Source organism: Sciurus vulgaris, assembly GCF_902686455.1.
Source record: "Sciurus vulgaris genome assembly, chromosome: 2".
Lineage (NCBI taxonomy): Eukaryota > Metazoa > Chordata > Mammalia > Rodentia > Sciuridae > Sciurus > Sciurus vulgaris.
Window position 1 is genome coordinate 98,915,597 of NC_136462.1, and position 256,672 is coordinate 99,172,268.

General features: G+C 35.3%; 2 protein-coding genes, 1 long non-coding RNA gene and 1 pseudogene across 7 annotated transcripts; 2 read left to right on the forward strand and 2 right to left on the reverse strand.

Annotated features, from left to right (window-relative positions):
* Positions 1-2,099: 2,099 nt before the first annotated feature.
* On the reverse strand, positions 2,100-107,705 carry TRPM7 (transient receptor potential cation channel subfamily M member 7). 3 transcript variants are annotated; one of them, XM_079129875.1, is made up of 40 exons: positions 107,572-107,705; positions 85,752-85,831; positions 82,607-82,645; positions 77,841-78,039; positions 74,537-74,750; positions 71,851-71,975; positions 70,929-71,100; positions 69,737-69,911; positions 68,325-68,448; positions 66,536-66,608; positions 64,251-64,351; positions 60,038-60,172; positions 53,288-53,341; positions 50,991-51,131; positions 50,456-50,590; positions 49,499-49,779; positions 49,069-49,297; positions 47,755-47,910; positions 47,536-47,679; positions 46,022-46,150; positions 44,355-44,633; positions 40,779-40,953; positions 38,559-38,685; positions 36,341-36,525; positions 35,563-35,695; positions 34,149-34,864; positions 31,951-32,018; positions 30,975-31,034; positions 28,572-28,668; positions 20,154-20,221; positions 18,214-18,248; positions 16,131-16,156; positions 13,675-13,725; positions 13,532-13,597; positions 12,647-12,930; positions 12,220-12,302; positions 11,865-12,070; positions 5,928-5,979; positions 5,719-5,825; positions 2,100-3,580 (listed from the first exon to the last, which is right to left on the reverse strand). In XM_079129875.1, the coding sequence occupies exons 1-40, from the start codon at positions 107,572-107,574 to the stop codon at positions 3,450-3,452; spliced, it is 5,658 nt and encodes a 1,885-aa protein (XP_078986001.1). In that variant the 5' UTR covers positions 107,575-107,705; the 3' UTR covers positions 2,100-3,449. The 3 variants fall into 3 exon arrangements, with proteins under 3 accessions (XP_078986001.1, XP_078986000.1, XP_078986002.1); XM_079129874.1 differs by having other exon boundaries at positions 20,154-20,224; XM_079129876.1 differs by lacking the exons at positions 2,100-3,580; positions 5,719-5,825; positions 5,928-5,979 and adding an exon at positions 6,015-8,087 and having other exon boundaries at positions 20,154-20,224.
* Positions 107,706-132,173: 24,468 nt separating this feature from the next.
* On the reverse strand, positions 132,174-175,581 carry SPPL2A (signal peptide peptidase like 2A). Of its 2 annotated transcripts, XM_079129959.1 has the most exons (16): positions 175,369-175,581; positions 161,217-161,336; positions 160,450-160,632; positions 159,915-160,004; positions 159,324-159,457; positions 156,171-156,322; positions 153,089-153,185; positions 152,573-152,674; positions 151,359-151,440; positions 150,751-150,825; positions 147,321-147,377; positions 147,075-147,128; positions 146,377-146,479; positions 141,575-141,652; positions 140,055-140,215; positions 132,174-133,626 (listed from the first exon to the last, which is right to left on the reverse strand). In XM_079129959.1, exons 1-16 carry the CDS (start codon positions 175,432-175,434, stop codon positions 133,555-133,557), a joined length of 1,626 nt encoding a protein of 541 aa, XP_078986085.1. In that variant the 5' UTR covers positions 175,435-175,581; the 3' UTR covers positions 132,174-133,554. The 2 variants fall into 2 exon arrangements, with proteins under 2 accessions (XP_078986085.1, XP_078986086.1); XM_079129960.1 differs by lacking the exon at positions 147,075-147,128 and having other exon boundaries at positions 175,369-175,579.
* Positions 175,582-190,094: 14,513 nt separating this feature from the next.
* On the forward strand, positions 190,095-194,221 carry LOC306655513. The gene is made up of 3 exons (XR_013762278.1): positions 190,095-190,297; positions 193,273-193,369; positions 193,900-194,221. It is a non-coding gene; the product is annotated as an uncharacterized lncRNA (long non-coding RNA).
* Positions 194,222-210,906: 16,685 nt separating this feature from the next.
* LOC306653476 (cysteine and histidine-rich domain-containing protein 1-like) lies at positions 210,907-212,066 on the forward strand (annotated as a pseudogene). The gene has a single exon. The product of its transcript is annotated as a cysteine and histidine-rich domain-containing protein 1-like (transcript).
* The last annotated feature ends 44,606 nt before the right edge of the window (positions 212,067-256,672 follow it).

Below are 256,672 nucleotides of genomic sequence, written 5' to 3' on the forward strand. Positions count from 1 at the left end.
AGATTAGTGCTCTATCTTAAGTGCGTGTGGAAAAGATTTTCTCCCACTCTGTAGGCTCTCTTTTCACATTGTTGATTTTATCCTTTGCTGAGAAAAAGCTTTTTAGTTTGAAACCATCCCATTTATTGATTCTTGCTTTGATTTCTTGTGCTTTGGGATCTTGTTAAGGAAGTCTGGTCCTAAGCCAACATGAAGAAGATTTGGGCCTACTTTGTCTTCTATTTGGTGCAGGGTCTCTGATCTAATTCCTAAGTACTTGATCCATTTTGAGTTGAGTTTTGTGCAGGGTGAGACAGGGGTTTAATTTCATTTTACTACAAATGGATTTCCGGTTTTGCCAGCATCATTTGTTGAACAGATTATCTTTTCTCCATTGTATGTTTTTGGCTCCTTTGTCTAGTATGAGGTGACTATTTATGTGGGTTAATCTCTGTGTCTTCTATTTTGTATCATTGGTCTGCCTGTCTATTTTGGTGCTAAAAACAATCTGTTTTTTGTTACTATTACTCTGTAATATAGTTTAAGGTCTGGTGTTCTGATACCTCCTGCTTCACTTTCTGTTCAGGATTGTTTTAGCTATTTGAGGTCTCTTATTCTTCCAAATGTTCATGATTGCTTTCTCTATTTCTATGAGGGATGTCATTGGGATTTTAATTGGAATTGCATCAAATCTGTATAGCACTTTAGGTAGTACGGCCATTTTGACAATACTAATTCTGCCTATCCAAGAACATGGGAGATCTTTCCATCTTCCAAGCTTTTCTTCAATTTCTTTCTTTAGTGTTCTGTAGTTTTCATTATAGAGAGCTTTCACCTCTTTTGTTAAATTAATTCCCAAATATTTTATTGTTTTGAGGGTACTGCGCATGATTTTCCTAAGTTCTCTTTCAGAGGATTCATCACTTATGAATAGAAATGCATTAGATTTATGTGTATTGATTTTATATACTGCTACTTTGCTGAATTCATTTATTAGTTCTAGACATTTTTTAATAGAGTTTTTTGGATCCTCTAAATATAGAATCATGTCATCAGCAAATACTGACAGCTTGAGTTCTTCTTTTCCTATTTGTATCCCTTTAATTTCTTTGGTCTAATTGCTCTGGCCAGTGTTTCAAGGGTGATGGTGAATAGAAGTGGTGAGAGGGCATCCCTGCCTTGTTCCAGTTTTTAGAGGGAATGCTTTCAATTTTTCTCCCATTATTCTATTTATGGAATGCCTAAAAAACTCAAATTGAAGGACTGGGGATGTAGCTCAGTGGCAGAGTTTGCCTAGCACATGCAAGGGCCTGGGTTCAAGCCCCAGCATCACAAACAAATCAAACTGTTCAACAAATATACCATTAAAGGTAACTCTAAAATAAATGTTTTTAGAGTTCTATTATTTTGAGAAGAGCAATAGGTGAATTAGTGATAATATTCATTAATGCTATTAATAAATTATATAAGCTCTAAATTATTATTTCCAACCTATTTTAATGCACTATATCAATTTCATTAAAATATTTTCAGAACTGAAAACTTGGGACTTCGTGGGTTAATGGAGTAATCTGTTTCAGCAGAGCGAGCAGGAAATGGTACAGAAGCTATCAGTGGTCATTATGCTTGAGAGTCAATATAGCATGGGGCTTAAGAGCAGGAGACAATCTGCCTGAGTTTGAATCTTAACTCTACACAAGAATCTTGGGAAAGCTACTTCACCTCTCTAGCACTTTGATTTTCAAATCTGCAACACAGTATGATGACCCTTAATACCCATTTCATAAAATTGTTGTAAGAATTAAGTGTTAGGAAATACAAAGTAGTTAGAGCAATGCCTGACACAGTAAGAACTGTTAACTATTATTATCTTGTGAAAATAAATAACATGCAATTAATTGTGAACCAATAATCACCTTTTCTGATCGGCAAGAAACTTAAAAAAAAAAAAAAAAAGATAACAGCTGAAAAACCAGTATCAATTTAAACATCATATAAACAGGTGATTAAAAAGCACTGGTGTATAAAAATGCTTCATCTAAAAAAGTTGATACTCTGAAAAGAAACTGATACCTTGAAATGTCAAATATTTTTTAGAATAATTAAACTCACTAAACACATCTATAAACAAGAATAAATTTATTTTATTTCTTTTAAAGATTTAATGATATACAAAATGTATATAGTATAATATCTTTTAAGTAATACATTTTTTCTTTCTCCCCCCCATCAATATTAAACACTATTTAAACAGCTTATCTCTGCTTGCCTTGTCTGTATCTATGAGATACACTACTGAATACAAATAAGCTTTACATTGCTCCCTTCCAAATAAAAATTAAAATTAGTACCTAGGAAACAAACAACAAGAAAAAAAAAAAAAAGGAAAAAAATCAAAGCGTAAAAATCTTAGGTGAAAAGCTTTTCTTGTTGTTGCTGAATATTTAAAAATATCTGGGGCAGTTAAATTACATTTTATTGGCATAGTTGCATTGCAATCTCCCGACATCACATAATGATGATCCAATTCAATTAATCTCTTAAATAAGTACCACAAACAACATTCATGTTCAGATGTTCCCACATAATTTTTAAATAAAAGCAAGAGCTCACTTTTACATTCTGATCTGATATACTGGTCAATAACATCTTTGGAGTATGTAACTTCCAGGTTATCACTACAGACAGATAGGAAAAAGTCACTTTTCTCATTCTTTTGAACAGTGAGTTAAGTTATCTCCTTTTACCATGGCTTTCTTCTGCTTAACAGTGGCTTGATAAGACAATGTTAAAAAAACAAAACAAAACAATACAAAACAAAAAACAACTAATACTTTTGCACAATTGGGCTCTAACAAAAAACTGGCTCTATCTTTAAATAAGGAGCCTAACCCTGATTCATAAATAAAGTCTCTCTTAGAAAATGGTCTTCAGCTCAGGCTTTTTATATTTCCATGAACCTAGAATTAGGAGTCACCTTTCTCATGGCCAAGAAGCATCTAGTTGAGAATTAGTGACATCACTGAACACACCAAGGAAGACTTCTGACTGCCATTTAACCAAAAGGCTAAGTGATTTCTTCATTTCTCTAGCTGAATGGCAATAAACCAGCTGCCAATAAAATGTGCACAGACACCTAACTTTGGTTAATGGTATTGCACCACAAAGGAGAGGGAATCATCACCCTTATCAGAACAAAATCAAATGACATCCTCTGCTTAAGAGCCCTTCAAAATTTTTAAATACTAATTTTCCATTACTTTTAAAATTTCTCAGCTCTCCACTGAATCCTATAGGAAGTTTCTAATTGACTAGTTTAATTAGGTCAAAAGAATATTGACCTTTGAACTGTGCTGGGGTCAGCAAATTCAATTTGCATACACCTTTCTATATTAACAATTTCCTCTTGAAGGAAAGTGATGCAGTAACAGTTGAGGAAAGTGTAGGCAAAAACCAATGATTCAGTAATATTATAACATCAGACGAACAGAATTAGTTGATTCTGATTCTTTGGTGGAATTTCCAGGCTGAAGATTCAAATCTGAAGGCTCTTCCTGAGGAAATATAATCTTATCAGGTGTATAGTCATTCCTCTTCAGATCTACATTCACCAACCCCAACAAAAAAAAAAAAAAAAAAAAAAAGGAAAGTCAGTATTTCTTAAAAATGGAGAATTAAGAACATTTTCTTAAGAAATTTTCCTCTAAACATGAGACCTATTTTCCACAAGATGTTACATATTTAATAATCACCAAATTTATATACATACAAATGAAATCATTCATTGAACAAATAATTATTACACACTGACCATTAATCAGCAGTCATTCATATAAGTTTGGGGAATGAACAAGTTCATTAAGGCTTGTAGTGAGTGATGGAAAAAAAGCAAATACAAAAATAATACAATTATATGTAGTAACAAGTGCTTTCAAGGAAAGAACATAATGAAGTATAAGGGCCAGATGAGAGATAGTATAGGGTGATTCTTTCAGACACAGCTGAGCAAAAAAGCCAGAGAAGAGACCTGAATACCACGATGTAAATTAAAATTCCAGAAGCAATGTTCTAGGAAGAGAGGTTAACTATAAAAACTAAGAAAGAAATAAGATTTGATATACTATAACAATGGCATGTAGATAGTGTGACTTAAGTATAGCAAATGAGAGAAAGACTAGCAGAAAATGTGGTCAGTTAACGGCCAAGGATTATCAAACTATAGCCTATGGGTTAATTTGGCTGCTGTTTTTATAAATAATTTTACTGCAATGTGGCCAAGCTCTGGGCTTATTGTCTATGGTGATTTCTTCACTGTGATGGTAGCTGAAACACAGACCACATGACCACAAAGCAGAAAACACTTACCTTGCCCTTTATAAAAGTTTGCCAACCCCTGATTTAGGGAATGTAAACTCTGATGTATAGCACAGATTAAAATGAATCTACTGGGAGGTTTTAAGCAGTTACAGGAGAACTATAAACTGATTTGTTTTAAATAACTATTCTAAAAGACGTGAAGTTCGGGGCAAATGGCAGTCACCTAGGAAACAAGATGGTGGCAATTAAGATGGAAAGAAATGATGAATTTTAGGGGATATTTCAGAATAAGAGTAAATAGAACTTGATGATCAGTCATGAAAAGTGAGGAAAAAAAAAACACTGGAATAGTTAGTTTTAAGTAAGAGGTTGAGTAATTGGGTCAAACATTAGTGAGATGGGGAAGCAGAAATTTGTGTGTAGGGGTAGAAGATGAAAAAATCAAAGAGCTCTGGAATAGATATGTTACTACTAATACTTTAGGATATCCAAGTAGGTGTGCAGGAAGCTAAACACAGAAACAGGAGCACAAGAAAGTAGTTAAGTCTTCAGATAAACTTGGTATAGTCAGTGTATAAAATGCATTTACAGCCATGAAACAGGATGAAATCACTTGACCCTTAAACCATCAAGTATCAAGTTTTCAATTCTGAGAATATTTCAATGAAACTGACACAGGTGTATTAAAATTGGCTGGAAATATTGTATTATAATAGGTCAGAAATATACTTCCATTATAATTATTAAAAGTTTTCTTACTATAATTTGTATATATTATATTATATTATATTATATTATATTTAGTATATTTATGTTTTTATAAGTTCCACATCTGGGATGATGGAACAAAATATGTTATGGAGTTATGACATGAGAATAAAATCAGAAAACTTCATATAGTAATATCAAGTTTATAATTTAAACCAACCATGGTCATGCTTATACCCTGTACCTGAATCTGCATTTATAAAAAAGAACTGATACTCAAAATATGAACTGTTAATTTTAATCTGAGAAATAGTCTACCTTAAATGACCCAAATATATATGTTCACAACTACATGAACTGTTTTTTTATAAATTCTTCTTTAAGACTATGCAGTATGGCCTTAGGGAGCACAAACTAATATGTAACTATACTATACCAAGAAGAGGGAGACATGCAATTATAGCTCAATTTTGACTGTGTTGTTAACCAATGGGTAAAATCATAAGTAATCTCAACTAATGATATCATCTATGAAAGGAGGGAACTAGATTGAGTTGCTACTGAAGTTGACAAAATTAGAGACCATTAAAGAAATCTTTGTACCTCTAGCCTTAACTTGACCAAGTTAATTGGCTACCTAACTATGACTAACAATGGCTAATAACCTAACTTGGCTACCAATTTATATACTATATTGATTAAGAAATTTTTTACCTGGAAGTTTAAGCTTTCTACAGCAAGAATTACAATGATGTTTTGCTCTAAAGTTTTTTATTGCATCTTCTCCTAGATTTGCTGGGCCAAAAACCATATCACAGGATCTGTGAAATTAATTTAAAAAGAGAGAGAGGATTTATGCAAAGAGAAATGCAGAATTTGAAATTATGAAAATATGCTTTAATGAAACTGTTAAAACTTATTACCTCTTTTCTTCTGCTTTTATCACAGATGGGTCAGTCAAATTTTCACCCACACCTTTATGTGTATATAAAAAAGAAAAAAAATTTTATCACATAATTGATATAAACATTGATGTTTGCATAATAAAGTCTTGAGGTTATTTTACAGCATCATCCATCATTACAATGTTCAATTATTCAAAGGAGTGTAAGTTCTTCTCTCTTAATATTTCATAATTTGATTTATAACCTCAGCATCTAACCAGGAACAGAAATAGCTCCTGTGATGTGAATGAGAGATGTCAGAGTGAGAAAGTAGGCATGTAAGCTTCTGTTGGTACCCAGCTTCTGATTCAATAGGGCCTTATGTAAAAGGTCTATACAATCTGCCCTTGATTCACCTTAGTTATTAGCAAAGGACAATTTAGTACATAAAGAAGCATAAACCCATAGGACTTTCAAAAGAAACACTTTGGATTTAAGAGAAAAAAAAAAATCACATTAACATGTAATCAATTTTCTTGTAAGATATTCAGAACATAAAAAGTAAAATTATGAACATCTTTAGATCCAGCTCTCTTTAGAGGTATTAAAAGCATGATTATATCTTTCTAGTCTCTCACTTATTCACATATTTATATATAAATACCACCTTCTGACATTTTGAATAATCACAAATATTTAACCTATTAGAATGAAGCCTAATTAAATGGTTCATTCACAAAAGGAAAAATAAGAATTAAAATGCAATACTCTTTTTTCCACCCAATAGATTGGCAAAGATAAATAATATTCAACACTGGAGAGGCTGTAAAGAAATGGGCATTTGAATACAATGCTGAGAATAAATTCAGCTATCTATCATCTTTTGTGAACAACCTAGAGGTACTTATTAAAATTGCACTTATCTCTTAACTAAGCCCATTCAGGAACCTACTTTATGGAACTAAAAGCAGTAGTACACGTGTATGTTTGCAGCAGCACTGTTTATAGTAGCAAAAAATTAAAAATATTGCATGTCTATTAATAAAGGATGAAAATGCTATATACCTCCATACTACAGACTATCACAAAACAATTAAAATAACTCAGATTTAATCAGTAATGATCTAGAACATGTCCATGATTTATTATTAGATGGCAAAAACAAATGAAAAAAAATACACCTCATGATCTAAGTTTTGGAAAAACCAGCTAAACACAACAAAATGATAAAAACACATTAAGGAGTGGGGCATTTCCACTTGTGTATATGTCTTCACAGAAGTAAAGAAACAGTAAGAATGGAAACATTTTGTTCTTTATATTTTTAATGGTAAATTATATAGGAATAATCTAAAATATTCCTATAAAACTGGCTTTATGAACACATTAATTATGAAGAAAATCACAATTATAGACAACACTTGAATGATAAAAGGGTTAGGGGTACTGATCCCTATGCAGTCAAAAATCTGCATGTAACATTTTTGAAAAAAAATTTAAAGGCCTTTATTAACAGGTGCTTGCTGTTTGTTAACTTAAAAAAAAAAATCAACTTACAAACTTTCATTCTAAATTAAAAATGAGGTTTTAAAAAATCTTGACCAGATATGAGAAAGCTAAAAAAACCTTTAAAAATGTATGGAGAAAAACCAAATCAAACAAAAACGAACACATTTCTTATTACTAAAAAGAGATATCTTTTGGTAAAAATAAGAAAAGAAAAACTCCACACTGCATAGATAATGCAGATAGTTTTAGTTGTTCAGTCAAAAGGGAAGCACTTAAGGTCTTCAGAAATCTTGTTTATATCTTAATGCTGGAATTTCATATTCATTTCTTTGTGTTGTATGACCAGGTGATGGCTGCAATAGTAAGCACATATTTAATAAATCCTGTCCTGCTCAGCCTAAGGAGGGGAAAAAAATCTTATCTGATGTATTAGCTGTCTCTGCCATCTTGTGATTTAGGATTTTTTAGGTGTCTGTGTGGGTAACCAAAATGGAAGCAGTTACCAGTGTTGAGATGGCTACTAACCTTGGGTCTCATCTCCTTGATTTTCCTTATCCTCTTTATTGCCGTCCTTTCTAGTATGTCTTTGGAGAGGAGTCCCTGCTGAATCGTTGTCTACAACCCTGATACACATTCTGTCTCATGGGTCTATTTTGTACCCTGGTTGTCAGCACCCTCCATCACTTCTCCCTGTACAGGAGAATTGGAATACTGTGGTCGACGCATAGGGTCTCTGCATGTACTAAGGTGGAAATCTTCACTTGCAGAAGGACAAGCATTGTTGGAACTGGCCTTCAGAAATGCTCTCTAATCTCTTATTCTTTTCCCACTATTTTGGTAATTCTGCTGGCAAATTAATGAAGGACTATGACTAAAGGGTTATGGTCTACTATATATATTCTACAGCATTGAACTGGAACTCCACCAAGGACCGTCACATCCATTGCCTCTGTATCCTTTTCTTCTTCAATAACATTAAACTCCACAGTCTTCCCTCCTGCACTGTACAGGTACTTCATGAGGTCATTCTTTATGGTAGCCTGGTATATAAATATATCTTCCTTGGTGTTATTCCTGTTGATGAAACTATACCCATTTCTTACACCAAACCATTATTAAACTGCTCCCCAAATTTTCCCTGTGATGACATTCTTGTCTGCTTTTGTTTCTGCAAGTGGGTACCACTGATGTGAGGCTGCCTGCAACATAGCTCCCTGTTCTGTTATCCATGGTGCCAGGCTGAGTGTTGGCAGTGATGAAGCTAGAGATAAGGGCAGAGGGCTGCTACCCACTACCAATCAAATTCTGTGTACACCTTTTCTTTTTTTCTTTTCTTGGGTATTGACAATTGAATACAGGGACATTTTACCACAGAGCTATATCCCTAGTGCTTTTTATTTTGAGACATGATTTCACCAAGTTACTTAGAGGCTCACTAAATTGCTGAGGTTGGCCTCAAATCTGCAATCCTCCTGAATTGCTGGGATTACAGGCCCATGCCAATGTGCTCAGCTTCTGTGTGTAACTTCTGGTTCTACAGATACTTTAATTAATAGCTTGCTGTTGACTGGAAGCCTTACTGATAACATAGCTGATTAACATATACTATGTATTGTAACATACAGTGAAGAATATGTGAGAACACTGAAAGATCACTTATACAGGAATATGCAATTTCTAAGATGAACTGCATCACACATTTTATTTTTATTTTTTATTTTATCGGGTGGTGGTGCTGGGGCTTGAACCAAGAGCCTCAAGCATGCTAGGCAAGTGCTCCACCACTAAGCTATGCTCCCAGCTCTTTTATTTATTTTCTTCTTTTGAGACAGGGTCTTACTAAGTTGCCCAGGCTGACCTTGAACTTACAATCCTCCTGACTCAGCTTCCTGTGTAGCTGGAATTATAGGTGTGTTCTGCTGCATTAGGTCACACAGCATTTTAAGTGGATGCCTGGAACATCTGAACTTACTTCAATAGCAAGGGCAGGGGGCCATGAAAGTTTTATAGTAATACAATATGTGTTATAATTTTATGCAGTTATGATTTAATACTGTGTCTTTACATTTGTTAAGGATTTCTTTTTTTCTTTCTTTTTTTTTTGGAGCTGGGAATAGAATGCATGGCCTTGTGCAGTTAGCAGATACACTACCACTGAGCTATATCCCCAGGCTGACAACTTCTTTACATTTGTTTACATTTCTCTTGACTGCTAATGGCACCAGGTACATACTGTATGCATAAATACTGATAAACTCTAGCTTTTTATCACAGATTTGATTATATTTCATGGTAGTAAATGATAAAATAGACTACTAAGTACAGATATTTTGTACAGTCATGACATACCTAACCTTCTTAATTTTTTTAATTTCTACACTATACTGTTCATCTGTGAATTTTTTAAATTATCATGAATCTGCAAAAAAGAAAGCCATATTTAAGTGAATCTGTGTAGTTAAAATTTATGTTAAGGGTCAATTCAATTGTACTCTGTTCACTGAAAATAATTACCGCCCTTTTAATTAAATCAGAATAAAGCAGGAAAATTTGGTCTCATTTATGTGCAACTTGAATTGCACATGAATTAAATAATACATACTGAAGAATGTTAGTAAGCTTTTACAAGAATATAACTGCCTAACAGCATAAAACAGCAAGTTTTTACTATACATATATATATAAACACACATACACCATGTTAATAATGTACATAAAGTGATGAACTACTGAAAACCGGTTATATTTATACAAATTTTCATTGAGCTGAATAAATATCAACTGTTTGCTTTTAAATAAATTTTTATATTAGTATCTGTATAATGAAAAGAGCTACTGAATGATATACATTCTAAACAATTACTCTTATGTGATAAAATGTGATTTGAGTTTACATTTGAAATTAAGGCTGTTTTTTATGGAGAAAAATTATGAAGGCAATTATGTAAAAGTATTCTCCAAGCAGAGGGATGCTAATGGCTTAATTTAACTTTCCTCTGACCCTGTTGTAGAGCTGAAGAGATATGACTTCAAGCAAAGCTGTCTTCTCACAGCTACAATTTCTTTTTCTTCTTTTACATCAGTTTAGCTTCTAATGGCTGTAAGAAATTTTTTCATAGCCTGTATATACACTGTTCCACCCAAGTGCTGGAATCTATTTTTCCTCCCCCCCCCTCCCCTTTTTGGGGATTGAACTCAGGGCCGTGTGCTTGTGAGGCAAGCACTCTACCAGCTGAGCTATCTCCCCAGCCCTTTCCTTCCCTTGAATCTGGGCTGTCCTTATAACCTGCCTTGAATGCTGGGCATGGTGGTGCCTGCTGGTAATCTCAGTGACTCAGGAGGCTGAGGCAGGAGAATCTCCAAGATTGAGACCAGCTTCAGCAACTTAGCCAGGCCCTAAGCAACTTAGTGAGATCCTGCCTCAAAATAAAAAATAAAAAGTGCTGGGGATGCAGCTCAGTGGTAAAATACCTCTGGGTTCAATCCATAGTATAAACAACTACAACAAAATTTGCCTTGACCAGTAAAAAGTGAAGCAAGGAATATGGGCCTAGCTCTAAGTGTTTCTACTTTCTCTCTAAGATAAAACAGTTATGTAAGAAGTCCAACCACCCGAAACTATCATGCTATGTAAGAAAGCCCAAGCTAGTCAGCCATGTGAAGAGACCATTGGGGAAAGTGAGGAATTCAGCTGATAAGTGAACAGAGGCCTCAGACATTTATCACTCAAGTTGTTCAGTATCTCCAGTCATTTAAGCCCTCCGAGGTGACAGCAGAGATGAGCTACTCCCACTACCCCATTCCTGAATCAAAGATATATAAAAGTAAAACAATTGTTGTTTTAATCTGCTAAAATTTTAGGTAGTTTAATTCTCAGTATGATATAACTTAAACACCAGGAATAATGGAGATGTTTGTTAATATGTTGTTAAAAAGAAATGGTCTTTACCCTTTCAAAATACTAAAGGCTACATATGCTTATCAACATGTATTACCATTACAATAATTAAGAGAGCCAAGTTTCATTATTCAAAGCTCTGACGGCCATATGCTATGGCTATGATTGACTTGTTTACTGTATAGCTTCTATCAGTCTAAGATGTTAACTTGGCAGATTTTTAAAATTTTTTTGGATGTTAACAGACCTTTATCTTATTCATTTATTTATATGTGGTGCTAAGGATCGAATCCAGTGGCTCACACGTTAGGCAAGTGCTCAGACCACTGAGCCGCAACCCCGGCCCCAAATTAGCAGATTTTTAAAAAAATTTTTAGTTGTAGATGGACACAATACCTTTATTTATTTATGTGGTGCTGAGGATTGAACCCAGTGCCTCATGCACGTGAGGCTAGTGCTCTCCCACTAAGCCACAACCATAGCCCCAGATTAGCAGGTTTCTGAATAACACATAAATAGGTAAGAACCTATTACCCAATTCCACCTTAGCAATATTTTAATAAACTTACCTTGTAAATCAAGTACCAGCAACTCCCCTCTGGTATATTCATAAGTCCAATGGCTAAAGGCTAGCATGATCTCTTCCAATGTATTAGTTGGAATAATCTCATCACCATTATTATTGTTGTATTTTCTAAATTCTCCAGTCATACATTCTTCCACAGCAAACCACTGTCCTGCTGAATGGCAATACAGCAGGAAAACTTCAAGGAACCTTACAAAAAACAGTTACAGGTATTACTAGCAGTTTAAGAAGGTTCTAATTGATCTGCATCATGAGTAATTACTGAACATCAATAATGAAGGTCAAGAAACTGCTATCCACATAATCCTAAAATATTCTAGAAAAATGTAAAGGTTTACCTTGGAGAATACGGTATAGATTTAGGTTTCATTTGATTGAAGGCAAATGTGAGTTTCTGTGCTGCTCTCTGCTGTTGAATTTCCTATGGAAGAGGGAAAACCCATTTATTTATTTAAATTTTATTTTATTTATTTTTGGGTACCAGGGATTGAACCCAAGGATGCTTAACCACTCAGCAACATCCCCAGCCCTTTTTTATATTTTATTAGAGACAGGGTCTAAGCTGAGTTGCTTAGGATCTAAGTTGCTAAGGCTGGCTTTGAACTCACAATCCTCCCACCTCAGCCTTCCAACTCACTGGGATTACAAGCATGTACCACCACACCTGGCCCCTTGATTAATATTTAAACTAAAAATAGATTTCACTTATTCACTCAGAAATGAAAAAACAAAGCTCTTATGTTACACAGTTATAAATTCACTTACTCTGAGACAGAGATGAAGAACTGTGTCTTCTTTATAAATACTTGACCATGTGTTAACCACCTCAGGAAGAAAAGATTTGATAATATAAAGATGCCCTGATTTGAGGATATCATGTTCTGACCAGGTACACTGCACTTTGACAGCTCTTCGTAAACCTCCTCCCATCTCCTCTTTACTTAAAAACTCTATTTTGGCACAGAGGCCTAGTTGTGACCAAGAAGACATGCTGTTATTTAGTATGTTGGGTGAACTCTCTTCCAATCGGTACACCGTGACAGGCTCACCTGCAACGCAAACGGACAGAGTTTAAAAATCAAATTATAAGTCCTACAAAATAGAATAAAAATTTGCAGATATCTTTGGTTAAGTAAGGATTAGAAGATAAAATGAAAAAAGTGTAGTTTTATATGAAGATAAGTATGATGAATGATAGGAAATCAATATTCTTCTTTAGCGTCTCTGAATTCATGTGTAAAGACAAACATTTTTCAAATAGCAAACATTTTAAAGATAAACTTAGAGAAAGCAACTGTAATTCTAAACATTTTTTGAGTTAAATTTTAGGAGGAGGTTAGAGCTATTTGTTCCACAGATCCTGTGATATAAATTTATCTATACTTTTGTAATTAGGCAGTGGATCAAGAACTTCCTGAATTACAATACTCTACTCTTTCTGGGCATGCCAGTGATAAGAGAAATTAAAAACTTCTAATGCTTTCTTCTACTTAAATATACCTCTTTTATGTAGTAGACTAAGAACTTATATGAAATTGACATTTCTTAATGTGATCCCTCTTCTTTCTACCCCCACCCACATTCTACGCTATAACAAAAACTCAGTGAAGAATTTACTTTCCCCTTTATGTCCTTATTTTTGGGATTTACCTCTTGGAGGCACAGGTGTGAATGGAATGCTCTGGGATAATCTCATCAAATTATTTCTTTCCACAGCTGCATAAAAATAAGACAAAGAATGAAATCTCTAAAGGTTCAAAACATTATTAAATTTTGTCTTTTATATTACTGACCTGAATAATAATAATTTGTATCCATGGCTGGCTTAAATGGAGAAGCAAGACCTAAAATAGCAAATAAATAAATGAGACTGTTTTAAAAGTACTAGTGCAACATTATTTTTTGTTCAGACATTCCCATATGAACACCTTAAATATCCTTTATGTAACCTCTCCTCACAAAAATGGAAAAACTAAGTCATGATACATAGCCATTATGTGCCTTATTTCCCCATTTCTTCATGCCAGATTAGTTGGTTACTGTACACCAAACAGCTGAAATGAAGACGTGCATGATGCTTCACATTCTCAACTCCTGCCACAAACTACACTCTTCTAATTCTTTTCACTCAAAAAAGAGATTTTTATTTTTGACACTTGGGGTTTGATCTGTAGCCATGTGACCATTTTAGAAAGTCTGTCATGAGAAGATTGAGGAAATCTTCACTTGAGGAAAGTGAAATACACTCCAGACAGTTGGGTGAGGTGGTGCACACATGTAATCCCAGTGTCTCGGGAGGCTGAGGCACAAAGCAACTCAGTGAGACCTTGTCTCTAAATAAAATAAAAAATAGGGTTGGGGATGTGGCTCAGTGGTCGAATGTTTCCCAAGTTCAATCCCTGGTACCCAAAAAACAAAACGCACACTCCAACACAAAGCTCTAGAGAGACACTCCTATCTTAACATTTTTTGAAGATTTCACTTTTAAATGGAGCAAGAAGATAAAGATGGAGAATAAATCTGTCATGTGCTAAGTTTACAGATTAAAATAAAAAGGAACTTGCCGTCTTGCGGAGAAGGAAGAGGGTCAACAGTTTTAACACTGTGAAAAGTACACAACACATGTATGCAAATATATACACTCAACATGCACACCTATACATGTGTTTCATAAGGACTCTATATTAGAGAGGTAATTAGGCCTCCTGGATGATGACAGGTTGAAGGCTATCTCAGAGAAGGAGGAGAAGAGTGTAATTTGCAAAGGTATGGAAGTATTATTTTAGCACACTACATTTGAGAAACAGTTTAATATCCACTGGATTAATTTACATACACCACAATGATCTGTGAAGTGTTTTGAATTCCTTAGTGGGTCCAAAATATTTCTAATTCTGTATGTGTCATCATGAGTGATTCTCTACAAGTGATCTGAATATGCAGCAAAGATTACAATTAATGAGCAAGAGTACAAGCATACCTGAAGGAAGCAATGAATATCAACTTGTTAAGAGCCTAATATGCCACACTAGAAAGCAAGTACATTTTATTGACTGACAGCAAGAAAAATGTGAATCAGAGGAATGAGAAGATCTTTTAGAAAAAACCATTCTGGTGATACAACACAGGCTAGGAAAAAACAAACAAACAAACAAACAAAAAAAAACTAAAGGCAGGGAGCCCAAAATGGTGCCACCATTTTGAAAACCTATTTGGCAGTAACTATTAAATATGAACATAGTACATATCCTACAACCCAGCAATTCCACCCCTAGGCATGTAACCAACAGAAAGTTATACTTATGTTTACCAAATAATACGAACAAAAATGCTCATAGTGACAGAAATCAGAATAGCCATACACTGGAAGCTACCAAAATGCTCATCAAATATTAGAATGGATAAATTAAATATACTCACATAAGAAATAAAGTACCAAGAATGTACAAACTACCACAATTCATCCCAATATTGATAAATCTCATAAAATAACTAAAGCCAGACATAAATATTACACATTGTTTGATGCCTTTTACACAGTGCGCGCACACACACCACACCAACATGACTTCACTGTGTTAAGATGCAGGCTGTAACGAGAAGCTGGAAGGGGGGGGGCTGTGGTTTTCTGGTACAGTGCTTGTCTCACATATGTGAGGCACTGGGTTTGATCCTCAGCACCACATTAAAAAAAAAAGAGAAAAAAAAAGTCAGAAAAGAGCTGGGATATTGACAATATTCTGGTTTTTTGGGTGCTAATTACATGGGTATACTCTTTTTGTGAGAATTCACTGAGGGCTTACCTGCATTATTCTGTATGCATGTTTACTGTAAAAATGATAGTATAAACTGAAAACACAACAGGATATATGGTGGGGAATGGACTCTAGAAATATTTAAGAGGTAAATGCAATAGCACACTATTATGAATGAAAGTCAAAGGAGTCAAGTATAACCTTGAGTTTCAGGCTGACTTAAAGAATTTACTTGAACAATAAGCAGTAGAGAAGGAGCAGGCTGAGTAAGTAGGGATAAAAGGGTGGTAGTGACAGAAAATGTTATTGTTCATGGGTTTTTTTGCAAAACATCTGTATTAATGAGAAACTGTAAGTGGGAAGAATTTTCTAGCTACCTTGACCTTTTTGAACTTGGAAATCTAAAATCTCTTCCTTAGGATAATGTGGCGTTTTATTTAGTAGTTCATATATGACTTTCTATTTTTCATGTTAAATCTACCATACAGACTTACCATTTAATGTTCCTTCTTCAGATGGTCTAAAGAAACAATAAAAAGCATAATATAAGCTGTGCAGCATTTTAGTTCTGACTACTATTCAATTTTTTTATTTTACAGGACTATCGTGAGCACTTAATGAAATATTAAGGATATTCTGACATATGGATTCACATTCATTTGAATATTTGACATTTTCCTTTAGTCAACTATTAATTCATACAGATACATATATATCCCTATGTATCTAATATTTTATCAATAACTTATTTTTTACATATTTTTATTCATATTAGTTATAAATGATAGAATGTATTTTGACATATTATACATATATGCAGTATAACTTCTCATTCTTCTGGCTGCACATGATGCAGAATTACATTGTCAAATAATCATATATGCATATAGGACAGTAATGTCCAATTCATTCTTTTTCCTATTCCCATTCTCCCTCCCTTTCCATCATTCCCCTTTGCCTAATCCAAAGCACTATTATTCTTCCTAACCTCCCCCTTATGAGTTATTTATCAATAAATTCTATCTCCAGTTTATGCCTACATAAACATTATTTCTAGTTTAGTGCCAAAATGAAAGTTAGATATTAATAAAGTAAAATATTTCATGACTTGTATTTGTGGAGATTCATTACAGTATAATAACAATGCCCTGAAATGACTTTCCAGGATTCTAAAAATACTTCAGTAGTACTGATGGGAAAAGACCTCAGAGAATAGTAATAGATGTCATTCTGCAGAACTCAATTTCTAAAGTCAAAAATCTTTTTACAATGTTTTTTACAACTCCTATTGGCAACAAGTGGAAGTTCTTTCAATTTCAAGGATTCCAATGCAAAATAAAAGACCCACGCACAGTTGAAAGAAGAGTGGAATGAGAATTCAGAAAAATGGGTTCCAGGTTTTGTTTTCCCCATATACAGCTATGTATTTGGCTGAAAGGACCAGATCCCAAAGGATCTGGGGAAAGGATCTGGGGAGTAAAGGGCTACAGCAGCCTCTCTTTTTAGCTTTCATATTTCATCTAACCCTGAAGGTTGATTTTTTTCACTTTAATAATATTTGCTTATAGGAATTATTTTGACCCAAGCATGGGTCAATTACCTTTGTCTAATAATAAACCACTAATAAACCACTAATAAACCACTCTTTTCTCAGTACTACAAAATTCAAACTCCAACCTTCTAGATACTTCTCTGGGTCAACTGTGCTAGACAGCATTTCCTTATTAAGACACCAGAATTCAGATCAACTTCCAGTCACCTATTCTGTATTTATAGCCTGTGTCTTTTTATTATAAAAGACAATAGTCCCTGAAGAGGTCTGAAAGTAGTGAGGTCTTCTAAATGCCACTCGGTGGTAGGCTACTCAAACATTTTGAACAGCTGCTTATCTACATAGCATGTGGTTTATTTTCTTCTCTCTATATTCACAACCATTTCAGATTCTCACCAGAATGTCTAATTTCTTCAAATTGGCTTTCCTTCTCAAGTAGTCCATATCAGAGCTTAACTCTCCATGTTTCCAGGATCAAATGAGTGCCAAAACAAGACTAAAAAAATATGTTTTGGAATCCTAAAATATTAATTCCTATATAGACACATAGACGTTATCTTTGATACTTCTTTATCCTTAAGTTTAATCTGTAGTAAAAATTCTCACTTTCCAAAGTGTTTCCCAAAACTGCAAGGTTTGATTAGAGTGATGGACACAGAAGTTAATCAAGCATAAACTTAAGTACTGAACTTCAAATTTATTCAAGAACAAGTTGGAAACAGGACTTAAGAAAAAAATCACAGGTGGTAGAGCACTGCACAGCATGTGTGAGGAGGCCCTGGGTTTTATCCCCAGCATTAAAAAAATTGAAACCTGTTTCACTATTAGGAAGATTTTAGTAGAGTTGTGATAAAGTATAACTATATGTTCCCCCAGTATCATCTATATAAAGACAATGAGATGCTAGAATAATCATCACCTATAAATAAAGGAACATTAAAGAGATAATGCAAAGAGCTGAAAAACAGACACTATTCAATAATTATGATACTTTTCAGGCTAATGATGAGAAAAGGATTACTTACATTTCTCTGTTTGATGGTCTATCTTGTAACCAATCCTTCAGTTAAAAACAAACACAAACAAAAACTTAAACAAAAATCTCTAGCTGAAGCATAACTATTTAACACTTGTTTCTTACAGTATGTTTTAAGAATGAAGGGCTAAAATCTCAACATGAAGTTCTTATGTCACATAATTGAACTCACAGAAAAATGTATGTAACTACCATAAGGTGGAATGAAGAGTTTCAGGAGTCTTATTTCCCAGAGCATAGTTTTTCTAGTTCTTCAAATTGTCTGATCATAATGTTACTGTCACAAAATATACATTTGTCTCTGTGAGTCTAAAGATAATATGTGCCCCTTGCCGAAAAAATATCAAAGAACAAACAGAAAAATTAAAATCACACAGAATGTGAATATTCAAAAAAAACTGCTAATGATACACAGGCATTTTATTTTAGCCTTATTTGTGTATATTATTATGGTTTTTATCCAGCAGATTCAGTGAATGTTTCTAGGTATAAATATTTTTACTTCTCCAGTTTGGGATCCTGAATCTGAACTTTTACATATATAATTAATTTGGAAAATTCTAAGTCATTTATAGTTCTTCAAATTTTGTCTACTCTCTGAGTCAAATAGATGTATTTCCCATGTATCTTTACATTTAACATATTTTCCACCTGAATCTATTTTGCATCTCTGATGTATTCTGGTTCGGTTTAGTAATTCTTTAGATAACCTCATCTGTTAACTAACCCCCGTTTGAGTATTTATTTATTTATTTGTACCAGGGGCGCTTAACCACTGAGCCAAATCTCCAGACCTTTTTATGTTTTATTTTGAGACAGGTCCTCACTAAGTTGCTGAGGTTGGCTTTGAACTTGTGATCCTCTTACCCCAGCCTCTGCAGCTGCTGAGAGGTTTGCCACCACAACCCAGCTTTATTTTTAATTTCTAGATTTTTATTTTTCAAATTTAGCAGAATAGCATCTTTTTTCCTTTTCTCGTGTCTTGTAATATGTTCCTTTATGTTTTTTTAAAAAAATATATTCTTAGTCTTTAGGATACATACATACACATATATACACGTATATATGTATATATATATGTATACGTGTGTGTGTGTGTGTGTGTATATGTGTGTATATATACATTTGTTTAGTTGTAGGTGGACACAATACCTTTATATTTTATTTTATGTGGTGCTGAGAATTGAACCCAGGGCCTTATGCGTGCTAGGCAAGCACGCTACCACTCAGCCACAACCCCAGCCCTCCTTTATGTTTTTTAACCACTTTAAATGTACTTATTTTATAGTCTACAACCCAAAACACTACTATTGTTATTAGATGTCTAATACTATTAATATAATATATAAATTGACTTGCATGAGTTTTCTAACTTGGCATTGTGAGATCATCTTCAATGGGACTCTGCTGCAATATCATGCAGTTTAGGTTCAGTATGTATTTCTCCAAAAAGGAGGATTTGTTACTATGAAAATCTATTGGCTAACTCCTCTCCACTGACATAAATTTATATGATAACATGATTTTCAGCAACATAATCTATCAAGTTAATATTTTACTGATTGAAATTATGAACTATTCTTTGTACCTGACTACAAAAGAAGAAATCTTTCTTTCTCCCAAGCTGTTTGTCTTGGATATCAGAGTCTGCTTTTAAAGGGAATTTGCAAAATCAAATGGCTAGGAAAAAGCTTCTGTAATTACTTTTAATTCAAACAAAAAGGTCCTGCCTTTCTTTTGCATAAATTTTTCGATACTATACACTACAAAAGGAACGTTCCTATAACTGCCACAATCCATTTATGTCAGTTTTCAAAGTAAAATTTTCTTGAAATTTTGATATAATTTCATACAGAATAGCACCACCTATTAAGCTTTTCTTTAATAAATATATATTCATTAACATTTATTTCATAGAAATCTACAAACCGGTAACAAAGCTGCTTTGGAATCTACATCTTGAGTGTCTTCTGTAGATGGTCTTCTACTACTGCCTTCTGCTAAAAAAAAAAACAAAAAAAAACAAAATTAGAAAACATAAAAACTCAAAACAACTAAAATTTTTAAAATATTGACTAACCAAATGCAAAGTGTTTCTCTGCATAGCAAACTGGCTCTAGTGTTTCTAGGTATGCTATAACCTTCCTAAGATAATTTATACCAATACTGTGGAACACAAGGGTTATTACATGAGGCTCAAGAAACCCCCAAATTATTCAATTTATTTTGAATATTTAATTTATGTGTTTCAAAAAAAATAAAGTGAAAAGTCTTTCCCTCCTGTTCCATATTACCTTTACTAGAGAAGTCAAGAAACTCCTACTGGTAGATATTTGTGTATGTTTCCAATCTCTAGCTATAAATAAAGACTGTTACAACAAATACTCCCCTCACCCAACTGACTGAAGATGACGTCCTGAAGGCACTTAGAACTTGCTCACTTCTCCATGAGACAGAATGAAATAATTCAAGAGCGGCTGCAAATCAAGGTGGGTGATGGTGGGAGAATGGTGAAGTTCAATAGTAAACAATAGACCTGGAAAATCCCAGAGACTTTGGATAGTTGAACAGAGGGTAAAACAGCACCCAGGATGGGGGCTGAGGTAGTGAGGTAAAAGAGGAATGGTCACCTGGTATAAATATAGTCAATGCACTTGGGATCTGCATAGTAAATTGACTCTGGAAGTTCTCTACACTTCACATCATATTCTCCTGGTACTGTAATAGGAAGTCATATTGAGAAGGTCTTATCTAAGCATATTGTTTAGAGTCAAAGGCTCCTGCGTTTTCCTGTCTTCAGGTCCCATGTCAACATTACTATACTGGCTCAGTGGGCAGATGCCCTAAGTGTCAGTGTGGTCCAGGGTGAGAGCCTCTAATATAAACCCCTTGAGAATTCAATGCAGTGGGAAATTGGAATGCTATGCTTAAGGAACAGAAGAAACATGGGAACAGGATGCTTCCTCTTTGAAACTAGCATTTTGGGAAGCCAGTTGTAGGAATATGGGGAACTTGATTTTGTTTGGAAGCTAGGGAGCTAAGTCTCAGGAACATCAGAGTTAAGGGCAGTGGATTGAGTCCACTGTCAACTCCCCCAGCACAGATAGCTATGACTCCATAGGCTCTCCATTCAAAAGAGCACAGTGCGAAAGCATCAATCATTTGACATAATGCAGCACCTGTCAGAACTGCCCTTGTAGTGCACAATGCAAAAGGCACTAGAGGGAACCTGTGCCAGACAAACTTAATTCCATGTTCCCTTGGTGACATTCTATAACCTTGGCATCTGCCCCATTTTTGAAGTTTACAACACAAATAATTCCAGAGTAAATCTTCCCTGGGGAGTTCTGAATTCCACATCAATTTGTTTTAGTATGCGGAGTAGCTAAGAGATATTCCAACTGGCTCCTGTCACAAACCACTCCCACTGAGTCTGGCAGCAAAAAGGAAAGAAGGGGATGAATAATCCCCAGACTGAAGTTCTTGCATAGGCTGCGGATAATCCTCTTTTACCCATACTATCTATGCATCCCAACAGGATGGAAGTTATTATTAATTTTTTTACTGCTGTTTTTTCCTGTGTGTGTGTGTGTGTGTGTGTGTTATTATCTTTTTTTCCTTTTCTCTCTCTCTCTGGTACCAAAGACTGAACCTAGGGGTGCCTTACCACAGGGCTGTATGTTCAGTTCTTTTTATTTTCAACAGGTTCTAAGCTATCCAGGCTGACTTTGAACTTGTGATCCTCCTGCATCAGCCCTACCAAGTCAAAGGGACTACAGGCATGCACCACCATATCCCACTTCTCTTCTCTTTTGAAAGTTCAATTTTTGTCTTTTCTTTTTTCCATTTGTTTACATTTTTCCTGCTTTCCACTTTCCTCTTTAAACTTAATTTTTCTTTTTTCCCACTTTCTTGTTTTCTTTTTTTAGTTCATTTGATATTATTTTTGCCCCTTTTGTTTCTATTGTTGTTGGTGCTATGGTTGTTTTTAATTTGGTTTTTACTTTATTTCTCTATTTTGTTACTGTTGTCATTGTTATTTCCTTTTCCCATGCATGGCACTTCCAGCATGTTGGATGAGTGCTCTGCAGTTGAGTCACAATTCCAGCTCAGTTCAGAGGCAGCCACAAACTAGTCCTGTGTGGACCCTGGTGGATACTTACTACAAAAAAAAGAGGGGGAGGGGGACGGCGATTAACCCAGCTCCAAGTGGGTATGGCAAGGAACCTGAAGTCCTTCCTGCTCCTGAATATTCACCCCCACATCAAAAGCAGAGGGAAATAACAAAATGGTTGTGGACAATGCATCTATAAGGGGCCTTCAGCATAAGTCACTGCCATACCCTACTGCACCACACATTGCTGATAAGCCTGAAGGAGTAACCAGAGGGTCTACCCCATACATTCTGCTATCTACATCGTACCTGCCTGAATTACCAGAGGAATCCCAGTCTTGAGAGACCTACAGAGAAAGCAGGTTTCTCAGGCCCTTGTAACAGTACATACTGTATCAAAACCCACAAATCATAGCCAAGAAAGCTATAGGGAAACTAAACTATAAAGTCAAACTGGAATTAGACTTACCACTGCAAAACCAACTGATATCCCAGGGCACATTGTCCAGAGAAGGCTGCTAATTAAGAAGGCCCTCATATAAAAGTGGAAGAGATATTCATTCTAACAGGAAAATCTCAATATAGAAACAGAAGAAATATGAAAAAGCAAGGTAACATGACACCTCCTAAAGTTTATAATACTCTAGTAACTGATTTGAATAATAGCAAAGTGTATGAAAGGTTAGACGAAGAATTCAAAAGAATGAGTTTTAAAAAGCTTGCTGGGCACAGTGGCACATGCCTATAATCCCAGTGACTTGGAAGGGTGAGGCAGGAGGATTGTGAGTTCGAGGCCAGCAATGGTAACTTAGCAATTTTTTTAAAATAAAATAAATATTTTATTTTTGAATGTTGAATTTTTTTAAAATAAAATAAAAAGGTCTGGGGATGTAGCTCAGTGGAACACCACTCTTGGTATACTCTCCAGGACTGGGGGAAAAAAACTCAATGAATTCTGAAAAGACACAAACAGCTGAATGAGCTAAGGAAGGCAAGATATGAATGAGCAAGTCAAAACAACAGAGAATTTGAAAAAGAACCAAACAAATCTTAGAAATCAAAAGCACAATAAGTCAAATTAGTAATTCAGTTGAAAGCATTATCAGTAGACTGGATCAAACCCAAGAAAGAATACTAGAACTTGAAGATAAGGTTGAAAGAATATCACATTCAGACAGCAATAAAGAAAAACAAGAAGGAATGAAGGGAACATACAAGGTCTCTGGGATACCACTGAAAGACCAAACATATGTATAAACCAGAATAGACAAGGGAGAAGAATTGTATAGGCTGAAGGCATAGAACACCCATTTTGTGAAATAACAACAGAAAACTTCCCCAAATCTTGGGAAACACATGGACATTCAGGTTCAGGAGGTATTTAGAACTCCAAATAGACACAATCAGAAAGAACCTTTGCACAGTATGTTATAAACTGCTGAAAAGTACACAACAAGGAAAGACTGAAAAACTGCAAAAGAGAAGTACCAAGTTAGATTTCAAAGCATACCCATAAGAGTAACAGATTTCTTAGCAGAAACGCTAAAGGTTAGGAGACCACAAAATGAGGTATTTCAAGTCATAGATGTAAAATAACTGCCAACTTAGATTGCTATTGCCAGAAAAGTTATCCTTCAGAATTGGAAGAGAAATAAAGATCTTCCATAAGAAGCATGAACTAAGGCAATTCATGACTATTAAACCAGCATTACAGAACATCCTACACCCAGAAGAAAAATAATCACAATGCCATGAGAAAGAATAAATCTTAGTAGCAGTCTGAATAAGCAAATGAGAATTAGGAAAGAACAAAACATTATAAATACAGAAAACCTCCAAACCTCTAAGATGAAAAACAGAGGAAGATACAAACAGAATATTCAAAACAACTAGAAGAAAAACAACAAAATGACAAGAACAAGTACATACTTTTCAATGATAACCATGAATGTTAGGTGGTCTTAAATTTTACAATTAAAAGATGCAGACTGGTTGACTGGATTAAAAACCAAGACCCAACAATTTGCCTGCAAGACACTCATCTCACTCACAAAGACATACACAACTGAAAGTGAAAGGATGAAGAATGGTATTATAAGTAAATGGAATCCTAAAGGAAGTAAGATGAGTAATACTAATATCTGATAAAACAGATTTTAAGCAAAAATCAGAAAAGCCAAAGGAAATCCCCCAACGTTAAAGGGAACGATTCATCAAAAAGACATAGTAATTATAAATATGTATACTAAACGTCAGAGCATTCAGATTTATAAACAAACACTAATGGACATAAAGGGAGAAACAGGAGGGACGGACAGGGACCAGCACAATAATAGTGGATGAATTCAATAACTTGCATTCACCACTAGATCACACAAACAAAAAAAAAAATAATAAAAAAGTCAAATTACATTAAAGATCATGTGATCTTAACTGACATCTTTAGAATATTTTATCTAACTGCTAAAACAGATCATGTATTAGGCGATAAAGCAAGACCTAATAAATTTGAAAAAAATTAAAAATTTCTTACAGCTTATTACATCATAATAGAATGAAACTACAAATCAATAACAGGAGATATTATAGAACCAGATGGAGATTTAACAATATTTTTGAACAGTGAGTCCCTGAAGAAACTGTAGAAAATTAAAAAACCCTTAAGCACAGTTAGGTGTGATGGTATATACCTGTAATCCCAGATACTTGGGAGGTGTAGGCAGGAGGATAGAAGGTCTGAAACCAGACTGGTCAACTTGCTGAGACCTTATCTCAAATTTTAAAAAAGGCGAGGAACATAGTTCAGTGCTTGCCTATCATGCTCAAGACTCTGGGTTCAACCTAGCAGTACAAGAAAACAAAGCAAAACAAAACAACCCCCAGAATCTGCAGTATACAGCAAAGTAAAATGCAAAGGAAGTGTAGAGTGATGAATGACAACATTAAAAGAGAGAGAGAGAGAGAGAGAGAGAGAGAGAGAGAGAGATATTACCCCAAATAAATAACCTAACCTAATGATACATCTCAAGGTCTTAGAAAAGCAGGAACAAACTAAGGCCACAATCAGTAGAAGCAAAGACCAGGACAGAAATAAATGAAATAGAAACTAAAAGAAGGATAAATGAAACAAAGAAATGATTCTTTGAAAAGATAAACAAAATTGACAAACCCCTAGTTAATCAAGTGAAAGAAGACACAAATAAAATCAGAGGTTAAGAGGGTATGTATGTGTATGTATGTATATGTCTCACACACTTTTTTTTTCTTTTTTGGCCATGCTAGGAACACAGCCCAGGGACTCATGCATGCTAGGGAAGCATTCTACCACTGAGTTATATCCCTAAGCTATACTCCCAGTTCCAGAAAAGGGGTATTAAAACAAATACTAATGAAATTCATAGGATCATTAGGGAATGTTTTCAAAACAATACAGCAAAAAGTCAGAAAATCTAGAGGAATGGGAAAATTTACGTATACATATGACCTGCCAAAATTGAACCAAGAGGATATAAAAAATTCCTCAATAGATCATAATCATACCCACCTGCTTTAGCCACACCCTACCCGCAAACATTACCACCCAGTTAATCCCTATCCATGGATTAATGCATTGATTTAGGTTAAGGTTCAAATACTCCAATTATTTCATCTATAAACTTTCTTGCATTGTCTCTATCATGAGCTTTTAGGAGACACTTCTTATCTAAATCATAACAAGGATCTAGAAATATACAATAGCCATCTGATGCTTGACAAAGGTGCAAACATACACTAGAGGAAAAGACAGCCTCTTTAACAAATGGTACTAGGAAAACTGGATATCCACATGCAAAAGACTGAAAAACCAGACTCTTATCTCTCATCCTGTACAAAAAACAACTCAAAATGAAACTGATATCTTAATGTAAGATCTGAAACTCTCAAAACAGCAAAAACACTTCAAGATACTAGCACAGGCAACAATTTGCTGAATAGGACTCCAATAGCCGAGGAAACAAAAGGAACAACTGACAAATGAGATTATGTTTGTCAAGCTTCTGTACAGCAAAGAAAAAAAAAAATCAGAGTGATGAAACGATCTACAGAATGGGAGAAAATCTTTGCCAGTTATTCATCTGATAGAGGAGTAATGTTCAACATACATAAGGAATGTAAAAATATTTAACAAAAGTGATCCGATAAACAAATGGGAAAATTATCTAAATAGACACTTCTCAAAAGAAGTACAAAAAAATGGCTAATAAGTGAAAAAAGAATGCTATCTCTAGCCACGAGGGAAATGCAAATCAAAACCACATTGAGATTTTAGTCCACCAGTTGTGATGGCTATTGTTAAAACAAAAACCAAAAAATAATAAATAAATGCTGGCAAGGATGTGGAGAAAAAGGAACCCTTATACTTGGTGGGTGGGAATGTAAATTAGAAGTCATTATGGAAAACAATATGATGGTTCCTCAAAAAGCAAAAAATTGAACTACCATTTGATCCAATTATATCATTCCTGGATGTCTGCCTTAAGGAAACAATATCAGCATATAAAAGAGATATCTGCATACCCATGTTTATTGTGGTACTATTTATAATAGCCAAAATATGGAACCACCCTAAATGGCCATTAACAAATGAATGGATTAAAAAAAATGGTATCTATATATACACAATGAAATATTTACTTGGCCAAAAAGAATGAAAGTATGTCACTATAGGATATCATGTTAAGCAAAATAAGCCAGACATAAAAGACAAGTATCTAATGTTTTCTCTCACATGTCTGAGGTATAGTAGAAGACTCAAGGCAAAACTTTTCGATATAGAGATAATGTCAGAATATATTATATTCTGAATAATTTGAAGAAATTTAGTCAAATACCAGAGAATCCAGGTTGATAATTTAACCAAAACTATGATATAATTATACTGGTTGGAAAGAAAAGGTATATTTATATGTTTTTTTCTGGGAACAGGTAACAGGAAAACAAAGTCCAGTCCCTGTCTTATTTAGAATATCAACGGATGTGGCCTAAAACTGCAACTTGAGGATAAAGCATTATCAGGATGCTAACTTTAGAAATAATATCCACTTAAAATACCATGGACACACTTACTTTCCCCCTCCTTACTCTTCTATCATTTGTTTTACTTGCTTTATTGCTCTGACAAGAATATAAAATATAAACAGTAGCAGCCAGAATCTTTGTCTTGTTTTCCATCTTGGGCTTTTAGTATTTGACTAAGAAATATGATGTATGGGATAACTTTTTGTATATAATCTTTATTGACATCAAGAAATTTCATTCTGTCTTTGTTACCATGAATAGGCACTGAATTTTATCAAATGGCTTTTTCTGAAACTCTTGATAGGATCTTATGATTTTTCTCCTTTTATCTATAATCATGCATAAAAGTAATTATACTTCTGAATGTTAAATCAACTTGCATTCCTGGAATAAATCCAACTTGGTCAGAATATATACTGGTGAAATAACATAAAAGAATGAAAAAGAGATGATAAAGGGGACAAAGTAGTACTGTTTCACTAAGGGAACTTTTATAATCATTCAACTTTTCAATTTTGGGTCTATATAATTTTGACTAAACAAATAACAGCCATGTTGGACACAGTGGCATGGGCGTAGTGCCAGCTAGTTGGTAGGCTGCAGTAGAAGGGACTGCTTGAGCTGAGAAGTTTGAGGCCAGCCTGTGTAACACCCATCTCCAAAAAATAATGATATGGAAATATCACCATGATTTAGAAAGTGGAAAACAAGTATGACATGCTACCTTCTGGGTACAAGATGAGTGAAAAGACTTGTTATATATAACTGCTTAAGTATGACATTCTAGAGGCAGACAGAATAGTGGAGATATGTGAGACTGGCATGAAAGGAAACTTTTTCAAGTATATATATTTTTATTTCAAATCAACAAATTTATTAGGTATTTTTAAAAGTTAAACAAAAAATAGATTGAATACATTACATACAATTTGTAAAAGCTAAAATCAGCAGATTTGTAAAAATTAAGTCTTTATAATTCATCTTTACAGACTCAACAATTTGTGAAAAATATCAATGTTTAGGATTACATGACTTCATCTCAAGGCTATAGTAAAAATGGACTAGAATCTTTATCTTCTGACTCCCAGACCATTCATTATTCAGGTATATGACACACGATGCATTTAAAGCTTAAATATGTTAGCTAACATAACTCATGAGGTCAAACTACTCACCTTTTTCTGAATGAAGAGAAATGTTAGTCTTGTGACATTCCGTAAATCCAGCATAAGAACTCACATGTTTCAAAGTGTTTCCAGGAGGAATATCATTCTGTATATATTATACATATATAAAATTTTAAAATAATTGAACTGAATTTTCTTTGATCTATCATCTTTCCCTTGATCTATTTAGCTCAATATGCTTTATTATGCCTGGACAACAAATGCACATTTTAAATCATGATTATTTTCTTTAATGCCAAACTTCATGAAAACACCCTACTTGCTTACTGGTCATAAATCTACCTGAATGAATCCTTATCATAGTAATACAAGTTCAAGAAAAGATTTGAGAAAATTAAGGAAACTGTGGGGAAAAAAATAATTATTGATTCATGGGGAGGGGAAATTGTTGTCTTCTATTGACATAGTGAAAATACTGCTTTGAAGGAAGCTATTTCTTTTTTGTGGTCTTTGTAGCTTTCTTACCGAATAAAGTATACTTGTATAAGCTTACTTGTATAAGCTATCTATATATAACAAGGTATCTATAGGCTCATTCTTTTTTTAATCAAACTTCAAATTTTCTTCAAATTTGTTTGGACATTTAAAGATAAGGTCTTTAAATGTCTTCACATTGTCCCTTAATATTTTCTATTTTTTATACATTTAGAAAGTCCTGTTTGCTTTACTGATTTAAAAATTATTTCTATTTTCTATTAAAAATTTTCTATGCTTTGGATTTTTATATTTAACTCTAGAATTCGCCCAAGCTTATGATGTGATATGAGAATATAAGCAGACTTTCCTGAATTTCTACCCAATTTGTATTTACAAAGTCTTTCCCTCCTCTTCAATTTCTAAGAAAACATTCTTTATTAATTTTAATTTGTTGAAGGGCTATTTCTAGGTCAGCTAGAATGTTTCACTAAGTGTTCATGTTTTAACCATGCTAGCTGCAAAATATTTCAGTATCTAACAACTAATTCTCTTTCTTCTTTTTACCACTTTTTTCCCCCCAGATGAACTCACAAATCACACTGAACAATTTGGGGAAGTTCTGACGCTTGCATGCTATTTTGTTTTCTCAACTATAACAATACTATGCAACCTTTAAAATATTTCCAAACCTCTACCATCCCTCAGAAAGAGTGGGTTAAGGGTGTTACTATTACAATAAAGTAGAACTTTAATTAACTTGCTTCTCAAGCAAATAAAGCTTTTCTGGCTTTGCTCTTCACATGTAGCTGATGTATATAACCAAGCTAAAGAGTGCTGAATTACTTTCTATACTTAGAAAACAGACTCTAATTTACTTTCTGACTGGAATTGTTTCTCCTGGAACCAGTTCAAGCTGTTCTTATTTGCTTTATTTGTTTTAAACACTTTCTTCCATACACTCTTAGGTACAACGACATATCATTTGCACAGAACAATCTACAAAGAGGAATTCTATCTAACTGGGGACTAAAGGATAGGTTTTCAAGTCAACTGCAAAACCCTACTTCAATATAAAATATCTGAATATGTGCATTTTCTAGGAAAAGGGTCTGCAGTTTTCATCAGAAACTCACAAATGATTAAGAACTCAAAGTCTCTGACTAGCCTGAAGTGAGTTCATTATTCTATTGTGGTTTTAGAAAATTACTTGAAATTGTTCAATGTAAAACAAACCAGTAGCTACCACCTTCCTACTAACTCACAGGAACTTATACTTTCTTCTTGTTTTTTTCCAGGAAGTCACCTGTCTACGTGAAATTTTAGTGCACTCCTCTATTTTATCATTAAATGGTAAAACCTGTTAGGAAACCTCTGTTGCTTCATTCTTTTCCATTGAGAAGTGTTCTTTTATCCTAAACTTTTTGTTTTATGTATATCAATTGCTTTGCAACAGCAAAATGATTCCATCAGAGTGTGGTAATACAATAATAATCTGCATATAGGAAAAAAAGCATTTAAATAATTCCACTTTATATAAATAGCTTCATTAAGACTTGTGAAGGTCCATAACATACCTCCTTTACCTATAAAATCCACTTCAGTTGAACCCTAATGGAATATAGCCATAAAATATCTCACTTATAATAATTATAAAAATAGCTCTGGTAGAGACTTATCTGTTCTTCTTTCTACTTCTTACCATCTTTTCTCATTTCTTTTTCTTTTTATCATGTGTTAGCTAAGGGTACTTACATACACTCAATCCATTTATCTAACTCTTTCCTCCTAAATCATTATACATAATAGAAAATTCAGACCTTTAAAAATATGCTATAGAATTAAGATGGTTAGAAACAGGGTGTAAATTATGGTTTATGATAAGTTCACTGAAACTAGACCTACTTCCTATATCTAAAGGCACATGTATATGTTAAGCTAATTTTCTGACTCCCATGTATACTGATGAAACATTACCTGATATTTAGGCATCTCAGAATACTCCATAATTGTGTTTTCGACATCATTCTGCTGTTCCTATTTGAGGCAAGAAAATCATGTTTTAACTATTTTCAAACTTAAAGGCAAATATAGAAAAAAAAAAAAAACCCATATAATTATTACACCTCAATTTGCATATAATCGCCAACTAAATTCCAAGTTAACAATACCTAGTACACATTATATTCATTGACTTAGTACAATATTTTAATCAGAATTTATGTAAAGTAATATGTCCTGACAATTACACAATTAAGTTTGGATCATATGAGGAAAAATCACCCATAGAAACTTTAGGTCAACATTTCCTGGGCATTAGCTTTAGGAAAAATCTTTTTACTGTATTTGTCGCTTGATCATTTCTACAATGTGAGCAATGTGAGTTCCTTAAAGAACTGGAAGCATAACACTTTTCTAGGTCTTCTTGAATATCTTGGTATAACTACATTATTACCCTTCAAGTGTTAAAAGTAATTTGTGAAAGCAGAATTAAGAAATAAAAACTAATTTTCAGGCAGAAAACATACCCTCTTTTTTTTTTTTTTTTTTTTCCAACTGTTCTATACATTTTAAAACTTAAGAACAAACATTTATTGAAAATCTAGCCCTTGTACACTACATACAGTTCTTTATTTCTAGGCTATAGTTTTCCTCAAGAGCCAGGGTCAGGACCTAAATGAACTTTGGGGCCAGGAAAAATTGTTGAGAAAAATGTTAAACAGGTGTTTTTAAAAATTTTTTCAATTAAAAAAATGAAAGCCATACGCAAATTTTTTTCCTGTTCCTCAACTGCTTCTACTTTTTTTCAAATTGTGTAAAGCTTCAAATATTTGGGATTATAATGTTTAATGGTCTCTGCTAAAATTATATATTTACTGAAAAAAAATGTTTACCTCTACTTTGAACTAAGTACCAATATAGTGAAATCATGCTATTATAAGAATGTACTTACGGATAACAGTTCTTTTATTTTGTTTGACGTTTCTTTAAACCTCTGTAAATCCATGCTATCTCTGTGCCCTTTAACAGGGAAAAAAAAAAAAAAAACCACAATGAAAAACTTTTGTTTTTCCTTATCAAGTTAATGACATTGCCTAAAGTCTATAAAGGCAAGTGAATGTTGTTTTTCAAGAGTTTTGATGGTTTTGCACTTTCTTTCAGCATTTCTGATAAGTAATATTGAAAATATTTGTCAAGAAGCTGATGAAGACTTGTAATTCAGTTTACAGTAATAGCAAAAGTCAAAGACCTTCTAAAAAAGCCCAACATGTTGATATAAGTAAATAGCTTGAAATTTAATAAAAAGGGGAAATAAAAATTTTTACTATGAATAATAAAATAGCAAACTCCACATAACCTAGCAGTACTAGTACATAGTACTAGTGTGCTTGGTACCTAGATAACCGGTCAGGCTGGCCTTCCTGTATTTTACAAGGGTTTATTAACATACTTCTTAAATAACCTTTATACATATTTCATGACTAGGTAAATTTCTGTGCAGGGAAGGCTACAAGAAGCATTAAAGACAAGGGTAGGTGGGCTGGGGAGATAGCTCAGTCGGTAGAGTGCTTGCCTTGCAAGCACAAGGCCCTGGGTTCAATCCCCAGCACCAAAAAAAAAAAAAGACAAGGGTAGGAAACCATCTGATGAAAAACAAAGAGTATTATTTACACCTTGAAACATTCTGGTTATACTCCAAACCACCCAAATTATTTACCAAGAATTCTCTGTTAAATACTTTAAAACACTATATTCTTCCAAATTATAGAAACTCAGCTAGCTCTATAAAGCATTCTCTATTCATCTACTCCCTTCCACATGGCACACTAACATTTAAATATGCTTAAACCTCCCTTAACATTTAAGTAAACAAAACACAATAAACATAAAAATCAGTGTCTCCCACAGTCATTCCCTTTTAATTCTCTCCTCCATTTGCACTTTAATTTGGCTTCTCCTGTTTCACTTCCTTGACTGAAATGGTTTTCACCAAGGTCATTAATGTTTTATCAATGCAAAAAGAAATATTTTTCTCTGTTCTTATCCTATTTAATCTCTCACAGGTATAAGAGTGAATCATTCCTTTTCTAAGTGCTCTCATTTCTAGATTATAAGAGAGTAGATCATAAACACAGATATCTGGTTGGTGGAGATGAAAGATGTGGCATGCTTAGATAAACTATTTTAAATTTTTACTAACATTTTTAAGATTTCTCCCCATATCACCACATAACAAAATTTAGTCAGTGACAGACTGCATATATAATAGTAGTCCCGGAAGACTATAAGGGAGATGGAAAATGACTATTGCCTAGTGACATCCTATAACTCATGTGCATGTGGTAGTACTGGTATAAACAAACTGCCAGTTGAATAAAAAAAAAGCTGCCAGTTGAATAAAAGCTTAGCAACAGGATTATATATAGTACATAATACTTGATAATGATAATAACTTTGTATCATTATATTCCTTCTACTTATAATGTGCACTGTAAAACAGAATACCATCTTATGTCAGTAACAGCCTCAAATGTTTACTATGTATCAAGGTTTGTGCAAGTGCACTTTGATATTCACATGCCCAAACTGACTAATGTATCCCATTATTAATCAACCTGTGACTGTGCTGATTTCACAAGCAAACTCCTTGTTTCCCTGTCAACCTAATATAATTATTAGAAGTATATACCTTTCACTCTAAAAATTGTCCTGGTTTGAATTTAAAAATTTTAGGGTGACCCTATTTACACTGTTCTTTTTGCCTATTATTTATAACTCTCTTATACCTTCCTACTGTTCCCTGCGTATGTTACACATATGAATCATTCAGGTTCTTTCAACAATTGACCAAATTCAATTGAAGATATATTCAAATTTGAAAGAGGCCAAATAATTTTTCTGTACATTGTTACTACAGTAAATTGCACCAAAGAGGTATATGTCAATACAATTCTGAAAGCCCAAATCAACTTATTTCCCCCACTTTTGATTCCTTTAAAAATGTTTAGAACTACATAAAAAACAGCCCACTTGTCACACAGTACATTTTTATTAATTAGCTAATTATTTTCCTTTCTAAGGAGGTAATTTTATTTATAAGGTGAAAAGTAAATAATGTTGATAATACAAGTAAGGATTTGCCAAACTTACCTACAAATGCTCCAAATTCTATACTATCTCCTTCTGCAGCTTTAAAGCACATGCTTTCTTGATCTTTGGTTACAGTTTCCAAGTGGCTTTTGCAACTTGGCTGGGATGGTGTACTAACGGAGAATTTGGTTGGTGGGGATGACAGGCGTGGTGTGCTATTAGGTGAACTGCCTAATTTTTGACTTTTATTAATTAGTTTTAAAATTTCTACCCCATGTCGTCTCTGTCGTAGTTCTGGAGGAGAAACAGCACTTGGGAATAAGGCACCACAAGAGGAACCAGCCTCTGGAAAATTGAATTCTTTTCTCTGGGGTATTACAGGTAAATCTTGACCAAATATGTTACACTGGGGATCTTTTTCATCTTTCGTGAAAATATTACAAAGAAAAGGATTATTACTTTCAAGATCACCTTGAGGAAGAGAGGAGCTAAGTGTATTTACAACACTGTGTTTTTTCCATACAGAAGGTCTTATGGGACCATCATCAATAAGGTTTTGTGCCAAATGTTTGGATATACTCAACTCTCGTGTGATCTCATTGTGAACTTTGCTAGCTTCTGAAGCTTTCTGGGCAGTGAGTGTTTTTAATGTATCAACTGTCAGGGCTGAAAGATCTTGCAAATGGCCAATCTGAGAATCTAATGACTGTAATGATCGTTTTATGTAGTTGACTCGATCTCCAACTTCTTTAATCTGAATGCACATCTGCTCCACTCTGTAGGGGAGAAATAGGCTTTTTATCAATGTTAAAAATTAATGAAGAAATTCTCTTTGTAGTCTCAATAAATGACAATACAAAGAAATTTTATATGAATTGTTTTACAACAAAAAACGTAAGTTATAAAATTAAGGTATGGCTATTTATTTATATAAGGCATACCTTATGTTTAAGAAGGATTCAATGCTAATGCTATCATAAGAAAATTCAACGTTTCCAGAGGTGCTTTTTTTTTCCCCAATTTACTCTCCTAAATATAGGCATGCAATTACATATCCAAAGAATTACCACTACTGTAACTATAAAAACACCATATGCTTCCAGAGTATAGCAAAGCCAATAAAAAGAAACAAAGGTTTTAAAATAATGAAGATAGTTTTACTTTTCTCTCCTGAATAACAAAGAGTATTAACCCTGAAACTATAGTCAAAAAGTAATAAGAAGGCTAAAAATGTAGCCCAAGTGGTAGAGCTCTTGCCTAATATGTGTGAGACCTTGAGCTGAATCCCCAGCACCATTAAAAAAACAATAGACTGACTGAATTATATGAAGTAGTAAAGAACTGAACTGTCTTTCCAATATATAATACAAAGCTATTTGCTTGACAAAATAAACAATGACCAGGTGTAAGAGACACAACTAATAGAATCCATTCTGACATATAATCAGTTATAATTAAACAGTAGAATCTAAACCTTTCAAAAGTGACACGGATTCTCTCTTCACTTCCAGAATGGAATTTGTCATCTTTTTCATTAAAATACATCTCAACACACTGCTCTTCAAAATCATGGAGTTTCTTTTGATCTTCCTCTGTTAAGAAAAGTTCTAAGGGAAGAAAGACAAAAACAAATCAGTGAAGGGATACCAGGTTTTCAAACTTTAGCTCATAAGTCTTATAAATTATTGTGCAACTTTTTTCTCTTTTTACTGCTGTGTTTCTAAAGCACTAGACAAGTGCCTTTCTTTTTTCTTCATTCATGGTGTGATGTCAGCAGAATTGTTTCAGGTAAGTTCTTCTCTTCTAATTCCCCACTACTATATTATTCCCCTTCTCTTACCTCTTCTTCCCATATCCAGAGGAATTTAAGAACTCATCTAGTGGAACAGAAAGCGAGTATAAAAATTTTCAAGCACAATTTGACACAGTGATTAATTTCAAGTGGCTTACAGAACCACTATTGTTTCCAGAGCAATAAAAATGGTTTAGAACAGCTAACGTGTCATAGTTTACATTACCATTTTAATAAAAAGAAACTGAGATGCCATCACCAAAAGAGTATGATCTAAATCTACTTTTATAGATTATCAAATTGCACCTAAAAGTTCCTTTAGTTAAGCAAATTTAACAAAAGCCTTCACGATAACATTAACCAATAATGATAAATATTGCATCGTATTGAAATAAAACCAACTTAGCCTTCAAAGTGTTATTGCATGATAAAAACATTTCCCTTAATTTGTTTTACTTACTTGGTCCATCAGAAGTCTTATCTTTCTTTCTTCTTTTACATACACAGCAAAACAGAGAAACTACATGGCTAAGAATGATAAGTGGAGGAGGCAGAACTGGTTTCTCATGATAAGCCATAATAAAATGATAACGCTGATACTTCCATACAATATTGGAAATTGCCTTCACTTGTAAATACACATTGCTAGAAAAACAAAGATTAAAAACAAGCTTAGTCAATCATATTTAAAAATTTTAAATACTAAAGATTTTATTATAATTCTGTACTAAGTAAGGACAAGCACCCTTCCATAAACAAGACTAAAAAGTAAATGAAAAATTGCTCAACACAGTGGCACATGCCTGTAAATCCCAGTGGCTTGGGAGGCTGAGGCAGGAGGCTTGCAAGTTCAAAGCCAGCCTCAGCAACTTGGTAAGACCTGTATCCAAAAAAAAAAAAAAAGGGGGGGGGGGAAGACTGGGAATGTGGCTCAGTGGTTAAGTACCCCTGGGTTCAATCCCTGGTACAAAAAAAAAAAGAAGGGTAAATGAAAACTGCATGTAACAAATATAAGGCAAAATATCAATTGTTCAAGACATCAATAACAACCTCTCAGAGGAATAGGCAAAAGAACACATAAATGGCTAAGACATAAGAAAATAATCACTCTTAATAATAATTATGTAAGTGCAAATAAAAAGATCCTTCTGGATTGTGGGTATAGCTCAGGGGTAGAATACTTCCTAGAAGGCACAAGATCCTGGAACAAAAGAAAACAAAAAATAAGATCTTCAATGTGCTATCAAATTGGTAACCATTAAAAAAATAATAATACCTAAATAAAAATAATAGAGTTGCCAAGAAGTTGAGGGATACACTATATTTTGACTTAAATGGGAAAAAAAAAAAAAAAAAAAAAAAAACACCTAAAAAAACACATCCTGAACAGTTCTACTTTTAGGAAAACACTTTAAAGAAATACTTGGGTAGCATTCAAATCACAATATGGCGTTTAGGACCAAAAACTTACAATCTAATTGAGCAATATATTGGCTTAAAGTATTATGATTTGTATCATGGAGAATCATGCAGTTATTAAAAATAGATTAGACGGGCACAGTGGCGCACTCCTCAGGAGGCTGAGGCGGAAGGATTCCAAGTCTGAGACCAGCCTCAGTAACTTAGCAAGACCCTGTCTCAAAATAAAACTGAGGATTCAGCTTAGTGGTAAAGCATTTCTGCTTTCATTCCCCAGTACCTGTGCTCCCAACACCCTCCCCGCAAAAAAAAAAAAAAAAAAAAAAAAAAATTGGAGAGGAATATTGATCAATTTGGGATAATGTTCATGGTATTTTACTTACTTAAAAATAATACAGAAAGGGTCAGGGTTGTAGCTCAGTGGTAGAGTGCTGAGGCACTGGGTTTGATCCTCAGCACCACACAGAAATAAATAAATCAAATAAAGGTATTGTGTCCATCTATAACTAAAAATAATTTTCAAAAACAGTATAGAAAATGTAAGAATTTTTTTTTTCTTTTTGAGATGGGAATTTTACTGAGTTGCCAAGGTTGGCTTCAAACTCATAAATCCTCCTGCCTCAGTATTCCAAGTAGCTACGATTATAGGCCATGTGCCACTACAGAACGAGATTATTTTTTTAAAAAAATATGGTTTATATATTCATTTTAAAAAGACAGATGTACCCCTAAATATTAAAAGTGGAATTAGCTGGGCCCAGTGGCACACATCTGTAATTCCACTTGATCGGGAGGCTGAGGCAGGAGGATCCAGAGTTCAAAGTCAGCCTCAGCAACAGTGAGGCACTAAGCAACTCAGTGAAATGCTGTCTCTAAATAAAATACAAAATAGGGTTAGGGATGTGGTTCAGCGGTTGAGTGCCCCTGAATTCAATCCTCAGTACCCACCACAAAAGAGTGGAATTATAGATGAATTTTCATATTTGCCTTTCTGCTTTCTATATTGAATATGCATTCCTTGATAACAGGAAAAATCCCAAATGAGGATCAAATTTATAGAAGAACTATATACTGAAAGCTAATAAAATTTAAAATTCATTTGATTTGAAAAAACATGCCTTTATATGTAATTTTTCAATGATTTGAGTACTTCAGGCCTTGATAAAAATTTTTAGATTCTATATATTTCTTTCAAAATGAGTAGAATGACATATCATCAAATGATCTCATAATCATAAGCAACTGAATAAAATTCTTACTTGAAAAATGCGATAAGAAGATTAACCATAATGATATACTGTACAAAGAGGTAGACTGCTTGAAGAAATGGAGTCAGCCATGTCCCAGGGCCACAGATTTCAGTGATAGTGGAATCATTTGCACACACTTTGGGAAGGGGAAAAAAAAGAATTTTAAATATAGTTATCTGCCAGTAACTGCTATTAATCAGTGTTTAATCTTATTTATCTCACTTAAAGGAAGTCTTGATTACATATAAACCAGTCTCACAGATTCTAGCAAAGGACTTTGGCTAGGCAGCCATAGGAACTCCAACTTAAAAGAATTTCAATACAGAGGATTTTGTGAGGGGTGTGAATGTTCTCTGTTCTACCACTCTTCCAGACAAGAAGGTATATTTAGGTATTATGTCTACTTTCAAGGCAGGGTTTAGCCTTAGAACCATTAGGGAGAATAAAATTTTTGGATTGAGTCACATTATAACACTTCTGTAAAGAAAATAGGAAAAGTATTGTAGACTAACAACAAAACCAGTAAATTTATGAGAACAAGAATTATTGTTTAATTTACAATCCCATAAAAGAGGAATGAAAAAGTTGCTAAAGTGCTTTTAAAATATATAAAGACTAGATTTGAATTCCTTGTCATTACCCTTACCTACAATGTTTCAGAAGTCAGAACACAGCTAAATACAAACATGGGAGGTAATAGCATTAATACCTATCAGAGAGTTACAAGGAATAACATAAAATTAATTTAGAAGGGTAAGGAGTAGAATTAATCATGAATTAGTGACAATTTCTATGCAACTACTTATAGTACACTTAGCAATTAATATTTACTGTCTTAAAATTAGTATTAAGAAAATTATTAATTAAGTAAAATTAGTAATTGTCTTTTCAATGTCTTAATCATTGAAATTCTCATGGCTACATTATTCCTTTAAATGACTTTAAAGGTAAACTGATGATAAAGTTCTTTTACTTTTAAGCAGTTTTATAAATCAACATCCATTCCATTCAGATTAGTAAAGGGAAGTAAATACACAAGAAAGAGATGTAGGAAATCAAAAACCATACTCAATGCTTTATAACAACTGCCCAAGTAGAGATACCATCATTAGAAAAATAGAAGACAACAAATGTCTTACACTGAACCAAACAGGAAGCCATTAAACACAAAATTTTAACAGGTTAGTAGAAGTCTAACTACTATAACTATCTGAGAATGACTACTGACCACAATCTTCAATTTGGCCACCATTAGCCTAATCACAATCTTCTTTATGGTTAGCTACTGGCCTAAACACTTAAAAACAGGTGAGAAAGAAGCAACATAGATATGAGGCAAAGGAGGAGTGACTGAAGAAGGGAGAGAAAGATTAAGAGAGGGAATAAGAGAAAACTAATAAAGATTACAACTCAGATATGGAGGTCAGCAGAAGAGTACCCTGAAAACTGACAGTATCATTATGTTCACAGTGCAAGTTATCTAAGTCATTATTTATGCTACTATAGGAGTCAAAACAAAATGGCAACATATCTGTGCAACAGACAATATTTTCATTAAGAATACATTGAACAAGTGGAAGTTAACTTATTTATTTGCCTTACCCAGAGACAATACTCACAAATTTGACAGAAACCTGAGAACTGTCATCCCCTGTATAACATGCTCTAAGTCCTTCAAGATTCACAAATGATATTATTTTTGTCATATACCACTGAACCAGCTCCCCAATATTCAAACCACCCTGACAGAAGCTAATCATTCTGCTTGCTGGTAACCCTTTTAGAGATAGAAAGGCTGAAGTCAAGTTGAACTAACAAGATGAAAACACAGGTTCAAAGGGAATTTCTGTAAAAGGCATTTTTTCCCCTCTAAAGATAGTCAAGGATAAACAGCATCTTTCTTTCTGTTGCTTGTGACAATCTTATAATGCTAAGGGAAATTTGTATGATAATCAACTCTAAAAATCACTCTAGCTCCGAACTTTCTGTCCTATGAGCTAATAATTAACTGTTCTCATTGTGTAAGCCAATTTAGGCCAGAATTCCATTGCTTGTAGTTGAAAAAAATTCAGAACTTTTTTACAATTTATTTTTTTCCCTAGGATTAAGTAATGCATTGTGGGAGGCTTAGGTTATAAATTTGACTTTGAAAAATAGGCACTATAACTATGATATAATATTGATTTGAAACAAATTAACCAAAACAATTTTGTAAAGATAAATTCTTACCATCAATTTCATATGCATAAACTTCCCCAAAAATCATCCAGTATGGATGAAAAACTATATCTTTAGCAAGAGTCCAAGATGGTGCTTCATGAGGATAAAGTATTGCCTTTCTAGGAACACCAAAACTAAGTAATACAAGAGCCATAATCACTACAATGTAGAACATATTGGCCACCTGTTAAAAAAAAAAAAAAAAAAAAAAAAGTTGTTAAAATACAAGGGAATTTAAACACAACAAAAATTTTCATTTAAAAAAAATCTAATACTGTAATTGAGAAATAGAATTTTTGGAGTTTCTTTTAATTCCTAATAACAGCATTAAAGCAAATCTTATCACTACACAAACCTTAACATCAAGGTGACTTAAAAAAAAAAAAGAGAGAGAGAGGGGGTCAATGTTATGTATGAGGGCTTGGATACCCAGTACCTCCAAAAAAAAAAAAATGTGAAGCTGGGAAAGTCATTAGCATCTTTATCTCTACAATGAACAATATTACTGGTTCAAACTAGAGACTGCCTATCTCCAGGGTTCACAAAGATTTTTCAAACAAAAAGTATAAATATGGGTAGATTTAGGGAGTCAATTTCCATAAGGATCCTTTCCTAAACCTTCACTACTCTTAAAGCAGAGGTACAGATCTCTTTTGCACCTTGCCTTTGGTAAGGATCTTATGCTCATTTCTCAATAGAATGGCATTATTTCCTACCTATTCTGAACCCTACGCTCCTTTGTCCTAGGAGTCAAAAACCCTAAACAAACTGAATTATTAATATTGATGTTGAAAAAATAATACCAATGTCTGGGTAACAAATACTTTTGCAAGTAGGGTAGTAACAATTTAATTTCAACAAAATTGAAAAAAAGCCTGAGTTATCATCTATTAAATCATTGAAAATGTTGTTAAATCACAAAATGAATTTCTACATCTTTATGCAGTAATTCAAAGAATGAAGTAAAATGATAATTTAATTACTATCTTTAACTGATATCCATTTACTTAGGAGTACAGTTCTCAGTATTTACATCTAAAAAAAAGTGAATGCATTATCACCCTAAGGTTATATAATATTCATCCATGAATAAAAACTGGGGAGAAAAGCCCTATGTAGATCAAGAAACTACATTTACCATAAATTTTTACTTTACCATGAACAAACTGTAATGATAAATCAATCAAAAAATTATTAGGACATTTTTGAATATTTTAAAAAATGAATATATGGTCACAATAAAAATGGAAAGGAGGTATGTCAAAGGTACAAAATATCAAATTTTGGGGGTGGGGAGAAACTCTTCAATGGTTTCCCTGTATTTTTTACTTTCTAAAAAGTTCAGATTGCCCAGTTTTCAATGTCCTAGAAAATCCAGGCTAAACCTTGTCTATCCAACTGACTGCCAAATAGCTACTTTTAATTACGTAGGAAATTCTAGCCAGATTATCTTTTTATTTGCATCTTATGCTATCAAGCAACTCACATCTCACTACTTTTAAGAAAATTCTCAACAGAATTATCTCTTTCCATGAATCCCTACATTTTCTATTCATGAATTTAATCAATATACTACATTGCTAGGTAAAAATCTCATGATTTCCTGAAATATTTTATATAATACAGGCTCCTCAAGTTAGATTATAATATTATAAAAATAACTACAGGTTGGTCAAGACAATAGAGAAATGTGGTTTCATAAAGTTTAGGGAAAATCCTAATGCTTGCTGCATAGTCTTACATAACAGGAAATAATGAAAAAAAGATAGTTAGTAATTGGAATTTTGGGGGCTGGGGTCGTGGCTCAGTGATGAAGTGCTTGCTTTGCATGTGAGGCATTGGGTTTGATAATCTGCACCACTGAAGTAAATAAATAAAGGCATTGTGTCCATATACAATTAAAAAATTTCTTTAAAAATAATTGAAATTTTTAAAATGTATAAGCTGTGAGAACATAAAAATAAGAGAAAAATAAAAATAGATTGTGTGTGCACACACACATGCACACATTTCAGTCAGTACTGGAGACTGAATCTTGGGTACTCCACCACTGAGTCCACATCCTTATGTTCCAGCCCTTTTTCTTTTTGAGACGGAGTTTCGCCAAGTGGTCCAGGCTTGCCTCAAACTTGAGATTCTCCTCCCTTAGCCTTCCAAATAGCTGGGATTACACATGTACTACTGTACCCAGCTAATGTTCAGTATTTTTATGTAGTTTCTTCCTACCTGTAATTACTTTATTCATCCAACCAACAAACATTTACTAAGGAGAGCATAGTATGTGAAGGTACTATGTAAGTACTAGAGAAAGGTGATCAAATCTAGACAAGATTTCTACCCCAAGGAGTTTATAGTCTAGAGAAGATAAATTAATCTAGTGTGCAGTTTAAAACATAGACACAGAGACAAATATTCTGAAGGAAAAGAACATATGTCCCAAAAGGGTATACAGCAAATAAACTTGATCTAGCTAGAAGGGACCAAAAACACCTTCCCTGAAAAATATGGTGCAGGAGCTGAAATGTGAAGGATAAACTCGGGTTCGTCAAAACCAAAAACAATAACAACAACACTAAGGGTATGAATGTAGAAGATAGTGTAGTTTCAGGTAGAAAAAAGAACTTGAACTATGCTATTCCGGTAGGAGCTATGTTGAAAAAAGAAAAAAAAAATTTTGAGACAGTGTCTTGGTATTTTGCCCAGGCTGGTCTTGAACTCCTGGACTCGAGGGAGACGCCTAAGCCAAAAGCCTGAGTAGTTGTGACTCGAGGCATGCGACACCCTGCCTGGCTTTAAAAGAATATTTTAAAAGGCCAAAGTGACTTGAGTACAGATAAGAGGTCAAGAATATCTAAGGTTTAGAAGAAATGCAAGAAAGATGTTACCTTTGGAGGAAACAAGATAAAGGGTACAAAGGATTCTATTTCTTACAATTCCATGTGAATCTATAATTATTACAAAATTTTTAAAAGGGAGGGTAAGAAAAAGGAAGAGCAGGACAGGCAGAAAAGGAGCGATAGAGAGAAAAAAAGAACAAAACAGAGAGGAAGGCGGGCAACAGTCCAATTGGGCAGGACTTGTAATTAAGCACACTGATCTCTTGGAGCAATGCAAACCCATTAAAATTCTTCAAGATGGGGAAGTGACATATTCAGATTTGCATTTTAAAATAATCATTCTAGTTATGATATAGATCAAAGACAAGCCAAACTGGTTGTGAGGAAAGAATCACTAGACTACTGAAGGTATGTGATGATGTGGTTTGATGTAAGATAATAGCAGTAAAGATGAAAAGAAATATACAGATTAAAGTTACAAGTTCAAATTGTTCATTATGATGCCATATATTCCTAGGAACAAACATTTAAAAATTAAAGCATTTTGAGAAAACACAAAATAGGTTTTTCCTAACCTTATTTTACTGAATATTTTTTTCAAAGGTTAATAAAACATCCTTAAGGAATGGTAGATCTGGAGTATGAGGAAATTCACTGGCTCAAATCAGACTATTTTATAACACAAATTTTTATGACTTTTAAGAAATAATAAAACCCAGCGGTATTTAGCAGAAGCATATCAACTTACCATTTTTCCAATCATCATTACATAAGGTCCTGCCTGTTGATTTACAGCTAGAAAATCTAGCAAACGCACATACCAAAATATTATATTAAGACAGTAAATTAATCTTCCAGCCACAAAAACATGATTATCATATGCATTCTCAAAGTTCCACTTTGCTCCAAATCTTAGTCCAAATCCAATGAAGAATGAAATTATGGCAATTGTATCACTGATATTGAAATAATCACTAAACCACACTTTAATCTTCTGACTTATTTTCCCAGCTTCAGACATAAAGATCTAAAGGTTCAACAAGAACAAAAAAGTTGAATGAATTTCTTCATATTCAAACATATACAGCATTCAATTATAATGTCATAACAGAATTTTAGTCATGTTTTAATGTTTCAAGGTGCTTTTAATTTATTATCTGGGCAATTGATAATTAATTTAATCACCAAAATATGAAGTCGGCAAGAGATAATACATCTTATAAATAAATGATCTGCTCAACCAATGTCATCCAATTAAGAAGCTAAAAATCTTAAATTGTAACACAGTTCTCTAGACCTACAATGTGAAAAACTTTGGGAAAGTTGTTCTATATCAAATCAAAGTCATACTTGGGATATACTGGCAGTATCTTCCAAAGATGCCTTATTCGCAGAAATTAAATAACTCAATAGTTTAAGTAGTTGCATTTATTTAGCTTATCTAAAACATGTACTGTTTCTCTTGAAAATGATGAATATAAGAATTTAAGAAGCTTTTGATTCACAGCTTCAAAATGCAGTGAATTCCAAATACTGAAAAGTCTCCTGTTTGCCTCTTTTAAAATTACTGTAGTCACTGGAAGCAACCAGAATTACTGACATCTCATGAATTCTTGTAAACCTCTTTAATGAATAGATTTTTTTTTTATCAACAACTTAATTTTTCCAAACACACTGGTAAAACAAATTTTATAAACGTAAGAGCCGCAGCAGCCAGGGATATTTAAAATGTATGTTTATTTAACAAGATAAATTTCCATGATATTTAAGTGAGAAATACACCACCTTCTTATTATTTCTGAAATTTCATGTATTCTTCTAATTGTATAGTAGTCATGAAATAATTCAAAAATGCTTATGAAAGTTATAAAACATTTATGTAGTTTTGAGTTTAAACAAAGTATAAAAAATTATTTAAAGAAAAAACATTATTTTCAAAAACAGGATGTTAGAAAATTACAATTTAATCTGGAAACTGACAGGTAACTGGATATAAATCTAAATAATAATTTGGTGTGAAATATATACACTTTAGAGGGCAGTACAAGAAAAGAGCAAAATGAAAAATCTATTTATAATTTACCTACCTAACTAGATATATGCACATTTAATACCTTTTGAAGAGTAACAGTATAAATATAAACATTGAGGGGGAAAAAAAACCAAAATCTATGCCAAGTTTCAGAGACAAATCATTGTATTCATAATGGTGACTAAGTGAACAGCATATTCACTGATTTCTATTTTTTGTCATTATTTTCAGAATAGCAAAAATAAACATGTTCTATATTTCTATAATGTTAACACCTACTGAATTAAAAAATAACACACACATATTTACATGCACACCCTAAACAAAACAAAAAATCTTCCATGCATATAGTGAGCTACCAGTAGGAAAAACTAAAGACATACCTCACGGACTTTCTCAATGGCATAGGTAAAAATATAAGCAATAACAATCCATTCTTGAACTGAAGGTAACCGTTCCATTTGTACAAGAACTACAAATGTATAAAGCATCAGAAATCCTAAGTATGCCAACTAATAAAAAAGAAACAAAAGTAATATGAATAAAATTGATTACAAAATAAAACATTATGGACGCTTTCGTGTATACACAAAAAATTATTTGAGCTAAGGAGAAATAAAATGCAATACAAAAAGAAGAGGGCTGGGGTTGTGGTTCAATAGTAGTGTGCTTGCCTAGCAGGTGTGAGGCCCTGGGTTCAATGCTTGGCACCACATGACAATAAAATAAAGGTATTGTGTCCACATACAACTTTAAAAAAAAAAAAAAAAAAAAAAAAAAAAAAAAAAAAATATATATATATATATAAAAATATATGAAAGAAGAAATTTCTGTGGTCACCTGGATTGGCTGTTTTTAAGTAGCCACTGACATGAACGCAAATGTAAAACTTACATTCTGAGGACAGAATTCAGGGATTAGATAATTGAGATTTGTATAACCAGTGTCTAGGAGGGAAGAACAAAAATGTTCACATTGAGAAGGACATAAAATAAATTAGTCTCAGGTTAGTAGGTATAGGTGTCAATGAAAAAGCAATGGTTGAAAGAACAAATTCTCAATTATTCATCTTAGCACAAAGCCATTTGTAGACTTGGCAACTATCTGATAATTAATGAAAATAAAAAGAAAAACAAATAAAAAGAGTTTTCCTAGGAAGGAGAGAATAAACTCATTTATTCAGACCTAGACTCTAGTTAAAAGTAGGAACTAATTTCATGTGTCTTTAGGTGTATCCATCCCTAGAGAGAGATAATAGCAAGAAGATAAACTAGAAGTTTCCAGACCTCATTTGCCCTTCCCCCAATTAGAAAACCAAAACAATGAATAAACTATGTTTCAACAGTTGAGCCCATACCTCTATGGACATATGCTCTGTAATCTACTAGTAAAATCCATTTTTCCAGGTAACAAGGGAAAAGCTGAGGGTAGCACGTAACTAAGCACATAATTAAATAAGTCACTGATAAGCAGGGTCATTTCTAAACTTTTGTATATTATCTGTAAATCCTAGAGCACAAGAAATTGTGTATCAGTTTTTTTTCGTTAATCTTTTACTATCAGTTTCAGTAGATGATTTGTATTTGTTACCCACAAGCCAATGGTTACCACATATTTGTTTAGTAAATTTCTATTTCCAATTAGAATTAAAATTGTTAGTGTTTATCATTCTAGATGCTGGTAACTGGGACGAAACAAAACCAAATGTACTGTTGCTTTAAGTGGAAATACTTTTCAATGATGTAAGATAAATCAAGATTAGTATGCGACTCTAGACCAAAGGTTCCCTAAAACATGTCTTCTTAAAACATCATGTTCTCCCCAGCACAAGAGAAAAAGAAACAAATTAAAAAAAGAAAGAAAGAAAAACTCATGCAAATACAATTTTAAAACATACCGTGTTAAACCAGAACTTTACAATTGGTGCATGATAAAAGGCGTAAAATTTTCGTGTGATTGGAAGCTTTTTTGATTTTATATGCATCTCCATTTCACTCTTTCCTCCATTACTGTCCAAAATTCTTACTTCTTTAAATACTTCCTAAAATTTAAAAAAATATATATTGTACATTTATTCACAAAAAACTTACATTACTTCAAATTTTTTGTTCCTTACCATAGGGATCTCTTCTGTTATATTTTGAAAGTTGTTTTCACTATCTTCCATTGTCATCTGATGAGCATCTTGAGATTGTGGGATATGAGACATTTCAGCCTTGGTTTTATATTCTAGCATTAATATGGCAGGTGGAACTAAAATGCTTAATATCACCTAAAAATTTTAAAGACATGTAAGTTTGCATTTTAAAATCAATGACTTTTAAGAATATTTTAAAAATAGCAAAGAGACATTAAATATCTTAAGATTGTTAGCCATTCTGCTCCTGGAAGTACAGGAAAAATATAAATTCATTTTTTTTATATGCTGTATTTAAAGAGGCCCAGGTTGAACTGTTTTAGGGAATAAAAAACATTTGAATATTATGATAATGAGCGTGTTGAACTGATTTAATAATTATTATAGACCTGTCTTTTAAATACAATCAAGCTATAATTTATACAGAAAATATATTTTTGTTTAAAAAAAATTCAAGCATTATGAAGGTCCTATGTGCTTAATTTTATCTTAAATCTCTTTGCAAGTATTCCATGTCATAACATGATTACTCAGCTTGTGCCTCTATAAACAAAAAGGTTTATTTCTAAACTTCTACATATTACTTGCAAAATCCTAAAGCATGTAGAAATTATAATTGTACAAGAAGTTTTCTGTTAGTTAATCCTTCATTATTTTTAGTAGATGATTAATATTTGTTATCCACTTATAATGGCCTGTGGTTAAACTACTTGCCTGATTTCTGCCTTCTACTTTCTGTACCTTATTTAAAAAGATATAAGAGAATAAAAATGGAAGTTTAAAGCAGTATCTCACTATGACAAAACTGAAAGGACCAGCCATTTTCCCCAAATTCTTAATTTTAAAAACTGGATATATGAATATACTTACTCCTAACCATCAACTAGGTAAATGGATATACTTATCCAATATACTTTAAAAGTAACAGAAAAAATTAGTAGCTAGGTCCAAAAGTTTAGAATTTGGAAATCAGCCTTTCACAAAGCAGCAACTCTTTTAAATGGCTGGCTGCTCAGGGGTATAAAAGTCAATATTCCTCATTTGTTGTCCTCATACAGCTAGCTCTCAGGGGCAATAATTATATATGCCTGAAAAAAGATTCAAGACTAAAGAACAGGAGGGAAAAAAAGAGCATTTATGCCATTTGGGATAAAATGCCAACCACCCTTTTCCCCTTCTTTCTATCCCTCCCTCTACCATCACTCTCACAAATCAAGGCATTTTGCCACATATCTAGTCTAATTCCTCTATTTCTAATCATAAACTTTAAATCCAATTATTTTTAAGGTATACCTTGTACCAAGAATTTTTCCTCATGTTCAGCCTTCCCATCCACATATCAGATAACAACATTTGTGTACAGGTGTGGGCTACAAAAGGTCTAAGTCTTGAAGAAACTGCTAATTTAAGGCAGGTTGAATTACTCCAATTTTTCAGTTCATAAGTGAGTAATTTCATAGCCATGGTTTCATCTTGTCTGAAGGATTGCTCTAGTAATTCAACTGCCAGTTGGCCAAAATCACTACAAAAAGACAAAAGCCAAAATTAGCAGGAAAGTTTCTTTCCCAAGTTTTCAAAAATATCTACACTTAAAAAATAATTTTCTCTTAATTGTATCAATAAATTACACACATACACTCTCTTCCATTAAGTGCATAACACTGTAACATCCAAACACTGTATTTTGTATTTAAATGTTTTGAAATGATAAAATGTCACTTACTTGGAATATTGTTTCAGTTCTTCTGAAGTATCATCTACCAGGTCACTCTGCTTTGCTTCATAGGCCATTGAACGATAGATCTTACAGGCAACTAATGCTTTAGCCATTGATTCTTCACCGTGCTGCCATAAAAACCGGGCCATGACCTGCCTCTTCATAAGGCAAGCCCAGATTAACAATTCATTAAGTGGATAAGGAAAGCGCTTGGTTTCTGGATCATCAATATCTACAATTTCATCTTTGGTTCTTTTTTTCTTTCCTTCTTCCATAGCTGTATCAATCTTCAATAGAAAATAAATGTTATAAGGCTCATTATAATAAAACCATATGAAGTTCATTAGTAGTGAAAAATTTTGTAAAATATTTTTTGCTCTATTCTTCAACTTCTTATAACTGCCCCAAACAAAACAGTAAAAATTTTATAAACTTTATTTAATTCAATTTATAAAAATACCATTTCAACAAAAATGTCTGTAATAAGTTTTCTACAACTGAAGGGCATAATATTTCAACTAATAAAACTTTGCATAATATATTTGTTGTACATATTAATCAAATAAAAATGCAATAAAGAACTGAGGATGTAGCTCAGTGGTATGGCACTTGCCTAGAATACTTAAAGCCCTAGATAGGTAAGACACCCAGCTTTGCAAATAGGAAAAAAAGGATAAAGGAATAAATGATTAAAAATTTTTAAATTTGGTTATTACAGACAAATATGAAAAAGTAACAGAAACATTAACTCATAATGAATATATTTATGTATGGGAAAATAGACACAAAGTTACAAAATACCCAAAAATAAAAGATAATTCTCACTAAAACAACAGTTTTTATTTAATAATACTAAGTAATTAAGAAAGAACAAAATCAAAATCAAGAAAGGATAATATTTACATTAACATACCTATGGTAAACTAAATAAACCTATTTCCTTTAACCAATAAACAAACAAACCTTTGGTCTGTAGGGCTGGGCTGTTTTAATGAAATGATTATGTCTCATTTTTTCCTTTTTATCTGCTCTATTGCCAAAAGATTCATGACTCTTTCTCAATTGAGGAGTACTGCTGGAGGTATTTCGGCCAGACCTCTGAAATGAAAGCTCATTAGCTTTTGCAGATTTAAATATTCTGATGTTATAAAAATTCAACACTATTTTCATATATATGCAAATATCTATGTATGCACACAAAGAAAATGCTTTGTTTGTTTTTTGGAGATGGAGTCTCCCTATGTTGCCCAGTCTGTTCTCAAACCCACTGACTTGAGTGATCCACCAAAATCACTGACTTGAGTGATCAGCCTCCAAACAAGCTAGGACTACTAATATGTACCACCATGCCCAGCTCATAAAATTTCTATTTATGCTTACTTAAATCTTATATTTTTAAAGACGTTACTTTCACTATTCAAATGTAACTAATTCTTAATTGAAAACACACTGGTTAATTTTTAAATACGTATATAAAGTACCCACAAATTTCACATACCCGATTATTTCCACCAAGACTATTATATATTAACCGAAAACGTTTCCGAGTATAGGTGCATCTGTAGGTTCCTCCCATGAGATATTCAATAACAAGTCCTATATCAATTAGAGTGATCTTATATCCTGGAGGAAGATTTCCCTGAAAACAAAGCATTAAATAGAATAATATTTCTCAATATTGCCATGCCATGCCTATGACTAGGTGCTCTCCCCAAAATTTGAAACATTTACTTGTTTTAAGAAACTAGGGTTGTCAGGAGCTGTTTTTATAGGAGAAAAGAATGACTTGTTTCTCTATTTCCTTTTATGAGAAGAGGGGATTCCAAAGTTTTACGGTCTCAAAGGTGTGGATTTGAACAGGAATATGGCCTAAAGCAGGAAGGTAACAATTTGATGCCTCTGCTGCCCTAATACAGATAGAGGCAATAGAACTACTAGAGTCAAGTGTTTTGTTTTCATGACTGTACATACAAATTGCATTTCCTACAAAATAATGCTATAATACTTATTATAAAAATCCAATTGGCTTTAATAAAGATTATGTAAGTTTTTATATCATTGTCCAGGATTTAACTACATTTGTAACACTCTTTTTAAAGCTAAGACTTCACTTTCACACTTTAATGGGAAACATTTTAAACTAAGGAAAATAAAGTGAATTATCTTTAAAAAAAAAAAAAAAAAAGTCATGTTGAACAATTTCTCTAGCTCACAAAACTCAATATATTAATATGAATCAGAAAATAATTACTGAATTTTATTGTTTACCAATTTAGTTTATTATCATAGCCACTAATGTAACAATGTTTTTATTTGTTTCCAAAATTGAGTACTATACTTTTTGGTGCTGGGGATTGAACAAGGGCCTTCCACATGTCAAAAACATGCTGTACCACTGGGCTAGGCTCCCCATTCCCCAACCGGTTCTGTATTTCTTTTTCCTGACCCATATAAGGAAATTATAATGCAAATGTGTTTTACTAACTCCTGGTCTGAAAGTTATTCAAACTTTGTGAGAGGGGAGCTTTAATTACCAAAAGAAAAAAAAAAAAAATCAAATCAATGAGAACTGCCCAAAAATACGCAAATCCTTACACTAATAATTATGTAAGGAGGAGGCAGAGGTGAGGAGTAGAAAAGGAACAGGAATATGAGTGACTGACAATAAGTACAGGGTCACTTTTTGAAGTATTATAATGCTCTCAAATTAGACTGTGGCAGTTAGTATACAATTCTAAAAATACTAAGTCAGATGCACACACGAAGTGAATAGATTTTTATCATGTTGCAAAATACACTTCAATAGAGTTATAAAGAAAAGCTCATGCAAAAAATCAGCTTAAAGCAAAATTTCTTAGATATAATAAGGTTTAAGTTCTTCCTATGGAATACAAGTTTAGTATTATATAAGTTACAAACTATACAAAGTTAAAACCAAAAATGACATTTCTGTTTCGAAGTTTTTTGGGGCTGGGGAGATAGCTCAGTTGGTAGAGTGCTTGCCTTGTAAGCACGAGGCACTGAGTTTGATCCCCAGCACCCAAAAAAAAAAAAAAAGTTTTTGGCTTTTTCAATAGTGTAGTAACAGTTCAAAAGAAGGAGGAATTTTAGAAAATATATTCGTTTAGAAACTTAAAAATGTTTTACTTAATGTAATGAGTACTGTTTCAAAAAGGAAAATAAAATTACGCTAGACACCAATAATTTAAATGGCTATAAAAATGTTGATGAAACCATTTAAAACAATTAACAGAAAATCCTAATAGTGACAAGAAGAGTAACAGTGAATCAATTTAGTCACTACACAATGGGTTTAAACCCACGTAACAGTGTATTCAGTTACTACCAGTACCAAATCATTAAAAAGGTGAGAGCATTTCACTGTTTTTTTCCCCCACTCATGAAGATCATCACTTAGTGTATCTCTCAATTTCCATATTCTATGACCTTTATATTAGGACAAATTTCTAGTGAACAAATTTATGATGAACACAGAGAAAACTGACACATTTTATCAATGATTTTTCTTTTATGGACCAAAAGCATTATGAAGTTCAACACATTGTACCTTATATAACCAGAAGCTCAGGAAACTTCTTAATTTCATAAACTTCCTTTTTCCTTGGTTTGATATATTATGCACCTTACTTTTATCATAAATTTAGCACTAATTTTATCTTGTCCAAACAGCTGTCATTTTATTGCTGTTTTAAAAACATATTTATATACTTTTTTGGGAACACACAAGGTAGAAATGATATTTTTTAAATAACATTTTCAAAAACAATCTCTTACCTGTTTGACATCGCGAACAAGATGAAATAGCATTGGATTAGTTGGACCTTGTTTCTTTAGGAAGAAAAAATGACAGCAAACTATTATTTTCTTCTAAAGGAATTTGTTATTTATAAAACTTGCAAGGATCTTAAACAAATGATACTATTTTGGAGTTATTTCTTTAAAATTACAACAAAAATAGGATATAACTATTTCATAGTGTTATATTTAAAACGATCAAAAAGAAGAATTTCAGAGGATCACTAAAGTGATTTTTTTTGGACTGGGGATTGAACCCAGGGGTGCTCCCCACTGAGCCACATCCCCAGACCTATTTTGTATTTTATTTAGAGACAGGGTCTCACTTAGTTGCCTAGGGCCTTGCTAAATTTCAAGGCTGGCTTTGAACTCTACATCCTCCTGCCTCAGCTTCAGGATCTGCTGGGATTACAGGCATGCACCACTACACCTGGCACTGAAGTGATATTTTTATGTGATAAGTCATGACAATATTGCAAGCTTCTTTAATTATATCGCAAATTTACATTTCTTTAATTGACGATAGACCAGACAGAGACACTTCAAGGAAAGAAAATTTCAGACCAATATCCTTAATGAACATTGATGCAAAAATTCTCAAAATTTTAGCAAATCGCATACAAAAATATATTAAAAAGATAGTGCACCACGATCAAGTGGGTTTTATCCCAGGGATGCAAGGTTGGTTCAACATCTGGAAATCAATAAATGTCATCCACCATATAAACAGACTAAAAGTTAAGAATCACATGATTATTTCAATAGATGCAGAAAAAGCATTCGATAAAATACAGCATGACTTCATGCTCAAAACACTAGAAAAAATTGGGGTAGTGGGAACATTCCTTAACATTGTAAAGGCCATCTACGCTAAGTCCATGGCCAATATCATTCTAAATGGTGAAAAACTGAAAGCATTCCCCCTAAAAACTGGAACAAGGCAGGGATGCCCTCTTTCACCACTTCTATTCAACATCGTTCTTGAGACTCTGGCCAGAGCAATTAGACAAACCAAAGAAATTAAAGGGATACGAATTGGAAAAGAGGAACTCAAACTATCCCTGTTCGCTGATGACATGATTATATATTTAGAGGAACCTGGAAATTCCACCAGAAAACTCTTAGAACTCATACGTGAATTCAGTAAAGTAGCAGGTTACAAGATCAATGTTCATAAATCCAATGTATTTTTATACATAAGTAATGAATCTTCAGAAAGAGAAATTAGGAAAACTACCCCATTCACAATAGCATCAAAAAAAATAAAATAAAATACTTGGGAATCAATCTCACAAAAGAGGTGAAAGACCTCTACAATGAGAACTACAGAACACTAAAGAAAGAAATTAAAGAACACCTTAGAAGATGGAAAGATCTCCCATGTTCTTGGATAGGCAGAATTAATATTGCCAAAATGGCCATACTAAAAAAAGTGCTATACAGATTCAATGCAGTTCCAATTAAAATCCCAATGATGTACCTTATAGAAATAGAGCAAGCAATTATGAAATTCATCTGGAAGAATAAGAAACCCAGAATAGCTAAAGCAAACCTCAGTAGAAAGAGCGAAGCAGGGGGTATCGCAATACCAGATCTTCAGCTCTATTACAAAGCAAAAGTAACAAAAACAGCATGGTATTGGCACCAAAATAGACAGGTAGATCAATGGTACAGAATAGAGGACATGGACACAAACCCAAATAAATACAATTTTCTCATACTAGATAAAGGTGCCAAAAATATGCAATGGAGAAAAGATAGCCTCTTCAACAAATGGTGCTGGGAAAACTGGAAAACCATATGCAACAGAATGAAATTAAACCCCTATCTCTCACCCTGCACAAAACTCAACTCAAAATGGATCAAGGACCTCGGAATCAGACCAGAGACCCTGCATCTTATAGAAGAAAAAGTAGGTCCAAACCTTCAACTTGTTGGCTTAGGATCAGACTTCCTTAACAGGATTCCCATAGCACAAGAAATAAAAGCAAGAATCAACAACTGGGATAGATTCAAACTAAAAAGCTTTCTCTCAACAAAGCAAACTATCAGTAATGTGAAGACAGAGCCTACAGAGTGGGAGAATATCTTTACCACTCATACTTCAGATAGAGCGCTAATTTCCAGAATCTATAAAGAACTCAAAAAACTCTACACCAAGAATACAAATAATCCAATCAACGAATGGGCTAAGGAAATGAACAGACACTTCACAGAAGATGTACAAGCAATCAACAGATATATGAAAAATGTTCAACATCTCTAGTAGTAAGAGAAATGCAAATCAAAACTACCCTAAGATTTCATCTCACCCCATTAGAATGGCAATTATTAAGAACACAGGCAACAATAGGTGTTGGAGAGGATGTGGGGAAAAAGGTACACTCATACATTGCTGGTGGGGTTGCAAATTAGTGCAGCCACTCTGGAATGCAGTATGGAGATTCCTCAGAAAGCTTGGAATGGAACCACCATTTGACCCAGCTATCCCACTCCTTGGCCTATACCCAAAGGACTTAAAATCAGCATACTACAGAGATACAGCCACATCAATGTTCATAGCTGCTCAATTCACTATAGCCAGATTGTGGAACCAACCTAGATGCCCTTTAGTTGATGAATGGATAAAGAAACTGTGGCATATATGTATACAATGGAATATTACTCTGCCATAAAGAATGATAAAATTATGACATTTGCAGGCAAATGGATGAAATTGGAGGATATCATGCTAAGTGAGATAAGCCAATCTCAAAAAACTAAAAGACGAATGATCTCGCTGATAAGCGGATGAGGACATATAATGGGGGGTAGGAGGGGTTAGCGTTAGGGTTAGGGTTAGGTTTAGGGTTAGGGATAAGGAGGGTGGTAAGAATGGAGGAAGAAAGGACTGTATAGAGGGAAAAGAGGAGTGGGAGGGGTGGGGGGGGAGGGAAAAAAATAACAATGAATCAAACAACATTGCCCTATGTAAATTTATGATTTTTTTAATTAAAAAAAGAAAAAGAAAAAAAAATTGACAGAGTTCTAAATTCCCTTCATGTTAAAATGTCTATTCCTTCTAATCATCAAGTTGCATGAGTACTTAAAGTATTTTGTGTAACAAAACTTTAACAATTATATTGACCATCATTTCCCCATTATCTTCTCTTTGTGTATGCGATGTATTAAAGTAGACTAGAGGGGCTGGGGAGATAGCTCAGCTGGTAGAGTGCTTGCCTCGCAGGCACAAGGCCCTGAGTTCGATCCCCAGTACCGCAAAAAAAAAAAAAAAAAAACAAAAAAAGTAGACTAGATACAAGTTTTATCTTTACAGTAATCTTGAGGACATTCTTTATTTTGAAAAAATGTTAAGATATCCTCCCACCAAGACTGAGGTATGGCTCAAAATGTCTTTCTCTAAATATTTTAAACAGAGTTTTGACTCCTGTGAAATCTATTGCAATAAATTCTATGTGGCACAAATAAAAAAAAATTCTTAGTATTTTAAATACTGTTTAAAAGAATTATCAGGGGCTGGGGTTGTGGCTCAGTGGTGGAGCACTTGCTTGCATGTGTGAGGCACTGGGTTCAATCCTCAGCACCACAAAAAAAAAAAATTATATATTTTTGTTGTCCATCTACAACTAGGAAAAAATAAAGAATTATCAAGTGGGGAGTTTTATTCAATCATAAAGAAAAATGAAATTGTCATTTGCAAAAAAATGGATACAAACTGAGAATATAATAAGTGAAAGAAGTCAAATTCAGAAAGCTATCAAATGTTTCCTCTTATACGTAGATGCTAGAGAAGAAAGAGGAAAAAAAAGGAGAGGATCTCGTGAAAATCAAAGGGAGATCAGTAGAACAGAGGAGGGGCCATGTAGAAACAAAATGGGAGGGAAAGGAGAAATAAAAGGGAATGATATTGGCCAAATTATATATCATGTGCATATATGAATGTGTAACAACAAATCCCACCTCTATACACAACTATTAACACACCAATTTTAAAAATGTAGAAAAAAGTATTCCTAGTTTACCTGATAAAAAAGTTTCCTAGATTTAAATCTCCAAAAGTAAAATTATTAATTTTAAAAATACACACATACCTAATGTAAGGCTGCACATTAAAAAAGTTAGAACAACAATAAAGCTAACTAAAAGTTAAAAAAAAAAAAGAAGATACCACGAGATTTAATCCTACCATCATGTTGTTCTTTTTTATATGAGATGTTCTCACAGTAATCAATCTAGTTTTCCATTTTGATCACATCTCCTTGGGAATACAATTTCAAATCCAGAAACACAGACCACTCTTTCTTTTAAAAAAAAAAAATTATTTTCCTACATGATCATGGTTTTTAGACTGCATAAAATATTTAAGATTACCATAATTGAGACTGTATATAACTATATTCTATCTAATTTGCTCTGTTGTTCTCCTGCTTTTGTCTGATACTGGGGATTGAACCCAGGGGCACTGAGTTAAGCCCGTTTTTAAAAATTTGATTTTAAGAAAGGGTCTCACTAAGTTGCTAAGGCTGACCTCAAACCCCCTCCTACCTTAGTCTCCTGAGTTGATGGGATTGCAAGCAGGTGCCATCACACCTGGTTGCTTACTCTGCCTTCTTTCTATAGGATATAGTCTATTCAGAGTCTAGGTTATCTCTGCCTATTTTCTCTATAGATAACTTTTTAAAATAAAAGTGTCTTCTTAGTTAATATGAATTGTTTCATATTTTTAGAATACTATGAAGCTTTACTGTATTTTGTCTAACAGTATATAATCACAAAGAAATAAACCTAATACTTTGTGTGTGTGTGCGTGTGTGTGGTACTGGAGACATTCTGAACCAGGGGTACTCTACCACTGAGCTATACACCAGTCTTTTCCTATCACTGAACTACACTCCAGTTACTTCTATTTTATTTTTGAGACAGGATGTTGCTAATTTGCCAAGGATATACTTTAAGACATGAGATCTTAAAAGGTATATAGAAATGCCTGAGGTCTCTTACACTTCTTTGGGAGACCTATAAGATAAAAACTACTTTTATAATCATATTAAGATTGTACATGCATTGTTTTTTCACTCTCAGTCTTTCAATGTTCAGTGGAGTTTTTCAGAGACTTTTTGATGTGTGATATCATAAGACTAAATTCAGAAGCAAATGTGAGAATCCAAAATGCTTTTATGAGGTCAAGCACCAAAGAGGTTTGTAAAAATGTAAAATTGTTTTCTCACTAATTTTTTTGTTTTCTTTAAAAATAAGTTATTGGTTAGAGGTGTTGCTCTGTGGCAGAATTTGTGCTTAGCATGCATGAGGCCTTGAGTTCAATCCCTAGACACACACACATAATAATTTTATTTTAACATGTATCAAGTTTATTACTATTACTTTAATACAAATTGAGAAATGTTCTAAAAATCGGTTTTACATTCTAATACGGTATTCCAATATATATATAAATAAAACCCAGACACTATTAAATGGGTGGGGGAATGGGTGGAAATAAAGTTATAAACCCTACTCAGAGACAATTTACAATCTATAGGAGAAGACATCATTTTTCTTAACTATGTTAGTAGGGTTGGCTAGTACTGGCATGGTATTTGAACTAAATTTTTAAACAATGACTAAAATTCTAATAAATCAGTAGAGGAAAACAGATCAGCACTATGTAAACAGCAAATGCTTTCTTAAAAAGTTTGTTTTTTTTTTTTTTTTTTTTTAAGAAAATAGTACGTAGACAATATAGTTGAAACACTGGGTATTTGGAGGTGGAAGCAGGGAAGGGTTGAGGTGGGGGAAAAGATTGAGAAAGATAGCTAGGGCAAAGTGAAAAGATTTTTGAAAATCAAGATAAAGGTATGAGCACTATTATGTACATATACAATCATCAAAAGTTTACCAACTGCAGAAGAAGGATATAATAAATAAAATGTCATAATAAAAATAAAGAACCGATTTAAGAAAAGATTAGACAAAGAGATAAAGAACTGTAGTAGTAGATTAGTGAAGTAGTAGATTAGTGTACTAGTGGTAGTGAAATTGACTGGCAATTGATTGAGTTGTACAAAGATACTAGGAATGAAAAAGAAAGAAATGGGTGGAAACTAATGAATGAATGTAAATGGTTTTGCAGAGAAGTCTTATGAAGGTAGGATTTGGTCAAAGCTTATTTAGCTCAGTTAAATTCATATTGGTACCACAGAAAATCACTAAGAGGGTAAATTTGAAATGAAATGAGAAAGGCTTTGTAACAAGATAACCAGTTTTTAGGAGCCTTTTAAAGAAAAATGAAAAACAGTAAGCTAAAAGGGGGACATAAAGATACGTATGAATTTATATATGGACATATATATGAAAAACCCATGAATGTAAAAACCAGAAAGAGGAGTAAGTATTTAATTTCTCCATTAGTCAAAGGAGTCAAAAGAAACAATCAGCATTGAAGCAGTTATCCTCTAGTCTTTAAAAAGAATAAGAGAAGAAAAAGGAAATAAAACTGTAAAATCTGCATTACTTTCATATGTGGCTGTGGTGATAGGAAAGGGTTCTTAAAACAGGAAAAGTGTTTCAGATTCTCACGCAACCAATTCATACTAAGAGTGGCTGTATTTTTTTCATATAACCAGCAAGATATTAAAAGCTTTATGGACATGTACAGGTAAAATGACATTTCCCAAAGTTAATAAAACAGTCATATGTAATTCATAACAAAGAATTTTATCACAGACTTACAGTGTTGTAAAGTTCTTCCAGTCTCGGAATGGTGAGGAATTTATGCATGCTTACTCCATTTTCAATAAGAAGTTTTACAAATGCAACCCTATCCATTACAAGAGCATCAAGCATAGCTTGTTCCAAGGATCCAACCTGAGAGAGTATCAAAATTAATAAACATATTTCACATATACTAATTATCAGACTTCTTAAATTTAAGTCCTTAGGATTTATACTTATTTGTTTTCAAACAGTTTTAAACACGATTGTGGATACAAAATAGTCAAAGGCAAGGACATAAAGTATTTAATGAATAAATAAAAAAAGACTTCCCTTGAAGAAAAAAAGACTTCTTCCAAAGAGTATTCCATAAAAGCTATTTCTGTAAGAGATCAAGTGTTACATGGGGAAAAAGAACCACAAAACACATTATCAATTAAATCTAGGGGGAAATGCCTTAGAGCAACAGTGCTCAATGTTTAGGAAGGTTTTGGATGAATCATTTCTGTACATGGGTGCCATTACTAACTTTTAAGGGGAGAGCCAAGGGACACCAGAAATCATGTGACATGATGAACAATGTCAAACAAATAGGAACTGTGCAAATCACAAAACTTTCTATTGCCCTGTTAGATGCTCATGAGTGAAAAATTAGAACTTCTATTTTATATATGAACGAATATTCTGTCTTGATTTATTTACAATAGCTCAAAAACACAAGTCAGACAAGATTGTATTTATCCTTCTTCATAATTTTAACAGAAATTATTCACCGTTAGGGAAAAATCACATTGCTTGACAGCAACACGACCCATGTCATTTCAGTTTAATACAGATCTATACCAGTTAGCACTTCAGCTGTTACTTACAAATTTCTTAGCCTATTTTATAAACTTTTCAATAGGCTTCCCAATTAAATACTAACACATAATAGAGGAACATCAAATATAGAAATTTTATTGAATATCATTAATAAAAGTTTTAATATCTGTTATAAATGCTTCTTTATATTTTTAGTACTAGGGCAATATATGATGATAAGTCTGTGACAAAATCAGTTTCAAAATCATTGTTTCTTTACCTGTTATTTTTAAATCATATTCTGATTTTGTCTTCACAGGTTTACCACACAATTACACAACTTCTATATAGAAGCTTGTATTTTTCTTTCTTTCCCCAGGCTATCTTTGATTTCCATGACTTAGCAAAGGATAGGTCTCTACAATCTTTTTCAGTATATTCTGATCAAATGAGTGCTAATGATGAAAATTCATGATGGAAAGTATAGTTTCTGTGATCTTTTTCACTACTTGGTTCTAACATGGAAATATTTTTTATTATCCTCAAAAATATGACCTAATCAATTTATAAGAATACTTCAATTTTCTCTACATAACAGCCCATAATTTACTGTGGCATGTTATTCCTATTGCATGTTATTCCTATTTTATTTAGTATTAGTTCCTCTTTCTCTTGTCACATATAAAATTATTGATTTGTTACTACTTTCTCTAGCATTATTATTTAAAATTACTCTAGTGCCCACTTGGTTCTCTCTGCTCTTTCCTTGTCCTATTCCTACAAGGGATACTTTTGCGTTCCCCAGTGGTACTTAATAACAACAACAACTGCATTACTTCATATGCATAATTATAACACTGACACTGATTCTGTTATAATAAGGGCAAGCATATGACTTATTTCTTTAAAATGCTATCATTCTCGAACATTTCTATACTGATTTTTTTTTTATTATAAATCACTTTTCTCTGACTTATTATAATCAGGGCATTATACTGGTTTTTAAAAAAATTATTTAGTATTTATGAAATTCCATTTTGGTATAATACAAGAGGCCTAATAAAATTCTTGTTTTTATTCTTACTGGTAGGGCTGGGTACTAAATCCAGGGACCCACACATGCTAAACAGGCACTCTATCCGTAAGCTATATCCTTAACCCCTAAAAATTGTTTTTAAAAAAGAAGCATTCTACCTAGTTGGGCTTACCACCACTATCCTAGAACAACATCAAAGCATGCCTAAATTTTCACATCTGAGGGAAAAAAGATGCACTAAAAAAAAAAAAAATCTATCTGTTTGTAAGCAGCAGTTCTTCATTTACTCAGTGCAAACCAAATGATAAAAAGTTAAACTGACATGCAAACTCTTTCAAGCAAGGAGCACAAAATAAAATACATCTAACATTATGTATGAAAGACAAAAGGCTTCATCCAATCCTTGATATGCAAGGAGACAACTTTGAGTTTTACCACAAGAGATTAATATCAATTTCTTTCTCTACAGTCCTCCAAGGGAGAAAGTGACTAGTTTTTTTTTTTTTATTACAATACAGAAAATATATTCGTATAGTTTTTTAAAAAGAATCAAACATCACAAAATAGTATAAAACAAACCTTTTCCTCTGCTAGCCCTCATCTCTCCAGCCATATTCCATTAAGTTTTAAAATACTAAGGGGCTGAGCTTATAGCTCAGTGGTAAAGCACTTGCCTAGTATGCTTGAAGTCCCGAGTTTGATCCCCAGTACCACAAAAAAAAAAAAAAATTAAAAGATAACATGACAATACATGTAGATAGGCACAAATGTTTGTGTACTCATAAAGAGAATTTGCCACAATTACAATCATACAATGCATACTTTTCTATAATTTGCTGTTTCTATTTATGTAGATGAAAAATATCTAACTTATCCTTTCTATTATAAAGGCTGGTGATACTCCAAGGTACAGATGAACATTTAATTTACATGGCCTCCTAAGGACTCAGACAAGTAAGAAGAATTTGTCAAGTGCTCACTACTTTACAAGGTTGTGTACATAGCAGTTAATAAAACTGAAAGATACGCTTGCCCTCATAAAATTTTCTTTCTAGGAGTAAAAAGATAAATCATAAATAAATAGGTAGCTAATTTATATGGGTTGTCAGATGGTAATAAATACTAGAGGGTAAAACAAAAAGCAAGGAAGAACACACAAAATGCTGACATATGGGGATACTACTAAAACAGAATAGGCAGAGAAAGTTTAACTGGAGACATCTGGTTAAAGTCCAAACGGAGAAAATGAAAAAAATGAAAGACAAAAGGAGATGAGGAAATAAAGTAGGTGGATAGCTAGGGGATAATGTTCCAGAGAGAAGAACAAGAACAAAACTTAGAGATATGAGTATGCTTAATATGTTCAAAAACAATACCAAGAAGGTCAAAAAGGCTACAAAAGAGACCAAAAGGAATAGTGGTAGTATGTAAGAGAAGTAGTAATAGAACAGATGATACAAAGTTTTGTAGGTCTTCATATAGGCTCTGAACTCTGAGTAAATGTGAACTGATACATCTTGTCTGTAAAATGATAGGATGAATAAGAGCAGGAAAATCAAAAGGGATACTACTGAAATAAAAGAAAGATGATAAGAGATTCATTGAGGATGATAAACATGGATAGTCTGAAAGTATATATATTTAGATTTACAGATGGAATTAGATTATAGTATATGAGAAAGAAAAAAGTGAAAGATTACACTGAAGTTTCTCATTTCAGAAGCTGCAAATTTGTTGTTTCCATTTAGTTGAATGGGGAGACTGGAAGGAGCAGGTGTAAGCATCCAAAGAAATACTATAATGAGTTATCTTGTACATACAATAAGAGTTCCAAGACTCCTTCAACTCTAGAATTTTTAGAGATCTACATACCCCATAAAAAGCAAGATTATCAAGAGGCAAATAGAACTTTCATAACCTAAATGGATCTGGATATTGTAAAAATATTCAGCTAAAGGAATTTTGCACTGTGGCAAAAGGTAAAATGTGAAGTTAGGTCACAGTTTCATCAAACATTTTGTTATTACAGTTGTTCCTTATTGTCTGTGGGGAATTGGTTCCCTGTGGCTACTGAAATTCACGGACAATTTAGGTAAAATTACATGGTGAATATTTGCATATACTATACAAATATTCTCCTATATACTTTATCTCTAGATTACTTATACCTAAGGTAATGTAAATATTATGCAAATAATTATTATACTATATTGTTTAGGAAATAATGACAAGGAAAAAAAGTGCGTATGTGTTCAGTACAGATGCCATCACTGTAGGACTAACTACATAATACAAAACCTATGGTTAGTTGAATCCCTAGTTATGGAACCTATGGATACAGAGAACCTATAGTACTGGGTTTAATTATATTGTGTATATAGATTATTTACATACCAGCCACTGCTGTCCATAAACAAACACATGATTTTTGGCAATGTCAACTCTATCCCATGCCAATGTAAGGATAAGCTGGTCAAATGCAGATGCATTCGTACCTAATTGAATAAAGAAAATAGTTCGCAAGTTTATCTCCATTAATATGTTAACACTTAGGAATAGCTCCCTACCACCCTTTAATTAACTTACACATCTGTTGTCAGACATTGTTCAGAAATACCCTGTGTCAGAGAGTAAGTAACCTCAGGATGGAGGCTTTTATTTTCCAACTATAGAAACTACACAGCCTCATTTGTTGTATATAATTCAGAATGCAAAAAGATGAGAAAATGTTGATGATCTACCTCTATCACAGTCAGTACTGGCTGTTAAGATTCTCAAAAAACATCCTTTCATGTTCTTTTCTGTACATATATAAGGGCATTCATATTCTTTTATTTATTTGAAAATGGGATATTATACAAAGTGTTCAGTAGTCTGTTTTGTTTACCTTACTATGTATGACAACTTAATTTTTCTCAACAGTATACACAGATCTACTTTATATATATATTAATTTATTTTAAAGTTGAACCACAATTTATTCAAAAAATATTCTAGTGGATATTCAGGTTATTTTGAATGTTTACCAAATATATTTTGGTACATGTTTGATTATTTAAATAGGATGATTTTCTAGGAATCAAATTGCGGGACACAAGATAGATATGTTAAGGGTTTTTATATACTTCCCAAATATTTTTCAGAAGGCATATATCATCAACAAAGAGCATAAAATTTACATTCTTCTTCTATACTATAATGCTGACCATCTTTCCTCCAAGTATTTAAATTCTTTTTTTAATGTAATTTTTATTTTTTATAGACTGCATTTTTATTCATTGTACACAAATGGGGTACATCATTTTGTTTCTATAGTTGTACATGATGTAGATTCATACCATTCGTGTAATCATACAGGTACATAGGGTAATGATGTCTGTCTCATTCCACCATTTTTCATACCCCACTCCTTCTCATTTCCCTCTACGTAATCTAAAGTTCCTCCATTCTTCTCTCACTTCCCACCTCCCCACCACCATTATATATCATCATCCACTTATCAGGGAAAACAAGTATTTGAATTCTTCCTCAAGTATCATTTACATCAATTTGGACCCATTTTTCCCATAAGGTATTCATCTTTTTCGTAATAATTTTTTTGGGGGGTGGGTACCAGGGATTGAACTCAGGAGCACTTGACCACTGAGTCACATCCCCAGCCCTATTTTGTATTTTATTTAGAGACTGGGTCTCATTGAGTTGCTTAGCACCTTGCCGTTGCTGAGGTTGACCCTGAACTCATGATCCTCCTGTCTCAGCCTCCTGAACTGCTGGGATTACAGGTGGGCGCCACTGTGCCCAGTTCTTAATAATTTTTAACAGCTCTTTGAGATTCCTCCACTTTAATATTTGTTTCCTTATTTATAAAATGAGAAATATAAAAGGAAATATACCCCTTGGGTACAGTATACTGTAGGGATAAAATGAAATAAGTAAACCACTGAAGCATAGTGGTCAGCATACAGAAAGTATATGGCAAATACTACATGTAGATGGGGCTCTCTTTTTACCTTAATTTTATTTTTACATCATTCCACTTACTCATCTTTCATGGTTTCTAGTTTTCCTGTCACGATCTTTTGATCCCAAGATGATATACATTTAATTATAGTATTTTTTTAAATGCTTGATGTACTGGCAATTTGTTGTGGTCCAATATTTGGAAAATTCTTATGAAAAATAAAGTATCCTCTTTCTCTACTCCTATCACATCACTGCATACTTTGATTTGAGGTACCTAGATTGAACACCATTTTAGTTTCTAATGTTTGAAAAAAATTTTCACTGCAATGTCACTATATCAGCTGGAGGTATTTAGTGAGATACTGAGAGAAAAACAATGTGCTTGTGTATCCATCCTTCAGTCCTATATGATATCACTATAAAAACAGCATGCTTGAGAATTCTACTTTAATATCTATCAACTAAATTTCTTACTACCTTTAAATACTTATTTTAATGGGATAATTAAAATGAATCTGCAGGCATAAACCTTGCTATAAACTTAATTTGCTATGAACTTAAATAATTCTACAAGATGAAAACAAACGCTAACTTACTGCCAACAAAAACCAACATTGTGTCTTTCACAAAAAAAAGAACCAAATTTAAAAAGTCCTATCTTATATAAATAGGCCATACTTTAAAGACACTACAGATAAAAGTTTTAAAAGTCTTACCTTTTAGTAGTGCAGTAAGTATTGCTACATCTATATCCTGATGTTCCTCTGATCCAATGTGGAACACAGTGATCTATTTAAATATTAATTCATAATATTATGTCTTTATATTTTTAAAGCTAACATATCATAAAACAAAGTAATTTTAAAAACTATTGGGGTGGGAGTGAGAGGTAGGAAGATATGTACGTAGGTATTTGAGGGGAGGAGTCCAGAAAACATCAATCAACTCCCTGCCCCGAAAAAAAAACCCAAAATTAAGACTATCAGTTATTATTTACCAATAATATAATAGCAAGTATGCTCAGAATATTTGGTTTCATACCATACTCACATTTTTTTGACCTATCTTATGTTGGCTATCAGAACAAGCAACTTACAGGGCGAGTCTATAGATTGCTTATAAAACTAAGTCCTGCTATTTGTTACACTTACTCATTCAAGTAATACATGTGTTCTTGAATGAGGGATATTTGCTTAGTTCAATTTATTTTTTAAGTATATATTTTAGTTGTAAATGGACACAATACTTTCATTTATTTTTATGTGGTTCTGAGGACCGAACCCAGTGGCCCACACATGCTAGGCAAGCATTCTACTACTGAGCCACAACCCCTGCCCCACTTTAATTCTTTTATTGAAAATGCCTATAAATTTCTTGAACTGTAATACCATGTTATCTAATAACGTTTTTCATGAAATAGAAGATTATTATAGCCCAAATACAAATTTTTCAAATGACTTCATTTCAGCATATAAAACTTGCAATGGAAGCAGACAGCAAATCAAATGTTATCATCTATTTATAGACTACTCAAAATTTCTATCTCTGAAAACTTAAAACTCATGATTAAAACTAAGCAGTACTGATATTTTAACATACTACTTTTAAGCACTCCCTCAGAATAAAATTGCCTAAATTTTTTTTTCACATATCGTAATAGAAAAGCCATCAACATGTCTTTACATTTCTCTCTCTACATATGTATACCTTTATTTTATTTATTTATATGCGGTGCTGAGAATCAAACCCAGTGCCTCACACACGCTAGGCAAGTACACTACCACTGTGCTACAAGCCCAGCCTCCTCCTTACAGTTCTTTATTGATACTGGACATAACCTGTTAAGATCCAGTTAGGAAACTTTTCCTAAAAGAGAAATGTAAATATAGTGTTTCAATACCATATAAAAAACCATAATCCTTCTTTATCACTATGTAGTTTGAAAAGACCAATAAATGAATGACATTTTACATGGTTAAAAATCCAAAGGCTGGGGCAGGGGACATAGCTCAGTTGGTAGAGTGCTTGCCTTGCAAGCACTCAGCCCTGGGTTCAATCCTCAGCACCGCAAAAAAAAAAAAAAAAAGAACAAAAAACCAAAGGCTGAACGTTTTCTCTGATATGCAGATGCTGATCCACAGTGGGGAGAGGTGGCAGAGGAGGGAAGAATGAAGGATCTCTGGATTGTGCAAAGAGGAGTGAGGGAAGGGGTGAGACAGTGGGGATGAGAAGAAAAGTCGAATGAGACATGTATGATTACACTACTGGTGTGACTCAGCACCACGTACAGCCAGAGGAATGAGAAATTATATTTCATTTGTGTACAATGTATTAAATTCAAACTGTCACGTATTAGAACAAATTTTAAAAATTAAAATATAAAAATTTTTTTAAAAATTTTAAGATTTAAACATTTTAAATCTGAATTAGAAGCAAAAGTATCTCCCCAATTTAGAATGTACTTTGGAAGAAACAAAAAGTCTTACTCTGCTGAAATCTACTTACAAGCTCTTTTTTTTTCATGCACTCCATCAGTGTTTGAAATAAATGAACTGCTTCACTCTGGCCAAAGTTAAATGTTTTCTTGATGGTTGAAATGATATCAACCTCTGCTGCATCAAGAAGATTTCTAGTATAAGAGGAAATATAACAATTTACTAATTTCATATTCCATTATTTATGAGATTAAAATGAAGTACAGGTAGGTCCACATGAGACTTTTGGTGATATTCTATTACTATTAAATATTTTATATTGGGCAGAATTATTTTCTCCTTCACTATGACTTTAGGGAAAAAAAAAAAGAATGAAGTTATTTTTATCTTTGAATTAGCGTGTGTGTGCATACACACACTTTCTTGGGAGATCCCAGTAATTAAACCCAGAGGCACTTAATTACTGAGCCACATTCCCAGTCTTTAGGGCCTCACTAAGTTGCTGAGGCTGCCTTTGAACTTGGATCTTTCTGTGTTCAGCCTTCCAAGCTGTGCAGATTATAGGTGTGCATCACTGCCTATAGTATAGTTTATAATTTTTTTTAATAAAGTATATGCTGCAATCAGTGTTAGAGTTATAAGATACTATGTGAAGATAAATTTAAAATATTATGGTGTATAAAGCAATATTTTGCCAAGATGTCTTGAATGTATTTACACTTTTCTTTCTATGAGCAGTGTATATAGCTCATAGAAATGAGCTCATAGAAAATATATAGCTTATACAGCTCAAATACAGAAAACATAAAAATATGAAAATTCATAGCAAAAATCTCCTTTCCACTGTCTTTCATCTTCCCAATTCCATCTCAGCCCTTTACTCTTACTATTAATTACTATTAGCGTGTATGACTTTCTACATACACAAATGTAGAAGAGCTCTTTCTACATACACAAATAATTAGCACCTCTTTTCTCTACATAAGAGTGGCACAATTTATATACTGCTTTATATCTTCTTTTTTCCAGGCAGACATTTTGTTAATCTTCATAAATCTAGCAAAAAGTACATCTTTATTCAGCAATAAACTACATATTTTGTAAATATGCCACAATTTACTTATCTAGTCTTTTTCTGATGGATGGTGTACTTTGTTTCAATCTTTTACTCTTACAAATCCCATAATTAAAAAAAATTTACATATATATTTTTATCATAGCTGAACATCTGTAGAAACAATACCCAGAAATGAAACTATTGGATATGTGCTTCTGTAGCAAACCACTTTCTTCTATGAATACAGATAAACCATGTTTTACTTCATTCCAATAATGTATGAGCAGGTTATTTCCTCAAGCCTCAACAAAATGTATTAAACCTCAGATTTTCATATTCATTAACCACTCAAAGTAACCCAATACACTAAAGACCACAAGACTCTTCAATCAGGTTATTAAAATTTGCTATACTAATATACTTACCCTCCTTCTTCTGTTTGTTTATGAATATAGGCTAGCAAATCTGCAGCTCTGCCCGTTCCTTCACATACAACTACAGGAACAGGGGGACTTTCCTGAAGGTATTCTAGAACTGTGAGTATAACATTTGGCCCACCCTCAAATATCAGGGCCACCACAGGGACACCTTGGCCAATTCCTAAAAGAGTAAAAGTTTAATTAGAAAACTAGATAAAATTCAGTAATTTTATCTTGTTTTTTAAAATATAAAGTTAAATGTCAGGACATAAGTTCTTGTCAGACTGTGTTGACTTGACTTTACTCAATGTAATATCTGTCTCACATAAAGTATTACTTTGTCACTACCTGGAAAGTGTTCTAAAAGACAAAAATCAGAAAATCTAATATATCATTTGGTATACATTAATATAGAAATCAGTAAGTCAGAATTATTTAAGTGAAACTGATAAAATTCTGATTTCAAGAGTAAAAGAAAAAATTTAGTTAGTGAAGACCAATTTTTGTTTTTACAACATGCAGTGTGGTGAGAAAATACAAAATATTGGTTAACTGTGAATTATACATTTCTAATTTTTATAAATGTTCTGCCTCCACCATAATCTTAATGCACAATTCTGTAATTTTGTATTTCTATTTCATTTTGTCATAGAGTTCACCTTTGTGTCCTAGGGTAACAAAATTTCTTCTATTTGTAATAAAACCTAGATGTTGAACCAGAAAGTTCAGCCATGATTGGAAAGGAAAATTAGACCCAAGAATAACAATTTTTAAGACACATTTACCAAAGAGTGATATCTACTCAATTTAAACTTTAAATATGCTTATTCTTACTTTATAACAAAGTGGCTTTATTCCTTTTTACTTTTCAATCTTGAATTACAAAGCTATGTATTGGAATATATAAGACATTAAGAATACTTGTAAATTCCTTGGGCAGCAATGACAAACAATAGCTATAAAGCTTCTAATGAATCTTTCTGTCTTTGGCCATGAAGCCTGAGTGCCCTGTTTGGCCTGAGACACCTTATCCTAGGTCTTATAATTTTGTCTAAGATCACCCACTCTTGGTTGTTTTGTAGATTATCTTGCTATATAAGGAAAAGGGCACTTCCACATTCAACTTTTCTAGAACATTACTGGTTCTTAATACAGCTCAGAATAATTTCAATGATAACAAATTTGTGAATTCCCTTACTAGCATGAATTCTTTGCTGATTAATAGTTTTTTCAAGTTCTCTTCTTAGTCTGACTTCTGCCCCATACTTTCCAACAGTGCCATCATCCACCAGTATGAAATGGGAATGGAGATTATTCAGAACATTCAATTTGCTCAGGGGGTTCAATAAGGTTTGATAAGGAGCAACCACCTAAACAATAGCAAACATAAGAGTTAGTGGGCAGGATTAAATGTAATAGAATGTAAAATAAAATGTGAAATAATCTATAAAGCGTTAAAATTCTATTTTACATTAAGAAATAGAGAGTGATACAGAACATGAGTTATTAAGCAGTTGAAGACTAATCAATAACAAGTTGAACCACATAATTACATCTTATTCCTTATTGCAAAATTATGTATTTCATTATCACATGCAAAAGGAGAAACAGTAAATAAGTAAATATATAGTGCTAAGAAACTACTATGAGATTAAGTGAGTAAACTGCAATATATAAAGAATATTTTTAAATAAAGCAATAAAATGTTACATTGTTATTTTTCTAGCCATAAAGTAGATATTTAAAATTGATATTAGAAACTTAATAACACTTGAAAATGACTCCTTTTCAATAGTTTTAATAAGATTCACATCTTTAGCCTACAGAAATAAAACACTAGTATTTGATTCCTCCTATGAGTACCAAGATTAATTCTTAATGTCATATAGTCATTAAAAATGTAATTAAAAAAACTGGCATGATATGGAAAGCATTTATCATTTATATTTATCAATGTATTTTCAAAAAGATCAGAAGAAAACCACAGGAAAATGCTTTTTAAAACTTCATTTGAAAAATCTGGTATCATCATGAATATTTTAAGTTGATTTGCTCCATTTTTGCTATAATTCTGTTTATATGTAAGTGCAAACATGAGAAATTGTAAAAACCATTCTTACATCTTTCCCAACAAGATCATTTCTGTTTTCTATCACACCCCATGGAGCTATTCCAATAGTGCATATCTTTCGAGATGATCTGGAAGCATGTTCTTTGAGGGCATCGCCAACATGTTTTGCCACACCTGTTCATGCAAAATTTGTTTTAGTTCAAAGTTTTTATCAGGCTCAGAACAATCCTGTGCTTAGTTTTTAACATTACAATTTGTAGTGTATTTCTTTACACATGAGATATAAGGCAATGACATCCAAAGCCAAGCTTTCAAAGGAATAATCTGACCAAAATGGAATAAGAAAACAAATCACAACATCAAATCACTACAACTGCCTAAAACACATGTAAACTACATTCTATCATGCTCCTATAAGGCCCGGTCCTTTCTTAGACTTCTAAGTAATTTAATTTTTTGTTTCTCTATACATCATGTAAAATAAATTAAGAATATGACTCAATGGCACAGAACCATAAGCACAACACACACACATACAACAACAAAAAGTTGTCAAACTGAATCAAGAACAAGGGGGAAACGTAGGAAAAAAACAACTCTGAAGAATATATACAGTAGTTCCCCCTTACCTGTGGGGGTACATGGTACAAAGACCCCCAGTGGATGTTGGAAACTGTGTAGTACAGAACCCTATATGCAAGTATTGTGATAATAGTACATCTGATGGACAATCAATGTGATAAATAAGATGGCTACCAATGACTAATGAGGTAGGTAATTTATCAAATATGGATATGCTGGACAAAGAGATGACTTAATCCCAGTCAACATGGAGTGAGATGGCATAACATTTCACCATGCTACTCAGACCAGTACACAATTTAAAACTTATAAATTGTTTATTTCTGAAATTTTCCACTTAATATTTTCAGACCATGCACTGTTAAATAGAAGTAACCAAAAACATGGATAGGAGGCACTATTGTAATTTCTCATTACAACTTATTATGGGATGAATTGTGTCCCCCAAAATTCACATGTTGAAACTCTAATCCTGACACCTCAAAAATGTGGCTCTATTTAGGGACAAGACACTTAAAGAGGTGATTAAGTTAAAGTGAGGCCTTTAGAGTAGACTCTGATCCAACTGACTGGTGTCCATATAAGAGGAAATTTAAGCACAAAGAGACCCCAGGAATGCCTATACACAGAGAAAAGACACAGCAAGAAGGTGGCCACCTGCAAGTCAAGGAGTGAGGTCTTGCAGTCAGCCAAACCTGCTGACACCTTAATCTTGACTTGGTCTCCAGAATCATGAGAAAGTAAATATCTGCTGTTTAAATCACCCAGTTTGTGGTATTTTGTTTTGGCACCTCTGACAATATATCACTACACCAGATCTTCTCCCTCATCTGGATTAAGAAAACGGCATCTTCATTGCTCCCTTGCTCACTCAAAGTCTATTTTCAAAACATTATCCATTATCTTTGTTCTTGTCAACACTCTACTTAAATCCTTCCTTTCTCACTTAGAGTAAAAGCAAAAGTTCTTTTAATAGCCCAGGAGGTCTCAGATAATGATCTATTAGCCCTGCTGTTCAACATGCTTCCCTGATGCCACATACAAACAACTTCTGACATCATCATCTAGCACTCCTTGTTTATTTCCCTCAAACTACCCAAGCTTTCTTACTCTTTTTGTAATACATTATTAATTCCCTCACTTTTACAGGCCCTGTCCCATGCCTTTCTTGCATTTTGCTCCCTCATATTCTTCATCCTTCCATCTCTCCTCATTTCTCACCTCATCAAATTCTCCATAAGTATGTACAAAATTTTATTATAATCCCTTATCAATCATCCTTAACCCTCCTCTTTATTCCATGCACTTGCAGAGCACTTATCATCATCCAACATACTATACATTACTGATTTATCTCTTTGTTGTCTTCATCTCTCCCACTATGCAGAAGGTAACTATCCTGTCTGTTTTGTGGAATGACATAAACTCAGCAGCCCAAAAGATGTCTGACAGATAATGAGGCTCTAAAACTAGTTGCTGATATGAATACATTAGATGTTTTCAAACTGATGTAAATCATTATGTTTTACTTTAAACATTGAAATTAATTTGCACTCCTTATAGTCAAGCTGTATACATAACAGGAAAGACTTGGAATGAAAGGTGGTAACATATCAAAAATTAGTATAGGAAAGCTACTTTTTACCACTGCTGAGGCAATGAACTGCCATTCTTCTACCAATTTACCAGTTGTCAGAAAATGATAAAAATTAATGCTATGTACTAGGGTCAGCAAATATTTTTTAAAGGGTCAAACAGTAAACATTTTAGACTTTGCAGGGCATTTGCCAGTCTTTGCCATAGCAATTAGCCTCTGCTATTACAGCAAAAACAAAACAAAACAAACATACAGCCAAATATAAAACAAATAAATGAGTGTATTTGTGCTCAGATAAACTTTACTCACAAAAACAAGGATTGGGCTGGCTTTGGCACATGAGCTGTAGTTTGCCAATTCCTGCTCGAAAGTGTATTATTTTTTTAAAGCCTAAATGACAACCAAACAGATTCAGTTATTTTTATCCAGGAATTGTAGACTATTTAACAGAAGAACTGAACATATTTATACTTGGTATTTGCTATTATTTCAAATACCTAATTGATATTATGAAAAATCTCCAAATTAAATAGAATTGATGTAATCATGATATTACCTGTATTTACCCCTCCAGTTAAAATCCAGGCTCCAGTTGTAACTGCAGCTTTAATAAGACCTTTTCCAAGCAACTGCTTGATTCGTGGATGTAGCTCAAATTTCTGCATGCCCCCGTGAACAGAGATAACAAGTTTGGGTAATTCCATTTGCCATTCTTTAAGCAGAAGTTGAAGAATGATTTCAGGTTTGGTGTCATACGATAGCCTCACATACTAAAATAAAAAATATTTTAAAGAGACAAAATAGTTGAATAGGTTCACAGTTTTCATAATGCAACATTATCTCGCTTTAGGAAAAAATTACTTGAATCAGATTATGTAAAAAGAGATTTTACAGGCTATTTTCAATATGTTTACATTCACAGGAATAAACAACGGCAACCAATTTTAGCTCTAAGATCAATGTTAGATCTTATAGAAGCAGTGAAACTATCTTATAAACATCTTTAAGACACAAATGTTACTTTGTATTCAATTAACAATCCAATTTACAATTCTATTTGCAGTATTACCTTCTTTTAGTATGAATACTCAGTGAGAAAGAAGTATTAAGACTGGATAAGATGATGGGAAAAGGGGAAAAAAAGAATTATATTAACAGAGGGACTGGGGTTGTGGCTCAGTGGTAAAGCACTTGCCTAATACATGTGAGGCACTAGGTTCAATCCTCAGCACCACATCAAAAAAATAAATAAAATAAAGGTATTGTGTCCATCTACAACTGAAAATTTTTTTAAAAACAGAGGGGTTGAGGTTGTAGCTCAGTGGTAAAATACTTGCCTCATACAATGTATAAGGCACTGAGGTTTGATCCTCAGTCCCACGTAAATAAATAAAATGAATAAAGGCATTCATTTGTCTATAACTAAAAATATTTTTAAAAGACTAAAATATTAGAAATAAATTTTTTTAATTAAAAAGTATTTTAAAAAGAGGCTTTAGTCAAAGACTGCTACTATTAAAGACAAACACTGAATTATCTGTTTGAAAACTGTCGATGATCTGTAGACCATTTATAACAGAATTGTGAATATGCTATAAATCTTAAAAGGTATTTTAAATACAGATGATTTTCCCCCTTCACTGGAAGTAACTGGATATGACTGAGTTGAGAAGTAATCAGAGAATCTTAAAGGGGCTGGGTATGTAGCTCAGTATAAAGTATGTACAGGCCCTGGGTTTGATCTGTGGCACCATATTTAAAAAACAAAAACAGACTGCTTCACAGTTATACGTCTGAAAAATCATCCTGTTCAAAAAGTAATAAAAGGGATGGGGGTGTAGATCAGCAGTAGAGCATTTGGCTAGCATGTGTAAGGCTATGGGTTCAATCAACAGCATAACAAAATAATAATAATTACAACAATAGAAAATAAGTTATCACATCTATGAAACACTTCCTCTGTTTTGAAAATTTTAAGTAACATCATAAAACACTTGCAACAACCACTTTAATTCATTCTCTGTCCAAAGCACGTGCATGAATTAATTCATAAGAAACCTGAAATAGTCAAATATTGGAAGATACAATTTTTTAGACATGTCTAAGAAAGGGTCTCTACAAAACAATATACCGCTTGCTCCTTTACAGAGAAGAAACAGCTGCTCATGGTAGCACACACCTGTAATCCCAGCAACTTGGGAGGCTGAGACAGGATTGAAAGGTCAAAGGCAGCCTCAGCAATTTAGTGATACAGCAACTTAGCAAGATCCTATCTCAAATTTTTTTAAAAAGGGTTGGGATATAGCTCAGTAGTAAAGCGCCCCTGGATTCAATTTCCAGAACAAAAAAGAGAGAAGAGGTGGGAGAACACAACAGAAAATTTCTGTAACAACAAACAAAGTCAAAATATCAGAATTCTACACAACTAAGTAGAAGATTTAAGTACCTTAAGAATATTTTGTAAACAGTTTGTTCTATACTGTCTTTTTGCATTAGTTTTATTTAACTCATTATTACACTTGAATATATAAAGTAGTCTTTGGAAACAGTCTAAAGTTATATTAAAAATTTATAAAAAGACTTCGTTAGGAATAAATGAGGAATTTCATATCCAGTAATGATGAATTAGGTTGTTTTTATATGGTACCAGGGATTGAACCCAGAGTACTCTAGCCACTGAGCTATATTTCCAGTCCTTTTTGTTTTGAGACAAGGTGTCGCTAAATTGCAGAGGCTGGCCTCAAACTTGTGATTCTCCTGCCTCAGCCTCCAGAGTCACTGGGATTACATGTGTGCAACAACACTATGACCAGCTTGACTAGGCTTTTTTGAACTACTCTACTTCTGGCAACTATAGAAACTAGAAAAATGGTAAATAAAATCTGTTTAAGGAATCAGGGAGTTACAAAGGCAATGAAAACTTTTGGGATTGATTCAGGAGAAAAAGAAAAGTTGTACAGAATGAGCCCACCATTTGGCAGTGCTTTTCTCATCAAGGGGAGAAGGCAGGCAGAAGAATGGAAAGGTTATAATGTTTAAATCTAAATGATGAATAATTATGTTGCACAGGTTTAAAATATACAGAATTAAAATTCCGACCAATAAAAGCACAAAAATCACAGGGGAAGCAAATACAGTTACAAATATTCTAGAAGTTCTTGCTTTGTAGAAGTGGTAAAAGTACTAACTCATGATAAAAGTACTAACTCGGGATAGATAACAAGTTAAAAATGCATTTTATACCATTTATTATAAATTACAGAACAGAAAAAGAACATGAATAACATACCAACAAAAAAAGGAAAGAAATAATTTTTAAAAACACTTAATCCAAAAGAATACAAGAAAGAAAAGGGACAAAGAAAGAAAACGAACAAATAGGTAATCAATATGATTCTAAACTTAAATATAAAACAGATTAAATTTTTAAAAACTATATACTGCTAAAAAGACATATCTTTCATTTGCTTAGTTTTTGAGACAGCATCTTGGTATGCTTCCCAGCTGATCTTAAAACTTGTGAATTCAAGTGATACACTGCCTTGGCCTCTGCAGAGCAGGTAGAACTAAAGGCTTGCCACCACCATGCTCACAAAAGACACCTATTAACATAAGAAAAGGTTAAAAGTGAGGGGGGAAAAAAAAAGAAGGTTTAGCTATCCTTTCAGAAAAAGGAAATTTCATTAAGAAAAATGACAAGAAATAAAGACATTTATAATTGATAAGAGGTTCAATCCACCGAAGATCTGAGACTAACTTTCCATCTTGGTACTATATAAACTGTTAGATAATAAATGCTTATTCTTTAGATAACAAGATAAATGAAGTTAAAAAAGAAAAAAATCAAGTATGTGACCTACCTTAGCTCTGTAGGAATGAGAACCCCCTTGAAAATTGATGACTCCATAAGCATCCGTTGGGCTCTGTTCTGTATGCTTTTCCACAGACCATTCTTCTATTGCCTGATTAAAATGGTCACCCAATTTCACATCTGAGTATTTCATGGCAAGACTTGCAGTGAAACAAGCATGTTGCTTGACCAAGCGACCACAAAAACACCTAAAGGGGAAAAGTGATATTATAGAGACTTTTTTAAAAATTGAAGTCAATGAGTGAACTAATGAAGAGGAAGAAAAGTTTGACTTTTTGATTTTAGAATATTGGTAAATGAATATCTTCATCACAGCACTGAGGTAGCCAAATAAATACATTAGAATATGATGATTATGATATTATAACCTAAATTTAGTGTAGGGCATTCTAAAAAAGATGGTATAGCTATACTGTTAACCTAAATTTAGTGTAGGGCATTCTAAAAAGATGGTATGGCTATACTGCAGAAAGTTTCAGCAACAGTATGAAATGAACCACTAATAGAAAAATGTGAATGAATCTGAAAATCATGCTGAGTGATAGATAGAGGTTGGGTATCGAAGATACATATTTGTATAATTCCATGTGTACAGAATTCAAGAAAATGCAAATTAATCTATATAGTGACCAAAAGGGGATCAATGGTTGCCTGAGGTCAGGGGCATAAAGAGGGACAGAACTCTATCCAGAACATCATGTGGGACCATGATGCAAGAAGCAAGAGTCTAATGAAGTCAGGTAGTCTCTCACTAATTTGATAAAATCTTAAAATCAGAGTTTGAGGAAATCATGGCAGGTAGAGTTTGTAGTGTAAAAAACAAAACAAAACAAAAAGGGAAAAAGTCACAGGGAAAGTTCCAAATATCTGCAGAGGGGTCTTTCTTATTAGAAAAAACTACCCAAGGCAAAGGTAAGAACCACTAGACAGCAGAAGGCCAAACAATTCCTTAAGCTCTGTCCTTAATGAAGGACAGAGAACCATTTGGGTTCCCATCAAACAAAATTATCTTATAATACATACAGCCTAAGATAGGGTTTTCAGAAAAGTTTTGTCTAATTAGGACTAAATGAGACCTAGACAGCATACTTCTTAACAGGAAAATTTTTAAGTATTTTGAAACTAATGACACACTTAACTTGACAAAGTGTAAAAGCAAGATCTGAAAGGATCAAAATAATCCAAAATAACCTAACTATGTGCTAAAATAAGTCTAGAAGTCCCTAATGGAATATAATAAAATCCAGAACCCAACAACATAAAATTCATAATGTGAAGCACCCATTAAAAATTCCCAGGCATGCAAAAGGCAAGAAAATATAAATTAACAAAAAAACAATCTCACTAAATAAAGACCAGACAGTATATAGCCAAAAAAAAAAATTGTGGTATATAAAGTTTAAATCAGAGAATATCTGAAAGCAATAGTCATCTAAATTCTACCTTAAAAATAAAAAGAACAAAGTAAACAGAAGGGAAAGAAATAATAAAAAGACAATGAAATATAAAAGAGAGAAAAACCAATGAAGGAAAACCAGTAAAACAAAAAGTCCATTACTAAAAAGACCAATACAATTATCAAAATAAAATCAGAGAGATGAAGCAAAAAAATTAAATAGGGAATTAATTTACTTTTGTTTTGAGACAGGGTCTTGCTATGTTGCCTAGGAACTAGTTTTGAATTAATCATTACTAAACTTACAAAGAAAACTCAAGACCAAAAGGCTTCACTGGTGAATTTAATAAAACATTTAAGAGAAAATAATCTCAATTCTACATACACTCTTCTATAAAATATAACAGGAAATATTCACTAATTCCATTTCATGAGATGAGACTCATCCCAGTTTAAAAAAACAAAAACAAAGTATTGTAAGAAAAAACTACAAAACTCATTAGGATAAACACAAAAATTTGCTAACCAAATATTAGTAAATGGAATCCTGCATTATATCAAAAGAATAATCAATTTCAAGTGAGGTTCATAATGGGAATATAAGGTTGCTCCAAAATTCCTAAAACCACTTATCAACAGAGTAATGGAGAAAAACCTCTCAATCATACCAATAGATTTAGAAGGTGTCAGATGAAATTTAACATGCTCCTTCTAGTTATAGACATTTTAGGAAACTGAGGACACTTCACTTCAACACAGTTTAGATCTTATCAATGAGTACTGTGATTCACTCTAGCTATTACCAAATCTAATGGGTTGTCTTGAGAACTCACAACACAAATGTGGACAAAATATATGAGAAAACAGCTTTCAGGCACTGAACAAGAGGAACCACGAAACCCTATCTGAAATGAGGGTAAAACCTGACGTAACCCCCCATGACTACCTAGGCTAGGGGTAATTTCTCAACAATTGGATATATAAAGGTGCTCAGAGAGAAAATGGCAATATGACTGAGCTAGGCAAGAAAACAAAAATAGTTGGCATTTGTAGCAAGGTACCTGAGAAGAGGGATTCCAGAGGATATTAAAAAAAACTCAAATGGAGATTCACAATGGGTCCTTGGCCATGGTCTAATGTGTCAGACAAGATTCTGTAATGCCTAGCAGAAATTATCTTCTGTGGGTCTCAGAATGGGGTCATAAAGATTTGAGAGACATTGCACTTTTAGTACAGAGTAAAAAGAGACCATCAAGCACCTTAAGCATTCAGATGAAACCCCAAAAAGGCTATACCTTACAAGTAAGGTCCACATTCTAGGATGAAGTTCAAAATAGGAATAGAACTGCCTTAACAAGAAAATCAAACCTCAAACCGAAGAACAGCCAATAATTCAATCATCTGTCAGATCGAAATCGAAGACCCTTTAAGGATAACATAACCTAGAACTCCTAGAGGAGATCTTCTATAATGTCTAACCTATAATAAAAATGACTAGATATACGAAAAAGCAAGAAAACATGGTCCATTATCAAGAAAAAAAGAATTAAATCAATAGAAAGAGACCCTAACTGATACAGATGTTGGAATTAATAAAAAATTGAATACAGGTTTATAAATAAATATATTTGAGAACTTACAGGAATAGAAGGTCATAACGTGGGTTGAGGTAGTATATCTCAGCAGTGAAATGGAAACTTTAAAAAAGAAATAAATTCTAAAACAAATATACAGTATGAAATGAAAAGTTTGCAGCATACTGGCAATTGTAGAAATAAGGGTTTATAAGCACAGATCAACAAATTATCCAATTTGATAAGCAGAAAAAAAATGAATTACAATAAAACCAAATCACAGCAACCTGTGGAAATATCTGGAGTTCCAGAGAACTAGTCCAGAGAGAGGGAAAAAAAAAAAAAAATTGGGTAGCAAAGTATTTTAAGAACAATTTTAAGTATTTTCACCTTCTCGATTAGGTGAAAATTTTGAACTTACAGATATTTCTGTACACAGAGTAAGTACAAAGAGAATTATTCTTAGGTCCATCATAGACATGTTACTGTGCATGAAGCAACAAAAAAAATGTGTATTAAAAAAACAAAAAAAATCTTTCAAGTAGCCAAGAGAAAAAAATTACAAACTGGGAACAATTACACGAGTGACTGCATCTCACCAGAAACAAGAGCCATAAAGATAAAATGACATCCTGTTAAGTGCTGCAATGAGGAAACTCGACTCAGAAATTTATATCCAGTGAAAATGTCCTCTAAATATGAAAGTAAAATATTTTCAGATATATCTGTACTTAACAAATGCTAAAAGAAGTTCTTCAACCTGAAGAGACATAAGGCTGATGGAACTTCATCTAGATGAATACCACTGGAGGCAATAAAAATAAGAGCAAATGTAAAAGACTGTCAGTTGTTTTCTGTTGACTTCATTGACTGGAAAACAAATTCAATGTACCTAAAATAAACTCATTCTATAGTCTTGTTTCTAGCCTACCAGAGACATAAAATCTTCTTCCTCTACTAAACAACATTACCATTTACTCAACTGCCTAACTTACATTCAAAAATTCTATTGCATTTACTTAATTTGTGAATCCCTTCAAATGTATCTACTTCCCTTTATAATCAGAGCAACTATCTTAATTCAGGGTCTTTTTTTTTAGTTGTATATGGACACAATGATTTTATTTTTATGTGGTGCTGAGGATGGAACCCAGTGCCTCACACACACTAGGCAAGCACTCTACCACCAAGCTACAGCCTCAGCCTCCAGGTTGTCATTTTTTTTGCCATAATTATTCCAAAACTTTCAGAACTGGCCTTTTCCCCTTATCCAATCTCCTCAAACTTGCCAACTACTGGAAGGGACAGAGGGAAAGAAGGAAAAAATCTAGCATATTACTCACCTTTATAATACTCTTCTAATGCAAAATCAAAAGCATATGAGATAGTATACATAAAACTTAAATAACTTGGCCCCTACCTATTCTCCAGGCTTAGATCTCTCCAATCTCCATTTTACATTCTTCAGTCTCCTGAAAGAACTAAGATGTCCTTAACTGTCAGGCCTTCACAAGATCTGTTCTTTCTGCCAAAAACCCCTTTCTTTCATTCTTTGTCCAACTAACTCACACTCAACTAACTTTAGAACTCTGCACAGGTAGCTCTATTTGAGTTTTAAACAGCAGTGCCTGATCCTTCACCTCAAGTCTGGATAAAGCATCCTTCAAATATAACAGGATGCAAGTTTTATCACACTGTATTCTAACTATTCTAATATATTAGTATATTCTAACTAGTATTTCTAATATATTAGTTTTGTTTATTTTTCAATTACGTTAAACTTACCTCACAAGTTGTTGACAAATTTGACATCCTGGAAGGCATCTACAAAACATAAAGGTAAATAATTCACAATCTCATGGAAAACTTTTTAAATTTTAAACCAAACTATATAAATTACAAAAAAGAAACAAAGGTATATATTTAATTTTCAGTAGGTAACATAGATCATGTGTACCTTGATTTGTATGTAAGTTAACATTTTAAATTCACACAACTTCCTTATTTTAAATACAATCAGTTCTGACACAAAATCTAGAAAGCATAAATTAAAATTAAAAACAAAATTAAAATTAAAAACAAAGTAGTGATCTCCAAGATAAGTAATAAACCTGACAGGCTTACCAGCATGTACCTTAAAGAAGGGAAGAGAATATATAAATATTGCATGGACATGCAAAGACTATTTCTGGAGAATATTTCAAAGGAATGGATACCAGATTACTTTGGTAAGGAGAATTTACAGCTAAAGCATAGTAGTGGAAAGGAAACTGTCACTTAAAACATTTGGCTCCTTGTAAACTTTTGAATCAGGAGCATAAACTATCTAGTAATATAAAATTAATTTGAAATTCCTACTAGTATAGAAAGAACTGACCAGCTAATTAAGTTTGCAAGTTATGTCTCATATGGATAATTTCAGCTGAAGACACTTATTAACAGCTTGAGGGGTTTTTTGGTGCTACTGGGGATTAAACCCAGGAATGCTCTACCTCTGAGCTACAGTTCCAGCCCTTTTTTAAATTTTGAGACAGGGTCTTGCTAAATTTGTCCAGGCTGGCCTCAAACTTGTGATCCTGCCTTAGCCTACCAAGCACCTTGTGGTAGCATATACCACCACACCTGGCTATGAGGTTTCTTTAACACCTGTCAAGTGTTTTTATTATCTGTACTGCAAAGTGAAATAAATTATAGAAAATAAGCTCCTTACTGATAATACAATCTATTTTTTGAAATAAAGAAAAATTACAACTTTTTCAGTTTTATTTGAAAACTGGCACACTGACCTAACGAGACTTAAGTTCTAACCATGTGAATTGCTGATGTAATATTAACATATATCTTTAATAAGCAGTACAAAATCAGAATCATACATTCTAATGATTGGAAAGACATTAGGGTTATCTAAGGAGTTAATCAGGGATTGGGGATATAGCTCAGTTCATAGAGTGCTGGCATGTCAAGCAAAAGGCCCTGGGTTCAATCCCCAGCACCACCAAAAAAAAGTTAATCAAAATATTTCAATAATTTACTTTAAAATAGAAGGACATTTAAAGAACGTACTTAACAGTAATCAAATAAATGCAAATTCAAAACTACAATACTATTGTAATTAATGTTGATTAAAAACAAACAAAATTTCAAGGCCAGTCTGGACAACAAAGTGATATTCTATCTTCTTTATTAAAAAGGAGGGATGAGGGGAGAAAAGGAAAAAAATTTTAACAAGTACTCTGTTTTCAACTTAGCACCTTTTCTTAAAGATGACAGAATATGTTACCTTAGTCAGACATTCCTACTTGCTACCAGTAATAATGTATACTAGTTTAATCCTTTAAGAAAGTATTTGAAATTACATAAACTAAGGGAGGTGAGACATTAAATATAAAAAGAAAGTTCCATCCACAAAAATCTTCATTGTGGCCTAATGTTAATTTATAAAGGCCACAAACTGAAAACAACTCAAATGACTTGTAGATATAAGTATATAAACTATGGAAAATACACTAATAGAATATTAACTATCATTTTAGTAAAATACCTGTAATATAAAAAAATTAAACATTATGTTTAAAACCAGATATATTTTATATAGATAGAATGAAGCAATATTTTAAAACAAACACTAAGTACTGAGAAAAAATTAAAAACAAATGGCTGTCTTGATGTACTGAAACAGTATAGGGTCAACTTACTGCTCCTCAAGTTTTCAAAAACTTATGTACATTACTCTTACAATAGAAATGTGTTCATTTTAAGTAAAAAAGTCATTCAAAATTAGGATCTTAACTCCTAAAATAAAGAGAAATGTTGAATCCAAATGGCAGGTTTATGTAACGTAAACAAGGAAAGGCTTTGTTTGCTTTGGAAATTTTATTCGACAAATAGTTACCTAGTATTCATTATGGATAAAAACTCACACTGTAATTTGTGAAGTTAATAGTTAATAAAATTACCTTATTTATCTATTTTTCATAAGAGTTACATACTTAATGGAAGTAAAAGTTGCAGAGAAGGTAATCTGATAAACAGGGTTTGACGAGATAGAAAAAGAAGATGTAAAAATCTTGTAAATGCCTTGGTCAATTTTTTTTCTAAATGCCTGAGAAGAAAGGTACTCTACAAAGTAAGGAAATAACGATGTCTTTCATTTGCCTTTTTAAGCTTTTTTTTTTTTTTTTAATTTTTAGGCAACAGAAAAAAATTAGCAAAAATGTTTCTTACATATATATCATGAGGTCACCCTTTTCTTGAATTATAGTTAATATCCTTTACTTTCAACTTTTTTCTATTATCAAACCCACTTTAAAGACCAAAAAGACAGAGACACGCCCAGTCTGAAAATACATTTAATACGTTTTCCAGTAAATGCTCATTTATCCATATACTGGCAAACAAAGGAGTGACAGGGACTGGGGATCTAGATCAGTGGTAGAGCACTTGCCTAGCATGTGTGAAGTCTTGGGTTCATTCCCCAGCAATGCTTACCCCGAATGCCACTCCCCACACCAAAATAGTGACTAGTAGGTTTACATTGGTTTCTTCAGCATGAACCACAGAGCTGGGTATTCAGTAGATGCCCAATAAATACATGTATAAACATGCTTTGAGTTCTAAAGATGATTGAATGAATAATTTTAAGGGCAAAAAAGAGAGACATTACCTACCTATCTTTATAATACATTAGCATAATTTGAGTTGGAGATAGGGAAACACTTTGAGGAAGAAATTTTAGACTGTAAATGTCATTAAGAACTCTTCTGATATCTTGCTCATCTTACTTTTCCCATTCCCAAAATAATATTAACAATAACTATAAAAATTAAGTGACTACAAATAATTCAATGACTTTTGTTTTCAATGAATAAACAACAATATAATTCATATCTAAATTCCTAGAAGATCCCAAAAGAAACAAAGGTATGCTTACCTGTGAGGGTCCTTGGAACTTGGTATAATGTATACACATTCCCTCTTGGTCAAAGTGCTTTCTATCCAGGATTTCTGGGACTAAAGTTTTAAAGGAAGGTTTGTAAGTTAACCCATTAATACAAGAAGAAAACAATTTCATGATAAATACATAAAAATATATTTCCATACTATTTAATTTTGTTTTAATCCATTAGTCAGTATACTCTTAGTGATGACAGCACACTTAAAACATTAGAAAAATTCCATTTAAATCCAATGTGATTTAAGAGGGCAGTGCTGAGAAAAAAATCAAGTGAGATTTTCACTGTGAGCGAGAAACCTCCAGAGGGACCACTGTGATCCTCGGATATGGACCATCTAAAAGACAATTAAAAGTGACTGTCAGCGGGAATCAATAATTGCTATATTCAAACTAAAAAGCTTTCTCTCAGCAAAGAAAACTATCAGCAATGTGAAGAGAGAGCCTACAGAATGGGAGAAAATCTTTGCCACATATATTTCAGATAGAGCACTAATCTCCAGAATATATAAAGAACTCAAAAAACTCTACATCAAGAATACAAATAACTCAATCAACAAATGGGCTAAGGAAATGAATAGTCACTTCAGAGAAGATCTAAAAGCAATCACCAGATATATGAAAAAATGTTCAACATCTCTAGTAATAAGAGAAATGCAAATCAAAACTACCCTAAGATTTCACCTCACCCCAATGAGAACAGCGATTATCAAGAATGCAAACAACAATAGGTGTTGGAGAGGATGTGGGGAGAAAGGTACACTCATACATTGCTGGGGGGTTGCAAATTAGTGCAGCTACTCTGGAAAGCAGTGTGGAGATTCCTTAGAAACTTGGAATGGAACATCATTTGACCCACTCCGTGGCCTATACCCAAAGGACTTAAAATCAGCATACTACAGTGATGCAGCCACATCAATGTTCAAAGCTCCTCAATTCACAATAGCTAGATTATGGAACCAACCTAGATGCCCTTCAATAGATGAATGGAATTGTGATTATATATACACAATGGAATATCACTCAGCCATAAAGAAGAATAAAATAATGGCATTTGCAGGCAAATGGATGAAGTTGGAGAATATCATGTTAAGTGAGACAAGCCAATCCCAAATAACTAAAGGCCAAATGATCTCTCTGATAAGTGCATGATGGGACATAATGGGGGGTGGGAGAGAGGCAAGAATGGAGGAAGGATGGATTGTATAGAGGAAAAAGAGGGGTAGAAGGGGTGGGGGAAAGGAAAAATAACAGAATGAGACAAACATCATTATCCTATGTACATGTATGATTACACAAATGGTATGACTCTACTTCATGTACAACCAGAGAAACAAGTTGGACCCCATTTGTTTACAAAAAACCAAAATAAATAAATTATTTTTTAAAAAATTAACCGTCAGCCAGCATATCGACACCTTTTTTGAGAGCAGACTGCTCACTGTCAGGCATCTATCATCCGCCATTTGCCTGCCTCTCGCCTGTCCATCGCCTACCTTACACCTATCCATCACCCAACGCTGGAGGTTCACCTCCCGATCGTCCAACAGCTGCCAGAAGACTGACTGCAGACGGCCAGTGGAGCAACAGCTGCCTGCTGTCGCCTGGAAGTTCACTGTCACAGTACCTGCAGGTTTGATTACACGTGGCTGCCGCCATTTTGAGACAACAACCAGGCCCCATAGGACCCTTGGCCGGACTGACTGAGCCCCATCTCCAGGATCCCTCAACCCGACCGACCACTCCCTGCCTCTGGGGCCCTCACATCAACTGACTGCTCCCTGCTGCCAGGACCCCCAGACCAACTGACTGAGCCCTATCACTGGGAACCCAGACCGAATGATTGCACCCGGCCTCCAGGATCCCACAACTACACCAAACACACTGGACCCCCAGGACCCCTGCCGGACCAACTGCATCCCGTCTCCAGGACCTCCAGCTGACCACATCCACCCCTGAGTTGCAACTCCCCATTTGCCAACACATTTGGAAGCCAGAGCAGCCATCTTGGATAATTCTGGAAGCCATAGCTCCGATCTTCGGGTGGGGCAAATCCCATCCTGAGACGCCTGCTGGAGGCTTGAAGCTCATTGTCAGGTACCTCTCATGCATCAGGCTACTGAACACTGGGAAGTTTCATTAGTATATGACTATTATACAGTAGATTTTCTTTTTTCCATTTTTAAAAAAAATTTAAGTCTTTATTTCTTTAACTTTCTTGCTTTCTTTTCCTTTTGTTTACCTGTTCCCTCAGAGTCTCTTTCTCCTTTTTGCATGCTAACATCCGATTTCTTTTGATTACACTCTCACCTTTTCTATTTTCTAGAACTTCTGTATATTCTTTTCTTATCCCATTAACAGCCATATTCTACATCCCTCTGCATCCTCTTTGTCCTCCATCAGAAACTGCAGACCTTACTGCAAACCTGCTTGTTTTACTGAAGATAACATTTGAACTCATTTGTTTATTATGACAATTTTGTTCTTGTCCCCACAGGGGCTATTTGGTCTAGGATTGCATAGTGTCTCATTTGGGCACTGCTTATATTGATCTCCCCTTAAAGAAAGGGTTTTGGAAACCTATAGGGCCACTATAAGCCTACAGGGGGAAATCTGCAATACACCAGATCTGCGCTGCTAGAGGGGAAGATACATGAACAACATGAAAAAACAAGGGAAGAAAATGATCCAAACAAATCTAGATTCTATAGTAATAGAATCCAATGACAGTATGGTAGAAGAAATGTCAGAAAAGGACTTCAGATTATACATGATTAAGATGATTCGCGAAGCAAAGGATGAGATAAGAGAACAAATGCAGGCAATGAATGATAATACCAATAGGCTGAAAGAGCACCTGCACGAAGCAAAAGATCATTTCAAAAAAGAGATAGAGATTCTCAAAAAAAACCAAACGGAAATCCTTGAAATGAAGGAGACAATAAACCAAATAAAAAAAAAACTCAATGGAAAGCATCACCAACAGACTAGACCACTTGGAAGACAGAACCTCAATGAAGACAAAATATTTAATCTTGAATATAAAGTCGCCCAAACAGAGAAGATGGTAAGAAATCATGAACAGAATCTCCAAGAACTATGGGACATCATGAAAAGACCAAATTTAAGAATTACTGGAATTGAGGAAGGCACAGAGATACAAACCAAAGGAATGAACAACCTATTCAAGGAAATAATATCAGAAAATTTCCCAAACCTGAAGAATGAAATGGAAAATCAAATACAAGAGGCTTACAGAACACCAAATGCACAGAATCACAACAGATCCACACCAAGGCACATTATAATGAAAATGCCTAACATTCAAAATAAAGATAGGATTTTGAAGGCAAAGGAGAAAAGCATCAGATTACATATAGGGGGAGACCAATACGGATAGCAGCAGATTTCTCAACCCAGACTCTAAAAGCTAGAAGGGCCTGGACCAACATATTTCAAGCTCTGAAAGAACATGGTTGCCAACCAAGAATCCTATACCCAGCAAAACTAACCTTCAGATTTGAAGCCGAAATAAAATCCTTCCATGATAAACAAAAGTTAAAAGAATTTACAAATAGAAAGCCTGCGCTACAGAATGTTCTCAACAAAATATTCCATGAGGAGGAAATGAAAAACAACAATGGAGGTCAGCAAAGGGAGGAACTACCTTAGAGAAAAAACACTCAAAGGAGAAACCAAGCCAACTTAAAAACCAAAAATAAGCCAAATGACTGGGAATACAAATCATTTCTCAATAATAACCCTGAACATTAATGGCCTAAACTCCTCAATCAAAAGACACAGACTGGCAGAATGGATTAAAAAGAAAGACCCAACAATATGCTGCCTGCAAGAGACTCATCTCATAGAAAAAGACATCCACAGACTAAAGGTGAAAGGATGGGAAAAAACCTACCACGCACATGGACTCAGTAAAAAAGCAGGGATTTCCATCCTTATCTCAGATAAAGTGGACTTCAAGCCAAAGTTAGTCAGAAGGGATAAAGAAGGACATTTCATTCTGCTTAAGGGAACCATAAATCAGGAAGACATAACGATAGTAAATATTTATGCCCTAAACAATGGTGCATCCCTGTACATCAAACAAATCCTTCTCAATTTCAAGAATCACATAGACCACAACACAATAATTCTGGGCGACTTTAACGCACCGCTGTCACCACTAGATAGATCTTCCAAACAAAATCCAACCAAAGAAACCATAGAACTCAATAACACAATCAATAACCTAGACTTAATAGACATATATAGAACATTCCATCCATCAACGAGTGGATACACTTTCTTCTCAGCAGCACATGGAACCTTCTCGAAAATAGACCATGTGTTATGCCACAAAGCAGCCCTTAGGAAATGTAATAAAATAGAGATACTGCCTTGTGTTCTATCAGATCATAATGGACTGAGAGTAGAAATCAATGACAAAATAAAAAAAGGAAATTACTCCAACACTTGGAGACTAAATAATATCTATTGAATGAAACATGGGTAACAAAAAAAATCAGGAAGGAGATTAAAAAATTCTTAGAGGTCAATGAGAATGATGATACAACATATCAAAATCTCTGGGACACTATGAAAGCAGTACTAAGAGGAAAATTCATTGCATGGAGCGCATTCCAGAAAAGAATGAAGAGTCAACAACTAAATTCATAGCGGCTCAATTCACAATAGCCAGACTATGGAACCAACCTAGATGCCCTTCAATTGATGAATGGATAAAGAAACTGTGGCATATATATACAATGGAATATTACTCAGCTATAAAGAATAATAAAATTATGGAATTTGCAGGCAAATGGATGAAATTGGAGAATATCATGTTAAGTGAGATAAGCCAATCTCAAAAATCCAAAAGAGGAATGATCTCACTGACAAACGGATGATGACACTTAATGGGGGGTGGGAGGGGGACAAGAATGGAGGAAGGAGGGTCTGTATAGAGGGAAAAGAGAGGTGGGAGGGATGGGGGGGAAGGAAAAAATAACGGAATGAATCAAACATCATTACTCTATGTAAATATATGAATATGCAAATGGTATGCTGTTACTCCATGTACAAACTGAAACAACATGTATCCCCTTTGTTTACAATAAAAATAAATTTAAAATAATAATAAAAAAAAAGTTACTGTCAGATCAATTTTTTTTTTTCATGTGTTAGGGATCAAATCCAGAGCCTCCAACATGTGAGGCAAGTGCTCTAACCCTGAATTATATTCCCAGCCCTTTTTATTTAGAGATAGGTTCTTGCTAAGAACTACAGTCTCACTGTCAGATTTAATTTAAAAACAAAGCCCAGCTAAGATACTAGGTATTTCTAAGATATATACCTAAATCGTAAGAGCATGATAGAAAAAGACATCAAGCAAAAGTCTAAACAAAAGAAAGATAATATTTTTTTAAAAGATGCTAAACATCAACAGGGATAGAATGGGGGCCAGAGCTGAAGCTTAGTGGTGAAATGCTTCCCTAGGATGTATGAGGCACTGGGTTCAATCCTCAGCACCACTTAAAAATAAATAAATAAAATAAAAGACCATTTACCACTAAAAAATGTTGTTTTTTTTTAAAACTAGGGATAGAATGGGTTGTTACATAATTACAAATATTCAATCTACCAAAACTGAAAACAAATAAAATTAAAGTCTTAAAATACATAAAGCAAAAATAGGGAGAATTAGACAATATGGGATCACAACAGAAGATTAACACATTTCTCTATTAAATAAACAAAAATCAGGAAAGGTATTTAGAAGGTTTTAAGAAGCCTGACTTAATGAGCATATGCTTATTTCTGCATATAACAAACAGAAGACCCATTCACTTTTCTCAAGTATGCATGGGGCATTTATAAAAATTGATCATGTACTTAACCATAAAGCAAACTTCAACAAATTTTCAAACAACAGGTATCTTTCAGATGATATTAACTAATCACAGTGCAATTAACAAAATGTAAATCAAAAATTTTAAGCTCTTGATATCTGAAACTACTTAAAAAACTTACCAAAGAAAAAGATAATTAAAATTTAAAACTCTTAGAAGTGACGAATAAAAATTCTATGCATTTTGAAATCTAAGCAATGTAATATAAATGGTACTTGAGGGAAGTATAGCCTTAAGGGATTATATTAGAAAACAAAGGTTGAAAATTAATGAGCTAAGTGTCTAATTTTAAAAATATACTGGAAAAAATATATTGAAAGAAAGAAAAATAAAAAGTAAAAAATAAATGAAATTTTAAAAACAAAGTGAAGATAAATTCCTAAGTAAAGCTCCATTAAAGTGGAACAAGAGAGAGCATGAATAACAGTAAAAGTGAGTAGACAAAATATAAAGAAAGAATAGAAAATAACAGGCCACTATCAACATTTAAAAACATGAAATATACATATCCTAGGAAAAATATAACAGTTCAGAAGAAAAGGATTAAACACGCACACAGAAAAGTGGTACACTAGAAAAACTGAAAAGTTTGCAAGAATTTTTCACACTATATTTTCAATCTTTCAATAAATCTGAAATTTCAACTTTTGAAAGACTTTTTAATTTATTAAAAAAATTAGTTGTTAATGGACCTTTATTTTATTCAATTATTTATATCTACTGCTGAGAATCAAACCGAGTGCCTCACATATGCTAGGCAAGTGCTCCGCCATTGAACCACAACCCCAGCCCTTTAATTACCTTTTATAACCTCTCTTAGGCTTCTGCCTCAATTTCCAGACACTCTATTCTACTACTGATGACTGATTAGAAAGAACCACCAAAGAGAAGAAGTATTACACACTGAGATTAAGAGAAATTCTACAAAATTGAGTAATGATTTTAGGTTTCATCCTCCTCTCATTGGCTACCAGAATAATATAACAAAAAGCTTATGTTTCAAAAGGAAACCTATGAGAGAAGAGCATTCTGGACAAAATTATGATGAATTAAGTTTTGCAGACTTTCCTGAGTCTACTTCAGGCACCCTGATGATAATAAATCTTAGAAGTTATCCTCAACATTTTAACTTCTGTTTTCAAAATTCTGTTTCCTTACCTACAATCAAAATGTCCATTTCCTAGGTAAAAGGTTCTCCTTTATGTAGGCTCACTTAGGTAGGAGCAAATCACACCATGATACTCCAACCATCAAGAAAAGGATGCCCTCTGGAACTTAGGGCCCTTCATCAATAAAAATTCTCTATTTGCTAAAGCTAATGTGGCATCGTACCTCCGGCATCTTACTCTAAAATCTGCTTATCTCCTAAAGAACCTCCTTTACATCCCTTGTCGGGTGCTGGGAATCACTCTAACTTCACTATAAGTCATTTTGCTCCTAGTATACACACAGCAAATCCAATTTTGATTCAACCCAATTCCCCATCCACTCTATGACTGCATGTATACTGTTGATATGACTAAAGAAAACACGTTACCTGACTGGTTTCATTTTAAAACTCTGAACATGAACCTCAATTACCTTTTAATGATGCTCCCAAATCACACTATGCTTCCTTGGTCCACCTTCTCACTCTCATGGATGATTTCTCATGATCTCTTCTCAAACTTCCAACCCTCCTCCATTATTCTCACTCTTCCTTTCCATTTCACTGAAGCAATCAGCCAGCTCTTCCACAAACTTTTATCACATCTATCCAACCAATGAGTATATCCACATATTCTGCCTTCCCTCATGTGACTTATCTGTACTCCAACAACTCTTCACATGCCCTAAATACTATGCCTCAAAGTCAATTCTCCACCAATTCTCTTCTCATATTTTCCTTCTTTTACATCTCATTCCCATCAGCATGCAACAAGCTCTTATTCTCCAAATCTTTAAAAATAAAAGGCAACAAGCTTTTTCTTCATTTCACAATCCCCTAGGCTATCTTCTATTTCTGCCTACAACCTACAGTGAAGAGCATAAAGAAAACAGTTTTTTTGGTTGTTATTGGGTTTCTTCCTCCTTTTCTTCTCCTTTCAGAACCAAGGTCAGATTTTCAAGCCAAGTACTCTTCTGAAATAAGGTTTTGCAAAGCTATCAATGACATTCTTTAATGTTAATTAAAAGTCAATTTTCAGGTCTCATCTTCAGCAACACTTCAACAAAGTTGACCATTAACATCCTTGTCCATGGTCTACTCCTTTTATCTCCTTACTAATTCATTCGTTTCTCCCAAATCTTTTCTTTTTTTTCTTTTTCTTTTTTTTTTTTTTTTTTTTTTTTTTTTTTGAGACTGTTTAAGTTTGGGGCTTATTTGGGTTTTTTTTGTTTGTTTTGTTTTGTTTTTTTGTGGTGCTGGGGATTGAACCCAGGGCCTTGTGCTTGCAAGGCAAGCACTCTACCGACTGAGCTATCTACCCAGCCCGCTTATTTGGTTTTTGAAGTGCTGGGAATTCAACCCAGGGTTCTGCCTATGCTCAATACATGTTGTACCATTGGATTACATCTCCAGCCCTTCCCAGTCTTTTTAAGGCTGCCATATCCAATCTTTAAAAGAGTAGACTTCAGACTTCTTTTTCCAAACTACATTCACTGTTTTAGTGCTCATACCAGATTATCATTGATTCAGTGGATAACTTAGAATTTTATATTTCCATTCCAGATCTTCCCCTGAACATCATGCTCATGATCTAAGAGCTCTATCCAAACACAACTTTTTTTTTCTTTATTTATTTATTTTTATGTGGTGCTGAGGATTGAACCTAGTGTCTTGTACATGTGAGGCAAGTGCTCTACCACTGAGCCACAGCCCCAGTCCCTCCAGCCCTATCTTGATGTCTATAATCATTGGCAAACAATATGGCCAAAACTGAACTTTCACCTAAACACTCATTTCTCATGCAATCATTCCCATCTCAGTAAATGGAACTCCACTCTTCTGATTCCATTCTGAAAAGCAGAGCTTTAAAAACCTTGGACCTAGTCATTCATTTTGTTCTCTGGATAAATATCTGAAGTCCAGAGCAATGGGACTGTCCCCAGGATCACATTTTGAGCAATGTCCTGGGAACCAGGAGATCTGGTTGACATAAAACTAATACTTTTATCCCTGGTCCTTTCTCAAATTCCACAACCACACACTGAAGCTAAGCAAATCACCTCTAAACAGGAGGGGTAGGGGACAGACATATATTCTTGTGACTTCTGCTTGCAACTTGAAAAAAATAATTTGGTAGTGGTGCTCTCACACATGATGAGGTGAGGCAGAATTTCTATCAAATTAACCTAGTCTACTGTTTTAAACTTAAGAAATTTTTGTTATGTTTTTATTATGAAGACATGTAATACTTAGGGGTGGCACTAAAATTACAGAATGATTTGTGATTTAAAATGTTTGCTTCCCAGAAAATTCAGAACTGGTTTGTTTTTTTTTAAAGGCAGATTAGTGATTGTACTTATTCCTTCACTTTTACTGGTTGCTTAATTAATAAAAATTTAGATTTAGATAGTATAATATAAGATCTGTTTGGACTTTCTCCTTTTACACTATTCAAACAACTAGCCATGACCACAGTTCAGTAGGATTTTAATAAAGAAGCCCACACCTAGACATTATATTGGTGAAACTTAACTAAATGAATATTAAAAACAACAACAAAATAAACCTTAAATAGTTAATTTAGAATAAGTCAAGAGCTAAGGTATTTATATGTAATCTTCAATTACAGCTGTAAGTTACACTTATAAAACACCTTAAGCCTTATGCTGTTTTCATACATGTAAAGTTCCTGAAGATAGTGGTTGTTTATAAACTGCTTTATCCAACAAATGAAGGTCCTGGGACTACAAACGCCCACCAGGGAATCTTTCTGGGCTCAATCATGGACAAAGATGCCCAAAATACCACAGGCTGCCCTTGGTACCAGACTCTTAGAAAAACAGATTAAGGGTCACAGATTGCCAACAATGCAGCAAATGTTCCTCTTTGCCTCCTGGTGGCACATTCTGTAATCCCAGTGACTAGGGAGGATGTGGCAAGGAAGATCACAACTTTTTAGCCTCAGCAACTTAGCAAGACCCTGCCTTAAAATAAATAATATAAAAGTGGTAGAGTATTCCTGGGTTCAATTCCTAGTACTGCAAAAAAAAATGAAAGAAAAAATTCTTCTTTGGTAAGAGTTCCTGGATCAACCATGCAGCAGACCACTTGAGTTAAAAGTGACAAGCTACACATTGAATAGGTAGGTACAGAATTACCCTTGCCTTATGATCAAAAACCTTATTATGAATACCACAGAATAGTATTCAACCTTAAAAAAAAGAAAGAGATCCTGCCATTTGCAACAATATGTATGAAACTATAAAGCCATTATCTCTTCTAACAACCTAATAGCTTCCAAAGGTCAGGGAAGGAGATAAGTCCAGTTACAGGACTCACTGCACACAGGGAAATTCCAAGTCACCTTTATTACTAGATATTTAGTTTCCCAATTCACATTCAATTTACCCACAAGCGACATAAAAATGTTGCCTAAAATCATAGTTGACACTAATATATTCTTTCAAAGCTATGAAAGAAACTAAGAGTTGTTCAACAAAGGTCAGTTACTCATACAACAGATAAAGAGTTTTGTTAACCCTTTGCTCAAAGTGCATATAACAAGAAAATAATTAACAGAAACAATGTGGTTATCAGGCACTGTTCTAAACATTTTATGTGCATTTTATATGCCTTAAATTCATTTTGGGCTCACAAACCTATGAAGGGAGTGCTATTAGTACTCCCACATTATAGATACAAAGACTTAGACAAAGAATTTAGAAAACCAAAGCCACACAGCTAACAGTTTGTCCTGACTTTTTAAGATATGTAAAATAAGCATTACAAAATCACGATGATACCCTTTCAATATGCTACCTTTCTTACATCTTTTCTTAAATTGATGGGTAGAATATAAATTACTTTCAAAATGAAAATTCTAATGTGATCACTCTACACATAACTTTCTGAACATAGAAAATAAAAACAGAACAAAATGGCTAATATACTTCTTCTAAACAGTGGTAATTTCTAGAACTGCTAACCAGCATTAAGCCTTTCTCCTTTTCTTTCTCCTATTCTGCCTCTCAGCAATTATCTGCCTGAGCATCTCTGACTACAATTACTCAAGATAGGGTAGAGACAGGTATGGGGAAATTAAATCAACAGACTTCAAAAAATAGACTAATACCAATAAATCATAGGTTCTAAATAAAGGGTTGCAAAACTCTGGATATTAATTAACTGAAAATTTCATTCCAATTATCCAATGAATCAGATACATATTTTTCATAGTTAAAACCTTCCTACTAACAGCAAATTAAAATATTTTCACTTAAAAGATAGTTATATAAGAGAGAAAAATTAATTCCAAGTAGTATTTGACATAAAAATGATCAGAGTTCTCTTTACAAAGATTAGTCTGGCAGGGAGAAAACTAAAATGAGTAGTTTCTAATTAGCAAATCCATCCAAAACTTTAGCAAAACTATTTGCTAAGCCACTTAAATTGTGTCACTTCCATGCTCACAAATTTTTACTAAATTTTATGCCTTCAGGAACATACAACTTTAGCCAGTTTTAAGACTATGTCCTACCACTCCTTCTACCTTATACACCAATTTTGTATATTTCAAGGATTTATTACCTCTCAGTGTATATGATGGCCAAATGCAAATCTATTTCCCCACTACACATATTTTCTTTCTTCACTGGTCCTTTATTAGTTACATTAGAACTGACTTCATGTCCCCAATATTCACACACCCCAGCTGAAAGATGTAAATCCCACCCAATGATCAGCTTTATGGTTTTTGAAATTCTAAAGTTTCTCTTCTGCCATTAGTTACCCAATCCATCCAGGATTACAAACACATACATAAATTCCTAATTTTATATTATTTTCTTCTTTTGCTAGGGTGCATTACTGAATTATACCAAGAGGTGGCAAACTACAAACACAAATCTGAAAATTCCTAAACTTCTATGTTCCAAGTAATGTAAAAACTAAATACAAGTTGAATATCCCTTATCCAAAATGCGTGGAACCATACATTTCTTGGATTTTGCATTTTTTTTCAGATTTTAGAATATTTGCATATACATAATGAGCTGTCTTGGGTAACAGAACCAAGTCTAAACACAAAATTAATTTCTACATATACCTTAGGCACATAGAGTAAAGGCATTTTATAAAATATGCTTAGTATGCCTGCATTTTGACTGTGACTTAAGTAAAGTCAGGTATGAAATTTTCCAGTTGTGTTATGTGGACCCTCAAAAAGTTTTGAGTTACAGGCTGGGGATGTAGCTCGGTGACAGGGCAACTGCCTATCAGGTACAAGGACATGGGTTTGATCCCTAGCACTGAAGAAAAAAAGAAAAGCAAGTGTTTAGGGTTTTGGAACATTTCAGATTTTTAAATTAGGGATGCTCAACCTGAACATTCACAGAATGTTAGCACAGGAAGGAATCTTAAAGATTACTTAGTAATCTTCAGTGGTTAAAGAGTACAGTTTCTGGAGCTAGATTAATTTGAGTTATTATCTCAGCTCTATTGTTCACTAATGTGTGCAACCTTGCACAAGTTTCAAGGCTCTGTTTCCTTACCTGTAAAATACACCAAAGTATTTGCCTCACAATACTCAGAATATTAAACAAAATAATCAATACAAAATGGCACACAGTCAAATTCTGACCATATTGATTATCACTTAAAATTCCACAAATTAGCTGGGCACACTGGCACACACCTGTAATCCCAGTGGTGAGGGAGGCTAAGGCAGGAGAACTCCAAGTTTAAAGTCAGTCTCAGCAACTTAGTGAGGCCCTAAGCAACTTGGTGAGACCCTGTCTCAAAATAAAAACATAAAAAGAGTGGGGATGTGGCTCAGTGCTTAAGCACCCTGGGTTTAATCCCTGGTACAAAACATAAATAAATTCCATAAATTTTTCATATCAGTCTACCAACAATAAGGGCACACATATAATAAACCTTCTAACCACATCCTATACTCCAAATAATTTAGTACCAGCACATCCTTCTACTGTGTAAATGCTGCTGCAAAAACTGAGGGGAAAAAAGATTCCTAAAAAATTATACTTCAAGGTTAACGTGTGGAAATTAATCCATTTTTTTACAACTAAATACATTTTGATTCTATGTATTAAAATGAGAAAGGAGCTTACAGCTATGAAGGAATTGGTCTATTAGTCAATAATCCCCAGAAACTCTATAGACTAAAGGTAAGGATAACTACTTAATGGCACTGAAGAACTGAAAGCAAGAAGGAACTGGACAGTCTATACCTGGGATAAAGGAACAATTCTGAGTGAATTTTCAGATTTTGAAGGCTATTTGCCTGAAGATAAGAATCTAATGCATGCCTATTTAATACCTAAAATACTAATAGAAATTTTGCAATCTTACTGATCTAAAGAACCAGAATATTAAGTTCAAGTGGATAGGTAGCTAGAAAGTGATGGGTAATTTTCTGCAAAGGAGTCACAGAAAAAGAGCCCTGGTGAGGAATATTAACTCTGTACAAACCTCCAGTTGACCAATTAAGTACATACACATGGGGCAGAGCCAAGCACTCAGATAAATAAAATAACTCAATAGATATTTCTGTTGCCCACTATAGGAAAAACAGAATTTGGAGTTCAAGTACAGTCAGGTTAACTAATGACTGTCCTAGTCAGGTTGGACTACAATGCATGTACTTAAGAAAAATTAAATAACACTAAAGACTTAGAAACTGAGTTGAGATAAATTTGTATATGGGTCAACATGCCTGAAAGGATGACACAAATAATGACAAAGAAAAATAAGGCTTAACTAAATCAAAACACTGAAATACACTGGCACTCTCTGATTTCCCCTAGCAGAGTTCAATTCATTTGCTTATTCTATCACTCTTACAGGCATAAGTATAGAATTTCACTCTCATTCTTAAGTGGATATGAACACTATGAGAAAGTTTTTAAGGTGTTATTGCAAACAATCTGCAGAATGACAGCTGGTAGAAAAATTATATATATTAGCAGGGCACGGTTGCACACACTTGTAATCCCAGCTACTCAGGAGGCTGAGGCATGAGGATCAAAAGTTCAAGGTTAGCCTCAGCAACTTAATGAGATCCTGTCTCAAAATAAAAAATGAAAAAGATTGGGGATATAGCTCAATGGTTAAAGTACCCATGAGCTCAATTCCCAGTACCTCCCCCAAAAAGGTGTGTGTGTGTGTGTAAACTAAATCAAATCCAGACCATGGCCTTATTTGTAAAGAGAATCCTACACCTTTTTTCTGTTCACTTTGCTTTTCCTACTGATTTCTCCAGGGAACTGCTACCCTGATTGTTTACAGTCCAATAATGCCCCAAATTTGTGGGGTATAAAATATATGATAAAGAGAACCATAGCAATTGCTATCATGCCATACAGTGGGCTCCAATACATGACATAATTAAAGGCTGAGAATACTACATCTAGAAAGTAGTCAACCTCAATTCAGCCCAAACAATGGTAACTTTTCCTCAGCCCACACAAAGTCTTGCTTAAAATAATTCATTTTAACATGAAAAATTATTAGTAAAATGAAAAGGAATTAAAAATATTTTTTAAGATAAAAAGCTAAGTATAATGGCAGAAAAAAAAATCAAACATTTTAAATTTCTTATACTGTCAATAAATTTTGCCTAGACACATAAGATTGTCAAAAATCAATATAAATAAACAGTCGCAAGAAAGCAAATTTATTTAGAAACAAATCTGCATTTAAAGAAACTTGGTGATGGGGATAGCAAAATAAATCAGTGGAAATATGAACTGTTACAATATATGTACAAGAACTATCACACTAAATTAAAAAAATGAATATCAGATGGATTAAAGTCAAAATATGAAAAGCAAAACTTTAAAACTTTTACCGAAAAAAAGAGCAACTTCATGACCTAAAGATAAGAAAACTCACATAAAGAAAATACTGATATATGATCACATTAAAATTTAAAATCAGGGTTAGGAATGGTGGTTACACACCTGCAATCCCAACTACTCAGGAGGTTGAGGCAGGAGGATCCCAAATTCTAGGCCAACCTCAGGAATTTAGTGACACCCTGCCAAACAAAGTGCTGGGGGGCTGGGATTATAGTTTGGTGGTTCAGAGCTTGCCTAGCACAAGTGAGGCACTAGGTTCGATCCTCAGCACTACATAAAAATAAATAAATAAAATAAAGGTATTGTGCCCATCTACAACTAAAAATATATATCTTTTTAAAGTGCCGGGGGTGAAGCTCAGTGGAAAAGCAACCCTACATTCAATTTCCAGTACTGTATTTAAAAACTCAATTAAAAACTAGGGACTTTGGGACATAACTAGATGGCAGAATGTCAGCTTAGCATGCACAAGGCCCTGGATTCAATATCCAGCACCATATTAAAAAACAAAAACAAAAAAACAAAACAGGGAGTTGGGGGGAAGAAAGTGAAAAAAAAACAAACATCAACAACCCAAAACTAAATGAACAAATAGTCTACCACCAACAAAGTAAAAAACAAAAAAAAAAAGGCACAAGTTGAAGAGAGATATGCAGTTCATGAAACAAAAAAGTTAGCACTGGGGTATACAAAGGAAAACTGGAAAAGAGGAGGTAACCATAGCCAAACTAAGTATGACAGTTAAGTCTGCAAAAGTGGAAAGTGTAATGGGATCTTAATGAGATACATAGGAAACTTCAATTTTATCTGTAATATTTTATTTCTTAATCTCGGTATGTGATCTATATTATAATCTACCCATTATTTTATATATCTGAATTCCCTAATCAAAAGCAACTACCATGAATCAAACAACATTACTCTATGTAAATTTATGATTACACAAATGGTATGCCTTTACGCCATGTACAGAGAAACAACATGTATCCCATTTGTTTACAATAAAAAAAATAAATAAATAAATAAATAAATAAATAAATAAATAAATAAAGGCAACTACCAAGGCTGGAGATGTAGCTCAGTGGTAGAATGCTTGCCTGGCATGTGTGAAGCACTGGGTTCAATCCTCAGTAACACATAAGTGAATAAATAAAATAAAGGTACTGTGTTCATCTACAACTAAAATTTTCTTTTTAAAAGCAACTACCAAAAAACCCTTAATTATATATGTTTACTTTTAAATATTATGTAATTGAAGTCAAATGTCACAATTTAAATTCATTTTACTCCTGGCTCCTGGTTCCTTACTAAAATGACTTTTTTTCCCCCTACCAAAGTAACAAAATCTATTGAATTAAATGGATCAATGGAGATCAATAGTTTTCAGGTGATAACACAAAAATAAATTGGAAAAAGAAAAATCTAAAGAAAATAATTAGGGCATTCTCTATTTAAAAACCTGGGTCTTCATGTTGTGAGTAAAGTGTATCAAGTGTCTATTCCTGCAGTGTGATGATACTCTACTGATACATTAATGAACAGGTTTTTGCAGTTCTGAATGAAGAATTCTACCCTTACAGAAATCTACCGAATTAGTGATTTCCAATCTACAAAGGATTCCCTCAACTACTAAGTCTGCACTTTGACAAAACAAAATGTATATAATTGAGTTGTAAATAATCTATCCTAAGAATATATGTATCCCTGAATATGAAGATCCACCTCCAAGTTTATATAGTTTGACAGTTAAACACCTACTCTGCCACTTATTAGCTTTGTGACCTTAGGCGAGCAATTTTGTTGCAGATGCTTCTTTTTTCATATTAATAATGGGAGACAGTGTCTATTTCTTAGAATGTTCTTGAGGAGGCTAGAGGTGTGGCTCAAGACCCTAGGTTTAATCACACATACAATCACACGCACAAAAGGAATTCTCTTGAAGCACTGATATATGTAAAAAATTCAGAACAAAAACCACAGTTAAATGCTAACACCTGTGAGCTAATCCTATAAAAATTTATCTAAAGTCTACTTATATACTTTTCTTTCACAAGAGTGTCTTCTGTGTATTGTGTATGGTAAATTATATTCTTAAAGAAAAGGAAAACTACGGATTCATATATTGAAGAATAATGTAAAACTCTAACTCTAATGAATGTTTCTCTAGTCTCCTTATAATAAAGAATCTGCTTCTTGGATGTATTTCCTTCTATCATTTCCAGTGTGCTAGCAATTTGTCAGAGGAAAGGAGCTAACTAAACCTGTTAAATTTCACTTTGCACATGTTTTTCAATCAGTGAACCCTGATTACAAGGTTGTTAGGCTCCTTATATGGCTTGGCTCAAGAGTTTTTCCTTACTTTCAATTAGGAACTGGGTTTCCAAAGGCTAAGGTTTCCTGAAGTCTGGCAGGTAAATGGCTAAGGTATTATGGTATTAACATGTCTACATGACGGCAGGAGAGACAGAGAGTGTTTCAAAGATTTTAATCCTAGCACTACTCCTGAGGTCAAGCAGAAATAAAATCATTATCTGCAGATAGAGAAGTTAACAGCAAGGCTCATAAAGATTGTGACTTCAAGCCAGGCACTATGGAGCATACCTGCAACTATTTGGGAGGCTGAAGCCAGAGGAAAAGAGGAATACCTGAGTCCAGAAGTTTGTGGCCATAGAGTGAGACCCTGTCTCAAAACTGAAGAGGAAAAAAAAAAAAAAAAAATACTGTGACCTGGCAAAGACACTTAGGTCAAGAGACAAGTCTACCAACCTCAAAGAATTGCTTACCCTCACACACCAAAATTTCTTTAATAGGATTCTAAAATTTTTAAGTAGTAGAAAAGTAAACACAATTTGCCAAAAGCAGGTTAAACAGATTCAGAACAATTTTTAATTCCAAAATGAACTGAACCAAAGACTTAAAATCTCTAAAAGTACATACTTACTTTAAATTAGAATCAATCACTTCTATAAAGTAAACCTGATGAGGTCCAGTTCTCCAAGTCAAACACTGTAGTCACATTCAAACTAATCTAATAACCGCAAAATCCCTCCATTACCCCATATCAACCCACACTCAACTCATTGCAAACTAAGTTTGGGTTTTTATATTATAGCTCACAGAAAAAATAAAAAGTGATACCCATCTAAGTTCTTTTCATGGATTCACATAAATGATACAGTTAAAACCCCTTTAGTACTTATATTCTAAATTAACCTCAAGCATTTTAAATTTTGGTCCCAGGTATCAAATTTAAAAGACACTTAATGGGGAATCACTAAAAAAAAAAAAAAAGAAAGAAAGAAAGAAAAAGAAGAAGAAGACGACGACGACGACGACTGAGGAACTTACTCATATGCTGAAAAGTTCCCAAAAGAAAAGGAGAAAGAGGACCCAAAATTGAAATAATGGATCAATGGCAAAAATCATGAATGGCTCCTACTAAAAGCACTATGTGAGTGACTGAAAGGGTGAACAATACAAATCTACCAATCTTAAAATTAAAAAAAGGGTTGGGGTGCAGTTCAGTGGTAGAGCATTTGCCTAGCCCTGGGTTCAATCCCTAGCACAGACCAAAAAAAAAAAAAAAAAAAAAAAAAAAGACGTGTGCCTCTTAATATGATGCAGTAGAAAGTATTTAACACTACTTATTAAACCTACTAAGTAATCTTGCCAAAATATGAAACTAGAATCTGATCAAGTCTTGAGATTTGTCAACAGTTCATAGTAAATGCCGAGAAGAAACATGTTGCATGACACTAAAGGGAAACATTCAACAAAATCCAAACTGTGGGAAATTTTACAGGGCAAATAATTATTTTGTTTCTCAACAAGTAAATGGCAAATGAAAAGACCAAAACCAAAAAAGGTACCAGTGACTGAAAGAGTTATCAACCAAATGCTAAGTGCAGAATTCTTTATCCTGACTGAAACATATCAATGGAATAAAATATGAGATAATCAAGGATATTCGGTGATTATTAACAATATTAAGGAATTACTACCTTTCAGGCAAGCTAATTGTTACTGTGGTTAAGACTCTTTGTCTTTTTAGGTATATACACAATGAAATATCTATAAATGATATGTTTATGATTTCGTTTAAAATTATCCAGTTGAGCTGGGTACTGTGGAACATGCCAATAATCCCACCAACCCAGGAGGTTGAGGCAGGAGAATCACAGATTCCAGGCCAGCTTGGGTAACTCATCAAGATTCTATCTCAAAATAAATAAATATAAAGGACTGGGGATGCAGCTCCGTGGTAGAGCGCCCCTGGGTTCCGTCTCCAGTGCCACCAAACATACAAAAAATCTATCCAGTTCAAGAGGAAAGGGAGCAGTAATCAAAGGAACAAAAGTCACATGCCTGTAACGTTGAAACTTGTCAATGGATTTATGGTGGTTTGTGTTACTATACACAGAACCTTTACATGTTTGAAATCTCCCATGTTAGAATGTTAGAGGGAAAATCAGAATTAAATCAAAATATCTAGGATTAGTACGGCTCTCTAACTTAAATTTTGTAAGCATTTGATTCCATAGCCATTTTTTTAAAATAAATTAAACATATTATTTTAAGTACTGTTTTCAACTATTACATCTGGACCCTTTAAGTAATAACTTCAATTATTCAATGTTTTCATTTCATGGCTGGTTATTATGAACATTATACACACAAATTAGAGATATTATTCCACAAACGTGACCAAATTCTCTAATTCTTGAAGGGCAAAATCTCTTTCTTCTTTATTCTACCAATTATTTCAGGCCCTCAACATTTTTTAAGAGTCTTACAAGTGCCTCCTGTATGAGTGTCTTTTGTGTTTAACTACTCACCAATTCACCCTCCATAGTGTTGCCTAAAGTGACAATACTTGGAAAAAAAACAGAAAAAAAAAAAAAAATCCAAAATCCTCTGCATGACATGTATCACCTTCAGAAATCTTGTCTTGCTTATCTGTAATAGTGCGAACGGTACCCCATAGCTTCCCTTACTTCACTCACATAGTTTTGTACAATAGTTCCCAGAAAAAACTAAGGATGCTCTTTTCTTCTAAAGGTCAGTTTCCTGACAACTAAAACCACCAATTCAATACCACATCAGGTTCAATAGGTTTGTTAACAGCACATTCAACCAATACAGTTCATACTATGTGCCACATTTGTTGAATAATTTATCAAATAAATCAGTTGGGGGAGCTTATCTGCTAATAAAAAGAACTTAAGCAGAAAGGCAATAGAAACAGGAGAAAAGACATCTTAGTTTCTGAAGGCTAGATTTTAAAGTACATAGATAGCAAGACATTAAGGTGAAAGATTGGATCTGAGAAAGGTAGTTGAGGTAAAACGAAGAAATTATAGACTTTCAGTAGAAATAAGTCTGTCAGGAAGCAATGAATGGCTTACAGATGAAGAATCTTCATTTCCATTTTCTAACATATCTTAAATACATGAAATATTTTAAAATACTGAGCTAATAGGTTCAAATCTGTTATTTACCCTTTAAAAAGGAAAACTGGACATATCACTTAATAGTAATAAAGGCTTGCTAATTTTTTTTTTTTTTTTTTTTTTTTTTTTTTTTTTTTTTTGGCGGTGCTGGGGATCGAACCCAGGGCCTCATGCTTGCAAGGCAAGCCACTCTACCGACTGAGCTACCTCCCCAGCCCCAAGGCTTGCTACTTTTAAGCAAGGCCCTTTGATTCGACCCCCTCCCCAAAGGATTCCCTTAAATTCTTTTAAGTAATAGATTCAAAATTTTAGCTCAAGTAAAGAGATTTACACCCTTCTTTTAAGAAACAGGAAAAGGGCAAGAGGTCTTTTTATTGGCTTTACGTTATCAAAGAAGGTGGAACCTAGTGAAAGATGAACTATTTATTCACAGTAAGACTAAATCCGTGCTGTGAGTAAAACCCTGGTTTAACTTTGATAAGGCACTTGAAATTTGCTGCTAGAGAAAAGAAAACCTGTCAGACTTCAGCAGAGGCAGAAATGTTTGCATAAAGTCTATCAAGTTAAAAGTACTAACCAGAAATCCCTACCCTGCTGTTCAAGTCCCTCATCTGAAAGACTTTCTTCGTAAGAAATCTTCGAATTCGGTTCCTGGTCTTAACAAAAAAGCTTTATCAAAAGCTGCAATGCACCGCCTCCCTCCCTCCTCTATGCCCCTTCAGCTTAGACCCCTCTGTAGGGCAACATATGAGACAGATGAACTTAAACCCTGACAGTACACTGCCTCAGTCCCCACAGCAGAGTCCCCCACCCCGGAGATCTTTACTTCTTGCTAAAGAATATTCTAAGCCAAATGTACGGTCAACAGCGTCAACCCTTTGGCTCCAAAACAGAAAATGTACCTGTAGAGTATCCACTACACAGCAAACAAGGCACAGCTCCAAACTCGTGTCCTCTACCCTTTTTGTTCCCTTCCAGCCCTCCCTCCTTTTCCATGTTGAACTTTAGCAGAGCATTTGGCTCCCTTATCTGCCAGCAACTGGCGCCAGGAGGACCGCGCTCCCGGGAGATGCGGAGCTTGGCGGCAGACCGCTGCGTCTGGCGCGCTGCGCCGCTGAGCTCACTCCAGCTCAGAGCGGCCAGGTAGTCCCCGGATCGCGCCTCTGCCGCCTCGAGAGGCCCTCGCGCGAGCCGGCCTCAACTCAGGGGATTCCCTCGACGAGCCGAGGCGCCAGACTTGCTACCTGCCTCCCGCCCCTCACCCTCGAACGAACAGCACCGCAGTCCCGCCCGGGCAACTCCGAAACCTCGCGGCAATTCGAGGGTCCTTCGCCCCAGGGAACGCGGCTCCCACACACACTTGTCCGCCAGGTCCTTCCCTTCCCTTCCCCGCCCGGGCCTGAGTGGGTCCAGTACCATTCTCCTCACGGGGCAGACTCCGGAAGGGCAGCAACTCCACCTCCTCCTCCTCCGCGGCCTGTAGCCATCTATCGGGAAGCTTCTCCGGAGGCGGCAGCAGAGGCCGCCGGACGAGGACAGCCCAGGGAAACCTTCTCAGAACTAACTCAGCTCCGGCGCTAGCAGCAGAAGTCGAGTCTTTCATAATTGTGCGACCAACTCCGCCGGGTGACTGGCCACAGGGACGCGCCCGCGCCCGCCTCCGCCGGCGACGGGGCTGAAGACAGACCACGTGAGGGGCGCGTCGTGTGCGTCGCCGCCCGCGGGCCGGGTCACGTGAAGGGCGCGCGCTCCCGCATTCCCAGGCCGCCTCCCTGCGCGGAGCGCGCGCGCCGGGCGCGAGCACACTCAGCCTCACCACCTCCTGGTCGGGCGAGGGTGTGCTCCCCTGCTCTCCCGTCGGCGGGTCTTGCTCAAACACCTGCCCCAGCTCGCGGGTGGAATTTGAAGAAGCAGTGTTTGAGGTTAAGGTTCCAGGCCTCCCCGGGATCCAGCCTGGAGCTGCGGCATTGTGTCACCTCCACTAACCCACTTGGCTTCTGCCTGCACACTCAAGCAAACTAAAGCTTCCCGAACCCCTCTGTGAGCTTCAGAAAGGATCAAGGTTCCAGATACAACTGTTTTCTCGTCCAAAATGCAAAATCATCTTTTCCTAAATCACGTTCTTCCTCTAGATTCGTCAGTTTCTGCTGTAAAAATTCTTTTTGGACTGATTCCCTTCTGTTTCCCTCCAAAGATATCACCGACAGACATGCATGTACCACACACCTTCTGAACCAAAGACAGTAGGTCGTCGCCCTGTCTAATACATGCCTCTCTTACCATTTCCTTTGCTATCACACCATTGCTTTGGTTATTATTGATAGCTTACTAAATGCTATTCTTCCCTATCCACTCATAAGACCACAATCAGTTTAATTTCCTTAAAACTGCTTTTCACACTTCGACTTTCTGCTCCCAGAGACTTCAGAGACTTCAGGGGTTTCTCAATATGACCCTCTTCCATCTGTCTATCTTATCCCTTTTTTTGTTTTTGTACCAGGGGTTGAACCCAGGGACGCTTAAGCACTGAACCACATCTCCATTCCTTTTTTATTTTTTTATTTTGAGACGGATTTTTTTTTTTAAGTTGTTGATTGATCTTTGTTTATTTACTTGTAAGTGGTGCTGAGGATGGAGCCCACTGCTCACACATGCTAGGCAAGCAATCTACCACTGAGCCACACAACCCCAGCCCACGAGACAGGGTCTTGCTAAGTTACTTAAGGCTTTGCTAAATTGCTGAGTCTGGCCTCAGACTTGGGATCCTCCTGGCCTCAGCCAACAGAGCCGCTGGGAATTACAGGCCTGTGCCTCTGCCTGGCTTCTTATCTCTTTTTAAAAAAAGTTTTATTGAAGAATGACAGAAGATAATCTAAACATATTTCAATGTACAATTTGATAAGTTTTGACCTATGTTTACACCCATGAAATATATTATTTCCCCAATGAAGATAGTGATATTCATCATCAAGTTTCCTTCCACCTTTTATAACCCTTTCATCCTGTCACTCCCTATCAACATCCCTTAGCAATTACAGTTGTCTCTTGGTGTCCTCTGAACATTCATTCCAGGACTCCTCGCCGCCCAAACTAAAATCAGCAGATGTCAAGTCCCTTCTATAAAATGATGATGTTTTTGCATATAACATACACACGTTTTTACATATAACTTTAAATTATCCCTAATCCATGACCTAGTAGAATGTAAATGTTGTGTTAATAGTTGTTAAACTGTATTTTTTTAGAGAATAAGGATAAGAAAAAAAAGTCTGTCTGTGTACAGAAGCATTTTTTTTTTTCTCAGTACAGAAGTATATTTTCCCCCAAGTATTTTTCATTCTCTGGTTGAATACACTGAACTCATGGATAGGGAGGACATGTTTTCAGTCACTACAGATTAGTTAGCACATGTTAAAATTTTATATATTGGTGTCACACAATGAACATGTTTGTTGGGGGATCTGGTTTTTTTCATGCTGCATAATTGTTACCTCCCGACCATTATGACCTACTGTTCACTGTAGCAGGATCTTTGCTCCAACAAAACTGATCCAACCGCGGTTTCCCTAGCAAGCTTTGTGCTTGTAAACGATCTTCTGACAATCTTCAGGTGTCAGGTATTCTTTTTCCATCTGGCAGGTCTAGCGGGACCAAGGCTTTAAAATGTTTTAACATATGTGTCATATTAGATTGCCAGCCCCTTGGGGCAAGGATCTTGACTAATTTATACATGCATTCAATAAATGTTTATCTTCCAGATTTCAACCAGGCCTACACATTTCCTGCCTTTAGGGATTTATAATCTAGAAGGTGGAGACAAACAAACTAGAAAATCAGAATACAATAAGAGTACTTTGTTTCCCTGGAACTTTGTAACTCTGGCCTTTTTGTGCCTACAAGAAATGCTTCACTCCTTTCTTGGATGAAGTAGAAATGAAACAAGATGAGCCAGGTGCAATAGAGCCCACCTGACAGCAAGTTCAAAGCCAGCCTCAGCAATAGTGAGGCACAAAGCATCTCAGTGAGACTCTGTCTCTAAATAAAATACAAAATAGGGCTGGGGATGTGGCTCAGTGGTCTAGTGCCCCTAAGTTCAATCTTCAATCTGTGGTACCAAAAAAAGAAAGAAAGAAATGAAACAAGATGAGCTCCTTGTCAATCTTCAGAACTCTGATAAATTGTAGAGTTTAAAATTGGAAATGGGGAACAGGATTTATCCTGTTGAACTTATGAATAATTGAACTTATCAAAATAAATTTCTTAATTTTCAGGTAAGCAATCTTGAAGTTTATATATGTTGGCCAGCAATCATTCTGAAGAATGAATCTGTTCACAAAAAAATATGAATTGAGGGCCTAAGATATGTCAGGAACAGTTGTATTCAGTGTTCAGTGATGAACAAGACTGACAAATTCAGTATTTCAGAAAATGTTTATTAAATATTCTTTCCCTCACAATTCTTTCCCCTGGGGGTTCTATTTCCATTTCGTCAATGGTGTCTGTTTTCCACTCTCCCTGTATCACATACTCATTCTCCCTCCTGTCCTTGCCCAATTATTTACAATACAGCTCAAGAAACATTTACTACTCTCCTCTGGTTAAAGCACTAAGCAAAGTGCTTTCAGAATAAAGAGATGAAAAGGCATGGTACAGTACCAACTGTCCTAGATTTTCAGCTCTCAGTCTAGTGCATGCAGTCTTACCTCGAAGGGGTGGTACCACCCTCAAGGAAGTAAAAATAATTTCACTCTAAACATATAAAACACAGACACATAGTGTATAAGCAAACATACAGTGTACAAACATACAGGGTTGGATGTGGTTTGTTCCCCAAAGTCTGTGTGTTGGGAAACAAAGTATTTTTGTAGTCTTGGTCCTTAGAGTGGCAATATTGATAGATGGAACCTTTAAGAGATGGGGCCTAGAACTGGAGCTGTGGCTCAATGCTAGCATGTGTGAGGCACTGGGTTGGATTCTCAGCACCACATACAAATAAATAATTAAAATAAAGGTATTGTGTCCATCTACAACTAAGAAAAAAATTCTTAAAGAGATGGGGGCCTGGTTGGAGGTCATAGGTCACTGCCTTCAGGGATTACTAGTTTCCTGGAGTGAGTTATTGAAAGAGCAAATTGTTACAAAAGCCTGAGCACAACCCCTGACTTGGTCTTTCTGGCCTCCTGTATCAAGATGTGATAATCTGAATTCTGAATGTGCTCCTGCTATTGTCATCTGCCATGATGTGATACAGCCAAGAAATCCCTCACCAAAACTGACTGAGCCAATGTCAGTCCCCTAACCCTGAATCTGCAAGACTAAGCTAAGGGCTAGGAGAAAAGCTCAGTGGTAGAGTGCATGCTTAGCATGTACAAAGCTCTGATTTAATCCCTAGCACCAAAACCAAAGCACAACAAAAAGCTGTGAGCTAAATAAAACTTTTTCTTCATAAGTAGGATGATTCATGTACCCTTATAGTAATGAACAACTGACTAATACACAGAGGCATTAAAATTTCATAGGGTAAACTTCAATTAGGAATAACACATCTAAAAAGACTCCATGGGTGAGAGCAATAGTGGGGAAAAAAAAGGTAAAGGATTGTGTGGGAAACCATCCTTATCTAGCAGAATCAGATGGTTCCCTGTCTAGTTTCCCTGAGAAAATGGCTTCCCTAACTCTACCCGATCCTGTTCATCACAGAAGAAGTTCCTCCAGGTCCCCTTTACCTCTGTGTCTATAAGTAAAAGAGAGTTGGGCTACTCCATGTTGCTAGAAGCCACGGCTGGTATGGCCAGACCTGTCACACCACCTCTCATTTAAAAGGAATATTCGCTCTTGTGTATTTATTGATTAAATAAGTTTATGGGTAATTGGTTTATAGCCAACATCATCCTCTGGCAGTTAACCCTTTTCTCATCCAGAGAGACATGACTGAGAGACCCCTACAGGATTGATTTAGTGAGATAGGGACAGATGCAAGTTTAAGTTAAAACGAAGATGAATGTTATAATTTCCGTTACCCAGTCTTTTCAGGGCCCTCAGAGTTTCTTATCTTGTGTAGCCTCACTTTGACCTAGACACTTTCACAATGAATAGATTTGGCCTGTGTACTTGGGATATTGTAGAAATGACAATGTATGACTTTTAGTTATTTTTCTCTTATTCATATTTGTATCAGTACATTATAGTTGTATATAGTGGTGGCATTTGCTATTACATATTCATGTGTGCACATGTCATAGCAATATAAATTGGCCAGTATCATTACCCAGTGTTTCCCCTTTCCCCATTTATTAACTCTTGGCATTATTTCCAGAGCTTCAGGAGTCCTATAGAGAGAGTCATTGCCTGTACCTTTATGTTGGAATTTTGAGCCTGCAATTTCTTCTAAGATTTGCATAGTTTTGGGTCTAATTCCTAGGTCTTTGATCCATTCTAATTTTCATGCAGGGTGAGAGATAAGGGTCAAGTCTGATTCATCTATATATAGATAACTAATTTTGCCAGTGCCATTTGTTTAAAAGTCTGTCTTTTCTCCAATGTATGTTTTTGGCACCTTTGTCAAGGATCAGATGACTCTATCTGTATGGGTTTGTTTTTGTGTCTTCTATTCTATACCATTGGGCTATGTGTCTGTTTTTATGCCAGTACCTTGCAGATTTTATCAATGTAGTTCTGTAGTATAATTTGAAGTCAGGTATTTGATGCCTCCAGGATTGCTTTTTTGGCTTGGAATTGCTTTGGTTATTCTGGGCCTTTTATTGTTCTAAATGAATTTTAATACATTTTTTTCTAGTTCCATGAAAAATGTCAATGGTATTTTAATAGAAATTGCATTGACTCTGCATATTGAGTTTGATAGTGTGGACATCCATGAACATGGAAGGGCTTTCTTCTTCTGTGTCTTCTTCAGTTTTTCCTTCAGTGTTCTAAGTTTTCATAGTAGTGGTCTTTTACCTCCTTGGTTAGAAATACTCCTAGGCATTAATTTTTTGTTTTTCAGTTTTTTCCTTTTTCTTTTTCTTTTTTGAGGCTATTGTGAAAGGAATTCTTTTCCTGATTTCTTTCTCAGCAGATTCATTGTTGGTATATAGGAAAACTACTGATTTTTGTGTGTTGATTTTGTAACATGTTACTTTGCCAAATTTGTTGATTAGCTCTAACAGTCTTTTGGTAGAGCTTTTTGGATCTTCTAAGTACAGGCTTATATCACTGCAAATGATGATCATTTAACTTCTTCCTTTCCCATTTTTACCCCTTTTATTTCCTTCTTTAGCCTAATTGCTCTGGCTAGAATTTCTAGTACTATTTTAAAGAACAGTAAGAATAGACATCCTTGTCTAATTCCATATTTTAAAGGAAATGTTTTCAGTTTTCCCCCATTCACCATGATGTTGACTTTAGGTTTTTCGTATATACCTCTATGAGGTATTTTCCTTCTATCCCTAGTTTCTTCAGTGTTTTCATCATGAATGAGTGCTAAATTTGTCAAAGCCTTTCTCTGCATCTATTGAGATGACTAAGTGATTTTCATCCTTAATTATGTTTATGTGATGAATTACATTTATTGATTTGTGTATTTTTTTTTTAATTTGTGTATATTAAATCATACTTGCATCCCTGGGATAAAACCAGCTTGTCATCATATTTAATCTTCTTAATGTGTTGTTAACAACAACAATATATGATTTTTTTGAAATATATTTTTGGCTATTGATGAACCTTTCTTTTTTTATTTACTTATATGCAGTGCTGAGAATCTAACCCAGTGCCTCACACATGCTAGGCAAGCACTCTACCACTGAGCTACAACCCCAGCCCCAATGTATGATTTTTGAGGCTTAATCATAAAAGATTTTTTGGTTTCCATCTTTATCTTATAGATCACTCACTCTGGAGACAGCCAACTGTCAAGCAGAACTGTAAAGAGGTACACATGGCAAGGAACTGAGACCTTCTGCCAACAGCCTGTACCAACTTGCCTACCATGTAGGTAAACCATGGAGAAAGCCTTCTGCCTCTCAAAATATGTAAAATGACTGGCATCCCAGCTGACATAACTTCCAAAAACTCTTAGACAAATCACCCTGTTAAACCACTCCCAATGTCTTGATACTTAGGAACTGTGAAAAATAGCAAGTTCACTATTCTTTTAAGCCACTAAGATTTTGGATAATTTGTTATGTAGCAGTATATAACTGATAAAATTGTGATATGAATAAATCATTACAGTGGTAAAGTCTAATCACCGATGGGAATATTTGGAAAACTTGAAGGCAATAGAATTTGAACTGAGTCTTGCAAGAAGAGTAGAAGGGCTATATAAAACAAAGCCATTCTGAGTAAAGAGAACACTTAAAGGCAGAAAGGCATAAACAAGTGTTATGGTTTTGATCTTAAATGTCCCCAAAAAGTTCATCTGTTGAAGTCTGGTCCCCTGGCTCTATTGGGAGGTGGTGGAAACTTTAGGAGGTGGGACCTGGTTGAAGGAAATAGGTCACTGGTGGGGGGCACTTGGAGAGTATATTGGGATTCTGGCCCCTTTAATTCCCTCACTTTGCTTCTTGACCTCGAGGACATGAGCAATAACCTCCTCCACATGCTTCTGCCATGATGTACTGCCTTGCTACAGGCCCAAAGGCAACAGGGCCAAGTGACTGTGGGCTGGAACCTCTGAAATCATGAAATAAAATAAATCTTTCCTCCTTTTAAACTTATTTTCTCAGGCATTTTGTCACAGCAACAGAAAACTGATTTTAACACACCAAATTATATCAATCTTTTTACATGATAAGCAGCCAGGGACTCCAGTAATAAATTAAAACAGACTTATTGGGACTAATTTAATAATAATGACCCATAAACCACTTCTCAACTTTAAACCCTTCAAAGTGTCTTTTTTTTCCTTCAATGACTCTTATAAACAAGTCCAAACATTTTACAGTCTGATACCATTTTATCTTTCCAGTCTCATCTCTTGTCACTTCTCCTAGCTTCTTTCCTATTCCCTTCCAATGTCTGTTATCACAACTCAACGTGTATGTCCCCTTTCACTAATTGTTTTATCCCCTTCCTTCAAAGCATGCACACACACACACACACACACGCACACACAATTTAGGAGATGATTCTGAATGTTCCTATTGTACACTGTATATTCTCTAGTATACCATTTGTCTCATTGTACTCCAAATACCAACTTATTTGCTTGTCCCTCACTAAACATTCAACTGCATGAGGATCATAACCTTATCTAGACTATTCATCAGCATATCCTTTCCCAGTGTTTGATGACACATACTTATATTTAACAAATACTTGTTAGAGAACCAAATAAACCCTTTGATTGATCAGAATCTAAATATGTAATTCGTCCTCTGATTCTGGCATGCAGAATATCACGTCAAATTGAGGCAGGTCACTGTCCTATACAGTAGAGGGTAGCCAGAGGTGGAGCACAACATGGAAGTCTGCATTACCACAGCACATTGTTTAATCCATCAACCATACATCCACTCAGAAAATGTACTCATCATCTGCATCGACCACATGTTGCTCTAGATTATTCCCATGCATGACTGAGATTTCATGCTACCAGTCATGTCTCTTTCCTGAAATGTTTTGTCCAAAACCTGATGGACTAGTTTGGTCTCCAGTTCTACTGAATATGATATAATATGGACAACTATGAGGTATTCCCAAAGAAAGTGAAAATAAGAGAAATATATAATTAAAATTTTCTATGAAATCAATCCCTTAAATATCAGTTCTCTAATAATTTCCTTATCCGTTGGAAAATCTTCATATATCACCATGGGATATATATCCCAGTTTGAGAACCATTGCCTTAGAATACTAATCACCCCTCTTCACCTTATTGTCTCAATGTACTGGAAGACACATTATTTTGTTGTAGAAAAGCATCACAGTATGGTCAATAATTCTCAATCAATAATTTTTATTTGGATAAAATCATAAAGGAAAATAAACTATTGAAACTAAAACACAATGCCATTTACATTAGCACCAAAAATAAAACACTCATATAAATCTAAATACATATAAGATTTATATAAAGAAAAGTACAAATTTGATCAAAGAAGTCAAAGAAAATCTAAATTAGTGGATAGATATTCCACCTACATGGATCAAAAGGCTCAATAATGTCAGGATATTTTTCCCAACTTGAACAATAGTTTCAAAACAATCTCAGTCAATCTCCAGGCAAGTTATTTTGTGTATATCAGCAAACAAATTCTAAAACGTAAGTGGAAAAACAAAATTCATAGGCTAGCTAATAATATTGGAGAAAAACATAGTTAAGAACTGACATGCTTCCAGATTTTAAGACTTAACTATAAATTTACAATAAGGGAGACAGTGTATATTGACAAAAAAATAGACAAAATAAGTCAATGGAACAGAATAGAGGACCCAGGAATAGACCCACACAAATATAGTCAACCAATCTTTGACAAAAGAGCAAATGCGATTCAATAGAGAAAGAATTGTCTTTTCAACAAATGGCACTGAAATAGTTGAACATCCACATGGGAAAAAAAATGAACCTAGGCACAGATCTTCCACAGTTAACAAAAATTTACTCAAATCTGCAGATAAGATAAAAAATCTGAACATACACTTCACTGAAGTATACAGATGGGAAGTAAGTATATGTGAAGATGTGCACTATCAGATGCCATCAGGAAGTTGTAAATTTAAACAACACTACACACATACCAGAATGGCCAAATGCAAAATAGCCACAGCACCAAATGCTGGCAGGGACGTGGAGCAACAGAAACTCTTATTCATTGCTGGTGAGAATGCAAAGGAGCATAGGTACTTTGGAAGGCAGAATGGCAGCTTCTTACAAAATTAAACATGCTTTTATTATACAGCACAATTGTACCCCTTGATATTTACTCAGATGAATTGAACACTTATGTACACACAAAAACCTATACACAAATGTTTATAAAAGTCTTATTAATAATTGGCCCAAACTGGAAACAACCAAGATGACCTTCAGTAGGTAATTGCATAAACAAACTGTGTTACATCCACCCAGGGGAATATTATTCAGCAACATAAAGAAATGAGCTACCAAGCTATGCAAAGACATGGAAGACCCTTAAAGATGTAAGATTAAGTGAAAAAAGTCAATCTGAAAAGTTATATATTGAAATGATTCCAAATATATGACTTTCTGGAAAAGGCAAAACTATGGAGACAAAAAGTTCAGTGTTTGCTAGAGGATGTCGGAAGGGCAGAAGAGATGAATAGGTGCAACACAAAGTATTTTTAAGGCAGTGAAGCTTTTATGTGAAGCGTTCAGGACATGCCACCCCCAAATATGCTTTGGGGCTATTGGTTAGTTTGAATTAAAGGCAGTTGGAAAACAGCAGGTGCAGCAAGGGGACTCTGACCTCCTCTTTTTTTCTTCCTGAAAGCAGAAGATGAAACTCCCATGTAAAAGACACCCTCCTTATTCCAGGAGGAAAGAAATATTCTAATCAGGAAAGACAGACTTGAGGCTGAGAGAAATCGCTACCAAAAAACCTCATTAAATTAATCCTTACCTGCCTATTACTTTCCCACGACTGCCACTCTTTGCTCAACCTAATGTATAAGCACTTATTCTTTAGGTGTTCATTTTTCTTGGGAGGGTTCCATGTACATATAAATAAAGTTTACATGCCTTTTTTTCCTGTTAATCTGTCTTGTATCATTTCCAGCTGGAGAGCCTAAAAGGGTGGAGGAAAATTTAACCTTCCCTATGTGATGCTATAATAGTAAGTATATGTCATTATATATTTATCAAAACCCATAGAATATACAACACAAGGGTAAAAACAAATGTATATTTGTACTTTATTTACATCAATAGTGTTATCAGTTGTAATAAATGTACCACACTCATGCAAAATGTTAATAACAGGGAAAATTGCCTGTGCATACAGATCCAGAATATGAGAAAGAGATTAATTGAAACTTTCTGCTCACTTTCTTTTGTAAAATTCACCTAAAAATTAAGACTCTTAATTTTTTTTTTTTTTTTTTTTTAAATCATACTGAAGGCTGGGTGCAGTGGTGCAGGTCTGCAATCCCAACAGCTCGGGAGACTGAGGCAGGAGTATGGCAAGTTCAAAGTCAGCCTCAACAATTTAGCAAGGCCTTAAGTAACTCAGCGAGACCCTGTCTCTAAATAAAATACAAAAGAGGGGCGGGGATGTGGTTCAGTGTTTAAGTGTCCCTGAGTTCAATCCCTGGTACCAAAAAAAAAAAAAAAAAAAAAAATCATACTGGAGCTGGGGTGTGGTGGTCCATGCCTGTAATTTCAGTGCCTTGGGAGACAGAGAAAGGAAGATCATAAATTTGAGGCCACCCTCAGCAATTTAGCAAGGCTCTCAGCAACTTAGTGAGACCCTGTCTCAAAATAAAAAATAAAAAGGGATGGGAATGTAGCTCAGTGTTAAAGTGTGCCTGGATTCAATCCCCACACACACATACTGGGAAAGTAGAATAGAACACAAGTTAAGGACACAAGGAGAGCGATATAAATTTTCCATTTATTTAGTTATTTACTTATACTGGGAATTGAACCCAGGGGTGCTTTACTGCTGAGCTAAATTCCCAGCCCTTTTTAATTTTATTTATTTATTTTATTTTTTTGCAGTGCTGGCTATTGAACCCAGGGCCTTGTGCTTGCAAGGCAAGCAGTCTACTGACTGAGCTATATTCCCAGCCCCCCTTTTTTATTCTTTTATCTTTAAGCAAGTTCTTGCTAAGTTGAGGCTTTTATTCCTCCTGTCTGAGCCTTCCAAGTGGCTGGAATTAAAGGTATGCCCAGAAATATTTCCTATTTTAAAGGATAGTTTCTTAACTTTCTTAAATGAATAATGGTGAGTATTGGATCATTATGGTATTTAAATTCCAAGTGATGTAAGTTTTATTTTAAAATGTATAAATTTGTGGGCTGGGAATGCAGCTTAGTGGTAGATTGCTTGCCTAGTATGTGTGAGACTTTGAATTCAGTCCCCAAACACATACATACACACACGCACACACCGATTTGTAAATTTTCAATATTCTAGTAATTATATTTCTTGCAAATATTTTAAACTATGATGAAAATATGAGGAGGTTAGTAGTTTCTCAATATTTTTTTTCTTGGTATTGGGGATTGAACTCAGGGTAGCTTAACCACTAAGCCACATCTTCAACCCTTTTTTATATTTAATTTTGAGACAGGGTCTCTCTGAGTTGCTTAGGGCCTCCTAAGTTGCTGAGGCTTACTTTAAACTCCCAATCCTCCTACGTCAGCCTCCCGAGCCACTAGGACTACAAAAAGGTCTTCCTGGTCTTTCTGGTGGTGCACACCTGCAATCCTCACAACTTGACTCAAGAGCCAGAAGGATCTCAAGTTCAAGTCTAGTCTTCAGCAAATCAGGGAGTCCCTAAGGAACTTATTGAGACCTTTTCTCAAATAAAAAATAAATAAATAAAAAGATCAGGGGATATAGCTCAGTAGGAAAGCCCCCATAGGTTCAGTCTGTATCAGAAAGACCAAAAACCAAAAAAAGCAGTAGCTACGAATAGTAGTGGTAATAACTACAAATTTTGTGAATGATTACTGTCTCCTTCACTAGACAGGTTTTATAACTTTCCATAATTATTTAAAATGTGCTTCAGAAACCTTGACAATAGAAAGGTTTACATCCAGATAAGCAAAACGGGATCATAGTAAAATGATTTGAAAACAGGAAGATCTTTCTGCCTTTACGTTGTATAGATGGTATTTATTGTGTGGTTTCTCCTTGCCAGGTGCTGTTCTACTCACAACATGTATTGACTCATTAAGTCCTCTCCACTCTACGTGCCAGATACTATTATATCCCCAATATACAGAGCTGGAAATTATATAGAAGGCAGAGCCAAGTTTTCAATCATCATAGTCTAATTCCAAAGTTTGTGTCCTTAAGCCTTGCACTATTTTACTTCTTGGACAGAAAGACATAACACAGAAAAGTCACTAATAATAGAAAACAGATTATATATGATTCAGTCTTTCACAAACTATTTTCTAAAATCTATTTAATCAGCTAATCAAAGATCTCTGTTTACATCACTAGGGCCAAATTGTTGGCTTGTGTGTTCGTTTCCACATTAATCATGCCTCTGACTTCTTTCTAAATGGATTTGCCACCAGGGTGAGTCTATGGGCAACTCAGAGTGGGACACTGTATCTTAAAACTGAAAAGGAATGACTAAGAATGCTGGCAACATTAAAACAATTAAAACTGATTATTGCATCAAAGCAAAAACAAGAGTCAGTATATGAAATGTGCATTTTATTTAACATTCTTGGTCATTTAAAATTTGACATTCATAAATATTTGGCAAATCATTACAGAATCCTTTGTTTATATAAACAGAGGATGATTAAACCAGTTCCAACAAATTTCGCTGTTCTTTGAATAGAGGATTAATGGATTTTTTTTTTTCTTTGACACTTTTTCAAAAGAATTAACCTTGGTCACAAGTGGAAAGCTTATAAAATGCCAACTAAAAATATCTGAAATGTTTTAAATATTAATCTTTAACACCAGTACAGTGCCTGGCATTTCAGAAGTTGTCCATAAACTTTTCTCAAATAGTTGAAAAGATGAAAATCAGTCTTCTTCAACAGTATTGTATATTACTATACTAATTAATTACACTTTTTTTTTATAATCTTTTGGTTCCAGATTAATTTTAAAGGGGTACAAAAATCTCCTCCTAACATTGGGTGTTTATTCCTCTTGGTGCTGGGGATTGAACCCAGGGCCCATGCACATGTTAAGTACATGCTCTACCATTGAGCTACACCCTATTCCTCTCCCTGAAGTCTTCCTCTACTGGGCAAAAGCTAGAATAAATTAACAGTAACCATAGAGAGAAATTCCCCTTTGAATTTAGCAATGCTCCTGTGGTGAAAAATGTTATTGCTAGAACTTCTCTGAAGCATGTGAGTGTATAATGAATGAATTCCTTTGGCTGGATGGAGAGTTCAGAGGAGTCTATGATAAATGCATAAAACTATGATAAGGAATGGCATTTTGCTAATTTTATTAATTAACTTTAATTTAACTCATTTTAATGATGTAGCGATTCCTAAGTCATGTGATTCAATTATTTCCTGAGAAAGTGAAAAACAAAACAAAATGAGCAAAACTGGTGCTGTTTTCTTTTTTCTTTCTTTCTTTCTTTTTTTTTTTTTTTTTTTCGGGACTTATGCATGCTGGACAAGCTCTCTGCCACGGAGCTACCTCTGAGCTCCTCATGCTGTTTATGTAAAAAATTAATTCACAAATCCCAGTCTCAGGCAGAGACTTATCCACTTAAAACTGAGGGAAAAATAATCACATTTTACACATGAGTGATTTTAGATATTAGGAATCACGAGACTGTGCTATTGATTTTAATTTTCACTATTTTTAAATTAATTGGTGATACTGATGGTGAATTGTTATTTATTCACACTGACACATATGTCTTTGAGTAAACCCACGTAATAATATACATAAAAAGATGAGTCTGCTTAAACTTGATTATCTGAATTGACACTTTAACTGTTTGCCCCGTAAGTTATTCCAGAGGGTTTAAAAAATGTTTTTCTTCACTTGAGATATTAGTACAAAATTAAAAACAAGGAATCTTAAAGAAGGTCTGGGGCCAGGTGTGTATCTCAGTGGTAGAACTCATACTTAGCACATTGGGGGACCTGATTCCACTCCCTAGCATTACATTTAAAAAATTTTTTTTCTGATACTGGATATCATTATTTCTACTATACAGTAACATTTTTAACATAGATCCTTTAATGGCAATTTATCAAGGTTTTAACACTGTAAAGTTATCTAAGGAATATCTTAAAATGCAAATGAAATGATATTGATGTGGAGTTACTACATGTGTGTGTTGATGTGTATGGATATGTACATACTTGTCTCATTATTCTCAGATGTTCATCTTGTTTCATGAAGATCTCAAAGGGATAATATGCAGTTATCTAATCTTAGCTTGATATATTTCAAGATCATGAAAGCCAATTATACAACATATAAAACTCTAAGTAAAACTAAAACATGTAAACAACAAATAGCTAAGCAACCAACTATTAATTGGAAGAGTAACTGGCTCTGTGCTGAATAGTATTGAAATACAAGTGCTCAGTATAGCTGAAGTAAAAACATAAGGAAAGATGCAGATTAGTGGTGAATTGAATGCATATCTAGTTACTCCTTTCTGAAGGTCCATAAAACAACTTTCCAAAGATGTTTTAATGAAAAATTTTCTACATATATAAGCATAAGCACACCCATAATCTAGATTTAATGATTATCAAAACTACTGCATTTGCTTTAATTGTTCTTTTTGCCCTTTTTTCTTAGCCAAAGGATTTAAAAGTGAATCAGACACCATCTCATTTTGTTTCTGTGTATCACAACGTCAATCTTGTAAGAAAGAACATTTTCTTGTAGGGTTTTTATTTTGTTGTGTTTTTGTGGTGCTGGGGCCAGACCCTCACACATTCACACATGATCTATCACTGATATAAACCCCCAACCCAAAGGACATTTTCATATATATATATATAACAATGATAAAACACATATATAGTATAATTGTATATAATATCATATATACATATTTATAATGTGTGTTCTGAGTATACTTTAGGACATATTTATGTTAAAAGAATCTTTAAGAAAAGAATCTGTCATTTGTTTGAAATTTATAAATTTCAAATTTATTATTTCAAATTTACAAGGGCATTCTGTATTTTATTTGGTGAACTTTCATTGACCTTGTCATTACCAATAATGGTAATTTCTCATAATTTCAATATCTAACAATCTACCTCCTCATCACTGCTCTTACATGCAATTTCTTCTATTCAAACCAAATAATCATTCAACCTCACAGGGACCTACAATGCACTTAGCCTTAACACCTTTACACTATCATGCACCCCTTCCCCAAATCCTCATGTCCCTTCTTACCCATCTTAAATTTTATGGTTAGCCATTTATCTTTGTTTCCTTACATACATCATAAATACCTTTGCTTCTCTTTCAACTTTCTTGAACTTGTCTGACTAAATCATAGTCTGGCTCTGTAATTGAATGTAGTGTGTACACACCCATATATTCAACCAAGAAAAGATTATTTTAATTTTAATTTTGCAAATGTCACAATGGGCCCTTGTTGCAACTCATCAATCATACCATATTTTGTTAGATTAGTAGTTCTCAAACTTTGGTGCCCATGCCAGCAGCATTAGCTATGTGGCAATGTCTTAGAAATAGAAATACTTGGTTGAGTCCCACCCCAGACCTGAATTAGAAAATCTGAGATTGGGGGCACCAGGGGTGTAGTATAGAGATAGAGCACTTGCCTTATATATGCAAGGCCATGAGTTTGATTCCCAGCATTGGAAGGAAGGGAGGGAAGGGAGGTTAAAATGGAAGAAAGGAAGGGAGGGAAAAAACAGAATCTGGTCATGCACAGTGGCACACCCCTATAATCCCTGTGACTTGGAAGGCTATGTTAGGAGGATTACAAATTCAAGGTCAGTCTAAACAACTTAGTGAGACCCTGTCTCAAAATAAAAATAAAAAGAGCTGGGGATATGGCTCAGTGGTAGAGCACCCCTGGGTTTGATCTCTAGTACAAAAAAAAAAAAAAAAAAAGAGGAGAAGAAGAAAAATCTGTGTTGGGACCTAGCAATATATGATTCAACAAGCCTTCTGGTGATTCTGTTACACTGGATCTCAAATATAGCATGCAACAGAATCGTAAGAAAAGCTTAAGAAACAAAATGCTGCACTCTGGTCTCAGAGTTTCTGAGTCAAGTTCAGGGCAGGGACCGAGATTTTGCATTTTTTGTAAGATCCCCACTGATGCTGTTGCTGATGGAGTTGTTGTACCTTGAAAACCTGTACTCTAGACCACTCACTCAATTCTTTTTGGTACACTTTTGAAAGTCAACCTTTTAATATCCTTACATTCCTCTTCAAATTTTACGTGTCTATTCCCCAAACTGATTCTCAGCTGATGACCCTGTTTAGTACTTCACTGTCAGAAAATAAGAGCAATCAGAATAGAACTTCCCATGTTCCCACCAATAACATCTGCCTCATCTCCCTGCACCTGTACTCATATACACGACCGAGGTGTATTCCAGCACTAACAACCAATTCTCTACAGACACCAATGCATATTCTACAATTAAATTCTGATACTAACTACCTGAAGTTACTTTTATATCTTATAAATTAAAGGGTTTGATTCCATTATAAATCCCCACTTTAGACCCCAATTGCAAGTCCCCAGTTGCCATTTGTACTCCTGACTGACTATACATAAGGGGTCCCCGTGACCCCAATTGATAATTTGCTACAATGACTCAGGGAACTCTGGGAAACACTTTTCTTACATTTACTGGTTTATTATTAAAGAATAAACTCAGGTACAGACAAATGAACGAGACACATGGGGCAAGAAATAGGAAAAAGGATGAAGAGTTTCCATGCCTTCCCTAGATACACCACCTTCCCAGAACCTCCATGTGTTCACCAATTCAGGAAGCTCTCTGAACCTCCTTATTTTGAATTTTATGGAGGCTTCATTATGTAAGCACAATTGAATAAATCATTGGCCATTAGTGATGAAGTCAATTTCCAGTCCCTCTCACCTCCATAGTGGCCAGTGACAGGACTGAAAGTTTCAACCCTCTAATCAAAAGGTTGGTTCACCTAGCAACCAGACCTATCCTGAGGGTATCTAGAAGCCCCACTCTAAGTCATCTCATCTTCTTAAACTCAGGTGTGATCAAAGCAGGCTTTCATGAGTAATAAAATGTAGTCCTATCACTTGGGAAATTCCAAGGATTTTAGGATCTCTGCCTGGAACTGGGACAAAGACCAAAGACAATATATTTCTTATTATACCACAACTACCTTATCTCCAGTTGCTGGAGATGAACCTTCCATTTTCATATGTAATGATACCTCTTCCAGTTGGGCACTGGATCCTGTCACCTCTGTGCCACATAGGAAATAAGTGTAATTATTTTTTCCCATCACACTTCCACGTCATGAAAATTTCCCTTTCTGCTGGATCCCCCTTAGTATTCATATGTTATTTCTCACTCCTGCAAAAAAACTCCCTAAGGCCATGATCTTGTTTCTTGACCCTATATCCTTCCTCTAGTTACTGGGATTCTCTTATTTTATTATAAAACCCCACAAATGTATTGTCTACATTTATTCTTTCCTTGTTCATTTCTCCCTATTGCAATCAATGATAACTAAAGTGATATTTGAAGGGTCTGTAGAAGATGGCTGAGTGGGAAGGGGAGACTATGCACAGGAAAGTTACTAGGAAGATGGGTTCAAATGGGCAAGAATGAAGCAAAGGAATATGATGGGAGATTAAGTTGAAAGTGAACAGGGACTAAACTGGGCAGGCCTTATGAAACCTTGAAATATATTCAGTCATGCAGTGCATAACTATGTTTCTGTCCATGATGATCTGAATATATAATAGTGGTCCCATAAGGTTAGAGTATAGCCTAGGTGTGTAGTAGACATTCCATCTAGATTGTGTGTGTCATTTTGATGTCTGTACAAAGACGGTATCAGCTACAACACCGCAGTTCTTAGGTCCTATCCTGAATCCCCTTTCCTGATACACAATTCCAAAATTCTTGGACTCTTTAAGGTGTCTTTTTGTGTGCCAATGGGCTAAGTTGACTGACAGAGCTGGTCAACCCTAGCTAGCTTCAGGCTGGGTCAGTCACCGGAAATACCAAGGCATGACTTGAGGGCTGAAACTTTCAGCCACACCCATCCCCAACCTTCAGAAGGGGATGCCTAAGTAAAGAAGCCTCCATAACTCACCCCAAAAGATGGCGTTTAGAGAGCTTCTGAAGAGCTGAGATTTTTGAACACATGAAGATTTCTGGAGAGTAGCATGCCCAGAGAGGGCTGGTTCTGTGCCCCTTTACATATACCTTACTCTATTTCTTCTGTATCTTTTGTAATATATTTTATAATCTTCATCTGTATCCTTTGTAATATACTTTACGATAAACTGATAAACCTAAGTTTACCTGGATTCTGTGAATTGCTCTATCAAATTAATGGAACCCAGGAAGGGGGCTGTGCAAACCCAATTTATAGCTGGTTGGTCAGAAGCACAGGTAAAATAACCTGGGGCTAGCAATGGGCACTGGATGGGGGTTGAAACAGAGCCTTCAACCTGTGGGATCTGATGCTAATTCCAAATGGATAATATCAGAATTAAATTGAGTTAGGGGACCCCAAGCTGATGTCCATTGCTGAAGGACTACTTGCTTCATTTGTGAGGAAAACCCCCATATATTTGGTCATAGAAGTTGCCTGTGTTGATTGTTTAGTTTGAATGAATTTGTTTTTTCTCCACAGATCTCAGGATTCTGAACTAGGTGCTATTAACGTTTTTTTTTTTTTTTTCCTAAAGTACTGGTGTTGCATAATCCAATTTCAATTTTGAAAAAAAAAAAAAAAAAAAAAAACTGACTCTGAAGTGGAAAGGAAATTGATAATAAAATTAGTTCCTGGAAGACAAGTTAAGAGTTTGATTCAGTAGAGATATGTTAATCGAGCTAGTGACAGTGGGGATGGTGAGTCCTTGGAACTCCTTCGAGAGATATTTGAAAGATAGAATGGAGAGAATTTGGCAATTGCATTTGTTTATTTCTCTGTACTGAAAGGAGCTGGAGTTGGTTTTGTAGAATAATTAATTGGTGAAGCTTCAGTTGAAAAATGTTTCATGTACTTAAGAAAAGTGCATTATTTTCATATTTATAAAAATAATTGGGCTGGGTTGTGGTTTAGTGATAGAGCACTTGCCTAGCATGCGTGAGGTCCTGGGTTCGATCCCCGGCACCACATAAAAATAAAATTAAGGTATTATGTCCACCCACAACTAAAGCAAAGTATTAAAAAAATTACTTGGGCCTGTGTAGTGGTGTATACCTCTAAATCTGGTGACTAAGGAGACTGAGGCAGGTGTATTGCAAATTCAAGGCCAGAGTAGGCAACTTAGTGAGACCTGGTCTCAAAATACAATAAAAAGCATTGGGGATGTAGAGTGTCCCTCAGTTTAATCGCCAGCACCTCAAACACAAGCACGCGCGCGCACACACACACACACACACACACACACACACAAACGAAAAACAACTTGTGGTTGTAGCTTTTGGGTTTATTATCATATCAAAATTTCAAGTATTTTGAAAACTTGGTTTTCCAATTTCTTGGTAGTAGAACCTATTCACAGAACATTATAAACTAGAATCTAATTTACAACTTTTCCTACTTAATCTAGATATGTCATGCTCTAATCTAAATTGTAAAGTTGTTTTTAACATAGAAATGCCAAACCATAGGCTTTCCTTTTTAGGAAGTCTAAGAACTATTTCTCTATAAGTTCCTAAAAGAATTGTATGAATTAGCTCCTGCTGTGGTGTAAATTGTCCCCCAAAGTTCATGTGTTGGGAATTTAATCCTCAGTGCAACAGTGTTGGGAGGTAGGGTCTAATAAGAGGTGATTAGGTCATGAGGGCAGGCAGAGACCTCATGGATTCATGGATTAATGTTCTCTTAGGAGTAGGTTAGTTATGGTGAGAATGGATTTGTTATAAAAGCAAATTCAGCACTACAAGTAGCAAAACGGCTCTTTCCAGTTGTGAGTCCCCCAACACCAGACTTCCCAGCCACCAAAATGGTAAGAAATGAATCTGTTCCTTATAAATTACCCAGTTGTAGTAGGTACTGTTACAGCAATGCAGAATGAACTAAGAGTACCTCACTACAGAGCTCTCTCTTCCAGAATTGTTAAGAAGCCTGGTTGTTGCTATAAATGCAAAGCCTCTATTTGAAGAGCTCTTCTGCAGATGGTTGGAATTTCCATATTTTTTAGGAAGGGTACCTTATCATTAATGTTGCTTAGAATTGAGCATTGCTTTCATTTGCTTGTATAAATGCTTTTCTGGGATACATTTTTTGGTGTGTGTGGTGCTCGAGATTGCACTGTTTGTACTTTTGCTGTTTTTTTGTAATTGTTTGTTTTTTGTGCTGTGAGTGGAATATAGTGCCTTGCACATGCTAAGCAAGTATTTTACCACTGAGCTATGCCCTCAGCCCCTATTTTTGTTTTAATTTGTTATGGGTCATTTGGGTAAAGAAAAGTTACAAACTACTTAGACTCTAGAGTTCATAGGATTATAAAAATGGAAATAATATGAAATTTAGTCCTATTATTTTCTAGCAAAAGATGAATTTCAAGCCAATAAATGTAATCTTGGAGGACATAAATTAATTTTATTCAATCTTACAAAAAATTTTGATGGTTAAATATTTCTATCTTCACTCCTACTATACACCTTATTTATAAGGCTTATTACCTGTAGAAAATGGTATGGGGGCAGGTTGAGGCTGTAGCTCAGTGGCAGAGCACTTGCCTAGCATGTGTGAGGCACTGGGTTTGATCCTTAGCACTGCATAAAAATAAATAAAATAAAGGCATTCTGTCCATCTACAACTATGAAAATTTAAAAAAATGATAGTGATAATGGACAGGTAGATATGGGCAGTGGGAACATGGAAAATGAGGGGTTAATTCTAAATACTGAGCCTATGTACTAACTTTCAACTTGTTTTTAAAGAAACAACTTACACAAAGTCATCCTGGTCCGGCTCTGACTTAAGATAATAGCCCCATAACATATTATTCACAGGGTTGAGAAGTGTTTGCCTAAGACCCCTCCTTTGGTAAGAGGAAGGCAGATTGCCCTGACTAGAGGCCCTGGATTTGATCAAAAGCAATATAATGGCAGCAAGGATTTAGTAATTTGTGGGATCACACTGCAAAGCTGCTGCACACCAGGAATGTTCCTCCTAAGTGATAAGACTTTCTTAAAAAAAAGAAAAAAAGGCTATACAAACGTTATTTATTAAGTGTATTATGTAACAATATAAATTCTTATCACCCAGATTGTGGATTTTAAGGGTAGTTTGTTAGACCTAAGTAATCACAATATTTTGTAAGAGTTGTGACCCTTTTTTTGTGATATGTGAACACAAGCTAGTAAACTTTTGGTTCATTTTCAACTACTTTTCACCATATAAAATAAAACAAATTCAGTTTTTATTTTAAAATAGAATTTATTAAATACTACAGTGAATTCAATACATTAAAAATTGTTTTTCTTGTCAGTATTGGCACATGTTGAAGATAGTTTTAAAGTACTGCTAAATTAACACCTCAAAAATCTTAAACTTGAAATCTTTTTCCATTAAAAAAAAAAAAGCCTAGTAGTGTTATAAAAGTACTGGCACTTACCTATCAAAGTGTTAAAAAAAGAATCTCATACTCAAACCAATCATCAAAGAAGTAAAAATCTAATCACGTTACTTTTTTAAAAAGTTCTCATTTCAGCAAAATACAACAGAAAGTAAAACAGCAGGCAAAAGCTACCTAATTTACAATAATTGGTCTGCCCTACTAGAAAATGTTGCAATGTAAGTAGACAAACTATAGCTATTTTTAAAAGATGTATATTCAAAGGAATAGAAAAGCTATTTACAATACTTTTTGTTTAATCAAAGTACAACATGATGACATTGAGTATTCTGCTCTATTTTAGTTGTACCTTATTTGCCAATACTGACAAACTTAAAATTTAGTTTTAAAAATAATTTACTCCCCTAATGAACATTTTCATATACAAAGGTTGTCCTAAGTATGGAAACATTAAACAAGTAAATTTATATTTACAGTCTTTGCTATATTAAAGTCTATATATTACTGTCAATATTTTGTACTTTAAAAATTCAGTGATCAAACACAATAATATTCCAAAGGTTGAATAATTTGACTCAGATCTTTTGAATTCACAGAGTATTTTTCTTCCAGGAAGCATAAAGTGATTTATATTCAGCATTTCATTTGCATTACCCTCACCTAACCCCCTTCAGAATTTTCTTCTATGGTAAACAGGGCACTGGAAATAAATTTTTAAAACTGTAGAATTGACCCTTTAGCATCATCTTGAATAAATTCAACTTTTTTCTTACCAATGGAATGCTATAAAGTCTCTTTAAACCAGTACCTCCCACTAGTCTGAAATACAATTCTTATGTTTCTAAAATTTCATTTGGCTATCAGGCTGAAATTCTGGAGACCAAACAATAAATTAGTTCAAATATTTTTTAGTCAAATATAAAAAATATTTCTGGTAATATTTAAAGCAGAAACTGAACAAAGAAAATTGGAAAATTCATTTGTATTTATTATAAACATTATCATTCACCAGTAACTCTAGGGACACGTAACTAAAATATACAAATGCCAATATCAAAGGGACCAAATTCTCTTCCATCAACAAAAAACTAGTCTCTAACAAGGAATTGTGATGTAAAAAATCTACAAGTTAGAAGGAAATAAAATTTATTAGGATACCAAGGTCTTTCCTCATAAGCCTCATATTTATTTTTGCTGGACTAAACTGATAGAAAAATAATCAATCTTACAATTTGAGATAACTTAAGAGTTCTGTTTGATAAATCACAAAAATGTTCATAGGGATTTTCTAGGAAGCAAATTTTGTACAGTAAATATTAATAAGTACAACATATGTTCTTGTTTAGAGACATGTTTAGAAAAACCCAGCATCTCTTTCTTTTAAAGTTATTTGGTGGTGGGAGAACATAAGAGATGATAGAACTTTATAAAGCCAATTTTTCATCTTCACTATTCTTTGTTCATTTTGATTCCCAAAATAAAATACTCCTGGGCTGGGGATATGGCTCAGTTGGTAGAGTGCCTGCCTTGCTGCACAAGGTCCTGGGTTCAATCCCCAGCACTGCAAGTTTGCTAGGGGGATGGTTTAAGTTGAGTAAAAGGTTGACATTAAGGATGGAGAAACTCCAAAAATTTTACTTTATCTTTCCTTTGTGTGTGTGTGTGTGGTAGTGGGAATTGAACCCAGGGGTCCTCTACCTTTACATCCCCAGTTCTTTTACTTTTTTATTTTGAGAAAGGGTCTAAGTAAGTAGCCCAGGTTGACTTCAAAATTGCAATTCTCCTGCCTCAGCCTCCCAAGCAGTTGGGATTACAGGCATCTGCCACTGATCTTTTTCTTATTTCTATTTACTAAGACTTCTTGTGGTTGTGGGGCTAGAGATCCAATCTAGGGCTTTGTATATATGCTAGGCCAGTGTTTTACCATTGATCTAACATGCCCATCAATAAGTTTTTTTTTTTTTTTAAGTTTTTATTTTTTAAAAGTTAATATGTGCATTACAGGAAAAATAAATAAGTTTTTAATAGGTAAGGAGGACAAAATTTTACTTCCTTAATAAATAATGGTAACATAAATAAGAATTTGTATCAAATAAATCAGATTTCATATTTTAGTTAATATTTTCCTGGAGCAAAATTAGATTAAGAAAATATTAGTTACTGGTTAATGAAATTATTTTGAGCAATTGCTTACATGAACGTAGTTTTTAAAAAATAGTAATTTTTTTCATAGTATGTAGTTGAGGCTTCTGAATATCAAAGTTTGAATAAGAATGAAGATAATTTTGCTAAAAAAGCTGTATTTTGGCAAACATTTTGATATTACAAATGAAAATATAGTTGGAATTTTAAAATCGCACTTAATCTGTTGTTCTCTTTATCAAATGTGCCAAATAAATTAGATTCCTTTGAAAAAATCCAAACTTGTTATAAAACAAAGACAAAATTAAGATTAACTCTGACTTGTCAGATAAGTCATTTGCCATACATAAGAGGACTCATAACTGTATTAAGTAGAAAGTGGGGTTGGCTATCAATGGAATTTCTCTATTTTTAATTTACTGAGCAAAAGTTAAATAAAAGCATCTAATGCTAAATTTAGTGCAAACATCAAAGGTCTGATCCATTTTTAAAGACATTAATTTTATCTTTTATTAAGTTGAACTGGTCTTAGAATGAGAGACTAGATTTGTTCACTTTTTTTTTTTAATGTGACAGGATCTTGCTATGATGTCCAGGCTGGTTTCGTACTCCTGGGCTGAAATGATCCTCCTTCCCCAGCCTCCTGAGCAGCTGGAACTACAGGTATGTGTCATCATGCCTAGCTTCTGTTCACATATTTTGTGTATTATTTCACAGAAATGCAAAATTCTGTTGCTTTTCAATCACTTGTCATTTGGAAATTTCTTAGAGAAAATAAAACAGAAAGACAATGTGCACTCCCAGGAAAATGTTCAAGGCCCCACCTGAGATTTTACAAGGAATGAGGAAAAAGATTTTTCCAAGTTGGAAGTTATGGAGTGATTAACTGGTCTAAACTACTCATTTTGTAGATGGGAAAACAGACACAAAAGTACACTTGCACTTTGTATGTTAAAAATTATCCTCTTCCAAGGTTAACAGTTGTTACTTAAGGGAAAAGAAGTGGAAATTAAGGAAAAACAAGATAATAGGGAGGGGAAATTATAAGGGATATTATGCACAGTGAGTCATATATATTAACATATAATTGGGTAAGAAAAATTTTTAAAAAGATGAACAGCAACAAAACTAAATTTCAAAGATCAGAAATACCAAAGTGAAACTAAAAGTTAGTGCAAAATTTTAAGCTACGTCTTCAAAAAAAATGGTGAACCACTACAAACTAGATTTCAGTTTTTGTGTCCTTATAATAACTTCTATATATTATGTTTCTCTATACCTAGAAAAATATTCTAATACACATGCATTCTGAAGTAATTTAGGTTCTTGAGTTTTAAAAAACTTACTATAAAAATATGTTTATATTTATTCCCAAATCATATATTTCTACCTTGGAATGATACGAGGTTCAAATTTTCATTGTTGTTTGCCTTCTTGCGTGGTCTTAAACACTTATTTTTATAGAGGAGATAAAATATATATAATCCTTTAAGAAAAAAATATGGAAACTTGCTTTGACAGTTACTTTGATCTATCATTAGAGTTGAAAGAAATAAATTTCACTAAGGAAAATACAGGGGTGAGTCAAGGTTTTTTTTAGAAAAATATACTGTATATAATACATCTTGGAAATTACACAGACCATATGCTTTTATTTAATGTGAAGGCACAACTTTAACATAATTAAAAGTAAATGCATTTTAATTATGTATGAAATAATTGTCAGTATTAGCTCATAAAAATATATATTTGCAAACACATCATTGAAAATGTTTTAGGATTGTCAATTCAAGAGTTGAATTAAAAAGTCAAACTCTGTAGAAAATCAATAACTCATTATTGCAGGTCCATATAATATTATTATTGGGCAATCTGCTCATCAGTAGTCACTGGGTTTTCTTCATTTGTTGAATAGTCCAGTTGGTCCATCATCTAGGCATAAATAAATAAAATCTGTCAGAACATGAAAACTTTCAATTTACCCCCTATATTCACTAATTCAGCAAAAGGATTCCTAGTTTCCATAAAAGACACAGAGGGTGCCACGGAACTCTGCATTCCTTTGGTAATACTCTTCTGGTTCAACATCCATGCTCCTAAGGAGGTGGTCAGGGTGATAACAAAATTTTCAGAAGCCTAAACATGTGACTCACTGCCAATCTGATAACTGCTGTTTTGGACCTTTCATTATTTCCATTTTGTGATGTGAATACTGCCCTTCATGCAGTGAAACTTTCACCACAAGAGGAAGATATTTCTGATGCATATTCTAGGACATAATTCCACTTTATCTACTTATATAAGTGGAAAATCTAAAACTGACCCCAGATGTCACTGTGAGAATACCTACTGGCTTTGCGACGGTGTAACTTTATGAAACCTTGAACTGATCTTAAGATAATTTAAGAATGATACATGGAATTTTGGAAACACTGTATAACACAAATTTCTACTTCTAAAAGCGAACTTGCAGGCACTTAAAGGTCAAATGATACTTGGAAACAAAATTGAGAAGATGTTTACTATAGACTATATTAAAGGTATTACCTTTATACTTTTCTCAATTGATCTTTTCAGCTCTGCCCATATTCCCATAAAAATTGTTTTATATTTGGGAATAAAGGAAGAAGGAACTGCTTAAACATTTTCAGTCTCTTTTACCCTGTTCTTCAGATAAAACTACTTAAAAACAGAAAAAAAGTATTTACTGTCTTTGGGCTAGAGATGCAACTCAGTAGTATAGTAGAGCACTTACCTGGCATACATAAAGCCCTGGATTTGACCCTCACCACCGGAAACGTTAAAAAAAAAAAAGTATTTGTTTTTTGTGAAGATTCTTGAAGACTTTTAGACTAGTGATTATATTTTAGTTATGCGATGCACTGTTTCTGTAAACGGGTTCAACAAGCTTTGGAACATCGTTTTTTGTAAAAGTAAGAGAAAGAAGGATTCATTGTAAATGGGGTTTTTGGACATGCCAGATAAGCAGAGTATAAGCTGAGGCTTTCAGCTGACAAATGTCTCAACCAATGGAGACAACTTAAAAAGCTCAGAACTTCAATTCTCTGGGTTATATCAAGTCCCCAGTAAGCTCTGTGGTCCTTATTTGCCAAAGATGACCCCTAGATTAACTTAGTTACAAGTTCACAGGAATTATAGGGAAGAAGGAGGAAATGAATAAAAGCCAGGGAATCAGGATGTAGCGCAGTGGAAGAGCACTTGCCTAATATGCATGAGGTCCTGCTTTCCATTCCCAGCATCAGAAAAACAAAAAAATAAATATAATACAATAAAACATTTTGGAATTATAATATCTTAGTTCAGAAATATTGATTTCTCTTACATATTTCCAGGTTCTGTTTAAAAATAAATGAAAACCAAATTAACACAGGTAACATTTATTAAGCAATTCACTATTTGAAATATAAGGTGAAGATGCTGAATAGTTCATTTTATTTAAAAAAATTTTTTTAGTTGTCAATGGACCTTTATTTACTTATACGCGGTGATGAGAACTGAACCCAGTGTCTCACACATGCTAGGCAAGCACTCCACCACTGAGCTTTGACCCTTGTCCATGAACAGTTCACTTTCGTAACAATTTAAATGAGGAAAGAAAAGGAGAAACATGTAAGATAAATATAGGTCCCTTTTCTTCTAATAATCTAAAAGCTCTGGATATAATAGGCTAGAGTTATGGGGGGGACAAAACTGATGCAGCATCGAAAGAATGAATGGTGGTAAAACCCTCCACAAAACCTGTTTGCCCTGACAACCATCTCTAAAAAAATAAGAGCTTCCGTATTCTGTTATAAAATGCTTCTGCTTTCCTAATCCCCAGGTACCTCACCAGAATTAAAATCTAATCACTAAATATAAAAATATGAATTAAAATACTTTTCAAAGTCAACTTATTGAGAAGTAAGCATCTCTATTCCCTATTTATTTTTATTTACTAATTTTTTCAATAAAACCAATGTAGAAACAAACAGCAAAATTGAAGTAAGTTTTTTAAAAAATTATTTATTTTTTAATTTTTTACAGACTGCATTTTGAATGAAGTTTTAATAATACATCAACATAGATAACAAAATTGGCAAAAACGGTATAATTATCATATTTATAAATAGACAATTTATAGTTTGGAAAGGTATCCCCTGAAATTGTGTCAGTTAACTTGGCACTTTCTGATAGCTCTACTTACTTAGAATTGAACCAATCTCCAGAAACAGTCTACCAAAACTCACTGAAGTGAGTAACGAATGGATCCTCAAGCAGAGTCATTCTAAGTATCTCTGTATTCTGACTTTTCAGTTATAGCTTGTGACTTCTAAAAATAAGTAAAGTACTAATGACATTTAACAGAGACAAATTCACTGTTTCTTAGACATCAACGAACTGAAAACTTACTACCTACCCAGAGTAGAACAGCCCACCAGAAGTTACATAAATCTAACTTCACTGATTTAGAACTAGAAACAAAGAAAAATTCCCTAAAATGATTTCACTTAATTGTTCTACATATGTCAAAGTAATTATGACTCTGCCTGATTTTTCTCTCTAAAGAAAAATATATTTATTTATATTAATTAGAACTAAGGCTTTGAGTAAAACTGAACCAAAGGAACTGAGTACTGTAGTCCTTAAAGCACTTTAGAAAAGACTCAAAAGAAATATAGTAATTAGCTTTGGGTATAGAAAAGAATTACAGTTAAGATCTCCAAATTAGCATTATTTTAATGAAAATCCTATAGAAACATTACTTCTTCTGATGTGAGAAATTCACAGAGAAGGCTGACTGTCCTGAGTGTTTTCCACTCCCTCTCTATTCTCACTCACTCTTTTTGAATGCCAACGACATTGCCACATTTCTGTCTGCAGCCAGGTCTGTCTCCTGCCCATCAAACCCATTTATTGAACTAACTATTATTTGTCTTTCTGGTGAGTCCATAGGTACTCAGGAATGTCCAACACTGAACTCATGTCCAGCACTTAATACGTCCAATATCAAATTCATCATCTTCTTCCCCAAACCTGTTCTGTTGTCCTTTCTTTCAGCTCTACTTCCTATGCTTCTCCCCACACTGAATCTATCACCAGACCCCAATAATTATGCCTCCAAATTTCTCTTGATGTTGTTGACTTCACTTTAATGTGGGTTACAAGACCCTACAGACTCTCACCCTTGCTTCCTTCTCCCAATTTCATTTCCTGTAGCTCCCCTAACCTCACTCAACATTATAGCCATCCTAAAACTTCAGTTCCTAGCATGTGCCATAACTTTCTCCCCTCTGAGCCTCAAGATGAATACATGACTCAGCCTTAAAGTTTCAACATAAATTTAACATTCTTTAGGAAGCCTTCCCCAAATTGCTTATGGCCCTGTCCTGAATTCACAAGCATGAATGTCCCATTTCTAGATTCCATATACCTACCATTACCAATAAATTTATCACACTTTATTGTTAGTGTCTATCTGCATTCCTGACTAGACTTCGATTTTCCTTCCTCTCCTCTCCTCTCCTCTCCCCTCCCCTCCCCTCTCCTCTTCTCTTCTTTCTTTCTTTTTTACATTCTCTCTCTGTATCTTGCTCTTTCTTTTTCTTTCTTTCTTACCAGGGATTGAATCCAGGGGCACTTAACCACTGAGCCACATCCTCTCCCTTTTTATTTGTATTTTTTAAATTTTGAAATAGAGTCTCACTAAGTTGCTGAGGCTGACTTTTTGATTTTGTGATTCTCCTGCCTCAGCCTTTGGAGCTGCTGGGATTACAGGCATGTGCCATCACTCCTGGAAAGATTTTGGTTTTTTAGGGGACCATGAGAATAGGCTTGTTTATAACTTACTTATCTCATATCGCCAAATATCTAAAATAGTACCTATCTCACAGATATGCTCAATAAACATTTATTAAATGAAGAAATATAAAACTAATTTAGAATTACATAGCTAGGCCAGATGCAATAGCACCTATAATACCAGTGACTCAGGAGGCTGAGGCAGGAGGATTCCAAGAGGGAGAGCCTGTCTTAAAATAAAAAATAGAAAGGGTTAGGGAATATAACTAAGTGGTAAAGTGCTCTGGGTTCAGTCCCAGGCACTGCCAATGATTTTTCTGTCAATACCAGTGATTCTTTTTTCTAGCACCAGGGAAAAGAAAAAAAAAAAAAAAAAAAAAAAAAAAAAGAGCAGGATATTCTCATGTACATCTATAGTCCCAGCTACTCTGGAGGCTGAAGCAGGAAGATCACGTGAGCCTAGTTCAAGGCCAGCCTGAGCAAAACAGTGAGATCCTGTCTTATAAATAAATAAATAAGTAAGTAAGTAAAGGATAAGACAGTGTTTTGGGAATGTGACATTCAAAGATTAGTAGTAGAATATGTGTTGTAGGATATACTCTTATTTTTTTAAATCTTTATAAAAATAAAAAATCTGCACTTGCCTAATATGTGTGAGATGAGTTCAATCCTTAGTGAATACACAAAAAAAAACTATGTTGTTATCATCTTCATGGAAAAATTAAAAGTTATTTTACTAGTTTAGTCAAGGACCTTGTGACCATAAACTAATTCTGCATAGCTTAATATAAACTGAGACAACATCACTGTGAGATAGGCAACACAAGTATTATTTATCTAAATCTCAACAGAAGTTACAAGATTTACCCAAAAGAATTCTAAACCAGGGATTTTTCCAGTTATAACAGCCTGTGTTAACTATCTCTTGTTAAACAGCAGTACAAATGACATTATAAATCAACCACCAGATGGACATGAACTTTGAACTGTTTTTTTATTGATAGAATTTCAGCCACCCACTCAGAATTTCTCTCATTTTGTTCATGTGACCACTGATACACAGGCATAAGGATGGGCGGAGGAGGGTAGTTTGCTGTGATATGGGAAAGCAGAGGTAACTGCTCCACTAAATCCCTTCACAAAGAGTTCAGTGCCATGGCCCTGACCTCAGTAGACAAGGGTTTCTCAACACTTCTTAATTTCAATGCAAACGGACTCTATTGGAATATCGGGAACATTTAGGAAAAGAAGAAAGGGGTTTAACTTCCATAAAGAAAAAAACTCAAACATAATATTCTGGTGTCAAGATTTTCTTTGCTCTAGGAATTTTAAAGAAAGACCAATCTTGACCCATTTAAACCAGAAATGAGTGCCCTATCAAGGTTAGACAGACATATTTGCATATGGCTTATGTTGGTCTCAAATTCATTACTCATTTTAAATGTAGTTTCATCTTTCATGAAATATACTTTCATAAGGAAATGGGACACCACATCCAGTGTTGTCAGGACAGAGTCATAGGCAATCTGGGGAAGGCTTCCTAAAGAATGTTAAATTTATGTTGAAACTTTAAGGCTGAGTCATGTATTCATCTTGAGGCTCAGAGGGAAGAAAGTTATGGCACATGCTAGGAACTGAAGTTTTAGGATGGCTATAATGTTGAGTGAGGTTAGGGGAGCTACAGGAAATGAAATTGGGAGAAGGAAGCAAGGGTGAGAGTCTGTAGGGTCTTGTAACCCACATTAAAGTGAAGTCAACAACATCAAGAGAAATTTGGAGGCATAATTATTGGGGTCTGGTGATAGATTCAGTGTGGGGAGAAGCATAGGAAGTAGAGCTGAAAGAAAGGACAACAGAACAGGTTTGGGGAAGAAGATGATGAATTTGATATTGGACGTGTTAAGTGCTGGACATGAGTTCAGTGTTGGACATTCCTGAGTACCTATGGACTCACCAGAAAGAGACAAATAATAGTTAGTTCAATAAATGGGTTTGATGGGCAGGAGACAGACCTGGCTGCAGACAGAAATGTGGCAATGTCGTTGGCATTCAAAAAGAGTGAGTGAGAATAGAGAGGGAGTGGAAAACACTCAGGACAGTACTGTGACCAAGACATTTCTCCTATGAGGGGAACTAATCTGATTAACTGTGAGGTGAAAGAAGACAAGGAAGACAACATGGGAAAATTTTGTTTAGGGCTGACACATAATCTTTGTTCAATTTATAATTTGAACTTGGGGCTATTAGTAAGATCAACGTCTACTATCTTATAGAATTTTGCATGTTTCCTCTTATTTTCATCATTGACCATCTTGTTTTCTTTGATGCCCTCCCATGGTTTGATAGTAGTTTTGTCTTGAGCCATTAGGTTTTTGGCATTAGATTGCAATGGAAGGTAAGAACTGATGTTGCAGCAGGTAAATATTGAATAAAGGGGTAGTAGTGGAAAATACTTAGGACATCCTAACAGATCTAAGGTAACTTTTTGTTACATAATAGCACATACATATACATATTTTCTTCCAGTCAAACTCAGTGAATTGTTAAGTATAAGCACATACCTGGTAGCTGCTACCTTTCCAGAATTTTTTCATTTCCTTACGTCTCCAAGCAACAATTGAGGCAGTAATAAGTGTGCAAGGTACTAAATAGAGAAGAGCAGGTTGCCCCTTCTTCATCAGTGTGAGAACAACAAATGTAAGTATCATACCAACAGCATAGGCTACAAGAAGAATACGAAGCATCAGTCATTTCTACTTGCTACCAAAGGTGGAGTTTTCCTCCCCCATTATAGTTTCTCAGATATTTCTGAGGACACTTTTGTAATATGACTTCCTATCATAATTTCACTCTTTTTCTAGACAGTAGTTAGGAGAGACAGTCTATAAAGTTTTTGGAAAATTTGAAATTGGAAAAAGATAAGAATTTAAGAAAGTATCGATAGTCTATCATTAAGAATGTTGAGTTGTTTTACATTTTAGATAACTCAATCTATACCTATAGGTAGTAAAGGATGATTTGAAAAAAATCTTCCTAATACTATATTCATACTTCGTAGGCTTCTTCAATAAGCATATACCAAACATCATGTGAACTTTTCATAATGATTCAGGGTTTCCTTAAGAACAAAGGATCTCAGATTATTACTTGAAGGACCTTTGCAGACAGTTTAGTTACTCTTTCAAAAATGAGGATATGAAGGATTAAAGAAGTGGAGTAGGTTGCTCAGATTTACACAGACTTGATAAAGGCTCCTATAATCTGTCTATTCTTTGAGTGTTCTTTAGTCTGTCATGCTGATTAGTACTGAAATCTAACCCATTAATGCTTTTAATAGTATCATAATTAATGACTGCAGACTGACTTTCTTATTTTTCTTCATCTCCCTAACTTAGGTGTTCTTTTTTGTTGCCAGGGTACCAATTCTCAGCAACATCCTTCTCTAGTATTAATATACATTTTTAATTTATTGAATTTAAATTCCACTGTAGACTTGAAAATCTTGTTAGAACAGCATCTAAATGGCTCTGGTACAGACCACTTACTTGAGCACAAAATGCTTTGGTGTGTGAACTTTAAGATACCCATTAACAGGTTCACTGTTCCAGGTGAGATACTACTGTGTCATAAATTAAAATGAAACTCACATACTTTTTTTTTTAAATCTAGTAATATAGAGTTTACTGACTATTTATGTGCCAGCTATTTTAATAAGCATTTTATATAAAACCTAACCTTTTCTTTTACATCTAATTTTCTTTTTAAGTCTCCAAAATCTTGTGATATAAACTGTAAAGTATAATTATCTGTTTTTTAAAAAAATACTTTTTTAGTTGTCAATGGACCTTTATTTTATTTATTTATATGTGGTGCTGAGAATCAAACCCAGTGCCTCACACATGCTAGGCAAGCACTCTGCCACTGAGCCACAACCCCAGTCCTAATTATCCCTTTTTAATAGAAAAATATAACTTAATAATTTATGGCAAATAATTAGAAGTTGGAACTCCTAAGTTTTAGACCTTTGTCTTTGCTTCAGGAAACACAATTCAATATAATAAAAAGAAGAAATATAATTTACCAATTGTGGAAGAAATATAGTATATAGAAGAAGAACCAGTCTGAACATCAAATCGTCTACAGTATGCAATCAATAGGCCTAAAATACAAAAACAAAAACAAACACTACATTATTTCTTTAAAACAACAACAGTGATACAAATTTAATTGTTATCTATGGGAACAATATCAGTCTATATTTCACTTTCCTTTATGCATTATGAGATCATTAAAAACTACCTTGAGTTCTAACAGAGTGGGAGAATATCTTTGCCACTCACTCATACTTTAGATAGAGTGCTAATTTCCAGAATCTATAAAGAACTCAAAAAACTCTACACCAAGAATACAAATAATCCAATCAACAAATGGGCTAAGGAAATGAACAGACACTTCACAGAAGAAGATGTACAAGCAATCAACAGATATATGAAAAAATGTTCAACATCTCTAGTAATAAGAGAAATGCAAATCAAAACTGCCCTAAGATTTCATCTCACCCCAATTAGAATGGCCATTATCAAGAACACAAGCAACAATAGGTGTTGGCGAGGATGTGGGGAAAAAGGTACACTCATACATTGCTGGTGGGGTTGCAAATTAGTGCAGCCACTCTGGAAAGCAGTATGGAGATTCCTCAGAAAGCTTGGAATGGAACCACCATTTGACCCAGCTATCGCACTCCTTGGCCTACACCCAAATGACTTAAAATCAGCATACTACAGAGACACAACCACATCAATGTTCATTGCTGCTCAATTCACCATAGCCAGATTGTGGAACCAACCTAGATGCCCTTCAATTGATGAATGGATAAAGAAACTATGGCATATATATATACAATGGAATATTACTCTGCCATAAAGAATGATAAAATTATGGCATTTGCAGGCAAATGGATGAAATTGGAGAATATCATGCTAAGTGAGATAAGCCAATCTCAAAAAACTAAAGGACAAATGATCTTGCTGATAAGTGGATGAGGACATATAATGGGGGATAGGAGGGGTTAGCGTTAGGGTTAGGGTTAGGTTTAGGGTTAGGGATAAGGAGGGTGGTAAGAACGGAGGAAGGATGGACTGTATAGAGGGAAAAGAGGGGTGGGAGGGGTGGGGGGGAAGGAAAAAAATAACAGAATGAATCAAACAACATTGCCCTATGTAAATTTATGATTTTTAATAAAAAAAAACTACCTTGAATTCTAGAAAAGTGTGATACACTGATTTCCAAAATTTAATGCTATATTTAAATAAGATTCCCTAAATCATCAGTGTTTAAAAACATGAATTTTTATCAATTGTTCAACCTTTCATGTTATAGAGAAAAAATTTTAAATGTTTCACTAATAGTATATTGAACAGACAAGTGTGATTACATAAAACTAAAAAGCTTCTGTATAGCCACGGAAACAATCAAGAGTGAAAATACAACCTATGAAGTGGGAATACTGCAAATCATACGTGTGATAAGAGGTTGATCCAAAATACATGTGATACTCCAACAACTCAATAATAAGAAAACAACTCAATTTTAAAACAGACAAAGGAAGCCAGGTGTGGTTGCACATGCCTATAGTTCCCGCTATTTGGGAGGGTAAAGCAGTAGGATCACTTGAGTCCAGGAGTTTGAAGCCAACCTAGGCAATACAGAGAGACTGTCTCAAAACAAAACAAAACAAAACAAAACAAAAAAAAAGGCAAAGGATCTAAGTAGACATTTCTCAAAAGAAGACATACATGACTAACAGGTAGATGAAAAAATGTTCAAAATCACTGATCATCAGAGAAATACAAATCAAAACCACAATAAGATATTACCACACAACTTAAAGTGGCTAATATAAAAAACTGAAAAGATAACAAGTGTTGGACAAGATGTAGAGAAAAGGGAACTGCACACTGTTGGAGGGAATATAAATTAGTATGGCCATTATAAAAATGATACGGATGTTCCTCAAATAATTAAAAACAGAATTACCGTATGATCTAGCAATTCCATTACATGGTGTATAGTCAAAGGAAATGAAATCATTATGTGAGGAGACATGTGCATTCCCATATTCACTGCAGCATTATTTACAATACCCAAGATCTAAAATCAATCTAAATGTACATTAGTGAATGAATAAAGAAAATATGGTTCAGAGATAAAATTAAATATTATAAACCTTTTAAAGAGAAAGAAATTCTGTCATTTGTGACAACTGGAGGATGTTGTTAGGCAACCTAAGCCAGGCACAGGACAAACACTGCATGATCTCACTTGCAAGTTGAATCTAAAATATTTGAACTTAGCTGGGTGTTGTGGCACATGTCTGTAATCCCAGTGGCTCAGGAGGCTGAGGTAGGAGGATCACAAGTTCAAAGCTAGCCTCAGTAATTTAGCAATGCCCTAAGCAACTGAGTGAGGCCCTGTCTCAAAATAAAAAATAAAAAGGGCTAGAGATGTGGTTCAGTGCCCCAGGTTAAACCCCTGGTTACCCACCCCTCCCCCCACAAAAAAAAAAAAAAAAGCCAACGACCAAAATAACGTTGAATTCACAGAAGTAGAGAGTAAAATGTAGTTATCAGGGGCTGGGAAGAGTTAGGTGGTTGGGGAGATATTGCTTAAAGTTTAAATATTTCACTTAAATTGGAGGAATAAATCTAAGAGGTTCATTGTACAACGTGGTAATGACATGGTAATAACACTGTTATATTCTTGAAAACTGCTGAGAGTAGACTTCAAAGGTTTTCATTACAAAAAATCAGTAGGTGATGCTGTATGATTTCAAGAAAGTGGACAAAATAAAACTAGTAATAATCTAAAAAAATCAGTATGTGAAGTAATGCATATATGTGCACTAGCTTGATTTAGTTATCTATAAGGTATACATATTTCAAAACATGCACACAATAAATATATACATATTTTGCTAATTTAAATAATATGCATATAAGTATGTTTAAAAATGTATTAAAAAGGCATCAAGGAAGGCAGTTTCACTGGAATCAAAAAAGTCTCCTTCCTGGTAGCATAAAATGATTTGGAGTTTTAATATGAAAAATTCAATAATGAAATACAAGCTCTCATTTTTAAACATGGAAATATGCAGAAATGATTTAGTCAATCCCATTTCTTATAAGAAATTTGTTGAACCCCTCCAAAGAAGAAATCTCAGACTGTATTCATTAAATAAATATTTTATAAAACAATAGGAAAGACAGTTAACCACCTAAAAATCATAGATTAACTGGACCATCTTTATGGTTGCTTGAATTAATTAGCTTTGTTATATTGCATAACTAATAAAACAAGTTCTCTCTTATCATTATTACATTTGCTGTTTACATGTTTCCATGGGTTAAAAAAAAAATCACAACCCTCCTCCCAAATTAGAATTTAGCTCTTAAGATTAAATCATGTGCTGTCAATAACTCTGCTCTTTGGGGACATATTTCTGTTTAAGACCTTTGACATTTACTGGAAGAATGTAATATTTATATACTATTTTTACCAATTCTATGCCAAGGTTTACACATAAAATGTTATAACACTTAGTGTGACACTTGTAAAATGATGTACCTAAAAAATCAGGTTTAAAGATACTATAAAATTATTCAATAGTATGCTTTCCCTACCTTATAGATAATATGAATGGAGATTCACTGAACTAAGTTGCTATACTGGACTCTGTCATGCCAACTCATAAGGCATTACTGCTAGCTTTTATCTCCTACCTGCTCCCCACGCCCACACATATGGTTTTACTAGATAAACAGAAGGGCTTTTGCAAAAGAAAGGCAGTAATCTTCACTCATCCACAAGTAGTTTGTACATAAGAAGACTGGAAGAAAAGTGAGGAAGGATGAACTCTCAGCTGATAGATAAATACTATCAATTACTTCTAAACTATATTATTTTTTATGAACATAATATCAAGATTTTATTGTCTTCATAATAAAACAAGAGATGAATCTTAGACCTGGATCACAGGCCCTTTCCTACTTCACAATGTTATATCACTTAATAGCATTCTGTTAGATCCACAGATGGGCTCAACACACTCAAGTGTCATCACAATCTTGGCACTTTTAGCCCTTCAGAAAACTGGCCATTCTGCTTCCAGTCCTAATACTGCTGGTACCTGGGCAGAGAATTCTTGCCCTTCTTATACTGTATTACTTAGTGGGACTGGTACTTGTCATAGTTCTTATACAAGTTTATCAAGTTTTAGGGATGTTCACCATGTTTGTAGGAGCAGCTATTGGCACAGAAAGCTGAACTATATCATAACTTGTCTGGGGTTAAGTTTATTCAATAAGTAATCCAAGAAGAACAATAAGGCACATTTCCAATAGCTGTCTGGATAAGGTGATTTATGAGTTCCCTAAAAAAAACCTTTCTTTTTATGTTATAAAGCCATAAAAGGTGGTGTTCTGTTGTCTTTCCTCTTGAACATGACTTTGTGTAGTATCCCTAAATCACTTCGCAAAACATAACTATTACTAAAAATTACAAGTAATAGAAAGTGAATGTTTGGCACTGTTACATCCAACTTCTAAAAAGGGTCAGGAAATATACTCTATTGTGGAAGAACGTTAATCTAATCCTTGATGCTTGCTTTAAGATACTTTTGAGCCATGGGAGATCTTACTTGGTTATTACCATTTGAGCTTTATCTTCTATCCCTCAAAATGTTTTTTTCCTACCTTTGTCACTGAGTGTAGCTCTAGCAACAGCCAAAAATATTTAATATGGAATAGGTAACTTTTAAAAGACACTGTACATGTGATGATTTTTAATCATTGGTATATTTTTACTAAAATTATTATAATCACTTACCTGGTACAATAATGTCTCCAAAACCCAATATTGAAACAGGCATGAAGCATACATGCATTACTGAGAAATAAATCAGCTTTGGTACCCTGATGACTACTGGTAACTGTGGAAAAAAAAAAAAAAGAAGGAAGGAAGGGAGGGAGGTGAGGGAAGGAGGGAAAAAAGGAGGGAAGGGAGGGAGAAAAGAAAAGAAAACGGAAGAAAGGAAGGAAGGAAAACCACCAATAAACCTCTTCCCAATCTTTCAGAAAGGGAAGAACTGACATTAGAATAAAGACATTTTAAAACTGACATTAAAAAAAAACACTTGAAATCAGAGGACATAAACCAGGCACATATATGTATATATAAATATATATATGTATGTATAGATATATGCATATATGTATATATACGTATGTGCCTATGCATACATATATATGTGTGTAACAAACTCTGCACGTATAGAAAAATTGAAAAATATAAATTTGTAGTTTTGGGAAAATGAAATCCAATACATGTAGGATTAGCAATATTAATCCACTATCCCCACATCTAACTTTTTTCTTTTTACCAAGAATAGGACTCAGAACTTGAAATTTTTTTTTTTTTTTTTTTTTTTTTTGCCAATCTGGATTTTTATTTTCCCCCAAAGAAGAGCATTGTCTCAGAGGGTATGATTTAAAGTCCAATGAACATATCTGAAATACAGTCCTTACTTTCTCATGGGGAGCTGAGGGTTGAGCAGTGGCTTCCACAAAGTTTCCATCATTCTAGGATGAAACCCAAGTCAATAGGTATTTAATAATATAGAATAACTAAGAAAAGGGCTATATTTTGTGAGAAATAAGTTTTATAATACCTTAACATGCATACATGACCAATGAATTACACAGGAAGGCAAAAATTAACTGAATACACACACATTCACTAGACAGGCGTTTCTATTTAATTGCCATCCCTACCTTTTCAGTATTTCCAAAAGGTCCAGCTGCAAGTTCAACCATAATGCTCTCACCATTCTAAAGAGAAGGAAGATGAAAGAAGTTTAAAGAGAACAATCTGCCATTATTCAAGAATGACTTAAGCCCCATGGTATATGGCTGAATGTAAAGTAATTGAAGATGGGCTGTAGACTGCTTTTTTCCTAAAATACAGTCTCTGCAAACAGCAAAAAGTGAAGCAATCACAAACAAAAATCACATTATTATACTTTATTAGAGCTCAATAATTTCCAGAAATTGAAATTAGGCACAGATTATTCAAGAGTACCATGAGCTCTGAATTACGCTGACATATTAATATCTAAAATTTGCAATGTGTTATAAATTTCAAGTATTTTAATCTTTTAATATATAATATACTGCGTTCTTACTAATTTTCAGCAATATCAGTACAGAAGGTCATCCTAAGATATTTTAATTTTAGCTTTGTAACAAACAGACAACCTTATGTGAATAAATAAGACATTTGGTTTTCTGGCTATTCACAATAACAAAACAATGAAGGCAAACGTGAAAAGACCCAACTCCACAGAACCTGAGGAGTTTCTCCAGCCTGACTGCTGTCTAATTTCAGTGCTGCATGTTATGTTCCAATCAAAACATTTACCTTAGCTGAATTTCCCTCCCTGTATCTGACTAAAGTCTTTTTACGTAGTTTGTGTGAGCAGTTCATTTAAAAGTTTTCTTCTGATAGCCAGGTTTATTGTGGAGAGGGGAAACATTTTGAAGTAGTAGGTTAGATTAAATAAAATTCTCACTTTCTGTTTCATATTAAGTAAATGCATCAGCTAAACTGGTAGAAGGAAGATAAACAAATGTTGAATTTTAGGAAAATGTGATTGATTAATGTTTTCCATGTGGGTGGGGTACACAGAAGAAATCCATTGGAATATTTTCAAAAGGACCTCACTGATACCTGAGCCAAGCAGAAAGATAAAATTCCCGGCTACAGAAATCGTTTCCATGTGCTAAGCTTTAGGTCACAGAAGTGTTAAGTCACAGAGGTTTAGAAAAATAAATACTAAATATAGTTTCTTAAATTTCCAGGTTTTGATCAAATTCCCAGATGAAGAGTTCATTTTGGTTATGATCCAGTTGTTATTTAAGACATTTAATTGAAGATTATCATGGGCATCCTCTCTACATTCAAAGACGTAAGGAAGTACTATTTGTGAATACTATAGTAAGTATGCTGGTGGAAGAAGAAACAATAAGGCTCATATGGCTATATTCCTACAGTCAGCTGCCCTGCCAACTCACTAGGAAGTCCAGTAATACATGGGTCAAGAACATGTTTAGAATACCCGATATTTAATCCTTTAAATTTGCAGTCAAAACTATAGAAATAAATGAATAATTATCTGATTTTCATTTTGAGTTACCTGATCAAGTAATGTCTATAGCCTTAAGAAAAACAAATCAGACTGAGAAGAAAGAGTTAATGTAAATCTACAACAGTGAATTTCAAAGAGCACTTCAGTTTTTTTTTCCCAATGTATCAGATTGCTAGAAATCACATTTCTAATCAGTGGGAACTAAGATGAAAAAAAGAACATGAAATTTTTTTTAAGCACATAAGAAAGAAGGCTAAAAGACACCTTTATGATTATCCTACACCTTCACATTTTCTGAAACCTTGTATGCATAGGGAACTGAAATCATTTACTAGCAGACATGTTTGACATTCATAAAGTGACATTAGGGTTAATGGGAAAATTATTTTTAAAAAGTTTAGTTACAGTTTCTAGCAATAAGCCACTGTGTAATATATTATGGGTCATATACTATGGACTATCAGCTGACTTATAGGAATGGCTTTGTAGAGAGAATGCTACAATTTCATGACAAGATCTCTGATGGGAGTATCCTACAAAAACATTTTTTTAAACCAAGTAAATTTACATAAACCAAGATAGCTTGAGATAGACCTAAAGAAATGTTTTAATAAATCATCAATTTTAGATATCATCCTTAAAACCAGTTCTATGCTTTTTTTAGGTTATTATTGCTCAATGATGTCAATGAATCAAATGGCTCATCAATAAGGTATGGAAAGGTGCTAGTAAAGCAGTTTGGGTAGTGATAATTTAAGACAGTTAACTATTATTTGTGACCGAGTTGAAATTTTAGCTCCCCAACAGGGCGCATGTTTGTCTTTATGCCATCAAAGCAAATATTAGAAGTGCAGATTTTTATAGTGATGTCATGGATGGAAGAATCTAAAAAAACTGATACAGAACCAGTAGGGCCTGGGGGTATAGCTCAGTGGTAGAGTGCTTGCCTAGTATGTGCAAGGCCTTGGGCTCCATCCCCCGTACTGCAAACAACAACAACCAACCACCACCACCTGATGGGAAGAAAAGATGTATATATCAAATTCAAAATATGTAAGAGTGACAAAGGAGAAAGGGATGATGTAGAAAATAAAATGGGAGAAGTTAGGAAAACTAAATAATAAATTATAACATATTCATGAGACAGGAAAAGGGTCAAAGTAGTGTAATTGGAAAAATAAATGGACTACTATACTTTACCCAATACTTCTTATTTTATTGAGAGTTAGTGGCAAAGCTGAGAATATATGACCTATGAGCTGCCAGTATGGCAGCCAGTCTGAGAGAAGGGACAAATGGACAGAACCTAAAAGGAAGTTTGTGCCATGGGTCTAATTCCTCCTGAAGTCAACTCTACCCTGGCCACTACACACACACCTGGATACATGGGACCTTTTTAGGCTTAGGTTGGGTTCTGTCAGTTCCAACCAAAAGAATTCTACTGATGTAGATGGTGGGATGGAAAGCTAGAAAGACTTCCTCACATAATGAATTAAGAAACTGAGGAAGAAAGGACTAAGTCACTTACCCAGGATTGCAAGGTTACAGAGTTACAGAGTTACACTCTAGGTTTTTAGGCTTCCAGTGCACTGCTTTCCTAGTCTAGTCTCAAACTAGGACTTTGGAAATGAAAGTAGCAATGACACATTTCTTTCCTTCCTTCCCCTCTTCCTTCGTCCTTCCACCCCTTTTTCCCACTCTCCCTTACTTCCCTCCCTCCCTCCCTTCCTTTCTCCAGTCTTTCTTCCCTCCTTATTGTCTGTACTGCCTACAGTAGACATTTACTAACTTATAGTAAAAAAATTTATTTTTAAAAGCAAGAAAAAATACAAACATTCTCATTTTTACATCAGAAGACATTCATTATCTAACATAATGAATGAATGAATTCATTTGTTCATTCATTCATTATATTAGATAAATGCCAATTTTTAGTGAGAATTTTCTAAAAAGAATAGGAACTAAGTGGAAAACATCTGTAAAATCAATAATCTATAAACAGATTTAAGATTCTCATTTTTTAACATGTTTCTTCATGGATTAAAAAATGATCATACCTTTGTGATGAATGGTGTTATGAAAACAAAAAATACATCATAGAGGAGGAGAAGGCCTAGAAGTATCACACATGACTGTTGAGGAAAGAAATAAATTTAAAGGTCAAGTTTCCCATATCTACATTAAGAGATCAAATTACTTTGCAAACAAAATTAAGCACGTGAATGCATTTCAATACTGTTTTTAAAGGTATATTACAGTTAATAATGTGAGTAGTTTTGTTCTACAATCCACATTAAAATCCTTTTCTTCTCTATTGCATTTGTTTAAAAAAATCACTGAATCAAAGAAATGCTTTCCTGTGACATTTAGTCTGGTAAAGATTTTATGCATTGGGCACATTAGATGCATGACTGTTTTAGCTAGCAAATCAGTGGCTGCCTTTGCCTGGGGGTTAGGATTAATTTCAAAAGGGCATGATAAAGCCTTTTAAAGAGATGAGAGAAATGTTCTGTACCTTCACTGGGATGGTGATTATAAAGTTATACATTGGTAAAATTTCAACAAACAGTATACTAAAGATGGGTGTATTTACTATATGAAAATAATACCTTAATAAAGTTTTGAAAAGAAAAAATATTTTAACTAGCAAAGTAGTATTCTTTACCTTGAAATTGGGTAACTTCAGTGTTTTAATTAAATTCAGACAGAAAGCAATCCCCAAAATATCCTGTAGAATCCAAGCCCACCTAGAATCAAAAAATATTGCCTTATTGTTTTAGCCTGCTATTTTTAGATGAAACTTTTCAAAGAAACAGATCACTAAAGTAATACTACTCAATAGCTATGGTTTGACTGCTTGATTATTAAACACCTAATATGACAGCAACAAAAACCCTGCTTATCCTTCCCATTTAGTAATTCACTATCCTGGCAGAAAAATGAACACTGTTATACTAAGAAAAAGTTGAGAGGCTACTTCAGGAGAATGTATATAAATCTTTGAACTTTTACATACGTCTATTTCTAGAAAGGTAGCTGTTGACTAAGGACACTGGTGTTAATATACATTCAAACAGCCTGAACACAAAGGAAGCGAGAGCTATGTAACTTACTCTATCAGAAACTAATATATGTATTTATCAATTGATAATCATACATGAAGCTGCCTAAAAATTGTCTGAACATTGTTTTCCAAATTTTAAAACATTAAATCTTTTAGGTCATCATTACGTTTATGAGAATGACAGATGCCTTCTATTCCCTCTTCTCTCTGCAAATGAACAAGTATCTTGTACATCCTGTTCTTTCTAACACGAAAGGTAAGATAACATACATATTCATTTGTACTTTGCTCTTCTCTCTTAAAAATATATCCTGGAAATCACTGTATGTCATTTCATAGAAACCTTCAGTCTTTAGAATTATATTACACTCCATTGTATAGCTTATACCACAATTAAGTATATATTTGAAGTCTAGGTATTTAAACCATAATTCACATTTCCTTCTCTATATAAACTCAAATCGTTAGTATAAGATCTGCTCATTAAAAAGTAGCTTGTTGCCAGGGGCTCAGGAGGCTGAGGCAGAAGGATGGTGAGTTCAAAGCCAACCTCAGCAACTTAGCAAGGCCCTAAGCAACTGGGTGAGACCCTGCCTCTAAAAAAATATAAAAAAGGGCTGGGGATGTGGCTAGTGATTAAGTGCCCCTGGGTTCAATCCCTGGTACCAGGAAAAAAAAAAAATGCAGCTTGTTTCACCACATGTTTTGGGATAAAAGTAAAAAAAATTCCATAATAATCATAATGAATAAGTATTAGGGCAGTTACAAAATAATCCATCCTTAAATCTAAAATCCAAAACACCAAGTATTCATACCTATCTTCATTTCGAAAAACAGCCCAAACAACAGCTACTGCTATGCATAGTCCAGAGAGAAAAATAAGTCTCACTTCAATGGTTTTGCCACGACAAGTAATCCTAAAATACAGATTGAAATATTTTAGTTTATGCTACAGATGAAGTACAATGTTCACTTGGTATAAAAAGTATCAAACATTAACTAATCACTAGAAGTGACTGAAACGGCAATTCAGAAGCCTTGAAACAAACGAGACATAATAATCAGTGCAATAGAACTTTCTGTGGTGATGGAAATGTTCCATACCTGTGCCATCCACATGTGACTACCAAATCCTTGAAATGTATGAGACTCGGGAACTAAATTTTAAGTTTTAAAAAATTTTATATAACTTTCATTAATTTAATTTAACCATAAACAGTGATAGATCCAACATATATTGGACTACACAATTTAAAACAACACTCTTTTCCTTGTATAATATTAAAATTACAAATAATAACATAAAAGCATTTGGCATGAGAGATACGTACATGCATTGTCCACATGGTATCTTATGAATTAGTGCAGCAAGACAGTTGTACAGACTCATTGCTGATGCTATGCAGAAAATTGCTATCATAACATAAACTAGAAAAAAAACAAGATACTAAATTATGTGACAGAAGGAAATATAATAAAATATACAAGCAATATTAATTATTTACCTTTCTTTATTGGATCACCATACTTTCAATCTAGTGAATACATTATTATATGAATTAGTTACTAAACGGAATATATTTAGATCTTGAGTTTTAAGAGTGGGTATTTTATGTGTTGTTTTAGTTCCTTTATACATGGCTAGGACTGCTTAAGGGGCTGAAGGTGACTCTGCATTTTCTATCATTTAATAATTTAAAGTGGCATGTTTGTTAAAGGTTTCTATGAAGTGGGTATAGATATTTGTGAATATTTAATTAAATGCAAGGAATAGAAGAATTAATAAGTCATTAAGAAATATTTTTTAAAATGCAACTTAGGGATGAGAACGAACACCTGCCATTGACACTAACCATGTTATCTGTATTTTCCTATGGAAAATTTACCTATAATAACTTGACCTGTGATAAAACCAAATCTATATAAATAAAATTCTTTGTTACAATATGATACTCAGGTAGTTAAGATTGATGAGTGTTTTTCTATATTATTCATACTTATTTGAGAATTATTTAAAATTAAAGACATTTGCTGGGCATGACGGCACATGTCTGTAATACCAATGACTCAGGGGGCCAACGTAGGAGGATTGTGAGTTTAAAGCCAGCCTCAGCAACTTAGTGAATTTCTGTCACAAAAATAAAAAATAAAATTGGGTGGGATGTGGCTGTCAATCCTGGTACAAAAAAAAAAAAAAAAATATATATATATATATATACACACACACATATAACTTTTCTGAACCTTCTCAAAAATCTCATGATACGAACAAAAAATATACCTGATTTTTTCAAATTCTACTTAATTTCACAAAACTATAGTTTTATTCTGTAAGGGAGAAAGAAAAATAGTCAAGACACAGAAAATTAGGAATAGCCACTTTCTGACTGGTGATGCTGGATAAATAACTTTTTTAGTCCCTTGATTCTCATGCCTGAAATATAAAATATAATAAATGTATCTTGGGATTACTGTGAGGATTTGATAAATTAATATATATGAAGTGCTTAGAATACTATCTAATACATAATAAATTTTATGTGCTATTATTTTTATTATTGGTTATGTGTGGTAATGTGAGCAGGAAGATAGACTGCCAACCTGATTTTGGTTAAGTCATCTATCAAAACTGCCTAATCCCCAAATTTAACACAATGGTGAAAATTATGTTTCTTGAGGCACCAAGAGTTTGAGTGCCTCATTCAATATTGTACTAAATCTTAGAAAATGATTAAGCATAAGGAAGAGTTTGGTTAACATACTCATCTTCAAGTGCTTTGTTAGGCAATGTTTTAATTATAAAATGACAAGGGCAGCCTTAGCAATTTAGTACAACCCCATTAGTTAATATATTAAGAAATGGCAGCAATTTTGGCCATAAGGAATAATTCTGAGGTAAACAAAATCTTACAACATCATGATACATGGTACTGCCAAAGTCATAATTAAATCCTGTGTCTTGGAGTAACTATAAAATTGAATGATATCAGAAACTACATTTATAAACAGGGTCAACTTTTTAAATAGCAATGAGTTTAAGAAAATTTCTTTTTTTAAAGTATTTTTTAGTTGTCAATGGACCTTTATTTTACTTATTTATATGTGGTGCTGAGAATTGAACCCAGTGCATTGCATATGCTAGGCAAGCGCTCTACCACTGAGATACAACCAGTCCCAAGAAAATTTCTCACCAAAAATTAAAATGTGCTTTAGGATAGTACAGAGGACTTCTTTCCTGTCAAAGACCATTGACATATCAACTGAGGGTCAAAGATTAAAAATTGAAGGTCAGGTATAAGATTACTAAAATCAGCTGCTCAATCTCAACATAACATAAAAATAATTTTAGTACTCAATCTCTCAGTAACAGATTGAAATGAGTGATACTGAGAATGATTTCTTTTTAAAGAATTGGAAATACATGCTACCAGACTAGTTTTTTTTTTTTTTTTTTTTTTAAATTGGTAATTGAACCCAGGGGTATTTAACCACCGAGTCATATCCCCAGCCTTTTTTATTTTTTTATTTTGAGACAGAGTCTCACTAAGTTGCTGAGACTGGCCTCGAATTTGTGGATCTTTCTGCCTCGGCCTCCAGAGTTGCTGGTATTACAGGTGTGTGCCACCACGTCTGTCCTAATTTTCAAATTGTTGTCACAGATCAGGAGTAACTGAACAATAAACTAAAATCAATACTAGGGCCTCAGTTTTCCAGCCCAGAAATTTATGCTTATATTCTCCAAATAAGCATTTAATGGTTTTTACAAGGGTTTTGCTAGTTCTCATCAGGCACACTCCCCTTTTTCCTGGTCTCCCTCCTATCTGTATGGCCAGAAATGGCAAATTTCCACCCTGTCAGACCACTAATAAGATTTGTCTAGGGAATGAGCAAGCCATTTCATACAGTTCCTAGCCCTGCCTTCTTAAAGGAAAAAGAGTATCATTTACTTTCTAGACCATAGGCAAGTATGTCTGTATCTTCATATATGGTATGATCCTAACTGCTAGTACAAGTAAAACAAAATCCAAGCAATACAACATCTTGATTTGCAAATTGAAAAAAGAATAAACTACACCTTGGGAGTAAGCAGAGGCAATAAATCAGTAATTTGAATAATCTTTTATTTCATGTAGCTAAATAGAGACAACATGAAATCCTTAGTCTGCAATTTAGATAATGAGCTATCATCTTTAATCTGCAGAGAGGGAAATTCAGGAACCATAGCAATTCTTTCAGGTTATCTATGAACAAGTATTCTTATCTCAGACTAATAGAGACCTAGCACTTTTGGAAATTTATCCAAATTATTTACTTAAGTTTTCCAGATAAAATGCTTTAAACAAACAGATTAATCAGGCAAAGTCCATGAAAATAGTATATGCTAAAAATAGCAAACATAAAATGATTTCTTACCCAACCATTTGTAGAAAAAATAAAGCAAGACCATCATAACACAACAGATGACCACAAATATTACAACTGTAAGAGGATTGATAGTTAAATATTCTTCCCTCTTTTTCCTCATTTCTTTATCTTCAGTGTTTGTCACTGTCTTCAAGTTTTCCCTGCATAAACACACATAGGAACTTCAGGAGAGTTCTACCAAGTACAATTATTTTAAAGTTCTAACACCAATTTAATTTTGATTCTCATTATAAAAACCCCAACATAATTCTACCCTCCAGAGATAATCTGTTCTTAACCACTAACTTTTGAAACAGCAGTCCTCCTCTGTACCCCACCAGGCAAACTGTTAAAACAGATGATAATTTATTATATAAACAAATTAATATTTGGGGATACAGTGGAGTAGAGGAAGGGCATTGAGGTGGATAAAGGAAGAATGGGAAAAGGGAAGAATAGTGGAATAATCTCACCTAACTTTCTTATGTACATATATGAACACAACACAGAGAATCTCACCTTCATGTGTATCTACAAGGCATTAAAAAAACTATAAATACATAGAAAAAAGATCAGTAGAACAGAGGTAAGGGAATAGGGGAAAGGATGATGACAGGGAAGGGGTAAATATAGGGGACTGGATTAGAGCAAATTATAGTTCATGCTTGTCTAATTACATCAAAATAAACCCTAATATTATATGTAACTAAAATGAATTAATAAAACAAATTTATGGATGTTTATATAAGCTAATTTGGAAACTCTATTGAGATAATAAATTTCAAATTACAACCACTGCTATTATCAACGTATAGATAGTAAAGTACTTCTAAAATTGGCCTCTCTTTGAATTTAAGTACTAAATTGTTCTATCAATCAACTCAGTATTTACATTATACCTATTCTGTGCTTATCAATATATTATGAAGAATTTAAAAGAATAGTTTTATCCTATCTTTATTTAATTATCTCTAATTCTCCCAACAACCCTGCTGGGTCATAAAGCTATTAAAAGGCAGAGACATAAAGAAAAGAGCAGCAAGTATCATTTGTTGAGCAATGGAGTGCCATTTGTCAAGTATCATTTATTGAATCAACCTCAACTTGAGTACCATGATCTTACTGTAATAAAAGTCTTTGCTAAAAGTCTTTCTTTTTTTTTTTTTTGGTAGTGTTGGGGTTAGAACCCAAGACTAGGCAAGTGCTCTACCATTGAACTACACCCCCAGTTCTGTTCTTTTCTTTTTTTTTTTTTTTGGGAGGGGCAGGTTCTAAGTTGCCCAGGTTGGCCTTGAACTTGTGATCCTCCTGCCTCTGACTTCTGAGTAGCTGGGACCACAGATACGTACCGCAGTGCTTGGTTTGGTAAAAGTCTTTCTATGGAACTAAGGCATCTTTCCTTTTAGCATAAGGTACATCTTTCATTTGGCAGAGTAATTTTTATGTGGTCCTGTTCTGGTAAATTTTCCCTTCCCTATGCCTTAATCTCTTTTAAAAAGATATTCAATAGACAGCATGCATTTTACAGTTTGAAAAATATTACTCTAGAAAAGAAAAAAATTTACATAGTAATGGAAATACAGTGGGAATCTATATAAAATAGTAAAACATTTTTGATCAATCAGTAGCTTTTGGAAAATTATGAAGTTTCAGCAAACAATATGGAAGATGATTTTAGAGGCTTAGAAATATTACATACTGTACTTTATAAAGATAAGTAATGAAAAAAATAACCATGCTTACTCACATTAAAAATGTGACTGACATATGTTGAAATAAACTTTCCAAGTATATAAAATATTTAAAGCTCAACACTTCAGGAACCCTCTTAGATTAAACTCTAAGATTTCCCTCTTAATATAAATCAATCAAATTTTAATATTTAAGAAATCGCAAATAAGCTCAGCTTCATGTAGTTACAAATAAGCCCTTTTTAACAAAACCTACATAGACCAATTTGGAAAAAAAATATTGTCCTTCATACATAAAATAATATGCTCTAAGCATAGTTTTTCATTCAGAGTCACAAATATGAACTGATCCTTCTATACTGTATCGCCTGTTTTAATAGAGAGCCAAAGGTACAAACACTGTACGAAGATTGTGTTTAGGTTATTACTAAATAGGAAAATACAAATTTTATGTATGTTTGGAATTTCTACGTGCCTAATATCCTTAGAATTCCTAAAGCATTAAGCAGAATGATGAAGCCACACTGTTGATGACTCAGGCAGGATTAGCTGAAAAAGTTCTCTTGCTTACTTTCCTTCAGTGCAAATAGGCACATTAGGACTATTAAGTATTGTCACCTTTCCTGAGAGAGAATTAAATATGTATGCCAGGCATGGTGGTGCATGCCTGTAATCCTAGCAGCTCAGGAGGCTGAGGCAGGAGGATTGGAAGTTCAAAGCCAGCCTCAGAAAAGGTGAAGTGCTAAGTAACTCAGTGAGACCCTTTCTTCAAATAAAATATGAAAAAGGACTAGGGATGTGGCTCAGGGGTCGAGTGCCTCTGAGTTCAATCCCCAGTACCGCCCACTCCCACAAAAAAAACACAAGGCATGAGAGAAGACATCACACAGGAGATTTTAACACAGTTCAAAACAAATGAACATCCTTTGTGAAGGTCAAGAATTAAAGGGTTGGGGAAATAGCTCAGCTGGTAGAGTGCTTGCCTTGCAAGCACAAGGCCCTGAGTTTGATCCCCAGTACCACAAAAAAAAAAAAAAGGAAAAAGGAATTCAAATACTGGGGCTGGGATTGTGGCTCAGTGGTAGAGCACCTGCCTAGCATGTGTGAGGCACTAGGTTTGATCCTCAGCACCACATATAAATAAGTGAATAAAATAAAGGTCTATCAACTCTAAAAGAAATTAAAAAAGAAAAGAATTGAGATACTTTGTACGAAAGGTAAGTACTTTCCAAAAGAGGGTTTTTGATGTGACTTTAATGTTTCCTTTTCAACAAAAGAGTCAGAGGAACCTATGACTCTCTTCTCAGTGAAAACTTTATACGACTTATACAAGGACAAACAATGATCTGGTCTTATTGTTACTATGTTCTGAAGTCAGGGAAAGATTTTAAATGTCATTATATGATAAAATAAAATGATTATAATATTTTAAGTCATTTATCACAAAACATAAAAGTTTAATCAAACTTACAATTCAATTAGTCCACTCCAGTATCCTCCTAATGCCACAGTGAATACAGCAATTACAAAAATAACCACCATAGTATAGTCAAAGTTAGGTGACAATGGAGAATACATTTTTACTGTAATGTCACTTCCAAATGTCTGAAAGGCAAAAATGACATTTAAAACACAGAAATTCTATTATGGAGTATGGCAGCAATATTCCACATTTTACTTTGGAATGGACACTATACACCAGACAAGAAGACTAGACAACATAATATATTCTCTAGTCAAAGATATGAGCATATACTTTGGTTTATAAAATCTCGAAAGTGCAATGTTTCATATAATCACATTTTGTTCAAGGACTTAAAATTTAAGTTATAAAAAATGACATAAGAGATTTTAAAAGAACTCAAATAAACATTCTTTGTAAAATTCAGCCTTTGAGACACTTTAAACCAAATGAGAGACTAGTACTTCCCAAATAAAGACTTCACAGGCCTTTAAGCTTCTTGTTAGTAAATGAACAATAGATAATAATCAAAATTAAGTATCAGTGATCAAAGAGTTATACTATTTATAAATTTCATCTACTATATAATTACTAATGTACCTGTTTCATATCTTTAAAGTCTTTTTGGCTTATAAAGGCAATCAGTATTTTCACATCATGAAATTCAGACCTGTTCCCTGAGGGAGGAAACTAAAAGAAAAATATATATTATGAAAACTTATTAACTAATAATATATTTACAGAATAAAAGTAACACAAACTATTCTATGAAGTGTAAATATTATGTCTTTCTTTAGCTATAAAATGAAGTTTGGAGATTCTTAATATGAGTTCTCAAAATAGAATGAATTTTTTTAACATGAACTTAAGCTGAGATATACTATATATCTGTATATGATTATACTCACATACTCACATAACACATGCATTCCTAACAAAGTCTTTTCTACTCTAAGAACAGAACAAAAACTACAAAACTTTCCAAATAAATGCCTATCAGATCCCAAATGTTTATTGACAAAGAATCCTACCATCAAATTATTTATAACTCAGCCCCTAAACCAGACCAAAAATAAGTTAATTAACCTGGAAAATTTCATATCATGACAAAAGAAGCCATAGTTTTACAACTTACTAGGACACTGTTATTGGCAACCAACAATGCTTCAGCACCTCCATTCTGTGCAATTCTGGCTTTTTCAAGTAAATAGCAGGATCCCCATTGTACCACAACTGCTTTGTTCTTTAGGCCACCAGGCGGAATATCAGAAAGGCTGCACAGTGGTGTGGTAGTCAGATTCAGCAAACTAATGGAAGTCTGAAAACAAGAAATGTCTTTAACATGATAAATATTACATATCACCTACAAGCATTCATGCATTCAGTGATAGGCACCAGTGTTAGTTTAATTCAGTGTTCTTTTAAGCACTGGGGGTACAGCTTAGTGATGTAGATCACATGCTCAGCATGCATGAGGTCCTAAATTCCATCCTCAGCCCAAAACCAAAAATAGTGCTGTTCTTAATTAGAAATATTTTATGACAAACAATAAGGTTTGGAGGAATTTTTAAATTACACAACTTGCTTCTCCTGTAGAGAGAAAAACACCGAGCAAAGGCAATAAAATAATATTAATAATGACCTCATATCAAATTATTTCAACACTAAAATATAATTATCACTCATTCTCAGTTTTATTTATTTATTTATTTATTTATTTATTTATTTATTTATTTATTTATTTATTTATTTATTTATTTATTTATTTATTTATTTATTTTGCGGTGCTGGGGATTGAACCCAGGGCCTTGTGCTTGCGAGGCAAGCACTCTACTAATTGAGCTATATCCCCAGTCCGATAGTTTTATTTTTATGAATAAAAAGTAACTGTGATTTACTTACTGCATTTCCTAGGGTACTTGGAAGCACTGTCCAATGAGGGTTATATAGCATGCAGTAGTCTTTAGATGGTAAATGTGTGCCATTTCCAGATGCATGCAGGATTGCTTCCTGGGCAGCTGTCTAGGACACAAATAATAACTTTCACACTGGCAACAACTGAGCTTTTCACCACATTTCTCTAAGAGGATAGGTCTTCCAATGAATTTATTTCTTCTTGTTTTAGGGAATAAAAAGACAGGCTGAAAATATTGAATCTACATTTGCCCAGAACTCACTCATTGAGGAAGATAGGTTATATGAGTCATATTTCAGGGAGGATTCTTGATATGATGTAATAACTTCAATTCTCCCTCATAGCCTGAAACCTTCCTCCCCAATCTCCTATGAGTTACTACTTTATTGTTCATGTTTTACAGAAGAAAACTTTTTAAATTCACTAAAAATCCCTCAACCTATCTTGTCTTCTGCATTCCACTAGTAATCAGCCTTTAAAAAAAAAATGGTACATTATTATAAGTACTCTTTAGAAGAGAACCAGCTTAAACTTGAGTAAATTATCTTTACTCAAGTCTTCAAGATTCTGCAACTACCTATTCAAAAAGACCAATCCAGAGTTTAAAGTAAGGGGAAAAAAGAGCCAGAATAATTTTCTTTCCTTTTGTCTGATTTCCTACTAACCGGAAAGAAAAGGCTAAAAGTGACTGAAAATAATAACTATAGTACACAGGGATGAGGGGTGAGAGAGATTATGAAATAAAGAAATATCCTAAAATGTTTAGAATTATCAGTCCACATCACCAATTCTTTCAAAGTTGGATCAGTACAGATTCTTCCTCTCCTTCTGTGAGCAAATGTTTCTTTAAAACCATAAGGAAGAAAAAAGAGTGCTTAGCAAATAAAGATGATACATTAAGCCTCTGCCATTAAAGCACATATGTTTAATCATATGAAATTGCTGATATTTGGCCATTTTTGATCTTGGGATTTCAAACAAGTCAACCTAAATTCTTAATGAGTATAGAGATGTTCTACTCTATGCTCTCCTACCTGAATTGTTGCTTGAACAGTTTGGATTAGAGGACTTTTTGGCATTCTTGGACTTCATTTGCTTATGGATCTAAGCAAGTATAGGGAATTCCTAAGACATATCATCAAACTATACAGAGTAATTAGATGTGGAAAAGAGTTTTTATTCAGCTATATACTTGTGGCCATGAATGTTATGAGCTGAACCAATGTTATTTTTACTATATAACAAATTATATTTTACATTTATCTGATTTAGTGCCATTGATTTATAAGTGAGGGTTCTGAGACCAAAGATACTAATATAACCTACCTAAGGTCATACAATAGAATTGTCTATGATTCTATATATATCTGCAGATATACATGACGGTTGATTAGATTTAGATTAAATATTTTTGGAAAGAATATTTCATAAGTGAATTGGGCATTTCTTACTGCATTCAAAAAAATGGTACATAACATCAGAATTTCCAACCATTAGTGATACTGAGTTTGATCATCAGGTTAAGGCAGTAACTGCAGTATTTCTATAATGCAAAAGTATATTTTTTCCCTTTTTGACTGGTAAGTGACCAATCTGTGCTCCATGTGAAGAGTTCAACAGCATCTCACCAGGGTTTTGGCATTCATGATGGGCTTCATGAAAACTGTATATATTATCCTAGGGGTGGCAAATGGCAAATGACGCATTTTAACATTACTATTCATGAACTGGTATTCTCCTTCTGTTTTTCTTTTTCTTTTTTTTTACAGTACTGGAGACCAAATCCAGAGCCTCACATGTGCTAGGCAATTGCTCTGCTACTGAACTAACATCTCCAGCTCTTTTTTTGAGACAGGGTCTCACTAAGCTGCCACAGCTGGTCTCGAACTTGTAATCCACCTGCCTTAGTCTCCCAAAGAGCTGAGATTACAGATGGGTGACAATGACCCCAGCCTTAATATTATTATTATTTTATTTTTATTTTTATTTTTTTTGGTGCTGGGGATCAAACCCAGGGCCTTATGCTTACAAGGCAAGCACTCTACCGACTGAGCTATCTCCCCAGCCCCAATATTATTTTTAAAAGGGCTTTACTTTCTCCCTCTATCACTTTTGTTCAGTATCACTAGAGTCATTTTTTAAAATACTCAATGCAGTATAATTAAAATTGTTTGATATTCAAATCTCCCCACATTTAGCCAGCTAACCTCTTTTAGTTAGACCTCATTTGTTTTTCAGGATTTCTTGCTTATTTGGCAGAAGACATCCTGGGCTGACCTTGTCCTTTATCTGCTATAGCAATTCCACTAGTTCCTTTTAGAGAGGAAAGGTGTTTAGATCAGGATCTGGGTTTTAACATGCATACTGCTGCTGAAAAGGTATAACCTTTTTATAATTAGCATCCATTAAAACTTTTAATATATAGAATCCTGGGTCATAGCCTACAGATATATAAATGCACAGATGAATGTATAAGGATATTCATTACAATATCATTTATTTTAGGAAAAAAAAATCAACAATTTCTCCAGCAAAGGGATTACAACATTATAGTATGTATAGTATGCAGCTTAAGGGAAAGAGCTAGATCTATCTCTAGAAACAGATAACATCTATAGGAAGAAATGCAAGTTCCAGAGAGACATTTACAATGCAATCCTATTTTTATTTAAATAATGACTTCCCTAAAAGTCCCTTTATATACATGAGTGTGTGTGTATATATATGTATAAATATGTAAACATACACATACATATGAACCTAAAGAAAGATGTGGAGAAACACACATGAAAAGAAAGGAGTGAGAGGAAAACAAAGGCAAAGGCAAGGGAGAGGGCTGGGTGGTAGAGTATCTGCCTAGCTTATGCAAGGCCCTGGGTTCACCCCAACACCACAAAACAAAACAAAACAAAACAAAACAAAACAAAACACCCTAAAGATTAGAGGAAGAGAAATTAATAAAAGGAATAATGTTCAGACAAAACAAAGGGGTACATACAAAGTTTCTTCCTCTCATCCTCACATTTACTCTTAGGGGTTTCTTTTGTATCTTTCCAAAACTATATATGAACATTTGAGCTAAATATATACATATATATTTGTTTACAAATTAGGGTCAAGCCACACATACTGCTCTGTAGCTTTTCTAAAATTTACTATATTACATTTTTTCCATACTGCTAAAAATATACTACCTCCTGTTATACAACTACAATATTATTATTTTTATACATATAAAAATCTAGAGGATTAAAAAAAAAAAACTGAAGTACCCAAGGAAGAACAAAGATGTCCAAAATTGAATATGATACATTGTTACACAAGGATTATAATCTTTTCTTTAAGTGTACAAAATCTATCAATGATTAAAAGCAAATTTCATTGATATAGAAATTACTAAGGCAAAACACAAATTTTAGTGGAAGACTAATATAAAACATGAAAGTACAAACATAAATAATTCTAGAATGGTTAATACTGAATGTGGAGCATCACCATGCCTATACAACTTGAGCATTTCCACTAAACCTTTAAATATCTTGGTAAAATTTCTCATATATATTGCATGGCTCTAAAAATTCAGTCTATTGCAGTAGATGTTATGTTATAACATGATAGATAATGTTATACATTTATAGATAATGTTATGTTATAATATAAAAATAAAAACTATGTTTTGGAATTAGAGTCCTAGGATAAAATGGCATTTACCAGCTCTGTGTTAAGTCATTTAACCTACCTTAAGTTTCAAAATCCTCAGCTTTGAGATGACAATAAATACCTGGATTTCATAAAGTTGTCATAAGGATTAAGGATTAAGATAAATTATGCAATTACTTGAAGATATTAAGCTCTTAGTAAAGGGTAATTATTACTAAAAATACATCTAGCATCTTGCTAAGTACTCGTATAATGCAAAAGAAATACAAAAGATTATGGTTACTTAGGGCTTGATGGGATGGGAAGGTAGGGGACTGACAGCTAAAGGGTATGGGGTTTCTTTCTTTTTAAATAAGGTTATGTTAAATAACATTATTTAGTTTTAGGCTCACAGCAAAATTGAACATAAAGTACAGAATTTCCATATATGCCCTTATTCTACACAAACACAGCCTCCCCTACTATAATCATCCCTCCCATCAGAGAGGTAATTTGTTACAATAGATATATCTTTAATGATATATCGTCACCCAAAGCCCATACTTTACATTAGGGTTCACTCTCCCTGTTTTCCATTGTTATAATTTGGATCTTAAATGACTTCCAAGACCCATATGCTATAGGCTTGGTTGCTAACCTATCCTACTAGTAGGAGATAGTAAAACCTTTAGGAGATGGATAGAAGCTAGGTCAGTGGGAGTATGACCTTGAAGAAGATATTGGAACCACAGTCCATCCCTCTCCCTCTTTCTTTGCTTCCTGACCACAATGAGGTGAGCAGATTCCTTTGCCATGCACCCTTTGTCATGGTGTACTGCCTTGCCACAGGCTTAAAGGCAACAGGACTAAGTGGTCATAGACTGAAAACTCTGAAACTGTAAGCCAAAATAAATGAAATATTTATTTCATTCTCATAAATTGATTTTTGTCAGGTATTTCTGTCACAGTTATGCAAAGCTAACACATAAAACTGGTGCTGAGTGGGGTCATTGGTGTAACTATACCTGATTATGTGGTTCAGAAGCCTTTGGAATTGGTTTGCAGGAATTGTCTGGAAAATTTGGAAAAGGGGGACACAGAAAGCCTAAAATACTGCAAACTGAGCTTAACAGGCAATTCTGGTGAATGCTCAGATGACCATAATGCTGATAGGAAGGTAGATAGGAAAGGCCAGGCTCAGGTTTCAGATGGAAATGAGGACTGTACTGGGAATTGGACTAAAGGTCATTTATGTTACATTTTGACAAAGAATTGGTCTACATTTTGTCTATACCCTGAGTCTCTGTGGAAGACCCAGTTTAAGGTATATGTACTCATTAATCACGTGGATTTTCAAAGCAGCAAAGCACTACAGGCTGTGCCATGGGTATTACTGGCTGCTTTTAGTCAGACACATATTGAGAATTGGGAGCAGAAAGCAGAGCAGAAAGATTTGAAAAACGTTAAGTTTGGCCAGAATACAAGTGTGTTTAAAATTGTGTGGAGATTTAGTGCCATTAAAAAGTAGTCAAAGAATGTGCATAGCAAAGATGCCTGGAGGGCATCTCAGAAATCAGCAGGAACCAAACCATCATCATGATTCAGAGGTGTAAACCTTTAACTTGAGAAGTGGGCATTAGAGTACCCTGTTTGCTTAGGGCTACCTAGGGAACTGTTTCCCCAGGATTCCTTTTGCATTCAAGACCTTTGACATTTGTTCAGTAGCTAGAACTTCAGAGGCTGCTGTAGCCATGGTTCAAGACAATTCAGGTAAGGCTCCCACTGGCAGCAGACCTTGGTATTTATTGCCCAAATGGTGTTGGTTTTGCTAGTGTGAGGAATCCAAGAGTTATGGGGTCACAGAATCTTCCACTGAAATTTCAGAGGAAAGGTTGGGAGGCTAGGTAGTGTGTAGTGAAGCCAGAGTCTCTGCAACCAGCCCAACAGGGTAAGTTGTGAGAGGGAAGCTGAAGATTGAGATGGAGAACCCAGGAAGTAAGAAAGACCAGGAATGTGGAATGCTTGCCAAGGGAAGCCACAGTTGGGAGAGCAGAGCTAGCCCAACAGAGAGACTATGCGGGTTGCAGGCAGCAAGGTCACAGGGGTTGGGCTGCCTACGTCCTTTAGAGCTCATGTAGTGCTACTATGTGCCTCAGGTACTAAAAATAGACCTACAGGATTTAATAATTTCCCTGCTGGGGTTTCATTTTGCTTTAGTCCAACCCTTCCTTTCTATGACCCTATTCTTCCCTGTGGAATATGTGTCATTGTATCTTGGAGGTATGTACCTTTCTTTCTAATTTCTGTAGGTGGTTCAGAGTTTGCCTTGAGTCTCAGGAGATTTTGAATTTGAACTTTTCAGCAATGCTGGAACATTTAAGACTGGGGACTCCTGGAGATGAACTAAATGCATTTTGTGTTGACAGGGACATGAACCTTTGGAGACCAGAAGCAGAATTTTATGATTTGGATTTTTTGTGTGTGTGTGGACAGGGGAGGTACCAGGGATTGAACACAGGGGAGCTTAACCACTAAGCCACATCTCTAGCTTTTTAAATTTATTTTGAGACAGGATTTCGCTAAGTTGCTTAGGGCCTTGCTAAATTGCTGAGGCTGGCTTTGAACTTGTGATCCTCCTGCCTCAGTCTCCTGAGTTGCTGGGTGGTTTGGATCTTAAATGTCCCCCAAAGATCCATATTCTATAGGTTTGGCTGCCAACCTGTGGCATTATTAGGAGGTGGAGTCTAATGGAAGAACATTAGGTCACTGGGAGCATGACCTTAAAGGAGATATAAGGATCCTGGTCCCTTCCTCTCTTTTTGCTTCCTGACCACCATGAGGTGAGCAGTTTCTTCTGTCATGTAGTCTTTGCCAAGATGTACTTCCTTGTCAAGGCTCAAAGGCAACAGGGCCAAGTGACCGTGGACCGAAACCTCTAAAACCATGGCCAAAATAAATCTTTCCTCCTTACAAGTTGATTTTCTCAGGTATTTTGTCACAGTGATGGAAAGCTGACTAACACATCCATTCTATGGGATTTGACAAATATATAATGACACATACCCACCATTGTAGCATTATGCTGAATAGTTTAACTGCCCTAAACAGCCTTTGTACTCTATCTACTGTGTTTCTTTTTTGAGGTGATGAAATGTTCCAAAATTGGCTACAGTCATAGTTGTAAACACCTGTGAATATACTAAAAAATAACCACTGAATTATATACTTTACATAGGTGAACTGTAAAGTATGTGAATTATATTTCAGTAAAGCTGCTACCAAAGGAAATACAAATCAGGAAATACTCTTATTGGGAAGATTAAAAACAATTCTCTAGCTAAATATTTAACATAATACCCCCTACTCCATTATCCATGCCATCTTTTAGCTCTTCCAGGACTCTACACATTGGCCAATTTTCACCTGATAATATTAAGATGTTAACCTTTAATCCTGTAAATATTTAATTTCCTCAAAAGCCATACCAGATTAGTGATGCACAGTTTTCTCTTTTTTTCTTAAAGATTATGCTTAGCAATTTGTGTAGCAATTTCCTACTGTTTATTATACAGATCAGTGGTTCCTGATCTGTATACTTTAATGTTCTTATTAAAGTATACATTCTGATCCAGCAGGTCTTAATCATGCTTCTCTCTAGCATGATTATGCATTTCTAACAAGATTCCCGGTGATGCTCTGATGTTGGTCTAAAGTATATGGTTAAAGACTTCATCAATGAATAGCAATGAAAGTCACTAGTCTTCTAGTCAGTACAAGGGTGCTCTTAAGAATTTTTTCAAAAGATGAAAGACACTGCATCTGCAGTCAGCTGGCACAACCAAAGTTTATATTTTGGCAAACAGTTACCCCATTATGTTTTTTTTCTTCTTATGCTAGAGGTTGAAACCAGGACCCTGTGCGTGTTAATTTTAAGCATGTGCTCTACCACTGAGCTACACTCCCAGCCTCCTGCTTCCCTATTTCTTGCACGTGTTCATTCTGAACTCCTCAGTACATATCACTGGGTCCCAGTGTCCCACTCTGCATTAGCTGGTCCACTACCCTCACAGTCTCAAATTAAAACCAGTTCATGTCAAATAAAATCTATTTTCTAAATAAGAATATATAAAATGGCAATATAATTACTAGTAAACACAGAGGAGGAACAGTCGTTTTACCCATTACTCTTTCAATGTAGGAAGTATCCTATTCTTTGCGAACATTGTTCTCTCTTACACAGACATTCATTTTAAGTCAACAGCAACACAAAAAGAGTTGAAAGGGAGCTCTGCAAGATAAAGTAGATTTGGGACTGTATGTCCGAATGACATATATTTTAAAATCAGGCCTAAATAACCTTCTGATCATTTACTCTTTCCTGTTTAAAAACTTAGGTAATCTAGGCAACTGACGTTGTTTCCAGTTCTTTTTCCAGTATCCAAGGATTATAAAAATGATGCACTGAAAGTGTCCAGACCCAGACACACAGATTATTAGGTATAATCTTAATTACTTAAATAGAGGTTGATAAGGTATCAGAGATTTACAGGGAATCAGAATAGTCTGTGGGACATAGGAAAAGTAGGGCCAGGATCATTTCTTGCATTTGGAGAATCTGAAACATGTAATGCAAAGGCTAAAGAGGTACTAGGGTATAGGGAGGAGACAAAGTAGTCATTCATTCATTCAAGACTCTGCAGTTCATGAAGTATATGGGAGGCAGCAAGGAATGAGTCAAGTAAGGTTCCTCTTTCACAGAGTTATATTCTACTTGTTACCAAGATCCAGCCTGCTTCCTGATTTTCCCCAAGTAATCTTACTAAAAGTATAGGTCAGCTTTTACAGAATTTAGGATTTATAGAATACACAAATTTAAATGTCTAAAAGACCAGGTAAGTAATATAAATGAACAAATCAGAGTAGATTTAAGACTCTTAAGTCATAACAAAGCCTTGGCAAATTCTGGGCAAAAGGTAATAAAACACTTTTTTTTTTCTTTCTTTTTTTAAGTCTTAGTAGAAGGGGCTATATCTGGAGACTTTCTGGTCTAACTTTTCATAAACAGATTCAATTTCAGGTGTTTTTATTGTTTTTTGTTTCTTTGTTTTTTAATGGTGTCAGGGATCAAACCTAGGGCCTTGCGCATGTTAGGCAAGTTGTCCCCTACTGAGCTACATCCTCAATCCTTCTGCCTTTTTTTTTTTTTTCTGGCAAAAAAAAAAAAAAAAAAAAATACCAAACTTAAATATAACTTTTCCTATCTTTAAACTTTTTCTTATAAATAAAATTCATAAATTTATCAAATCAACCTTTTGTTCTATAGACTTAGAAAAAAAATTCTAACTGCATAATTCAGTGGAAAAAATGTTGACAGACTTGGGTCTAGTCCCATTTTTTTTTTTTTTTTTTTACTTACATGATCTGGTACAAGTCATAATCTTCCTGACCCTTTTCAGAATTATTTTCCATTTCAAAGGAGATTTACATGTAGGTATCACACTACTGATACAGTCATCAGTGAATTAGAAAGCAGATGATAGGCTGAGGAAATTTTGACATCTCAGAAGCAGGAAGGTAAAAGAAAATTATGAAGAACATGAAATTTAAAGGAGGAATGTGACAAAATCAGACAGCCATAATAAAATATCAGGCTGCCATAATAAAGTATCATAGACTGGGTGGCTTAAACAACAGAAATTTGTTTTCTCAGTTCTGAAGGTCGGAATTCTAAGATCAAAGTTCCAGCAGAGTCCGTTTCTGGTGAAGGTTTTTCTCTTGCCTATAGACAGCCATCTTCTCACAAGGTCCTCACAGTGAGGAGAGAAACTATCTGTATTTCTTCTTATCAATGCATTAATTGTGTCATGAGGGTTCAGGTTCTACTCTCAACTAAACCAAATTATGTCCCAAAGGCCCCACCCCTAAATACGATTACACTGGGGGTTAGGATTTCAACATACAAATTTTGAGGGACATTATTCAGTTAATAGCAACTCACCTCTAACTCTACCAAATTCTTGTCCTTCTTACAGACAAAATAAGTTCATTCCATCTCCATAGCCCCAAAAGATTTAATGTATTCCAGCATCAACTCTAAAGCCTAAAGTCTGAAGTCTTCTTTAAATCTAAATCAGATATAGGTAAGACTTTGAGTCTTACATTCTAAGGTAAAATTTTGCTCCCACTTTGAACCTGTGAGACCAGAGAAATTTGTTTCTAGAATAAAAAGATGGTACCAGCATAGGATTGACATTCTTATTCCACAAGGAAAGAACTGGAAGGAAGGAAGTGGTGATGGGTATTGACCAAGTCCCAAACTCAGTAAGGCAAGTTTTCTTGTCTTGAGGCTCAAGATGAATCCTTGGGCTTCATATCCCACCTTCCAGGCCATGACTCTCCAGGGTGACTCTACTTCTGCAGGGCACTGCCTCACGACTTAATGCAGGTACCTCATGACTCTATTGGCTGTCATTCAACCCAAAGACTCTGGGTAGAAGACATCTGACCTATTGAAACCAAAGTGGTAGATTCTAATGATCTCTAAATAGCCTTCGGTTTCATTTTTCCCTCTTCTGGTAAAATAGCACATTCATAGCCAAATAGCTCTTTTGCACTGATGTGTCATATAAAATATGTGACAGTTTTTCTTCATTTCACCCCTGTCTCCATTCCCTTCAGTTCAAACTGGCAGTATTTCTGCTTATATAAATCTATAAACTCTTCATCAAATGGTGTTCAACCACATGTTTTTTCAAGAAACAGATTTCTCATTTTTAAATATGGATAGGCTAAATTTTTTCTAAATCTTCAAGTTCTAGTCCCATTTTGCTTAACAATTTCTTTTTTTGTGTGTGGGGGAGTACCCACAAAAACCAACCACTCGACCACTGAGCCACATCTCCAGCCCTATTTTGTATTTTATTTACAGACAGCGTTTTACTGAGTTGCTCAAGATCCTCCTGCTTCAGCTTCCTGAGTTGCTAGCATTACAGACATGCCACTGAGCCTGGCAAACAATTTCTTCTTCAATTCACCTCTCCTTTCATATTTACTGTAAGAAATCTGGATGAAGCAAACTGTTTCTATATTACTTTACTTAGAAATCTCATGTAAATGTTTAATTTTTATCACTCACCAAGTTCTACCTTCCACAAAACACTAGAACATAGCTCAGTCAGTTTCTTGGCTCTTTTAATCAAAGGCTGTCTTTTAACCACTGTCCAATAACACAACACCATAGAAGGGTTACATAAACAACAAAAAATATTTTTTTTCACAGTTTTGGAGGCTAAAAGTATAAGATGAAGGTGCCAGAAGGATTAGTTTCTAGGGTGGGTTTTCTTCCTGGCTTGGAGATAGCCACCTTCACATTCTGTCTTCTCGTGGAAGGAGAGAGAAAAATCTCCAGGGGGTTTCTTCTTAGAAGGGTAATAATCCTATCATGAGGGTTCCACCCAGGGACCCTCACACTGGGGGTTAGGGCTTCAGCATATGAATTTGGGAGGGGCCATAATACACTACATAGCACAGCAGCTCAGCATGTCTCCAACTGCTTGAGTAACAAGATACACCTTTCCCCTGGAGGTTGGGAGAAGATGACAGAAAATAAAGAATTAAGATTCTTTGAGTTGAGGTAGTATACAAAGAATAAATTTTCAGAGATTTTCTTCTGGGGATCTTAATTATCTTAAGTAGTCAAATAGCTATGTAATACATCAAAATCTTTGAAATACAGAAAAAAATGGAGAGAACTTTGATTAAAAAATTATGAGAAATACTTAAGGTTCTTCAGAGAACTTTGAAGCAATTTTAGAAAACAGATCTAGATTAAACATCACTTGTTCTCTCTGAAAAAGTACCATGTGACTGGGTCCACATTGGGAAATAAAGGTCTAATAGCTGGGACTGGCGGTGAGTGGGTTGAACTAGGGAAGGAAAAGCATGAAATAAAATTATGGCAAGGTCGAGACGGAATTAACTACCCACCAGGCACTCTTTTTATTTCTAGACCTAAATGTTTAATAGGTTTAAAAATCATTAGAATAAAAGTCAGGTGCGGTGGCTCATGCCTGTAATCCCAGGAAATGCCTATCATCACAGGAGACTGAGGCAGGAGGATGGCAAGTTTGAGGCCAGACAACTTAGCAAGACCTTATTTCAGTATAATAAAAAGGGAAGAGCACATGCCTAGTATGTACAAGGCCCTGGGTTCAATCTCTAGGACCACCACACAAACCAAACCAAATAAAAAAATTACAGTAGCCAAATATGCTGTAGCTTGAGTTCAAAATACACAGTGAGGTCACTCTAATATGAAGACAACAAGATGAGGAGGGCAGGTTAAATGATCTTTAATGACTTTTTCAATACTAAATCCTCTGCCTCTTCTACAAAAAAGTGGAAGCAGTTTCTGAAAATTATGCACTGTTCTAGATGAAGACGTTGGGAAAGTAGTGCCAGGTTCAAAAGCCTAGAAAGAAGAAATGAAATGACTGAGTTGGCATCATTAATTTGGATGAACTCAAGCCACCTATAGTTATAAAGTTAGGGAAAAGAAAAAAACAAGGGCTTCAGGGAGAAAATGGTAAAAGACTTCAGATAGTGCTGGAGGAAAAAAACTAGCTATTCATAAGAAGAAAGGAGAGTTCCTGCTGATGAAAAGAAAAGGAATGAAAAGAGACCATCTCAGGGAATTGAAGGAAGGAAGGTTCAAGAAGAAAATAAATTCACAGAGAAATAAACAAGAAAGAGAAAATTTAAAATAAGCTAGAAATGAAAAAGACCTTCACAGTTTAAAGATTTTGTAGATTTATTCATAGTCATTAGCATAGTGCGTAGCATATAATAAATGAACACCAAATACTTATGGGGTAAAAAACAATGTTACTTATTCCCCACAACAACCCTGGGACTGAAGAGTAGAGAACCCAGATTAACATGGTGAGACATAATACAAAGGTACAATCTAAAAAGCCTAAAATCTAGAATGTGGGAGAGACAAGCTAGCTACAATTTAGAATAGGGATAACCTTTAGGTTTGTGAAGCTCATGAAATTGTGAATATTCTCCTTATATTTTTCTGGTGAGATGTTCAGAGCTTTTAATAAGAACTTCAATGTGAGTTTATGAAGAACTAATGTATTAATGGGGTAAAAATGGTGGGAAGGTGAGATTATATCTACATATAGATATAATCAGCTTAAACAATTCAAATAAAAGTGAGTGCAAAAACACTGTTAAATTTTATATGTAGGTTTTATGTTGTGTTTACATACTATCTGGATTACTATCCTTTGAACAGGTATCATCTGATTACACAGAAAAACACCTCAAAAACTGAGACTAAGGCTGCTACTTTGTTACTTTTCATTGTACTTTTCCACCCCCTCGACACAATTTTTATACATTCATTCGTGTTCCTAATGTTACCTAGCAAATTATGAATACATCAAAGGCATTTAACACTTTGTGGTTTAGAATTTAATAAGCGTTAAAGCACTTTCATTTTTAATACATTCACTAATTATTAACCCTTTAAACAGGAGTAAACAAAATATACTGAGAAGTCACACATTCTAATGGAAAAAACAAGACAGACTAACAACATACCAATTTTGTATAAATAACACTTACAAAACTTCCCAACCTGAAAAGCCTTAAGTGAAAGTCAATAGGCACCAAAACTGAAACTCTGAACACTGACCTCCTAATCGCCCACCGAAGCTTATATTACAGGATGCTTAATTTTAAAACATTACTTTTCTGTAATTATGAGAACTTGTGAGCACTTATTTGAGTGTTTTTTTTTTTTTTCTTCTCTCAGCCGACATTTCACACGTTTAAAATAGACAATTGAAAACCACTAAAGGCATTTCACTTTGGTGTGTTCTTTTAAAAATTATTTTAAATCATTACTATTACAACACAAAATTAAACAAACCCTCACAAAGGAATCACACAGGCCCTAAGACGAAGCTGGAACTAAGAGGGGAAAGGAAAAACTAAAAACAAACAAACAAAATAACCTGAATTAGTACAATTAATTTAAAGCGCAGCCCTTGAACCACTACACGTTCTGGGGCCTTTATTCTCAGGGGAAAGAGGTTGCTAAGCGGTAAGATGAGCCAGACAATAAAACCCTGAGGCCAACTGAAAAAAAAAAAAATGCCAACACGATGAAAAACTAGAGAAGCACCCCGGTCAACGTCGTGTAAGGGATTCGCAGGTATCTTTGGGGGTGGGGTACTTTGTCGGGACGAGAACCGGGTGATGGGAAGGAAGGCAGGAGGGAAGAGGAGGCTGGAAGGACGGAGTGAGCCGTGGCAGGTGAGGGGAACGGAGAGCGAGACCAGGCCGCGGGGCGCAGAGCGCGGCCCGGCGGCCCGGCGGCCCCGCGGGGCGGCGGGGCGGCGGGGAGGGCGGAGGGGGCAGGGAAGGCGCCCCTGCCCTCCCGGCCCCGCCCCGCCCCGGGGAAGCACGACGCCCGCCCGCCCTTCTTACCAGCGGCAGCAGGAAGCCCCAGATCAAGGCGGCGGCGGAAGCGGGCAGTCTCCGCTGCGGCCCCATCACACTGGTGGGCGCGCAGGCTCCGGGTCGCTCCGGGTGCCTCAGTGGCGGGGCTCTGCCGGGCCCGCAGCTGCTGCCGGGGCCGCCACAGTAGCGCAGACTTCCTCTTCCGGCCCCGCCCGGGAGACGCGGAAAGCCCCGCGTGGGGCTCGAAGTCCCTGCGCCCGCGCTGGCGGGCCACGCGCTGCGGGTCTGGGCGTGCAGCTTTCCAGTTGTCTGACCGTCCCTCCTGCCGATCCCCCGGCAGAGCGAAGGGATTTTCTCAAGCCTCTGCTCCTGGAAGTACCCCAGGTGCTGGAGCCCCCAATCTGCGGGTCATCCTTAATTCATTGGCCCATCCGTAGTACAAACAAACAAAAACACAAAAGCAAAAGCAGGAAAATCTACTCTGACCTAGAAAGTCATTTTTGGCCCGGCCTTTCTCTCAGTTACCGTGTAAACTACTTTCCCGTGCTTTAAGATACATGGTCCTTCTTTAGTCTTTTTTTTTTTTTTTCTTTTGGTGGTGCTGGGGATCGAACCCAGGGCCCTGTGCTTGCCTTACCAACTGAGGTATCTCCCCAGCCCCTCCTTTTGTCTTTCCTTCCTTGATCCTTCTGACCCTAGCTAGTAGTTCTTTCTTCTGGAATGCCCATCTATCGAAAACACAGAATGCGTGATTTTTGGCATTCACTTAGCTCAAATGTTACTTCCCCAGAAGGAACTTTCTGACATACCTAAAGTAGCCTTTTAGAAGCTTTCGTATCATGACATTTTATTTCTCTGCATAGTACTCTTCATTCTCTTACATGCCTTTGTTTATTTATTCATTTATTATGTTGCATACCACTTGATAGCAATGAGTGTCCTTACTTGGCTACTGTATCCCTTACACCTACAATATCTGGCAAATAGTAAATCCTCAAATATTTGCTGGATAACTATTTCATACCAAACACTGCATCGGGCAGTGTCTCTGCCATCTCCCAGCATGAGGAACACAGATGTGTGAGCAAACACACTTCATAGTGACTCTTTTGTTTGCATAAGATGTTAAGTTAGGATTAAAGGGAGGTATACATGGGGTACCAGGAAAGATTCCAGCCTGAGCTGAGTCTGGAAGGGTGAGTTAATTTTAGTAAGGCAAAGGGTAAAGAAAGGGGGGAACTTCTAAGAACAGTGAAGCACTAGGGTCAAAACTGAAGTGGCATTGGAGGAACTACAAAATTTAAGCATGGCTGAAGTTATGACTGATGAAAGATGAAGTGTGAGAAGAGGACAGAAGCTAAATCACAAATAGCCTGGGACTACCTGGGATTTTAGGCTTCATACTGTGAGTGGTGGAGAGAAAATGAATAGTAAATAGAGCAATGACGTACAATTTCTGTTTTGGAAGCTCTCTGTGATTTGGCAGGGTGGCAGATGGATTAAAACAAGGCAAGAAGCGGAAGCTGGGAGACCTGTTAGACAACTGTAAAAACTGAGGCAGGGCAGAGTGAGGATCTGATATGAGAGTGTGGCAGAAAAAAATGTAGGAGTGGAGGAAAAGATGGATCTGAAAGACCTGGAGCAGATTTTGGTAACTGAGAGGATGTGGGAGAAGAGGGATGATTTCCAGGATTCTTCCCTCAGCCATCTATTGAGATGGATGGCACAGAAAGGAAGGGGATGACTGAAGGAGGCAAAATACCTGTGGGTGAGAGTTTGAAGTGCTTGTGTGATACTGAAGTGCACATGTATGTAGGTTGATGGCTACTTGGGTTAGCGTGAAGCTTAGTGAGCCAAGAACTCAGGAATCCTGCCTGTCCATTTGGACTGTTCACACTTTCTGGCTCCCAGTGGCAAACACAGTTCCCCTTTTATAAAATGACTGTGACGAACTAGATGACTTCATCTCTAAATATTCCCTCCTGGAATGTTTATTCTTGTAGCCCTTTGCCTAGTGAGTCTCTAAAGTGACTCCTAGGGCTATCTGAAGATCTACGATTTCCCCCTCTACATTTTCCTTCACCTTTGTTGGTAAAAAATTTGTACTTGCTTGTGTTATAGGCTAGTTCCTTGTGCAGTCTTTCTCTTTGCATAGGATTTTCATTTGAAAAAAGTTGACACCAATACCTGTTCTGCCTACCTCACATATTAGTTGTAAAAATGTCATGATAACAGGCACAGTGGTGCATGCCTAAAATCCCAGCAACTCAGCAAGACCCTGTCTCCAAATAGAAATAAATAATAAAATTAAAAAGGGCCAGGTATATAGCCCAGTGGTTAAGCATCACTGAGTTCAATCCCCAGTACCAATAAGTAAACAAGTAAATAAATAAATAAGTCATGATTTTTAATGTGAATAAAGTTACTCTGAAAATTAAAAGGAAAAAGGAGGAATGAGATAGAGAAGGAAAAGAAACATGGAAGACTGCTCAAAAGTGTCAGCACAGCTTGTTGTAATTTTTGTATCAGAATGCTTTCTCCTTGGTCAAAGTCCCTATGTGGGATGAAATGAAGAATGGAAATGTTCTCATTTGATGACTTGACTTCTGGAAAGGCTATTAAAGTTTATTTGGAGTGTACTTCAGTTACACATCAATTTCCCTGCAAATATTAGATAGGATGGAGGATACCTGGATTTTTTAGTAAATATTTTTCCTCTCTAAGGAAACTATGTATAAAAACCCAATTGTGGTTTATATATCATTAGGTTAAAGATTAGTTTGAGCCAACATGTTGGTATATGCCTGTAATCCCACTACTTGGGAGGCTGAGGTAGGAAGATCACAAGTTTGAGGCCAGCCTCAGCAACTTAATAAGACATTGTCTCAAGATAAAAAAATAAATAAATAAAAAGGGTCACAATGTACCTCAGTGATAGAGCACTCCTGGGTTTAATCCCCAGTATCGAAAGAAAGAGAAAGAAAGAAAGAAAGAAAGAAAGACAGAAAGAAAGAAAGAAAGAAAGAAAGAAAGAAAGAAAGAAAGAAAGATCAGTTTGATTTGTAAATACACTTAGTTAATGGAATTTTTTTTCCAATGATAAAAAGGGATATTATTTATTGTCAGAAACTTTCTATATTCTAGGAAATGAATAAGAAATATTGGCTATTGGCTCTATTTTACTAAAGAGAAAACTGCCAGGTTGACAGCCAAGGAGGAGGAGCTGAAACTTAGTACCCTGCTCTTGTATGAATGTATGATCATTCATACAACCTGTTGTTTGCTAGCACTGAACAGTGTTTTTTACACAAGGAACACTAAGGAAGAGTTGGTAGCAAGCCCCAAATAATTTCCTGGGCAAATGGATAATTACTTTAGTATAGAATAGTGATCCTTAATCTTAGCTACTTATTAGAGTCATATAGAGAACTTTGAAGGATTCCGATGCCCAAGTCCATTCCTGCCCTGTAACCTCTGGACCAGGTCCCTGCTAATAGTGTTGGCATCACCTAGGAACTATAGGAAACACACATTCTTGGGCTGGATCCCAGAGCTACTCAATCAAAAACTCTGGGAGTAGGGCCCAGCAATCTGTTTCAACAAGTCCCCCAAGTGATTTTAATGTACCCTAAAGTTTGAGAACCTTTGGTTTAGAGCATTTTTCCTCATGTCTGACTGCATATTAGAATCATCTGAGAAATTAAGATAAAAATAAACCCTATGCTCCAGCACTAATGAAACTGGAGGTCAAAATAGATGAATCCATAATCATAGTTAAAGAACTCAACACATTTCTCTCAAATTGAAAGAAAAAGGAGTCAGAAAATCAATAAGAATACAGAAGACTTGATCTAATTGGTATTTATAAAACACTTCACTCAGCAACTGCATAATTTTGAGTGTATACAGGATCTTTATAAAAAAATGTTTTGTTTGGTGTGTATAGGACCTTTACCATGTAAATTATATGGCCATAAAACAAATCTTGATAAATTTAGGAGGATTCAAATCATACAAAATATATTCCCTAACTACAACAGAATCAAATTGGAAATCAGTGACAGAAAGATAATTGGAAAATCTTCAGTTAATTAGAAACTATACATATATTTCTAAATAACCCATGGGTCAAAGAAGAAATCGCAGGGATTTAAGAAAAAAAAAAATTTTTTTTTTTTTTTTGCAGTGCTGGGGATTGAACCCAGGGCCAACTCTACCAACTGAGCTATATCCCCAGTCCAAGAAAATATTTTGAAGAAAATGTAAACATGACATATGAAAAACTACAGGATATGACTAAAGTTAAAAAGAAATTTGTAGCACTTAACACTTTCAGCAGAGAGATATAAACCTTTAAAATCAATGACCTAAACTTTTACCTTAGAAAACTATGAAAGAAGAGCAAATTGAATCCAAAGTGAGCAGAAGAAAGTAAATAAAAATATATGAACATAAATAAATGAAATATAAAAAAAGATAAAGAAAATCAGTGAAGCCACTAGCATTTTAAGGAAATTGATGAAATTGGAGAAACTCTACTTAAACTGATCAGAGAAAAAAAGAAATAATATACATATTACCAATATCAGGAACAAAAGAGGGAATAGTACTAAAGATCTTAAAAGTATTTTTAAGAGGATAACAAATATCATGGACAACTTTGTGCCAATAAATTTGACTCAAATGAAATGGAGATATTCTTGAAAGACAAAAACTATTGTATAAAAAATAGATATTAGTGATAGTCATATTATCTATCTAAAAAATAAAATTTGTAGCCAAGTGCAGTGGCATGCACCTGTAGTCCTAGCTACCCAAGATACTGAAGCAGGAAGACTGCTTGATCATAAGAGTTTGGGGCCAGCCTTTAGCAAAAGAGCAATTCCTGTCTCTTAAAGGAAATGAAAGCCTGGTGTGGTGGTACATAACCGTGGTCCAAGCTACCCCAGGGGCTGAGGCAGGAGGATCCAAGTTCAAGGCCAGCGTGGGCAACTTAAAGCACCCCGGAGTTCAATCCCCAGGAAAGGAAGGAAGGAAGAAAGGAAGGAAGGAAATAATAACAACAAACTCTCCCACAATGAAGACCCCAGGCCCATTTAACCTCAATGGTGAATTTTATCAAATATATAAGGAAGAAAAAAATGATAATTCTGTACACTTTCAGAACTTAAGAAGGAGGCATGTTTCCAAATCATTTTATGAAAACTGCATTACCAGACTGGGGTTGTAGCTCAGTGGTAGAGTGCTTGTCTAGCATGTGTGAGGCACTGGCTTTGATTCTCAGCATCACATATAAATAAATAAATAGAATAAAGGTCCATTGACAACTTAAAAAAGCAAAACAAGAAAACAAAAACAAAAACAAACAAAAAACAAAAACCACATCACCCTGATGCTAAAACCAGATAAACATTAAAAAAAACCTATAGACCAATATTCTTAGTTAGCATAGATGCAAAAACCCTTAACAATTTTAGCAAACTGAATGCTGCAAAATATATCAATTCTAATTAGAGTTCATCCTCAAAATTCAAGATTAGTTCAACATTTATGAAGTAGGTAATGTATCTCACCATATCAATACTACAAGATCAATATACATATATATTACATATATATTCCTATATACTAGCAACAAACAATGGGCAATTGAAATGTCAAATATTTACTATTACATAAAAATATCTAATACGAATAAATTGGGTAAAAGATGTGCAGGATACAGAACAATGAAAACTACAAAACATTGCTTTGAGTTATTAAAGAGGACCTAAATAAATAGGGAAATAGACAATGATTATGGATAAAGAGGTTTAATATTATTCTTTCTAAATTGATTTTTCAAAATAATGCAATCCCAATAAAATCAACTGCCAGCTTTTTTGGTAGGAACTGGCATGCCAATTCCAAAATTTATATGAAAATACCAAGGAGCTAGAATAACCAAAACAATTTTGGGGGAAAAAAGAACCAAGTTTGAGGATTTAACTACCTGATTTCAAGACTTACTGAAAGCTACAGAGTGGTATTGGTATAAATATAGACTACCAAAACAGAATAGGGAGTCCATAATTAGACCTACATGCATATAGCTAATTGATTTTCAAGAAAGGTGTCAAGGAAATTCAATGGAAAATGATAATTTTTTTAAAAAACCACTGCTGTTGGAACAATTGGGTATCCACATTCAAAAAAATGAAACTCAATCCTCGCTTTATGTCATATTCTAAATTTAATTCAAAATAGATCAGAGACATAAATGTAAGAGCTAACATTCAAAATTTTCTAAGGGAAAATAAAGGAGAATAAATAATCTTAGTTACCTTGTGTTAAGTGAAGATTTCTTAAATAGGATGCAAAAAGGAAAAAACTATAAAAGAATAAAAATTAATAAATTAAACTTCAAAAAAGTTTCATTCTTTGGAAGATATTAAGAGAATGAAAGACTATGCTAGACTGGGAGAAAGTATTTACAAAACATACATCTAACAAAAAACTTAAATTCAGAATATACAAAGAATGCTTATAACTTAATTAAAAGACCAAAAGAAAACTAATTAAAAATGAAGAAAATATTTAAATAGGTACTTTATGGAAGAATGTGTACTTATGACATATAAGCCCATGAAAAGATACTCAATGTCATTAGTCACTAACAAAATACACAGACATCATATGCCTGAAAGAATGACTAAAATGAGGAGACTGACTTTACCAAGTGCTGGCAATGAGATGGAGGAATCAAAATTTTCATAGACTGCTCATGGAAATGTAAGACCATAGCACCAATTTGAAAAACTAGTTATTTCTTATACAGTTAAACAGATACCTATTATATGATCCAACTGTTTCATTTCTAGGTCTTTTCCCAAGATAAATGAGAGTATATGAAATAAAAGTATATGTCCATGTAAAAACTTGTACATGATGATCTAAAGCTGCTCTGTTTGTAGTAATTCAAAACTGTAAACCATCTTCTATGGTTTAGATGTGGTTTGTTCCAAGGGTTTCTACACTGGAGGTTTGGTCCTTAGTATAGTGGTGTTGAGGTGGCAGAAACTTTAATGGGTGGCTGGTCCTTAGGTCACTGGGGACATGCCCTCAGAAAGAGTTCAGGTAGGTTTTGTGGGACCTAGGAATTAGTTTTCCTCAGAAAGTTTTAATAAAAGAACAATCATGGCTCCCCAGCCTCTTCAGCTTCCTTTCTGGTGATATGATCTTTTCCTTGCAATATGAGTTCCTTCCATGATGCCATCTGTCATAAGGTTCTTATCAGAACTGAGCTGATGTCAGCACCATACCCTTGAACCTCCAGAACTGAGCTAAATAAACTTATTTTCTTTTTAAAGTTGTCCAACCTTGGGTATTTAATTATAGTATAGAAAACTGACTAATACACTAAGAGTCCACCACAACTGAATGAAAATGTAGTTTATACATACAAGGAATACTATTCATCAATAAAGAGGATGAATCATTAATGCACATAACAATATAAATCAATCTCATTAATCTGAGTGAACAAAGACAAACCAAAAAGAGCATGTATACTACATGATTTCATTTGTGTGAAATTCTGGAAATTGCAGTCTTATTTATAGTAACCAAAAGAAGATTAGTTGTTCCCTAGGGATGGGTATGAAAGGAAAGATGGGATATAAGGATATGTAAGAAAATTTGGAAATGGAAAAAATTGTTATCTTGATTGGAGTGAGGCTTGCATAAATATATGCTTACATAAAAAATCTTGGAATTATAGGCTGTAAATGTGTGCAGTTTATCGTAGGCTAATCATACCTCAATAAAGCTGCAAAATAAAGTTTTAAAGTTCTACATGTAAATGAAATCATGTGGTATTTGTCTTTTTCTGTGTGCCTTATTTCACTTAGCATAATGTCCCTTAGGGTCATCCATATGATCACAAATGATGGAATCTTCTCCTTTGTAAAGACTGAATAGTATTCCAAATTGTGTATATAAGCTATAAACTATTTTAAAAATCCATTCTCCTGTTATGGGTACTTTAGATGTTTTCATATCTTGGTTATTATGTATAATGCTTCAATAAATATGGAAGTATAGACATCTCTTTGACATACTGAGTTTACTTCCTTTGGATATACACTCAGAAGTGGAATTGCTGGATCTCCCCAGTTTTCTCATTAAGTGATTGTGTTGTTGGGGTTGGGAACATGGGTCCCTATTTATCTCTGAACTCAACTTCTAGGAAACAATGTGCTTATTGCTCTTTTAGTGACTATAATCAACATTACCATCTCAGTCTCGGTAATTATCTTGCCCTCAGATGAAATAACTGCTCAGAATTTCCTGGTAGTAGTTTTCCTCAGAGACTCTCTGGCTTTGGTTAAATGCTTTTCCCCTCTGACACCTTTTACAAGACATTTATCCTTGAGAAGAATGAATGACTTAAATGCCTCCTAGTTCACAGACGTGACTAGGAGCAGAAAGGCAAGCTGTAAGCTGCGGTTTCCTTACTGTACCTTCTATTTACCTTTTCATATATTTATTGCTGTTCTTGACAGAGCACCTCCCCTTTGAGATGTCAATCAGTGAAACATACTTCCTACATAACAGGTGAATTAAAATGTTAACTTGAATCACAGAAAGGTCTTAATAAATGGCATAAATGGAATAAATAATATTCGGAGAAAGGATTTCATATACCTCACAGTTGGAGGATAGCCCACCACCTAAGTTAATAGACCAAAATTCAGGTTTTCGTTTTTCTTCCCTCAGAAAATCTTTATAAACTCTCAACAAGGGAAATTCTTCAATACAAAGCCATGAAAGGTTTTAATAATGTCTCAAAACTGGGTTTCGTTTTGTTTTGTTTTTGTGGTGCTGGGGATCAAACCGAGGGCCTGGGACATGCTAGGAACGCACTCTACCACTGAGCTGCAACCCCAGTCCATTTTTTGTTTTTTAAGTTGGCATTCACTGCTTTGTGAAGTACATTGTATACATTGTCTAATTCAATTCAATTCATTTGTCTAATTCAATTCAATTTAATTTCAATTTTATGACTTTGTCTCCTATTTACCAGATAAGAAAATTTAGAAGGCAAATTATGCATACGAAATGCCCCAGCAAAATATGCAGCAGGAATTTAAATAGTCATTTGGATTACTATTTATATTATGGAAAGTACTTAATATTTACTAAATTAATAAGATTTACCAATAATTTAAGAAGCCTATGTTGTAGTTTTGAATATTTTTCAGTTTGACTAAATTACCTTTGAAGTATCTAAAGCATAAATAAGCCTAGTCATTTTAGGAATAGCTGGATTTATTTTCAAACAAAATCAGTTTGTATTATTTTTTCACACCCCTTTCTCACCCCCAATTTGGATTTTAACTTGCCTAAAATTGTACAGAAGTAACTGGGTATGGTGGCACATGCCTGTAATTGCAGCAATTCTGAAGGCTGAGATCTCAAGATTGAGACCCTGTGACAAAATTTAAAATTTTTTAAAAAGGTGGAGGTGTTTCACAAAAAATAAATAAACATATTAGTTAATTAAAGGGCTGGGAATGTAGTTCAGTAGTAGAGCATTTCTGGATTCAATCCCTAGCACCACTATCCCCCCAAAAAAGAAAAAAAAAAGTCCAAGAGTTCTTCATTGATAACGTGGAAAAAGAAATTTAATTTTGCAGATTCAACATTAAATTAGTTTTTTTAGTAGGATCATAAAGACTATTAGCTGGGTGCAATGGTGCATGCCTACAATCCCAGCCACTCCAGAGTCTGAGGCAGGAGGATTGAAAATTCAAAGCCAGTTTCAGCACTTTAGTGAAGGCCCTAAGCAACTTAGCAAGACCCTGTCTAAAAATAATAAATAAAAAGGGCTGGGGATGTGGTTTAGTGGTTAAACGCACCTGGGTTCAATCCTCTGTACCCACCCCCTGAAAAAAAAAAGATTGTTAAACACACATACACACACATATTTTAAAGTTATGCAACTTTCTGGGACAGTTTAAAGTTACCAAGTGAGTCATTGATAATAACTTGGATTTTTTTCCCCTTTAGGACATCTTTCTGTACTAGAAATGAATAAATATAACCTGATACCTACATAAAATAATCTGATAGAGATTTTATGTAGGTACATGTATATTATTTTATATGAATGCATTATTTTAAAATAGAAAAAGATAACCTATTGTAAGCTAGAGGTATATTGTTCTTGGTATTGAGGCATAAAAATAGGTGCTATTGTTTATATCAGTCAGTGTGTACTGATTGATTTTAGATGTTGTTGAGAAAGGAAAAACCTAGTCCACTTCTAAACTTCTCAGACATAGCAGATTGACTCACATATTACTCAAATCTCCCTCTGGATCCAGATAAATTGATATGTTTTTTCTTGGGTGGGCAGCACAATATTATCTATTGGTATGCTGAGAATACTCTGGGCTTTTAAAACCAAAGTTGCATATTTATAGGAGTCTCTAAATTAATAGTCTATCACCCAAAGCAAGTAAATATAGTCAGGTACTTTTTGATGGACATGTTTATAAGGTGCCATTTGTAAAGTTCATTTTCACATGAGCTTTCTGGCTCTATTTTACTATGATTCTATGAACTATAGCCTGCTCAACTGAAAAACAGAGTTCTTTGCTTAAAATGTAAAGTATATAATTCTATTTTCTCATTAACAAGCCTTGACATTATTAACCATCTCCTCCTTTTTCTTGTTTATCATTAACCTACATCAGGCATTCTGTGTCAGGTGTACATGCCAGAGATCCTGAAGATAGGGCCACGTGATATCACCAGCCTAGTTCAGGCATTAGTATATGACCTGGTCAGTAAGTGCAGCTGGTCATTTCCAGCCACTTGGATCAGCTGAGATGGGAATATCATTTAAATAAAACTATATTTAGGGAGGTGACCCACTATCACGAGATGTAGACTTAAAACCATGAGTTTAAAATTCAACAACCAAAGGGTGGAGCTCAGGAAAAAGGGAGGTGTGAGAGAAGTATTTTACCACTTATGAGGATTAAACAGCAGAGTATAGTCTTTCAATTTACCTTTTCTTGAAGTACAATGTATAGATAAGAAAGTGTGTATACCTAAGTGTATACTTTGATGAGCTTTCATAAATGAACACATTTTAGTGACCAGCACCTACTTAAGAAATAACATTATGGGACTGGGGAGATAGCTCAGCTGGTAGAGTGTTTGCCTCACAAGCACAAGGCCCTGAGTTCGATCCCCAGTACCGCCAAAAAAAAAAAAAAAAAAAAAAAGAAATAGCATTATGAACTTGGTAGAGCATGTGTTTAGCACATTTTAGGGTCTGGGTTCGATTTCCAGCACCAAAAAACCAAACCAAACCAAAATAACAAAAAAACCAAACAAAACCAAAATAAAAAACTAGCTTCTCAGAAAGTCTTTCTTGTGTTCATGTCTAGCTGATATTTGCTCCCGAGACTTGCTGTTTTCTGACTTCCATCAACATGTATTAGTTTTGTCTCTTCTTAAACTTCAGGTTAATAGAACTGTACAGTTTTTACCCTTTTGCATCTTGCTTCTCTCTCGACATTATGTTCGTGAAATTCATTCATATTGGCCATTTTCATTGCTATATAGTATTATATTTTATGAATATCCTGTAATTTATCGTCCATTATTTGCTTACGAGCATTTGGATAATTATTATTTTTGTTACTATGAAAAGAAAAAGTACATATTTTAAATAGTGAAAAACTTGATTTTACAAGTACATCATAACCTTGTAAAAAATTGTTTTTCTTGTGTCTCTAGGAACCTTCTGGTAAGGCCCATGTCTTACTTGTTGTTTATCTTACCCTTGCTGCATGGTGCAGAGCAGACACAGGTTTGGTTTAACACATATTTTTATAAGATATTAAGTAGTTAATCCAGTGATAGACCTTATCACTTTAAGCAAATTTTCTCAGAAACAGGACTTGGTCATTATCAGTTTTATTCGTTTGTTTGTGTTGATTTGTTTTTGAGATGGGGTTTTGCTATGTTCCCTAGACTGGTCTTGAACTCCTGGCCTCAAGGGACCTTCCTGCCTCAGCCTCCCAAGTAGCATGACTATGGATATGTGCCACCAAATCAGGCTTCCTCAGGTATAATGAACACAGAAATTAGATGAAAACATTTTCAAAAGGAAAATATGTTTCATGTTTTGTTTTTGTTTTTAAGAGAGGATCTAACCATGTTGCCCAGGCTGGCTGCAAACTCCTGATTTCAAGAGATGCTCCTACCTCAGCCTCATAAGTAGCTGGGATTGAGGTCTGAGCCATTGCAGAAAATATGCTTTCTTAAACCATCATTCTTGAAAAACAGCCCTATGTTGTTGGATTAGACAATCAGGACTATTTTAAAGCCAGGTTAAAAACAGATCTGCAGTAGGGCTAGAGGTGTAGATCAGTGTTAGAGCACTTGCCTTATGTGCAGGGGGCTCAGGGTTCAATCCTCCGTATTAAGTGCATATATAAAAAGCAAAACTAAAAACACATACAAGTTCACAGGCAGTGCAGAGAGATGGTTGGTGGTGGTGGAGTGGGTTCTTCCTAGAGGAGGAGACATCTGAATTGAGACCTAAAGGAGGAGTGGGAATTATCTAGGTTAAGAAATGGGTGGTAGAAAGTAGATGTTCCAGGAAGAGAGAACAGAATATTCAAAGGGTAGGAGACAGGGGAGAGCAAGCTGGGTTCTACAATAGAAATTCAGTTTCATTGGAACTTTCAGTGAGATCAGGGGGAATGACAGGAGCAAAGACAAGAAAAACAGATCTGCTCTTGGGCTTGGGATGTAGCTCAGTGTTAGAGCACCTGCCTTGCATGCAGAAGGCCGTGGGTTCAATCCTGAATTTGGAGGGATTAAACCCAATTGGTGGGTGGGTAAGGACTGGCCTGAGTTAAATGTAAGAACCATTAGGGTATTAGCTAAAAATGTAAATTTTCAGTCCCCATCAAAGATCCTCTTAATCAGAATCCTCAGGGAACACCCCCTCCAGCTACTAACCTATATTACCAGCTTAGCTGTTATTCAGTTATAAGTCCAGTTAGGTTTTGACAGCAAAGAATGGATGCAGTTCAGTGGTAGAGTGCTTGTATGTGCAAGGGCTGAAATTAAATTCCCAGCACCAAAAAAGAAAGAAAGAAAAAAGAAAAAATACCAGATAGAGCATACCCGAATCACATAAAAATCTGTTGCAAACAATTCTCCTTCCCTTTAAGGATCAATGTTCTAAAATACAATTGTCACTGATGGGGTTTTTTTTATTCTTGGAATGTGATATAGTTAAAAAAATGAAAAAGGTAAAGAAATACTCAAAGGTGAAGCATTTGAGCTCATCTTCAGGTAACTGTAGGATAGGGGACCTTTTGACTAAATTTCCTCATTAGTTACTGTTTGACTTAGTCTGTAATACTATTGGACTGATATCAGAACAGCTAAGAACATCTAAATTCTTAACCTGATAGAGCACTCTCTTTTATCCCCAGTCTCCTTTTTCTTCTCCTGAATAAAACCCAGTTAAGTCACTTGAAATTTAGGGCCTGCAGGAGGAAAAAACAAAAACAAAACCAGAAAGAGCTGTCTATGCTCTATGAGTCACAAAGTGAACAGATGTCCCTTTTGCTCCCTGTAAAGGCCATTTGACCTGTGTATTTCCATTATGCCAAGAGGAAACAGGGAAATTTAGAATTTTCCTCATGTACAGATGACCTGCTTAAATGAATAATTTTTTAGGAAATCATTCTTTTAATTAATATTTATGCTGTTCCTCCTAGAAGTTCTTTAGCTGGAGATATGTAGGAGCTAGCTTGAACTGTTAACTGTGCACACAACTGCCCAACTCTGTGTTCAATGACTTCTTGTTGATAGCTTGACATTGACCATAGAAGGAATATTTACACCATAAAAATAGGTAAATGCTACAAATCCGAGTGTGGCCCCACCCCACAAAGAGCTGATTGTTAAGCATTTATGCACATACTGCTGACTATAGGAGTAAACCAAACGAAAATCCTTGCACCATTCTAGATGGAGAGATAGACAAAATAAGTTACTTTTCTTAGAATTATATTAGAAAGGGATAAAAACCAGAGATAAAGATATAGTTGAGGAAGAGATAAGGAGTATGGGTGGCAGGGGCATTCAGTTCTAAATATAATAATTGTTAGGAAAGACCTCCTTGAGACATAATATTTGATTACTAGTTCAAAGAAAGTGAGGGAACAAGCCATGCAAATAGCTAGAAAAATAGGTCAAGGCCAAAAACAAACAAACAAACAACAAAAAGGAAACAATAACAACAACAAAAAACATACCGCCTAGCAAATGCAAAGGCCCTGAGGCAGGAATACTGCAAGGGAATTGGAACTGCAGCTAAGTGAGTAAGGGCATAGCAGTAAAAGCTGAGATCCCAGACAGTAATGAGTGAAGGTGGGGAGGATTAGGGGCCCAGATTATGAAGGGTCTAGAAGGCCAATGTGAACACTTGAGAGAACTTATATAGTTTTTTAAAAAGTCATCAAATGTCATCAAATTCCTTGCTGAATCCAAAGGTGACTTCTGAATTGCTTTCTTTAGGTTGGTTTAACATTTAGACTTGAATTGTCCAATCAGGTAGCCATTAGTCACTGTGGCTATTTGAATTTAAATTAATAAAAACAAAATAAAATCAAGAATTCAGTCTCTCTGTTGCTGGTAATCAGTAGCCACACTTGGCTAATAGCTACCATATTGGACGGCACAGACACAGGATATTTCCATCACTGCAGAAGGTTCTATTTGACACACTGCTTTAGAAAGAAAACTTTGCTGGGGTTACAGCAGGCTGGGTCCTTACTCTTCATCTTTTTGTGCATGGTGCATTTGCTCTAGTAGACCTTTGGACAAGGATACCTTGGTACAGGAATCCTGGAGCCATCTGATTTCTGCTCAGATTGTAAGTTTCTATTCCAGGACCTTATTTCTGAAAGTAGCTTTACATAAAACCTATAATCTTCTCCAGAGAAGCCTCCAGTTCACTTATACATTCATAAAAAGTGAATGGTCACTGGCTATTACCTTGCTTATGCAACCTGTTGTTGTGAAAACCAAGGATGGGGTTGATGTAAATTACCGGTCAAAAATGGCCCAAATTATAGCCTAGAGACTTTAATTTATTCATTTATTTATTTTGTGGTTGTTTTTGAAACTATGGATTCATTTTAAATAGTGATTAAATCTGAGATATAAATTGCTCAAAGGCAAGAAATGCAAAACAATGCCTTAATCTTTTCCTTGAGATAGGACGCTTTGTAGGGTCAACTGAAGGGTGGTCATCCAATTCTCCCCCCTGTTTCTACTGTGAGTGGGGTAGGGGGCCATAAAAACTTGGTAATATGACCAGGGACTTTTCTCTAGCTTAGATCATTTGGGCTAAGAAGGCATGACTGCCACCTGTGGTTGCATATGGATACTCCTCTGTGTTGAGGTGGGACTGAATGGTCAAGGACATCTTTGGACCTCTCCTGCTTCCCTTATCTGGTGCTCTCTTCCCACCTCTCTCAGTCAAAAATGGTTCAGAGTTCTTTAGAATGGGCATAGACTCCCTCTAAATTGCCCTCTGGCAAGTTTGTTTGTTCTAAAATATAAATGATAAGGCTTAGTGTTTATTCCTCTCATGAGTTTAATTTTATGGAAACTGACCCAGTCTCCTTGTTGGTTAAAGTCAAAGGAATAAAGCTCTAATTTTGTCAGCTATGCTTCTTTCCATTGTCGCTGAAATAACGTCATGTTTACTGTTAGGGGAACTCCACAAGGTTTACCTGGGATGTTCCTGGTTTATAACTATTGCCCTTGCATGTGTCCTAACAGTGCTTTCTTTCACTCTCAAAATATCTGGATGGTAAATTAAATAGTCGCTGTATTTTTTAGCCCTTTCTGCTTATAGTCTAGATAGTATGTACAAGACAGAAACTTCTTTGAAAAATCATTTCCCAGAGTTGGCTTCCTCTGAGTCTCTATGCCTTTCTATCCTTTTTCAAGTTTCATTCTCAAATTGAAAAGCACCAGGATGCAAATGATAGTGACTGGAATATTATTTTTTCCCCAGAAATTGGTTAAATAATGTAATAAATCTTGGACTTTGAATAAAATCCTAAAGGAGTACATTTTGCTTAGGCTATCCTTATCAATTTAATAATCCTTTTTCAAATACTTCCTGTTTCTGTTTTTCAGGAAAACATGCTTCCTTCAAGAACTTCTTTTATCCAATTATTTCTTCATATGGTATTTTGATTGGATTGATTCCATTTTCCACTTCTGGAACTGCAGTGACATTGTTCACGGAATTTTGTCCGTGGGCATCCAATTAGAATTTGTGCCAATATTGCCTTTGGGTCTTATATCTTATGAGAGATAAGGGCCTGGAGGATCTGTTCTCTGCAAAGTTCATGCCCAGCTAATATAGCTTAGAGGCAAACTGGAACACCAGTCACTCACAGTGAGCTACACCTGGATGCATATAAATGGCATTTTAAAAGGAAGAAAGCATAAAGTCAGAGTCATAATGTTCCTTTAGAGCTGGCCTGGAGCTATAAAAAGCACATAATTAAGACACATTTTTAGCTTTTCTAAGTTCCCTATTGGTATTATGGAAGTATCTTTAAATTCATTTGGATTTTTATATCAGGAGGTATTTTAACTGTTCTCTTTACATATATAGCTGTTTTTCTTAAATATATTTATTATACATCTTATAACTTGCCTGTATAAAACACCAGGCCCCAAAGAATTTATCTTGACTTTTTGCCTAGCACTTTAGATTATGGAATTTTGAAATTCAAGCTGACCTACGAATAAACATGATTTCGTCTCTATTGCTCTTTGATTCCAAATGGCTAGAAATTAACCTATTTAATGTCTTTGGAAGAAAAGAGTTAAATCCTAGCATCAAGGTTAATTTAAAAACAACAGTTGGCCTTCTGTGCAAACATTCTTTTCCATTTATGGATACGCTTTTTTCCCCCATATGAAGTGCTAGTTTACTATTCAGTGAGCTAGTTTTCCATTTATAGTGACTTCACCTTAAATGTTATCCCTCAAATGTCAGGGGTTATTTCTAAAACACAAGAAAGGATATATCTACTTTTATTCCATCAAAACTCCATTGTCCAAGAAAATTACGTACAGTAGTAATAGTATCAATGTGAAAGCAATTAGTGCAAATGAGAAATTCTTCTATGGTTGAGTAACAGCCTAACTGTTCCCAAAGAACTTAGACAAAGAAAATAGTAACTGAATATAAAGAAAATGGTAACTGAATATAAATAAGAATGAAAATCTATAACTTCCTACCTGAAGGAAAGGATGTATTCTAACTAATAGAATCCAACTTTAATAACCAAAATCTTCCAAACTTATGGTTATAGGAGAAAGAGACATGATATTTGCTGACTAGGATTTCTGGGGCCCGGGAGGCACGCTTTGATAGGTGCCAGGCCCAGGCTGTGACTCAGCTTTGTAGGCCCTGAGATTCAGTTTTTTTTCAGAAAATCTATCAAATCTCAAGAAAACTAACGAACGAACAAGAATTTTCATGTATTCATTGTTAAACTTAAAATTTGTATAGGTACATAGGTATATATAGATAAATATATCTGTATATGTGTGTGCCTGCATGTGTTAACCTATAGCAGTACATTTGGGTCTTAGGTGCAGAGGGTTGGATAATGACATTCTTCAGTTATTGACATGTTATCATTGTTGGTCCCAACAGGACCCCTCTCTCCTGTTTATCTATCTACCCACCCATCCATCCATTCATTCCCTTTGTTGTTATTGTTTGGTTTTGGTACAGGGATTGAACCCAAAGGTGCTTTACCACTGAGCCACATCCCCAATCTTTTTTATTTTTTTTTTTTTATTTTGAGACAGGGTCTCCCTAAGTTTCTTAGAGCCTCACTAAGTTTCTGAACCTGACTTCAAACTTGCGGTCCTCCTGCCTCTGTCTCCCAAGTCACTGGGGTCACGGGTGTGTGCCACCCTTCCCACCTTCTCCCTTTATCACCATATTCCACTCCCATTTTCATACTCCTGTAGACAATTTAGCATATTTAATGTACGTGTTTTTATTTGAACATGTCATGAAAACTGTGTTATTTTATGTGGTGGTATATTTGGTGTACGTGAACAGTATTGCTTACATATCTTTTGTCACTTGGTACTGTTACAAGGAGCTATTCTTGTTTTTATGATAAAATTTAATTCACTGCATTCAACCTATTTATTCTCTCCGTAATGGTCACCCAAGTTGCTTTCAACTCCGCAGAACCATAAACAGTGCATAAGTGAATTCCCTGAGAGTCAGTTTAATCCATGTAAACTGATATTGTGTTTTTGAACTGTTATTTAAAAATGTGTTCTTTGCTTCTAAATCACACACATACGCATACACACACACACACACACACACACACACATTTGATATGAGGTTTCACTATGTTGACCAGGCTGATTTTTTTTTTTTTTTTTTTTTTTTGTGGTGCTGGGGATCGAACCCAGGGCCTTGTACTTGCGAGGTGACAGGCTGATCTTGAACTTCTGGACTCAAGTGATCCTCCTCCTCAACTTCGAGAGTTCTGGGGACTACCAGTGCAGGTCATTGTCCCTGACTGGTCTGTATTTTTATCTGTTAACTTTATAGCTTTATTATTCACATTTATGTTTTTAAATGATCTAGATTCGATATGTGATGTTGGATATGGATTATGTTTTATTTTTTTTCCATTCAACAAACCAGTTTTCCCAACATCTCCTAAATGATCTGTTCCTTTCACAATGATTGGTGATTTCACTGCTATAGCAGATTAAATTTCAGTTTGGACGTAGATTGTCTCTGAGTTCTCTCTGTCGAAATGTTTCTTTCCAATAGGAGCTACTTACTCTTAGAGAAACAAAATCTTCTCTGGTAGACTAACCAGAGACTACATCCTCCTTTTCTGGTATCTAATTACCTGGCAAGTCAAATGAAGAATCAGAGATTTTCCTGGTAAGCATGAAGTCAAGAAAAACCTTTTAAGGGATATTTTTATGGGTGTAGATAAATCAGATGAATAATCTCTGTTCCATACAATAATAGCTCTCTGCTGAAGAAGAATCTTTGTAACTAGACAATACTTATTTGGCTTTTCACCTTTAGGCTCCAAACAGATCCATTCCCTTTTTTATAGTTCATTCATTCTTCAGGCTGGCATAGTGCAAGTCAACAGAGTATATTTAGAACAGTCATATTCTAAACTTGCCTTCTGAGATTATTCCAAGTCACGTCAGCTATGGTTAATTCAACATAAGGGAGGCGATGCAACTTTGGACACAGATTGATTTTAATCCTGGCTATACTATTTCTTAGGACTGGCAGACACTATATAATGCCCATCCATGAGCTTTTTTACCTTTCACTTCTCCCACCCCCATTTGTATCCAACCTCACACCTTCTTTGCTTGTTTTCTTTTTTAAGATGGCAATGTGTCCAGTCTCAGGGAATAAATCATGTTTGTAGCCACATGCATGTGTGATGCTTGGAGCAGCGGTGGCCATCTTGTGACCATGAGGAAATAGTCTAAGATAAAAAAGTAAGCTTGCTCATGATGACACATCAAAAAGATGAAAAGAGTTTGTGTCTCAAAGGAAATTGTAGAGCTGCTGACTCAACCCTGGATCCACTTACTTTCAAACCTCTCATTAGGTAGGCCATAAGTATTCTTGTGGCTTAAGCAGTTGCTATTCAAAGTATGGTCTGCAGTCTAGCATAGGCATCATTTGGTTGCTTATAATGCAGAACTTCCTCCCTCTTCTTCCATAATGAATTAGAGTCTGAGGTTTCATAAGATTCTCAAGTAATTCTCAATACACATTAAATTTTGAGATGCTCTGGTATAAGATATTCCTCATAAGTTTTTATTACTTGCAATTGAATCCATCCTAACTGATGCTGTGACATTGGTCAAGTTACCTAATAGCATATAAGTCTCAGTTTCCTTATCAGTAAAACAGGGGTGAAAATGTAATATCTACCTTGTAAAAATACTGCCATGATTAAGTAAGAACATAAAATCTACAGTGCAGTGCCTGGCACATGTTAAACACCTGTGTTAGCTGTGTTAACTCTCTTTATTGGACTCTTAGTGTGGATGATAATACTTGGGTGCAGATGCAATGCTCTGCCCTTCCAGGATGGCAACTGGGTGTTTCCAGGATATTTGAGAGGTGAGGTTTTTATTGTCATTATTGCTGCCAGGAGTGTAGGACAGACTGCTCATAGCACCTGTTTTCCTGAGAATTGACAACTGGCAACATGTACCTACAAGCAACAGGTTTGATTTTTATTTTGTCTTTAAACTGGATAATAGAAGTAATTGTTTAGAAATTACTAGGTCTATTTAGCTGGACAGTAAAAATACAGGTTAGCTAATGAAAGCAAGGCACATTATGAAGGACTATAGGATAAGAGTGAGATCAAAGAAGGAAGAAATTTTAAAGCTTGCTTACATGGTGACTTTACAGTAGGGCAACTGACTGGGACCTTTGTAAACCTACATATTGAGTCATCAAAATTTAAAATATGGGTAGGTTTGATTTAGCACAATAAAATAGTGTGTACATGCTAAGCATACACTAAATACAGTGCTATATATCCATAGTGCATAAAAATATAAGGCCCTAAAACCATTAACTTATTTGTGATACTCTATAATTAAAACATACATACAACAAGAAAGAACATTCATGACAATACTAAATACCAGTGGGGGGAGGAACCCAGATAACCTCTCAACTGTGCCATGGCAGGATTCCTCTGTGAGGTATCACTGCTTACTCTAGGCTGGAGAGGAAGGTCAGGAGGACATCTGACTTCAGACCCACCCATCCAGGTGGTACAAGGTAGTCATGGACCCAAATGCAAGTAAAGGTTCTGGCAGCTCAGCACGGCAGAGGGACCTTAATGAGCTTCAAGGGAAATGGACATAGTTGAAGCACATGGTTGATCTGCCAACCAGGGCACAAATGATACAGGACGAGTAGAGGGTGAGTGTGGGGGGGCAAAGTATGAAGACTCATGACTCCAAACAGAAGACTGGTTCTATGTTGCTTACCATGGTTAATTAATATGGAAGGAACATCTTAGTAGGAGTTTTAGCTCTAGAACAGGACCCACAAAAGGAAAGCAAGGTCTTGTTCTTAAGAACTCCTGGTATAATTAGGTATAATTAAACTAAAAACCCCCAAATCAGGACTAAGCTGTGCAAGCAGAAATGAGACTCAGACTCAGGAAGCAGTGCCTGTTACAGGCCAGGCCACCTCCTAGGAATAACTAACTGCTACTCTTTGGTCCTCCGATGGAAAGCAGTGGCCAAGTCTCAGGTTAGATCTGTGTCAGGAAGGAAGCGTGGACACCTAGAAGCCCAGTGGTCAGCACACACACACAAGGACCTGCTCCTTCCAAACCTTTATGCACTGAGGGTGATGACTGGGGTATTCTCAAGCTGTTTAAGTGCTTTTTATTCCATCCCTAAATTGTTCAGGGGACTAGGGTGAAGATAAGGCTCTGAATAAAATTAACAATCCAAAATCTCAATGGTTAAACACAACAATTATTTTATTTTTTTTTCTTCCTCTCTCTCTCTCTCTCTCTCTCTCTCTCTCTCTCTCTCTCTCTCTCTCTCTCTCTCTCTCTCTCTCTCTCTCTCTCTTTTCTTCTTTTCCTGTACTGGGGATTGAACCCAGAGACATTTTATCATTAAATTACATTCCCAACCCTTTTTTATTTTTTATTTTGAGATAGAGTCTCAAAAGTTGTCCAGGTAGGCCTTGAACTGGAGATCCTCCTGCTCAGTCTACCCAGTAGCTGGGATGGCAGGCATGCACCACCTCAATGGCTCACAATAATTATTTCTTGTTCATGTCACAGTCCAGTATGAATTAGTTGGGGGTGAAGTGGGTGAAAGTTAACTCCTCAGTCATTGGGGGACTCAGGAGCTAAGTATCTTTCATCTGGTGGTTTCAGTGTCTTTTCGGGCTTGGAATCCTCCACTTGTTTCTTAGCATCTCATCAAAGGGATAACAAATGAGGGAGGATTTCCAGGACAGTGTTTTATGGAATGGGCCTGAAAATAGGCACCTCAGTTCTGTTTACTTTCCCATTGGTGAGAACTAGTTACCAGGCCCTTCCCAGTTGTAAGGCAACTCCTGAATGTTTTCCGTAGGTATGCTAAGGAAGAGAATACAAATGTAAGTGAAATAGGTAGCCATTCTGCCATGAGAGAAGAACTCAGAGGTAGCCACAGAAGAAATAAAATGGGAGTGTGTAGGCATTAAGTTAAAAGGGTTTCCTTTTTTAAAAGTTAATTTACTTATGGGGAAAGACAAGCTATGAACATGTATTCGTTTGTTGATTTATTCATTGCTCTATTCATTCAATCAATAAAAAGTCTATTGAGGACTGACTGCTGAGCATATCATGATTTTTATTTAATAAATTGTGATATTGTGAGATATAATAACATATGTGTATACATTTGATTTTCATCCTTATTTCCTGGCATACAGTCCTGAAAACTCTTGAAATCTCAGAAGCAATTAGTGTCTTTTTTTAAAAATATTTTTTAGATGTTGATAGACATTTATTTATTTATTTATTTATTTATCTATCTATCTATCTATATGTGGTGCTGAGAATCGAAACTTGTGCTTCACACATGCCAGGCAAGCGCTCTACCACTGAGCCACAACCCCAGCACCAATGAGTGTCTTTTATACACTAATGACATATCTGTTGGCAGGGGCCCCTAAATAGCATTGGGATGGGACTGGTCATCAGAAAGACCAAGACATGACTAGAAGTTTAGGACTTTCAGTCCTACCTCCCAACCTTCCAGGAGGGGAGTGGGACTGAGGATTGAGTTAATCACCCATTGCCAAGAATTTAATCAATCATGCCTATGTAATGAAGCCTCCACAAAACCCCAAAAGCACTGGGTTCAAGCTTCTGGAAAGCTGAATAGTGAGTGGGTGGTGCTCCCACAGAGGGCATGGAAGCTCTGTGCCCCTTCCCGCATGCCTTGCCCTATGCCCCTATTCCATCTGGCTGTTCAACTACATACTTTGTGATCAACAGGGAAAACATCAGTAAAGTTTCTCTGAGTTCTGTGAACCTAATGAGGGACTCATGGGAATCCCTGATTTATAGCCACTGGGTTAGAAGTCTAGGTGACAACCCACATCTTGTGACTGGCACGCAAAGTGGAAGCAGCCTTATGAATTTAAGACCTAAACCTATGGAATCTGATGCTATCTCCAGATAGTGTCCAAAGCAAATTGAATTAGAAGACACCCAGTTGATATCTACTCTGTGGAATTGTTTAGTTGGTATGTAGGGAAAAACCTATACACTTCTGATATCAGATGTTTTGTGTTGAGTGGTTTGTGAGTGTAGTAAAAACACTTTGTTTGTTTTTCTTATCTTTAATACAAATACTTATGGAGCACTTACTATTGCAAACAGTGTTCTAGTTACTGAGACTGGACTGTGCATAAAATCAGACAATGCCATTGACTGACTTCTAGTTATTCAGAAGTTAATGGGGGATATAGACATGGATACAAATAAATATAGTGCAAGTCAGGAAGTGTAATGTGAAGTGCTGTAGAAACCCAGAGGAAAACATTTCTCAATTCAGCTGAGTTGTAGTGACCTGGGAGTAATAATACAGTTAGTATTATTGAGGTTTTTCTATGTGCCAAGCAATTTAAAACTGTGCTAAGAAATTTACATATACTATGTTATGTAATCTCGCAATCATCCAAGGAAGTTATAGTCCTCACTTTATATTTGAGGAAATGGAGCAAAAAAGCTTAAAAAACTTCCCCAAATTCACTCGATTTGTAAGTGACGAAACTCATGTTTGAGCTTTATGTTTAGGGAACTGCTATAAATTAGGACAGACTAAATTAAGGTATAGTGACAAACAACTCTCAAACCTCAGTGACAGCACAACAAAAATCCATTCCTCACTTTCATACTTAGTTCCAGAAAGGCAGGTAATGGTCTTGCTCCACACTGCTGCTCAGGGACCCATGAAGCCACTTGAGTTGAGTGGCAAAAGAAGGAAGCCTAAGAATCAGACTTTTTGTTTGCCTAAACCTGGAACTGACACACATCAACTCCTCTCATGGCCCATTGATCAGAACTAGTCACATGATCCCAACTAACTGCAATAGGCTGGGCAGTTTATGAGAGAGAATGGAGTATTATGTGTTTCTGTCTGCTGTACCTTGCATTTACTTTAATTTTCTTTTAATATTAAAGATAGCCAGAAATGATGGCACATGCCTTTAATCCTAGCAATTTAGGAGGCTGAGAGCAGGAAAACAGCAAGTTTGAGGCCATGGTTAACAACTTCATTAGATGCGCAGCAACTTAGTGAGCCCGTCTCAAAATAAAAATTAAAAGGAACTGAGGATGTAGCTCAGTGGTAGAGCACCTCTGGGTTCAATCCCCAGTACCCAAAACAAATAATAATAACAATAATAATAAAGGTAGAGTGCATGAAAGAGAAAAATTCTGATTTTGACTTAGACCTTGGTGACAGGTCTGATTTTTACTTGTCTCAGGTAATTCTCATTGAAGGATTTCTGGAGGGGCTAGATCAAATGCTAAGTAAAGCCAATGTTTTGAATTCCTCTGAGATAGTAGACAGGACCAGACTTTTCAAATCAAACCTCCCTTAGGTACAGAACCGGACCTGTGGGCTCCATGGAACATGAGATCAATCTGGGTTGGGTCAAACTCCTTGGCATTTGGATAAGATAAAAGCATATGAAATATAACTTCAGGATGTTTTCGGTAATTTCATTGAATGTTTTCTCATAATATGATTTATGATAATTTAGTTTTTAAATGAAAATAAAAATTATTTTTATTTCATATGTCTTTAAATCTTTTTTTTTTTTTTTTTAATATACCTGGGATTGAACCCAGAGGTGCTCAACCACTGAGCCACATCCCTAGCCCTTTTTATGTTTTATTTTAGATAGGGTCTTGCAAAGTTACTTATGGTCTCGCTAAATTGCTGAGGCTGCTTTGAACTTGCAATCCTCCTGCCTCAGGCTCCTACTCCCCTGGGATTACAGGCATGCCCCACTGCGCATAGCCACGAAGTTTGGTTTTAATCTCATTTTAGCAAAACTAAAGCAGCAAAGTAATTCCTTAGTACTTGCCACTACTCAGTCACTATACTGAGAAGTTGGTCATTTCATTTAATCCCAATAAAATATCCCCTTGAATGTTATTATATTCCCTCTTTACATATAAGAAAAGTGAAATAACTGTCCAAGATGTCAAGTTGGGATATGAAGCCAGGCTGACTGATTTCAGAGTTCCAAGCTTTTTCCAGGTTTAAGTAAACCTGGAAGTTCAGTAGACAAAGGGAGAAAAAATAAGTACTTTTTATCCATTGGCATATATTGAAATCTGGGCTATCCAATACAATTTTCAAAGAAACTCTACTTTAGTAATTCTTTCATGCAAAAAACGTTCTTACTGCCTACCCTTGGAGATTCTTTTTTAACTTTGTGAACCACTGCAAGGGTAGTTAGGTGGGGTCTATTAACATTCTGTCACATGAAATCAGCTGTGACAGGTCTTTCTGTCTCCTGTCATCAACTTTCCAAGTGTCAGAGCGGTGGCTCAACCTGTACTTCCAGTTTATACTGTTACCAAACAGGAAAAAAAGAAAAGTACTAGGAGTACAATGTGCCAAAGACAAAACAATGTTAATTTCTTTTTAATAACACAATTATCCCATTAGACCAAATGTTTACAACGGAAATTCAATTCAGTGGTGAATAGTTTTTTTCTTTAACCTGAGAGATCCAACTGTGTAATTCCAAGTGACCCACCACACAACAGATGTATTCATTGTGACTAAGCATTAACAAAGGTAACCTTTATAACTAAATGCCCTCAAATAAAAGAATAATTTAACAAACAAACAAAGTAAACTTTAGTGAGAAAGACTTGTTTCTAGTCTGATATTCAGAGACTTTCAGAGGATTTTAATTGTTTCGTTTTCTGGTTTTTGTTTGCAATGGAAATAAATTTAAATTTTTGTGTCTTTTTCCTGGCTATTTTTTACTGAAACATAAAATTCTATAGTGATGGGAAAAGGTAGATTGTCAGGGTCCCCAGAATCCAAGGTTTGTGTTCAGAATGAAAACTCAGAGCCATTGACAACGAAGGGCTAGATCTTGATTGATTGTGGGAGCAAGAAGGTAAAGCACATGCTGCCAGTGGCTCTGGTTTCTGGTCCACAATCCCGAGCAGCTAAAAGTGCTCTTCTTCTCTTTGGCCGTTTTTGAGTTGTAGCCTTTATGATAAACAGGTAGATGTAAGCAACATGCTTCTCTGAGTTCTGAGAGCCATTCTCGCGAATGATTGAATCTGAAGAGGAGGTCGTGGGAATCTCCTACCTAGAGCTAGTCTGTCAGAAGTAAGCGGGTAAGCTCCTGGATTTGGGATGCTGTTTGATGTGGGGAAGTCTTGTGGGACTGAGATCTTAACCTGTGGAGTTTGCACTAACTCCTAGTAGTTTGTGTCAGAATTGAGTTAAACTGTAAAACCAGTTGGTGTCCACAGAGATTTGGAGAATTGCTTGGTATGGAGAAAATTTCCACTCGCTCTGTGTCAGAAGTGTTGCGGGTGGTCTAAGTATAGAGAGAAATGCTTTTCCTTATGTTTTTGGTGTTTTTTCCCTCTTTATACCTCCTCTCTCCCTCTTTCTACACCAGCTCTGTCTTGTACAATAAGGGAAATTGCATACATGTGTGCTTATAGTCCAGTTTGTACATCCAGGCTCTGTTCTCTGAAATCCCCCACCCCTGCCCAAAAGTCACTTTTTAACTACTTTTCAGGTGAGTGTATGTACACAGGGGAATATTGCCTTTGGGAAAGTGGAAACTGGAAAGAGGCTGGCTTAGGCTCTCGAAGTTCAGGGCCATTTAGGCTGATAATTCTGGGGTCTCAGCTATGTGGAGCATAGTTTAGAAAGGGGAGGTGTGGGCCCCAGATGTATTTGTCACTTGCAGACCTTCTTCCGTATACAGAGAGGCATAGCCCAAAAGGGCCAGAGTAGGGCCCCCCAGGCATGGCATTCCGGGGAGGAGCTCATCTCTACTGTGTCTGTAGATGGTATCATCCTTTGGAGTGGATGGTTACTACTACTTCGGAGCAAAGGTTGAGTCAGAGAATCCATACTAAAACAGTCTTGAAGTCTAGTAGCCAACCTGTCTTGCCCCCTGCGATGTAGCATACTGTGTGGAGAACATTATAGGGTTCATGTTCCTGATTCTCTTGAAACCCATAAATGCATCCCTCTAAACATGGGGACATGCTTCCCACATAGTTTTTTCTCCAATGTTGTCCTATGCTTCTCCCAACCCTTGGCATTTCTTACCAAATGCCAAGTATTTCTTACCAAATACTGGTGGACAATCCACCAGTATTACTTTCAAGACAAGATGAAATGTTGTTTTCTGCTTGTCAAGCAACTACTTCTTTCTCCTCCTCCTCCTCCTCTCCTCCTTCTTCTTCTTTCTTCTTCTTCTTTCTTCTTCTTCTAATTCAGGAGGTAGAACCCAAGTCCTTGTGCACACTAAACATACCCTTCACTACTGAGCTACTCCTCCACAGCCCAGACCAACTTTTAATTTGACCTGTAGCATTAAAGTCATTAAACACTCCTGGAAGCAGATTTGGCTATTTTTTCTTGGGTGGGTGAGGCAAAAATACCTACAACAGCAGGAGAAAGACAAAGATTAACATCTCAAATTGTTGCCCAACCAGATACATAGTATCTCCTTCGTTTCTTTACAACAGTCTTATTGAGGAAATAGAATTTCAGGAAGATTAAGCAACTTACTTAAGGACATTAAGTAAGGAGAAGATCAAGAAGTTATTCCCAGGGCTGACTAATTTCAAGGCTTTTGCTTTTTAATCTACCCACACTATCATCTATCACATCCAAGAACTTTAAAGAACAATACAAATTTGTGAGACTGCTTGCAGAAGTGTGCTATCTTGTGTAGCTGTGTCATTCATTATAGTTTTTGAGATTCCAGAGTATTACAAAGATGTAGCAAGAACTGAGACCTGTTAGAGGATGCATTTCTATTATGTGATCATATGTTGAGTGATGATATATCTATCAGTACATATCCATCTTTTATCACGATGTATGCCAGATAGCGCCAGGGATTCATCAATTTGTTTTGTATTGTCTTTTTTTTTTCATATTTTTCAGTTGTTGATGGACCTTTTTTCTTCATTTATTTATATGCAATGCTGAGGATTGAATGAATCCAGTGCTTCACATATGCTAGGCAAGCGCTCAACCACTGAGCCACAACCCCAGCCCCATATTGTCTTTTTAGTTCCCAAAATACTATTGAGGTTCTCATCAAAGAAGATGTTGTCAAAAATGTCACCTACGAATAAATTAAAATTGATTGTGAAATGGTTTGTCAGTTCTTTTTGTATGTTCATTTCCTTTTTCCTGTTGTCCTGCTTGATGCAGAGCAAACATGTCCTCCTAAAGGGCAGGACAGAAGGATTCCTCTGTTCTAATTTTGCTGATGGTTTATAATGTTCATAGTGAATTTTAAGAATAATACTTCAAAATTTAAAATCATGGAACACAAAACATTTCCCCCACTATTTTATTGCTAAAACTCAAACACTATTAAATTCAGATCTTAATTGCCTCACTAGCTGCTTAAAAAAAAAAAAGAAGAAGAATGGGGGGGAGTAGGACAAGTGACAAAGAAAGAAGCCAAGCGAGGATGCGGTTTCAGATGAAGTCCTGGCCTAGCCTGATCCTGTGGGTCCGCTGGGACCCGAGTTACTCCTCAAGGCTTATCTAACCTTGAGGCAAAGGCGGCATCAGTCAGGCAATGACTATGGTTTCCCTGGGGCAATTCTGAGTTCCCAGAAATAATAGCAAAGCAGTTTCTTTGGAAGGAAAGCAAACAGAAACTGGGAATAGGCCCCAGAACTGATTTAAAACAAAAACAAAAAAACATCAGAGGGGCTGTGGGCAGTGCACTGACAGCAGCGGCTGTGCCTCAGACCATCTGCTCTGTAGCTTGTAGTTCTTTCACCATAAGTCTGACTCTCCGAATCAGCAGGCGAAAGTTGCATAAATAATCAGTATTTGTGGAGAAAGTTGCTCTCAGGACTTTGAACTATTACAGTCTAAGGAATTAAAAGACCTTCTACCCAAGATTCTTGCGAAGTCAGACTGGCAGGAATATGATCATATCTCTTTGTGTAGTATAAAAAACTTTTAGGCAATTGATCACTAAGCATATGCCATGCCACGAGCACTTCAGGGAAGGCAAAAACGTTTATGAGATTTAGACAAGTCTTATCTTGGGACGCTTATACTACAGCTAGGGAGATGAAATTTACATTCATGAAATAATATGCTCAACACCAGATATTATATAAGTAAAGGCTGTTGTATTACAAAAAGAGAAAGAGATACCCTTTGGTCATGCCTTTTCAGAGTCTTACAGTATGAGTGGTGAATGAGATAGGTCAAGTCCAGGCACACAGTCATTCAACAAATCTGAGATGTCTTTCTGCCAGGTGATAAGGATGTTAGCGCTGAGGGCTGGTTGACATGTCACAAGATAATGTGACAAGTACAATGATAGAGGATGCACTTTGGGGGGATTACTTGGCTACTGTATTCAGTTCAATCACTGTATTTCGTGGAATCCAGATGTCATGAATTCAAAGATAAGCCATTATTTTATTTTTTCATTAAGAAAACATCAGTTAAGAATGTAATACCATCTTTTATCCTTTTCAGTATTGAGATTTGAACCCAGGGCTGCTTCACCGCTGATCTATGTACCCAGCACCCCCCTCCTTTTTTGTTTTTATTTTGAGACAGAGTCTTTTCAAGTTGCAGTGCTGACCTCAAACTTGGTGATTCTTTTTCCTCAGCCGACCTGGTAACTAGTATTACAGGTGTGTGCTACTGTGCCCAGCTTGTGATGTCATCGTTATAAGACAATGATTTTTAAAAAGGCATCAATAAAAAAGTTCATTTTAGGAGGCTGCAGGAGATTTCCTTTGCTTTTCGGGGAAAGATAATAGAGGCTCACTTCTTTCTACAGTTCTCAGTGTTATTAGCCCTGGGTGCTTCCTAAGGGGAGAGGAAAAGTGATTGATAATAAGATCTTTGATTTTTATCTCCTATTTCTCAATTAGCTCAATCATGTAATGAGGACTATAATAGTATTTGAAATAGTAGCCTAATATTTGTCAAATGCTCAGTACAGATCTGGCCCTGGGATAATTGCTTTTTAACCATTACTTATTACTTAATTAAATTCTTTCTTAATCCATTGAATAAAGGTATTTGTTTGTTTTGTGGCACTGGAGATTGAACCCAGGGCTTTGCACATGAAAGGTGAGTGCTCTACCACTGAACTGCACTCCCAGTCCGGATAAAGGTTTTAGTATCCGCATTTTACTGATGATTAAACTGAGATTCAAGACAGTAAGCAACCGGCCTGAAGTCACACTGCTGCTAAGTATCTGAACTTAGATAGGCATGCAGGTGCGTCTATCTCTGTTTATGTTTGTTTTTAACCATTCTGCCAGTAAGTGATTTGATAAATCCCGATTTCCTGCAAAGGAAAAAAAATGAGACATTTTATTTCAGTCAGCATTTATCAGTAACATTTCTTCTTGGGAAGCTTACAGAGAGCAAAACATTGTTTTGCAGACTAAAGAGGAGACCAAGTGACCTATCTTAAACTATGACTATATTCCTGATGTTGCTATTGCATAACTAGTCTTTATACAGTCTTTGCGAATTATACTGCTGGATAATGGATTTTAAATTGCATGTTTAAGTAGACTAAGAACTCTGCAGTTAGTGGGTTACAGTTTAGAAACCACAGAATAGATAAGGTGCACAATTAAAGAGTACGTTTCTTCCAAACCCCTAATTTGTGTTAGGATATTCAATTACCATCCTCTGTGTGCAGGCTTGACTTTTGATTCAGTAGTGATGAAGTCTGGCCCAAAAGTTTGCAGACTCTGAACTATTTATCAGAAGGTATTACTTAACTTACATTTGACACAACTGTTTATGTTCACAGACAATTTTGGGTTATCTGAATTTAGAAGAGGTTGGCTAATCCTTGATTAACTTGAGGTAATGGCTAGAATTTTAAGATAGAAATGTCAGTTTGATAGCATGTTAGTCTGATCACTTTATAAACATCAAATCTCAAGCTTTTTGATTTCGGGACCCCTTTACACTCAGAAAAAATATTAACGGTCCCAGGGCTGGGGATGTAGCTCAGTGGTAGAATGCCTGCTTTGCATGTGTGAGACCCCGGGTTCTATCCATAACACTCCAAAAATAAATAGAAAATATTGATGATTCCAAAGGACTTTTGTTTACGTGTAGGATAACTATCGCTATTTACATTTTGGAAATCAAAATAGAGAAGAAAAAAAAACTTTGGCAGTGATGGGGACTGAACCCAGAGCTTCATATATGTTAGGCAAGTGCTCTGCCACTGAGCTATACCCTAAGCCCCCTAATATGGAGACATTTTAAAAGTATTAATTCACTTAAAAAACAGTAACCTCATTACATGTTAACTTAAATAACACATTTTATGAAAAATATATTTCTCCAAACAAACAAACAAAAAATTTCAGAACAATGGCATTGTTTCCTATTTTTGCAAATCTCTTTAATGTCTGATTTAATGGAAGACAGCTGAATTCTCCAATCTGCTTCTGCATTCTGTCTTTTGTGACACTGTGTGTCCTGTGACCTCTGCAGAACTCCAATGTGTGCTTGAGAGAATAAAGGTTAAAACAAAGGCAAAAACCTGTCAGGGAGCTGAGGTTGTAGCTCAGTGGTAGAGCATTTGCCTGGCACATGTGAGGCACTGGGTTCAATCCTAAGCACTACATAAAAATAAATAAATAAAATAAAGGCATTGTGTCGGTCTGCAACTAAAATATATTAAAAAAAAAAAAAAAGAAAAAAAAAAAACAAAAACCTGCCAGGCACAGTGGTACATACCTTGTAATTTTAGCTACTTGGGAGGCTGATACAGGAGGCTCTCAAGTTTGAGGCTAGCCTGAGCAACTTAGTGAGACCCTGTCTGAAAACAAAAAAATTAGGATTGAGGATTTAGCTCAGTGGTAGAGCATCCCTAGGTTCAATTTCCAGTACCAGCCTGCAAGTTCTGAGCAATGGGAAAAGGGTGGGCTTACTGCCTATCTATCCTTCAGGGAGCTACAAAGTTTAGTAGACGGGTTCATTCACAACAGAGTGGTTGCTTTTATCTGTTAATTCTGGTGGGAGTAGGTGTTACAAGTATCTATGTATTTCTTCCTTTTTTCCTCCTGCCATTTTTCTTCTCGTACTTATCTTTTCTCCGCAAAAAATGAAAAAGAAAAAAAGAAAAGCTTTGCCACAGAAGAATTTTAAAGTAAAAAAATTAGTAAGGTTGCTTTACCTTTGTTTCTTTCAAGTATAATGTCTATAAAATTTGCATGGATAACAGGAGTTATTCAAATTTTATTGGTAAAAAAAAAATCAAGCATGAAAACTCTAAATTCTGTTTGGTATTTTCTGAACATGCACACAAGCAGATCCCAGCACTCAACAGGTTGTGTACTATGGAAGTTTTCAGTAGAATAATGAAGTACTACTCCCTTAACTGTGGCATTGTATATACCATAACGAAATTCACTTTTGAACCAGAACACAGGAAGCAATGCCCCAAACTTCCAAGGTTTAAAAATACACACAATGGAATAATACCTAAAAGATACTCTTAACTGCTATTATTTCTTCTGAAGATACACAAATATTACACAAGTTAAAGAGACGTAATAAATGGTATGGATCATAGTGAAGGAAAAAAGAGAATCATTTTATGTTAGAATAATCATAAAGAATGGCATAGAAAAATTTTCAAATGGCCAATAAGATTTAAGACTAGCAATGTAGAATGTGATGTTTATCTTAAGTACTTCATGGATCACTGTCAGAGACTAATTTTTCCTGTGTTTTAATTTTTCCTGTCTTCATTGATAATAGAAGCTGGTTCTAAGTTTCTGATATGGTTTGTTTTGGCTATTCAGGACCAGGTTATAACTGATGTCTCTTTTGTTAGCTATTATGTTCACCAGCTTAACAGGAGGTGCCAAAGAAAACAGTGAAGAACAAGTTCAAACAACTTGGTGTCAAAATCAATTGTATGTTAACAAAGACTACAAAGAGTTGGGTCCTTGTTGGGAGCAAGCCAGCCAGCCTGCCTGCCTGCCTGCTTGCCTGCCTTCCATCCTGTCTTCTTTTCTTTCCTTCTCCCTCCCTCTCTTCCTTCCTTCTTTCAATATTTGTTGGGTGCTGCTATGTGCCAGGCACTGTGGTAAGCACTGCATATATAGTGTGAAGCAAAGTAAACCTTGGCAAATGCTTTACCACTGAGCCACAACCCCAGCCCTCAAAGTAAACCTTGACCCTGTTATCAGATCTGTTTCAAATTTATTATTAATTCTGTAATGATATTGTTTTGGTCCTCTTGCAAGTTACTAAATATTGTCTTTCAGCTCCCTGCCTCCCCCTTCCACATTCTTGTTTTATGATGCTGGGGTGGGTATTATGCAAACCATCTTTCTGTTTTGCCGGTTGCTCTGTTAGATGCTACCAATAGGGAGCATCAGGGGAGACTGAGAGACTGAAGCCGGGAGAAGGGACTTCTTCCTCCATTTCCAGGTGATTTCATGCTCTTTTTAGGGGCAAGGGAGCCTCTCTTCTTCGCACTGGCTGAGTCAGTTTCTACGGTTTTTTACACTCACAGTTTGTTTAATACTACAGAACCAGCCTCGTTGCACTCCCTCAAAGACCCCAGTACCAGTTGGTCAGCATATCCTTGGAGGTCTGGGTTGTGGTTCCCCTTCTCTGAGCTAAGAGACCTTAGCAACAACCAAGCAGCACCCCTTTTCATACTTGGTTTCTTGCGGCTCCTCCTCCAAGTGTCTCTGTTTTCATTATTCTAACTTCTTCCCTTTGTTCCCTTAGTTCTGGGGTGGAAGATTCTTCTTGAAATGTGTCGATATACCATATATTTATTTAAAATCTTAGTGCTCCCTTTTTCCCTTTTTGATTCTTCAGTACCTAGCTAGCGATTCTTTACCTCTTTGTGTTACAATACAGTATGATTTCTGGTTCCTGATAGCTCCTAACTAACGCAGTTTTAATTTATTTCCTATATTCTGCGAGCTCCTTTTTACACTTATTCCATTGTTGTTTTATCATTTTTAACAAGTTGTTATTTTATCATGAACATGCTAACATGAAGAGCTCTTGCATTTTTCTAATCTTCCTGTTGTTTTCCAGACTGTACTTCAAACACCATGCTCCTTTCCTTACTGCAATTTTATTTGCTAAGTTCATTTTATAGTTGCTATGTGCTTTCCTCTTAATATGTTTTTGTATGTGATTTGTCAGAATTTTGTTAAGGATCTTTGCATCTATATTCATCAGAGATATCAACCTAAAATTTTCTTTCCTCGTTGTGTCTTTGTCTGTTTTTTGTATCAGAGTGATGCTATGCTCTTTCTTTATATTGCTCATGCTTAACATTTTTCATCGATTTATTCTGAACAGAGAATATGGTTATATTATATATGTTATACATACTTAACGTAACTTAGAGTAATTGTATTGCATATATAACTAAGTAACATCATTAAGAAATTTAAAATTTTATCTTTTAAGATACAAAAATTCATGAAAAGTCCAGATTAAAGGGAAAATAAATGAACCATGTGACCTTGCTATCCTTGCTACTGCTAATTAGACCAGGACTGTGGACACTGGTCCCTTGTTACAGATCTATTAGTTTTATATGAAAACTGCTCAACAAAGACCCCTGATAGGGGACTGGAGATATAGCTCAGGACAGAGTGCCTGCCTCCTAAGCATAAGGCCCTGGGTTTGATCCCCAGCACCACAAAAAAAAAAAAAAAAAAAAAAAAAAAAAAAAGACCCCTGCATAGTGAATATTCAAAGCAATCAGATACTCCTTTTGATTGAACCTTAGACATAAGAGAAATCATTTGGTAGTAGTAGGGAACAGTAAAAACAAAGTTAAAGTATATCCAGGTCTCCTTAAAATCAGAGTACCAGAGCCTGGCTCAGTGGAACATACCTCTAATCCCAATGACAGGGGAGGCTGAGGCAGGAGGATTGCAAGTAAGAGGCCAGCTTGGACAAATTATAGAGACCCTGTTTCAAAATTTTAAAAAATTAAAAAAGGACTAGGGATGTAGTTCAGCAGTCACACACACCTGGTTTCAATCACACTATAAATGAATGAATGAATGAATGAATGAATGAATGAATAAATTCACAGTACCAAAGCTGGGATTAAGAGGTTAATGTTGCCTGGGTGTTTGGACCTTACCTGTAACTATGGAAAGAGAAGATGGTCCTGTTGTACTATAATTGGTGCTGTGGCCAGCACTTCAACCCTGAGAACAATTCTGATGATGCTTGCACAAATCACCCAGGTGTTCCAGTCTTTCATGATGCATTAAAGGGTTGGACTTGCTCTAAAAGAAGAACAACGGATTTTTTCTGATTTCTTAAGTATTGTGGGCTGTACAAAATGTAGACATAATAGTGAGAAGCCACCTGAGCCAGTCAAGCCTGAAGTCAAGACTACTGAAAAGAAAGAAATATCTGAATTGAAACCCAAATTTCAGGAGCACAGAATTCAATCCCCTAAACCAGTAGAAGCGATAAAAAGGCCAAGTCCAGATGAATCAATGACAAACTTGGAATTAAAAATATCTGCCTCTCTAAAACAAGCACTTGATAAACTTAAACTGTCATCTGGAAATGAAGAAGATAAGAAAGAAGATGACAGTGATCAAATTAAGATTGGGACGTCATGTAAAAATGGAGGGTGTTCAAAGACATATCAGGGCCCACAGAGACTAGAAGAAGTCTGTATATATCATTCTGGAGTATCTATTTTCCACAAGAGGAAGAAATATTGGAGCTGTTGTAAAAACTGATTTTAATACATTCTTAACCCAAGAAGGGTGTACAACAGGGAAGTTTGTGGACTAAAAAGAATGCTGGGAAAAACATTGTTCCATGTAGACATTACTAGCATCAGACTGGGGGTGCAGTCACCATTTCAGTATATGCTTCCAGAACTTAGCCAAGTAGAAGCAAATAGTACATTGTTAAATGTGCACATCGCATTTGAAGGAGAGAAGGAATTGCATCAAATTGTGAAATTATGGGGTGTGATTGATGTAAAACGAAGTCTGTAACTATGACTACAACAAAGATTGAGATCACTATAAGAAGAGCTGAACCTATGCGGTGGGCAAGCCTTGAACTACCTACCACCAAAAAGCAGGAAGAACAGAACGAACAAAAAGAAAATATTACAGACTGAGGTTGCAGGAGGGCTGTTGCCTATTTCAGAATTCTGAATGTATGGTGAAGTGGTGGCTTGCTGCTGTAACTTTTTGTTGTTGAATCAGGCATTAAAGGGTCACATTACGTTTTTGTTTTTAAAAGCCAAAGTCAATTTATCTTTTCGTGTTTCCATCTTTTGCATTCCGTAAGACTGATTATTCATATTCATATTTCCTCACTGGTAGAACCACACTGTGTCCCTTACTTGAAGAAACTGGAAAATAGCTCATAAGTGTAATTGCAGTATTGTTAGTGTATTATTGTTATGTTAAACAAAGAAATAACAAGAGACATTTGTTTTTTATACTTCTGTTATCCCATAATTAGTAAAGCAAGATGGAAATATCAATTTTTAATCAGTTTTTTTTCTTTATGGACTTTTTGTTCCTGTAATACTTGAAAATCTTCAGAGAAGAAATGAAGCTCTGTATAGTTTTTTTTTTTTTCCATGTAAGGACGGTCACTTTTTCTAAGAGCATTAATTCTGAGGTAATATACAAGTTAAAGGGGAATATATGCATTGACCAGCAAATTAGAATTTGTTCACATTAATTTAATTTTAAAATTACATCATTATGGACTGGGGTTGTGACTCAGTGGTAGAACATTTGCTTAGCATGTGTGAGGTACTGGGTTCAATCCTCAGCACCCTATAAAAATAAATAAAATAAGGGCATTGTGTCCATCTATAACTAAAATAAATATTTTTTAAAAAATTACATCATTATATTACTTGCAAAACAGTATGACTTAAGAATATAGGAAACAAGACTAGAGAGGCATCAATTTGGTTAAAATTCACCATTTTGTAAGATTAAGCAATAACGTTAAAACTTTTTTTCTAATTAAAGGTCTTTGTATGGTGTGATGACTAAATGGTTCCTGATTTTCAGTCTAAACCCTCTGAAAATCTTCAGTTACTTATAAAAAGAAATCACCTATATCTGGCTTTACTGATGGAAAAATATCTATAAAATGGTATCTTAAAGTTTTAGAATTACAATAGAGTATGAAAAAACTAAATACATAAACTTTGCTTTATGCCTACTATCTATTACATGTTAATTCTTTAAAAGAAAAAAAAAAAGGTTAATGTTGCTTTGATGACGACAATACAATTTAATGCCTTTAAGAGTTTCCAGTTCCAGAATTATGTGCCATTATCTATAAGTCATGTTATTATCTCTCAATAAACCATCATTATTTAAGGTAACTTAAGATGTCAGAGTGTAGTTTACAAAGACATTAAGCTTGTTTCTGTTTTTTCTTTCTTTCTTTTTTTTTTTTTTGGTACTGGGGATCAAACTCAGGAGTGCTCTACCACTAAGCTACATTCCTGGCCCTTCTTCTTTTTTTATTTCGCGATAAGGACTCACAAAGATGCTGAAGATGGGCTTGAATTTGTGATCCTTAGTAGCTGGGATTATAGGTGTGCAACACCATATCCAGTTCATTTTTCACTATTATATATGAATTCATTCATGTAACTTTAATTTTCTGTTGCTTTCTTTCCATAGCAAAAATTCCAGAAGTGTCTTAATGATTTGAAAAAATACTTTTTTGCCACACATGTTGCTTTATTATTTTCTAAAAGGTACATAACAATTTATCAGCAACATTTGAGTCTGGATTTCACTCTAATCTCATATGTTGATTTTTTTCCCATAATTTTATTAGTATACAACTCTAACCTGAAAGTTTTCTTAGTTTGTATTTTTTAATTCATATCAAATATCTTTGAGAATATTTTGATATTCTTCATGCAGACCCCAAAGTTTTCATGCTCTTTGGATCAACTGACATACTTCAAAGCTTTAAATTGATGACATCAGTCAGCAATGTGTAAATCTTAGATTGCAATAGTATTAGTTCACTTGCAAACAAAGACCTGATTATGCATAGACCGCAATATGAAATTGACCAGTTTCAACTAGATGTGATTGAACTAGACATGACCTCATCAGTGCCTCAATAAAAGACTACCATGCATTGCATTAATTTTGATCTGAGGAGTAATCAGGATGAAATGATCTCAGAAAGTTTTTGGTTCTTAGACCAATTTTCCACTAGAACCCATTTATAAATGCCAATCCAATGCTTTTGTGTGCTTCTATTATGGTATAGCTGTCACTGTCATTAGGATGTCTTCAGATTTTATTGTGGTCCTAAAGTTACCAGCTTCGAGTAAAGAAAACTCTTCCAATTTTTTTTCGATGATTCTAATGGCTAAGAATTTCCAGCAGTTAACATTTTTTCTTTGCTCTATTCTCTGGTTTCTTAACATCATCTGTTTCAAAGGAAAAGAAAAAAGAAAAAAAAAAAAAAAAAAGGTAATGTGGAAGAACCCAGTAAAGTTGGTAAACTGAATAGAATCCTTTTTGCCCCACTCTGCACATTGAAATCCTGGAACAAACAAACAAACAAAAAAACCAAATAATTTTAGAAATACATGTACAAACTCAAAAGCAAGCAAGCAAGCCAAAGAGAAAAACAAAATGAAAAGCCTTCAAGAAACCTATAGTCACAGCAAGGAGTAGTTCAAGTTTTACTGCTCACACCTGTGCCTTTGGAATTGGCCAAATCCGGAATGGGAATGTAAGTTGCAGCCCTGTGCCTGGTGCCGACAGTGAGATGCTAAATCACCCCACTGTCTAAGAATGGGAAACAGGACAGCCCAAAGGCCCAGGGTCACTGCAAATGTAAGTCAGTTTGGCATAGATGAAAACAGGATGACCTGCAAGCAATGATGACCTTGGGGACTACCTGAGAGTGGGATTATCCCAAATTTGGATTGTCCAAAACAAAGAAACAAAAAGTAAAGTTTGTGAAATCCAAGACATGTCAATGAATGTAAGAATGAAACTCCCCTAGAAGGAGGCTTCCATCACTCAGCTATTCATGGATGCCACAGAAATTACAAAAAGCTGAAGAGAAACCCTCAGACAAAAGCAAAAACAACAAATACACTTATGGGTTTAAAAGACAACTAACATCTAGATATTTGTTAGTGAAATGGGATAACAATGAAAAAGGAAAAGGCTAATACTTATAAGGTTAACTAGAAAGGAAAGGCAACAGATTTCCATCAGGGAAAAAAAATGGCCAGAAAAGAGTAGAATATATCTTCAAAGTACTGAAGCCTCATTATGATTATGCAAATGTGTTATTTTCGATGGTTGACAAAACAAAGGTCTAGATCCTTATTAATTATCATTAGGAATAGGGACACAACCTTTCCAGATGTACAACTACAAAGAGTTTATCATCCATAGATAACTTGAAAGAATATCAAAGAAGGTACTTCAACAAGAAGGAAAGTGAATTCTGAAAAGGTGCAAACATAGAGAAGTATTGAACTTGGGGGAAAAAATCACATGTAATTTTTTTATATTGCCTTGGAAAATGTATTTGTATTCAATGTCAAATATTATATTGAGAGATAAATTCTTGCCTCTGTCAATTTTTCCAGTAGACACTGAAGTATAACTGTCATAAGCTATATAAAAACATTTGACTTTTTAAATGTAATGTCCAGACTTGTACCACAAGTATTATAAACTCTTAAACATGAAAATTATACATTCACACAGTCATAATTAAGCCTATAGTTAGGGGCCAAGTGAAAAGAAGGGTCAGCTTTTAATTTATAATTAACTTTTAAATTCCAGTAAGTGTTAATGCTTAAAGTGGGATGGAATTCCCAGTATTAATCCAGAATAAATGACTTCAATCTCTAAACATCCTAAACTTAGTCTGAGGTGAGTTGGTCTCATTCCCTTTGACTTTTTGTAACCTTTGACTTCTCTCTTGAATTGAAGGGTTTGAAGAAGATTACAATGCTTGTTATTGCAAACCTGTATTTCTGTGGTTATAACGGGCATATTAACAGGTCTGAGGTTGACCTCAACTTTTAAACACCTTATCATTTGATATATCATTTTGAACCTGTTATTTTCTACTTGCTTCTGCCATTAGCAGTTTTCTTTGTATGAAGTCAGGTGAGTTACTCCAAGATGAGTTACTTCAAGGTGAAAAGAGTTGCTTAAATGAATTTTAGCTACTTCATGCTAATCACAGAGCATTTATTCAGATAATTTAGGAAATTTTTAGTTGACTTAAGAAACTTACTGTCCTACTTGCCTGATGTTGTGCTTCAACCATGAGATCTCTTAAGATACTGATAAGGAAGTACAAATGAAAGACCTGGGACCTCTCTATGTGAAATATACAGTTTGTCAGGGTCTTGAGAAGTGAGGAATTGGATGGGGCCAGTTTATAGGTGTCTTTACTGACAGACTGGAGCAGTTTGGTTCTGAACTGAAATGGGAGACCTATTGACTTGCCAGGGTAAGCAGGTGATGTACTGAAAGTTATGCTTCAGAATAATATAGGTATAAATCTAAACATTATCTGATAATCTATGCAGTTTTTGCCAGTTCTTTGTTATCCACATCAAGGCTATTTACCTATTGTGAAAATTAACTTCAGCAGACTTTTAGACTAAAAATGGAGTCAGCCTGTCACTCAGCATGCTGTGTCCTGCCTTCCTTACCATCTGTTAATGTGTCCTTTGGAATGCAAATTTTAACATTTGCCTATCCAAAATATAATTAGAAAGATAGCATTGCTGTCAAAAAGCATAAAATCCAGGATAAATGATTTTCCCTATCGTCATTTTTTTTGGCTAAAATCTGTATTTTTTGACATTATAAACCACTCTTGTTTTATGGCTTCTATGACACACCACCATCCTGTTTTTCTCTTTTTTAATTACAAAAAAAAATACAAGAAAAATACCTTCGCAATCTAGTTGTGGGGAAGGACTTCTTAAATAAAATGCAAATGCAATCCATGAAGCAAAAATTAGGGCTGTGTATGGTTGTGTAAGGCCCCCAAAAAGGAAACCCCAACTCTGTCCCATGGATGGACGGCAACCCCAATCAACCGCAGGAGGCGTCACTTGATGCAAACCGCAAGAGGTGTTTATTCCAGCGCGCTGGGACCCAACTCGAGTCCCTAGCAGAAAATCTTGTAGGTTTATAAAGGCAGAAACCACACATCGGGAGGGGTCGCACATGAAAGGGGGAAAAAGGGGGGAAAAAAGGAAAAATGGGGAACAAAGCTGCCGGGAAATTTCAAAGGGGGTCTGGGTTTGCTGATAACATACAACATGTTTCACCATGTTTTACAACAGGGCGTAGATTCTGGTCAATAGTTTCTGGTAATCCTACTGTTTGAGCACTATCTAGCTATCTGGCTCAATTTACTCTTTTATTCTCTGTTTGGGGCTGTTTCCTGGAACAGCTTTAAGGGCTTTGTTCCCATTACTGGGAGGGAAACCTTAGGGAGTTGAGATAAAACAGACAGCTTAAAAAAATGTCCATTCTTTCAGTTGCATATGTTATTCACAGCACAACTTCAGGGAACCATTTACTTATATGTTGGTGCTGCATAGTGTGGTGGCCTGGTGAAAATGGATAGACTTGATGAGACACCATATACAAACCTGTACATGGAAAACAGTAAGAGAAGATATTTTCAATGTCTAAAACTAACTAAGAATTAATATCCATAACAGCACATCCAGCAAAAATAAGATACAAATCACAAATATAAGCCAGCCATATGTTATTTAAAATTTTTTTGTAGCTACATTATAAAATATGAAAACAAGTATGCAAAATTAATTTTAAAAATATTTTATTTAATACAATATATCTAAAATATTGTTTCAACAGGTAATCAATATGAAGATTATTAATGAAATGTTTCATGTTCTTCGATTTTGTACCAAGTCTTTGAAATTATGTGTGTATTTTACATTTATAGTACATGTTAATTTGGACAGACCATATTTAAAATATCTGAGAGTTTGTTGCTTTGTGCTAGTGACTACTATATTAGACTGTATAGCTCTAGGATATAAATGATACTCCCACAAATCAACAAGTAAAAGGAAACAACAGAAAAAAAAAAAACAGGGAAAGGATATGATTAGCAGTTTATTGAGAGCTATTCCATATTACTAGAAAAAAAATTTTAGTAATGCAACTTTTGATCTGTCAGGTTGGCAAAAACTAGATATTATTGGGGGTGAAAGTGCACAGAAATAGGTAACTCTCACAATCTACTGATGGAAATGTGAACTATTTCAGCCACTTCTTTTCTTCTTCTTTAAAAATTTTTATTTTTATTTTTATTTTTGAGGCAAGGTCTCACTATCTCACTATGTGCCCAGGCTGTCCTCATAATCCTGCCTCAGCCTTTCAAGTAGTTTGGGAATACAGGCATCCACCACTGTTGTTTCTTTTTTTCTTTCTCTTTCCTGTTTTTTTTTTTTTTTTTTTTTTTTGGTACTGGGGATTTAGTCCAGGGGTGTGTAAACCACTGAGCTACATCCCCAGCCCTTTTATTTTTATTTTTTAATTTGAGACAGGGCCTCTCTAAGTTGCTGAGGCTAGCTTTGAACTTGGAATCCTCCTGCCTCGGTCCCCCAAGCTACTGGGATTACAGGCGTGCGCCACTTCACCTGGTATGTTTGTTATTTCTAAATAGCAATTTGGCTTTTTTGTACTTAGAGTAACATGATGTGAGAAGTGAAAAAAATAACATGAGGTCTGCAGCATAATACCATTTATTTAAATTCAAACACAAACTCCACAAAACTGTATACATATTTAAGGACATAGAGTGGATATCTGGGGTAGAAGGATAAAATAGGATTAGGTTAAAAGTGAAAAATGTAATACTATTTATGGTTAAAATATTCACAGTTCAGAAGTTTTCACTTTAAATTCCCCAAACAGGCCTGGTGTGGTGGCGCATGTCTGTAATACCAGCAACTCAGGAGGCTAAGGCAGGAAAATGGCAGGTTGGAGGACAACCTGGACAACTTAGTGAGACTCTGTTTCAAAATAAAAAAATAAAAAGGGCAGGGGAGGTATCTCAGTGTTAGAACGCCCCTGGGTTGAATTCCCAGTATACCAAAATAAATGAATTCCTCCAACCTCCTCTACTGACTCCTTTTGGGCGGGGAGTGGGTGGGGAAGGGCCGGAGGGCTTCTCTTTTTTCCTCACAATTTGGAGGAGAGTTCTCACCACTTCCATCTGCTATTTTACATAGTCTCTAAGACAGCTTGGTCTGACTTGAACTGTCATCTCTGTACCAAATCCTCCTAAATCCGTCCCTCTTTTAAGTCCTTCTGAAATACCTAGTCTTCTCGCGGCACATGTTCGCCACCAACTAACCTCAACATTGTAAGCATCATCTTCCCCTCTAGTCCAGGTGCTGCTGTCTTTCTAAATTGTCTACCCTCTACCACTAATCATTCCTTTAGTCTCTATGAAGAGCATTTGAAGTTGTCTTTGACTCTTTCCTCTCCTTTGAATTACATATTGCTATCCTATATCCATCACCACCCTCTAAAACTAGAGAACTCACTATCTGCTTTCAGATTTTCATTCTGTGTCTCTTGGCAAACCAGCAAACCTCCCCAAGGTGCTATTTTAATCACATTGCTTCCTTGTCAAAACCTCCAATGGTGCCATTGGGGCATTTATATTTCCTTGACATTTCTGTTCTTTTTTGGGGAATTATCTCTGCCCTTTGGATACAGTTTGGAAAAATGTTAATCTAGTACTTGTTTTCTTCTACTAAGGAAAGGATCTGTGACTCCAACTGGGTCTTTGGAATTTGAATTCCTCAGCAGCTTGATAAAGATTCCACACATGCTTGGCTATTTATTCACCTATCATAGTGCTCTACTTGCTTTAAAACCCTTTTCTAGTTTCTCCATTTTAGTCCTTAGAGACCATTTGCTTTCTAGTGTTTCTAAGCCTGGTTCTCTATCCTTCTCACTGGCTTTGGGAGTCCTTGGTATCTTTCCAATAAATTTCTCTCTTAAAGCTTGCCAGAACTGGTTTTTGATGCTTGCAAACATCAAGTTCACCCAGGCTCAACTGATCCTTTCTTCATTATACAAAATATAATCTTTTCTCCTGATTCAAGGTCCTTCATCATCTGGCCCCAGCATTATTTTCTCTTATGAAAACTACAGTCAGCAGGGTCACTTCCTGCTCTGGAAAATGTCATGTTAATCTTGCTTCTGGAATGACCTACTTTCTTTTACACAACTACATCCTTTTACTGATTCCTACCCAGGATTTGTTTTTATTATGAAATCAAATTTTATGTACTATATTGACTTATACTATCTTTGAAATCTGTTAGTACTTAGTATCTGTATTAATTTTCCAGTTGGAATTCATTTTTGTATTTATAGGAACATTTGATAAGCCAATCTCTTACCCTCCCCAGACTGTTTTGACTAAGAGCCTAGTCCCTATTCCATTGTAAGATAACTATAGTTAAGAAGTTCTTTCTAAAAAAAAAAAAAAAAAAAAAAAAAAAAAAAAAAATTCTTTCTTACATGGAAGCTAAGTTTCTCATCTTACAATTTGTTAACTCCAGGACTGGTTTCAACTTGGCATTTCAGTAAATTAGGAATATCTCGATTGTAAACTCTGTGCTTCAGCTAATAGTAGCTATTCTCCTTCAATCTTTATGTCATCTGAGAATGTTAAGTCTGCTTTCAAATGTCTGTATCTAGGTTGTTGGTAAAAATATGAAGGAGAAAAGGGCCAAAGACATGCACTCTATTGGATATATATACCTAGAAACAGCTGTTGAGCTGGGAGTGGAGGTGCATGCCTGTAATGCCAGCTACTTGGGAGGTTGAGACAGGAGGATAGTTGAGTTCAAGGCCAGTGTGGGCAATATAGTGTGAACCTGTCTGGAAGAAAACCAACAAACCTTCCACCAGCAGCTATAAATCACTTAATCCTTTGCATTTTACATATTTTCCAAAATGAGGGGCTAGAAATATGGCTCAGTGGTAGAACACTTACCTAGTGTATATGAGGCCCTGGTTTTGATCCCCAGCACCACGAAAACAAAAACAAATAACCTAGCTTTATCAAAATCATGTTGTGGAAATCTTTGTGAAAGCTTTGCTGAAGTTAAGATATACTGAGTTTGTGATATTCTCCTGAGCTATGGAACTAGTTATCCTACTAAAAAGAAAATAGGCTATAGTTTGTCATGGCTTGTTCTTAGTGAATCTGTGTCAGCTGCTGCTGACCACCACGTGCATTTTTTTAAATATTTGCCACTGTTTAGTATCTCACTCTGCACTTTCCTGGTGGTAACTCTTAGGCTTTGTAGTTTGCAATTTCCAGAAGCAATACTTTTTTTCTTTCTGAAAATCAGAACCTTTGACTATTTCCAGTCTTTTGCCACTCTTATTTTCTCTGTGAATTCTCAAAAGTTGTTGGTGATAGATGCGGAGAGCTGCACAGTTCTCATGAAGTAGGCTTTGGGTTCAGGCACTAGACTCCCTTTACTAACATTAGGCTCTAATACCCTCACAACCTATTTACCCCAAATTTGCACTTCAGCATATATATATATATATATATATATATATATATATATATATATATATATATATTTGGTACCAGGGATTGAACCCAGGTGCACTTAAATACTGAGTCACATCCCCAGCCCTTTCTAATATTTTATTTAGAGACAGGGTCTCACTGAGTTACTTAGAACCTTACTAAGTTGCTGAGACTGACGTTGAACTCACAGACCTCCTGCCTCAGCCCTCTGAGCTGCTGGGATTACACCACACCCAACTTCAACATATATTTTTAAATGATGAAAATGATATGTTTATCATCAAACTATTCCAATATTACAGAAGTCTACAAAATAAAGTCTCTCTCCTAATTAACCTTGGTGCCCAGTGTGAACATATTGAAATATGTCTTCTAGACATTTTTTATACATTAATAAACTTTTTTACATAATTTTAAGTTGAGGTCATAGCTTATATGCTGTGACATGACTGTTTCTTCACCTAACGATATTTCATTAACATTGTTCTGTATAAGTCATATAGCACTATCTCATCTTTTTTCAGTGGGTGGGTACATGGTATTCCTTTTAAATACTGCCAACACTGCACCTTGTACATGCTCCTTTGTTCCTTCCCCTCTTTTTCTGTAAGGTCACATGCCCTTCCTAGAGACTAAAGGGGAAACTGCAGGTACATAGCTGACAATCTCAGGAAAATAAAGAGGAAACGGACTTTTCCTATCTCAGAGGCTCTAAAGTACATAGTCATGTGGTTATCTTGACGTAGCAATTTATAATTTATCATTGCTTTCACATTTCATTTGATCCTCATGCTAATCTATGATGTAGATAGGCCAGACAATTCAATAATTGCTATATTACACAGTCAGAGACATTAAGTGATTGCCTCATGCCTCACAACTGGTTAGAAGCAGCGTGAGGTTAAAATCCATGTCTTCTATCTCCTAGTCCACTGCTAATCTCTCCATAGACAGCTGCTCCCTGTACCTGCATGTGGGAGGAAAATTGGGCCAACTGAAAAAACTGTAATGAATCACAGGGAACTTGGAATAATGGTCATAAGGAATGTGCTATGTCAGCCAGTTGGTGTCATGCTGAGCAGTATTGACTTTGGTAGTTAGTTTTATATGGTGTGAAACAAAGAGAATGAAAGTCTCTCCATGTGTTTCTAGGTGCATCGGTGATTTCTGCTTATGCTGGAGACCATCATAATACATATATATGGGGCTGGGCTTCTTCATCCTGTGCAGTAGAATCACTTGAAGGGGCTTTAAAAAATAACCACCTTGGTGGCTTTAAATCCCAGGTAGTCTGACTCAGTTGACTGAGAGCAGGAAACATCTTGGATGATTCTAACAAGTGGTCATGGGTAACAACCATGGAGTGTCAAGGTAACCTGAATTGTGAGTAAAGTGAAGTTTTACCAAGTTCTGAGGAAGAAACGTTTCCCTCCCTTACCTGCAAATTCAGCGTATTGGAAAGGTTTCTAATTCCTTTAACATTTAACATATCTTCACCCTTCGTAGAACCACCTATTATAGATGTTTATTCACCAACTGTCCTGACGGAACAATAGTAGAAGATTCAACAATCAGCAAACAAGGAAGGAACAGGAAACAAAAGGCCTGTATTTGAGAATGGGGGTAGGGGAGGAAACATCATAGAGTAGACAATCAAAATTTCCTTCTTAAGGGAAATTCCAAGAAGTGTGACTTGATTTTTTAAGTAGACAGTAGCCATATATCAGGGAAAGTCAGGGAGACTGTTGTGCAATCTTTTCAGGGAAAAGGACACTTGTTATCCCAGGGCCTACAAGTTCTGTTTGGCCCCAGGTTTACCTTCAGGAATAGAGCAATAATGCAGACCAGCTTAACTCCTATTTATAGTTCTGTGGTCTCAGATCCGGGAGCCAAAATCATACTCTGAACCTCAGAACTCTGAGGACACATAGTATCCCCTTAACAGAGATTTATCTTTTAACTAGGAGCCAGCTCTCTGAAGAGTACATGATGAGTGAACTGAAGTCACCTCTTACAATAAACCTTAAAGCAAGTTTTGCATTTTTTTTTGGTTGTGCTTAAGGATTGAACCCAGGGCCTTGTGCTTGTGAGGCAAGCACTCTACCAACTGAGCTATATCCCCAGCCCACATTCTTTTTTATCTGTTCCAGAAATCATTGAAAAATTTTCAGACCTTAACCATGCTGGATGAAAGAACACTCACAGAGTCTATAAAAGAAATTTTCAAGAAAACTCCTAGAATTTATTTTAGTTTTTGGAGATGGGGTCTCACTATGTTACCCATGCTGACACCAAACTCCAGGATCAAATGATCCTCCTATCTCAGTTTCCCAAGTAGCTGGGACAACAGATGTGTGCCACTACACCCAACTTTAGAATCTGTTTCCATAAATATTATAGCCTTAAGGAAACATCTTAAAGTGGTATAGTCTTTATCTCCAGATAGGGACTGTATGTAACTTCTTCCCACATGAAAGAAGAAATCACCAGGATATAAAGGCACAAAACATTGAGGAACAAGGGCACTTAATACAAGTAGATAGGAAAATTCTGACAGAAACCAATAGCTCCCAAGATAAAATCAAAATGGGTAGAGAGAAGCACAAATTAAGCAGATAGTTTAATAAAAAACTTATGTGGAACCAGGAATTTTTAAAGGATATTATGTGAGTAAATATCATATTAAGATAAAATATCATATTACAGGGAGGGTAATCACAACCAGCTTTTCTTTGGGGCTGTCCTGATTTTAGCACTGAATATCCTTATCTTGGAAAAGCACTCAATCCTGGGCAAACTGGAACATTTTTTCACCTTACTTATAACTTGGAGAGTTAATGAATGTAAAAAAGTCTATTAGTTCCACACTCAGATTAAAATTGCACATTCAGAATAATTAGGAGAGTTTAATAACAGGCTGCTTTAAAAAGTTGTGGGCAGCACACAGGAAATCCATAGGCAGAGTATAGTAGTCCAGAACTGGTAACAGCAGGGTTCTGCTTACCCTTTTAGGTTTAAAGTGGTGATTGCAAGGAGCTGGAGATGGGTAGGTAGATGGATCCTAGAGACAGAGAGATATATGAAGCAGTCCATCTGCTTGGAGGCTGAGACCTTTGATGGAGGGACACATGTAGTGCAGCAATCCTGCAGGGAGTGAGCCATGGTATAAATACACTGACTTCTCTCTCCTCCCTTCCCTTGATCTACTGGTGCTTCCCACTGGTCAAACACAACCTGAAGGAAGGAAGTCTTTGATCTACTTCATATAGGTCAGCCTCCTGGGATACAGAGCAGAGTGGAAAAAAGTGGAAGGTAGGTATAAAGGACAAATGGAAAATATCAGTCACAAAAAGAAAGAGTGACTCTAACTTATCTCTGAAAAGTAAAGTGGATAGAGCAGTTGTTGCTCCCTAAAGATTCAACTTTGGGGAAGGACAAGTGAACAGAAGCAGGACTTGGAATTCAAAATGTCTAAGAGAATTTTGGGGTTGTGAATCTGGCCTGTGAGAGACATAGGTTGTTCAAGACTGCCCTGGAACTTTAAATCCACCTACTTCAGCTTCCCAGAGTAGTTGCAGTGTGGCTCCAGATGGCATCTTGTGGACAGTTACATAACAAAGGAATGAGAACAGAGGTCCTAAACAGCAAGTCTCTGTAGCTATGGGTACATGACACTAGAGAGAAAGTCAGAAGTAGAAATGGTGGAGTCTGATTTGTTTGGACCTGATTTATTTTTCTATTACTGGATACACATTTTTATTGGATTGCATGATTGGGTCCAGATTGGAGACCTTTTAAATAAAGGTACAAAGAATCAGCTTGGCTATGAAGCAAAGTGCAAGAAGTTTTAAGCAAAGGAGTGAAGCTGGGCATGGTGGTATATGCCTGTAATACAATCTATACTAGGCTGAGGCAGGACCATCACCTGAGCTCAGGAGTTGTCGGTCAGCCTAAGCAACAGTTAGAACTCTTAAAAGTTAATTCACAATTGAAGAAGTGCAGGTGTGCCTGTTAATCCTGAAAACTTGAACAGCTTGTGGCAGCTGCAGACATATTACTTAACATTTAGAAAAGCAGCTGGATGGATGTTCATGGGGTAGAAGATTAAACATGTCATCACTTTAAATTACTACAAAGATCTAAGTATAGTTTTTGGTGCTGGGGATTGAACCCATGAAGTGTATTTCAAGTATAATGGGGCAAAAGAATAAAGATGCCTAATAAAAATCATTAAGGAAAAAAAAATTCTAAGAGAGGCTCCAAATTGTTTAGATCAATTCTTTCCAAAACAACTTTCTGTGCTGATGAAAGTGTTTTATAACTGTGCTGCCCAAACTTAGCTATTGATCAATTCTTTCCAAAACAACTTTCTGTGTGATGAAAGTGTTTTATAACTGTGCTGCCCAAACTTAGCTATTGATCAATCAACATTTGGCTAATGGTTGTGAGAATAAATAAAAATTTATTATATATTTAATTTTTTATTAATTATATATGACAGTAGAATGCATTTATGCATTTTGATAAATCATACATAAATGGAATATAATTTTCTCATCTTTCCGTTTGTACATATTGTGGGATCACATTGGTCATGCAGTCATATATGTACATGAGGTAATAATGTCTGTTTCACTTTACTATCCTTCCTACCCTATTCTCCTTCCCTTCCCTTCACTCCCCTCTACCTAACCTAAAGTAACTCTGTTCTTTAATGCCCCCTACCCCCCTTATTGCTAATTAACCTGCATATCAGAGAAAACATTTGGCCTTTTGATATTTGGGACTGGCTTATTTTGTTTAGAATGATATTCTCCAACTCCATCCATTTACCAGCAAATGCCATAATTTCTTTCTTCTTTAAAGCTGATTTAATTTTAAACAATGTAAACCTTTAAAATCTGGGTGCTGTGGAGCACACCTGTAATTCCAGTGGCTCAGGAGGCTGAGGCAGGAGGATTGAGTTCAAAGCCAGCCTCAACAAAAACAAAGTGCTAAGCAACTCAGTGAGAAGTGAGACCCTGTCTCTAAATAAAATACAAAATAGGGCTGGGGATGTGGCTCAATGGTCAAGTGCCCCTGAGTTCAATCTTTAATCCCTGGTACCAAAAAAAAAAAAAAAAAAAAAAAAAAAAAATTTAAACTTTGATAGTCACTCATGGTTTCTACATACCCCTGTGTTGAACAGTATAGATCCACAGGCAGAGGTCATCTTTGTCAATGTATCATGGAAGCTGAATAGAAACCAGTATGAATTGAATTTGACAGTGCTTTCAACCTTAATTCCTTTGAAACATTTTGCATTGATAATTTCTTCCTTTCTAAACTGTTCTTTGTATTTGTATATGTAGGGGTTTATTTGTGGACTGTCAATTCTATTGCATTAATCTATATACCTGTCCTATCAGCAGTACCACATTATCTTGTTACTACAACTTTGTAAAGGTTTTTAAATCTGAGTGTGAGTTCAACTTTGTTCTTTTTAAAGAAGATTTTGGTAATTTGGGGTCCTTTACATTTCCATACAAATTTTTAGGTTAACTTTACCTATTTCTGCAAAGAACAAAAAACCAAAACAAATCAAAACAAAAACCAGTTTGGATTTTGACCAAGATTGTGTTGGGTCTGTAGATCAGTATAAGGAGTATTGCTCACTCTTGACAATATTACATCTTCCAATCCATGGACATGGGATGTCTTGCCATTTATTCAGCTCTTTAAATTTTTTCTTTAACAAAGTTTTATAGTTTTCAGAATATAACAACCTCTGCTAGGGTGGTGAAGGGTGGGTTATTATTAATAGTGTTTATCCAGCTTCCCTCATGCACATGAGCTTCACGAGGAGATGAGGATACTAAGTAATAGTCATGGTTCTCTTCAGAAAGAACAAAAGGATATACGTTGAAAAGTAATCCCCGAGGTTTGAGTGGTAACTTGGGAATCCATTCTGAGAAAAGGGAAATGGGACATGGTTTATTTATTTGCTTTTCTCACTTCTCTTTTGTAGCTTCTAGGTGTTCCAGGGTAGGGAGGGGTGAAGGGATGACTAATAAATGGGCAAAGGATGATACTGTTTAGTTTTCTCTTGGCTATGGAATGACCTCTGTAATGGCAGATAATCATCTCCTTTATGAAACACTTTTTTAAAGAAATTTACTTTATTTTATTGTACATAAGGTTGGTCACACTGATTCAAGGGAGATATTTTGGATTTCTGTGCTCAAAGTTGCTCAATTGCTGCTACTACTGTTGATTTGTTTTCTTTCAGGATCAAGGTGTGTGCCTTCATATACAATCTGATTTTCTTTTTTTTAATTAAAATCTTTTTTATTTTTACACACTGCATTTTGATTCATTGTGCACAAATGGGGCACAACTTTTCATTTCTATGTTTGTACACAATGTAGATTCACACCATTCATGTAATCATACATTTACATAGGGTAATACTGTTTCATTATACTATTTTCTGTCCCCCACCCCATCCCACCCCATTTTTCTCTACACCATCCAAAGTTCCTTCATTCTTCTCTTCCCCCTCACCACCCCCCTCGTTATATATTGTCATGCACGTATCAGGGAAAACATTTGGCCTTTGGTTTTTTGGGCTTGGCCTCGTTCACTTAGCATGATATTTTCCAACTTCATCCATTTACCAGCAAATGCCATAATTTTATTCTTCTTTATGGTTGAGTAATATTCCATTGTGTATATATACCACAGTTTCTTTATCCATTTATCAATTGAAGGGCATCTAGGTTGGTTCCACAATCTAGCTATTGTGAATTGAGCTGCTATGAACATTGATGTGGCTGCATCACTGTAGTATGCTGATTTTAAGTCCTTTGGGTATAAACCAAGGAGTGGGATAGTGGGTCCATTCCAAGTTTTCTGAGAAATCTCCATACCACTTTCCAGAGTGGCTGGACCAATTTGCAACTCCACCAGCAATGAATGAGTGTGTCTTTTTCCCCACATCCACACCAACACTTCTTATTGCTGCCGTTTTTGTTACTATTGCTCTATAGTGGAGTTTAAGGTCTCGTATTGTGATACCTCTTGTATCACTCTTTCAGCACAGGATTGCATTGGCTATTCTGGGTCTTCTTCTAGATGAATTTCATGATTGGTTTTTCTGCTTCTATAATAAACGTCATAGGGATTTTAATTGGAATTGTGTTAAATCTGTATAGCACCTTTAGAAGGACGGCCATTTTGATAATATCAATTCCGCCTATCCAAGAACATGAGAGATCTTTCCATCTTCTGAGGTCTTCTTCAATTTCTTTCTTTAATGTTCTATAGTTTTCATTGTAGAGATCTTTCACCTCTTTGGTTAGACTGATTCCCAAGTATTTTTTTTTTTTTTTTTTTTGAAGCTATTGTGTATGAGTTGTTTTCCTCATTTCCCTTTCGGATGTATCATTGCTTATGTATAAAACTACTTTGATTTATGTGTGTTGATTTTATATCCTGCTATTTTGCTGAACTCATTTGTGAGGTCTAGAAGTTTTCTGGTGGTTTTCTATCACCAGTTTTCTGGTGGTTTTCTGGTGGATTCTATCCTCTACGTATAGAATCATGTCAGCAAATAGTGACAGTTTGAGTTCTTCTTTTCCAATTTGTATCCCTTTAATTTCTTTGGTTTGTCTGATTGCTCTGGCTAGTATTTCAAGGACAATGTTGAATAGAAGTGGTGAAAGAGGGCATCCCTGTCTTGTCCAGTTTTTAAAAGGAATTCTTTCAGTTTTTCTCTATTAAGAATGATGCTGGCCATGGGCTTAACATAAATAGCCTTTACAATGTTGAGGTATGTTCCTACTATCCCTATTTTTTTCTAGTGTTTTGATCATGAAGAGGTGTTGTATTTTGTCAAACACTTTCTCTGTATCAGTTGAAATAACCATATGATTCTTAACCTTAAGTCTATTCATGTGATTAATTTATTGATTTCCAGATGTTGAATCAACCTTGCATTCCCGGGATGAACCCCACTTGATCATGGTGCACTATCTTCTTAATATGTTTTTGGATCCAGTTTGCTAGGATTTTGTTAAGGATTTTCACATCTATATTTACAATCTGATTTTCAATTCCTTCTTTGGCAATTCTTTCCTGGATTCTTTGCTTTTCATAATTATATCTACACTAAAACCAGCATCCTAAAGTCACTAAGATAAATTCTCCTACTCCAACATCACATGATCTTCAAATTCTACTAGTTAACAAAAAATGTCCAAGTCCAGCCACAACAGATTCCAATGAACCATATAATATTGAATCCCATGCATGGGGATTGTTTTCAATGACTAAAATTACGAGGCATTTAAAGGGCTAGGATAAAATAGAAAAGAAGCTTCCCCTTTCCAGGCTTACCTGGTTCTGGGGCTGCCGCCATGGGGACCAGTTGGCTCATGGAACACTTTTATGGGTTATTCGACAACACTTTGGTAGATCTCCACACATCATTCTATGCCAAGTCAATCCCTTCTCCCTGTGACCTTTGGTGATCTCCTCTCACTTTCTATTTCTCACACAGTGGTAAGTTCCCTCAGACAAATTTTTTTCAGATAGTCCATCCCTGACTATCTGACGCCAGAGTATCCATTTGGTCCAGAGAACTCATACAATCTTGTTTGGCCAGGTAATGGAACTGCAGTATAATCAGCTCTGACTCCTCTCTTTGTTGTGCTGTTATAGTAGCTCTAGCCAGTCTCCTGCATTCAGCCTTCTTCACTTAAGGAGCAGGCATCTGACCTAAGATTCCTAGAATACTTTAGTTCTCCCAGGACTCCTAGACCCTGATATTAAGTATCCTGAGGCAGGTTTAAAAGTTTGAATAACTTAGCTGGCATTCACTCAAGGAGCAGGATGCTAGTCACTCTTGTTAAACACAATACCAACATCCATCAGGTTCTTCAGAACTTTACATAGTTTGACTTGGGTATGGTATGGGGGAGAAGAGGAAAAGGAGAAGTTTCCGCTACACTATATGACCCTGTGTAAAGGACCTTAGTCTTCAAGATACTTTACTGCCATCTGGTGGAATATTGTCATGAGACTACATAAATCAGCAACTGTGTGATGAATGGTGCCCCCTGGAGTTGTGCAATGTACACCTAGCCCAGCTATCAGGAGAAAAATCTCAATACCCTCTGCTTCTATGAATTCCCTCAATGACTCCTTTTCCAATGATTTCCCTTTGTATAGAATGTGCATATATAGGGATTTATTTTTTTGTAAATCCTGCAAGGATGTATCTAACACCCTTCCTCCCAATGTGAAAGTATTTATGCTTGTTGACTCCAAATTTGTTATTTTAGACAAAATTCCAAGAAAAATCCCATTTTCCTCCTCCTTATTGCCATGTTTTAGCCAACTGGTAGGCAGACTGTGAAGGTTTTTTTTTTTTTTTTTTTTTTTTTTTCCAGAATCCAGAGATAACAACTCTTTCAAAGTGAAGTACAGAATCTCTATAGTAAACTTTTACCCACTATACAGTTAGCAGTAACCAAATTTACCCTGGCTAGGAACATGTCAAAGAATCTAAGGAGTTCCAGCTATATTTTTGAGCCAAGCACATAATGGTTATTTGATGAGTGAATGGGTGAGTGAATGGAGAACACCTGAGAATGTAATTCTAATTCATCAGGGTCCTGGGAATCTGCCCCATAGCAGTTTTATTAGTTTCTCAAGGCTACCATACCAAAATGCTACAAAAACTGGGAGACTTAAAACAATGGAAATTTATTCTCTCATAGTTCTGGGGACCAAAGTCTGAATTCAAGGCATTGGTAGGATTAGTTCCTCTGGGAGGTTCTAGGGCAGAATTTGTTCCATGTCTCTCTACAATCTTCTGTCATTTCGTGGTTTGTAGTTGCTCTCTCTTCATGTGGCCTTTCCCTTCTGTCTCAAATCTCCCTCCCTGCCACCACCTTTTCTCTTAAAAAGACACAGTGTACCCTACATCTAGGATGACCTCATCTTGAGGTTTGTGTGTGTGTGTGTGTGTGTGTGTGTGTGTGTGTGTGTGTTCAATCCTGTGATTGAACCCAGGATTTTGCACATGCTAGGCAAGTGCTCTATCACTAAGTTATATCCCCAGCCCTTTAAATTTAGAAACAGTGTCTTGCTAAGTTGTCCTAGCTGGCCTTAAACTTGCAATCCTCCTGCCTCAGTCTCCTAAGTAGGTGGGATTACAGATGTGCACCACTGTGCCTTCCTATGAGATTCTTAACTAAAACTGTGAAGACCTAATTTCCCACAAGGTCACATTCATAGGTACTTAGAGACAATATTTTGATATATCTTCTTAGGGGTCACTAGTCAACCTGCTATGCCAGTGAAATTCACTATTACTGTGGTTCACACTGGCACCCTGTGGGAACAACTTTTTCCCACAGCTACTTCCTAGTAGACAGTAGATTCTATTTAGCCAGTGCAAGTGTGGCTTTGACTTTCCAATTATGTCACCAGGAATCATCCATCTCTAGCCAAGACTACTAAGGTCAGGTTAGGTGTTCAGATCTTGCATGATAACAAGCTAAGGAAAATCACAAACAGAAAATCATCTTGTCCTAATACTTTGAGAGATAAAATAAATTGAGATTAAGAAAAGACAGTCTATGAAAATACAGAGAAACAAGAGGCATATTAGAAGATTCCTTCCCTGATGCTCAACAATTTTTCCTGATATTAAAAATTTTAGTCTTCAAATTTCTTTTTTTTTCCAAAGAGAATAAATGTATTCAGGAATGAACACTGCAATAGGAATATGAATGAGTGTATCCAAGGAAGCAAAAGAAGATAAAGATTTAAAGAGAAAATGAAAAGGGCTATATAAGTTATTTAGAAACAGTTATCCTTGGCTATTGGGACCAATAACAAGAATGACATCAGTCCAAGCTTGGACAGGCAACTGTTGGACAGCGTCCTCACAGAAGTACTTTTTTACATAAGGTTGTATTGACCTTTGTGCAAGTTTGTGATTCTGGCAGTCTTTTGTGGTAGTTCTTCCTATGAAGAATACATGCATGAGATCTCCTCCTTCATAACATCTTGGCTTTGTTTATTTCTGTTAGTATTTGACATAAGTGGCTTCATTTTGATTCTGACAACTTTCACAATAATCTTTGTTTCCTTTACTCATGCTCTTCATTTTTTCATGTGAACTCATTACTCTCCAGTGTCCTATCAGTTCAGTTGAAGAACTCCCTTTACTATTTTTCCTATGATCCACCAAGAAAAAACTCTGTCCATTTTTATTTTTTCTTAGAATGTCTTAATTTCTTCTTCATTTTGAAGGAAAGTTTTGTACCATATAGCATCCTTGATTGACAGTATTTTTCTTTTAGTTCTTTGAATATATTATAACACTTTTGGTCTTCATAGTTTCCATTGAAAATTACATGTTAATCATATTAAACATTCCTTGTACATGATGATTTGCTTCTTTCTGCTTTTATATTCTGAACTTGTTTAGCTTTCAACAGTGATTAGGATGTGTCTAAATGTGGATCTCTTTGAGGTTTTTTTTTTTTTATTTTGAAGTTTTTTGAGATTCTTAGATGAAACTTTTGGTGATTTTTCAGCCAATTTTGGGAAGTTCTAAACATTATTTTTTCATTCTTTTGTCCCCTTTCTCTTTCTTCTATCCATTTGAGACTCCATTATATGTTAGTTGGTATGCTTCATGATGTACTACATCAGAGGCTCATTGTTCCTCATCCTTTTTGTGTTTATCAAAGTACAAAATCTCAATTGACCTATTGTAGATCACTAAATCAGGGTCAAAGCAAGCCCGCTTTATATTGTTCTGTATTTTTCAGTCTCTTTTTCTCTGTTACAGAAGCACTGTTGACACCTGGACCAGATAATTGTAGGGAGCTGTCTTGTTCCATGCAGAATTGTTTAGCAGGATCCTTGGCCTCTGCTCCGTAGATTTCAGCAGCATCTCTCACATTGGGACAGTCAAAAACATATTTTTGCTGGCACACAGTGGCACAATCTATAATCCCAGAGTGGTTGACGGAGAAGGATTGTAAATTTGAGATTGGACAGTGTGGCTAAGGGAGAAGGATTGGCAATTTAGCAAGACCTTGTCTCATAGTAAAAAATAAAAAGAGCTGGGGATGTAGCTCATTGTAGAGCACACCTGGGTTCAATCCCTGGTACTAAAAATAAAATTAAACTTAAAAGTATATTGTCAAATGTCCCCAGAAGACAAAATCAGTCCTGGTTGTGAACACTGATCTAGTACAGTAGTACCGTCCCTCTTCTTTTTTATTCCCCCAGTGGTGCTGGGGATTGAATCCGTTTTTTGTTTGTTTGTTTATTTATTTATTTATTTTTGGTACAGAGATTAAACCCAGGGGTGCTTAACCATTAGTCACATCTCCAACCTTTATTTTTTTCATTTTTTATTTTGAGATAGAAAATATCTATCTTTGAATATGGCTTTGAACTTTGATCCTCCTACCTCAGCCTCCTGGATCATTAGGGTTACAGGCATGTGCCACCATGTCTAGCTTTAAAAAAAAAAAAAAAATGACAGTAACTTACAGAAGAAATTAAATGATCTGTCTTGCAGAAGTTTCGAATTTTGGATTTGTCTGTTCCTTCATAGTACCATCTAACTTATTCTTCCATTAGTTATTCCTGTAAGTGTAAATCAAGTTAACAAAGGCTCAGTTAGAATTTGTTAGGTTCAACATTCTTGCCAAAAATACTTAACAATTGGTGCCATATATTGTAATTCATATTATATTACCTGGGGTGTAGCTGATCTGTGTCATGATTAAGTCATACTAAACAATATGAAGGCTCAGTTGGGATAATGATTCCTTCATTGTAAAATTCTTCATTAACTTAATTTAATGGTTTAACCCATTTATGAGCTTTGCCTGGACAAACTATGTCATTAGGTTGTAAAATAGAGTTTTTCTAAACTCATCATTGCTTCATATTTACTAACTGGAATTATTTGGTAAAATTATTTCTCTCATTATCTATTTTATTACCCTGAAGCATACCTCATTCAGGAAAGGAAGTGTAAATTGTTAGTTATTTTTCATTGTCAATTTTAAAATAATATTTATATTCTCAATTTCACTACTGCCAGTGTATATATATGTGTGTGTGTGCATGTTTGTTTTTTTCTTTTTCACTCTTTTAAAACACAATTTAATTCTTTATGTGTTGTACTTAGTTATGCCTAATGAGTAATGGGAGATTACAAGCATAATATTTTGTGTACATTTCTGAATATGGGAAAATTGAGTCTAGAATGAGATTAATTTTCTCAGGTCAGCCTTTTGTTTATGTATAAAAAGGTAGTGGTCAATGTATGCTTTACTAAAAGTTCCAAATTTCTTTCATTTGTCATTGTACTATTTAAATTTATTCTTTAAACTTTTTTTCTTACTTGAGTTTATGTAAGTACTGTATAAGAGGAAAATGACTCTTGTTCGTTTTTGATTCTGTAACATTATGAACCCATTGATTTTTGTATATTCAGTTGAAACTAAACATAGTCAAGGGTTCGGGGTATGGCCCAGTGGTAGAGTACTCTGTAGCATGCTGGAGGCCCTGGGTTCCATTCCCAGCATCACAAAGGAAAGAAAAAAGGAATTGCTTTCCTAAACGTAGTTATGTCAGATGTGGTGGTATGAACTGGTGGTTCCGGTCCCAGGAAGACTGAGGCAGGTGGATCACTCAAACCTCGGAGTTCACACTAGTCTAGGCAACATAGGTCTCATCTCAACAAAACAAAACAAAACAAAAAATCAAATATGGTCGATATTTTTTTTGAGGCTCATATTATCTTTTATATTTGATAATGAGAGCTTCTTCATGTTTTATTTTTCCCAAACAAGAAAGCTTAAGTAATTTTTCAATGAGCACCTGAGACGGGAAACTCCTTGTCTTTAAATATCTAGAAGTCTTTATCATGACTAAATTATTAAATTAAGAATACATATAGATTTTATTACCTTACTATCTTTTTTTTCCGTTAGCTGTTAACCCACTGCCTTCTGAAACATGCTGTTCTGGTGAACAGTCTATATTTCTGATGTCATTCTCTTATAGATATTTTCTCTCTTTCTCTGTTAGTTTTTTTTTCTTTTTAATTAATAAACAACTTTTTAAAGCAGTTTTATGTTCACAACATAAAGTACAATGAGTTTTCTTATACTCTCTGTCCTCACAGATGTACAACTTCACCCACTATGGAAATTCCACATCTCAGTGGTACATTTATTACAATCAATGAACCTATATTGATAGCAGCATTACTATCCTAAGTTCGTAGCTTACATTAGGATTCACTCTTGGTTCTGTGTACTCTATAGGTTTTGGCAGATATAGTGACATGTATTAACAATTATAGTATCATACAAAAATAGTTTCATTGTGTAAAAATCCTCTGTTTTGCCAGTTTACCCTGCCCCCCGCCACAGCCCTTAGAAACCACTGATCTTTTTATAGTCTCCAAAATTTTGCCTTTTCCAGAATGTCTTATAGTTGGAACACATAATACGTAGCCTTTTCAGATTGTTTCCTTATACTTAGTAACAGGAATTTAAGTTTCCTCCATGTCTTGTCATGACTTGTTAGCTAATTTTTTTTTGTCTGATTTTCTACAGTATATTTAATCACTATCTACTGAAGGACAGCTTGGTAGCTTTCAAGTTTGGGCAATTATGTAGTCTGTTAGAAACATCTGTGTGCAGGTTTTCATGTGGACATAAATTTTTGATTCTTTTGGGTAAATGCCATAAATTCATTGCTGAATTGTGTGATAAGAGTATGTTTAGTTTTTAAAGAAACTGCCAAACTCTCTTCCAAAGTGACTGTACCATTTTGCATTCTCATTAGCAAAGAATAAGACTTTCTTGTCAGCATTTAGTGTCAGTATTTTGGATTTTGGCCATTTTAATAGATGTATAGTGGCTATGATTTGGATGTTAGGAGTCCCCAAAAAGCTCATGTGTAAGACAACATAAGAAGGTTTAGAGGTGAAATCATTGGGTTATAAGAGTTAAAAACCTAATCAATGTATTAATCCCCTAGTAGGGATTAACTTGGTTGTAACTGTAGGGTGTGACTGGAGGAGGTGGGTTCCAGGGACATGACTTTGGGGTTTATGTTTTGTCCTTGTTGAGCAGAGTTCGCTTTCTCTGCTTCCTGGTGTCATATTCCCAGCTGATTTCTTCTTCCACACACTTCTGCCATAATGTTTTGCCTCATCTTAGGCCCTAAGGAATGGAGTCAGCCATCTATGGACTGAGACCACTGAAACCATGAGTCCCCAAATAAACTTTTCCTCCTTTAATTGTTCTTGTCTAGTCTTTTTGGTCATAGCTGTGCAAAAGCTGACTAAAACAATATTGTTATCTCTTTGTTGGTTTATTGTGTAATTTCCTAGATATATGATTTTGAGTATCTTTCCTTATGCTTACTTTTCCATCTGTCTACCTGATGAGGTGATCTGTTTAACTCTTTCACTCAATTTTAAATTGGGTTGTTTGTTTTCATATCCTTGAGTTTTACGAGTTCTTTGTATATGCGCCTATTGCAAATATTTCTCCCAGTCTAGATTTTTTTTCTCCTTTTCTTTTCTCTTCTCTTTTCTTTTCTTCTTTCTTCCTTCCTTTCTCTCTTAAAGGAGGAAACATTTATTGGGGCTCAGTTTCAGAGGTCTCAGTCTATAGATAGCTGGCTCCTTTGCTCAGGGCCTAAGGTGAAGAAGAACATCATGGCGGAAGAGTGTGGTGGAGGAAAGCAACTCAGAACATGGCCACCAGGAAACAGAGAGAGATATCTCTTACCAGGGACAAAATATATACCCCAAAAGCACACCCCCAGTGTCTTAACTCCTCCAACCACATCCTACTTTCCTACAGTTAGCACTCAGTTAATCCATTCAAGTGGATTAATGCACTGATTAGGTTATATTCTCATAACCCAATCATTTCACCTCTGAACTTTCTTGCATTGTCTCACACATGAGCTTTTGGGGGATACCACATATATAAACCACAACATTCCACACCTGATCCCCAAAAGCTCATATCCATCTCATATTGCAAAATGCATTTAGTCCATTTTCACGAGTTCCCAAAGTCTTAACAGTTCCAGCATTATCAAAAGTCTAAGTCCAAAGTCCTTCTCTGAGTCTCACAGCAAACTCTCAACATGAGTCCCTGTAAAAACAAAAAGTAAGTTACATACATCCAATATATAAAGGCACAGAGTAGACATTTCTATTCCAAAAGGAATATACAGGGGCATAGAAAGAAAAGATGATAACACCAAAATTTAACTGGGCAAATAAGTTCTGCAGCTCCACATCCACATCCAGCATCTGGAGCACATGGCATCATGATGTTTTCTCCAAAGGGCTTGTGTGGCTCCACCCCCAAGGCTTTTTTGGTTGCAGCCCACTTGGCATCTTTTTTAGCTTGTATCTGCTCAATGCCTGAAGCTTTCCCCAGCAGATGTCCCATGTTACTGGCATTTCTTAATCTCAGGGGTCTCCACTGAAGTTTCTGCTCTCTTCTCACATCTCCATGCATCACCCTCTCAGGGACTTCCCACAGGGACTCTACTAGTCAGCTTTTTTTTTTTTTTTTTTGGTGCTGTGACTAAAAGACCTGACAAGAACAATTTTAGGAGAGGAGAAGTTTATTTAGGGGCTCACGGTTTCAGAAGTCTCAGAAGGCTGGCTCCATTCTTCAAGGCTCAAGGTGAGGCAGAACATAATGGCAGAAGAGTGTGGTAGAGGGAAGCAGCTCACATGATGATCAAGAAGTAGAGAGAGAGAGACTCCACTTGCCAGATACAAAATATACCCAAAAAGCACGCCCCCAGTGACTCATGTCCTCCAGTCACACCCTACCTGCCTTCAGTTACCACTCAGTTATTTCCATCAGGGGATTGAAACACTAATTGTTTTAAAGCTCTCATAACCCAATTATTTCTCCTCTAAACCTTCTTGTATTTATTTCACACAATACAAGAGCTTTGGGAGTGCTTTTGGGGGATACCTCACATTCGAATCATTACACTGATCCTGCTGCTCCTTGCCTGGCCTTCTAGGCCTTGAAATCTCCGTGGAAACCTGCAGGGCCTCCTAAGTCCAGCATCCTACAATCCTGCAGAATCAGAACTATGTGGTTGACAGCAAGGTCTGCCAACCTCTTGAGCAGTAGCCACGCCTTCTGGGACCTTGGCTGCAGCAGCCTTTGAGTACTTGGGTGGCTGAGCATGGTGAAAAAATCTTTCTCCATCCCCACAGCTTTTGCACTGCTGTGACCAAAAGGCCTGATAAGAACAATTTTAGAGAAGGAAAACTTCATTTGGGGCTCACAATTTCAAAGGTTTCAGTGCATAGACAGCTGGCTTCATTGCTTTGGGCCCAAGCAGAAAATCATGGTGGAAGAGTTTGGTGGAGGAAAGCAGCTCAGGTAGTGACCACCAGGAAGCAGAGAGGCTTTTTCCTCTCATTTTCTTGACATTGTTTTTCACATAGCAGAATTTCTGCTGCAGTTGTATCAATATCAGTTGACCATATTTACCTAGGTTTTTTTTCTGGGCTCCGTATTCTATGCTATCCCATTGTGTTTATCTATTTGTCTACTCCTTGGCCAATACTATACTGTCTTGATTATAGCTTTATACTAAAGATTTAAATAAATAGTGCCAGTCTCTGACTTTGTTCTTCTCCTTCAATCTTAAATTGGCTATTCTGGGCTTTTCATCTCTTTAATAAATTTTTTTGGGGGATTCTCAGGATTTGACCCAGGGTCACTTTACCACTGAGCTACATCCCAACTTCTTCTTTTATTTTTTTATTTGAAGATAGGGTTTTACTAAGTCACTGAGGGTCTCGCTGAGTTGGTGAGGATGGCTATGAACTTGTGATCCTCATGCCTCAGCCTTCCAACTTGTTGGGATTATAGGTATGTTTCAATGCTCCTGGATTGCATCACTTCTTTAGAATCAGATTGTCAATATCCATAAAACAACTTGCTGGAATTTCCATCAGGGGATTGATACACTAATTGTTTTAAAGCTCTCATAACCCAATTATTTCTCCTCTAAACCTTCTTGTATTTATACAAGAAGCTTTGGGAGAGCTTTTGGGTTCAAACATTCAAACCATTACACTGACCCTGCTGCACCTTGCCTGGCCTTCTAGGCCTTGAAATCTCCGTGGAAACCTGCAGGGCCTCCTAGGTCCAGCATCCTACAATCCTACAGAATCAGCACTATGTGGTTGACACCAGATCTGCATTCACTTTTTTATTTTTTTAAATTAAAAAAAATTTTTTTTAGTTGTAGGTGAACACAATACTTTTATTTTATTTTCATGTGTGCTGAGGATGAAACCCAGGGCCTCATGTGTGCTAGGTGAGTTCTCTACCACTGAGCCACAACCCCAGCCCATGGTACTGCATTTAATTTATGGATCAAGTTCAGAGGGAACTGGCATCTTGACAATACTAAGTCTTCCTATCCATGAATATGGAATAGTTCTTCATTTTTTAAATTACTTGATAACTTTTATTAGCTTTGTAGTTTTCCTCACATAGATATATGCATTTTTAAGATTTTTGCCTGTATTGGTTTGTCTGCTATAACAGAAAACTATGGAATAGGAGACAAAAACAACAGAATTTCTTTCTTGCAGTTCTGGAGGCTGGGAAGTCCAATGTCAAGGTGCCTGGTGTCACTCTGTCTAGTTTGTAGAAGGCTGTTAGGGTTTGAATATGAAGTGTGCCCTAAAAGCTCCTGTTAATGCAGGAATATTCAGAGGTGAAATGATTAGCTTGTGAGTTCCATAGCCTAATCGGCTCATCCTACTTTGAATGGACTGATTGGTGGTATCTGTAGGTGAGTGGAGCATAGCTGGATGTAGTTAGTCAGCAGGGTTCATCTGCCTTGTGGCCCCTTTCCCCAACCTGCCTCCTAGCAGTTGTTCTGGTCAGGTGTCAAGGTAATTGATGAAAAGCTGACTAAAACAGTAACCATTTTCTTGTTTCCTCACATGGTAGAGAGAAATAAGATCAATCTCCCATTTCTCTTCTTAGAAGGAGACTATTCCTATTGATGAGAGCCCAAACTCCAGCTTTTCCAGGCTGGAATTGCATCCTAGTAGCTCAGTTGGTAGGACTGCATCTCTGCTATTTGGGTGGCATTGACCCCCCATTGGGTATTGGTCCTGCCCTTTAATTTGGGGTGGAGATGGCCCAACAGCTAGGTCATGCACTCTGGTCTTGTGGTGGAAGTGGCAGTCCTGATGATCTCTGAATCACCTTTGGGATCCATCTTCTTGTCCTGAAAAATAGTGAATGTACACAGCTGAATACCTCTATGGTTCAATCCTATAGAGGCTAAGAAGTCTGATAGCTTCCTTCTTTAGTCCAGTTAGCAGTGTTTCTGCTGCTATAATTTCATCTTTATTTCTGGTTTCTGTTGAGATGACTGGTTAGGTTCATGATTCACACCCTTACTAATCTTTATAAAATCCTTGGTTTGAAATACCCTTACTGTTCTCTTCTGAACACATCTTCTAATTTTTTATAATATGGATTGCCTGAGAATCTTTAAAAATCTTTAAGTTCTTATTCCATTTAGCAGTGGGATTCCATCTCCAATTCATTTCCTGCATTTTTACTAGAAGTAGTAAGAAGGAACCAAGTTGTTCCTTCAATGTTTTTGTAGAGATCTCCTCAACTACATATCTAATTTCATTGCTCATAAATTAAACTTTCCAGAGAACATTAGAAGATGAACACTTTCATCCAGGTTCTTTGCCTCTTTATAATAAGGACAGCCCTTTCTCCATTGTTGAAGAACATGTTCCTCATTTTCATCTGAGATCTCATCAGAGTTGATTTACTGTCCATATGTTCACCAAAATTCTGCACATAATTACTTTTGTATTCCTTTTGTATTCTCTAAGAAGATAAAGGCTTTCTCTTCAGCAATTCTCATTTCTCCAGAGAAACATCAATAGAACTCATATATCTACAAATGTATTCATGAACTGGGGATGTGGCTCAGTACTTTTTTTGTATGTGCAGCAGTGCTGGGGATTAAACCCAGGGCTTTATGCGGGGTAGGCAAGCTCTCTTATGCTCTCTCTCTCTCTCTCTCTCTCTCTCTCTGTATATATAACTTAAAAGTATTTCCTCATGTGATTCAAAGAGTGAGAATTCCCAAAATCTGCTGTTTGCAAACTGGAGACCCAGAAAAACTAGTGGTAATAAAGGACTTACAAAGTCACAAGAATGCAGTCACAAATTGCTTTAGCCTGGGGGATATGGGGAAAAAAGCATGGCAAGTTTCTTCAGACCTCTTGTCACCATAAAGATAATGCATCACCCCAGTAAGAGCCTTTTTCTCCTTATCACAATTTCACCTGGAACGAATAGCATAATTAAGTGACTGGCAACATACCAATGTCTCCTACTATTGTTTTTTTTTTTTTAACAATTTTTTTGTTTTAATATATTTTTTTGGTTGTTAATGGATTTTTAAATTTTATTTATTTTTATGTGGTGCTATTGTTTTTGACCTGTGCAATTGCAATTGTACCAACCAGTTTGCTGTGACTTCCCTCTTGGTCTTTTTTATTTTTTAATTTTTAATTTTTTTTAATCTATAAAAACCCAGACCTCAGATGCCATTTCAGGAGCACTTATTCTGATTGACTCAGAGCAGCCAGAATTTTTGTTTCTTCCCTGTGCAGCCATCTTCATTTTGTTTTGCATGATATTCTCACATTTGGTATGCCTCAACTTGCTTTTTAGATCAATAATGGTGTAATTCAAAGGTTTGAGAGCTGACAAGTCAATGGTATAGATTTCAGCCCAATTCTGAAGTCCTGAGAACCAGTGCTGAGGGCAGGAGAAGACAAATTTAGTTCAAACATTCAGGTAAAGAATAAATTCAATTTTCCGTCGCTCTTTTGTTCTGCTCAGGCCCTCAACAGATTGGGTGATGTCCACCCATATTGAGGAGGACCATCTGCATCACTCAGGTCACCAAATTAAAAACTAATCTATTTGGAAACACTCTACAGACACCCTAGAACTTATGTTCACACATATATCTGGGCATACCTTAGCTCAATCAAGTTGACACATAAAATTAATTATAATAATATCTAAGTATTTAATTTTGGAAGGGTAATTATGTAAAAGTTAATGTGTTTTATTTTCAGATTCCATCTGTTAATTGCTGATGTATAAAAAAGTGATCAATTTTTATATATTAATCTTGTGTCCTGAAATCTTGCTAACTACAGGTTCTTTTTTGTTGATTTTTTTGGATTTTCTACAAAGATGATCACGTCATCTGTGAACAAGAACAGTTTATTTCTTCCTTCCAAATCTGTATATTTTTTATTTTCTTTTTTAAAAAAATATTGTATTAGTTAGAATTCCCAGATGTTGAAAAGCAGTGGTGAGAGAGCCCATCCTTCCTTGTTCCTGATCTTAGCAGGAAATCTTCAAGTTTTTCACCATTAAGTGATGTTAGCTGCAGGGGTTTTGTAGATGTTCTCTATCAAGTTGGGGAAGTTCCCATCTAGTTTTCAGTTGCTGAGAGTGTTTTTGTCATAAATGGGTGTTGGGTCAGATGTGGTGGTGTACTCCTGTAATCCCAGTGAGCCAGGAGGCCGGGGCATGAGAATCACAAGTTTGAGGCCAGCCTTAGCAACTCAGCAAGACTCAGCAACTTACTAAAAACCTCTCTGTCTCAAAATAAAAAATTTAAAAAAGGTTGGGATGTAACTTAGTGGCAAAGCTCCCTGGATTCAATCCCTAACACACATATAAAAAATGGGTGTTGGATTTTGTTAAATGCTTTTTATGTATCTACTGACATAATCAGGTAATTTTTTTCTTTAGCCTTTTGATGAACAGATTTCATTAACTGATTTTCAAGTGTTGAACCAGGCTGTATACCTGGAATAAATCCCAGTTGGTCATGGTATGTAATTCTTTTCATGTACTGTTTTATTTTAAATTTGCTAAAGTTTCGTTGAGGATTTTTTTCATCTAAGTTCATAAGAGATACATATTAGTCTGTAGTTTTCTTTTTTAAAGAAAATTTCTTGTAGGTGGAAAGCATATCTGTATTTTATTTGTTTATTTTTATGTGGTGCCGAGATTGGACCCAGTGCCTCACACATTTGAGGCAAGCGCTCTGCCACTGACCTACAGCCCCAGCCCTGTAGTTTTCTTTTCTTGTAATGCCTTTATCTGGTTTGGTATTAGGATGCCACTAGCCTCATAAAATGAGTTATGAAATATTACCTATATTCTATCTTCTGAAATAGATTGTAGAAATTGGTCTGATTTCTTCCTGAAATGTTAAACGTTGGTAGAATTCACTAGTGATCACATCTGGGTCTGGTGTTCTTTTTTACTGGAAAGTTATTAATTATTGATTCAATTTCTTAATAGATATTAGCCTATGCAAATATCTATTTTTTCTTGTGGGAGTTTTGGAAATCTTTCAAGGAACTGATCCATTTCATCTAAGTTATCATATTTGTGGGCATAGAATTGTTCATGGTATTCCTTAATTAGGCTTTCAACGTCCATGGACCCTTTGGTGATATCAACTCTTTCTCTTCTTATATTAGTAATTTGTGCCTTCACTCTTTTTTCTTCACCTAAGGCTTGGCTTACAGGTTTTATTGATCTTTTCAAAGAACTAGTTTTTATTTTGTTGATTTTCTCTATTGATTTCTTAATTTTAATTTTATTCATTTTTCCTGTAATGTTTTGAGATTTTTTTCTAAATATTTTTCATTTACCATGTAGTGTCTAGAAGCGTTTGTAGTAGTTGTTTAACCATGTCTAATGTTTGAACAGTGCAGTGCTGATAAATGTTTAACAACTGGAATGGGAGTGGGGACTGAGTTGTAGTGTTTGTCAATTTCCATTGTATAAACATTTCACTATGTCCTATTTCAAGTTACCAATGTGACATCTTTGGTTTTTTTTTTTTTTTTTTTTTTTTTTAGCATTTTCTTTTTTTCATAACTTTATTTGTTTATATTTTTCATGTGGTGCTAAGGATTGAACCCAGTGCCTCACACATGCTAGGCAAGTGTTCTACCACTGAGCCCACAGTCCCAGCCTCACATTGGACATCTTTGAATGCACAACTAGGAACTGATGTTCAGTAGCATATCATTGTATTTCAGTCACACAAATAAGATAGACATGAATAACCTCAACAGCACAGATAATAATAAAATATAGTAAAATAACTAGGAAGTAATGAGCTTTAAATATGTATTACTTTTGTTTTTAATATAACTTCTAATTAGAAGTATAGGCAATTTAATTTTTAATAATGGCTAACGCCATTATTTTTGAAAATTTAATAATCAGGTCTTATGAGCTGAATCCAGCCTGCTTTTTAAATATAAAAACACATCTCTCTTCTATCCCAGAAAACTCTCAACCATTTTGTCTTCAAACATTTCCCCCCTGTCCCCATTCTTTCTGCTTTCTCCTGGACCTCCAATTAAAAGCATGAAAATTCTTCTTATTTTAGTTTTCTTTCATATTTTTCTATCTCTCTGTAATGTATTCTGCTACTTCACATTTATCTTCCAATGTGCCACTTTTCTACTTGACAATGGCAAGTTTACATTTTAGCCAATTTGAATTCCTTTAAAAAATTTTATCCATCATATATATTTTATTTCTAGAATTTTTATTTGGTGCTTTGAAAAATCTACTTGTTCTTTTTTCCCACATTTTAAAATTTGTGCATTACAGTTGTACATATCGAAGAATGTACGACTTGTTTTTTAAAATACTTGTTTTTTAAAACCTAATCATGTTCTGGCTTTGTGGTGTCTATTACTTCATTTATCTCTGAACATTTGAAACTCTTTCTCTACCTATTTAAAAATGTCTAGTTCTTGCATTTCAAATCTACTTCCTTTGTTTATGATTATTTCAATCAGGTTCCCAGCAGGAAATAGAGGACATAATCAAATTAGGATAGTTTCAGGGAGGTTTATTTACAAAAGGACAATTTACAAAGGTGTGGACAGGATACAGGGAAACCACAAAGAATGGTGCAATAGCCTGTGAGTAGTAGCAGTGGAGCCATTACGGCTCCTTGACCCAAAGAGGTGAGAACAGGGAAAAGTTCATAGATTTAGAAGAAGCTCATGAAGAGAAGATCACTGTTGAAGGACATCACAGTCAACATCTGAAAGAGAGACAATTGGGGATCAAAACTTGGATTCCACTCACCCATCTTCTGTTAGAGCTTCCCATTGGCAGATCTAAAAGAAGCCAGAGAGCGAGATAACCAAGGGATGCCGTCCATGCAGGTCTGCCATCTGCAAAAGAAGGCAGTGGAGGAAGTTGGGGAGTGAGTCTGGAGGGGCAAATGGAAGATAAGTTATGCACTTATCTTCCCAGGGAGGCTTTTTTGTTTTTTGGATTTCTTTTTAAGGATTTGTAAGTGTTGGCTGTGAGTTCATCTTTGGCTGGGGTTGTTTTACATGGGAGTTCCTTGTGCCCTGGATTGGGAGGGGTCTCAGAGAAGAAGTTTCATGTTTCCCTGTCCCTGTTCCTAGAAACAGTGGATTTGGATCTCTTTCCATGTGGGTTTTTCTATTTAGAGTTCCTACGCCTTATAGTGTGAATTCAGTCCTTATGTTCACAAGTGACATAGGCCTGAGTTTCTGATTTTTTTGGATTCATTTGATTCATTGTCCCCCACAGACATCAGGATTCATTGCTACTTACCCTGCTGAGAATTAGTACTTGCTTCCTGGTTTACTTCAGGGTCAGTCCTTTGTGGCTGTTGGCATTATGTGGGAACTTTGGTTTCAGCTCCCTTTAAAAAAAAAAAAAAATAAAGATTTAATTTACAAAATTTTAATTTAATAAATTATTAAAATTGTGATAAAACACAAAATATTTGTTACATCACTTTTATGTGTATAGTCAAGTGACAGTAAGTATATTTGCATTGTTGTTACCATCACCAACATCCATCTCCAAAGCTTTTCATCTTCACAAACTGAAATTCCATACCCATTAAATATAATTCCTCATTCCTCCCTCCTCCCATTTTCCTGCAATCACTATTTTACTTTCCTATTCTGTGAATTTGAATACATTAAGTATCTCAAATAGTGGAATAACATACTATTTGTCTTTTTGTGACTGGCTTATTTCTCTTAGCATAATATTCTCAAGGTTCATTCATGATGTTGCAAATGACAGAATTTCCTTCCATTTTAAAGATAAGTAATATTCTATAGTATGTATATACCACATTTTACTTATAAATTCATGCATTGATGGACACTGGTTGCTTCTTTTCAGACTTTGACTATTGAAAATAATGCTACTATGTTTACGGATGTACAATCAGCTTGCTGTCCTTTGCAGATTTAAGACTTAGTGTTCTTTCCTCATATATCCATTTAAACTCTATCCTTTAACATTAAAGGTCTATTTCCAATTTCAAAACCCCTCTGAGAGTTGTAACCTTTGCTCTCACTTTTCAGGGCTATTGGGTACAGAAGTACAGGTTATGTTCTGCACCAGGGCACCTGGGCAAGGTGGTGCAAGTGGTGAAATCAAGTTTGAGCTCTGCTCACCAAATCTTAATTCCACAAGCTAAGAGTCTTGGTTTATTTTCTGGTTTAAGAAAAGGCACCTAATGAATTAGCTGCCTTGTCATTCATTTACTTGCCTCTTGATGTAGCTTTTGGTTTCTGCTTCATTTTCGGCATCTCAAGATTTCCTTCTCTTATTCTTGAACTCATCAACATACTTAATATTTTGTTGTTATCTTATGTTTTATTTCTAAATGTTTGGGATAGAAGTGTCTTAGTTCAGGCTACTACAACAAATATACCATTGTTATGGTTTGAATGTTGTGTCCCCCAAAAGTTCACGTGTGAGACAATGTAAGAAAGTTCAAAGAAGAAATGATTGGGTTGTGGGAATTTTAACCTAATCAGTGAATTAATCCCCTGGTAGGGATTAACTGAGTGGTAACCAAAGTGGTAGGGTGTAACTGGAGGACATGAGTCTTTGGGGGTGTGCCTTTTGTATCTGGAGAGTGGAGACTCTCTCTCTGCTTCCTGAGCACCATGTGAGCTGGTTCACTCTGCTACACTCTTGCACCATGATGTCCTGCCTCACTTCAACCCTGAGGAATGGAGCCTGCTTCTATGGATTGAGACCTTGAAACCGTAAGCCCCTAAATAAACTTTACCTCCTCTATAATCGTGCTCGTTGGGTCTTTCAGTCACAGCAAGAGAAAAAGCTGACTAAAACAACCATAGACTGTATGGCTTCAACAATAAACGTTTATTTCTCTTAGTTTTGGAAGCTGGGAAGTTCAAGATCAAGATGTTGGTTTGCAGGTGGCTATCTTTTTATTGTATCCTCATTTGGCAGAAAGCAGGGACAGAGGTAGGAAGCTCTATAGAGTGTCTTCAAATAAGAGCAATCCTGTTCATGATGACTCCACCCTCAGGGTCTAATTAACTCCAAAGATCATCTTTTTGGGGATTAGCCTTAAATACTTTGATGGGGGTAAGGGGGACACAAACATTCCGTTCAAAACAAAGAGGAAAGATCTTTTCATTGACTGGAAGTAATCACTTTCATTAAAAAAAAAAAAAAAAAAAGATTTTCTTCTGCTTCTTCTTTATTCTTCCAAATTAGATGGTGGTGGGTAATTATAAAAGAAATGGGAGATGGGGTTAATTATAATAAAAGGAGTGTTAAATTATAAACTTATTAAATCAAGAGGAAAAAAGGCAAAAGTCAAGCAATGAGGTTTGCGTGTAATATTAGGAACATATTTATGCTAAAGTGAGCTACTAAAAAGAGAAAATTCATCTGCCTATTTTGAAAATCAAGACAAAAAGGGATATGTGATGGATTTACAGGATTTTATTTGTTAATTCAGATGTGCATAAAATATATGTTTTTCTGGAATTTCCCATATAAACATGAAGATAAACCCCTCTTTGTCCTATAACACAGAGAGGCTTATGTATTGGTTTTTCTGAAGTCAAGGATTATGAGTGCAGGGCTGACTTTTTCTACATTTGCTTTCCCTTCTCAAGAACCAGACATTCCTGATTTAGACCCTTGCCTGTTAAAATGGTGGGCAAGTAGCTATGGAAGAAGTTTTCTTGCTCAGTCTCCTTGGCTCCACTCAAAGGGGAAGTTGAAGCATTTTGCCTTCAAGGGAAAAGGTTTTAATTCTTTCTAGGGCTTTCTCTTACACAATGACCTGGGAAAATGGCCACATGAATGTTGTTTAACTTGTTTGGGTGAATGTGAAGATAGAAGCCATAGCCTTAGGATTCAGAACCTGCAAGTGAGGTCAGACAGAAATCATTGAGTGCTAGTTTTAGGTCCATAGAGTAGCCTAGATTTTTTGTTCGTTTGTTTGCTTGTTTTCTTTTTCTCTTGGCCAAACAGCATAAGCAGAGAACATAAGGCTGTGAAAACTGCTTAGAAGCTTAGCAGCAGGTGTATTTACCCAAACTATTTGGACAAGATACTCCAGTCTTTCCTAGTTAACAGAAGAGGGCTGCTCTTTTCACTGACCTTTTGCTCTATCTGTAGAACAATCAATTTTGCATAAAGTGGCTGATTTCAGAGCCAAAGCAGCCAAAGCAAGAGTGAAATCAACTTGGTAAATGTCAAATTAATACTAAATGGAAAGACCCATCCTAGTGCTCACAGTGGAGTAACAAAGGCCAGCATTACCCAAGATGAGGTGGATGTGATCAGAAAAAAAAGGACTGATGATGGTGGAGTGGGGGGGGTGAGTCAGCTGGGTGCGGTGTTGCACGCACCTGCAATCCCAGCAGTTCAGGAGGCTGAGGCAGGAAGATTGCAAATTCAAGACCAGACTTAGCACTTAAGTGAAACTTAGTGAGACCCTAGCTCAAATTTAAAAATAAATAAATAAATAAAAAGAACTAGGATGTAGCTCAGTGGTAAAGCACCCCTGGGTTTAATCCCCCAGTACCAAAAGAGTCACATGGTATTTTTGGAATGTGAAAACAGCAATAGTCTACTTTTTCTTTGATTTTGTTCCCTGGGGAGCTTGAGGATGCAGAATATTAACTCTCCCAACTGTAGCGCACCATTTTGGTTGCTACCCCTAATGAAAAGTCCTGAAACAGACTTGCAAGGGTAGGAGACCAGGACATAATATGATCCAGGTTCAGAGAAAGACATCTTATGTACTGTACTGAAAGATTGAGAATTGGTTCATGACCTTCCACAAGAACCTAGGTCTGTAAATATGCAAGTATTAATAACAAAATAAAAGTAATAACAAAATAGGTTAGGCGTTAGCAATTACCTAGCTCAAATTATTCTCCTGAGAGAGAAACAAGCTTATAATGGAACTACTGGTCTGTCCATGCCACTTTGCTCTCTCTGTGAATCCCAGCAGAAGCCTAAGTGGTGGCATCCCTCAGCTAGGAATCACGTACTCTTATTGAACTCTTCACAGAAGTTTACACTGCTTCATAACTTCAGTTTATCACAGTGCCCACCTTGTAGTGCTAGTGATACTTGCTCCCTGATAAGACTCTTGTTCTCCTATGCTTACTTTGCTCCCTTCTGTACAAATTCCTGTTCATATACTTTTGAGTCGTGTTTGCATTATACTGCCCTTTCCTCTCCTTTCCCAACCAGGTCCAGAGGCTTGGGTGTGATGTGAGTTCTCTTCCTTTCTAGTTGACTCTTTCCTGCCTTCACTACTCTTCTTCTCTCCTGCCCCGCTGCTTTCTTAATCACTGGCTTCTCTGGTCTGTTTTCCTCTCTTCCTCCATCTTTGCCCAGTCTTATAGCGCCCTCTAAGAAGCGTGTTGAGCAGGAAGATCTCTGCACTCAGTTATTCATTTCTTCTTTGGCTGTATTTTTAGTTTTTGTACATCTTGGAGAATTCTGCTACAGGGACCTTCCAGAGAGGAAAGGCACTAAGGAAAGCAGAGAGGAAGTTGGGAAGGGAATGAGAGGAGGGAAGGAGGGGGCCCAGGGAGGACACCAAACAAACTAACATGGGGCATTTTGGAGTAAACTCTAAAAATAAACATATTCTTACACTATTTTACTGCTTATAAAGTACTTTTTATATTTGTTACCTGATTTGCCTGTGGCATAGATAGCCTTTTACACATTTTGAAAATGAGGAAACTGGGGTTATATAATATGAACTGTGAGGATGCAGCTTATAAAAGCAGAGCCCGGATTTGAGTCTTCTGAGGTCAGCTTTTTCTCCTCCCACTACTCCACAATGCCAGGAAAAGAGAGGGGGTTGGCTGAACTCAGGGAGAATTCAAGTCACTTTTAAAAGAGCTATGCTTTTCACAAATTCAAAAAGTCAGAAAATCAATACTTAAGCCCTAAGTTATCATGATTGATTTTTTTGTACTAACGGAATAATTTAAAAATTACACTTCTTTTTTTCAGCAACAAGGAGTGAATTGCTTTCCAAACTGGGAATATCCCTTACTAGCCAATAGTAAGATGAGTAGAAGTGTGAAGGAATAACTCTTCTTAAAGATACATACAATTTTTTACAACTCCTAAGACATAGGCAGAGCATTAGACCTAATTCCCAAATGGGCAGAAAGCTCTCTTCTAGAATGGCTTCTCTGTACCCTGTGTAGAGGCAGGAGGATGGACTTGGAGACCATTCAAACTTCCTCCAGCAAGGCAGGGGTGGTAGACTTATTAGTGGACCATTTTCACTTTCTGTGACTTCAAAATCTAAGGGATTCTATTACTTTATTATTATTATTATTATTATTATTAGTCATTTCTGTGTCTTTGAAGTGTTCCTTCTGTCTTACAGCACTTCTGGAATCATCAGGGCAAACATTCTGAGCAAGGAGCTTACTAAACTTAAGGTCTTTAGAACACACTGCTGTATTGTCGCATTTGGAAAGCAATCTTTTTAAGATAGTTTTCAGGCAGGTGAAAAACCACACAATAACTGATAAAACAGTGTGTCATCTGATTTGCTGCAGCCGTTCAGGTGAGAAGAGAGTTTCTTTTAGAAATCTGAGAAAGAAGTCCTGGTTAGAAGGCCTCTATTTTGCTAGGCTCCTGCCCCAACTTAGGAGTCAGGTTGCAATTCCACACACCCAGATTGCTCAGAATCAGGCCATATTACACAGAAAATTCCAACAAAGCACCCAAATGTCTGAGGTAAGAGAGCTCTTTGTAAATTAAGGAGAAAAATAAAGTTCAGTAGCATAATCCTATCCCTAAGCCAAATCTGGATAATGCCAAAAGGCTTCTAAATAACACCATCTAACTCTCTTTCTCAGAATTACAAGAATTACAAGGAAGAGATGTCTCCTGCCCCCTATAGCAGCAAAGCAGGGAATAGCACTCTGCTTCAGGAACTTATATGGAAAGGTGAATGAAAAAAAAGCACAACAAGGAAGGTAAAGAGGGAAAATGATGAAGAAATGCCCCACCTTCCCCCACCCCTTTTTTTATTGTAAACAAATGGGATACATGTTGTTTGTCTGTACATGGAGTCAAGGCATACCATTTGTGTAGTCATAAATTTACATAGAGTAATGTTGTTTGATTCATTCTGTTATTTTTTTTTCCTTACCCCCATCCCTCCCAACCCTCTTTTCCCTCTATACAGTCCTTCCTTCCTCCATTCTTGCCACCCTCCTTAACCCTAACCCTAAACCTAACCCTAACCCTAACGCTAACCCCTCCAACCCCCATTATATGTCCTCATCCTCTTATCAGTGAGATCATTCATCCTTTAGTTTTTTGAGATTGGCTTATCTCACTTAGCATGATATTCTCCAATTTCATCCATTTGCCTGCAAATGCCATGATTTTATCATTCTTTATGGCGGAGTAATATTCCGTTGTATATATATGCCACAGTTTCTTTATCCATTCATCAATTGAAGGGCATCTAGGTTGGTTCCACAATTTGGCTATGGTGAATTGAGCAGCTATGAACATTGATGTGGCTGTATCTCTGTAGTATGCTGATTTTAAGTCCTTTGGGTATAGGCCAAGGAGTGGGATAGCTGGGTCAAATGGTGGTTCCATTCCAAGCTTTCTGAGGAATCTCCATACTGCTTTCCAGACTGGCTGCACTAATTTGCAACCCCACCAGCAATGTATGAGTGTACCTTTTTCCCCACATCCTCGCCAACACCTGTTGTTGCTTGTGTTCTTGATAATCGCCATTCTAATTGGGGTGAGATGAAATCTTAGTGTAGTTTTGATTTGCATTTCTCTTATTACTAGAGATGTTGAACATTTTTTCATATATCTGTTGATTGTACATCTTCTTCTGTGAAGTGTCTGTTCATTTCCTTAGCCCATTTGTTGATTGGATTATTTCTATTCTTAATGTAGAGTTTTTTGAGTTCTTTATATATTCTGAAAATTAGCACTCTATCTGAGGTATGAGTGACAAAGATATTCTCTCACTCTGTAGGCTCTCTCTTCACATTACTGATAGTTTCCTTTGCTGAGAGAAAGCTTTTTAGTTTGAATCTATCCCAGTTGTTGAATCTTGCTTTTATTTCTTATGCTATGGGAGTCCTGTTAAGGAAATCTGATCCTAAGCCAACAAGTTGAAGATTTGGACCTACTTTTTCTTCTATAAGATGCAGGGTCTCTGGTCTGATTCCGAGATCCTTGATCCATTTTGAGTTGAGTTTCGTGCAGGGTGAGAGATAGGGGTTTAATTTCATTCTGTTGCATATGGATTTCCAGTTTTCCCAGCACCATTTGTTGAAGAGGCTATCTTTTCTCCATTGCATATTTTTGGCACCTTTGTCTAGTATGAGAAAATTGTATTTATTTGGGTTTGTGTCCATGTCCTCTATTCTGTACCATTGATCTACCTGTCTATTTTGTACCAATACCATGCCGTTTTTGTTACTACTGCTTTGTAGTAGAAGTTGAAGATCTGGTATTGCAATACCCCCTGCTTCGCTCTTTCTACTGAGGATTGCTTTAGCTATTCTGGGTTTTTTATTCTTCCAGATGAATTTCATAATTGCTTTCTCTATTTCTGTAAGGTACATCATTGGGATTTTAATTGGAATTGCATTGAATCTGTATAGCACTTTAGGTAGTATGGCCATTTTGACAATATTAATTCTGCCTATCCAAGAACATGGGAGATCTTTCCATCTTCTAAGGTTTTCTTTAATTTCTTTCTTTAGTGTTCTGTAGTTCTCATTGTAGAGGTCTTTCACCTCTTTTGTGAGATTGATTCCCAAGTATTTTATTTTTTTTGAGGCTATTGTGAATGGGGTAGTTTTCCTAACTTCTCTTTCTGAAGATTCATCACTTATGTATAAAAATGCATTGGATTTATGAGCATTGATCTTGTAACCTGCTACTTTACTGAATTCACTTGTGAGTTCTAAAAGCTTTCTGGTGGAATTTCCAGGTTCCTCTAAATATATAATCATGTCATCAGCCAACAGGGATAGTTTGAGTTCTTCTTTTCCAATTCGTATCCCTTTAATTTCTTTGGTTTGTCTAATTGCTCTGGCTAGAGTTTCAAGGACGATGTTGAATAGAAGTGGTGAAAGAGGGCATCCCTGCCTTGTTCCAGTTTTTAGGGGGAATGCTTTAAGTTTTTCACCATTTAGAAAAAAAAAAATGGAGAAATAATTTTAAATTTCAAGATTTTCTTAAAAAATTTCCTCAACACCACTGGGACCTGGAGTCAATTGACCCTCTACCTCTACCACCCCACCATCTCACAGTACCATCACTTCCTCCTTCCCAACTTTCATGTACAGTTATGGCATGTACCCTCAACTTCTTTGCCTCTCACTTTGGAGTATGCATCTGGCAAAACCCTAACTATACTTGAATCCAACTCTCTGCCTTCTTCATATTTAAAAGTGTTAGGGGAAAACATGCAGCAATGGAGACTAGACTCACTTTAAGTTCATGATCATGTATATCCCATAGCCCTCCAAGCTGCCTGCCTACCCCATCATATCGCCCACTCCTCTAGATGGTTAGTTGTCATAACTGCTCCTTCTTTTTACTCTTGGTGGATCATTTTGCTTACTATTTTCTCACTGTGAACAATCAGAGGAGACTTCCATGTGCTCCATTACCCCAGTTCCCTAAGGACTCATATCAGTTAAGCCACGGAAGATGGCCCTAGTATCGACTACATGCTTCTACTCTAGTTGTCATTTACTTCAAGGGGAGTATATTTACTGGAAAACCAGAAAGTATGAAGATAGCATTGACCCCCTTTTGCACTCTTGGCTGATGTGTCGGGCTGCTATGCCTCTTTTGAAATTTCTCAAATGAATGCAAACCTGTCCAAACTAGGGACCTGTCCCTGGTGGTTCACACATCTCACTGGGCTAGCCTGGGAGGATGTAGGTATACAGACTGCTTTGTTCTTCACTGTTGTTAATCCTGTCCAGCTGCTACCCAGAACCTTGTCCAGGGTTTTCAGGTGCATATCCCAAGGGTGGGGTGGGACAATCCAGTCAACCCATGTGTAAGGCTGTCCACTGAGGACTGCACTACATTCTGCCACCTCCTCTGATGTGTGCTGGAGGAAGAGACCATGGTAGGTCTTAAAAAAACTATTGTGCATATTAATAATAGCTATCATTTATGGAGAACCTGTTATGAGCCAGATGTTTTACATATATTAACTCACTTAATTCCCACAACTGCATTCCAAGGTGAATTTCATTATCCTTACTTAATAGATGAGAAAACTAAGGTTCAGATTGTGTGATGTGCTGAAGTCTCACTGTTACTAAAGGGTAGAGCCTTCACTCAGACTGAAGTGTGCCGGAGTTCAAAACTTGGACTTCTTTCATAACACCTATTCATTTATGTCCAAGTGAGAGCTTAGAGACCCTGAGCATCACTCTGCAGGTTTCCCAGAATGCTGTGAGCTACCCAATCTTTTATTTCTTCTGTCAAGTCTCATAATGCTTATTAATATAGTCAATTATATAAAACCAGGGTATGAATAAGATCTGATAAGTTTTTTATCTACTTTCATTTCCACTTGTGTTTCTAATAGGCAGGTCTCTCAAAGTTAACATATACTAAACCAAACTCCTTAGGACCACTATACCTCATGTGGTCTTCCTCAATTTAAATGGCAACTCCATTTCTAGATGCTCCAGCAAAAACAACTTGGTGCCATGTTTAATTATTCTGTCATAGAACATCAGGAAATCTTGAAGGTTCTACCTCTAAAATATATTAGAGCCTATTTCTTACTGCTATTATTACCTTGAGCCTAGTTTCATTTTCTGTTGGTCTGGATGATTGCAAAAACTTTTTTCCTGACTATGCTCATGTCCCTCTACAGCCGTTACTCAGTATTACAGTCCCAAGCAAGCCTTAAAGACAAAGGTCAGGTCATACAATTATTCTACTCAGTCTCACTGATCAGCTTCTCATTTTACTCAAAATAAAATCCATATATCTTACTGAGTCTTCTTCCCTTTCTGAATTATTTCCTACTTCTCTCCACTAATTTCACTTAGTCCAGCTACACTAGTCTCCTGTTTTTCTGAAACACTTGATGACTACTTCTGTCTCAGGACTCACTCTGCTCCCTCATTTTTCTTAGATCTTTGCTCAAATATTACTTTATCAGCAAGGCTGTCCCTTTACCAACCTTAGTGGCTGCTATTCACAATCTTCTATGGTTTTCTCCCCTGTAATCTAGTGGGCACTGTGACTTGTTTTTAACCAATAGAATGTGGTGGAGGTAACACTGCATGACTTTCAAAGTTAGGTCATAAGAAATCTTAGAGTTTTTGCCTAGATTTCTTGGAATACTTGTTTCAGGGGAAGCTACCAGCATATATGAAGTCTGACTATACAATCTCATTATACTGTGAGAAAGCCCAAGACAGCCATGTGAATAGGTCACATGGAGACAGAATGAAGTCTAGCCAGACCTAGTTGTTCCATTCTTTCCAGCTGAGGGAACTGCCATGTGAATTAAGAAAACATTTTAAATGCCCAGCCCACCCAATTCTTCAGATAACTCAAGCCTCAGTTACCATCTACCTGCAACTGTGTAATGACCTCCATGTGAGAACCACCCAGTTAATCTACAAAATCACAATACATTTTGCTATAAACCAGTAGGACTTAGGGTGTTTTGTTGTGCAGCAATGAGTATCTGGAAGAGAAATCAAGGTAAGTCCCATCTCTCT

Coding starts and splice junctions, on each gene's coding strand:
- TRPM7 (XM_079129874.1), bottom strand. Junction 53,342..60,037: donor TGGAAGAACTTTACAACACT/GTAAGTCTGTGA, acceptor TTCTTCCTAAAG/AAACAAGGTCCAACTAATCC. Junction 49,298..49,498: donor GAACTGAAACAATATTCCAA/GTAAGTGACATT, acceptor GTCTTTTTGTAG/TGATTTTGGCCAACTGGCAG.
- SPPL2A (XM_079129959.1), bottom strand. CDS start 175,434: ATGGGGCCGCAGCGGAGACTGCCCGCTTCCGCCGCCGCCTTGATCTGG. Junction 161,337..175,368: donor GGGGCTTCCTGCTGCCGCTG/GTAAGAAGGGCG, acceptor TTTGTGTCCTAG/ACAGCTGCCCAGGAAGCAAT. Junction 146,480..147,074: donor CCTCAGCTCCCCATGAGAAA/GTAAGGACTGTA, acceptor TTTTTTCCACAG/TTACCAGTAGTCATCAGGGT.